Source organism: Pogonomyrmex barbatus, unplaced genomic scaffold, assembly GCF_055798465.1.
Source record: "Pogonomyrmex barbatus isolate J1 unplaced genomic scaffold, ASM5579846v1 scaffold3, whole genome shotgun sequence".
NCBI classification, from domain to species: Eukaryota; Metazoa; Arthropoda; class Insecta; order Hymenoptera; family Formicidae; genus Pogonomyrmex; species Pogonomyrmex barbatus.
Window position 1 is genome coordinate 4307765 of NW_028297127.1, and position 250605 is coordinate 4558369.

At 32.5% G+C, this 250605-nt stretch overlaps 7 protein-coding genes across 12 annotated transcripts; 3 read left to right on the top strand and 4 right to left on the bottom strand.

Annotated features, from left to right (window-relative positions):
• Positions 1-32931: 32931 nt before the first annotated feature.
• Positions 32932-51321, bottom strand: LOC105423307 (uncharacterized). Of its 5 annotated transcripts, none has more exons than XM_011633012.3 (11): positions 50831-51321; positions 48434-48712; positions 46214-46341; positions 45942-46067; positions 44557-44911; positions 43881-44052; positions 43669-43768; positions 43346-43520; positions 42745-42900; positions 41288-41530; positions 32932-40432 (listed from the first exon to the last, which is right to left on the bottom strand). In XM_011633012.3, the coding sequence occupies exons 2-11, from the start codon at positions 48510-48512 to the stop codon at positions 36042-36044; spliced, it is 5925 nt and encodes a 1974-aa protein (XP_011631314.2). In that variant the 5' UTR covers positions 48513-48712; positions 50831-51321; the 3' UTR covers positions 32932-36041. The 5 variants fall into 5 exon arrangements, with proteins under 5 accessions (XP_011631314.2, XP_011631313.2, XP_011631312.2 ...); XM_011633011.3 differs by having other exon boundaries at positions 50754-51321; XM_011633010.3 differs by having other exon boundaries at positions 50639-51321.
• A 4833-nt stretch (positions 51322-56154) lies between these two features.
• LOC148935930 (uncharacterized) lies at positions 56155-59430 on the bottom strand. Its single transcript, XM_089080182.1, has 3 exons — positions 58390-59430; positions 57746-57941; positions 56155-56353 (listed from the first exon to the last, which is right to left on the bottom strand). The coding sequence occupies exons 1-3, from the start codon at positions 58750-58752 to the stop codon at positions 56181-56183; spliced, it is 732 nt and encodes a 243-aa protein (XP_088936308.1). The 5' UTR covers positions 58753-59430; the 3' UTR covers positions 56155-56180.
• A 3919-nt stretch (positions 59431-63349) lies between these two features.
• LOC105423306 (uncharacterized) lies at positions 63350-64933 on the top strand. The gene is made up of 2 exons (XM_011633009.3): positions 63350-64458; positions 64793-64933. Exon 1 carries the CDS (start codon positions 63410-63412, stop codon positions 64451-64453), a length of 1044 nt encoding a protein of 347 aa, XP_011631311.2. The 5' UTR covers positions 63350-63409; the 3' UTR covers positions 64454-64458; positions 64793-64933.
• A 385-nt stretch (positions 64934-65318) lies between these two features.
• Positions 65319-115888, bottom strand: Syn (synapsin). Its single transcript, XM_011633021.3, has 12 exons — positions 115880-115888; positions 115679-115760; positions 115376-115568; positions 110399-110578; positions 107852-108179; positions 107275-107528; positions 106823-106958; positions 106398-106502; positions 76169-76374; positions 75566-75830; positions 75243-75489; positions 65319-74728 (listed from the first exon to the last, which is right to left on the bottom strand). The coding sequence occupies exons 1-12, from the start codon at positions 115886-115888 to the stop codon at positions 74550-74552; spliced, it is 2184 nt and encodes a 727-aa protein (XP_011631323.3). The 3' UTR covers positions 65319-74549.
• On the top strand, positions 82548-106235 carry Timp (Tissue inhibitor of metalloproteases). The gene is made up of 5 exons (XM_089080183.1): positions 82548-82700; positions 103104-103230; positions 103609-103691; positions 103792-104022; positions 104565-106235. The coding sequence occupies exons 2-5, from the start codon at positions 103104-103106 to the stop codon at positions 104784-104786; spliced, it is 663 nt and encodes a 220-aa protein (XP_088936309.1). The 5' UTR covers positions 82548-82700; the 3' UTR covers positions 104787-106235.
• A 2546-nt stretch (positions 115889-118434) lies between the features above and the next one.
• On the top strand, positions 118435-146358 carry LOC105423304 (uncharacterized). Of its 2 annotated transcripts, none has more exons than XM_011633005.3 (9): positions 118435-118900; positions 139531-139767; positions 140417-140529; positions 141948-142057; positions 142204-142282; positions 142826-142962; positions 143345-143491; positions 144673-144889; positions 145356-146358. In XM_011633005.3, the coding sequence occupies exons 1-9, from the start codon at positions 118820-118822 to the stop codon at positions 145552-145554; spliced, it is 1320 nt and encodes a 439-aa protein (XP_011631307.2). In that variant the 5' UTR covers positions 118435-118819; the 3' UTR covers positions 145555-146358. The 2 variants fall into 2 exon arrangements, with proteins under 2 accessions (XP_011631307.2, XP_011631306.2); XM_011633004.3 differs by having other exon boundaries at positions 118440-118900; positions 144673-144895.
• A 145-nt stretch (positions 146359-146503) lies between these two features.
• LOC105423303 (multicopper oxidase 3) lies at positions 146504-196206 on the bottom strand. Its single transcript, XM_011633003.3, has 10 exons — positions 195579-196206; positions 156097-156463; positions 155411-155695; positions 154525-154798; positions 154090-154294; positions 153528-153712; positions 152585-152780; positions 151829-152041; positions 151359-151589; positions 146504-150808 (listed from the first exon to the last, which is right to left on the bottom strand). The coding sequence occupies exons 1-10, from the start codon at positions 195694-195696 to the stop codon at positions 150639-150641; spliced, it is 2244 nt and encodes a 747-aa protein (XP_011631305.1). The 5' UTR covers positions 195697-196206; the 3' UTR covers positions 146504-150638.
• Positions 196207-250605: the final 54399 nt, after the last annotated feature.

Consider the following 250605-nt stretch of genomic DNA (forward strand, 5'->3'; position numbering starts at 1 on the left):
AAATTAATTTGGAAACTTTTAATAAGAAATAATCACATATATCTATTACAAAATATATAATAAAATATTATCTTTACATATATTAATTGATTTAGACATATGTTAACTATAGCGCTATACTATCAAAAGATTTTGTGTTGCATTTTCCTTACGAAAAAAAACGAAATCTTTTTTTAATAATTGTAAGTTATACGAAATGATGCCAGAGACTAAGAGTTTACGATCATCAGACTCGAAGGGGTTAAAGAATTTAGATCGCACAGCAATGCGTTTTCTCGATTCTCTTGGCGTGCAACGAGCGCAGGGATTCCACCCTACTTTATGCGCATAATAAACAGAATACGGGCCCGCGCATACAGAGAGAAGTCCGCGCTTTTATACCGGGGGTGTATAGACCGGTCAAATATAGATTCTATTTTTGTATGACCCGACATAATAGTGGATCAAGACGAGTCGCGTGGATAGGAGATTCCTTCCATTGTGGAGGAACAGAGAGTGGTGGGTACGGAAGAGGAGGAGGACAGAGAACGACAGGGCAGAACTCCAATATTCGGAATTTATAACCCCTCGTAACTCAGTCGGTTTCTGCACCTAATACCAACCATCTTTGCCGTACCCACTGCTCGCGCTAAGTTCCCTCAGCGAGCTCTTCAAAATAATTTCCCCGTCACTTTATTATCGTCATCCCTTCTCATTTTCGTACACAACGAACACAAGCGATTCAAGTCAATTCCTATTTGTTTTACACGTCTTACGTCCATGATTCTATCTACGCGACTTTTCAAATACTTAAACTTACTTTTGTTTATCGTCAATAACCAATGAATTTAATTTTTTATTAATAAAATGTCGTTAAATAAATCATATTTTGGTCTCAGTCTTTAAAACGTTTAATAATTTTTAAATTAGATTTTCTTTTGCTCTTCGATATTTTTAATAACTATACGCAATTTTTGTCGTTAATAATTTTTTATTGATCTATTTTGTATATCTATCTCTAATGTAACATTCATCTTATATAACGTCACGTACATAGGTAAAGAGTTTATATCAAAATATTGTATCGTATACTTCGGTGAAAACTTGACGGAGTAGTCAAAGACTTTCCGCAGATCAGCTTTGTTCCGTGAAAGATCGCTAGGAAAACACGGCGGCAAAGGTACTACGTATCGATTTCGAATTTGTGTATAAGCGGCGCATTGATCCCTCCTCTTTCCCAGCCCGCGAGGTATTATACACCAATAAATTCGCGTAATCGCATATCTCAGGGCAATCGCGTAGTCGGAGAGGCGCTCTCGGAGAAAAATATAACTCCGTCGGGGATTCCCCGAGGCTCTATACATTCGCCTTCTTCTGCGCTTCCGCCTTTGAGGCCGCGGCTTCCGCACTTCCCTTCCCTTTTCCACCCCGCTCTTCTGCTGTATTTTAATGGCCAGTCGTAAAGTACAGGAAAATTAAAAATTCATATTGAAGAGAATTTAAGAGTCGTCCGCGCGTTTACGCTTTTTGCTCCGCTGCATGCGTATTTGCAACATAAATATAAAAATATGGGCAGAACTGTAAATGATAAATACGCTGTAGAATAGACTGTAATAGGATCTTAATTGTTTAATATTATTTAACCAGATATTTGTATATTCGAATATTATTTGACATTGAAAAATTTATTTATATATTATATATTATTGAAAAATATTATTATTTCTAATTATAATTGTCATAATATTAACTGACAACATTTGAGCACGAATGTACATTTTAAGTCATAGAGTAATAAATTTTTGTTTAATAAATCGAGAATAGATATTTGATAATTATTATTTGTATGACAACAGAATAATTAAGAAATAATGTTTAAAAATTATTTTTAGTATCTATTAATATTTTCCATATTGAAATTTGATTTGCAATATTCTATTTTCTATTATAACACAATTTCAAAATTACTCTTTTAAATTTAATATTTTATCTCTCTTTCAGAAATTTTTTAATCTTTTAATCTTACAGAATTAATTTAACAGAATAGAAATAATAATAAAAGAACTTTTTGCCACATGATTAAAGGAAATATATCTTTTTTGCATTTTTTTCTTTACGATATCCGCGTTTCATCCATTTTTTCCATGCTATGGCCGACATTGCGCAAACCGGAAATATTATACCGGCTGATCCGGTGCAAGAAGAAATGTACGCCAAGTCTCGGTGTGGCCACGGAGATGTTTCTCGCGTGGCTTTCATGCTTTTCATGCTTCTGTCCCAATCATCCTACGCTATCCACCTCGCTTTTCCTTCCGTGCTTTTAAACCTTCAGCTTCGGTGCCGGATGACGTTCTTCACGCGGCGCATGCCATTTTGTTAAGGGAATTAAAACGGCAAACACCCGCGGCGAAATGAATCTGCAAACGTAAGCGAAAGTAATTTAAGAACAATTGTAGAAAACCACGTTGGTCACTTTTGAGAAAAAGTAGTGAGAAGTAATTAGAAGCTTATGAAAAATCCTTGAAAGCACGTTCGCTGAAAGATGACAATGTGCAATTTGTCAGTTTAATTGTAATAGGATTAGGACTTGTAGAAAATCTACTTTTTTTTACATTTCTTAATGTAACATGCATCTGTTATGTATTATTTTTGAGATTCGTAGACTGCATATAAAAATATTTATAAATATTTGAGTATATTTAAATTTAAGAATTAAATATTTTTTTTATATGTCAAAAATTATGAACGAAGAAGAATATACATTTTCATAATTTATAATATGAAAATAAATGCTGAATGATACTGGAAAAGTTTGCAAATTTTTGCGAAGTATATATTGCGAATTCAACAGTTCCAAACTTCGGTCAGAGAGTTTGTTATCATTGGTGCTTAATTATCGCCGAGGACTAAACCGACTTTGGCTCGCGATTCCCCACGTTCCCACCGCGAAATCTGGGATTTTGTGCGTCCGCGCGGCAGCAATAACAATAATATCCCTTTGGCTGTTACGCGAAATCCCTTGTTGCAACTATGACGTATCTGGCAAACGTCAGCCTGCGTGCTGTTATTGTTGGTACTTAAGACTTATCGCAAAACGGGTGTCTGGAGGAGGATCATCCTTCATACTACATCATCAAGCGGATGCACAATCAATACATCGCCGAATATATGATTTAAATTGAAAGAAATACATGAGAATTTCGTACTTATTCATTATATATTAATATACAGTATATAAGTTATATTATGTATATATAATATACATAATATCTTAGTTATGGAAAAATGAAAATTTTTTATTGCATTTATTATTATTATTATTATTATTATTGTTATTATTATTATTATTATTATTGTTATTATTATTATTATTATTATCTCAAAAACATTTTAATTTATTTAATTTATTATGTACACACACACACACATATATATATATATATATATATATATATAAAATTATTTATATATATAAAATTATTTAATTATTAAATTATTTATATATATAAAATATCTAATTGCGTCTTTATTACATTATGTTCATTATATTAGTGTTCTAAATAGAGAGTGCAATTTAATGATCTTTGCTATAAGATTTTTCTATCTATATAGATCTAAAGAGAAGAGGATTAAATCCTATATAGAAGCAAGTGACGTATTTAATACATAATGATATATAAGCGCATAAATCTCACGGTTCTTCATTTGTTTATTAATATAAATCCCACTATTATCAATACGATACAGTATTCAAGACAAATAATACAATTAGAAGCCTCAAGTTATTATTGATTGCCTGCTTCTGTTTTAATTGACAGCTGAAAAGTGCGAGTTTTAAAGGATCACAGAACAGATATGAAATTAATGCGACTAATGGCATAAAATTTTCGTATTATCTGAATGCACAAGCTATTTCGCAGAAAATTGAAAATGAATAAAATAAATGAAAGAATTTTATGTAATGTAAACAATACGTTAGATGAGAAAATTCTCGCTCTAATTTAGTATTTTATATTGAGAATCAATAGTTCGAGTGTAATATATTTTTTGCTAAAAAAAAAAATATAGAATAATTTTTAATTATTACATTAAAATTAGATGCGAAATTTGAATATACATACTATATTTAAATAGATTACAATATTTAAGTAGATAAGATAATTTTACAAGATATTTTGTCATATCTTATTTTTACAATCATTGTACAATACCTTAATAATATATATGAGAGATTAGTACTTGCGAGAATTGTATGTTTTATTATTGATTTTTACTTATCTGATTTATAGTTTATGATTTTTTTATTGTGTGTATTAAAATATATATTATAATAATTCAATAAATATGACTGGAAAAAATTAGTTTACAATGTAATAGCCACGTTATTTAGATGTAAAACCATGATAGAACTAAATATTAATCACACAATTGATGTGTAAATTATAAATCCGATTATAACCACGTACGTGCATGTGTGGAATTAGCATCAGCTTTTATATGTGAAAATCGATCCCGCACACTTTTTCATAGACAGCAGTCAGTTGGTTATGACGCAAATATGCATATACAACAGCAACCAGCAATTTTTAAGCTATCAGAGCACTATACGTTTTCGTGGTTATTTTATAGTCCATATTCCTCGACGCACGTGTGCATCTAACTAACAAAAATACATAACGTGTCAGTGGTTTTAGTGTGTGTAGCATTTTTGGGCGTACAGCTTGGTTCTATCATCAAATCATCCCTAATTTAGTCCCCATTCATTCACAGAACAGAGTAAATTTCTATGTTCATTCGGTGACTCTTTCGTTACCCTCGTAACCAGTGTTTCTCAATACAAAAAAGAAATTACGAAACTTTTTGGAATTTTTTGAAAACAGATATTATTGCAGTTTTTATTTGCAATAAAAATTTTTAAGAAAACTTCTACATATTTTTTTGGCTAATCAATAGTAAAAAATAGTATTTATAATACTAATTAAAATTTGTACTTAAATTTTGACACTTTTCTTCTCATATATGCTTTATTTGGGAAACACTGCCCTAAATGAAAGGTCTCTCAAGAAACGTTTAGGAAATTGTATTTATTTTAAGAAGACGCGTTTGAAGAATTGCTTCAGAGTTAATTTTATCTAGTAAGATGTTTGGACAGAGAGAAAGAGAGAGGAAGGATCAGGTTTTGAGAGAAAAAATGAAGTTTGGACGTTAAGTACTTATCATAAAACCAGTCGTGAAAATCGGCAATAAGAATTTTTATTTTTCTAAGAAAAGAGAGCATTTCTTTTTTGTTTTCTTTGAGTAAAATCATTTCGGTCTATAACTGATAGTAGTGTTACCGGTAGAAACTCAATAATGGACAATTAACTTAATTCTTTTATTTTTTATTTATTTAAAACAAATTTAAGTTTTTTGTAAGAATATTCTTACTAACATAATCTTAATTTATAAAATTCAAACACAAATACACACACGTGCGCGCACGCGCGTGCGTACACGCACATGCACATACACAAACTAATTTTTCGGAAATATATTACATTAAATTAATATTTTATTTTTAATCTTGAAAACATTTGCAAAATATAAGAATAATTTTTATAGCCATTTGTAATGTTATACTATAATATTAATATTGTGTTACTTTAATATATATGTAATTATATTATATTAATATAATATATGTTTGTATCACATTTGGTCTCTATATTATCTATGGAAAATATAAAAATGTGTTAATATAAATGTTAAACATATCTTGATTGTTTTTAAATTTATAAGAATAGATGAAAATATGATAAAACAAAGTTATATTATTTTTGAAGAGAAAGTATAATAATAAAAAGAAAACTATATATTTAATGAATTCAAATTTTTCATATTAAAATTAGCGTTTATTTTTATATTAAAGAACCATATGCAAAATCACATACAATATTTTGCAATATTACAAAATTCGATATTTTAGCGTTTACTGTTACAACAACATTCGCTGAGATGAAGCTGTCATTCATAATTATAAGTCATATAGTTATTTTTTTTGTCGGTGTTCGGTATTCAGTTTAACGAGCGACACAATATTCTTCGGCTATTTATGCCGACAATAAATGACTTTGCGATAAAGAATGGTCCTCATTCGACAAGGAAACGCTTCCTAAATAATATTTCCATTCCGTTGGTCGATGCACCAGCAGAGATATAAGTGCATGTTTTATATTGAAGCGCGTAGAGAGAAGGAGAGAGAATCTTCCACGCGATTTGCATGCGAGCTACGTGCCGGCGATACGTCCAATAGATAGCTCACGTACTTCTCCAAGAGACGATCGATTAACTTGGAAATTACGAAAAAATGCAAAAAGTATAAAAAAAGATGGACGTCTGTGTCGCGTCGTTGTCGTTTCGTCCGAAATCACCTGGAGAACCCAAGTACGGGGAGGTGTGGAGAGACAGAAAAGCAGTATAAGCGCGGTGCGTAAGCTGTCATTATAAAGCCATTTAGCGTACACCGGCCGGTGTAAAAATGCCCACGTCAAATGGTATCCTCGGTATTCATGAGACCTCAGTTAATGTATTCGGATTATTTGAATAAGACGACGGAGCACAACGTTCCACGTTGCAGTTCTAGAAATCGCCTTTTAACTTTAATCAATGATCGACTCTTGAAAAGAAAGCTATGATTTACTTTAACATGTACGTGAAAGCTGATATACAATTTCTTCTATAGTAAATTTTTATTTTCAGTTTTATTTTTAGTTTATTAGAAACGTTTTGGCAAAAAATTAATTGCTCGAGAAATAACTTTTTACTAAATAAAAAAATGAGTCTCGTTGTTTGCAAAGTAATATGAGGGATTTCTACTTTAATTTACTCGAAAATTTTGTCGTTAATCCTCTTATATAGCTTTTTACAATTGAATATTACCTTTACATATAAATGTTGTCAATTATTTTGATTTATATCGTTCTTATTTGTTAATATTGTTAATATGATTGCAAATTTCTGTTATTAATTTAAAACATATGAAAAAAGTTTACAAATTATTATTACTATGAACAATTATTTACTATCTTGATTATTTAAGAGAGATATGTACGCGTGTATCTGTCATAAACCACCATGTCGAATTTCGCTTGTAGCGTACAGGGGTTAAAGACCCCCTTTACTCTTCTCTCTTCGAAGTGACTATTAGAAGAACGCTTATCCCACGGCGTCGCAAGCGTCGAGCCGCATGCTTCTCTTCGCTCTATATTTAACCGCGTGCTTCAATTTCGCATTCGAGACCGCCGGCTAACTGTAATTATAAACTTTACGCCGCTGTCGAGTCCTCGACCGCAGCCTTCCGTCGTGAACTAGATCCTACCTTTACACTCTAAGCATTTTACTTTAATATTAGGTCAAGGCACATTGCGAAAAAGTAAGTTTTGCAGCAATAAGATCAATGGATAATTTTATGTTAATTGAACATATTTAATTTCATTGTACTTATATTATTTAGGCTTTTTTTAATATCTTTATTTTAATTATATTTAAAAGCATTAAAAATTAAAAATTATTAAAAATTAAAAAAATATTGAGTTTGATATATTGTTTGATTTGGTACTCAATTTTGGATTATATATATATATATATATATATATATATATATATTTGATGAAACTGTTTGCAATGTTAAATTTACATCATAGATTTTTCCAGACTAATGTTATCAGCTACGTTGAAAATTTAAAATATTAAAACAATATTAATCCAATTTCTCAATTACTTTTATTTTATTCAATTTATTAATCTCTGTGAAGTGCTGTTATTTCACAAATGTATAAACTGTATAAAAATATAAAAATTAAGATATTTTTTGAAGAAATAAAGCAGAGCTTTGTGAAAAAATAAATTACTTTAATATTATTTTATTTTAATATTATTTGTTAATAAATGGAGATATTTGGTACATAAAAAAGTTGTTTTTATTTTTTTTTAAATTAGATGTATTAACTTAATATTTCTCGAGAGAGCAGCAAAGTCAAGTTGCAATACTATCATCAGTGATATGCATCTTACATTTCTACAGAATTGTGCCATAGATTATACTTAGACTATCATATATTTACGTGACTTGTCTACATATTACGTTGATGTTTACACAGAGATTTCTTCGCTCGCATAGCTCACAAAGACTACATAAATTATAAGAAAAAATATAATATAAGGTTTCCCTTATTTTGTTAACTTATTGAACATCTCACTGAACGATTTATATAGATTTTATCAATTTTTTATATCTCTTTTGATCTAATTACTGTCATATATATATATATATTTATAGCTACAGCTTACCTTCTTTATATTGCTATCGTGGTTTCGTATCTTTGTTCTTTAGTTGAATAACAGAAAACGGTTATTTACGTTTGACATTTTATCGGCGGAACGTCAAACGTCAAAGATTTAAGATGCGATCGATCGTAAATTTCCCAGTGGACCGGAGACGGGAGGATAACTAAAGTGGACAGAGCACTCCACGAGTATCGATAGCCCGTACCTCGAATATCGATGCACTCTCGGAGGCTGGCCGGATACCTCGCGATACCAGTCAGCGGAAATAATGATTTATGGAACGGTGTGTTTATTTTAAACTGGCCGTCGTGCCTATCGGTATGCAGTAGTCGAACAATATTCAATGTCGATCGAACAAGACACGAAGCGTCCGCGCAGAGTGAAACGGATGAATCGCTCTCGGCAAGAGCGATTTGTCAACGTCTCGGCTAAACTGCTACATAATACGAGCTACACGAAGGCTTTATCTCGCATTTCCTCTCGCGCCCATCGACTTCGCGTTTTTTTGCACCTTGTGATCCTACAACATCTCAAGAACTAAGTGTCTCTGTCTGCTTAGGATGTAATTAATGGACGACAGCTCGCAGTTTTGCGCGGTAGGAGAGTTCGGTAGTAGCGTTTTCCATCGTTTTCTATTACATCAGCTTATATTTATTACATGCTTCTGTGCAACTGTAATCGCTAATGCTGACTTGGCAACATTAATCTTGATGTGACATAAGGATTAATTTTCTTACGCTTTTTTTTAAGGACGATTAGTTATCAATTATTTAAAGTTTTTATAAAAAATTATTATATAATATAATAGTAATTTTTTATTGTATAAACATATTTATTAAAATATAAGAATTAAATATATATGAAGCATAAAATTACTTGTCAAACAAATGAATGGAAATTTTATTATCTAGTTGTTCAATTACATTAATATTGCTCTACACATAAAGTAATCATTGGATAGCGAAAAAGATTTCCGTAAAAATGTATCACTTAAATGTATCACGTACTTTAACACGTAAACGTATCGTCCTTTTGCAACAAACTTCTTGTTTAACCGCACATATTAATAATTAACGCAGCACTTGGCATAAACATCCCAGTCTGTGGTGCGCAAGTTACAGGCGAGGATGCAGAAGCTATACAATTATTATCAAAGTTAGTAACGAGTTTGCGGTGACAAAACGCATTGTCAGAAACATCGTCGCGACCCGCGCACGTTTTTCGCCAAAACGAACTTTATTTAATTACGAGTAAAGTAGTTTTTGTTGTGCGAAATAAGAGAAAAAGAGATAAAGATGTAGAGGGAGAGAAAGAGGGAGAAAGATGGAGGGAGAGTTTCGCTCTTTGGTGCCTGCCTCTCCACGCGAGAAAACCGAGAATTCTGCCGTTTAATTATCCTGGGTCCTGGCGTATTCAAAGGATATATTCTCCCCTGCTGTAGCACGTCCTGAATTGCGGCGTGCATTTAGTCGCTCTTAGACGACAGCGACACTGAATTTATCGCTTGATTTGAAATGCACCCACCGCACTCGCACGCTCCAATGTCCATTCATGGAACCAGTACACGCGTGTAACAGTGAATATTACACGCGTGTGAACGCGAGCGTGATACGTTAGGCCGAATGAATTCCTAACGTTGCTGCGGGCTTGAATTTGTTCAATGTGAACACACAGCCGCGTGCACTTTAGTTAGCTGGGCATGGAAATGGTCACTTACAGGGCAGAGAGAAATACGTTGGACCATGATAAAGGAATACGCTCATTTTACGCTCGAACCATTCGCAGCTCTCGATTGAACGCGAATTGAGAATTTCAGAAAGAAAAATTCAAGTTTTTTTATCAAATTTTTAAGAATTCTATTTCTAAATATTTTGGGAATATCTTTAGACGCAGAAATTGAAATTTTCTAACTGTAATTGTAAGTTGTGATATACAACAAAAATATTATTAATATTGACAAAAATAAACTCGATTTTAATATAGAAAAAATTTTTTTAAACATAGACGCTTGTCACTATACAAGTTTTTAGAAAAGTAATAAAATTTTAAGTTTAGAAATATTTTCAATTATACAGATCCATGATTGTGCGCGAGTCCCAATCTTTCATGTAACTATAGTCATTATCGTCCTTTGTGCTCAAAGTTTCTCGGCCATTTGCGTGTAATACTAAATGTTGTTTACGTAACGATTATTTCAGTGCGCAAAACTTGCAACAGTCCGGCTCGAAACTTTGCTACATTGAATTAGACGGCAGCGTTCAGATTCGCGATTAGTGCAGATGGCAGCGGCAAGCGTGAAACTTCACGTAGTTGGGATCCTCATGTTGTAGCCATGTTCCGTTACGATGCGGCTTTTCGGGTTTCGACAGCTTATAAATTGGGATAATGGCATACTCTACGCGGCTGTCTGTGATAATATACATTGAAGGCTTCTGTTTATTCTATATAACCTATTGTATGAAAACTTAATTGTAATACATACTGTAAACTGACAATATTAATTGTTTTACAACATTCTATGATGTATCTTTCTCTATTACAAAGAAAAGATCCACAGATATCCAAACAATACAAAAAATACTTAAAAAATTAATTTTTTAGTCACGTCTTTTAAATTATTACATCAGATCGTGATCCAAAAGTTTAATAACTTTGAATAAGTTATAAACTATTATAAAAAGTTAATAATTGCAGAAAAAATATTTATAAATATCAGTAATAGTAGGCAAAAAATAATCATAAATATTTTATTAAAAAAGTTTAAATGCTTGTGACTTATAAATCTTTTAAGGATAATTGCTGTAGACAACAGTCACGTGTTTCAGACATACGATAGTTTACATTATGATCTATAATTTCTTTTGTCAAAGTTTTATTATTTTTCATCCATGAAAGGATCATTCCTACGCGTCTGAAGAAGAAAGTCATTTATTATTTCCGCGACGGTATGGGTGGGGATACCCATTCATATCTTATTGAATCGAAGGCAGTAAGTCTAGCCCCGAGTGGGGAGAAACTTTTCGGTGCATTGTGAAAAGCTTTTAACGCAGATAGACGTTAAATGAAAATCCATGTATCAAAAAAGATGTGCTCAATTCTGAAAAGTCTATCATTTAAAATTGTATACTGAGAATACAAAAACAAATGCAATATTTAGAAAAATAAATAATTGAGGAATATATAGAATATATAGGAATATATAGAAGTTTTTTATATATTAATTTTTTATCTATTGTGCATGTGTGTGTGTGTGTGTGTGTGTGTGTGTGTGTGTGTGTGTGTGTGTGTGTGTGTGTGTGTGTGTCTACATAATAGATAAAAAATTAATATATAAAAAAATTATATATAAATATATATATATATATATATGTGCATATATATTTACTTTGTTATAATTTGCATTTGTTAGTAAAAAATTAATATCTTGATGGATTTTCTTTTCCTCAAGTTTTGTAGATAAGCGTGGGAGATAGTGACGTTAAATAAATGAATCCATTTTGTAAAAATACAGCTATTTACATTAAATAGCCTTGCGAACAGGCTTACCTCCTTTGCCGGCTTGAATACGTCTATCATTATTAAATCATCTATGCGCTACTAGATGTCTAGTCAGCTTTTCCTTAAAATTAATACTTTTCTCGAGAATACTTTTATACCTGTCTTATACTATATATATATACTATATATATATATATATATATATATATATATATATAAATAAGTATTAAAAGATTCATAGGTGTATGACTAGCAAGAAGTACATATGTGCGCGATCCAAAGTATCAAAGTAAAACACGATTCCACTGATATATACATTGGAACGACGCTGAGAGGAATAGCATAACTGCTTAACATCTTCGATGTAGCAAAAATCGTTCCACCATTTTTTTTTGTCAGAAGATTAAAATTATTTTCGTAAAATTTGTTATACTACACTATTTATGATTTGTTACAGATACATATTGTGACGTACTTTAATGTAATTTGGATGTAATCGTATGATATGTATGTAATCTTGCCTTATTAGAAAAGTACTTGTTTACAATATATTTTCTGTAATTATATTATGTTCGCATTTATACTTGACTTTGTTATCATGAGATACTTCAGAGTACTTCCTACAATTATGTGAAATAAGATATTGCACATGATGTTTGTTATTAAAAGAATGAATTATTAAAAAATTTTGATAATATTAGTATGATAACAATGAATTTTATTTAATTATTTAAATAAGAACCTTTCAAACTTTCTGTTCGGAAATATATTCAACTCTTTAGAAAATTTATCTAAATTATTATTTTGTATACATTTTATGATATATATTTACTTTGTTATAATTTGCATCTTTTAGTAAAAAATTAATATTTCTCATAGATTTTCTTTTTCTCAAGTTTTGTAAATAAACAAGGGAAATAGTGATGTTTAATTATATATTTAAATAAAAATCTTTCAAAACTTCCTGTTCGGAAATATATTCAATTTTTTAGAAAATTAAAAAAAAGTATATTAATTTTGATTTTTTAAAACTTATCACATATTGCTCATTGTCAGTACTTAATAAAAAGCATGTGATATTGAATACGCAATATTACATGATCTATCATGACCGTATAATCATCTGGTAATCTTAATTGGATTGGAGTTACACCCCGGAGAAACGCATTATAACCATTCTGAATCTCTCTCTCTCTCTTTCTCTCTCTCTCTCTCTCTCTCTCTCTCTCTCTCTCTCTCTCCGCTTCCCCTTTGCTTTTCTCTCTCTCTCGCAGAAGATCGACACCTCGGTATATGCCGGTTGTTATCTGGGTAGAAACAACAAGCCACACATTTCGGTCTCCGAGTAATCAGACTAACATGAGATGCGGACCCAGCCGCTAACTAAACTCCGAACTCTAAAGTCTGCCGCAAGTTAGCCCGGTGTGGTGTCAGCGAGAGCGTAGAAGGAGAGCCCCCGTGTTGCCGCGAGCGCACACCTAAGGCCCTGGTTGTATACCTGCCAATTGTGAGCGTGTGGGTTGAGCCGAAATGCCGTTGGATCCCGTGAGGTTAACCGCGACGCTAAGATAGCATTCAGCGTACAAACTCTCAGGCTCTTATTTTAATTACCCCGCCTTTCTGTATTACGCGAAGGGTACGTCACCGAGGAGACAAAGCGTAGTAATATGGTTTCCCGTGCGGATCAAGAGTAGTACCTTTGCGCGCAATCGCGTACACCTCGTTGAAAACGGGAACTCGAATTACGGATAAGATTAAAGCACTTTCTCCTCAATTTTTCTCGTGATTTTGGAATGATAGTTCTTTGTATTCTGATTTAGATTTACAGAGAATTCCAATACATATTTTGTAAAAAGTAAATAATAAAATTTATGGACAACATTAATTTTTTATATAAATGTAATTACAGATAAATTAAATTACTGGCAATTTTCTTTTATGTTCATTTTTATCAACATAGATTAATTTTAATTTCAATTTAAACTTATTTTTTCTTTTTCTAGTTTTAAAAATTAGGAAAAGAAAAAGAATAAATTTTCAAATTAATAAACATTCTTGAAGTTAAGAGTTTTTGTTTTTAATAATAGGTATTTATATCTTATATATCTTTTGTCATTAATTCTAAAATTCGAAAATCTTTCTTTTAATGCCTTAAATTTTATTTGAAGTTAAATACGATTTGTATATATGTGATTTATATACGAAGCATCTAATTAGTGTTTAAAGCATCGAGGATGCAGCGACAGAATCGCCCATGGCTATTAATTAACTGTGCGGACGAAAACTTTGCTGGAGATTAATTTATCGGGTAACTCGTCGCGTTAAGAAATCCCTGGTCACCAATGAATCGCAGATAATCACTGCGGGATTTAGAGCCATCGCGCTTCACCTCGGAAACTGCTGGACGATCTTTATTGACACATTCGTGGTAATCCCTCTAATGACCTGTGCGCAATCCTCTTTCATCCCTGAACTTGGGATATCGACTTTGAAAGTCTAAAATTATTTATCTTGCGATTAATTTTTATATCCAAAAGTACTTTAAAGTTAATTTAACTTTTCTTTTCTTGAGATATACTGATTACGCTATCGTAACCAGTACCTATAATAATATATTATAATATATAATTCTTTCTAAAACAATATATTCTTTATTATGAAAATAGTAATCTTAAAATAATTGTTATGTATTAATATTAATAATTATTTATTTTGTCTTCTATTAATATTAAGTTCTATTAATATTATTTATTTTCAAACATTTGTTTAATAATTGTTATTTTATTCATCAATCATCGATACAGTTTATAATAATTAAGATAGTTTATTACACAGTTTACAAGATAAAATCAACAAGAAATGATAACTCTCGTTTTGTGGCTACTATAAATCGTCATACTATCATTATCACAATCAATTCATCTACTGTAGAATTCGGTAGAATGATAGGTCGAGGCTGACTACGTACAATGTAACAGATACTGCAAACCGCAGATGCACGTCGCGCTAATATGACTGTCATTTGAGGGATACGCGCGAACGTTGCTCTCGACAATCCCGCAAAGCGTCCCGTTGACATGACGCGTTCGTCGTCGTTCATTATTTATGCATACCGTAACGGCCGGTATAAATATTTCCATTTTGGCAAGAATTGCCGAACGTCGGCATTTTTTCACAATATAACCGACGTGTGAAGGATATATCGTCATGCCAGAAAAACCAGGCAATCAGCTCTGAAAATTACTGACGTCCATAAATAAAAATTTGGAAAACTGACGTGTGATCTTCCTATTTCTGTATTATAATTTGCAATAATTTTTATTATTCTTTTATAAAAAAGAAATAGAAATATTAAAAAGCTTTGTTTTACAATATTACATCTTTCACGATATTCGTTAGACTATTCTCTGAAATTATTGATTGATAAATAAGACACGCCGGGTAATTACAGTGAACTTATTTTGTATATTTGTTATCTTTATATCGGAACGAATCAATGATCAATAATTTATTTAGATTAATAGACTGCATTTAAAATTTTTTTATTTATCAATGCCGCAAAGAGCAAATCTCAAGCGTCCATGTATACGTATGCATGTCAATTTGCATTTTAAAAATCCATACTCAATTATCTATTCATTCAAATATTTCCGCTAATTCATTCTCCTCATGCTTGTTTCCTTAACAACGCCTCTTATTATTGCGGTGAAAAGATCCGCGCGCCAGGTGAGAATCGATTGCTCGATCGTGACGCGTGCCGTCAATATAAAGGGCATCACGACTCGGCGATTAATTATCCCGTCGCTTTCGTCCGTAAATTCTTTTCTACCGGCGTATTATCGTCATTTGAACGAAACCGGCCGTACATATCCCTGTAATTGCGCTTCTCCGAGAGCGTTCTTTTTCATCGGTAATTCCTCCATTTCCACGTTCCATTCGATGGTCTCTAAAATGAGACGAAGTACGTCAGATAATGTCCGTTTTCTTCTGCGAGATGGAGAGAGAAAAAAAAAGTCGAAAGAGGGGCAAGATTGAGATGACTAACGGTCCACGGTTTGCCAGCGCATGAAAGGTACGCTCGTCGACTAATTCGACATTTTAATTTGGACAGTACCGGAGAAGTTTGTTCTGCACTACGCCGTGCTAATCGTCGACGCGACTCACAGAGAAAATTAAAGAATATCCGTGCGAGAGTGGTCAATTCAGGGGAAATGAACGAGCTTAAAATTGCACGAGAGAAAAATCGAGGTCTTTTTTTGATCTTAAATTGTTTCTGCGTGAAGTAATACTTTCGGCCAACCAGTGGATCGCGAAGAAGTAGAATGATCACAATATTACAAAGAAATTTAAGTTCCGATAGACGCAAAATATTACACTGCGATTAACCTACAAACTAATTTTATTTCAAGCGAGCAACGAAGTGACGTTTCAAATTCTTTTTTATATTTTTCTTTTTTTTTTTCTTCTTATAAAATTCAAGACTTAGATTTTTCTCTCTGCCTTTTATTTTTATTTTCCGGCGCGCGAATGCATTATGCATAGCGCAAAGCTCTGTTGGCATATACGACATTTAGAATCGCGCAAACAATGCTTACTCTCGGGAGGGCACGTTTCGATCAGAGATCGAGAAAAGCCCCGATATACTATCGGCGCATAGAGCGCGCGGAGTAGGATTTGCACAATGGACAGAGAGCGGTATCTTTGTTGGACCATTCTGATTGGACTGCTAGAGTCCCGTGCTTATGTTAGTTATGCCGGCGCATTCAGCCGGCGGACAGAACCGCTTTGTTGGCACTGGCGTATCACGCTGTAACGAGACCTCGTATCGACGGTTCTATTCTCCAGATCTCTCTGTCTGCCTTTCTCTCTCTCGTTTCTATGATCCGCTGTAGTCGTCGCGAACGACAGCTACCTACCTACCTACCTACCTACCGATGATTACTGTCTATCTTTGTGTCTGTGAATCTGGCGGCGTTGTACGTCGGGAAGTTTTCCCGATCCCTCAAGGAAGTTTATGGATAATAGAGTTAAACTTGCGATATATATATATATATATATATATATATATATATATATGCGCATCGGTAGAAAGAGTCGACTTAACATTATCTTCCTCTCCGTCGAGATATATAATAACGGTCACTGAGTTTTATTCGTGATAAAACCGGAATGTCGCAAACTTTGACTGTGTTATCGCGAGAATATTTTGAAAAAAAAAAAAATATATATATATATATATATATATATATATGTGTGTATGTATGCAAATTATACTGCTCAGCGACACATAATAATTGCATTATTTTACGACACGTAGAGTTGAGCGTCGTCATTTGCAAAGCAGCATTTCAATATCATTAACATCGAAAACTTATTTTATTATTAGTAATTTATTAATATTAATAACAAATGAAACATTAATATATTAATATTTTAATTATTTTATTATTAATAATGTTGTTAATGAATATTTAATGCTTAATAATTTTTGTTTTTAGTTGGATCTTAATTTTATTTTGCATACTAAAATTTCAAAGAGGATAATAATTCTCATACATGCCAGATTCTCTTCGACATATGGCATGTCAAATTGCAAATTCGGAATCCCTAATTTCCTGCATGTGTGTCTCAGACAGAATCCATCCGTCCCTTGCAGCACGAAGCTGCGTTTGAATCATTATCGTGCGATTCCAAAGTCGGCAACAGAGAGCCCGCTGAGTAAATGCATTCATCTTACGTGGACCATGACAAGGGACGCGACAAGAGTTTTATTGTATCGTATTTGCTCACTCGCGTCGCGTATGAATGCAAATTTACTTCATTAAGGTATCGGGGATGCAACGTGAATCGAATAAGTTCACGTCCGTGGCACGACGGAATGCGCCAATTAAGACAGAGCCCACCGCGTGCAAAAAACATAAAAGAACAACGCCGAAAGAACCGCCGTCTTCGTTTTATACCCAGTCAGATTGATAACGTTGAAACACGAACACGAACACTTCGGTCTGGACATGCGTTTTGGTTCTTACAATGAAACAGAAAGAGATTCGTGACATGGTATTTTTAGAGAAAAAATAAGAAACGGATATAACGCAGAAAAGTAATTTCTTTTATTTGAATCGTACTAAATATCTCGATCGACAGAGAATTTTTATTTAAATATTTATTACTAAGAACTATTAAATTTATGTAAAACTTAATATTTAGGATACTGTGCATATTTCATGGATGTTAATAAATAACAACATTTAATATTTTACATTAATCTAAAGAAATTTTGTTGAAACTAACGAGAATTTTCTTTAAATTATTTCTTCATTTAATTATGGTTAAACAAAAATTTATTGTTGAAAATAGATTTTTGTTATATTCTTGCATAATTTATCCATATATTCCGCACATATATGCATAAAACATGTTTTCTTCTATATAGTTTATATAAAATTTTTTTATTATACGAAACAAAATTCTATCAACTAAAAACAGAGAAACAACAGAGAAAACTAGACAGACAACTCGTGATGACAGCAAAGAATACAATTGCGGACAACAATGTCGGGACTTCTCGCGAGAAACGGCTGTTGTCGAGGAAACGCGGCTTGCACGCGAACCTTTCGCGTGTTTCATGCGCTAAAATAGTGAATGAAAGTCGGTGGGAACTAACTTTGTGAGTCGGCGTGTAAATAGTTCCGCGCGCTTTCTCGCGTATGCAACAAATACGCAAAACTCATTTACGGTGCATGCAAAGCGAACGTCTGGCTTCCGGCTAATGTAGAGCCCGGGTACCGCGCCTGTTTCATCTGTGAAAGGGAAAAACGTACCTACCTGTTAGGATAGCAATGCGATGTTGGAAAAAACGGCACTAGTCTAAATACCCTAGAAACTAACATACCCGATACATTGAAAGTATTAGTTCTACGTTGTGGAAAGCAAAATGTGAGATTGGATTAAATTTTATTAAAACTACGATTAAGTATACAATTAGATACAAATTAGATAAATATCGACGTTATGATAATATATATTAGATTATTAATTGTTATTAATTTTTTTCAAGTGACGTTTTATATTGATCTTTTTCATTTTTAATTTGTTAATGCATCGTGATGCTTTTACTGATAAACTTACTGATATCACGGAAAAATAATTTCAAAATTTGATCAAAGATAGTGCTTTACTATCGCAATGAAAACTTTTTATAACTTTTTATAACTTTTATATTAATTATTGATTCTTATGCGTGTCGCTGTTACGAGAAAAACTTTCTATCAGTATAACAATATTTTTTTATTAAAATTGTATATTATATTGTAATTGAACATTGATTCGGTCTAGCAATCGTCTTAACTTACCAAGCAACTTGCATCGACGAATGGCATTAACTTCATTGAAGTGTAACAAGAGAGTTATACTATATCAAACTGCAATAGCAACTAGACATGCACTTTGGCAAACATGTATCTACAATCTAGATAATTGTGCATAATTTAGTGCCATGTTAAGATAGTAATTATAGAATCTCCATTAAACTTACCATCAACTATCTGGAAATGCGTACGGGCGTCTTAGTTCAGATAGCGCGCCTTCGGTAAACAAACTTCTAAGTTTGATAGGGACTTCGTGAACTTTGCAAAATGGAAATTCTTAAAAAAAGAAAAAAACGCGAGATGTGATGTGCTGAACTTTTGAGCTTCTTGTATAACATTATAATAAAATGACGTCCATATTGCAAACCTATACATACACTGTCCAACTTTTAAGCCAAGACATCTGTTGCCTCTAACTTCAACGAACATTTATTGTAAAAATTCTATTGTGTCAATTCAATTATTGACTATCGATTAATCGAATATTATCAATTAGACATTATTATTTTAATATTAAATTGTTCAGGTTAAGATCCTTTCCTTATTATAGATTTTCTTGTCAGAAACTCAAACAATGAATAATACACATTTTGTAAATTGTATTATTATCCATTTTCGCGATTATGTTAATCTCTTTATTTCACGATGCAGAAAGATAGAAAATACAAACCGTCGCACAATGTGATGTTCGGTGGATTGAGCTGTCTCGCAGAAATCGGGTAGCGCTGGTTACGAATAAACCGACATAAACCTGCGAGCAAATACAAACAGGTTGATTGCCCTCGAAGCTCCCCATCCATCCCTAACCAGTAATTAAACAGGGCAATCTGCACTTCCTATCCAGTGCCATGAGCGGTGAGAATGAGCTGAGTCCTTCGAGTGAGAATGCCTATAGGTTGAAATAGGAAGAGAATGAGAGAGAGAGAGAGAGAGAGAGAGAGAGAGAGAGAGAGAGATGTGTACGTGAGAATAAGAGAGGGTGATAGTGAGAGGGCTAAAACCATCTGTGTATACTAAGATTATATTTGGCTTGGTCCATGCAAATTCATGAGTTACCCGACGTCCTGACATTCGACTAGTTCGGTACAGATAGACATGAAGCCGTGTTGGCAACAGTTTCGATGACTTAGAATCTCGCTAATCAAAATTACATAATAAACAGCAAATGTGAACAAAAAGAAAGATGTATATCTTTGTAGGAAGACAAGTATGATTTAGCATAAATACATATAGCTTGAGAATTGTTTGTGCATTTTCTTTTCTTTCGGTTTTGCCAGATTGAAAGTTTAAATAAAGATTATGATAGATATATTTACTTTAACTTTTTATATATATAAATTGCAATATTAATATTAAATAAAATATTAAATAAAAGTATTGTATAATAAAAGAAATTTTTCGCTTATAAAGGTAATATTGAAATCAATTTTATTTTATTCTCAAAGCGCAATATTTATTCAACTTTTCACATTAATTTTTCTCAAATTTAATATATTTTACAAAAAAATTTGATATTTATTGATTATTTTTTTTCAACATTCTAACTGTAATCTTCCATAAATTTCATTTTTGTTTAATATTTTAAGTTAAAGAATTGCAGAGTACGATCTGTCATACTTTTTCTGCAATGTTACGATCAATAATTAATTCATGATGCATTTAACAAATTTAGCTATTGCAATCTATGCTGAGAATATTGCCGGGAATTTATTGTTCGCCATAGTTCTTTAAAAAAATTTATTTATTGAATTGCATCTTTTTATTATAGTTTGCTTGATGTAAACGTGTACCAAAATAAATAATATATCGCCGAAGTACTTATGGTGTGTCGCAGAGACTTTCTTCTTATCCTAATCCACTTCGGAAACACGAAGGAAACTCTAAAACAAGGAGCATCGGTAAATAGAAGGAATATCAAATTCGTCGCGCGCGAACGCAGAGATGCGTCGTTTAAATTATTGCACCCGTAAGACGATGATTATAGCACGAAGTAAGTTGAAGCGGTATGATAATACTATAACGCAGTAACTGCATACCGAATTTGCGTCTTTGCTTCTCGTTGCAAGGAGAAACAGAGAGAGAGAGAGAGAGAGAGAGAGAGAGAGAGAGAGAGAGAGAGAGAGAGAGAGAGAAAGATATATAGAGGGTGGAGGAGAGTGCATTATGCGCGTTCGCAATACCGAGTTAACGCGTGAGTCTTGGAAGGCAAGATATTATGTGGTAATAAGGTTGTTGAATCATTCCCGTTGAAGTCTCATTTCGTATTTAGCGTCGCTGGCTTGCAGAGCGTGAGACGCGGAAATTATTTTGCCGGGAAGTAATTTTGCTCAGTTTGTAGATAGCAACTCTAAATCGAGATCTGTTTTAAAATGCGAAGAAATCTGAAAGAACTTGGAAATTAATCATGGCGTGGCATTTATTACATTATTTCTGTGATGAATTAACAGTGCGGTATAAACACCCATGGACATCCAATGTCTTTTATTAAATCGATTTATTTTCTATTATTATTTATATACACTGATGATATAAACAAATTTTTCTTACAATAAATAAACCTTTTTATGTATACGGAAAGAAGAGTTTTGCTGAAGGATATATTATGAAAATATGATCTGAAAATAATTTTGTTAGGTCATCAAAATAATTATATAGGACGTTTAAATTGATTCCTGAAATATCGAATTTTGTAAGTACTATCATCATGCTTAAGCTTAACGAAGTTATTATTGAACCAAATTTTTAGATTCTACAACAAAATTAATCTTTTCGTGTAACAAATATATAAATTCGATGATAATCATTATGAAGTATAATTCAGATGTAATCTAGAATAATGCTTCATTGACGTTATCGGATGCCCCATCGTAGATATTGATTTCCTGCTTGATATCGATATTGTTTACTCCAGAAGGAAGCCTTCCATTAGTAACGCATAACATCATGACGTTTAAAATCAACATGATAATTAGAATCAAAGCTGGCACTTTTTTCTGCTCTACAGAAACTTAACTAAGGAATCTCGAGTATATTCATTTTGAAGTACATAAAAGGAAAAAGTGTATTTCCATTTCGCCATAATTCCAGCTCGGCACAAGACATTTATTCGCGCAACAATTGACACGGAACAAGGCACGAAGGCCAAGTTGCATCGAATATTTACATTATAATGGTAACTGTGATTCATTGACTTCGTACCGTTTGTTATTAATGGTCGTCGGATTCGCAGTACTATCGTCGGCATTGTGTGTCAGTCCTCGTTGTACACGATGTGCCCCTCGCATTAACATAAGCGTCGTATCTCGCATGGTGTCAGGCGGAGACAGGAGACACCATAGCGACTTCTCCTGTCGCAATCGTCCTGTTTCCAATATATTGAATCTTATAAAGCTGCCCTCACATAGAGTTCTCTTGAGGATCTGCATTCTATATTTGTTTTCTCAAAATGCCAAAAATATTGATTTTTTTACTCACAATAGTCTATAGGTTATTTGAATTATTATCTTGTGCAAATAATTAAGACCAATAAGTAATAAAAAAGTTAGTATTTTTTATAATCATGTGCTAGAAATAAAAATGTAATAATCAGGAAAGAAAGCAAAAAAAAATTTGGAATATGTGGCAACTAAGGGATGAATAATTTGAAATAACATATTGACAAATAATGTTTAAATAATATTTCTTATACTAATTTAATTTGTCATACGCTTATTGGTTTTTGTTTATCTCTTTAAATGTCTTTTAGATATATGTAAAAACATGATATAACTTAAATATTTTGCGTGATCAAGAGCTGATGTGGAATCAGCTTAATGAAGATTGAAAGAAACAGCCGTTCGTTTTCTTCGCTCTGATGATGACGTCGCCGTTCGATGCATCTAAAATACTGACATGCCTCTAAATTAGTGTCTTCGCTTTGGAGTACCGCGCGAAGTTGCTTGACACGTAAAAAGTGCCGCGGCTCGACTTGCTTCAACTAAATATAGGCGTTCGGTGGAAACTCTATCGTCGCGTGGTACATGTCTTCGAGAGCTGTCCGCGTCATCTGCGCTAGCTTTCTCGAAGAGGAGAAACATGAAGCTGTAAAGGCGAGGAGAAGATAGTCGCGTTCATTGAGAAACGAGAAGACGGCTGCCTGTGTGCTTAATGTCGTACGCTTTCGTTCCTTTTGACGCAATTAGTCGAGCAGACGCGGCACTCACGTTAAGAGCGACAGTGCATTTGCGTCGCTTACGAAATTAGAGTGTCCGCAGTATATTTGAACAGCTTTTCTGTATTGCGCACAAGATTTAATTATTTTGAGTTGAGTACATTTTGATACTTCGAGAAAGTATTTAAAATAGAAGAATTACAATCAATCTGTGAAATATACAAATCAAATGTTGCAAATCAAATGTTATTTTAAGCATATCTATTTTTAGAATTAATATAATAGAATAGAATTGAAAAATGATAAATGTTATTAATTAATGTGCAATCGAGAAAATCATATTAATTAAATTAGAAGCATATAATATTGTATAAAAAAATATATATATAATATGTAATAAATCCTATATATATTCTACATATAATATACATAATACAGCTAATATTTCTTTAAAAATTTATCTAGAGATGTAATGTTCTATTAAACGTAACTTTTATTTCTTTGTGAGACATCGAAGTATCTTAAGCTGATCTTGGAATCTTGCATCTTCCGCGTGCTAATTTCCAAATACGTAAATCACACCCTTCCGCTGCGATCTCGTTTGAATGGGCATGCATGACGAAAGCAAGCCGTACAGACGACAGTGCGAAATGAGTTAAAATCGTCCATACGTGCGTTCCAAGAGCAGAGGATACGCTCCTTTTCGCGACACATCCGGTCTTTGCGACGCCATTCGAGGCCGCAACGTCCACCGAGGTGCCTTTGTGCGTTCCTTGAAGACGCAAATAAACGCCGTGTAATTTATTCGCTGAAGAGCGAGCAGCCGAATCGCGCGCATACGGTATTTGCGGTTTGTCCGTCTAAGGAAACGCACGTGATTTTCTTTCATTACGATGCACTTTTACGATGCGACATTGATTTTTTTCAGAAAAGAAAAGAATTATTATTCAAATCTTCGAGATCTCAGTCTTGTGAAAAAATAGAGAAGACCCATTATAGAAAATTAAAAAGTATACAATTTCGATCCATTAGTGGAAATAAAATCTTGGGCAATTCATTGAAAGAAATTCATATTGCATAATAAAGTAAATCTATCTTTGGTTGGTACTTTCAGAGATTGAATTTCGAACCGATACCGATAATACGAAGTCTTTAGAATAGACGTCCTATTAATTTCTCTCTCTCTCTCTCTCTCTCTCTCTCTCTCTCTCTCTCTCTCTCTCTCTCTCTCCTCTTCTTTATTTGAGATCACGAATTCTACAATTGACATTCCGCTTTGTAATGATGCCGCGTTCTTTTTGTTACAGGTCGTTAGGTTCATGGCGATTCTCCTCGGGAGGTAAGTAAGTAGGAAGTAAGACGATCGTCCACCCTCTCTTTGATCCGCAGTAATAAAAGGAGGGTAATCCTGCACGGAAGTCGGCAATATAAAAAGACATAGCTTCTTAGATATATATATATACTTTCCGCGGGCGTACCCCGAGCAAATAGTTTCGGATGAGTTTTCACCCGCGGAGAACTTCGCAATCCCGACGAAGGAGCTGACGCGTGATGCACGCGTGACTTCTTATACTTTCCTCTTCTCGGTGAGTCCGTTCGCTCTTTCTCTCTTTCTCTCTCTCTCTCTCGTATCGCACAAAACGACGCCGCGATCCTGCCGTGTCGTGTTCTTTTATCTTCCGGTCGGTGGCACTTTGAGTTCGTGCGGTTTCGCGCCCTCTTTCTCCCCTCCTTTACCCACCGCCGCGGGAATTGTTGAGGAAGTTTGCTTTGACCGGATAAAATGTAATTTTCGGGTACCGTCGACCGCTTTTAGTTTGGAGCGCTTGTCAGCGAAACCAATTTCGTGTTACAAACTCTGAATGGAATTGATGCGGAGCGCAGGAAGAAGAGAAGATTTTTACATTCTGAAGCGACACTACGAGCTTCATTCAGTCATGCTTCCGCGCATCTTGCATCCAAGAGTTATTCGATGAAAGCTACTGTATCAATTTGAATTGTTATATTATCGTATATTCTTTCAGTCTTTATTACAGAAAAAAGGCATAACTATACAAAAAAATTTTTTTTTGAGAATATTAAATATTTTATTGAAATAGTTTTTTCTTAATCAGTTTTCTACAATGATGTATTGAACTTCTGTATGAACTTATATCTATCTTTATTCATTAAGAATGGCAATCAATGGCCTTTTCTTTTTAAAAAATATAGACACACACACTTTAGTGTTTGTCTTCAAAATACAATTACACATTTGCTAATTCTAGCAACTTTTATCATCAAAAGTAAATTTTTTGAGATTATACTATATTTTGTAATACGCTTATGTAGTAAGTATATAAATCCCAAGATTTGATGAAGCTCAACCGTTATTATATTATCATTACACGTGTACCATAGAGTGCGCATAGTTTTTGTTATTTGCTAGCTCAAAGCTGGTGCAGTGTAAAAACTCATTTCAGCAACCACCAACAAGCGGACACTACGTCGCGAAAAATGAATTTTCCCTGCCACGTTTCGCTAATAAACACAAGGGTACACCGCATGATCATGTTATACATAACAGGCATTATCAAGCACGTAGCAAGCGCTCTAGTGCGTATTTTACTGATATACCTATACGGGAAGTTCATTATAACATAGACAAACCAGATAAATACCATAAGCCCCCAGGCACCAAAGACAGTAAGCTCATTAACGGGAGGAACTAACTTTTAACTAAATGTAATTTTACTCGTTACAACGTTGGATTATGTGAGATGCGCGAGTGAAATTATAAAACACACTACTCATTCGGTTGTGTATCTATAGGTAAACTCGAATCTGGCTTGATGCCTCAATTTCAAGTAAGTATACAGTAAGTATACATTTATCATGCCTTGCTATGTCTATATCTTAAAAAAAAGGAAATATCATATTAAATAAGATAAAAAATGTATTACAATGTATGTATGATTGATTTGATCAAATTTTATTTTAAGAAATTTCATTATTCTATTCAAATTTTATTAAAATAATATTGCCATGTTAAGATACTAGAACCATATTAAGAATCATATAATATTTAATTACATATTTCTCTGTAAACTATTGTCATATATAATTTTAGGATATGGTTAATATAAAATTTTGTTGTATTATTTGTTGCATGTTATATATAGAGTTGTAAAAATCTACGTTTACTGAGTAGTTTTATTAGCTGCAGTTGTTTATGTAATTTACTGATATTTTATGAAGGTAATGTGCATACGACGAAAATTTACATTATTATGAAATTACATCGTGCAGCAAGCGAGAAAAGATAATAATCCGGGATGGCAAATGTGCGACTGCATTTTAAAGACAAGCCGGAGTGTCCAAATTTCTTAAAAAAAATTATTTTAATTAGTGAACAAAGATATAAGAATTATATATAAGTTTATATAGGCTTACGGGTTTTATGCATTGTTATAAAAAATTCTTTAAATATAATAAGAAAGATCCGATCAAGTTTGATGATACAGTTAAATTAAATTCTGAAAATAAATTCATATTGCGAAATCAATGTCTATATTATTACAATGACAACCAAAAGATTAAAAGATCAAAAGATAGATTGGAGAATCATAATGAATTTAATCTAGTAATTATTTATTATTAATGTTAAAATATAAGTATGGTATATATTTTTTTAAGTTCATTTAACATATTTCATATTGTCAATTTTATTTTAAATAAAATTCTTCTTTTTTCTATATATGTATAAAATACATATATTTCTTATAGATATAAAAATATAAGAAGAAGTAGATAAAAAATGTAATATAAATTCTGAGAAATAGTTTTAAGTTTCTGACAAAAACAATGTGAAACGATTTTTGCCACATTAAAGACATTAAATAGTTGTGCTACTCTTCTCGGCATCATTCTATATTCTAATATGTTTGCCGTTAAAAAATTTGCCGATTAGTAAGTATTTATTTAAACATAAAATAATATATCTGTAATTATCAATTTTTTTATGGCGGTATTATCGTAGTTGTAAAAGGCTATCATAGTGAATCGTTAATCTATATCCGCATATGATATCTATATATAGATATCTATAGATATATGAATTCAAATGACTCATCAGTTAATTAACGAATGGAAAGTGACAGCATTTTGGAAATGTTTGAAAGTTCCGTTTCATATATCAATTGATATGTGATTTATAGCATTAGCTTGATATTAAGCTAGTTTCATACTAGTATCATAAGGATTAGTCTCGAATCGAATATTTTATTAAACCGCAATATTAACCGGTATTATTAATATTTGTTATCAACAATCACATCTTGAATGTTAAAGTCATGTACATCAATTCTTAAGATAATTATTTTATAATTTCTTTTTTTTACTTTATTGTACTAATTGGGAATTAACAAAACATTACGCACATCGAAGTCAAATAATGCTTTTAAGAGTTAATATGATAACACCGAGTGATTTCGGGTGGTTTCGTTCGCGCTACAATTAGTATCGCAACAGAATACCAGGGAGCACTTGTCACTTGTGACTGTTGTCACGTTGGGACACGAACGGGAACAGAAACGGTCTCTGGCATTGTCACTCTGCCATTGTGCAGAAGTTAGTCGCTCCGCTGTTACATAATAGTTGGAGGACTATGTTATTCGATTGCATAATTCCAGTTGGCGGGCCATGTAACACGCACATAACTTGCATATGTATCCTGTTGATATCAATTGATTGCTAGAGGGCATCAGATCGTTTCTACATCGTTTGCGGCATGTATTAACACCCGGTGCAATTTTCGATAAGATTTGTTCTATTATGCTATTTACAATTTGTTACGGATATATATTTTGATGTACTTTAATGTACTTTGATGGATGTATAAGATCGATCTTGCCTTATTAGAAAAGTACTCCTTTAAAATATATCTTTCTTTAATATGGTAACAATGAATTTTATTTAATTATTTAAATAAAGAATCTTTCAAAATTTCCCGCTCGGAAATATTCAACTTTTTAGAAAATTTATCTAAATTATTTTTTTGTGTGCATCTTATTTATTTAATATATATTTACTTTGTTATAATTTGCATTTTTTAGTAAAAAATTAATTTTTTATAAGATAATTATTTATAAGGTAATTTATAAGATAATTTTTATAGATTTATAGATTTTTATAGATTATTTATAGATTTTCTTTTTTTCAAGTTTCGTAGAGGGATGATAGTAACGTTTAATAAATGATTCCAACTTGTAGAAACTATTCACATTAATAGCCTTGCGAACGGACATACCTGCTTTGTCGGTTTGTGTGAATGTGTTCATCTATTAAATCTTTTATGCGCTACTAAATGGCTAGATTTTTAAGATTTTTTTTAAATCTATCAGTTTTCTCGAGAGTATACCTTTGTACCTGTGTTATACTATACGAGTATTAATAAGTTTGTAACCGTACGACTAGCTAGGAGTATACATGCACGCGATCTGAAGAACGTGATAAAATGCCATGCAAAATGCCATGTTAAGTAATATATGTTGGAACGATGCTGAAAAGAGTAGCAAAAAACTGCTTAACGTCTTCGGTGTAGCAAAAATTGTTCCACATTTTTTTTTTATCAGAAGATTAAAATTATTTTTCATATTTCTGTTAAATTTTTTTATTTAATTTTTTTCCTTATATTTGTATAAATTATATATACATTATGCGTATTAAAAAAAGAAATTAAAAGGAAAAATCTAATTAAAATAATTTTAAAATTTATTTATGTATTGATGTTATAACAAATGGAAGTCACGGCATTGCGGTGAAATGTTATTTTTCTAAATCTTTAAATATGAAAAAAATCTTGTTTAAGTAAATATTATTTCGTTAATTATAAATTAAGAAACAGCATTATTTTATAATTGTGTTTTAATATAAAATTTATAAATGCCCATTTAAAAAATGGAATTAGTTTATTAAAAAATTGTGCTTGAATAAGTTTTTTTTCTATAGAAATTTGTAGCTAATTGATATTCTTTTATTATACTTTTATACAAGAACTTTTAATATATTAAATATTAATATTTTAAATATCCAAAGTATTCTTGTACATTTTTCGTATGTAAAAGCAGCAGGTTTTTATATATGATTTATATTTTATATCGTAAAGTAATGAAATCGATATATTAGAATGTTTCTACTTTTTGTAAAATTTTTGAAAACTGGCTCAATAAATTCAATTCGAATGTCTGATTCATATAGATATAAGCCTGCACTTTTTCATTATTTTTGAATCAATATTTTTTCCATTGCATATTATTGCATTAAAATGTAGATTACCGTGCTTCTCTGAACATAAAAAATACTCAATTAAAATACTTAAATTCTCCGAAAAATATTCATTTTTGTATATTTTAATTGAGTTTGTGATATAAAAAGAAAATAAAACTTGAATTGTTAAGGAAATATTAAAAAAGGTAAATAAAGTTAAAGAAAAATTATATTACTAAGAAGAAGGATATTTTTCCTAATTATTTTTATAAAAAAATGAAAAGGGATATGTTTCTTTCTTAATCTTATCTCTAATGTAAAATTAATAGCTTAAACGATAATAATGATACAGTTATAGTAATTATGTAATTATCTCCTAAGAAATAATAGTGGTAACATAGTGAAATAACATTACCGAGTGTGGTGTCATAATTTATAGCATAAAGAACGGAGATTAATGTATCTGCATTCCAATGTATATTAATACCTCCAATACAATGAATATACATTTTCATGCAATGTCGGAATTCAACGAAATGAAGAATCGCAAGTGGGAAGTTTGCCAGTTTCTTATACATCAGTGGAAAAATAACGAACGGATGAGAAACCCAAAAACGACATAATAACAGGATTTTATTTGTAGATAAGTTTTGCGACCTAGTTTCTTGTAAAAAATATGACTATTTAAGATTTATTCTTAATTTATTTTTATTTCATATTTTAACCGTAATATTTTGTATCAAATTAAAGAGTCAGAAAGCAGAGGAAAAAAAAAGTTGAATCAAATGCAATTGTGTTTAATATTTCCAATCACAAAATTTTCCTTTTGAAAGAATTACATAAAAATTCGAGTTGCCCGATACTCGCGGATCTCCGTGAAAAAAAGAAGGAGATTAATGTTCGAAAGAGTTCGAAATCCTGTAGAACTTTTACGTTACATCGCGTACGCTACGAGGAGGAAAACACCAGTAGCCCGACTCTTAAATCAGAGCAACGATGCGACCTGAAATCCTCGTTATCCTCGCTCATGGAAACTGCACGACAAGAAATGTCCGATTCCACGATAGGATTCTTGGGTCCGGATTTAGCGGCACCGAAGATGCACTGTTCGGTCACCATAATACGGTGACAAGAAGCGCGTCGGAAGCCAGGGAACCACAGGGGGTTTACGGGGTGCATATTACCGATGCAGAGGATGTCGCCGGGACGCGCGCGCGTCCCGAGCTCATTTCCATAACGGGTTAGGTACATATTACCGTACGTATGTACGTATCTATATGCGCGCTCGAGTTACGAATGGATGCATCTCTCGGCGAATGCATCTTGCGAGAGTTACCTACCATTCGACGCGGTTTGGTCTCGCCCGACTCAACGGAAGCCTCACGAAATCTAATGATACGTTGCGCATTAATCGCTGGTCATTGTGAGATAGCTCGATGAAATATCGACGATGCCAAGCTGCGTGAAGATGTTCGAAAAGTCGACAAACGCTATAAATCACAATAAATTTTCCGTGGTATATTAATTTGTTGCAAACAAACGGAGATTTTTATTGCGATTTCTCTCATTACACGTCCGTTTCTCTATAAAAACGTTTTTTCAAATACACCAAATCTAATTTTTTATACAAGAGTGAGGAGTAAAGGGGAGTTTAATATTGCGACATTATATCCATTGTTGAAAAAAATGTAAACTTTTGTAACGGATTCTGATAGGAAATCGATATTTATTGTGTAATTGCTTTTACGTAATATAAATGCCGAAAAACATTATGAGATATTTTTGCCCAGATATTGTGAATTATTGCAGTACGTACAAAACGTGGCATGATGTTAAAAATATTCTGATAAAAGTTCCGATAGGATCTCGTCAAATGAACATGTCTGACTATGGCTACATTGCCGAATTGTCAGTTTGTCAAGTGGATAAATCACGCAGTTAGATAATATCGTCGAATGGACAAATTGGCTAACATGTTGCACTGGCAATAACAGGTTTGCTGAAATGTCGAAAAAAAATTGTCGAGGAAACTGAGAAATATCAACCAAATTCGAAATGAAATACAGGAAAGAGGCAGGAAAAATATCGAGGGCCCGTATGAGTAGCGTGTGTAAAACATGATAGAACATGGGCATCGAACTTCGCCTGTATTAATAAAATGTAAAACGTCCCGGCGGAACGCCCGGGGCGTTCCGCGGTCGCGGGACCGACGACAAAGTACGCTTATCAACCTTTAATAAAACGACCGTGTTGCATAATTCACGCACTAATTTATGCGGCAACTACTCCCGCCGTACCGCTAGTGGAAGCCCCGTGTTCCGCACCGGCGAGCATCGTCCGGTTCAATCGCCCGACGGGATCGCGGGCCGACGGGGCCGGAGTACTTTCCAATTCGGCGATTATTTGGACGGGTCTGGGTCAAAGGTTTCGTTGTTTGCTTGCCCGTTTAGCCCGCCGGAGCCTTCGTAATCGCGTGTTTGCCGAGGGAGCCGGCGGGACATGTAACCCCGGACACCTCCTGATTGGTAAACATGCATATTTTATCCGCGGCGGCTCTCGCGTTCAGATAACGCGCGTTGCCCGTATCAATTATTCGTCCCCCTTCGTCCACCTCTTCTCCTTCCCCTCCGCTCGGCCCCCTCCCCTCCCCTCCCCTCCCCTCTCCCCCTTCCCTCCTCTGAAATTCGACGCGGCTTTCTCTCTCTAATGGGGACGAGGTTTTAATTGAAATGTAATCCCAATTAAAATGAATCCGCAATCCTCGACGCACGAGTGCGTGTAATCATGTTAGTGAAATGAAATGTCCACTCGGGCACGAGTGCGCAACCGTCGCGGAGAGAACGGAGCAGTTTTGCGAATGGTAATCATCCCTCTAGCATGAGTCTGCGAGTAAATATTTTTTTTCCTATAAATGTGAAATATATCACGTTATATTATCGCGTTTATCGAGGCGTGATCGTTTCGGGTTGTGCAAGCAATTGATTTTTTTGATAGCGCGTCCATTTGACGTTGCACGCCGAGATAAAAACGCATAAAATTAATATAATAAGCTAAAAAAAAAAAAAAAAAGATATGAAAAATTATTACTGTAGAATTATCAGCAAGATGAAAATGTTAATGTTGAAATATTTTGTTTTTGTGCGCATGAAATAATAATTTAATAAAAATAACTAAATGTAAATAAAATATTAAAATAACGGAGACAATAAAATACTAAAAATATTATTGATATAAATACAGATATTTAGTTATTATTGAAAAAGTATTAATTAGTCAAATTTGTAGATTTTCCGTTGCTCTTTATAAAAATCAATTGTTTTTAATCGGAAATCAGAGATTTGTATTGAGTGGATTAATAGACAGTGATTACTCGTTTTCTCAATATATTTATTCAGTTTCTTTATCCATAACGACTTATCATTCTATGCATTTCAAATATACAGTCTTATATCTGGCATGACTCGCATTGTCACGTATATACAATAATTTTCTCAAAATATTACGTAACAATTTCACACGCTCCTTAAATCTTAAATATATTCCTTCCTTTTCTTCTAAACAAGACGTTACATAGGATTTACGTTTTATTATTAATGTAGTACGCGGTACCTTCATCAAGGCTATGCGTATTCATCTACCACAAGTTCCAATCAATCTCCATATCTTGATCCATACACAGTAGAAAAAGACTATTCATTTATATATGTATATTGCAACGTATGTTCCAGTAAGTATCGAAAAGTATCGATTTTATATCAAGAAGCTTAAATAACATTATGAACTGAATTAAATGTATATATTGTCGAGCAGTTTTATCCTCAGGTAAATGTTTAACAAAGTGAACCTAATTTTTATGCAAGATGAAAAGTGCGAAATGTGATACTGTAACAACTCATAATGTGTTAGCAACTGTATATTAATGATGAGGATTTACTAATTAAATCCACTAATTTAATCGTTATCATTTATCCCCTTATTTAAAATATCTTTGTATTTAAACGCGCCATTGCCCTTTTCAGCACTTTTGCAAATACTTTCTATATTTCACAGGCATCTGAAACTACTTTCGGATTTCCTGATCCAATCGTACAACATGATAATTGAAATGAAATTAATACTATATCTTCCATACATTCACATAAATTCAAGTATATAATATACTCTTTGAGAGAGAAATATAACGAATACTAGAACGATATTCTGCCAAAGTATTTTATATAATTCTTAGTAAATTAAATAAAATATTAATGTATGAAAAATGGAATAACGTTGCATAAAAAATTTTTTTCACAATTTTATAATAAGCTATTTTATCAATAACTTTTTACATTTTTTTTCTTAATTAATAGTTTTCTATTTCGCAATTGACAAGTTTTGTTGAATAAAATGGATGAATAAAAGAAAATAGCAATTAAAAAATATATAGGAGATTACTATCTCTAAGAAATTGATAATAAGTAAATTATAAATTTAACGATTAGATATATATGATTTCTTAGATAATATATTAATATAAGAATAAATAATGCATATATAGTACGCGCGCATGTGTGTACATTATATGTGCATTATATGTATGTAAATATGCAATAAATGATTGTCATTAATGATGAGTTTAATTAATTTGAAGCATTAAATTATGTTAACGTAATATATAGAAAAGACCGTATATTAAACAAATTTTCTATTGAATTATATCTTAAAATTATATCTCGAAATTAGACTTATTAAATATTATAAAATTACAGCTAATAAAAAATTATAATAATTGAGTTATAATATAATCTTTCATGCTAAGATCATGTTATCGTTTTCTATACTATCACAGATGATTGGGGAAATATTTTAATAGGCTAATTTTATAAGATGCGCGCATTGGATTTCTAGTGCGTTAATGCAAAAATTGTGCGAAGGATGAATTACAATGATATTTCTGTATATTATAAGTTACAGAAATATTTTTCTTATCAGCAAGTAGGCTATAAATCGAGCTATTAAATATCTTGATACATTCAAATCGTTGTGATAAAACAGAAAATTGTGAATCTCTTCGACGCGATATACTTCGTTTATGTATCGAATTGAAGCCATTTGTGAGCAAGGATTTAAATTTGTAACAATATGTTCTTATCTACTCGCGCTTAGGTTGCAGTCGTTCGAGCAAACGATTTTTAATACTGCAATAGTATGAATATTTCTTATTAGAAATATCTAAAAATACTACTTTTATTTTATATAAAAAGATTCTGCAGGATTTTGAAGTTATTTATAACATACAGTCAATAGTTGAAATTATATACAATCTTCATCTCATTTATGTCTAATTTGTAGTGCATAATTCGCGTTTACAACTATACAGATTTATACGATTAAATTTCCCAAATATACGAGCGAATCAAATTTTATTTTGACAATTTATAAATTAACATCGTGTTTCATATCGATATCGCTTTTTTGTTCAAAAGGACCTTATTGATATCTCTTTCTTGTTCAAAAGGACATTGTTGTACCGCGGGCACGTGTTTGTCTCAAACATTTCGCAATAAAAGTGGCATAATAAAAAAGATGCGAGAAGAACATTTTGTAAAATTCTCTTATTAATCTAAATTGAATACAGTGACCAGTTTGGAAACCGTTTTGTAGGAAATTTTGGCATAGTTCAAAATTGGAGGGAATCGAAGGCATTTCATTATAATTTTAGCAATTGCAGTATATGAACGTTTCAAGTGCTATAATATTTCTCCAACGTTGTTTTTAAACGACAATGAATAAATGCGAATATTCGAATAACTGTGAAGTGCGCATTATCTTTTAATGATGGAATAAAGGACAGGAAGCGAGAAACGTGCGGCTGAATATGGGGGGATTTAACATTAATCTGCTTTGCCCGGATTTGCTATTTCGTAATCGCGTCAATAACGCACGACGTATTATTTCAGCAATATTCCCAAATTTAATTGCGTTCATGGAGATATTATTTCGCGCTTATCATGATTACGATATAACGCGGCCTGTATATTCATTTTTATACATGCTATTTCGTTCGATCTCCATCGAAACAAATTTATATACAATTTGAAGAAAGGAGTGTACTCATAGTTTACAATCACCTGGCCGAGCATTGAAAAACTTACACGACTTTATTTCATTTAATTATCATCTTAAAGCTACGTCCACGTTTATTACTATTGATTAAACTTACATTGTATAATTTATCTATAATGTCAAGAATAACAATTTAAGAATGTTTAGGCGACAATTTAGGCCCACTTTGTTAAATTCGGAAAATCGATAATATGGAATTCTTTGAAACGCTTTGTTGTCTGTAACGCGTGTAAAGTCTGTAAGTCGTGTAAAGTGTAAGAATCTGTCGAAACGATTGATTAGCGAACATAGATATCCCTTTCGGTAATAGAGCTCACGTGCAAACTTTTATATAGGTCCAAGGCTCTATCGCTTTTATAATTTGCTGAGCACTATGATTTCTTCATTTGACTGAAATCGGAACTTTTCGGCGAATACAAACCTAACTTCAACGTCAGTTCTTTGGGTTTTCTAGTATTATTTCTAACAGGGAAAGGACTAAAGTATGTCTTCGGACTCGGAGTGTCAATGCCTTCGTCATTTTTATTTGCGTCATCCATATTACCGAGCCTCAGTGTTGATTTCTTGTAACAATTTGATCCTTTATTCGTCAAATCTTCATACTTGCTGACGCTTATTTTACTTGGAGATTCTGGGTGTGACACAGACCTTCTCGTTTCTTCTGTCAGATTTGGAGAGAGTTTCGGAGTGTAATGATTTGGGCTAGAAGAGAGAGAATATTCATCTCTATATTGACGATTAGGTGACAGCATGTTATAGTCGCGATGTCTTGTCGATAGGTACGAGCCGACATCCGACTCGGATTCCACCATCACGTGCGATAACGTGCTCAAGGGCTTGTCGTAATCTATACTTCTGACGTGAGAATATTCCTTTGGTGACAAAGCACTATACTTATGACGTAGAAGATCCGCATCGCTACAATAGTCTCCGATGTCTAAGCATTTTTCTTCCTTGCTGAAATACTTTGTCGGTGAAATTGCTTCGTTGTCGTTATCCTTGCCGTAGTAAGAACCTACGTTTAAGGAAACTGCCAATTTACTTTCCTGAACGGCGCATTCGCCGACAGTCGGTCTTGGCGACTCCTCATCGTATCTCACACGAAACTCCAAGGATTCTTTCGACAATATCGGGCTTTTTTTCAAATGCAGGTCATAGGAATCGATAGAGATTCTTGATTTGGGATCCGTGTACTCGAACGTGAGGTCACCTGATTTATCATACGCTGTGTAAGGATTGTTCCGAGGCGATAATCTATCCGGAAAGTCATAACTCTTATAAGATTCATAAGTATTCTTCAACGGCGTAGTGTCGAACGGGCTGGTTTTCGTTGCATACCTTGTTGTGGATGGTATTTCCGGATAAGTGGAAGTGTCGGAAATGTAAGTAATGGGGGACAATCGTTTCGGCGGTATTTCTAGACGCGTATCTGATAACACTTGCACAGACGAGATTTTGTCGAGCTTCTCTAGTTCTCTGTAGATATCTATGTCGCTCTTGGGTGACAAGCTCTGCTCGTATTTTAACGTAGCAAATGGAAACTTTTCAGGTTGATTTGATGCGGCATCGTGAGTGGGTTCCAAGTCATTTCTGATCTCGATGGAATCATTAGAGGATTTATAGGAAAATACATTCGTCGAAATGCTGGTAAGATCAAGACCCTCCGTTTCGCTTACATTCTGGCTTGACGATCCTTTCTCTAAATTAATTATATTCGGTGGCGATTCTTCCTCGTAATTTGCCAACAGTTTAGAGAGTTCCTCGTTTATCTTATGGTCTATGAGCGCTTCTCGAGTATTCAGATAGTCGTGCGATATGATTTCGTCTACATCTAAATGATCTATTTGTTCCGTTTCGTCGATGAGAGACAGTTTCGATAATTCTTCGTTAATTTTTGCATCAAATTCCGATACGCTAGTAGCACTCATATTATCGAAGTCCTTAAAATTTATTCGAGCCAATTCCTCGTTTATCTCGTGCTCATTTAAACCCATTTTTTCGAGAATCGGACTGAATATTTTAGAAATTTCCTCGTTTATCGGACTGATGGTTATTTCCTTCGATATCTCCTCTAGATCAGGTAGACGTTTCTTTGCTTGGCAAGCTAAAATCTTGTGCAATATGGCTGAATTTTCTTGAATAATTTTTAAGGCTCTATCACTACTTCTGCGTCCGTTATCACCTTTCTTCCGCGGTTTTACCTTCGTCCATACACCTACCTTCGATTCTCTGCCGTCATCTATATCATTATTATTTTTATTACAAGCTATGCTCTTTAATATACTATCGCTGTTTTCATCGATGTTGATTTTAGGATATACTACGTAAGATTTCCTACCTTCGCTCGTTACGTTTATATCTGGAATTTCTAATCGCCGCTTTGAGAAGCCGCTCGCCGAATTGCTAAAAGTATCCTGTCGTCTTGCTTCTAAATTTTTCATGTCTTCCCAAATATCGCTCGATTTCTTCGTCAACAAATTAGCATCGGGCAAGCCATCGTTAAGAGCCTTTGCTTCTAAATGTTTCATATCCTCTAAAATATCGCTGGATCTCTTCTTCGCCATAGTCGTATTGAATTCATCTATCGAAGCCGAGGACTTTAAATCGGTGCATCTTCTCTCCAGACTGCTGGAGCTTCTCTCGGTCAATCTCGATCGGTCCCTACGTCTGTAATTGTAATTCAGATAGTGCTTGTCAAGCTTCTCGTGCGGTAATTGAGGCACCACGTCCTTTTCAGAGAGCGGATCGTCTGCATTGTCATCAATGAAATCCCCGCACTTCCCATAGGATTCGCCACCGATCGATTCGTAAGAGCTCAAATCAGCTTTGCTCTTCTGCATGTAACTCGCATTCAGTTCTGCATTCAATGCGAATTGCGGCTTCACAAACAGATCGCTACTGTCGGGAATTCTCTCGCTTTCCTTACTTTCGATTGGCTTAGTTGAGGGGTCTAGTTTAGCTTGATACCCCGAAAATTTAGTTGAATCCTTCGAGCTGATCGATTTCGGGTCGGGCGAAGTTTCAGAGCTGTCTATACTGCACCTTCGTTTGCCTGCGCCGTATGGCGAAGGTGTTTTTTGATTGGGATTCGCAATAGGATAGAACGGCGAAGTCGCGGTACTCAGGTCGATTGGCGAATCCGACACGTTGTCTTGGCCTCGTTTTCCATAATTCGAAGTATATCTTATGGAGTTGGCACTTACGGGCGACTGCAGGTCGGAACTGAATGACCTCTCGGAAGACTTAGCTTTGCACGGGCTGCACGAATCGCTGGAACTGCTTATCATCAATTTTGGGCTCATTTCGGATTTGTTTTTTAGAGAATCCGTGCTGATTGGGGTTGACGAACTCGATTTCTCGTATGACGTTTTCTTCGTCGTCGTAGTCAGCCTCGAATCGTCGAGTGGGATATCCGAGCCAACAGAATGCAGAACGAGAGTTTTAGAATCCGAGCTAATGGACGAGCAAGCCGATTTGTCAATTGTGAAGTCACGAGAGTCCGATCTAACTGGGGTTCTCGGACTCACCGTCAAACTAGAAGGCTTTGAATCGGGACCCATTGTTTCTCCGGAGCTGAACGATTTTGTGCTTTCTGGAGATTTCGGGCTTCTCTTTAAGTCAGAATATAATTTCATTTGTACCATTGGCTGCTTTTCACTAAAAGCTTCTCTCTTTGAAGACCTTTCAGGACTCGTCAGATTTTCCTGGTTTACCGAGACGTTATATACTTCATGCGATAATTTCGTCAGTTTGTCATCCATTGTTACCGGAGAAATTGGAAGGTGGCCTATAACGTATCTCTTAGAATAAAAAGATCGTGATTCTGTCGCGACATCCAAAGCTCTGTTATTCTCAAGATCCGTATTGTTTGAGTCGTAATCATTTTTCGAATCCAAATAAATTTTACTGGAAAATCTTAAAGAGGATTCGAAAGGCTTGTCATTCGTGTCTAAAGGCGTGATAAATTTATCATAATTTCGATCTAACGACGTACTCGTTTGTTCCCTAGAATTATCTCGTAGAATATTCATAGTTTCTATTATATCCGTCTTAATGCCTATACTATCTTTACTGCTAGTCCAAGTGTCTTCTTGTTTTTCTTCTACATCTTTCAATCGATCCGTTCTCCCTACCAGAATGTCATCTGTCTTCTCCTCATCAATATTAGATTTCATGTTCAAATAGTCGTAGTTCACGTTAATTTTCGACGACGATCTTGCTGTGTCTTCACTTAATGTGTAATCGATGGGATTCAACAACTTTGATTCTGTTTCTTTTATCTGTGATCTCTCTATGTGCATGGAATAATCTCCCATTGATAGTTCGTCGTTGTTACGCACACTCAATATTTGTGGAACTGTCGTATTATTGTCATCTTCTGCCGAGAGTCTTCGTATTTGATCGGTAATTTTGGCGATCGAAATTTCGGACAAGGACGGTGACTTATCGTCTCGTTCAATTCCGAAAATTGTGTCCATTTGCTTCCCCTCGACCGTCATCGTCGATTCAGTTTTCATATACGAGCGCGCAGGTGTACTCGCCGAGGTCGATGAACCCTCGACGCAAGTATGCTTTTCATCGTCCGTTGCCATGACGTAAGAATCCGATGCTGACGTAAGTTCTTCGCTATCGACGTCACTCAGACGATCCGGTTCGTCGCACAGCTCCGTCGACGTGCTGTCACTGTCACTGTCAGCGGCACCTCGACTGGGTGACGTTTCTGGAGGTGACTGTAAGAATGCTGCACCAACGGCTTCGGCGTCTGTAACATAAAATAGAAAATATCAATAAATTAACTACACAGTACTGAAACCGTAATTAATCTGAGAGACTGAGATAATATGATTGATATCACGGGTGAAAATTGTTGGTCAATAATTTAATATAACGCTTTAAAAATATTGTATCTGTTATAACTTATGTATTAATCTTGAAATTATTTACGCGCGCGATAGAGAACGACTTGACTAGAAGCGGTACAGAACCGGATGTTGACCCTATCTGCCACACCTGCGTCAATACTCATACTTGCTGATATCGAGCGTAAAGCAGGTGGTTCGTCCTACTTGATCTGGAGTGATAGAGGTTCGACAATTGATAAGTGTTATCATACATCGTGAATCTTACCATCAGCAGATGGAAGTTCTATCTTATTCTCTGCTGGTATACTTGCCATGAGTAAGTCAATATGATACCGTACATTCAATGCAATCAATCATTTTTAGTTAACGTTTGTAACATATTCGATTTCATTTTTATTTCTACAAATGTCAATAAAATTTTTTAAATAAAAATAGTATATGTAAAAAAACTATTCAAATTTAATTAAAATTTGCCTCCCCCTTTGCTATTAACAAATTTATCGCACTTGTAATATTAATCATTCATAAATGTATAAATATATTTTTCAAAATTATATTTTTAATGATTACTTAAATATTTATCATTATTTATACATGTTTGTATCATGTACATTTCTTCTATACATTTGCAAGAAATAATTTACACGTTTTTTATATCATTTTTATTACAAATGTATTTTTAAATATTTTCACAATATTTTTGAATGTGAAAAATATTTTTATTGAATCATTTTTTGACAATTAATTGCACTTACCACCAGCATCGCCGGCTCTTTGTTTCGGCCTCTTTGCATCTTTCCAATGAAGCGTAACACCTTGTCTATCTCTTCGACTTTTTGGACTATGAAGGGCTGTCGGGCGTAATTTTGATGTGGCAGTGGCAGACGGCAAACTCAATGGTCGATTCTTTCCACTTACAAGGGCATTTTTGCCCACTAACAGATGATTCATGGCTGTGGAAGTGGGCGGAGGTACCATGGTCTGTCTTGCGCACGCGGCTATAAGTAGAATAAAAATAACACTTACTTTAGTAAACAAAACACACATATAATTTTTAATAATTAATAAGTATTCACGAAAGTTCTTTTTGCCTTTGTTATATAAAATAAAATCTTTGTTATCGCTATTGCGCTATTATATTTTGCTATTGTATTTTTCATTAAAAATAAGAAATTGTATATTATAAATTTCTTCTTCTGCATATATATATATATATATTTGTATTATTATAAAATAATATAAATTTATATAGTTGCATCTATCATAACACTAAAATTATATAATGTTAAATATAATTATACATAACTCTTCTTTTTATTATTAGACAGTGTTTATTCTCATGATTCATAATTTTTTACAGTAATTTCAAAATTTAGTTTTAGGGAATTTCATTTTATTTTGTACGAAAATTTGAGCTTTAAGGAATTTATCAACATATACCAGTTAAACGTTATTGATAATATAAATAAACCAGATAAACCAGTTGAACGTTATGATCATATAAATTTCATTTATTTATCAAGTAGATGAACGAGGTGGCTATTTCAAACTGAAATAAATCTTGTGGAGTTACAACTCATGATTTTTACGTGATAGGTCATAATATTTCAAAAGGTCACGACCATGATGGTTATTACCATCATTCTCGCCTGGATCGAAATATGACGATAGTATCCAACTATAAATATCAACTCGAATTTAGTATCATTCATGAATATGAAATGACCAACTTATATACGTAGAAAACGATAAGATGCTAACATATCGTAAAGTTTCTGTGTATATCCAAATCATCAAACTTACGCACGTTTTTTGATTATAAAAATATAATGTGTCATTCAATTTTCCAACATTATATTTCCAATAATTTAAAACTATATCGGCAATTAGTGTGAGCTTTTTGCAATTTAGTACACATACTACATGTATATACATATTGATATATAATTTATACATTATAAACTTAATTATAATGTTATAATTGTTTAATTTGTATTTAATAAAACCAATTTATGCTTTAATAGCGATTCATTTCTTTCGTTTTTGATCAAATTTATACAATGTATTTATATTATAAATTAAAAAGAATATTTCACAAAACACTTCGAAATTTTGAATTGAATACTGTTTCTAAAGCATAAACTTTAAAAAAATTTTAAATATCTATTTTTTTACTAATAATGAAATACTTTTAATAATCATTTGTTATTACCAGAGAGTATTATATGAGCTTGTCGCTGCCGTTCACGTAGTTTTGCATATTGCTGCTTCAAAGTACTAATGTCTAAAGCAAGGCGCTCTCGATCACTACTAGGTGCCATCGCTTGTAATGCTCCTATTGTCGAAGGTATACGGTCTGAAATCAATTCTTTTTTAACAAACAGTTGATATTGGATATGATAATTTAATTTTTTGTATTTTTTTCATGAAATAGTTCACGCCGCAATTTAAAATAATGATTGTATCTTCAGTTTCATTGTATATTTAGAATGATGTCTGCAAAGTATTAGAAGATTGATCCATGTGCGACTTTTTAAAACAAAAATATATCAAATGTTTGTTAATTTAGTTAACAAATTCACATTATTTTATACATATTATTTTATACATTTTACACGATATTTTATTATATGTATTAAATGTATTAAAATATAGTAATATTTTAATGAAATTTGATTTGTAAACCGACATTGCGATTCATATCAAATGCATGTAAAATTAATGTAAAATTAATTCACATAATCATGTGCTGTCGTGTTTTTTTTTTTATTTAACATATTGAAATACTCATGGCATTTGTTAACGATAATCACCTTTCTTTATACGTTGAGCCATGCTGAACATGGCAGCTGCTACTGCTAATCTCTCATCCTCTTCTGTCTCACTGTCATCATCATCACTCAATTTGCGCGCCCACGGAGTGATATTATATCGGTGCTTTTCCCTTAAACTTGTGACACCATGCAAGGGTCCCATGCTAACAATGTTCTGTCAAACACAATTTGCGAGTAAATTATGTTATCAGATGTACACAGCGATAATGGGTAACATAATCAAAAAATAGAAGAAGTTTAAAACATGCAGCCTTCTGATTAGGTTACATCATTATTCCCAAATATTGTTTAAGAATTTTAACCTTTATGAGATTGTTTGTATCGGTGAATTCTAGCATTTCTCTCGTCAGAACTCCCATTATGCTGTAAAACTCGTCTGCCGATGTTACGGTCATTATGCGACTGTAAAAACAATTATTTTATTTGTTACATAAAATTATCAGAGGAGTAACAAAAATTATGTAATTTTGTTATGTAATTTCAATAATGAGTTTAATTTAAATTTAAAACTTACTCCGAGAGACCTTCCCAGATAGCGAGTGCCGTTCTAAGTAGTACTTCATCACCTTCGAGAAATATCAGATCCCAGACACGAAGTACTGCTTCCTGCGGTAAGCAGTGACAGAAAAGTGTAAGAAACCATTGCATGGTGAATACGTTCGTGAGCGGGGGTTCATAACTACTTCCTGAAAAAAAGAAACACAAAATTGTCTCCTATCCACAACAATCAAGACAAATGAAGATGATAAAATTAAATTAAATTAAATTATATAGAGATTAGAGATTGTCGTTGTTATAGTAAATTATGTTTTCAATTTAACAAAATACTTTTTAAGTACAAATATTTAATAAGCATGATGTATAAAACAAAATTAAATAATGATTTTCGCGCGCGAATTATTTCAATTTAAAAATGTTCTTAAAACTTCACTTAAAATATCTTTAAAACAAATAAATGAAAAAAATTTTAATAAAATTGTGAAAAATTGTGAAAGCTTTTTATTACATCATACATAAGCGCATAAACTTTTTATCCAAGGGAGAGTGAGCGATAAAATCATTTTTGACATTGATATCATCAGACACTTGATAGCTACATACATCTCAATCTTCAAGCGATATAATATCTTTTCGCCATGCCTGTTTGTGTTTCTCATCCTTCAAGTTTTTGTTTCATCAATCCAACTCACCCGTAGCTTTATCCTTCGCGTCGCTTTGGAGCGCCTCAAGGTGCTTGGACAATTTCGGCAGTCTCGAACGCAAAAGATCCCGGAATACCGCCATGTCCACGGAGAGACCTCGCAGATTATCGGCGAAATAACCCTCCGGTAAAACACCCTCTATCAGATATATCATCACTTTCACAGCCGAGGACTCCGCGCGATCCATCACTTGCAGGACGAGGGCGGCCAGAACATTCAAACCCTGGCAGTAGCCTACGGACTTATTCCAACGAGCGAAACCGAGCAAAACTCGACGAAGAACCGCCTGATTGTCCCGGCCAGCAGCACCGCAGAACAGGCTGCAGCCTGTCCTGTGCAGGTCCTGTAAATTGTAATGTCGGTGAATTAGTTGAAAATTACTCCGGTAACTTTCGAGCCTTGCCGAATTAGCAACGTAATTACGCAGACCGAAATAATTTTAGCACAAATTTAATTTTCTATAATTTATTCAAAGCTTTTTTTAATTTTTTATATTTACAAATGTATGGATAATTAATCTGTCGGGGTTATTCATTTGATGAAAGTAAATGATTAAACAAGAATTGAATGTCAAACTGAGAAAAATCTTTGATAAAAGGTAATCTATGTAGACGAACATTAATTATACAAATAACCGGTTGATTATTAGTTACTCGTCATTATAATGATGAACGATCCGGGCTTAATTGAGCGTAATTAATAATAATCTAGACCGTTTTATAAATCTATGTGAAATTGATATAACCTGACGCGATCAGATAGGTATTAGATTACGATATTTTTAGAACTTTTTCTAATTATGCACCGTGAATACATTGATTCAAATCATATTACGCAACTAGACGTTCAGCTTCCTACTTTTAGCTTTCTTAACTTATTCCTTTTAATCAATTGAAATATTTATGTACTACGGAGTTATGTGTTTTCGTGCGAGGAATTTTAAGGTACATTGAAATAAATGTGCCGCCATCTCTCTAAACGTTCTCCTCGTAGCTGTGTGCTGTATATCCAAAAATGTTCTCGCAGAATTAACCGGGTCGCCCTTCATTTCGGAGATAGTTTGATAAACTGAGTATGTTGTAAAGATGATATTGTGTTATGATGATATATCGTGTTTGTGATGATATCATTAGATACATATTTGAACTAATTTTCTTTTTGACAAATTCTTTCGTCAAAAGGTATTAAGAGCAAAACATGATATAAAGGAAAAATGCATTATTAAATGTTGCAATAATGAAATTAGTGTTCGTTAAAACACTCTAAAACAACAGACTTTTTTTCATGCAACCTAGCAGATGTGAATACTTACTGTCGAAGATTATTCGCGAATGTTGTAACACGGATGGCTGGAGAATATTGTAAACACTTACTTTTACGATTTGTATGCCGAGTTCTTCGTCATCAGGATTACTCCACTCATTGAAACAGACCTTCTCAGCTTGCTTCCAATCTACACCGCGTTGTTCCAAATGACGTTCCGCCAATGTTAGCCACAACTAGAAAAATATCAGTTTCCTTATCTATATTCAGCAACAATTCCTTGAATTGTTTTATATTTTACTTTACTTGTTTTATATTTATATTGTTTTATATTTTTTATATTTTCTATGTTTGTTCATTATCTAAATTGTAGGCCACTCACTCTTTTCCGAAATTCTGGTGGTATTCCTTCTTGTAATTTGGCAACCATTTTCATCGCATCTAACCATTGTATGAAACCACTTTCTCCCGGTTGCGGAGTCAAACTGAACCTCATTTTTGTATCTTCGACTAAAATTTAGAGAAAAATTTATAAAACATTTTATCACATAATAATATATAATAATTAAATATGAAGAGTAGCTCATATAATATAATATAAATAAATGAGAATAAAAAGGTAAATAAATGAATAAAATAAAATGTCTAATTATTAAAATATGTGTGTATTTAAAGATATGTATTAAAAAATATGTGTGTATGTATGTATGTGTAATTATGTATGTATTTAAAAATATGTGTGTATTTAAAAAAACACTCTGATGGTACGGTTCATTTATATATATATTTTAATAATTAGACATTTTATTTTATGTTGATGCACCTTTTTATTTTTATTTCCTAGTAAATAGTAAGAAAATATTAGAAAAACATGTTACATTTTAATTAATAAAGTAACATATAAATTGCAGTTTTTTTGCATTATATTATCAATACGTACATTTCACAAAGAAAACTTTACGTCATCTTATATCACAAACAAAAATAATTTTTTATTTAAATGGAACTGATAGCCAAGAAAGCTTGATTGACATAAATGCGTGAATAAACTCTAGCATTGGATGCGAATCGATAATTTGAATATTTCACTGGAAGTTGCAACGGCGACTATCATCCTGTTCGATTTGATACGAATGGCTGACAAAGTCATCGAGTGAAGCAAGCTCGATTGCTTTTAACATTTAATAGAAGGGTTGATCGTTTCTATGACAACCTTGGTTGAAGAATTATTAGTTTGAGTAGAAGTAATTTTGTAGAAATTCTTGAAGTAGTAAATAATGTGTAAATCCACACGTTTATGTCGATGAAGTCGCACGTGCTAATGAAACATACATTGAAAATATTAAATTTCCGTGCAACAGCGATATTGCTTATTGTCATCTCACAGCATCTACGAATGTACGAGCATGGTTTGATCAGGCTGGAATTCTATTAATGACTGAATAAACTACGGCAGCAACGCGCGCTGATGTGTAAAATCGATATTATTTCTGCTTTCATAACAATTTGTATTTTGTCTTGCATTGTTATTACAAGTGTATTTTGTTAGAATTGCTACACGTGTGTTACATTCTGTATTGCTTTATTCTTTTGTTTTGCTGTATTCGCTGTATTTTTCTGGAATTTGGACAAAATAAAACATATTTGCTATACGTTATTGGAGTAAAAATAAATAACTACTTTATTACATTATTACCTTATTACTTTATTATCTTATTACATTAAAATATTAAAGATTCGTTTTTATGCAACAAAATTGATTTAATATTCATTGCTTGCAATCCACGTTTGAAGGCAGTTTTACAAATCATACATAAAGGCAGAGTCACACCGCTATAAATTTTATTATTACAACGAAATAGCATAGGAATACAATGCACATCGAGTTAGCCACAAATTAAATGTGCTATGTATTAAATTTTATGGATATTCCAGTGTTGGCAAACATAGAATATTCTATCTTTAGATACGAATTGTATCTGGTGTAGAAATTGTGGTAAATGCTTGTTTCTACAGTTTGATTTGATAATCAAACAAATCGATTTGTTCTGTTTTATATCTACGATATTTCAATCTTCAATTTAGAAATAATTCGTGTATTTAATTAATTTTTAATGAGAAGACATGATTTTACTGACATTAAGTAAGTGTTTTAATTACAAGAATCCTTATTCGTATGAAACTAATTATCTTTCCACATTTTATCAAGCCTATATAAGATTACCTACGAGACTTTCATAACAGCAATAAAGTATGTACTTTTAATTATTCTACTTTTGTTTTATACTTGAAAATAAAAAGACCTAATGTCGTCTTTTTTGGCTTAAGACAAAGTCTAAACTTAAGCTATGTGAGACTCTTAACTTGCATTAATGTTATATAACACATAGATAGGGCTATACCCCTACAGGAGTATTTAACAGAATTTAATTTACATGCATTTAGCACGTAGTCTGCATGTATGTGTGCGCGTGTATATATATATATATATATATATATATATATATATATATGCAGCTTTTACAGGGATGATTGCGCCACGCGCGTGCAGCATAAGAAGACATTAGCATGCGAGATAGATTTACAGAAACTGTTGTGTCACCTTCCAGCTCTTCGTATCTCGAGGCAGAGCCGGTAGCACCGGACGCGAGGTTTTTGAGAGAATTGAAAAATCCGTTCATCCTCCAATTAGAAGCGCCACTCTCTCTTCTTCATCGTTTCGCTTTCATCTCTCACGTCTCTTATTATGTCGCGCGTACGCTGCTCTCAACCGTTCTCGTGATTCATGATCGGCCGTTCCTCGGTTTATTCTCGCGATATTCTTTTTATTCGCAACGGATCGCGAAGTTCCTCTCGGATGCGCGATGTTTTTACTGTAACTCTGAAAAGCCGATCGATCTGTTGACTTAGTGTGCCAAGTTTTGCACTTAACCGTGCGAAACTACTGTGATGATTCTCACTACTGTGTACTCTCAGGAAACAAATTTTATTGACATTAACGTGACTTGGTATATATCATTTGATATAAAATATTACTCAGTGTATGTATATTAATATAATATATTTTAATATATATACATTTTGCAAATAAATTTATTAATAGAGAGCATTGCAATCTGATATAAATGGTTAAATTATTATCTGATAACATGCAAAAATGCAAAAATACTTTAAAGTACATTTTATTAAGTATATTAATATTAATCAAGTATAAAGTATTTTCAAGCTTTTATCAAGTAACATTCAACCTACTAAAAATCTAATAAAACATAGAAACATTCCTCTCCGTTCTTTCATGCTATATGTATAGCTGTACCACCTGTTACAAGCATCACAATGTAGATGCTCATGCATAATAATACACGTGTAACATACATATATGTATATGTCTCTATGGATCGTGGGAGATAGCCTTAGAGTTTCTCATTATTTGGCATATCGGATACGTGAGGTAATTTAATACAGGGCAATTAATATATAACGCTTTTGTTGGTGCACGTAACACAAAAAACCGCGTTCTAGTTTTTTATTCGCGATAAAATGCAGATAACAAGTGATAAGAGTGACCAAGCTGATAACGAAATCGATTTTTACTTCACCAGTGATTGATGAAACCGATAAAATGCTCGAGCAGTTAATCCGATCGCGACTGGTCGATTACAATGCAATTAAGAAAATACATGCAGCACTTAATCCATCGTTCTTTCATTTAAATTTGCATTCAGCCATTTATGCAATCATTCCTCTTTAAATCAAATACGTCGTCAGATTATTAGATGCGTTTTAAATGTCGTCAGATATACAGCACAAAATGCCGCAATCATTTCAAACATAGCGATAATCTGTCAATAATGAAATTAAAAAACATAAAATATTAGGTTTCTTATTAAATTGCAACAAATGCAATTTTGTTCCCGACGAGAACTATTCGTTTGTACGTGCAACATAAGTGGGAGAATAAGAAATTTACACGCTTTGAGTCAGATTGTCGTGACCGCGATTTTCCATGTTGCGGTTTCTGTCAATATGACTTAAAAATAGATATTAAATAGATATTAAATTGATAAATCCAATATTTAAAATTAAATCTTGCATGATATACCAAAATAGAATATAAATGCGGCAATTCTACCAAGATATTATTTTTTAAAGTTGCAAAACGCGAGTTTGTTATCAATCAAGAACAACGCGAATCATAAATTTTTAGGAATTTTTTGTTGAATCTGCATAATTTGCCTTTCCGAAAATCCGTAAAAACTCGTTGATTAATTGCGACTCTTAACAATTTTAAAAGTTGTCTCTCATATATTTTTTCAACGAGATGCTAAGAACGCGTTCGTATTCCACGAGTGTTTTATATCAATCAAAATGTAAGCTAGTATCTTTATAAAAAATATATGGAGCAAATTGAAAATTAAGGGAAAATCGATATTTTATCTATATGTCTTAGATGAAATACATTGAGATGAAATACACGTGCTGTAATTTCAATTGGCTAACACACACTTTTATTACAGAAAAAAGCTAATTTATAGATTTTAAAAAGCAAAAAAATTGTTTTAATATTTTATGTTTTCTAGATTTTATAGTGCAACATAAAAGAATTTTCCTATTGAATGTTACTTAATTTTAATCGTTAAATATATTAGCGATCTATTTGATTTTTAGTCACGCTCTCTATTTTTTTTTAATCATATTTTTCTTTCTTTCTTTGTCTTTTTAAAATATGAATATAGGTTATTCTAGAAATCATGCAAACAGTCTGTCGTTTTTCAACGAACGGAAATTGATTTAATATGCGACGCACATTTTTTCCTATTAGACGCACGCGTTCGTGTAGCGACCGAGATTTAAACGTGCATTTCACCATCGTTCACGGTACGGTCTCTGGTCCATCGACGATGGCCAAGGCTCATACTTACTCGCGAGGGAAGATATTAAACAAATGCAGTACTTTGACACTTTGGGGAAACGAGATTAGCGTGTCATCGGATCGTACCATCTTTACCACGAGATTTGACAGCGCGCTATCGAACAATCCTCGCCGTCGTTGTTGATTATGCAGCGCGACACATCAATGCACATCAATGCGCGCAAATACTATGAAGCACGAATACACCACAAGCAAACGACGTGCATGTTCGTTGCGCGACACAACTTCGTGAAACCAAGCCGGAAACGCGAACGCGTGCGAGCTTCTTGCGGCCGATGAAGATCACTCTCTCGACACTGTTCTTCTCGAGTATCGGGAAATTTCGCGGCGTTGGCGTCGCGACGATGCTCCGAAACAGCTGTCCGAAGCACCTGGAGGAGCGTCTTCGTACGACGAGTGCGCCGAGTCAGCTGAACGATAATGGATAGGGTGGCTTGCGCGCGCGCAAAACTCCGCAACAACGGCGAGGGGTTGCCACGAGGGGTGGCTGCCTCCTCGTGGAACTCTGCAGTAGGCACTACTACCGTTCTTCCACGAGTCGTCGTTTCCAACCCCGTGGCGGTCGTAGTGATTCTACATGGTGCCACTCCCGTCACAACGCATGCGCCCGGCATACGCAGCTTCCCACTGTGCATTGTTTCACCCCCGTGCATCTGATTCTTTCAAAAAGAATATGCTCGAAATTCTTTCTCTGCGATTTAAATGAATTCTCAATGTGTCTCGAAAAAAACATCGAGGAAATCTGACTTCTCTTTTCAAATACATGTGCATCATTGTGAGACAAATATGAGACGATTTATTTTATAAATAAAATGTTATTGTTTAAAATCTTTTTTTTTAAATACTACCACGTGTATGGGATTATTTTGCATGCTATCCCACACGTACTTATACATGGAAGTTACACAAGATTTATTAATGTGTAACGTTTGAAAGTCAAAACATTAAATCCGATTAAATCAAATCGATGTTGGAGCGTGCGTAGGTGTTCGTAAAATATTCACGCGTAATATCTATAGCAATATTTATATTAGAGAGATATGTTTCTTGAAAATAATTTATAATATTATTTTTTCTGCTTCTGGTATAATCGATAACTGATAACATGAAATGATAAATATCCATATATTACAATTTTTATATGTTAATAATCTGAATAGTTTAAATGCCATGACATACATAAAATTCTTTTTGTTTAGCTTTTATTTTAAGCAGAAAAATTAATCTTTGATACTTTAACGTAATAAATATAGACATACGATATGGGTATGGCTATTAAATTTTTACTACGTTGAATAGTTCATCCGTAAGAAGATTAATAGCCACAGGTCTCGATTAAGTGGAGTACCGTGACGCGACTTTATCTAATGTGTAACCCCGTACGAGGAGAGATTATTATATCAAGCGAACGTGCAGAAATTAAACCATCAAGGTTTCATGTTATTATAGAAACTTCGTTATGTGTCTTCGCTTATATATATGCAGATCCACGCATATTTACGAGAAATTATTTCTCAGAATGTAATGTAACGCCGCGTGTAGCAATTGAAAGTATAGTATATAACAAATTGGAAGGAAGGGAGGAATGCAATTCTCACTCTTAATATGACTCAGTATTACCATAAAATCAATAAAAAAATATCTGGCATACGATTAAAAAGAATTGCTATGTGGAATTTGAATAGCGTGTATTAATTTAGATGCTTAGATATATATATATATATATATATATATATATATATATATATATATAATTATATTAGATATGTATATTAATTTTTGCTGATATATTTAGAATCTTTGGAAGAGAAAATATCTTTTTGTTCAAAAGTTTATCATTGAGAATATTTGCAAATTTAGGATCAATATGATCAGTCATCATATCAGAGTCATTGATTTTATCATTTTAGGTCACTCGAAATAGTTAACACCATTACGAGAAATCGAAGCTCAAATATATTGTACATATGTATATCTGCTGAATTGTTTAATTATAACTGGAAACACATTTGTCTAACGTACCCGTCCAGATAATAAAATAATAAATGACTAAGAATACTTAATTTATTGTTGCGTCCTTGCCATTTTGGAACTTGGTCGCCGGACATAATAAGTATATTTTAATATAAATATTAATATTTTTTATTAATAAATAATTCTTTTTTTTATATAATGTCCCCGAATTTAACTTAATGTAAATAATATTTTATATTTATTAACATATATTATCCATGATATTTCTATTCCATGACTGATAATATATTAAAGCTTATGATATATGAATCTTGAATATACATTGTGTCATTATCGATGAAATGATATACTCACTGATTCAATGTAATTTGATCAATTTCCATTTGTTATGGAATGCTAAACTTCTGTTTATTAGTAACATGTGATTGCTTCTCAGCTATTTAGTAAATATGACTTTAAATAGATTTTGATAAAAAATGAAACAATAATTATGTACTTGAGACTATAATTTTCCCTATAATAATAGAATAATATTCGTAAATATATACATATATATTTTGTATACGCAATATATAAGTATATATATATATATATATATATATATATATATATATACATATATATATATATACATATATATATATATATATATATATATATACACACATTTAAAGAAGTTAGAGAATACTATGTATTATGTAAAACTATTATGTAAATGTATTAAATGAGAGAATAATATGCTTTATATTATATGCTTTATTAATTTTGTATCAATTTTTGTATCAATTTTATTACTAATTCTTTTGAAAAATATCAATTCTGAAATAAAAGATAAAAAGAATTACTGTTAAATGTTTTTAATCATTATTTTATTTCGAATAAAATCTTTTTTTGGAAAATAATATATGTTAATATTAATATAAGATTAATATAAGATACTATGTTCTTTTTAAATTTTTATTACAATATGAAGTTAATATTTCTAACTTTTGTTATTTTAAATTTATTTTAATATTTACAGTTCTTTACTAATATATGCTGCATATACAGTTAAAACATTTAATCTGAATATCCATGATCGATTGCCTACGGTTATGAGTAATCTACTGTTATAAATATTGCATTATGAAAAGGCGATTCAGGCAATTCATAATAAACGTTTCGATCATCATGGAGTTTCTGCATCGCGTAATTTGTTACATGTTCATTCTGTATGAGGATGGTCGTTGAGCTTTTAGCGTTGCCGGGTTAATGGCTTGGAAAGTTCATAGGTAATACTTGCGCGTTGGCCCGAAATATCGAATCTATCTTATCCGGCGTAGAAATGGTAGGTCGTTCAAAAATACGTAAGATCAATAAATCAAATGCGACATAGCGTCGAAACGATCTGAGAAAACTGTAATAAAGATGTTCGTTAAAATGATTTATCAAGTACGTATGAATTTATAAAATATATACAAAGTAACAAATTGCATATCTTTATTTCTTCTTTTTTTTAACATCACAAGAATGAAAGAAGCATGCAAGATGCGAAATAAACGTAAAATTAAGAAAAAAATATATCTCTCTACAAATCCGATTTTAGAAAATTCATCACCGATGATATGCAATTAATTGATACAATAAAACTCCATGATGGAATTTAGAAAGATTAGTATATTCCTGTATGGAACAATTTGCGTCAAACTGAGTTACCTTACATCGTCAAGCGCATGCATTTGTACGAAGCGGTGCATGCAAATTTTCCCGCGACGGAACAAGTCTACGATAAAATTGCTCCTTCGCGATCAAAGTATGCCATCTCTTATCGCGCACATTCTTCATCGCGCAGTTATCCGTCCTTCGGGTTCATCGCGCCAGCTAAATGCCGGTAATTTGCGAGGACGGATGAGGAAAGTTGCACGTACATTCGGGCGACGGGCGCGCAACAGCATCCAAACTTTATCAATGATGCCACGTCGAAACTTGGTCCGTGATACCGTACGCGGAGCATGCGTGGCTTGCTCCGACAGTCGCGGCAAAGTCTAATTATTGATCACTGCCGCATACGAAAGCTCGTTTCTTCACGACCGAGGCAACTTGACGACGCCACGATTTCTTCATGACGCTCAGATGGTTCCCTCGAGAACTATCTTGACAACTTGACCGGTATATTACATTGAGTTTCTAGCTCACGTTTGTTTCACGATATTTGTCGCTGACATTGATATAAATGTAACGATGGAATATGAAACTGCAAAATGCTCAGAAATTTCTGTCACGATTTCTGTTAAGAATACAATGCAAGAATGAGATGGAACGATTGGATGTAACAATTGGATAAAATTCTCGTATTCAATAAATATTTAATTTAGCTCTCGAACTAAGTTTGCGCAATACAAACTGAATAATGCTCCTTAATCTCTTAAATTAAATCTCTTAACTTAAATTAAAGTTTAGGATAAGAACTATACACTCAAAAAAAAATTATTTTAATATTAATGGAAAGGAAATTCGCATTTATCTTAAAGAAAAAGCTACAGAAGCAGAGAAGCAGAACTGGAAGCAGAGTATATTTGAATTTTTTTTATTGAGATTTGTAGTTATGCTTTAATGAAATCCATATAATGAAGTTATTAGAACATGTAATTTGAAACTAAAAGAGCAATTCGCAGTAATTAACTTTTTTCTTATAGGAATTAAATAAAAATGCATCTTTATTTATAATTACTTAACGCATGATTATTTGCAACCAAAGAAGCAACAACAAATTCGAACAATGTAAGGTAACGCAAACATTGGAAACGCATTGTATTATTAATACTGTTCTAATTTATAATGTTTTGTTGAATATTAATAAAGCATCTCAGCATATTTTCCAGAATGTATTCTAAAAATTGCAGTTTTAGAATGCAACGGTTCAAGAAGTACACAAAACTCTACAGCAATATTTTTACATTTTTTAACCATTTTCCTAGGATATTTCTAGCACGAATGATAAGCTCCTTTTCCATTTGCGCTATTTCGTAAATTTTTAAACACAGGTAATATTTTTAAGTGTTTTGGATATCTTTTTAATCTCAGAAAATGCTGTTTGAAAATCTTAGAAGAATATAAGAAAATAAGCAGCTTTGATCTAATATAATAAGAAAATTTTTTTCTTGACATGATTATAAAATACTTTATACAAAAATTGAGATTAATTATATAGCATTATAAAGTATATGCATTGTTTTATTCAAGTATCAATAATTATATGCATTGTTTTATTCAAGTATCAATAATTATTAAAAAATATTATAGACTAATGATAAATTAGATATATTAAATTAGTATTAATAATGAATTATTTCTTAGTCTTTTATGTAATAAGATTCAAATGCTTACAGTAAGCTTTATGTTTTAAAAGCATTGATGTTTTAAAAGATGAAGTATTAATGCGAAAGTATTTAAAGCAGAACATTTACTTACTTCGCTTTGCACTGTGTGCTTGTAGATAGGCCGTGATGATATCGCATTGTTTATCACATTTAGCAGTGAGATAATCCTTTCGACGCAGCTGACGGATAAGCAGCCCGCCTGTGTGAATGATGTGCTCGCGTAGAGTCATAAGCAGGATCTCCAGTTCATCTTTTCCTGTGTAAAAAAAATCAATCATCAAAAATTTTCTCCTTATTGAATATTAAGTTCTCTTTTGTATATTTTTCTACAATAAATATCTATAAAATATTTGTAAAGTAAGCATTAGTTTAAAATATAATTACAAGAAATCTAATTATGTTTTTGTTGCATTCGTTTTTGTTTCATATAATTGCAATAAACATACGAGAGCTTATGTTTCCTACATCACTGTCTCATCTCGTTAAAATACAGTTAATTCGAAAATTCTGAAAGCGCGAAAAAGCACAAAGGCGCGCATATTGCGAACGCATCAAACGATGCATGTTATATCGCGGCAACCAGCTGCGAGCCATTGCATTATTCATAAAGTCAAAGGTTGTGTATCGAGAAATCTTTGAAAGAAATTTGCAGGAACGATGATGATCTGGAGAATAATAATGACGTTATTAGAGAATAGTAAGTCGGTTATAGATGGCTAGTCAGAGTTTTATGAAATCTACTTTAACGGTTTATTTAGTGCTTTTTCATTTGCTTTGTCTATACATACATACATACATACATACATACATACATACATACATACATACATACATACATACATACATACATACATACATACATACATACATACATATAAAAGTATATAACTGTTTTTTTTATTAACAGTGGAACGATGTTAAGAAGAATGGCTTAAAATGCTTAAATGGTTAAAAGTGCTTAACATCTTCAATAACAAAAGTTCTTTATATCTTTTCGTCGCAAACTTATAATTTTCATGAAATTCTAAAACTGCTACCAATAAGTATGCATGGTGAATTTATGCAGGAGTAATCAGAGTGTTATTTTACAAAACGCGCTTTTAAAATATATTTAATATTTTTTTAAAAATATTATTTTCATTTAAATTTTGCTTAGAAATACGAAGTAATTTTATTTTTACAGAGTATTATTCTGAAATATACATAAGAAATATTTTGAAAGATCTGCAGTTTTCTGAGAAAATACATCGGTTTCTTTAACATTGTCAAAGCAATGAATGATTACATAAGAAAAACTTATTAGATCTTTGTTGTTATTTATAGAAGTTATTATTTATAAAAATATCATGTAAAAAAGAGCGAAATTCTCGACCATTTAAAAATTTTATTACTATACACCTTTGTAGTCTTTATATCAAATTAAAATAATTTAAACAATAATTCAAATTGCAACAATTTCATCTATATATTTTAGCACATCTTAATTTTACAGTAAAAAAATCGTTTATTACGATATGTTTATATGATTGCAAACAATAATAGGTCATCACTTATTCGAAGCTTTCATTAAATCATTAAGATGGATGTGAGCTTTTATAATTATTTTTCTGTGATGCCTATATATCCGGCTCGTATCGAATTGTCTTACTTTTCAAAAGCAAACGAGTTTTCTGCAGATATTGATGTTGCGGTCGTGTTTTCAAGGACGATGCCGTAGAATCGCTTTCCGAACGTCCCTTGTCGCCCATTGGTACGCCGTAAATGTCTAGCAGTAGCTGATCCACTAACGAGGTAATCACGATTTCTTTCTGCAGCGGCGAATATTGTAGAGGTGGCGGATATATCTAAACAATACATTTGTGTGTTAAATAACACGTTTAAAACTTTCGTTTTTTTTATTTAGAAAAGCTTTGTGAGAAGACCGATATAAAAAAATGTCTCTGATAATCACACAATTAAATCAAGAAAATATTTCTTATCTGATGAAATATAATTTTCAAATATGAAGAAAAATAATCGATTTTAAATTGATACATATTTTGGATGCTTTCCATTTAGTGACACAAGTATTTTGTCCTTGTTAATCATTGAAAACCAAGAAAGATACTTGTGTCGACTTGTGTCGACTAAATGGAAAGTACTCTTTAATATTATAACTTTACGTGCCAATATCTTCAATTTTTTAAAACTAGAACAAATAAACTTTGTCTAGACTAAGTTATTTTATATTATTATTCGATTATTAAATTCTGATAACTGATTAATTTCGATTCGCATTATGTTTATATTTACCTTGGGCCTTTTAATAGTATCATGATTTCTAGCACTTTTATAATTAAAAGCGATCATGCTCGGCTCGTCTCCCATCGATTTGGAGCGCTTTTGCCAGCGTGAATTCGCAATATTAGCTTTTCCGTTCAATTGTTTGCTATTCAGCTCCATGAAATCCGGTTCCTTCAGAGTCTGTTGTATCAGGTTGCGTCGACGCCTTTTACATTCCGGTGGAAAAGGATAGCTCTTCGGTCGGTAAACGAGATCTTGCGTCTGCTGCGCAATGTAGACATCGCCAAACACTCGTTCATTTTCAACCGCCACGCATTTCACGCTGTAAGTGATTTGCGCGTGCTTCTTCAGGGGCGTCACGTTGTAGCTCATGATCGTCGTTGAAAACGCACGTTCTCTGGATATGTCGGCTTTATGCGATCGTCGCCGCTGGATCCGATCTTAAATTTCCCGCAACGCACCGCATATCGACGAATTATGCCGTATTACGAATGATACATCACATGCATCAAAAAGCATATTTAATCAATTATTGTGTCGTCTTTGCATTGTTCGTAAGATCAATTCACGTAACGTAGAAATTAATGGCTTGCATTTCACATAGCTATGCTTCCGTATTTATTCATATTTACAACAGTAGCTCAGGTTATCTAGATGCTATGTTTTATTTACCGAGAATTTTATAATTTTATTTTCATTTTGAATATAAATTCAAAACTTTTATGTTCTTAAAATTATTTATTTAACATTCTTAATTAATATTTCCGTATAAATGATATTACAGAATGCTTTCGCACATCGTAAACTTGATATAAAATATGAAGCTTTATATATTCGATATAAATTTATGAATATAGCAACAAAAATATTTATTGAAAGTTAGATAATCTAATTTCTAACTTAGACCTGGAAGTGTTGCAACTGAGTATACCGATAGTAACCTTGAAACTGACTGCAGGATATGAAAGCATTGATAAATGATAGCCTTCTCCATGTCTGTACATTACTAGTTATATCTAATTATATAATGTTCATCTCTATTTTTCTTATTATTTCGCGAAATTTAAACTTTAATGCGTCTAAATAAATATAATATAAAGTGAAAATAATTCACGAAGGTATACCCACCTTCAAAATTTATTTTTAAATATATTTGAAAAATTATATTTAAAAAATTAGTGAGTTATTACGAAGAAAATATTATTAATATTAATTAATATTTAATTTTTTTATATTGAACTTTGTTTATATTTATACTTTTGCTACACGACATTTAAGATATTTATGAATACGCACTAATTTTCACTTCACTGCACATTTTATCTTTATCAAACTTAGATATAATTCACAATTAAAAATATTTAACATACATATTTTATTTTAAAATGATCAATATTATTATTATTGTACTATTGAATATTATTATTCTAATTTTTACAAACCGTATATACGTGATTATTTTTAAATTTTTTTGTATACAACGTGCTTGTTATTATCGCAAGCTAGTAATTTCCTTCTGGTAGCCAGACCACAACTGGAAGTGTCGGTGATAATAATCGTTTCATTAAGTCTATACCTACATACGTGTTGTCACTCGACTTTAGTTAATGGAGGTGGAACTGAAAAAAATGGGACATATGTTTTAGTTCGTGCATTTATTTACATTTTGTAAACAACACGTAATAATATCTTATAAATTAAGCATTTTCATTGAAAATTTTCTTGTTTTTTTTAATAAATTTTCTTTTACAAGAAAAACATTAATTTGTTACACAGAACTTATAAAATACTTATTTTGCAAATACAATATTAGTTTATTTTTTATTCTCTATGTAATGTCATTAGAAGAAGCAGAAATTATAATATGATTGCAATGCAATTTGTCTTCTTTTTTTAAGAAAATGATAGAATATTTTGTCATATTAAATACTTATTTTATAATAAAAAATACTATCTTAAGTTAAACAAATAATTAACATTGGTAAACAAACATTAATTTAATACTAAAAAAGTTTCCTAATTGTAAATTACAATGGAAATAAGTTTATCTCAGTTAACTGAAATAACTATAAACTTTTTAATGAGGCAACTCAACAACCTATTTTGAACAAAGTTAGCACGTAGAATATAGATTATTTGTTAACTTCACAAAGAAAGAATTATTTATATATTATCACATTTAATGGTCTTACTAACGGTAGTATATTGTATTCTACTATTGCTATTTTCCATGAAGTGGTCAGAAAGATCGTTTCTGTTATCGGCATACGCGATAATATAACTAATGCATTATAAGTGTAAACTCTGTTTCAATGCAAAATACAGTCAACTTGTAGTCATTCACCTGGTTAGTCTGTTGACCCTAATCTAAAAATTGTTAGAGGGGTCCCGTATCTTTGCGCTTGTACATGTACATAAATTTCCATTTCCGTACTTGAAACTTTGAACAAGTGAGAATATGTTTGTCACAAAATATAAGAAACTTTATAATTATTTTAGAATATAAAATTATCGAATTATTAAGAGAATGCCTAAAAAATTTATATGAATGTTATAAAAGTTTATTTTATTATTTATGGAATCAGTATTTATGGAATCAGTATTGTTGAACAGCCAAGTGTTAATCATGTTTTATAAATATTTTATAATATTTACTTGATGCAAGATGTTATGTTTATTGTAGGTAGCAATATTTATTATTAACAGAGATATTTACAACAGATTTAATATCTTTTAATAAATAATTAATTGTCTAGATGATGAATTCTAATTTATTACGATTAATGCATTGGACGTGAATGAATATATCATTTCTCTATACATCCATATTTGTATAGGAAGGAAAATAGGAAATTATTAATTACACCACAACGTTAGTATACATATATTGTTTATCTTTAATTTATTAGATACAACATGAATAGCTAATAATGATTATTGTTAATAATATAATACCTTAATGATTTATCATGACAATAATATGCAATTTATATTGCATATTATTGTCATGCTAAACTGGCTAAACTGTAGGATTGATACAATTAAAAAATCAAATGTTCTAAAATTCAAGTAACAGATAATTATTTTGGTACAACATTATATTTGTATATTTGAGTTTAATCGATTACGTATATGCTGGAATCGTTTCTATAGTAACCGAGAAATTATGGCTGGCTTCTAGGAGTGAATTCAAATGAGTAGTGTTTTACCGATTATTGAAGATTATTTGACAAAATTTAAATGTTAAGTTAATGTAATAGAGAATATGGTGAATACACCGTGCTCTTGTACTGACGAAAAACTTTTGGATTACCAAGAAAAATCATCCCCGCTTGGTCCACGTACAGACGAGGTTTATCGAACCTACAATCTTCCATCAAGATTCATATATCCAAGTGAGTTTTTCAGAAATTAATTTATTAAATAATACTTCTTCTCAAGTTAAATTCTTTAGTGCGAAATAATCGGAAAACGTTTCAGCATGCGATATGTAGAAACAAGTGAATTTCATTTTTTTCGGACGTAATTGGATGCGATCTACATGTTACCACTCTCAAACTCTATATTGCAAATTCAACTGCGTAATACGATGCCGCTGGTTCCTTTTTTTCAATTAAATTGCTATGTAAATCTGATATCTTTCCTACACTCTTTGGACGTGTTTCATTCGTGCGTTTTTCAAAGTTTCCTGAGCTATCCGTATAAACATGAAGAAATAATGGTATTTCCAGATACCGTGAATAAATTACACTAAATTCGTAACAAAATAATAAAAATTCGTAAATAATTTAATTAAAAAGTTTTAAATAAATATATAATAAACAACATAGAATTATTGGTAGCGAGACTACTGTTAAATTAAATCAGTGAATAAAACTAATTAATGATATATAAGAGCTTTTCTCGTAATATACTGTTTGATTGTATATTCTGGTTCACAGAAGTCGTCTGTAGCTAGCATGATAATATTCAGCTATTAATAAGCTGGCGCAGCCGATCACTGCACTCGTCAAATCTTATCTGCCCAAGAGCATTTTTATGTATTTTCCAATATATCCCTTGCAAGTAACTCATCGCAAACCGTACACAAAGTTAATATATGTGAGTTGAGCGGCGCCTGAATTTTTTATCGACGCACATTGTATAAAGTATGAAATTCTAGTACGAACTTGTTATTCATCATTGATAATTCCTCATCATTTTCTGATATGCAGATATATCGATTGCTGTAAAATATAGAGTTGTTGTAAAGTATATAAAATCAAAGATTTCTGTATGTTAATTCATATTCAGTGAAACTGTTTTTTTTTTTTTTTTTAAGAAAACAGTTTTGTTGTAATTGTTATTTAACATATTTTTTAACTTATTGTAAAATTTATTATTATTACGCAGCAAATTTCTTACGTCTTTTAATAAAAAAAATCATTATTTTAATATTATTATTATTCTTAATAGTAAAAATAATTTTAAGAAGTACATGTGACTTTACACACACACACACACACACACACACACACACACACACACACACACACACACACACACGCACGCACACACACACACACACACACACACACACACACACACACACACACACGTACATGCATAGGTATATGCATAGGCAATTACAATTTTGCAATTGCAATTACAAATAATATGAGAAATAATTATTTAAACTCGTTAATAAGTATTAATTATTGTTAATCACATTTAATTTATATAACTTTTTAGCTATTTACTCTTTGATTACTTATCTTGGTTAACGGGTGAGCAATTAAATTTTTTTATATAAATAATATTAAAGTAGAATTATTATAAGGTAACATTACTCGCCGTTTTGCGTTTCCGATAATTCATAAATTAATTATGAGGTCTAAGATAATGCGAAATGTTATGTTGTGATAGATTTGTGTACGTATATAATAATAATAACTTATCGCTGATACGTATACATTCGCGTAATAATACCTCGCGAAGAAATCCTCGATGCATATGAGGTCAGTGCACAACCAGTCTCTGCGAGCACACCATGTGCTTCCTCTTTCTCATTTATCTTCTCTTATCGACCTACGTCGCGGATGTTTTTACGGAGGACGCCGACTGTCAGATTTACAACCACCTGTATGTCTGTTTGGAGAACGGTGATTTTCTTCACAGCGTCGCTTTCGAGGACGTCAACGCTGTTCAGACGATCGAGGATATTGAGTTGCATCTGGAGAACCTCGGGATCGTTAACATCACTGAAAACGCCTTCGCCGAGGTCAGCAATTCGTCTGCTCTCTATGTCCGCGACAATCGATTATCGAATATTGGCCGGTATTATTTCGGCATTCTCGACCAACTTACTTACTTGGACCTGAGAAACAATACGATCATTAACGTGGAAGAGGGTGCTTTTGCGAGTTTAAGCAATCTGGAGACTCTACTATTGGACCATAACAACATCTCGGATTTGCGACCCGGTATGTGGAAGGGTCTTTCAGAGTTGCATGAGCTCTATATCACCAACAATCAACTCACATTGAAGAGGAACATGTTCAGGGGACTCAGACAACTGGAAACTCTCGTCTTGGACTCGAACGATATACCAGAGATACCGATCGGCACATTCAACGGACTGTCGCATATAGACCTTCTCTATCTGTCGCACAACAAGATCTCAATCTTGCACCCCGACGTGTTCCGCGGTCTCAGCGAGATAAACGAACTCGACTTGGGCAGAAATCGGCTGAGAACGATTCCCGCCAATGTATTTCGGCACATGAAGTCGCTGAACTCGCTCTGGCTGAACGGCAATCAGTTAACAGTGCTGAAGTCTGACACCTTCCAAGGCTTGGATAATTTACTGTTCCTGTTTTTGAACAACAACGACCTCCGTTACGTGGACATGGCGGCATTTGCGAAAATGAAAAATATAACTGTAGATCCCGGCTTTAGAATACACGGCTCGTTAGTGGATGATTTTGGAAAAGTACACGGCCAATATCAGTGCAGTAGCGTGGCGTATCAGCTACCATATAATTGTACAGAGATTGATTCATATACTAGAGGAATCGATTCGTATATCAGCTAGAATTCGTAAGCGAGATGTTTTTATATTCACAAACATGCGTCCGAAAAAATAAAAAATTTTAAATTACATTTCACCCCGCCGTATATATAAAAAATATTTATATATATTTTGTGATTTTAAAATTTACTTTAATATCCAATGATTTAATAAATTTCAAAGATTTATAAATATGGTTATGATTTTTTTATATAATTTACAAAAAAAATAATTAAATAAATAAAAAAAGTATAATGTTTGGAAAAATATTTTTTTTAATATACATTCACAAAAGTATATATATTATTTTTTACATTTATTATTTACTTAAATTTGTCATTAACGATTTTTGGAATTTTTCAGAAGTTTTTAGAAGTTACGGTCAAGACAATCCTCCTCATCCTTGCTATTGGAAGACTTCTATGGATTATGGATGGTATGCACCGACGATTCATACAGTGCCGACGTCTTATTATCCCCGAAACAATTCTTTCAGTGCCGAGCTTAATCGTGCAGGAATGTACAGGAATTGTTCTCTCAATACAGAACTCGATAAGCAGCTGTTCTAAATTTTGTTATTTTGTAATTTGATATACTTTTAATATAATCATTATTATTATGTAGCACGTGATTTGAATATTGATCAATACTCTCATTTTTTTATGTATACTATGCTATTCTCTCTTCTATTTTGCTTTTATAGAAATTATTAATATATGTAGTTATTTTTTTAGAGACAGATTGAAAATAAAAATTAAAGATACTGATAATATTTAAAATTTATCTTTATTTGTAAATTCTTTAAACTTCAAGATTTTAGGTGTTTTATACGTTGATGAGGATGTCGAAATATATTGGGATATAAAAAAAAAATAACAACGTATGCATGTGACGTTTATATATGTTTTTATTATTACAGTTCAGCTTACGTATTGCATTAAACATAATAATGTAACAGGTTCTACATCGGGGCATCTTTGAAGTATACAACGCCCCGTCTATCTAATGCATATTATGTATATCTCGCTTGTTATCATTGCTGCAGAGTAATTATTAATGATTAATATATCATTTCATTTCCTTTTTATTTTATTATCGATGCGATTTATCTATACGTATCGCCTAATAATCATTAATTGGAAAAGAAACATTGCGCGTACACAGTGTTATGACGATTACACATTAATATTTATAACTTCGCAGTTAAAACACCTCAATACTCGTATTAATTACTATATTTCACATTAATGTGGTAATATATTAGTAATGGTAACTCCAATGGCAACGTAACGTATATAATATATATTATGTATATTTAACATAATGGACATTTATAGTCGCAATCTATTGTTTTAACACATTTAAGAGTAAGATTTATCATAACAACCATAATGACTAGGAAACATTGGAAATGTTTTATAATCTATTATGGCAATAGGAATGATGAGAGATGAGTAATGACTGATACATTCATCTTTTTTTTTCCTTTTTTGTTATTCAGAAAACTGCGACACGTTAGTTGATATTATTCTATTGATATTTCTGTCTGGTTAATTACGAGTCACATCAAAATGTTGAACATTCCAAAAACCTATTATTATTACATCTATGAACGATACGGATAAAATGTTAAAAACATCAGAAATCTCATCAAAGTTTTTGTCCATACTTGTATCATTAAATCGTTGTTCTTGAAAAAATGTTACATATGAGAGTTAAATAAAAATTATCGCGATGGATTACCATTTTACGATTAAGATTAATAATCGAAAAATCTTAATCGATATTACGTTTCACTTTGACGACATGAATTTCTTGTACACGTTTACTGCATATAAAATACCGATACAAAAATTTTACAAATAGGCGCATATACGAATAGAGAGTCAAATGCATTTCAAAATTCAAAATTAATTTGATAATTATACCCGATTGAACTTCGATATTTATCGGATATTTTGCATCAAATGCCATTTTTATAATAGCATACATTAGGCAAAAAACAGCATACTTCGATTGAGGTATCGTCTCGCCCCGAAAATGATCTACTCTCTACTTCTACATCTCATTTCGTGAACTATTGCGAAGAAGATCTCGACGATCATTGAACATTGATCACGTGATGCTCGCTGCTTATCATGCTCGATGCTCTCGCTAAGAGCGGCTTAAATTGATCAATTTTTCAAACGAATAGAATTTTCAAATTTTTATCGACGCAACTATATTCAGGTTTTGCTCTCACACTATCAAGATATTGCAAGATCTCAAGATATATTCGTAAGTGACATTTTCATGATCAAACTTTCATTAAGCACGATCACAACGAGCATCTGGACGTGTGTCTAATGATTAACATTGCATACCACAGGAATAATTACATATTTGTATTTATGTATGCGTTTGCATTTATATATTATATATTATATATATTTATCTTCATATTTATATATATTTATATATATATATATATATATATATATATTATTTATATACTCTTTATATATTTTTATACACGTTCTCGTTAATATTGTACTACATTTCTTCGCATACTTCGCTAGAGGCTATAAATTTATAACATTACATTTGACTCGTTTTAGCCTTGGAGCTTTACCAAACTCTGATAATCCTTAATAATTAACGATGACAGATAGAACTCGCATTTTATGTGTGTGATCTAATTTCTCCCTCATCGCATTTATTCCGTTACTTACTTATACAGATTTTCATCGTATGATTAGTGATAACTTTAGCACACGCTTATCTACGCGTGCATGGCATACTATAGGATATTGTTTTATATAGTCATCCTTCGATTTCTTTCTTTCCATTCGCTTTCACCCGTTTCCACCGTTCAGGACACGTATCCGCTCTGTTGCTTCGTTGTCCTCTCAGTGAACTACTAAAAATACGTTAATGTCAATGTTCATTGATAAAAAGAAGCGAACCGTGTCGTTCGCGATTCTATCGACTGCGCTCTTACCGATCTGCTTCCTTTTCGATCTTACTCTTGATAAGGGAGCCGATCTCGTCATCTTTTTTATTTCAAATTATGAAAATAATGTTTAATCTATTTTATACCAAAAAAATTACGTAATCTCTACTTTGGATATATTATATAAGCGGAATAATCATATAACCTAGCAATTTAACAAAATAAAAATTATATAAATATTATTTTTACTTTGTTAAATTACTAGATCGATTTTCCAGATAATTAAACTTAATCTGTTACGTTTTATAAAAAATAATTGCAAATTGCAATAAATTATACGATACTAAACAATAATGACATTATTGAGTCTATTCTGAAACATTTCGAGTAACCAATATAACCACATTTCGTATATAGATATAAAAAAGATCATTATTTATTCAAATCATTCTCGAAATGCTACATTTAGCATCATTTTAATCATTTCGAAATTATCACAAAGCGTAACGAATTATATGCTCATCATTCATTATAACTTCACCATTTCTTTTTTTCGTGACAGTTGAATCACACTTCGCACGCGGTAATGTCAGAAGTCATCACCGCCGGTATTCAGCTTCGATTCAAGGTTCATCGAAACGTCGACCGCTGCGTGAATGTCAGCAATTCGAAAGTCACGGCGGTTTTCGAGCACGTGGCGGCCAACGAGACGATCCATGGACCTCGATTTAATCCTTTCTCCCACATGGGTGGTCTGTTCGTGAGCATCGAAGCGTCACGTTTCGATTCTCCTTTTCGCTCTTTGGGAGCATGATCAACGCGCTCAATAAGGATCATTCCGTTCGAGAAAGCGCGACGAGCACGGCCGCCCTTTCATCAACACTCGTCTGCTAATCTACGAATTTGTTCTGATTTATATATGTGTATTATATATATATATATATATATATATATATATATATACACATATATATATATATATATATTTTGCATAATACGACGCTTCGATCGATTATGTAAATTTTCCAAGATCCCTAATCTACAATAAATCTATCAATATCTATCCCGAATCTACAATAAGTTAGTTAGACGTGTGTCTTTCTGAAATCTTAGCGCAATACATATCCTCAGTATCTTGCTTTCCTGGCTGATAGGCCGCTTAGTTGACTTTAATGATGACGGATTAAATAACATCGTCATTATACGATACAGTAATATTATTTATATAGCTTTATGATACGATTTAATTACGATTTAATTTTTTTTTTTTTCGTGTATGTGTGTGTGTGTTTGTATGTGTATGATTGGATGTCATACATGTTGGGCTAGCACGCATTGAAATCAAGGAGGTAATGCACAGTATTGGGCTGCGACGTACATATTCGTCCGCCCACACGCCTACTTAGTTATTATCGTTACTTTTCTCGCCTCGAGTTACCATCCGACTTTAACATTAAGTTTGTTACACACACAGAGATACGCATTGAGTATTATTGAGAGACGAGCCGTCGTGTAATCGGGGGTAAATCGATGATGCGTACTCTATCTTGTTGGCCTACCGCAACTCAGATACGAAATAAAGATATACAACCGCTTATAATGCTCTTCTTGCCGCTTTCGTTGTAAATCTTACATCTTATAAAGTTAAAAACTTTGGTGTTTCACGCGGCTGCAATTAACGTTCGTGCACATTCGTGATAGTAGCTTCAAATAAAATGAAAAAGGACAATGCAACTCTCTATTCTCTATATCGAGATTTTTTTAAGTGTAACAATCCGATCGCTTATTATTAACTGCGCAGTAGTTAGCATAGAGTCTTGTGTGACATTATGAGAACTATTCTCATAGACGTCAGTTAAAGTTAGTTAAATTGTTACAACTAACTTTCTAACTACCGTTAGGGAATGATCTTAGCAATTAGCGGACAATTAGCAAAAACTTTTTTTTTGTTAATCTTAAGACACCGTGCACATATGGCAATTCGTATAATAACACGTATATTTAGTACATCTAATTATTCTATCACCTTCGTTGGATAGAAAAGGGTAAGGGGGAAAAATGCTAGCATCGTAACGACCCCATGCCACTACTGCTGGTCTAAAGCAAACAGAAGAGAAGGAAAGGAGGCATCGAAGCTCAGCGATCGTACCGCCAATATGATATGTACGTAAGAGATTTCTCCTCGATGTACAGTGACGGAATGCTCAGAAAGCACAGTAAAAGAGATATTATATATACGTATATGTATATATATATATACATATATATATATATATATATATATATATATATATATGTATATATATATACATATATAAGCCTTATATAATATAAAGGCGTGAAACATGCGAATCCATAACTTTTTTTATTGCACGATTCTCTCGCTATAATCGAAAGATCGTCGAGAGTATGGGGAGGCTTATGATTCTTCAGTAAGCTCGTGTTCTCTCTTGGACGAAGGAGAGGACGAACACGAGTTTACAGTGGCGGACGATTTCCGATGCTGAATCGTCCACAACCGCGTGCCGTTGTGTCTACAACGATCGATTATGGAAATCACTAATTTATTACTGTATTGATGACATCTTCGCTTAGCGTTACACGGCCTATCATCGTCTTACGATACGAATTACTTCGTAACTGCATTTTTGTAAATCTCTGTTGAGGTTGAGGGATCTCGCGTTATCTAACTGGTTCTGACATAATCACAATATTTTTAAGATTTGTGATTCAGGAGAAATAATATCGAAAACACGAAGATATATCTCGGCTGAAAGGTGGCAGAGATGATTAGAAATAAAATTACGATGAATTCTCTTCAAGGCGATTTTATATGGAATATTATATGCGTGCTGTGTATATACGCACCTATGATGTTGTGATTAATGAGTCGATAAAATCAATTTCGCGTGTTTTGCGGCAAGAGAATCCACTTTTTATTACTCGACTTTTATTTGTGGCGTAGTCATGTACATAATAACACGAAGTATTCTAGAGAATTGAAGGTGCGATATTGTTATCGTGCTAATCTACGGATATTGCTGGTGCATTATTAGTCGAACTACGGTGCAATCGGTGCATTCGAAAGAAAAATGAAAAATAGTGGCTGCTGCTCACGACATCACACGGTCACCATAACTAAATAAATCACTATATAACACTTTGATAAGTTATGATCTAAGCAACGAAATGCCCAATTCTGTGTCGCTGCTTAAGTCAAGATCAACGTGCAATTGTTCGAGCGATCGTTTTGCAACAGTTGCAAACTGAGCTTTCAGCTTTGTGTTTATATTTTAAGCAAAATATTAAATGATATGTTACAAGTAAGAAAATGTTCATTAAATTAATTCAATATGATTACATTGTTAAAATACTTTTAATAATTGAGCTATCAGTATTAGCAAATGCTACTGATCAAATAATATATTTTCACTTTCATGAAAATTTATCACACTTGTACAAATTTACACAATTGTAAACTTTGTCTAAACTTTACACAAAACTTAATAGCAGATATTTAAATACTGTTGCATAATATTTAAGATTCTAAAATTTCTCCAAAAAATTGCAATGTTGCGAAATTAGACTTTAAAAAATTAAAAAAGTATCAAAATATTTAAAATATTGAAAAAAGAGAAACTTATGCATTACATATACAAAAATTTATTAAGAAAAGCGATCAGTCGAACAAGATACTTGCGCAAAATTTTCCTTCCTACAGACAATCTCGAGGATCACAGTGTTACAAGGATTTCTCTGAACATCCTAACTTTATCCGTTCTGTCGATTACAATCGACGTCAGTGATTTGACTAGGCTGCATTGCGTGATCACGCAATTGCCGCTTCTAGTTCCCTACTTTGTCTAGTGTCTACAGACTCGCACCCCTGAGATATTCTTCAATCTGTAACCGCGTCTACACATTTAGCGCTGATCAATTGATCTCCACGCAGTGACGTAATTATGATTGTTTGATTGCTCTTCTCCGTACCGTAGCGTCAGCTCTGAAAATGGAATCGGAGATCTGTTTCAAACTGTTAAATCTTTCATGCAGTCTTTGCATTCTTATTTGATCCTTAATTGCACAAACCTCCTTCTTAATCACGAAACTCGCTAGATTTAAAATAACTTTTCAAAAAAATGATAAGGAGAAAAAGGAGATCTCTAATGTACGAATTGCATTTAAATGTTTTCACGAATGCAATTACGTTTACAAAAATTTAACTATGTCATATTTAAAAGAAGATTGTATGATTGAGGGGCTAAGACAGCTCTTTTACTTGCACGAGATCCGCTGCTGAAAGTATTCAGTTCGCAACGCACGGAAGACAATCTATCATCACGTATTGCGGAATTGAAAATTGTTAGGATCGCGATTATCCCGGAAATCATGATATATACAAGAACTTACTTTTATATAACGTATTCTTTTATCTCGATACTGCACACATGTTGTAACAAATGTAAATTTGGACGGTGCACGCTTCACCGTCACGGTGAATATCAGTGAAGAAACAGCAAATGTTTCAGCAAATGTACAAATGTAATGAGGTTTATAAAAAGTACAAACGACCAAAAGTACATAGATCATGCGATAAAGTGCAATATCTGCTCAAAATGCCATATATGTCTACTTCATCCAACTCGTTGCAAAAATTTACCAGCGTCGTCGTAACTTACGTTTTCCGAAAATTATTTTTATCCGCTACATTTTTCAACCATCTCTTGATATCGCGAAAAACGTGATACGAAGGACACTTCAGTGTCAAGGCACATGAAAATCAAACCGTCAGTTACTTATTTTTAATGCAGTTGGAAAACCGCGAAAGAGATATGACAGAATCGTACAATATCAGATTTTTGTTAATTAGAGTTTTTATATGAAGTTATATGAAGCGTTGAAGATACAAATAGATAAAATTCAATTTTGTAAAATTCTAATTCTTAGTCAAGGAAATGCACAAAAGTTGTTTAAAAATCTTAGAAATCTTATTTTATTTTTTAATTTCAAATAGATCATGTACATTAAGAAAACAAATTTTCTATAGTCATCATTATTTTATATTAGTTGCACATAATTATCCTTTTATATTGTGATATTATGTATTACAATTTAAATATTATTTAACTATTATAATTAAATATTATAATTTTAAATTTACTTTATTTGGAGCAAATATGTGATTTGATCAATTTATATTATCAGCGCTTCAAATAAGGTATTTTCAAATAAATTGATACTTTTCGATCTTCTTATCTATCGTTTAAGTTTACGTCCTCATTTTTATTTCTATCTCTCTCATCTGATTATATATTAATTAATATTTCTTGAATGTTTTATCACATTTGGCAACTGCTTTCATCAGCAGAGTTTATATTCGCAATAACTATCGCAATAATATCGATCCTTCCTTTCTTCAGAGCTGAAACCACGGTCGATTATCTCCTGTGATCCCTTCTTTAGTCTTATTTTATTAAATTAAATCTGATCGATCATCTGATGAAACTTGCCTTTTCTTCGCACTGTGCTCCGCGTAGTTTTAGCTACGTTTAACTGATATACTTTGTCGGTACTACATTCCGCCTGTTTGCACATATATATGCGTATATGTATATATTTGCAGATCTATGTATTGGGACTATATTGTTCCGCGTTATACGATTGCATGCCAGATTTTCGTTTAACTCGACAAACTTGACAGTTTGTTGTTTCATCGCGCCAATATCCATCGTGTATATGATTCCTTAATGCTAAAATTCTAGCGACTAAATTTTCATGAATTTTCTATCGTCGATGTGATCGCTTTTTAACGATCACATGACATGCGAAAATTTAAGAGAAAAAAATGTCGCCATTTTCGGGATGCGCGATAAATTTTCATCATCAATTGGAGGATCTACATGAGATATTCTCATTATGAATTTATTAGCGTGCCGCGAATTGATTTTTCGATTTGTTCATTATTGTCGGACAGAGAACTCGCGGATTTGGATTTAGATTTGAAAAATTCAATTTCGCGATATCGAAAAACTTCGCCCATCCCTGGTTATCTTAATAACTACTTGTGCGCTTAATAATAGGGATAATTACACATATTTTCGACTTGTAGTCCTCGATGAAACCAAACGACCGCTTGCAGTCTCGGTTAGCCAAATGTTCAGAATAATGCCCGAATCTCCTCTTTTTTTATCGTCTTCGATTATCTCGAATGACATAGGCGTACGAATATTTTTACAAACACTGCGAGATCGCCCAAAAGACGCCCATTGCCTGCCTTAATTTCTATCTCGCAATGCCTTTTCCTTAATGACAATATGACACACGACGATCCGAACGTTAAGCCTAAAAGTGGGTGCTCGAAGTAAAACCGGTTGAGGAGATGCCAGGGGCCTACGGAGCGATTCCTGTTTTCATAGTGAGAGAGCGCGTTATGTGCGATTGACGCAAATGTTTCACTGGATATCGCAGTAGCAATTCAACTGACATCAAGCTGATAGTAAATGAGTTATCATTTTCTTTGACTGAACTTGCCTAGCTCTTATTTAATTCGTCAGTGTATACGGATTACATAGAACCTACTTTTTATTCTCCAATGTATACATTCGCACAATCATGATGATAATCATGATTTCCTCGATATATATAACCTACTCCTACAGCATGTTAATTTATTATTTAAAAGGGAAAATCTTTATTTTTCACCTTTTTTACTAAAGCCTGCAATCGCTTGATTTATGTTCGTGATTAAAACACTGAAGATGCAAGACTAAGTCCAGATCCAAGTTCTGAAGAAACTCGAACCAAGTATTTAAGTATTTTGTTTTAGCGCCTTAGACCGTGCGACTTAGTGTTTGTATTTTCAGTGCTTTAATTGGAAGGCGAACGGTAAAAAGTTTTCATTCTCTAATAACTTTCAATTAAATTTAAATGATGAGTGCATTTCGCGCGGCATGCAGTTTCGCGAGTTTCGAGTTACGACAATCTGCAAATATATAGATATCTGCATGCTTCGCATCAACTTCCGCACGAATCGGCGCGTCGGGATGCGCTTCAATCGTGGAACATGCTTAGGGATCGCCGGAGAATTTCGTGAGTTCGTGTTATTGTTGCCGACTTATTATCATTAGCTACCTCTCCGCGAGAGCTCCCGACGTCTACGCTCTCGCTACGTCGGCCATATCTTGTGGTCTACATGTCGCCAAAAATCCCTGCAAAGGTCTTTCGCAGATTCTTCATGGTGTCCTCGGTATCTTCACCCTGGGCCTGCGACTGACTACCTTGTCGATGGAACGGCACTCTGGATATTGGTGGTTCTTCGGTGCGTCGGCCGACGGACGGCGCACTGCTCACTGTGCTTGATTGAGAAGCTGCGAAAATTGAAAGCGAAAAATGTTATGTTGAACAAAAGTGCTTTGAAATATAAAAGGACCGGGAATAAAATTAATATTTATGTGAGAGATATAAAAACAAATCAAAATTCTCTAATTTACTCATATAATCAGAATTTTATTGCGTATTTTAATCCGCAATATTTTCGCTTTCAAAGAGCAGCTAGATAATAATAATATTCTTTGTTCTATTCTAATATGATTTTGAAATAAAGAATATGCAAACTATGTATTGAAATATATATATTTTTTGTAATTTTTCTTTAGAATTTATCTTTATCTTTTAAAAAAGAAGGAAAAAATATAAGTGTATAAATTTATAAACAATGCTGTGTTTTAAATTAGTTTAATTTTATTGTAATATGAATTAATTATAATTATAATCATCAATTAACTATTTCTATATTTACTATGTATTTGTATCAAATTTTATTATTCATATATTATTTTCATATTACGTCCGAGGGATTAAAAAAATATATATAGTAGATACCTTGAGAGTCACGCCGTTGCAACTGATGATGACTATCCGATACGGTGACATCACCTGTTATTGGTGCGGTGGAACCTAAGGAACCTAAGCTCCCTATACTGGCCATGGAACCCATACTTCCATGAGATCCCAAGGGTGCAGTTGGAGGTGCAGTTCGATCTTCTACAGGACTACTCACCTGACTAGAACCCGACATCGAGCCTCGCGAGGCCGTCTTTGTCAGTACGCTCGGAGGTCGACAGTAAACCTGTAGATCATATTTTTTAATTGACGAATTGATTGCAACCACGCAATAATTCATCGATCTACAATAATTCATGTACCTGCATCTTTGCCGTGACTAAATCTGCTATGTGACGGCGATCTTCTTCCTGAGAATCACCCATTAACGATAGAGCACTATCATTGACCTCAATAATGTGCTCCCGACCATCTTTGCCCACCAGCAATTCAATCGCACAGATATCCAATCCTCCGAATAATTGTGCCACATGGTCAATCCATGTACGATGTCGCTCGCTCACAGAAAGCTGCTCCAGCATAGCAGATCCGGTGTTCGATTTCCAGTTTCCGCTTATACTTTTCCGCCTATAAAAATATATATATATATATATATATATATATATATATATATATATATATACACATATATGTCTAGAAGTTTTATATTTGTATATATAATTATTTTAATAATTTTCATTATTTAATGTATGTACAAAATAATGTGACGAAGTTTTTTGTCCTTATTAATTTTTATAGAAACTTTGACTCCAAAGTTTGGACAAACGTACTGGTCTCTTTTAAACTTTTTCAAGTATACAATTTGGAGAATTTTCTTCAGTTATTCAACTTTTTCCAAATTTGTTTTGTTTAATTTGTTTACTTTTTGATATTAAAGTCTTTTACCGTGTACGTCAAAGACTTACATGAAAGCTTTGTAATTGTTCCCTATTTTCTGTACGTGCACGTCGTATTTAGTGTCGACATAGGGTTCCGCCGTGCAGTAAGTATTCGCCATAGCTGCCAATGAAGCGAGATCTAGAAATTCCTGATTTGTTTCCGCACGGGCCTTGCCGGTTCCGCCGTGGGCGTGGCCCAGTTTCACCACGACGGGATATCGAGATGCGCTTACCTGCAATTAGAATAGATAATTGCTCCATGAATCATTAGGAAATAATTAACGTACAAGCATCCTGTTAATAAGCATCTCTCTCATAATTATCATCGTTCGATTAGAAATGCAAGTTCTGATCAATATGACATGTATTATTATAATTAACCGTATATATAATTAAGAATATAAACAAATTTTCATTATTATTTTAATATTCTGTTTGTTATGTATATTTTTATTTATAATTAAAAGTGCAATATTGTATTGTCAGAAATTTTATATATATATATATATATATGTGTGTGTGTGTGTGTGTGTGTGTGTGTGTGTGTGTGTGTGTGTGTGTGTGTGTGTGTGTGTGTGTGTGTGTGTGTGTGTGTGTGTGTATACATGTGTATATGTCTTATTCAATGTCATTTGACATTTAATAAATAAAAATTGACTAAAAATAAATGGGAGATTAATGACATAGATTACAATGTGGAAGCGATAAAATTTTATTGGCATATTTTTCAAATATAATCTTTGGTAGTATATTGAAAATGTAATATTTCACTATTTAGAACAATGACAAAATAATTTATATTTATATTTAGCCTTGATTATAAAAATATTGAAAGTTACAATGTTATTATATTTTATAATATTATTTGATATGAATTTAATATATTATTATAAAAGAATGAGATAATTTAATTCTTATTTTTTTTTTATTTTTTATAATTCATTGATTTGTAGTTTTTGTTTTACTTTACATTAATTGAATTAAAAAATATAAAAATAACAGAAGACGTGCTTCTCACGATCAGAATATCCCGTTAGCATAGATAACCATGGAATTTCTTGATGTGATAAAAGAAAGACATAAACGTGAGTTTCTTAAGTGCATACGTCGCGTGAATTCAATTCGTATGATATTTATTAGAGTTGTCGTTTGTATTCTTCGTATTCTCCATTTCAATCTATCTTAGACCTACCTGTTACTATCTAATTAATTATCGTTTTCCATTTTGCCCGTTGATTTATTATCTTAAATAAAATAACATAAAGAGAGATATTTAAATTTTAATAAACTTAGTAAACATACAAGAGAAAATTTTGTATTATTTTTTTTCAAACATTATATAACGAATAATATATACTTGTATAATTAATGAAATTAATAATATATTTATAACACTACATAAAAAATAAGATTATATTAAATTTGAGATATACATTAAATATTACTGCCTAAAATATAAATCATATTTTTAAAAATATGATAATATAATTGTACAAATATAATTATATTTAGATATATCGTCTAGTTGCATATATCGCTTCTTACATGATGTAATGAACGTTGTATCATAAACTGTGTATTCCAAACGGGATAATTTATGATGGCTCATCTTATTGATATTCAGTCACTGCTGTCTTGCGAATAATAATTTTTTACTTTTGCGAGAACGAAATCACTGCTAAAATAGCGCGTACCTCGTCGTTAACGATCTGTTTACAAGCGGTACGGACATGAAAGAGGAAGTGGCTGCTTAGTATCTTGCTCCCATGCTAGTTGAGCGGTCGTATCCGGACCCAATCTCCGGCGATATATGTAATATTGCATGGCATGAGAGAAAGAGAGAGGGAATGAGAGAGAGAGAGAAATATTGAAGAGTGCTCAATCTGCTCGTGTGAGAGCACGTATGTTCGTGTCAGCATGTGGGTGTTAAAGAAGTGCTTTCTGAACACCAGTTGAAACGCATATCGCTGCTCACGTTGGATAAGAAATAGTGTACGGCTGAAAGTCGTGATTGCAAGAGACAAATAGAAAAAGATTTACTGTAATAAGATTAGTAGTAAAAAGATGTAACTATTACTGTTAACATAAATATCACGATATCAACGTCACCAAATGAAATTACTAGGCTATTGGTAAAAAGGTGCGTGCATGAACACTTAGGAAGAAAGTTTAATTGTGACTAGAGGCGTGGGATGAACGAACGTGACGGCGAAGTATATATGCGAACATCTTGATCTCGAACTAATAAAAGACGAAGGAAAGAAAAAGCAAACGAGATGATAGCAGAACAAAATGGGTGGATGTTTGATCGAAGGTGGCGACTGTTGTAGCGGAAAGATAGCGAAGTGATCACGAAATGGCGAACATGACTCTAGGCAACGGATGCGGTAAGTAAAAACTCTTGCGAGGAATGAGAGAGACAGAGCAGCAGATATTGTGAGAGTACTTGCACTTAGGACTTAGAGTAAGCTTAGATGTAATGTAGTCTTGAGACAGGCTGAGATAATCGCGTAGTGGGATTTCAAGGTGGTCTTCAAGGTATCGCATTAAACTGTCTTTTTCTTACCTCTTCTTAAAATACGATAGGTATGTACAACTCCGTAATGGCATCTCTTGAGAATAGCTTAAGAAGAAGACAAATAGGATCCTAAATGTCAAAAGCTTGATCAAGCAAATACTCGGGATTATGAAATTGGAAATGATTTGAGGTCATCTTCAGAAGGGAAGTGACCTTCATAAATCATATTCTCTTGATTACGACCATACGAAAGAGACAAGGAAGTCTTTATCAAGACAGAGCTATATAGATTTCACACATAGATTTCAACGAACCGAGTATTAATAAATTGATCGTGCATTCAAATAGTCTGTAGAGAGAAAGAGATATCTCATAGCCCTTCAGGAAAATCATTTAAAGTTCTCACATTTCAAATTTAATATATATATATATATTATATAATTTGACATATTTTCTTTTCAATTAAAATAAAACATTGATCTCCAATAAAACGTTATCCGAATAAACCAATTTCCTATAGAAAACTATGTATAGTGTATTCTTCGCTCATATTTTGCCTCAATTGCGGAAGAGCAGATTAGATTAAACTGGAGCAATCAGAACGGCTTCAAGCGAAAGACAAGGACGAATCATGAAAGATGGAGAACATTTCAGAAAGGAGAGAAGCGGAAAGATCAAAAGATTTGTAATCAATAGGAAGAGACGAATGCGGACGACGAGATCAGAAATCATCAGAGGAGAATGATCGTGCCTCATTGATAGAGAAAGAACAACGAGGATAGAGAACGTCGGTATCAAACATCAAAAGAGAGAAGGAAGCGACGGGAAAGAGAACGAGCGATGGTGAACGAGTGTGCACGTTCGGTGGAGAGGGAAGGAGCGAAAGAGAGACCACGAGGTAGACGGACAGGGAAAGCCCAGGGAGAGAGGGACGGGCAGAGAGCACGAGCCAGGGAGTCCGATGTAAGAACGTAGGAAGGAACGAGAGCCCAGCGTGTCGCTCGCGCTTGCATTGCTTTTCGAAGCTCGCGCGCGATCGGTCGCTCGCTCGCGAGATACGTACGTAGTGCGAGGTTCGTGTAAAGGCACACACGTGGAGAGAGAGAGAGAGAGAGAGAGAGAGAGAGAGAGAGAGAGAGAGAGAGAGAGAGAGAGAAAGAGAGAGGAAGAAAATCCCTCCGATCCCGTTCTACGCTTCCTCTCTCTCTTTCTCTTCTCGCGATCGATGTTATCTCGTGACGAGGATCCTTCTTCGTGCGCGCGAGAAAGTGGCCGGTTCCTCAAGATCGGATCGCCGCGGAAAAGCGCGAGTGCAGTTTTCTTGGCGCTATCGATTGGTCCCGCGGCTTCAATTTGTAATTATTATGCTTGTTGATTTGTGAGATCACGAGCGTGGAAAAAAGACAGCGGGAACAGGAAGAAAGTGCGCGGAAAGTTTACGATCGGAGAAGTCACAAGAAAGGTTCACCGGAGAAAGGTAATTTGTACATCGAATTGTTGGATTTCCATCGCGATGCAAGTACGTTTCACAATACGATCGTTTCTATGCAACTTCCGGACGAATGCATCACGAATAGCAAAGGAATAGAGAGCTGTTTGGGTCGAAATTCGATTTGTATGATTGAACAAGTCGAAATTCGTAATCAGATTATAGAAGGGATTGAGATATATGAACTAGAATTTCACGTCTCTCCCTGCGAACAAATGTTTGCGAAAATTCGAATATCCGACTAAACGTAAAATAAAAGTTTCAAAGAAGAATATAACATTGTTTAAAAAATACGCGGAAATGCATTCAGTTATTCTATATTTTATAAGATGTGCACAGAAATATTAAAGACACGAGATCGAAATAAGATGTAATCTTTATTTAATTAAACATTTTAATTAATTTAATTATTTAACGATTATGTTTATACACATTTAAAATATAAAATATTATTAGCAATTATAGGATTATATTGTTTGTGTAATATCTAATATCTTTCTTTCCGTTTTTATTTCTATAAACATTTATAATATATTGACAGAAATCTATTTTTATTAAATTCAAAAATCAATCAATTCTCATAAAGATTTGTCAAATTTTGGAAAATATAATAGAAATAAAATAGATATACGGATCAAATGATTGGAGGAAATACAACTCGGTACCCAGGTTGAATAAATAGAACGTCTGAATGTGTGTGGTCAAACGAGTCGATCTTATGAATGTCGATCCATAAAGGGTTGAACCGGGACTTCTGTACGATTAATAATACCCTGTAGAGAATCCACATAGTAGACATAGGAGACTACATAAGACAAATATTATAGTGATTTCTCAATAGATTATATAAATAAAACATTTAAAAAATTTAATTTATGGTAATAAAATTATTAAAAACAATGACTTTTAACAATGATATCGACAAATGCAATATTTTTAAGATGTTAATTACGGTTATGCAAATAATTGGAAAAATATTTGATGCAACTATATAATTCCAATTTATAAAATAGATTGTCTGATAGGATATTTAAGGAAGAAATGTGCAAAAAAGGTGATATATTTCGGGTGTGACGATGTTCTTTAATAAAATTTTCGTCGTTTAATTTAAGATTAGCTTTGATATCTGCGCCGTATCTTTCCGTGCGATCCATAAATAATGACGTCATCTGCAATTACAATTTGCGACGATACGTATATTCGTCGTGCGAATGACGATTGATACAACATCTTGGCGCGTGTGTTTATAGCTCTCTCGCTGTTGAATGCTACAAGAATCATTTTCTAGTAATTGATACTAATAAAAAACAATTAAAAGTTATCAGTCAATACGCAAAATAACAGGAAAACACGAAGGAAATAATAGGATACGTCATTGCAAATTTTCTATTTGCGAGAAACAATTTCTGACACCGACGAATCATTAATGATTATCGCAGGCGCTGTAAGTATTAAATCTTTTCCTCGACGGATTAAAATCGTCGTACGTGTAATAACCAGCCTCGCGTTTCGGAATGCTCTTTGCGAAAATTACGATCTCCACACTCTCCGCAATTACTTCGCCGGAGCCTGTGATAAGCTGAAATTGAATTGTGCCGTTGATGACGCTGTCGATTGGCGCCTAAGTTTAGCCCGCTTCTGGGAAAGCAATTTCAATAAACGGGACGTAGGAAAATATAAGAGCGCACGTTCGAGACTGCCTCTACAAGCTAGTCCTACTCCTAAGTACATATGTACCTCTCTGCTCACAACGAGTTAACGATCGATTCTCCCACGTGAGTCGTGGGTGACTATTTTCCTGGCAACGGTTCTAGCAGACCCAGCATCCGAAATAACGTGTTGTCGTTGAATATTTCGTGTCGCACGAGACACAGTACGAGAAAATTGTTTAGCTGCCAACGGATGAAGCACAAGCGCAAACATGTGACATATTCCTAGAAATAATCTTGAAATAAACGTTTTTTTTTTTTTTAATTATTTAATATTTCTTCAATTTAATCTTTGACTAAAACTCTAGATTTTATTACAAATAACACAATTCTTTTACACCGATTTTCACTGTTAAACTTTAGTAAAAAAAAAGTAAGCTTGTTTTTCATAATTAAGTTTCAAGATAACTTTCTCGCGTGGCGATATGTTGAGATAAATTCTCAAATGCCCGCCGTGACACACTGACATATCGACCTTCGCGTATTCCATGCAACAAGGCAACGAGTGCACCGTGCGTTAATTCGCCGGAGGTTGTTGGATCGATCGTGGAGCGCACTTCGATGCGGGTTAAATAATTGCCATTTCCATTCTGGCGGTGCTATCGCGATCGCGTCGAATCTCGTTGATTTTTCGCGACGCGGCCGGCTCTCATTGTGTGATTACGCACGCAGAGTGGAATATAATTCATCGTTGTGGCGCGCCGTAAATGCGCCCGGCGTATCGCCGTGTATAATATTACGTTTATTACGCGTTACTTCTCGATATGCCTCGGCCGGTGTGGCGCCAACCAGCCGGCCACTACGTATGTACCATGCCACACGCATTTGGTTCACATTCGCCAGGTAAGCGCTATCGGTTTACGCATTTTGTTCTCTTTCATGGAATACGCGGATCTGGCCAATTTCCGTCGTCGATTCGACCAGATTAGAATCGCAGATCGAGTATTTATAGTCGCACGGTGCTTCGCGATCGAGACGCGCGAAGAATGCACTTTGGGAATCATCTGCAATCACATCAACCGAACGAATGCCTGTGAAATATCGCGCGGCAAGGCTCCAGTCTGCCTTCGCGACATGGTAGAATCTCCATCCTACTTTTTTTTTAACGACTATCAACTATCGATTTTCAATAGGTCTCGATATTTATAAGTATTCGCTTTTCTCGATATTTCGTTATCTTTTATTATTCTGTTCTCAGTACGTTTCACGCTATATAATTGTTACTTCTTCATTCTATTTAAAGACATTTGCGATTCTCCAGTGAGATCATTAGGCACAAGATTCTGCACAGTCTACTGTATTTATCGATTATTTTTGCTTCCAACTTGCCGTACGAACGATACAAATTTTCTTCCTATCGTACGGCACAGAGTTATGTATGAGTTGCCTGATAAATTACGGAAGTTGGCTTTGATCCAGTACCGAGCGATACGTCATGTCTAAAATTGAGATGCAACATCTTGTTGAAATGCAACAGAGAGTCTTAATTTAATCATTTAACTTTAGCGACGTAGTCAATCATGCTAATCACTAAGTCACATGCAGTTACTCTACGAGCGAACGTCTACGACGTTCATGCACTGGCGGTGCCAACCGGTGTATCGCGTGATTCTTATCGCGCGAGATAATTTCAATCGTTCCACTCTCGCAGCGGCTTGCATTCTGAGATCGTAGACTGCATTTCGCCGGCGAGCGATATCCTGCCGCGATAAACGCGCGATCATTTGCCAGAGATACCGATCTCCACGGAGGAGGAAACGATCCCACGCCGCGTAATAAAACGATCATAATGATCCGTGCCTATGACGGCTAGCCGGCGTGCCGAGGCACAGGATTAATATCTCCTTCAGCAAGAAAGTGCAAATGAATGGTGTCGCGTGAAACAGCGCGACCTCCGCGTCTCTTTCCACCCGGAAACATTGCGGAGTACCGTAGTTCCCACAACAATTAGCCACGGTTCAAGAACCTTCCTACGTCGCGATGTACGCCTGCTAATGAGCAAAAAGAGCAGCCGGTAGAACGAAGACCTTCTTCGAAATTAAAGATCACGGGCAAATTCATCGGGAGGCTGATTTAAAAAGAAGAATTAGAAATAAGCAGGATCAGACAGGCGCTGAAAGGCCACTTCACCGTTTATTAATAACGATAATGACAAGACGTGATAAAGATGTAATTAATAGCTAGACACAAAACCTATCTATTTAATAACATATCACTAATGTTACAGTCTATAAACTGAACGTATAATTGAACATATAATACGTGATAATTAGTCTATCTCAGCTGTTGAATTAACTAAACAGGTTTCTACTTGCTACGACCTATCACGACTTCCTATTCAAATACCAGTTATACAAGTAAATGTGCGAAAGTAATAAAAAAGCGAATTCCATTGACATACATTGTAAAACGATAAGAAATATCGTCGAAATCGCGTGGATAGCTCTCGTCAACGTTAAATGATCGTGTCGTAACATGAGGAAATCTTGAAAATATTTACTATGTGTTAAGTGGCTCTTAACACGAGCATCATGAAACGTTGAAATCACGTCGAATTAAATCACACCGGTTATTATACCTCGGTAGAAAAACGTAGAAACGTAGGTGTCATTATCAAATAATAAATTTATATAATATTCGCATTTTCGCGCGAACAATTTGATAATAAATTATCCTCGCGTATTATTATTTTCGACCTCGGAGGCGCATGATTATGCGTGTAATTCTTTTATAACCATGAATTATGAAGCCACGTTGTCTGTAGTACCGTTATAATATTCTCGGAGGTGCGGACAGGATTTTCATGTGTACGCAAGATGAATCTCCATCGATGCACACACGCGGTCGCGCAAAATGTTAATAAATATCCAGCGAGCGAGTCGAGTGCTATCGAAGGCCAGCTATGGGAGTAATGGGATATCTTCTCTTGTAACCGAGTTCCTCATTAAACAGTTAACGGACCTGATGCAACTAAATCCTCAATCTAATTCTATCTTTGTGTAAGTACGGCACTATCTCGTTACAACTTTGTGCAACTACAAATTGAGTTTGTGTCCAAATACAGTAAATTGGTGCGGGCATTGGTCTGGAATTAACTCAATCCTTGTAGAGTTTAGCGGCGACAATGTGTTGCAATGTGGTTATGTATAACCCGTCCGTTAGGAATTATAAAGCTGCCCGTATATTTCTGGATATAGATATCCAGGTTACTACGGACATCGCATAAAAACTAAGACTTAGAGAGCCCCGAAAGCTTCATAATATTTTTAACCCGATCTCCAGCTTTCGCGCCGCGTTATCTCATCCTTGCGTACCAAAATTTTAAGAAATACGATATTTTTAACCTAATTCAATTAAAAATATATACACGTTCTATACGTAATTGTTAAATATTATCTTGCAAGGGTTAAATTGCATCACAGAGGAATTTTCCACCTTCATACTCGGAGGAATTTCTCCATAATATCACAATGTGTATTCCGCGTCGTATTGCAACGTGTGATACATGTCCCGAAAACTCGAACGTAAAGGACACATCGTAGCCCACTTTGTGGCGGCCTTGCCTAAAAATCTGTAGCTTACGAAATACCACGTGGCTGTGCGGCGTCGCCGGGGTGTGGTCTCCACAGTTTCTCTCTCTCGTTACATCACCGCGAATACACAGCCGGTCTAGTCATGCACTTTCCGCGACGGTTGGCATTCTCATTTCGCGCTTCCCCAGTGCATCATTGCGTCGCGCGATTTCTTACGCGCGAGGAATCATTCTTCTCCTTCGAATTACGCGGAACATGTTAACACTCGTCGAAATTTAATTAACATTTTCTCTTACTATCTATTACTTGATAGATTCGCCGGAAGGCAACGCGATTGCATTACGTGGCACGATGTCTCTTGAATGCATTCTCTTACTTACTTACTTGTCGATACTTATACATATACACATCGCGTATAGTGAAATGAAAGCTTGTGTCATTTATTACCGTTAAATTACCGTTTTAGAAAAATGGAATAGATTTTAATAATTATGTTAATAATAATTATTAGAAACAAAAATTCTTAACAAGCAAAAAATATTTATCGTTGAATTAAAAAAAGATAGTGATTAGATAAATAAATACATGCTATGTAATTTATATTTATTTGTCTTGAATGAGTTAAACGTCATCATTCTAATGGCACAAATTTGCATTTACCGTGTGTCGAATACGTCGTCAAAAATTGCGTGGCCCGCTTTTATAATTAGTTGGGCATGTGTTCAAGGTTCGGCATTACGAGTAAAGAATATGCTATAACTTGTTACAGCCACAGAATATCGTGTAATGTAAAGCCACAAAATAATGTGTTATGTAAAGTGAATAATTACTAGTATTATTGTATTAAGATTCGCATCTTAATTCGAATGAATTGCACGATTTAGATGATTTTCGAACATGCATTTAATTTATAAATGTGTTACAAAGAAATATTTGATGTAAGTTAAAATAAATAATAAAAGATTAATATTCTTAAATACATAATTTTTATAATAATAATAATTATTAATTATTATAGTTATATTAAATAATATTTTTCCAAAACTATTATCTTATTACAGATGGATTTAAATTATATCACATAATTATTTTATTGTAAATTAAAAATTTGGATAGCTAAAATGTTATTTATAAAATTATATTAAATTCATATAACGATGTTTAAGGAAAGAAAATAAAATTTTTGATAAGCGTACGTACTCAAGGATTTAAGTGAGTTCTCGACTTTGCAAATGTGCACAAGATGAGCCATCATTCCGTATACTAATTTCGAATACGCGGAAGACCTTCGCGTGTTTCTCGTGATTTTAGGGCATCTTTTTGCGACGTGTGTCAAGTGATATCGCGCCGGCGGTTCTTTAAAGCCGACGACAACGTCTGCCACGTTCTTTCATGACCTAACTAATGCGTAGCTCTACTACGCATGAGTCAGCGACCAACAATCTCATTCACTGAGAAACGAGAATCGCGACAAACTCACATAAAATGCTTTCGCAACGTCGCTTCGGAGAAGAAGAAAATTTCTAGGATGGGAAAGCGTTTTGCTAATTGAAACCATTCGCTAATCGTGCGTTATCTCGTTTTTTTTTTCTTCTTTCTCTTTTACTGTGCGTTCGCTATGAAGACTTTTATTGTGCATAATAGGAAGCACATGATACGACTAGTGTCCACTGAGGAACAGAAAATTAAAAGTGGGGAATCGAAAGTTGAGACTTAACACTGACAGCAAATAGTTAAGTGTCCAAAGTTGAAAACTCAAAATTAAAAGCCAAGAACTTAAGATCAAATATTCTAGATTGAAGTTTTAAAATTTGAGGTACAAATATAAAAATATAAAAAATGAATAAAATTTGAAATTAACGATCCATATAGAATTGAAAATGAAGGAATAGTAGGTGTAGTGCTAAGAGTTGAGATTTAAGAGCTGTGCGGACGAGCTTGCTTTCGAAATTATTGTGTTTAGGTTTCCTTGGTGAAATCAGTCACGCAAATAGTACATGTGCGTCAATGGTGTTTCGGATTGCTTTCCATCGCCCACTCGTACTCGTACTTAGAAGTAGTCGCAGCGTAGAATGCACGGCACGTCACGTGAGAATGATTTCATCCGCTATTTCCATGGATTCGTGAACTTTTAGTGGATGGCTGTACTTTTGTTTCGAAAAAGCTTGATGGAAATTTATCTCAATATCGGATTCGAGAACGGCGTATCAATATCAATTACATGCATTGCCACCCATTGAATCGCGTCGCGTTGTTGTCGATTAAATGCGATTTCCGGGAAGCGAAGCTATAAAATTATATTAAAAGTGATACATGATGCTGATTCGCGCGATTTATGGATTGCCAGTGGGTGGAATCTGCGCCCGTTTTAGAAGTGGCCATTGATCAACTCGCGGTGACGTCGTGATTTATGTCCCATCACGGCTTCAACATCATTCGAATGAAGTAGAAACCATCTGGGAGTTCTTCTCGTGGTTACTTTACACTGCAAACCACTCTTTAGCCTTATACTAAAAGCTACTTTAGCCGATATATTAAAAGCGGAAATTTATTTTCAGAAAATGTCGATTTATATTTTTAATAAAATCTATTTTACATAGATTCTAATTTCAATATTTGTATTTAGTATTTGTATCTTGCATGTTGTTAAAAAAATAAAAATAAAATTTTGAGCAGCGTGCTTACATTCAATAATACTATCGACTCGATCATTTGATTTGTCAATTTTTCTTAAAATATAGAATAATAATGGATTTTAGATATCTTACTATTACATTCCATGAGAGACACCAATAGGACAGATTGTCGCTCTATTTTCCCTTCTTGCTGATATAAATAGACTCTTCGATACTTCGTGACTCGAGACTTGGCTGTTGTTTCGAGTAGTTTTTTATTTTTACTTTTTTCGATGCCGGTGAAAAAATATCTGACCGACTATTTCAGTGCTTCAACAGTTCTATATTTTCTCATATGTATTGTATCCAAATATTGGTTGGAGTTTCTCGTGTGTCACAATATGCATCGAGCAAGCTAGACATTAGACATATTAGTCTGTCTAGTAGCAGAATTTACTTATTAGCAGAATTTAAATATTGATAAATAGTTAATTGCTACTTCTCATATTTGAATTTAAACATTTCTAATTATTTCTTAAACTAATTTTGAAATTGATGTACTTTGAAACTATCGATAACTATGCTTCAATAGTCTTGCAGTATTGTTAGCATCTCTAGAGCGCACCAACTCGACTCTGTATTGTCTTATCAAATCACGACACGCTCCAGATTCACTTCGCAAGAATACCGACATTCTCGGAACCAGCAAAGACTGTGCATTCCATCGAACACCCGGTGCAGCCACAGCGGCTAATTCTTTCTTGGTGGCTGACCACAATTTAAATACAAGAAATAACAAGCTCGTACAGCTGCGGTTATGCGACCTCGCATGATGTGTTGGAAATTACAATTTCAGAGATTCATACGAGACGCGTATGTGTTTAATTTTTCTTTCATTAGTGAACGTGCACAGATGCATGGTAATAATTAATATCCTGGAACCGCGATGTTTCATATATTTTCTTTGTACCGCAAGCTTCAAAGGCATTCAAATTCGATACCGAAGTAACAATTTGGATAGATATTAAAGCAGCATTTGGTTGACCACAATCATAATCCGATTAGCTTGCTATTTCTCTGTAATAATCTACATATAGTTCATGTGGAATGATTCACATCGGATGAAATAATCCGAAACGAGATATGTATCAATTCGTGCGTTTGTAATCTTTTGGTTTTAATATCTGTACATATATCGCTGTGGATCATTTTTTTCTGTTTCATAATTAGATAGATATCTAATAATAATTAGATGATATCTCAAAAATTAAAACGATACAGAAACATAATAGCGCTATTTTCTCCGTAATAGATAAGCAATTGATATCCGAAGGCGAAGATAATTGCGAAGGCAACGGATAGCCGGGCCTTAGATACTTGCTACTACGAGCGAAAACGATATGGAGTCGTCGATAAAAATAAATTTTGTTGACATTAAGCGTAAATCGGCCGGTGAAAACGATGCGACCGCCCACGTCTGACATAGATTAGTCTGCAACTACTGTTTTAAGGATGCAACTGAATCTTGATTGTACGTATGATTTAAAAAAATCGAATTTTTTTTAACACATTTTTAAATAACAATATACGAGGATAAGTTGCAAATAGAAAGGCAAAGATTTGTAGAATACATTAACAAGTTTAAGCTTAAGCGGTTCTGAGTTTTTGCGTTATATATGTTAAGTTCAAGTCGATTCATGTGTATATTGCACTTTCACTTTATATGTATTATAATAATATATAAATGATATCGTAAGAACATTAAGTATCAAACTGGCGCGAATGATTTGCATTACATTTATCGTTATTTGCGTAAGAACGCGGTGATTCATATCGTACTGTAAATATTGAAGTATTTCCATGGATTAGCGGACCATCAGCTTCTTTAATCTCGCTTCATCGGTTTCCTTGTTTGAATATAGATTTCATTACTTGTTTCAACATGGATTTTAACATGCCTAACTTTGAACGAATAACGAAAATTATAATTTCTCTCTCTCTCTCTCTCTCTCTCTCTCTCTCTCTCATTACATTTTAATGCCTCTTCCAATATTAATTCAATATATATATATTATTGATTATTTTTAAATTTTTTGAATGAAATTGCTTTTTCATATTCGGCAAATTGAAACTGTGTTTTATGTTTTACATATTTTTACAAAGATATTAAAATTGTATGATATTTTTATTCAAATTCAAATGTTTTTTAATTTTTTTTTTCTTTGAAATTTAGAATATTCTCGCATATATGTAAATGTCAGCGATGATGTCATTCTTTGTTTGTTTAATTTGTATACCGATTTGATGTCATGTACGCATATATAAATATACATACAACGCATGTAACGTAATGCAACCGCGGTTTTATCTGATGCGCTTCCGAGCATGACGATGAAACTGCATGACGCAATGTCCAAATTTATGATTAATCGAGCCATCCATGGCTTTTGCATTCACCACTTGTTCTCTATAGATTTATCTCGAGAAAAGACTAATATCATCTCTGGAATGAACAGTAATCGTTATTAACATTTCATTAATAAATGATTCACTGTATTAAATAGTTAGATTTAGCACAAATGTTCTCGTAATTTAATTTTATTACCTAATAACGCGAACTATTTGTACTTCCTCTGTATTTCTTCTAGTTTGCGATTAAAGCTCAACATTCATTATCTTTTTATTTTTTAATTTTTCTGATATTGAGTTACAAAGTAGTATTTATATTAAATTTAAATTTTAAAATAAAGAATAATTTAATATAGAATTAATAATATATTTAATTAATTAATTATATATATGAGTTTTTATCTACATAATGAATCTGTTGACATATTCCAGATTGTTATTGAAACGTTATTTGATGTCTTGCTACTTGGGATTTTACGCGATTAAGAAAAGAAAAAGTCTAAAATGATAAATATAAATAATGTGAGAATTTTATAAGCTAGAATTTGTAAATATATTTATTTCTATTGAATTTCTTCTCAAAATTTAATTTATTCTTTATAGAAATCACACCTTTTTTTAATTATAATAGATAAGATACTTCCTGTCGTCATAATAATAAATCCCTTTTTTGTTTCCATTTTGATAGTTATCTTTGTAATGTGCAACACACACACACACACACACACACACACACACACACACACACACACACACACACACACACACACACACACACACACACACACACACACACACACACACACACACACACACACGATCTTCTTTATAACGTGATTGTTGACTGATCGTCCAGGCATTAACTGACCCGCTTTGACCCGTGAAATATAAGATAATCACTCGCTTATCTGATGCATTTCAATGTATCCTGATTCAGTGCACTACGCAGAAATCGAATTCGTCATTGTGCAGGCAATCAATTTCGTTATGTTTATATTTTATTATTGATTTTTGACTGCGCATACATATCGACTTATTAATATTTTCAAGATCCGAATGTTTTATCACATCGATTACAATATAATTGAATTGCGTGATATTTTAAAATGACTGTCACGAAGGAATCATCGATCACCTCTCATCAAAAATACGTGCTAAATCGTTTATTTAAGTTCTTGTAATAATCATATATCCGTCACTTCTAAGATCGATTATATTGATGATTCTTTTTAAAAAAAGAAATCTTTTAAAGAAAAGAAAAAGATGATTACATATTTGTTGCTCCTTCGATTTAGTCCTAGGTGCAACGACATGGACGTAACGTCCGAAAGTTATGATTAATCGAAGACCGATGTGTTTTTCGGTTCACGGTCTCGGCTGCGGTCCCGGTCTTCCTATTCCTTTTTCGGAGCACACGCGCCGAGCCGGGAATCGCGCGTGAGCCCCGCGACGCATCACGCTGCACGCAAATGGCATATGAGCTCAGAGGCTCCGTTCGCGTGCACGCATGTACGGATGCTGACCGGCCGCGAATATAATAGCGGTAATACGATGGAACTGGGGCAGTCTTGCTTTGACGCGCGTCTTAGGAGCTTCCACCTGCTGTGTCGCGCGAGAAACTCCCGCAAAGGCACGTCACACCGCGCGAGTTTCAGTCACGTTTTGTTCCGACCGTTCCCGAGGTTAGTGTCTCTCGTTAAGTGACAAGCGAAAGTATGCACTTCCCTATCTGTAAGTAGGCCTCGGAGGAGACTTCTCCATCTCTTGTGTGCCCGCAGCGTTACCGAAGTACCTGAGTGGTGCTTTCGAAACGGTTTGTTTCGCGAAACAAAGCGGCGGTTCGTTAGATGCTCACGTAATTTTCATCTTATTCTCTTGTTCTGGATGTGCTCTTGAGTTAATTATGTTTCATAATAGTTGACATTTTTTTTATAGTTGAAAGAAATAATTTTTCACTGTGATCAATTCGTTAAATTTCTCGAGTTACATTAAATATATACGTATGTTTTTCTCTTTTTCTTTCTCATTAAAAATGATATTTGAGGAATAATATCAAGGAATAATTATCTTTACGTGAGGACGTTCGTTTTAATTACGGATTGTTGTTATCGAGAAGGATGTTAATCTTCGCGAGAGTGATGCTAATTAGCGCCGCTGCGTAACCATCCTAATGGATTAATCTTCAGCTGTAATGGACTGTAAACTAGTGAATGTATCGGATTGCAACTCAACACGTGACATTACTCTGGTTAGCCGAGTTGATGGACTATTAAAAAGTAAAATATACTTTTCCGTTCTGTACGCCATCTACATTTATTCAATAAAGAAGAGTCTCTAGAGTAGATTTTTTTAAATACTTGACAAGTTTTAAATTTCCTGTTTAATCAATTAATTATTATATTTTAATATGTATTTATAATAATTCTGCATAAAAATTTTCAAGATCGACACATACATCACTCTTATTAAATTCACTTTTCATATGTATTTTTCGCGATGCCATCTGCTTGAGGGAAAGCGGATACTCGTATCCTCGTTTTGCACAGTATATTTTAGTACTTTAATTAATTTTCTCGATGCAACTAACCATCATTTATAGTGTCATGTTGTGATTACATCGATCGTGCAGGTACTCGATGCATCTGATTGATCGAACATATAATTAATACGCGTCTGCATATTACATTGGCGTCGATATCTCATGTTACACATTTTTGCCAAATATATTAAACATGAGCACATTCCTAAAATACCGATTCGTTTGCAATTTAAATTTTTGCCTAAATTTACAATGTGTCATACTTGTCGATTTTCACCGAGACAAGTGCATACTATAATAAAATTATTTTTAAAATAGTTTAACAATTTACTATAAATTGATATAAATATTATTTGCATTTTTTGTCGAGTAATTCAGTGACTATTCACTATTTATTGTAAATAATCATTGCTTGTAGTTTCATTTAATAATATATCATATTATTTTTTATATAATTTATATCATATTAAAAATAAACTTGACAAAGATTAAAAATCAATCAAACTAGATGCAAATTAAAAATCAATAGAAAAATAAAAGCATTTACAAACTAAGTGTAAGCATTAGAATATATTTGCTTAAGCAAATAAAAAAAAGATATAAGAATAAACATTTCGAACAAAATCAGATCATTTTCAATATTGATAAAAATTATTTTACACTCTTGAAAATTTCTTATTAAATTAGGATGAAATTTTCCTTGATGAAATTTTCGTAATTAAAGAATGTATTATATAAAAAAATGTATTATTAATTGATATTGTCGATATTGAAGAATCGACTATTCTTACATTTATCTTCATATCGCTAACATAGTAACGGCAAAGAGAGATAGTGACAAAACCTTGGAATCGGTATCTCTCCATCCATTGGCATATTCGTGTGTACTTTCATTACATAACACGGTGCGACTCTTATAGTTCGCGGCTTGCACGTCTTATCGTCTGATATCATAGTTACAATTTCACAATGACCGTTCAAGTCTGATGCGACGCGTTGCGTGTGGTTTCGTGTCTTCTGCGGTTTCATTCAAGAAACGTGATATCACTGATACTGATACGGATCATTTTATCAATCAAATTATCGCTTCTTCGCCAAATTATCGCTCTTCTTGTATTGCTTTACGTGATTTTTGATAATCAAAATATTTACTGACACATATACTGATCTTTTCGAAAATATTTTCATTAAAACAGTTTCAATTTATTTAATTTTTTAAATTTTATTAGATATTAAAAACGGATAAAATATTGAAAAACTTCTTTAACTCTTGACTTTTGATAAAGGAGTAACTTTGATAAATAAATCCTAAAGTTGCCACTACGAGGAATTCCATCTCTATGCTCGTTTTTAAGTAATTGCTAAATATACATTATCACTATATTCGAAGAAATCGTTCTTCAAGAACCCGTTCGGGCCATGTGCTTCGCTATACGGCGATAATACCAATCGTGATACAGCGACATAGACAAAGATTGCACTTGAGAGCCTCTGTCCGATATTTAGTCTGCGAGATGATAATTACCGACAGCGTAATTGCCATGATTCGCGTGCTCTCGTTAGGTGCACGATGGAATTACTGTGCTTCATGAATCTCTGCCGAACGGCAATAGACACAACTTACATTCCGGCGTTAGCCTCACGCATGAATAATTCATTTTTGTGATCGAAAATGATCAATATAACAATATTGCGATAGCAGATTTTTATTATTAGTGGCAATAAGAAAGGCGAACTTCTTCATTACACTTGTTATGACAGCCATAAATAAAAAGTTTTTTTTCTTATTACAATCACACATTAGAATAATTTCATTATTGCTGTCATTATATTAAAACAATTTTTAATAATATTATTATAGTTTATTTAATTTTTTGTATATATAATCTTTCATATTTTTAGTTTAATACACAATATAAAAAACTATTAATTTGTTCTGCATATCGACGAGAAATTCCTTCCATTTTGATTATAATCTCGCGATAACATGTGTTTCTCCAATCCAAGAAAATCGTATTATCTTTAATTGATTATTGGACACGGTCAATCAAAACGTTATTACACACCTCATCTATAATCTATTCCGCGAGTTTGATGTGAGATATATGCTTGGCCATTCGAACAACCGGTTTATTTTGATTTTGATCCGGCGAGTTGATTGCGATACGCCCCTGAAAATTCGAAAGTTGGTCAGGCCGATTTTCATGCATATAAATAAATACGTGTGCTCTCTCGCCAATAATCAAACCAGCATCGGTGATGATGCGCCGAAAGGAATAATCGATGTCGGGCCGATTGACGCGGTCGACCGCTAATTCATTGAGAAAGATTTAACCGCGGTGCGTATGTATAAAGAGGTACGTTAATGCGATACAAGAGCACGGGGATTAATGAGTATGTAAATGCGTCCGGGACGAAAAAGGTTCGTTGAATAAAGTATACAGTACTTGGTCGCCTATATCATCGCGGAATAACGTTAAGCAAAACATGAGATTGCTCGAAATGTGGTTCTTAAAAGAGCATCAAGAAAAAATATACTACATATTTATATTTTATAGAAAAAATATACTACATATTTATATTTTTCTGATAGCATCTTCATTTTTCATTAGTTTTTGAGTGCCTTAATTTCATTATGATAATCTGATTAGTTTTCTGATTGGATGTATAATAATTTGATTGGATATTAAATTAACAAAAAGTCTCTAAATGTTAATGTATTGGATAATTTATATATTGTTCATAAATAATCATAGTTTTGCGATATTGTAATATCTTTATTTTTCGCTTTACAAGTAATTAAGCTTTGAAATAAATTTTCCAAAGAGCAAAGAACACTTGAACATATGAATAAATTCATTAAGATTTTAATTGCATTCTAGAATCTAAATAACTTCTTATCGATAAATGAATCAGAAAGGGATTGCCGATACATCAATATTACAATTCAAGTATTTATAATTAGAATGTAAATGTATGCTTTCGGAATATCATATTCGAAAGATTCAACAAACTTTGTAGTTATCTACGAGTGCACAGTATAAATCTTCTGAAAGTGATGTTTACAATTACAAAATTACCGAACGTTCGTGGCGAGTCAGATTCAATTTAAAAAGATTGCACGAGAAAGGAAAATCCTTTGACGCAAAGTATACCATGTAAATGCAAACCGCGTAACAAATACGACGTTTCGAAGGGGAGAGTAATTTGGGTTTACGGAGCAAGCGAATTTAATCGGAGTGCCCGCCCACGCGTCGACAATGAAGCTCGTAATTCTCGGTGGGTGAAGGGCGCCATTCTTTCCGATTTGATGGGATTACCGGTCGACAGGGCAGAACCCGTGTCCGCTTTACGGAGCACGTCACATGGCGAGCCGCGTGTACGCCATGGCCATGGACGGCGCTTCGAAACACGAGGAACCGGATTAAGAGGAACGATTATTGTTCGCGTACGATATCGAAGTCACAGACGCACGATTACCGCAGTAAAAGAGCGACATTTTCAACCGTATAAATCTAATCCCGCAAACGTGCCCCGCTGAATTCTCTCGGCGATCCATTCAGCGGCGGAATTCCACGCTAGACGTTTGGACTCGACGACGAACCCGGTTCAAGAAATGTCCATAAATCTCGACGAAACGTGCGGGAATTTATACGCGCGAACGAGAGAATGATGCCGAAAGACGTTCGAATGGCGTTTACCATTCGGAGGATGGGCGTTCTCACGATTCGGATAAGTAATAAAAATCGAGTGTGCGTTGGCCGATTTTATTGCCTGATCAAACATTAGGGCCCCATTCGTGATTTCTTAATAATGAAGAATCGCTTTGGGGATCATCAGATCGTAAATATTTCGGTATTAATGCGACGGCGTTATTCTTGCGTTTACGATTTCTGCCAAAAAATGCCATAAATGCGTAAATCATCATTGCTAAGACGGAGCAGACGAAGGTTGTAATTTTATTTTATAATAACTTGTGATCTCTGTAATGTTTAATGTATAAGAAGAACTGTGAAAGACTGCTGTATACATATTGTTGTCGACGAAAGGAGTAACATATGTGTTTTACTTGATCATGAGTTTAGTGAATGTAATTTTATATCACGTGATAATAAATAATATTGTTGTGCTTTGCACACGTAAGAAAATTTATCTTGTCATTATTTGCTGCACTTTTTTAAGAAAAAAAATGTTATTTCAACAAATTTTGTTACATAACAGATTTCTTCCTCAATTATATTAGCGATTTTACTGTTAGAAATTTGTTTTTCTACATATTCCTTCTCTCTACTTTTTATATTAATTATTGTATAATGAATAATCATTAACTATAAATAATTTTTTATCTTGTCTGCATTTTATTTACTTTTACACATTTTTCAATGCAATAAATTGTTTTATTTGTGCAGTTAATTTATATATTACCTGGAAAACGCAAGAATGATGAAAGAAACAACTTGGAAACTAATTTATAATTGTCGCGAGATATTTACGTCGCTGGTCTATGTTACATTGTTCAGAGCGGATGTGCGCATCGGATTACAAATTTCTGCTGAGAGAATGTCCAAAGTGCAAAATGCTTTTCGTTCCGCAATGTGCTGAGTCTAAGCATACTTAACGTATTTATTACAATAATGATGCTGTTGTGAAATGTTAGTCTGGAATAAAGCTAACTTGGCAAAAAACAATTCTGAAGTAATCATTTTTTACTGAAATGTTTGAAAGGTCACATTTGTATAGGAATGAACATTGAAAAAATATATTTATATATATTAACATCAATAAAATCAATAAAATAAATAAAAAAATTAATATTAGACATGAGTAGTTTAAGTGAAATAAACAGGAATGTAGATTATTATAATTATATTTACTCGTAACGTTTTATGGCTCTTTCGAGATTCTAAAAGTCTATATCAATTTGTAATTTCTCACATATATTCACTCACTTAGATTATCATAAATATGAATAGCGCGTATAAAAGTAAAGCTGGGCATTCGTTTAAGTTCTTCAGAGTTTAAGGTTAATTGGTGCGGCTCGTTCACACATATTTAAAATTTAAAGATTGAAAGCTTTGCGATGAACAGGAAGAAAAAGAGAAAGAGAATTATGAATCGTAAATTATATTGTACAATTTATCGGGCTTAACATTATACATGATTTAATGCACTGTATATTTGTGAAGCAATAAGTATATTATAACGAAATGATGTGGAACCTGTTTAATTGCGAAAGTTGATTTAATCAGTCATATGAGAGGAGTATCGATAATGTAATAATTTGCACTTTGAATGAACATATTGAAATTACATTACATTTTATAGTCATCAAATTCCATACTAAATGTGCAAAGCTATTTGGACATTTTCTTGACTAAATTATTATTTAATTATTTCTAAATGAATAATTTAAATTCTTTCTTTAAATTTCTAGATTACTTTAATTGATTAAAAATTAATTGTTTGAAATCTATTTTATCATATTAGCCAATCCAATTTCTCGTATTTGTAATCGTGAAGGGATATCGCGTGAGAAAACACGTCTGGCTCAGCATCCATTCGTCACGCGATTTCGCGCGCGACTTTACTCGCGGATAAACGCAAGTGCGCATTACGCATACGCGTATAACCATGCGTACAATTACGATGTTCACCGCCACCATCGTCGACGGTGGTTTGGCTTACGGGATCGCGAAGTGAATTCCGAGACGCGTGACGAATCGCACGACACCGTGTCATCGTCATCGCGATGCATCACGAGGCGTGGAACACTGGCAAACATATGCACATACACACATACACACACGCACACACACAAATCGTGGTATTTATTGTCGCAAACGGAAATAAAAATAATGCGAATGTTATATACGGCATCTGCCGACTGTGACATCAGACCCTCAATCAATCCGTTTTGCATGATGATGCATGAAGCGCATTCGGCGAACGTCGCACGAGGACACTTATCTGGGTGTGGACGTGAACGTTGCCCATATAAATCCTTTTGCCACTGTAGAACCTCGATTATCCGAGCGATTCAATATGATACGTTCGATCACTCATTTTACGCTTTACGCTCGCTCAAACATTTAATTCTGTCATCAACGTCGTCTCGAGAGAGAGAAGATAAACACATTATATTATAAAACGAAAAAAGTTTTTCATTTTTATGACTTGTTTTATTTTATAATAATAACATATAATAATTTTTCCTCTTTAAAATACAATTTGAAGAGTTGATCATTTCGACATTGTCGAACACTTTTCACTAGATTATTAATTGTATTTTGATTTTACGTAAGAATTTGCTTGTATAAGGATGCTATTGATTTATCAATCTTTTTGTTCGAGTAAATACAAAACTTATCGGTTGTCTCTTTCCGCGTGAGCGTGTTTTCCTTAATGGGAAATCTCAGATTTGATGTCTTCGACTGGGCAGATCAAAGGATCTGGGACGCGAGAGGAGCATTACATTTACGTGTCACAGCTTGGCGAATTTCTCGAGAAGTATTGCGAGCGACGAGCTTACCAGAGTTCTGGAGATCTCAATTTTGATCTGTGACCCTCCGTGAATTTGTTCGTGCAACCGCGTAGTGAATTTTGTGTTCTGGGTTGGAATTCAACGGACTTTATAAGGGAAATCGCCGTAGGGATTCTCACGCGAAATAGTATAATACCTTCAAATTTATATGAAAATAATTAATTGAGCACGGGCTGCCGGAAATGTTGCAGCTTGCAAGTTAGTCCATCAGAACTTCAATCGAGCGCACAACGAGACAACTACAGATATCATTATTCATTATTAATTCAACTGATTAAAGCAAAGATACAGCAAACTGGCAACATTGTTGTTATCGTATATATTTCTTAGAAATCCTGATATGAATGCGCATCTTTCAAACGAGACTGTTCCAGACTCATCAATCGATTCATAACAAGGTTATCGATGATCCTATGCAAATGTTGCAATGCGAAGGTCATATTGACAATATTTGCATTTTATTTTCCATCTAGCAACTAATTTGGATTCACGATTAAATAATATATTTCTGTGAATTTAAAAACTAGATCTCAATCAATTAACTGAAATAATTGTTATTTCAATTAATTAACTTAGAATTAAGTTAATTTCATGAAAATGAATAAGTAAAAGATTTGTTACGTTACAATATGCTTATCAGCATATTGTAACGTAACAAATCTTTTACTTATTCATTTTCATGAAATTAACTATAATATTAATATTAAATAATTAATAATAAATTAGTAATATTAATATTAAATAATTTATTATATGCATTATAAGATCAATTATATATTCATATTATTTAATTTATTCAAAATTCTCACAATACCAATTGAGATATAAATTTATTTAATAATTTATATAAAAATAATCGTATCATATGAAATTTTATAAGAAATCATAATTGTTGTAAAATGAAATAAAACAATATGTTTGATAATAAATTTAATCCTGTTGATTATATTTATATATTTATATAATTTTATATTTATATAATTTATATATTTATATTTAATAAAAAATGATATAATCAATTATATTATTAAAAAGTACTTTCTTTTATTATAATATAATTATTTTTGATTTTACTTCTTGTTTTATAACTTTTTTTTCTGCGCAATTTAAGCGCAATTAGTACACACACACACACACACACACACACACACACACACACACACACACACACACACACACACACACACACACACACACACACACACATTTACACACACATACATTTTATTGTATTATTACCGCTATTTAAATGTGATCGGTAAATTTTCCTGCAGGCAAACACCATTTTGAAACCTTACTGTAATCGAGAACAAATTGAGACAATAAATTCGCATAAACGCAAATGATGATTACCGGTTCTACCTACGACATTGTGCGTTATTCAGATCCGCATATATATCACACACAGAGCGTATCAAGAAACGTTTGTTTCGATTGTTTTCTTTCGAATGTTCTTTCGATAAATAAACATAAACTGAGACAAATTTATTTTAATAATAATTTATTTTAATTTTTATTATCATTGTCAATTTTTTTATAAGAATGCATTTGTATAAGAAAAATATTTTTCTTTCTATAGTTTATTACAGTTAGTAATCTTGATACTACGACAAACGAATCTATGAAAATAATAGGGGGGATTCGCAATGATGATATATCGTAGTAGCGAATACACTGGATTTCCCTATTGTCACTGGTACTCGTATATGTCTACAATAGCAATAACTGCGCCCTTGTCTCTCTATGATATATCGCAACGGATCTCACAGAGATTTACTCGGGGAAAGATGAACAGACACAAAGGTTCCATGCAAATTGGATCGGCGATGAAAAACCATAAATGTAACTTGCAAAACTCGGAATACAATATGTCGATGATCAAGTAGAATCCAATAATTTACATGTTTCTATGTTTATAGCAAATTTGTAGCAGAATATTGTTATGCCAAACAAAAGAAAATATAATTTCCATTTCGTATAAATCTTTAGTCTATTTGTGGGCTTATCAGATTTTTTCAAGTCGTAAATTGATCATTATGCATTACTACACTATGCCTAATAAGAATAATTTTATTAGAAATTTTTTTTAACAAAAAGAATGAAAAGTAAACAATTTTTTAAATTTATATTTATAAGAATAATAAAAAATTATTATAATTATAATAAAAAATAAGAATTCTTCTCTAATAATTGTAAATAATATAATAATTTCTATCATTAAAGCAATTTTTGTTATATATTAAGAATATTAACAAACAAATCATGCTTGATAATTCATTTTAAAGAATGTAATAATTTGTTAATCAAGAAAATTCTTTTCAGAAAATATTTTAATACAGATAAATAAACATTAATATTATTATAATGAATAAACATTAATATTACTATATTATTATATATTAATATTATTATTAATATATTATTATATATTAATATAACTATATTTATATTATTATATATTAATATAATTATAATATTAATAATAAATGTTACTGCAATTGATGCAAGTTATTTATCATTTAGATTTTCAGAATATTTACTTTCTTTAAAACGATAGAGTGTGTCTTAATGAGACATTTTGGACCGCAAAGTGTTTTTAGATCGCGTTTGACTTTGGTTACCATTTTGCAGCTATGTTTAGATCACGTTCAGCTGGCGACAATAAACTAGGTCGGAAGCGGTTAACGCACTTCCTTGTGTGAATTTTCTATCTTTTACCGAAAAAAAAAACTGTATATGGTTTTTTCATATACACTTCAAAATTATTGAAAAGATTATTGGATTTTATTAGCTAACGAAATGTTACCTGTGATCAATGTTTCAAAACTTTCATGTAATAATATTTAATATTTGTTAATGTTTGTATATTGTTATATTAAAACAAGCAGAATATATTTATTAATTATTAAACTAAAATCCTTTCAGTTTAATCATACAATGTATTATAATTTACGATTACTCATAACTTGAATAAAAACAAATACTGTGTTTAATTAATCATCTTTACATATTTATAGACAATATTTATTTACGCGTATTGAAACTTATACATTTTTATGTACAGTGATCTGAATATAAAACTGTAAAGTGTGTATTTGCACAATAATTTATTGCAGCACAATAATTAGTTGCTAAGTTTTTTATAATTAGCATATTATTAAGTGAAGTAATATTAATTATTATCAAGTGATAATAATATTACTCTTATAATGAAAATTACCGAAAACTAGGTTACTTCATTTTTTATTTTTAAATTATATCTCAAAAGAAATTTCACAGTTTAGATGTCAAGAATATCAAGCATCTTTCACTATATACACAAATAAAGAATTCCTTGAATAACTTAAAAGTCTGCAACCGGATTTCGCGGATAAACGGATTTTCCGCATACGTAGCAGTTCATTGCATCGTATTACGCGCGATTTATTTCACGGTGATTAAATTATATTTACATCTTATCTTGACATCTGTTAAATATATGCTGCTGTTAAATAAATGTGCTTTCAAAAATTGTACGCGTTGATGCGGTTGAATGATCAAAGTGCAAATCATTGGACATATAAGCATTATTTTATTTGTCATACTAACGCATATTTTTTTTTTCTTTAGATGGGACAATTACTTATATGGACATATCTCTTGCTGCTAACTGTGTTGTTAGCACCGATGCAGAAAGTCGCAGCATGCAGCTGTGCGCAGGCTCATCCGCAAACCAAATTTTGTGAATCAGATTTTGGTACGACAATAATTACATATTCATTAACATTCTTCAATTCTTGATTATTGTTAATGTGATATAGCACAAAAAATATAAATTTGAATTTTGTTATTTATTACTTATTGTAATTAATAGATTATATTCTATTCTTTTATATTCTTTGAAATAACATCTTATTCTTGTTAATATGACAATATTTCAGTGAAAGGATTTTGCATGTCGATATATCGAATCTTGTGTAATAACCATAAATTATTTTCAAAACATTAAATTAACGAATTATAATTTTTTTTGTAAAATTATGCGAGTATTGCGCACTAAATAACATCACAAATCACCTTCCAGCCTTCGTAAAAGTCAACAGCCATACAGATTAATGACGTTCTTTTGTTGCAGTCGTCGTGGTGAGGGTGAAAAAGGTTCTCCCCGTGAACGATTACGAGATCGCTTACAAGGTCAAGATAAACAGAGTGTTCAAAGTACGTATTATGTACCGTGAGACGTCATGAACGCAGAGAGGCGTTCATCGCGAAATGCAATCTAGGTTTAACCGTACGCCCCTACTTCTTCCTCTTGCAGTCCAACCCAAAGGCCGACATGGCTCTGATGCAGAACCTTTTACGGACACCGTCCACGGACTCGATGTGTGGAGTGACACTGAACGTTGGCGATACATATGTTGTAAACGGAAGGATAATCTCAGGGAAAGCGCTAATATCAGTCTGCGGGCTTTCGATAAGATGGGCTGATACAACCACTAGACAACGCAAGGGATTGAGACAACTTTATCAACAAGGCTGTGTATGCGACGTAAGTATTGGATTATTTTATCCAAGATAGATGACAATATTTTAAAATCTTGATGCTAAAAATCATAATTATCATAATATTTTTATATTTTTCCCAATAATGTAATAAGGAATGTTGATTTTATAAATATATTTTTATGCCATATTTGGAAGTTTTTGGAAATTAAAGAAAACAAAGTTTGTAACAAATAAATTGGCTCGAATCTGAATCTGAATTCTATCTGGCGATAAACTGAAGAAAGATGTATAAATTAAACGAAAATCAAATATTTGGTTTAACTGATTCTGCGAAGCCAAGCTCACTCACTGCGTGAAAGAATTAAGGCAATGAATCATATACGCTATAAATCTCGGTAGTTATTACAGTCAAGAATGTTCCTCAAAAATGGAGTGTCCTAAAAATACATATCCGTGAGCAAAGAGCTGCACACACGCGAATATCCGCGCATTTATCCGACTTTTGCATGACACGAGTTTACAAGTCTAAGAATATAAAATTGTGAGAAAGGGCGTGAAAAAAATCGCCTGGTTTTTGTATCGCAGATTTTGTATACACACTGGAGACGCAAGGGTGCCGTGCTAGAGTCCAGCGGCGGGAAGAATTGTCTGTGGGAAAGCACACCAGGCCCCCAGGATTGCCAAGAAAAATACGGCGTGTGCATGGCGTCACACAGTGGCTGCTCTTGGGTTCCCTCTGTTCCGTACAAAAATTGTATCAAGGAATACCAGCGTAAACGCGAGCAGCAAAGGTCACGAGAGCCTTAATTAGTACTTTAGTATCGCATTCTGCTCGAGTCCTCGCGACGGAAAGCAATGAAATTTTTATCGGTGGTAAAACAAGCGGCGTGTCTGCCAGTTAATTTCATAATGATGGACACACCGCGTGATTGAGTCACTGAGAGACGAAGTGGGATAGCGATAGTTTAATGGAAAAGCATATTTGCAGTACGTGAAAATGGAAGATCTAAACCATTTTTCTATATTGCGCAAAATAAGTTGAGTAACATGATAGTTTAATAGTCGGTTACCGTACATATACAAATGCATGAGGCAAAAAATTCTTTGTTTTTTTATTCGTTCGTTAATTACTAAAAATAATAACAGTTAGCGGTTTATTACTTCTAGATTTTCAGTAGTGTCTTCGAATATCATCGGATTTATTTTAAAAATAACAATGCTTTAAATTTTTATTATTGAAAAGTAGACTGATAGCACTTTATCTTTGAAAAATGCAATTATACATGTCGATTATAATGATGATTTTAATTTTTATATTAATTTTTATTTAGATTTTGATGATTGTGCCGGGTAGAAATGATTATATTAAAAAATCGATATAAGTGATATTATAATAATTCAATTAAGATGGACTCGTTTATTATGTTTATTTTTTGTTAAATTATTTGTGACTTAAGTTTGATAGCAACAACATTAACTAATTTTATCCCATAGTTTATGGCTGTTTCACTGGTTTAGCTATAACGCAGACAAAAAGTATTAGTTAATTATTGATAGACCTAACCAGTGCGTGTTGGTGCAACCAACCCTTAATTATTCGATTATTATTAATAAGTTTGTATCGCTTAGGTATTTTGAAACGCGTGGATACCCGGTATGCATTTCATCGGTGAAATATATATGAATGATCTACTTCCACTATTCTCTCTCTCTCTTAACAAGTTGTATATACATTGTTAATTGTATATTATGTATCATTATATATAAATTATTCCAATTATCGTTTTGTTGTATGTAGACACTTAGACGTTACAATTTTATTCATACTTTATATTTTGTAATATTTTATTTAGGTCTAAATTATATTAGGTCTAAATTATAATCCTGCGTATATATTTGTTGTTTGCATAGATCATTATTCATAATTCGCAAATTATTTAATTAAATGAGAACACCGATTATATAAAACTGTAGTTTTATAAATGCATGTAGATTTTGGTGTTGCATTATATAAGCGCAATCATCGCTTTCACTTCTGTCATTGTTGCATGCAATAGCATAATTTTTCGTTAAGAAGCACTTTATATGGGTCAAAATTTAGTACAAAATATAAAGATTGCTAATAAAAGATTTATATGCATGTTTAGTTTCAAATGGAAAGAGGCAAATTTTTTACTTATAACTTAATTTAGCTTATAAATATAGTACTTTTGTAAATGTTATATAACATTTAGAATAAAAAAATAATAATAAGAAGAGTTGTTCTTATAAGAATGTTCTAATTATAATAGTTTACATACATTATTTTGATAATCTAATGATGTGCCAGGTAATTTTTTCTGACAATAATTACTTGTTTTTGAAGAATACAGGGAAATGATAATTTTAATTAAATATTTACTTATGAATTCTACTTACCATTTCGCGATGATTTGGATAATAACTCTGTTCAATCAGAGGAAAGGTATCTTTACCTAAGCGACGTTGTAGTCCCAGCAGGTGAGCAAATACCCAAGGTTTATCCTATTTTATAGAATATGATAGCAATTATTGAAAGGTTCAATTATGCTGTATATATTTTTTTTGTTTATAAAATATATATATATATATATATATATATATATATATATATTACACACACACACACACACACACACACACACACACACACACACACACACACACACACACACAATATATATAAAAATATATATTAAACGTTTTTACTTGCTATATGAGAATACCAATAAAATATTTAATATATTTTCTATACAACGTTTATTTTGCACATAATTATTAAAAAAAAAAATTATAAAACAAATCATTTTATTATAATATATTACCTGAAAGTTGTAAATTGCTGTGATATTGTTAACGCTAGGTACACCGCCATACATCAGACCAAGAAGAAGATTTTTATGATCTTCTCCAGCATCTCGCAGGTTTTGACGTATCAATACGAAATCAGGTTTGAAGGATCTAACAACAATTATAGTAGACAATTATAGTAGATAGTGCAACATTTATATTTGTTGCACGATATTTCTTTAATATTTTAAAATTCTTTTTATCTTTCCTGTCTTATTATATCATTATATTTAAAATGTTTTTATGCATTATATGCGATATTAATTTTATACATTTTTATACATTTTTATACCATTTTAACTTATTTTTTTTATATTTACTTAATTTTATAGCAAAATTTGTGATAAATGTAAAATAATATTTTAATGCAATATGAAGAATTGTCAAAATTAAAATTAAAAAATGCAATTTTATTTTCGAATCTTACCGAATAACTTTGGTCCCGTTACGATAGACAGCCATGGATACAACAGTGCCCGCCTCGCTTGCTGTCAGGGACAGTTCTCGAAATTCTGCCTGTTCCACACGGATCTCATAATCGCCATGCAGTCTGCGCCCTCGAAAGTATTTGCTCCAATCGGTGTTCTGGTCGTCGATCACCAGCAGAGTGAAACATCGGTCTTTGCTGTATGATGAACCTCGCGTCGCGCCAGATACTGCCGCTCCCAGAATAGAAGCACCCTACGCATCATTTTAATCATCAAACATCATTTTTATTTTGTAATATAATAACTAATCGAATAGAAGATTGATTACAATTAAGCACACTATAACTGACAAAGCTTTCGAGAAAATCAAATTTAAAGATTGAGTTAGAAAAATGTAATTAATTGAAAGAATATTTTGAGATCTTATTTAATGAGTAAGGATTAATAATATTTATTTTTCCACAATTCTAATCGTAATAATAATTAATCGCTTTCTATATATATATATTAAAATTAATTTCAAATAGACCGAAAAATATAAGGAAAATAAGGAAAATGGAAATGAAATTAACTCGCCTGATCGCGAGCGGCGCCGGTTAAGCTCTGCACTCGCTGAAGCAAACTTTCCCGTGTCTTTGCTGGCGAAGATGGTGCGCTGGTGGTCCGCGAGCCGGGTCTCAGGTTGAGGCTAAGATCACCTCCGATGGGCTGTGGCGGTCCCTGGGGTGGCGCGCCCGGGATCGGCGGCTGCGACGGCGGTGGTATTGGGCCCGGTTGGGACTGCAGGGGTCGGTCCGACACCGCCTGATACGGCTGGGACGAGTCCTGCCGGCCCACGGTGGCCAGCCCAGGATCTGCGTTGGGCTCATCGTCGAGTTCCGAGCTTAGGTCCCCTGATGAGAACCTGGAAGACAAGCTATGGTGGTCGTCGTGACAGTGACAATCGGTCGGCAGGCCGCGCACTGACGCTGTCGTGTTTGACGCTGCGTTAAATGCACATCAATCACAGCCATTCGATGCTGATGGGATGAGGAGCATGAAGATGACATCGGCTGGGCGGTCGCTAATCGGCCGGCGTTGCATGCGTGACGCGGGTCTTACGTCTATTTCGGTTACGAAGTAGACAGTCATGGCGCTTCACTTCGGAGTAATGTATTTATTTCTTTCTTTTTCCGTCTATAAGATGGAATCTCTTTTCCATTCAAAGGGTTTTATATGGAATAAAAATGAGCATCGAGATAATCGCTTAATATAATGCTAGAATATCCGCATGAAATCACATGTGCATCTACATTATCATCAATTCACACAATCGTTCACATCGATCGTGTAGTTACTCAGTAATAGCAAGATTTACGTTACAATAAAAAATAAATAAAAGTAAAAGAGATGAAAGACGCGATATCGTTGATGGAGAGGAGAGGCGTTATACTAACGTTGCCGTGTATAAGGCTACATTAGCACGATGATTTGATATCGTGGCGTGCGTCCAGGCTGCTGCATTTGGGGCAATGCTGGAAGCGGTATTTTTAACGAGCCGCATGCATACATTCATATTTGTCGAACACGAAAGACTTGGAATTATTAATAAAAACATTAAACTCGTGTTTGGATTCCCTGTCAATATCTTAGCGCGACATTACTTCCAAATAAGCAGAGGTTCTCAAATATCTCGACATAATTTCTTTCATATATTCAAGAAAATTTCCTCTCTTTTTAATCAATTAACACCATTTTTTAAGAATTATTTTTAAAGAATTCAAGTTTCTCCTGTAAATATAAAAACAAATGTCTTTTTCAAATATAGAGAGTAATTTTACATCTATAACATCTTAGTTTAACAAAAATTTAAAGCCTCACATGTGACTTTATTAGCATGGGAACCTTCGCGCGTCGAGTTTCAGTGATCCCAATTTTCAACATCGTAACTTTGACACGTCGTTGCCGATGTTTGCTTAATGGCAGACTCAGGTAAGCGCTTGTGTCCCAGCTAATTGGACAGAGGACTCTATTTTCTCTTCATGGACGCATTATATAGGAGCCGTCGTCGAGAGCGTACGAAATATTGAGATACCGCGCGTTTTAACGGCCGATCATTATCATGCGTACGCCAGTGTGCGTAAATTGACTCGATATAAGAGCCACTCATAAAAGAATAGAATTCAGCTCGGCATGATGAATACATGAGCTTTCATGAGGTATACCTTTCAACAACGTATTCACTCTCGAATAGGATGGAACGACGTTTCGATCGAAATGTTTCCATGCCAGATTTTAATTACAGAAATCTCTGATAACAGAATATGTCCGGTAATTACGTTAAAAGCGCATTAAGCGCGCGGATAATATATTGAGAATATAGAACGCTACATTCTCGCGTTAGAGTATAAAGTGTACGCTATATATTCGCAATTATAAATTATTGCTTATATATGTGGAGATTTGCTTGCGACGGACAGAAATAAATTTCACTTTAAAGAGATAAATGTTATTTTGCGTCTGTCTTCTGGGAGTTAGCTTTTCTCGAAGCTTCATCCACTTTATCATGTAGACAAAGGACATAGTCGCTATAGTAATATTATTTTAATCTTTTGTCTACATGTCGCTTTTTAATATTTAGTCATGCATGCAAATAAGTCGCATCTAAATTCATTTTGAATTTCTAGTATAATAAAAATTTTCTTTAAAATTTGTTATTGTAAAATCTCTATTACAGCGGATCTCTATACATTTATACGCATAACATTAGATGTAAGAAAGAAGTAAAACTAATCACATATAAAATACTTTTCATTCGTAAATTCTCTTATAGATTTGTATAGTGTTTTAAATCTATTACCGATCCCACGAATTTAAGAAATTTTCCACAGATTTGTAATCCGAAGGATCAACAAAAGTTTATGAAATACATTTAAATCTGTTCCATGCAGATTTGAGATTCGGGCTGACATTTTTCAATATATGCACGTCAATACAATTATGGAAGATAAAAGATGACGATAAAAGATGAATTCTTTCTTTTTTATAGACGAACACCGTAGATAATAAATCTTCGGAATTAATTGATGCGAGATCAAATGTCAGCCCCAGCGGTCCGGATCCGCCGTTATGTCGTGGACTCACCTCCGTTTCAGGTAGTTGACATTGGAGGTGAAGGACTGGCGAAAACTGGAGAATGAAATGTTGCCGGGTGATGGAGCTGTACCACAGTACTTGGCGCAACCGCCGCGGCCGGTAATCTTGATGGTTACACCGGGCTCGCTGCTGCGATGAAATGGCTCCCGGTTTCGTCGCTCGGACCGTTAGCGATCCGGAAGATAATCCGCTTCAGTTCTCTGCCGTCGCGATGGTCTTTGTATTGCTGATGACGCGATGTCGTCGCGACGCGCGAAATAGGTCGTTCGTTGTGAGTCGATGGATCGTGTCAATAGATCCTAGATCGATGAGCGGGTCTTCTCTGCTTGATGCGGCACGAGATGAAACTTCAACGTAAGGTAATCCGAAAGGAAAGGATGAAATAAGAGGAGGTGAGGAAGGAGAAAATAAACAATCCAAGTTGAAATCTGTAACAAGTAGAAAAGAGAGAATGTGATTTAAATACCGAGCAATCATACAAATCGTAAATACGAGACTTTTGTTAGCGCAAATAAATCTAGATCTAAATAATCAGATGTATTATTTGCTGATGCATCGAATATATTAGAATACGATATTTTTATGTTAAGTTATTTAAATATAAAAATTATATATTATATTATTAAGATTAATTTTTTATTATATAAATACAATATATATAGAATACAATTTAATACTAAAGATGAAATTTGTTAAATATTATTTTTATTCAATGTTTTTCAATTTAATTAATAAAAATAACCAAAATCATTATATTTTAAATCTAAAGATTCAATTTTAAATCTTCATATTTTAAAATTGAATTTTTTTTTCGAATGCACAAGTATAGGTCTGATACTTATATTTGAGATTTTATACAGTTCTAATTCAAAGAGGTTTTTTTTCGATTCAAGTTGTTTAAATAAAATGTCTAAATAAAATGTGTTAAATAAAATAAAATATCTTGTTGATAAACGGTACATTTTTATTGTGCAAGACATCTTTCTGTAATTGGGTTATCTCTGATATATATCGGAAACAGTAAGCTATAAAATTGATTCTTATTATTTTCATTATGTCATGTGCTTTGTGAACGCTTGTTTGCACATTATTAACAAAGGTAACAAAGGTTGTGTCAAAAATATAATAAGATTAATTTTTTATACATAATTTAAAATAGAATATAAAAAAGTCTTGCAGAAAAATAAAAAAAGATTCCAATAGAAATTCGCATAAAATCCACGAAATAGATAAGAAGTTTTTGTAATAGTATAATCTATGATAAGTATAAATTAGAAAAACTCGTTTATGATAAATATTCTAGAATGATAAAAAATTTCCGCTTTTAAATTTAAAAGCTGGAAATAAAGAGCGCTTCGAACTCACGTATTATGCATTAGAGAGGGAAAAAAATTATGAATGTAACCGGTGTAACCAATGACTCGTAATATAACGGTCGCGAAAATCGATAGTCGGAGCGCGATTTTGCTTGGAATTTCTAAAATACTTCACGGCATCGTGCGAGTTTACCGGCATTTACGTATTCTTGGAACATACACGGAGCACGCTACTTCTATAACTTGCTCGTTGATCATATCATCGCGTAGAACGCATCTTGAAGAGCTCGCGGAATAATTCCATGCTCACACCACGGAGAAAGAAACGTCGAAGAAGCAATGATACGTTCCGACTGCTCACTATTTGTTTCTTCCGTATTTCTTCGATAATAGCGATGCCCACATTTCGCGGAACTGGCGGACTACGCGTGTAATCTCCAATGTTCTTCAACTTTCTCGAAGTATTGCTCGAAAAGAAAACTTCGCAATTCAATATAGCGATTCGAGAAAATGGCAACAGCTTGCGGAATGTCTTCACAATGAATATTACATGTCAAACCGAGATGAAAATGTTTCATATGTTGAAATATTCTGTAAGAATTATTATATAACGTCGCAATTGAAAAAAATTTTGTCTTTCACTTAAACGCCATATGAAGATACGAAATTTTGAACTAAATTTAACTAGAATTTAAAGAAATGAAATATTTAGGGATGTACACAAAATGATGAATTTGCATTAAGATCTTGTGAAGAGAAAATTCTAAATTTATCATAGAGCTTGTAGCTGAGTGGATATCTGGGTCGTTCTATATTTCATTCCGAGGTTATACTTTCAAGTCTTAATTCAAGTTTTAAGCTGTTTTATGATATTAACGATCTCAGCATTTGTTGCTTCAAAAGATTTAAATCGTGTGAACGTATAATTTATGTAAAATTATAGGGAGAAAAACTGGATGAACCAATGAGATATAAGTTAATCTGTTATAACGACTTCCATGCGATAGCATTTTGCAAGTTTCACAAGGTTAGTGTAATACATTCCGTAGAATTATCCAAGCCGCGAGTAGCACCTACTTATTAGACCGCGAAGTGGTAAACGAGTTATAGAGCTATTACGTGTTGATGAGTTACGCCCATAGATGCAGCTCATCAAGCATTTTATACGCACAATACCGTTGCATGCATCGAATTCCTATAATAGCTATGTTACATACGATCACAATAGCCTAGTGTGTTAGTGGATGATAAGTTACCAGATACAAAGTTATGTAGAATAAAACGCCTAAATTGAGAATTGAATCACAACAACATTCTAATTGTACATTCAAAATAATTCTAAACTGTTAATTAATTTATTCTGGCACATATGGAAAAATAATTATATCGATAAATGTTAAAAGAAATATAGGCTACGTAGAAATATAATAATGATATAAATGAAGAAATAATCATTTATTTATGTTTTGTAATAAAATCACTAGATGAATATTATGAATGGTAATTCTTATTGTAATTTTATTATTTCAAAGAAAATTGAATATTAGAATTACTTAACATTGATAAATAAATCAATGAATTTTGTAATTTTACAATTATTAATACAGCATGGAGAGTACAGCCATAGCGTAACACCGACTGTACAGATAATTATAGACCATTCCCATTCTGGCATATTTAACTACCATTAAATTACAGATGATGTAAAAATCGATATACCTATACCTTACCGAAGTTCAATTGAACAAACATCAGAATTTAACGAGGAATATATCAAACGAAAATCAAGTATTCATATAACAAATTCTTGATGTAATTATAAAATATCGAAATTTTAATTTAATTAATTTTTGAATTTTAAATTTAATTAGGAGACCACATTAATTTAAAGTTTGCTACAGCATAATAATAAAAATTAATATGGATATGTATTACAGATGTAAATTATGAATATATTAAATATTTCGGAATATTCACATCAAATTGGATTCAGCATAGATGTGGATCACCATTATAAATTGCATATTACATATCCTCATAAGTTTAAATGCAATGGAATATGGATATTATATTACCGGTGATGTCTGAATTCACGTAATTACAAAGATTAGATCTCATCTAAAAGCTTGCTGCGGTCTGCCTGTTTTATCCCTATATCTGATTCACATTGGAATTTTAATGAAATTTCTGTATCTTTCTATATATCTATTACATATTTTGTCCAAATTAATATAATAAATGAATGTTACAATATGGAAAATAAATGTTACAAGAAATTGCGTAACCATGTAGAGAAATCTATTAATCCGTGTATAATGTCTTAAAATAAAAAAATGTTATTTTTATAGCTATTATAAATATCGAATTTTCATTTTACACGACTGATCAATAAATTCTTGTTCAAAAACGAATAAATCGGGTTTTTCTGTATTATCGTTTTTAAATCGCATTTATTATGTATCACAACTGATATTTCATAGATGAAGACTGTCATGCAAACAAGACTAATGACTGAATTCATCAATGTTAATCAATTTTGATCTAATCGATTCTTCATCTCTTTTTAAAATTAGAAAATGCATTAGTAAGTTTAACTTCTATCATGTCGCAATTTATAACTGCATGATATTACAAAGTTATTTCAATTACTTTCATTACAAAGATAAATTTGTGTATGTTAAGACCAAAATCAATAAAGAGAAGATAATTCTAAAAGAATATTAAGCATATAAAGAAAGAAGAGTGCTGGCGCAAAAGAATGTTCTCGTTTATGCTGATCATTAAGATCCATCTCGGCGGCCATGACTAAAACTTTTTAAGAAAAAGTGGCTTTTATTAATGTCGTGACGAAAGAAAGAGAGAGATTTACTATCTTAAATGTAAAATAAAATTTGTCCTAAAAAAAATCAATGAAGGTGCCGCTTCGTAAAACGCACGCATTCGCCATTACTTTTTCGTTTCCCAAAATTCAGTGTGTCACTCCTGCTAAAAATATCGTACTCGTTTCTCGGTTTTCCCGATTGTTCCGACTATTTATGACTGAACATCGATTGTACTCCAACACTGGAATCTTGCGCAATAGACGTAAATCCGAAAACTGCACTTGCGTACCAAAATATACATGCTCATTCAAGCAGATAACGATCCCCTTCATCAAAGACCGCCCACATTCCGTTTGCTCTTGCCGTCAATACGAACGACAGCATCTTACCTTGACAATTCTGCTATTCTGCGAAGACGTTAATGCGAGCTTTCACTCGATAAAACGATCACCGAACAGTCAATCGTGCCGATTCGTTATCGTTACAAACTCGCCGCGTTATTGATGGTGTTATTCCGATGGCGTTATCTGCACGTCTTATCGATAGCAGTATCGAGCGATTATCGAGAGCGATGTTGAAACTACCCCGAGAGAGGTATCGAAACTACCCCGCTTGACGAAGACAACCGTCACGTGAAGGTGGTGCGCGCCACCAGCCTGTCATCTTGCGTACTCTACGGGGCCGAAACCGGCAAAATGATTTTACGAAAAGGCAAAGGAACCATGACCTCAGCGGAATCGTCGTATTTTAGCGAGATTGACTTTTTTTACGAGGCACGAAACTGAAAATTTCGCATGTCATGCGATTCTCAAACTATGGCCACTTACCTGTGTCGCGTGCGTGTACTACCCACTAGTTTGCCGATGAAGCAGTGAAGCTCGGTGGAGAATTGCGAGGGTGTCGCCCGGAGAGCTATCCTGGTCGATACGCCGGCGCCTGCGCAACCCCTTATCACGTACCGACCCCTCGCGTCTCTCGTGGGGGTTTCTTCGCACACCGTGAACGTGAACGTATATGATTCTGTGCGAGAAGAATGACGAAGGTAGGGGGAGGCAAAAAAAAGCAACCCTAGCCTGCCTGTTGGTATTTGTGCAAGATTGTTCGGTGCATGTCAAACACGGTCCGCCTACTTGCCGACTGGAGATGAAACTTGCTTTCACGTACTTTCGCACCCTCGAGTGCGGTATTCGCGCCATTAAAAGCGTCGCCACCCTAAAGAATGAGAGGGCGATTTTCGCAATGGAAATTATTTTTTGGGAGCACGCGAAACGATCAAATGATCGATGACAAAGGAATAACATCTTTTTTCAGAAGGAGAGGATCACATTTACGGAAGACATAGAAGTGTGATGGGATAGATTGTACAATCCTGAATGTTATTAAGAACACTGAGTTTGACGTCCCTTGTGAGATTCTATCGACGACGTTATACGAAGTTGTGCTTGAGGAAAAATCCATCAGCAACAATAAACTTCTTGCGAGATTGATGTACCCGTCAGAGTTTCTTATTGAGAAGCTTCGCCTTTAAAAGTCGACACAAGTGGACAACTATACTATTATCAAAAAATGTCTTCTAAATAAAAAAAATATGACTTAGCAACTCGAGAAAATTAAAAATAATATTCTAAAAAAGTAATAAATAATAACCGAGCAAATTAAATTAAAAGATTCTCACGGATATTTTTTCGGTGTGCTATGTACAGTATAATAATATTTTATAATTTATTATTTATTAGACCAAGCATTTATTATCAAGAGATATTTTATAATGCATATTCGTGCTCCTATCTTTATAAACTTAAAGGAACTATATTTGGAAGTGAAAGATGTCAAGGCGATTCTCCATCAAAAACGTAAAATTTTTATAAATGTTTTATCAGATCTCTATGAATAAGACGTGGAGGTTTTATATAACGTGTTCACATTATTTGCATTTAAAGAAGCGAGACTCTCGTTCGTTTCAAGGAAACTTCAATCGATACGCGGCAAAGTTCCTTCTCGAATACCTCTCGACAAATTCACTGGATGTAGATTGAGGAGCAGTAAAAAGGTTTTGAGCTGTCAGACTTCTTGTTTCGTTGCCAATAATTCGCTAAAATATATCTCGGATATAAAATAATATTGCAGAAAATCTACTTTATTTCTTTAAACCAATACTCTCTATGTTTTTTCTCTGATATGCATACATTCGGACATTAACGATATTAACAAGACCTTAAGAATAATTAAAAATTAATATTACAAATAAAGAATCGAAAATAAAAGTAAAATGTACATAAAATTATTATTAAAATCTAAAATATTTCTATATTACATTTTATTATAAATACGTAAAAGATATTTTAAAATATATAATTAATAATTATTATGAATTATTATTGTGACATAAAAGTTTAAATTAAAATTATGCAGTCTTTTCTTATTAAATTATGCAGTCTTTATTAAATTAAAACAATCAGTATTATATAAAGCTTAAAATTAAAATATTGTGATCTCTGTGTGCTAAGATAATCAATATTATATACGTTTGTATTTGAAGTCAGAAAAGAACATTAATTATTTACAGCAACATTTCTCATTTGCAGCTGTTCTATCTACATATACAATTGATGTCTCGCTCCAATTTCAAGTCTCAGATACAATATCTCTCATCGAAGATCAGATGTATTGTACATTACTTACAAATGATTATACGCCACTTCTATTGTCTGTTATACGAAGTCTTTGTCTGCATTGTGATGTCTTAAGTATCGCTTTGACGATGACCTCCCGAAGAACCCCGGTGAAGGCAATATGTATGAAACCGCGAATAATAGATCGAACGCATCTCGAAGCCTGTCCCAGAATGCCGTAACGCGAATTCTTTAAAGGAAACCGAGTGTTATCTTCGAAACTGATAGGCGCACTTCAAAGATCCGTACGCCTCCTTTAATCACGATAGGTCGAACCAGTCTAGGTCGGGTTGCATGAGTCGTTTATTATAATTTTTAAGTCTCTCTGAACCGGTTTCAGTAGTTATTACCAGTAGTACGCCAACGTTGTTATCCGTTGTTTCATTTTTTTATCATATCTACTATACTTTTGAAACACAGATATCCGGATTCCATTATCCAAATATGACTTTTATTTAACAAATTTATATTCACGTTTGAAAATAAAAAAATAGATTATTAGGCAGAGTAAGATTTTGTCTGTAGAAATTGCGCATTATTACTATCGATTATTCATACATGCATATAAAAGAAAGAAAGTGTAGGCGATACAAATAAATAAATATTTGGAGGTCTTTGATACAAGAAGCTCTATATACATATAAAACAGCTTAAACTATTCTAATAAATTAATATTTAATTATTATTTTATAAATATTTTGTACAATTTTTCAAAGATTTGTGTGTGAAGCCCATATTTAATTTTCAATACTAATCAATACTTAGATCAATACATCGATTAAAGAGGATTTATTAAGATAATTTTTTATCTTTGAATATTTAAAACACTACAGAAAAGAGAAAGAGAGAAAGAGAGAGAGAATTTTTTGAATAATTTGACTTGAATAAAAATTGTTATTAACACCATTTTTTATTTCTTCCACAATGTTATTCAAGTATTTTGATAATTATGAAATTATTATAATCTAACAGTATTAATTTCACTTCTTAGTATTGCCACCAATATTAACATAACAACTGAACGTAATTTGTTCCAGGCAAAATGCCTTGCTGATACATCAGAAACCGCGGTTGCCAACCACTTGCTTGCTCCGTACCGTCCTCTCACGACGGTATCAGCAACCATCTAGTTATATCGAATCCGGAGACATGAATGCCCGCATCGCGTATATAGCGAGTTGGATGAAGAGGGAATGGCCACTACGGCCACCTCCATCCCCACCAGAAAGCCGAACATCTGAGCGTCTCTCGGAACAGCTCGGCGGGCGCAGTCATTATTGCGCCAGTCTAACACCCGCCAGCGATCTTCCTCGTCGCGGTCGTGCCGACTTTCCCGAACGATTTCCGAGACCACTTCGCGGTACCAACGCAGCCAGCAAGGACGTGCGTACGAGAGGAGAACGGCCTCGTGGCACGCCTCGTGGTCACCTCGCGGAGCGCGCTGACTATCGCGTCACGGTACCTCGGCGGATACGATGAGACTCTTCTCGGGGAACGAAGAAAATGTGACGTGAGAGATTGGCCTTCGGCGGGTCCTTTGGCGAGTGCGACACGCTCTGCGACGCAGTCAGTACGCGCGGGCGCGGGTCATCCTGCAAAATGACCGTCGCGATAAGGAGGAGGTTGTTGTCGACGGCGGCGGTGTGCTGCTGGCTCCTGGTGGCGCTCGGTGTCGGCCAGGTGAGTACGAGGAACTGTTATCCTAAGAGATGAGAATTCCGTTTCAAACGCGCCACCGAGCGCGCCGGAAACCGCGCGTTTGTATGCGGATACGCTGTCAAACAATTCCGCGGGAAATCTAGCGGCACTAAGTGGTTTGGAGTAAACGCGAGTTTACCATAGATTTTGGAGCACCGAAAACAAAATCTTTTTTACGAAAATATGTATACATATCTTATATTTCATTAAAAAATGATTTTTATATTATGTCATGCCTACAAAAGTAAGCAATAATATCACAAAATAAGAACTTCTTTTTTCTAATTTTATATATTTGTTTGATATATATAATTTGAATACATATTTTTGTTTTTGTTTTATTTTAATTTCTTAATTAAAATTATAAAAAGAAAATTAAAACGTAAATAGTATAATTAATATTAAAATGTAGATAGTATCTTTTTCGATAGCATCTTCTCGATCGCGTAAAGAGATTTCAGTGCTCAAGATATGTATTACGACATGACCGTGAAGTTTGATCTGCTAGAATGATGACACCAAACATCCGGATTCCTAAAATTAAAGTATGTTGAAGAGCGTTTCCAAGCTTTTTTAATTCTCTTTCCTTCTTCTTTTCTTAGTCTTTTAGCAATTTAATATTGACTTTTCTCGACATTTTATTCGTTTATATATATATATATATATATATATATATATATATATATATATATATATCATTATACATTTTGTTGTTTTATATTTAAAATGAAACCTTTTTTCTCATCATAAACAACTTTGATTAAACGTAAATTAAAAATACACGAAATTCTAAAATTTATTTCAGTTTGATTATTGATAGTTTAAATTTATTTTAATTTATTATTTATACTTTTTAATTAATATTAAAGGAAATTGATTGTAGCGGAACGTTGTGAAAAGAAAATTGAATAAATTCATAAGATATCCTTTTTATATTAATTTCTTAACAGAAATTTATCACTTCACACTTTCTTGAGTTATTCTATTTTTTATTCAACAGCGTATATAATATTAATATAAAATCTAAATGTGATGTGAATATAAATAACAAATACAAGTTTAATATAAATGGATACATAATGATTAATTCATAGAAGATAGAGACCGCTTAACTGTACTACATAAACGAAGGGGACCGATATAGTAATGCATCAAGTGATTAAATATCTGCAGAGAAATTTTAAAAATTGTTTTATGATTTGATAAACTTATGCCATCTTGTTATTCATCTTCTTCTTATTTGCTCGCTTTGCTAATATGCATAATGTTTAACGTTATATAGAACGAGAAAGAAAATCATAAATACATAAATCATCGAACAAAAAACGGCATTCTACAACGCTACACCATGCTGACTCAAATTACATGCAACCGCGATATATCAGCAATGAATATGCAAAATCAATTTATATTTTTCGTGTAGATGCATGTATTATTCACACATAAACCTCAGACACACCTTACAATCACAAGAAACGAAAATTAGCAAGCTTATGGTAAGTAATATACATATATAATTGAAGTAATCTCTTATAAATTAAATACTTTTTATTAAAACTTATAAATTTTCAAATATTCGTTGCATTTGTGCTTTATTTTTATTATGGAGCCGATATAATTAGGCTGATAAAAAAAATATCAAAATTGAAATAAGAATATTCTGTTGTTTCACATACTTCTATTGATTGTACTTAGCAGCTGAAGAAAGGAAACATGAATTAAATACTCGTAACTATTTACGGACACGTCACGTTCCTCGGTGATTTCTATCGTGTGCGATGGATATCGCAAACGAATCTCTGTGTGCTTAATGTATATATTTACTGCTATACCATCTCTAATTTATTACATACAGCATTAGCAAGATTATTAATTGCTTCCCGTAATCTTTTCACGAATGCGTTATATATGACTTGATTATCGGAAGGAATCGAACAATACGTATTATACGTTATAATTACTTTAAGATATATTTATTTTTCATTATTTATCATTTGTATATCTTTTCTTTGTGTTTTTCATATCTTGCATCTCACAGACATCTTCTGACGAAACGTTTCATTTATCGAGACTCGTACGAGTAATAATTTGCATTAGAATAGATGAGTTTTTCTTGTCTTTTTGAACGACGGAGTTACATGTCTCTCTTGAGACAGCTGAACAGGCTATAGTAATGGATGCAAACTAGTTTCTCGATTTCATTGTCGTGCAACAAAAATATCGTGGCAAGAAAAATTGCGATAACGTGAAAGTTGCTATTGCTCGAAAGCGGCGAAGTCCTTCAGTCGCTATTTTACGAACATGTGAAAATTGGTCTGACACGCAAAGTCTCAAAAGCATATATTTTTATATTTTAAAACATATAATCTTGTGTCTTTTTTGATATTATTCGGATTTAATTAATTGCAGAATTAAAATGTCATTCATTAAAGAATAAAAAAAGAATTACAAAAATATTGATTTTATATTCTATATTACGCAATATTAATACCACATGTATATTAGTACCACATGTATTTTTATTATCTTTTTTCTAATTATGTAAATTTTAAGGTCACTTTCTCCTCGTTAAATTGAGAGTGAATTTTGCTATCAATTAGCAAGGCGACGCATTGAAAAGTTAACGCTCCGCGTCGTTCAGTTTTTTCGCTTCTTCCGAAATGTAGCGCGGGACGAAAAGTTCCAGGCCTCGGGGTCCGCCTATTACGAGGAGGAATGCACCGGATCCGCGTGCACGTGTGTAAACGCGTGTGCGTGCGCACAAGCGTGCAACACGTGCTGGAGCAACCGCTTGCTTCAGCGCACCGCGCCGCGTCTCATCGCGCGGTCCCAGCTTTATATAGTTAATCAAAAAATCTAATTAAGGAGAAGCCGCTTCATGCTGGGCGATATCCGCATTGTTTATCGCGCATCCCATTGATTATTATTTGTTATCACCAACGTTGCGACCTTTAGTAGATTTTAATCCTCTAGACCTAACGCGCGACCATCCCGAGATTCCACTTCGCTCAAACGGAAATGAAACAAATGTACGTTGTATTGCTGCAAATGTACGTTTATTTTGCCTGCGCGATTCGCAGCATGTTTTGAGCGAAGCTACAAATTCAATATTTCCACCGGGCAATGTGCAAATTAGGCTAACAAGCTGGAGTCGTCTCGAAACGAATAAATCTGAAACTGTTAATTGGATGATTTTACTTTGAAAAATGTATATTTCAAAGTCTTTTTAATAATAATATTAATAATACTAGTTTTTATTCCTTTTTGTCCTCCTTTTACATGTTATTTTGTGTAGAGAGGATAAATTTTTAAAACATTTTTGAATTTAATTAGTTATTAACGTTTTGGTGTATAATTTATAAGTAATTAGATGATTTTATGTTTTCTTCTTGTGAATTCTACGGCAAATAAAAAGATAAGATATCAGTTAAACTTTTATAATTATTAATCATCAATTGATATTCTTTATTTACTTTATACTGACAAATGGAGGAGAGTTGTCTGTAGATTCGACGAGAATTTTAATTGCAAAGAGCGCATTCTGAGAAACGATCTCGTGAATTAATCGAGAATACGTGTAATCGAGAATACGTGCGAGTTTTCTGCGCAAACTTTTCCCTTTCCGACGTGTCCCTGTGAACAGCCGGAGGACAGTACGTCGGGCCCCGATAGTAGGCGGCCTTATTGAGCGCGCGGCCTTACTTCGCATAACTATGCTCTTATATACGCTACTGTATTAATATTTATGAGATCCCCTATGGTACACTATACGGCAAGATAGTGCGTCCTATATAAAGCGACGCGAGAAAGTGATAAATTCGGACCATTGCGTAACTGGCCACACACATATACGTACACACACGTATACACGTATACACCTTTGTCTTACGTAAGTCGACGGCTGCGTCATATCGGAGAAAACGAAAGAAATATTCTTCGCCGGCAAACGAACGTTCAATGGTGCGTTATGTCAATTCATTATTCTCCATCGATTATAATTCGAGAGCTGTGGGTAGAAAGAATTTATGACAATCTATACATAAATCTTAATTGTGCACAATTAAAAAAAAATTAAAAGAAAAAGATGTTAGTAAGATGTTGTAATAACTCTGCAAACTCTCTGCAAACGGAAAAATGCTGCATTTGAACATGAACAAAGAAAATGTCATGTGAATCCCAGGCTCGTTGTATTTGTTCAGTTTCGTTCCTGCATCAATATGCAGTAGATTTGAAATTAAAAAATTTGAATTGCAGAGGCATAAAAATCATTTATGTACTATCGGTATTAATGTTTTATCGTCAATATATTTTTCTTTCGTTTGTTATTTATACGCAAGCAAGAATCGTTGTATAAGTACATCGTTTGATCGCATCTACATTGCCGTCGTCAGGGCTGCGCTGGTACCGGAGCCTCTGATCTTTGACATTGTAGAATTGCTACGTTGCAGCGGTTATTTTAGCTTCATTCTCGTATCATGTGAGCGAGATGTAACGTTGCTTTTGACGTGCGTGAGCAACGTCGGATGATCTAGTCATAAAACGTGGCTCCTCAATGACGACGCGTCGGAACGTGCAAGGTAAAATCAACCTAGATTAATTTAATTCATGCTCGCCTTGCCACATGCCTGCGATTTCGCCATGCAACTCGCTGTGTCCCCAAGTGCATCGATCACGCGTAGAAAATCTTTCCCTACATCCTGAGGCCTTGGTACTGCACGCGATTGCGAGAATCTTGAATGTGCACCGTGCGTCCGTCTCCAATATTTTACGAGATGATACTAAATCATCGGATAAAACGCGATTATTTCGAGAAGTATCCTCCCTTACTCGCCGCTCATTCGTAAATTACTGCTACTCAGTAGCCGATAAATTACAGCTATAAATAGCGACATTTTCTATTTTTCTACTTTTTGCATGCATCGCAAGATCATTCCTTTCTCGGATGATTTTTATTAGAGACATTTTTGTATTATGATACCATTGGCTAATATTTCTCTGTTATTTTCTATGCCTTTTATATCGATGATATTTTACTAAAGACAAATCTCTTTTGTGACAATGGAAGGATTAATACAGTGCGTACGTTAACGATCGCGATGTTACTTTGGGCGGTCTTGGAAGTTCTTTTGCAAATGCCAATTGACATGTTCGAACATACGTTGCGTGGCACGGTACTAAAACTACGTTTAGCCAACATTAACGTATCTCGTCTCGGTTTATTTTATCGCGTCGCGGAATTTACTGTCGGTAGTCCACTCATTAAATCCGCCACGGCGATGTGTAAATATGTCCGGCGATGGGAAAGGTACCTTAAGTTACAATCTATTCAACTTGGAACATAATGTCGTAAATCGGCACGAGCCGTAGCCGCAAAACATAAAATAAAGTGTCTTTATCACAACGGCCCTGCCGTGCTAAACATATGGTAAAATACCGCAAAGCTGCGATCACAAATAGCGACTTTCCGTATGCTGGATACTCTCGTTTCCATTCGTTTCGAGTCGAATCGCTTCGCGTATATTACCGTGAACTGCAGTTTCACTCTTACGTTTGCTTAATGGAAATCTTTACAGCGTCTTTACCGAACCCATTTCTCTAGCGTGTAAAATATTAACAAGAAGCCGCAATACGAATTATTCTCTATTCAGTTAGACAAATGTAAAGGTAAATTATTAATCCGTTTAATCGTAATATCCGGTGCGGTAGCCAGACACAAATCATTATTAAAAATATCAATTCTTCATTAATTCTTTTGTTGTTGTAAATGAGATCCACAATAAATTATATATTCGCGTGTATATTCATGATACAAATAATAAAGCTATATTTTTTTCTAGTTTCTTACAAAAACTACATATCAATATTCAGTATATTAGTAATGTACAATAAAAAAAACTTTACTCTTTACTTAAGATGCGTGGAAGGATATATTTTGGATAATGAAATTGAATTTTCGCTCGATCGAAGACTTTAAAATATCGTAATATCGGGATGATATCAGAAATTACCCACGCGTGCGAGATCGTACTTGGTTGGAAGAGCATGGCATCGGCGTTCGCCAACTTCCGACGATCCAAGAAACACTATTCGCGCCTCTCTTCCGATCTCCATCGTGTCCATTTTCGGAAAACGACCACGGACCAGATAGTTCTGCCTACGCTGCGCGGCCGCAGCCTACGTTCGCCGCGTACAATAATAAGTATTTTCTTTAAGGTTGCGAAAGTGCAAGAGAGTATGTAATATCCCGGCGATCGAGACCATCGCAGGCACGCTTGGTACTCGGCGCGTCACCCGTCGTGTTTGCGATATATCGGGAATCGATAGCGAGAGCGCCGTGTCGCGAGAAAGAACCATGAAATATCATCCCGTCTGATTTCAGTACTCCCCTGTTGATTTCCCTGGATGAGACGAGTAAACCTCACAGTTTATTCCCGTAAATATGACGATGCCGATTGAACCGCACTCGCATCGACGTCACGTGAAGTCCGCGAGCTTTAATAATCGAGAAAGCCGTAGAGTTGCTTATTGATCGAAAACCCACGAGATTTCTAAGGAAATATATTTTCCATTTAATAGCATATTTCAGCTTTGATAATAAATTCACGATTGTGGAATGTCAAATATTTTACTGATGAGTTTATGATGCGTTCTGCATTTGGTACAGAATTGAGATTTCTTTTGTATTAAAAATTTTCCTAAAAAAAAAAAAATAAAATCGATAATGGAGTACTATACATTATATTGCAATGTTTATATGTTGTTTAGTGATTTGAAGCATCCTGGAAAAAAACGCGTGATTAAAATGGCAATGTACGTATTTGTGAGGTACCAAACCATGCATGAGGCAAAAATTACGCGATCAGGAAATGGTTGCCTATTCTTGCGGCTCATCAAGCACTATGTTATGTGATTTATGTATGTAGTCATCCAGCAGTGACGCGAGTCTACCTGAAACTTGTAGATTGTCTCAGCGTTAGGCGGTTCTTATATGCAGAAATCAACCACGACTAGCTGACTAATCGTTTAATTATATTTCAAGATTGACTGACTACACATTCCATGCTTGACAGTCATTTCAATTCCGCTATTTCAATGTAACATGTTTTCGGAGAAATTCATATTTACAATATCTACATATGTATGATATGTCTTTCATGCAATATAAAGATGAAAATTTGTACCGGTTGAAACGAAGTGAAAGTATGGTTCATTTTTATATGCTTTATGATAATGAAAGTAAAGCAATTTCTCTCAGAAAACATATGTAACTATGAGAAAACTCTAATTTAATGCTTAAATCTTAAAGAAGTCATTACTTTGTACGGACACCAGATAACGATCAAGAATAAATATTAACTATATAATTGAACCATTTATTTCCAGAGACTCTCATAAATGAAATTCTAAATCTGAAATATCTTTTTTTTAATTATTAGAGTACAATATGTCGGAAAAAAGTTTTTTTAAGATTGTGTATATAGATATTGTGTAAAATTGTCTAGAACGATGTCCGATGAAAGTTAATTTAATATCCTGATATGGAAGAAATGAAGTAACTAGAAATTCCATAAACCGAAGATTGATATGGTCTCTTCTCTTCTCTCGCGAGATTTCGGAGTCAGCGAGGCGAGAGGCTCCTGGCGAGAGGAGGAAAAAAAAAGAGGAATGCAGCCGTTGGCTGTTGGTCTCGCTCGACGAACAACGTTACTCGATTCGCGTTGGAAAACTCCAGAGTGCTACTGGGAATTACGCATCGCTTCAGCGATGTTACGAGTTCTGGCGTATCAGAGCAAACGGAAACGGCGCTAATGATGACGCCGCCAACCGACGCTCGTACTACGTGCCGATCATGGTATGCGCACACAATGCGACATGATTTCACCGTTTTCGTTGCTTTTTTTATCATATTATCAAGATATTATTTAAAATCCATCAACGAAAGCGAGAACGTGCGTATCGGCGAAATGCAACGTGCCGCCCGTATAGCGAGATTAGAAAAAAAAAAGCGTGTCGTTCGTTTTTCTTCTTCCCGGTATGTAGACCATGATAAATGTTGTCGGTTGGTGCAAACGCGCGTGCAATAAATAATAATGCAACTTTGTCATCGCATGACTCGTGAAAACGGGGAATAGGCCTCGGTTATGGTACAAACGCGACGTGAAAACTCGGGACACGAGAAATGCAAATTGAGTCAACAGTTCCAACCTTTCGAAAATCCGCTCGATGTTGGCAAAACTCTTGTCAAGTAGTCTGACGTAACTAATGCAGGCACCTGTATACTTTCGCGTTATACCCATACCATATTACAATATAAGAAGAAAACGATTTATTTAATGAATACTAATGCCCATGATTTACACATGAATACATATTTATTATAGGTTTAAAATGCATTAAAGTAAATGGTCAGCGGTGATTGTTATTAACGTGCACTTTGCAACTTTAGATCGACAGAGTTACAAGAATTACGCTTTATTACGGTATTCATATAGGCGAACAGGATCGCGGCGTTAAAAGTTGCACGAATAAAAGATCGATCGCGATTAACTCTCCCATGGGGGAAGTGTGTAATTTCGAGAAGAATAGCACTGAATACCGTGATTATGAATGCATGTAGGGCGCGTGAGGTCTATCACACGTGCCGCACAATTTACGCATTTACGCATGACGGTATCATCCGAGCAAAAACGGGTCTACTACCGCGTGAACATGCTATTGAAGTATGGTACCACACTCAATGCGTCACCTCTCCGCTTCTACGAGCGCGGAATAAAACAGAATTACCCAGAAAAAGGAATCCGTGAGAATTCATATGAAATAATAACACCGAGATTTTTATTCCTATATATATATATATATATATGTTTAATCCTTCCGTACATTCAATCCTTTCTTCTCTGTGAATTTTTTTCGGAAATTATTTTTGTACAAATTATAAAAACTCAAAATTTTGAAACGGATTCGATTTATAACTTCTGATAATTAATGAAATGATTGGAAGAACTAATTTTTTCTTGTAGAGATTTTATACGCGGGAATTATTTTATTAGCTTCTCTTTTTTTGCATAGTGAGACTAACTTTTATCTCCCTTTTTACATAAGCACGATATTTCGTAATCTGAATTTTTTCTTGTTTCTTTCAATATAATATTGTTATTTTTTATCTCATCTAACATTGTATGAGGTATCGTTGAATCTTAAGATATTATCATTAATAGTACAAGTATTTATATATACTATGCAAAATGATGTTAGGCATATACATTCCCATGGTGTTTAATTGAGTAACATAGTATTAACTGTAAAATATCCGAGATGGTAACCGAAGCAGGGAATTAGTGGCGGGTCCGGCTGGAGGAGATCTTCGTCCTTGGTCCGCTGACAATTCATGGCTCGCTACGGGAGGGTTAAACACTTGACATCGCATGATCTATACAGAGCTTATACTCGGTGTATATATGCCTATGGCAGTCGGCAAATCAGGTATGTCAGTGGAGATCGTGATTTATGTCCGCGGTTCGGCCGCGGGCGAGATGTCGAGACGAAATTGTCGAAGCGTTATTCACGCTCTGTGCTGTGCTGTACGACCACGCTAGAGATAGCGTCGTCGTAAACGCGCGAGCGTGCGCGAAAGTTAAGGCCGACTGGCGAGACCACAAAAGGAGAGCGTCAACCCTTAACGGCGCGCATCGTCCGATTATTTAACGGAAGAGAAAAATATTCTGCGAATACACGAAATGTCAGCGTGATGCGCGTATACATGCGGATGGAAATACATATAATATAATGTTTTCTTTTTAGATGCGTACCGTATTGCAAAAGTGCGAACTGTGGTATTATTGGTACGCGGATTTGCACACTGAGCAGCTGTGGCAGCTGTTGAAGCTACCGTACATTTGCACATTTAAAGAAGTATTTCAAAAAAGATATATAAGTTTAAAAAACATTTTTGCTATCAATCCTTTCATTAACTCAACACAATGTAAAATTTATTTTTATTTTATTTGTAAATCTTTTATATGTAATATATATTATATACTGTAAATATATTATATCATATATATAATTTAAACAAGATGTTTCTATGTATTTTAGTTAATAATAATCTGTATTTTTTGTTATTATATACATAATAATTTATATTATGTTTAATATTTACAAGATAATAATAATATATATATATAAAATAAATAAAATTCTTTTTTCATGAATAGATATATAGTTGTTCCTTTTGATATATATCTTTCATATTAAACAAATATCGTTAATCAAAATTTCAAAAATTCTTAAAATTAAAAATCTGAAGATTCAAAATTTAAAACTCTTATAAATCACAAGAACGTTTAAGTTATAATTCCGAAATCGGCAAAGCCGATATATTTATATCTTGAAAAAATTTGCAATTAAAAGAACAGCAGGTTAGTACAGAATACCAAATTACTCCAACAATAAATCCCAAGATTTCAATACATTATTTTAAGAACATCCCGCATGTTAGTTTCCATGGAGGATATTGTCTGTCGTCTGACGACAATGTTGCTCGTATCCGCGTGGCAGGCTCACGTAGGCTCACGTATCTTCGTAGTGACGGTGAGCGAAATTATTGAAACGTTCTTCACGCTGTGCGCGAACGCACACGCACAGGAGACACGTATCTACGCACACGTGGATGCTTGCCGCACGAAATGGCATTGTCGTAAAATCGCGGGCGTGTATGAATCCTATCTGGAAGCCGAGGCGTTGTAGCGAGACCACAAAGGAAGAGAGGCTCGCGCATCAGGAGGACCAGACGGGTTAAGAGTCTGCCTGGAAGAACCATTGTCGCTCCTGAATACGAGAAGAATAAGAGCTGCTTTTCGAACAACGGAAGAGCTGACCTTCCCTCGTGATTTATGGCATTAATATTGAAAATAAGAAAAAATCCAGCTTTCGCTCTTACTTGAAAGGGGGATTATTCTTGTCGCAACAATAATATTGCAACTTCGACCGATTGTCAAAGTACATTGAATGAGTTCAATAGATATCTCACAATACTTTCTCATTTTATTAAAACCATTATCGCATTGTAATTGTCGTACTGCAATTTGAGAAGGGAAAGGCAAGCCTCGGAGTTTACATAAAAAGATGGCGAAACAAGCACATTGATGGGAGTAAAATCATCCCGATGAGACCGTCGGCTTCTCTCGTTTTTTTCTTAACATCATACTTTCACTTTTCTCCGTGAGGTTTACGTAGCTGCGGTTGTAACACGCCATGAATGGAAAGGCTCGCATGCGTACGAGCCATCTTTTTCGACGCGCAAGAAACATCCTGTTAAAGAAACGATTACACAAGAGCGAAATTCCGAAAGTTTCTTTATTTACGCGCTGCAATTTACGTCCCGTTGACGATACTGTGATCGTGACAGCAAAGTAGTTTTCATTTTTGGCAATAAGATAATTTTCATTCTCGTTTATCTGAAATCTGTATTGAATCTTTCCGAAAATAAATTTTTACCGATTGAAATAATAATCGAATTGCATCTGTTCTAAAGCATTATGAATATGATTTTTCGAAAATTATTTTATGACGAATCTTATTTCCAGGAAAAAGAATTTTAACTTTTTGAGTGCTATATTTTCAAATAATTCATCAAATCAATATTTAACCAATCGTATTTCTCCTTACCACTTAAGATTGTGCATATAGAAATTTTTAATTTTACGATGATATAATATGTATAAAAAGATTGATGAAAATATATTAACAATATTAAAAGAGTTAAATTAAAATAATATACTTTTCCATTAGATTCCAACGCGAGAAATTTAAAAGAATAACTGTAAAACCATATCTATTCTTATGCCATTATGCAAACGCGTTGCTACCGGAGCAGTGCGCTCTTTATCATTCCTTACGGGACTGTAAAATCAGCTCGAGAGGGAAACGATTTGTTCTTAAATTATGTTGTTCCCAGAAGTACACGCGATCTATGTAGCGTCGACCATTCGAGCGTATCTGAATCCATCATTGCGCGGTCTTGGTGCACGGGCGGCTCGTTTCAATGTTGTTACAATGAAAATTCCAGTCGCGGGAATAATAAATACTTTAAGTAGATAAGTATACTGTGGGGAACGTTTGCGCGCGCCCGCAGGATCGTAATATCCACCTGCTCGAACGCCGGGCATTATTCTATCTCTCTATCGATTTCGACGCAGGTGGTGAAGGTAATAAGTATCGCCATTCTCGTCCTGTATATAATCGCAATAATTTAATGCGATTCACTTTCGCCATTCGATGACATATGTGCGTGTACATACGCAAGTACACAATGGTCACAAAACATATGCGCATTTTACGTTATTGTTTCTCGAATAATCAGATAATTTTTATTATTTTATATATTGCGCTTGATGATATTCCAAGAAATCGTGTATGCCAATTGTTCCCAAGAGTTCAAATATATATATATATATCTTTTTATATAAAATATTAGCTTTGTCTATCTCTTCTTACCTACATTATTTAAATAAAATTTTAAAGTCTTCTCTCGTATGATAATAAATCATATAACTATAAACTATCGCGTGTTTATTTCTCTTTATTTTTCCTTGCTTCTATTTAATATTTTATTCTTATGGCGCATTGTCTCATCGTCTCTTCTATAGCATGTTTCGCGTGTAGGCAGCCACGACCCTTGGCCCAACGCATAATTTACATTACACTCGAAAAACAAATATCGCGTGGAAGAGTGAGATTTATGCGCGCCTACGAAATTGCAGCGCACGTAGAGCTGAGAAATTATTTTCTTTCTCGGTCGTTACGTTTCGGTTAATACGTTCCCTCTTAGATTATCAAGTCGGGCAAACATATGGCCGTAAATGACGCGCGTCGAGAATGCGAGGACAAAGGAGCCGAGGCAGCATCGCGAAGTAGGATTTCCTGTTCTCCGAATGCGCGCATTTCGTGCCGTCATCCTACGAGCGCGCGCGAGATCTTCGATAAGCGAAGATAACGCGCAAAACGATATCGTTCGACCATCTCGCTTTTCGAGCCAGCCGCGCGATCAACCTGCGGCGGTTTAATCTCTCCCAAGTTGGTTTATTATTAATTGAACGGCCTTTATATAAAAGGTCCAGACGCCTTTTATATCATAACTGAGAAACAGGCTTCTAAAGTTTTCTCCGGAGAGAAGAATGTTACAGTATTTTTGCCTCAAGGTTCATAATATTTTAATATGTGCAGGTTAACCTATTTAAACGTGATAAAATTTAATTAATTTAATTGTTAACAGGATAATGATATACCGTTATACATAACATATTGTGAATTTAATTAAGGTTTGATAAAGATTTACACGATACATGCTATATATGAATAATTTTCTAACATAATTTATATAGTTTCTATTTTAAAACATATAATTATATAAATTACGAACTGCAAATAACGCGTTCAAAAGCGCGGAAAATAGAAACTTCTCTCGACCTTTTTCGCTAGAGGAAACTTCAACTTCAAGTATACAACTCTCTTTTTAAAATGTAATACGGTAAAAGGAAGGAACTGTCTGTACATATTTCCAATGTATGAGAATTCTCAAAATACCTACAACTCAGGAGCAGTTAGAAGGAGAACTTTTTTCATGCAGTAACCATCCATTTCTCTTGCGATGCCCTACTGATGCCGCAACTATCTCTTCATGACGTAAAGTGGAAAATTATTTTCTCCGCTACGGACGCAAGCTTTTCAATGTTTTCTCGTCCACTTTTTCCCTGGTTAGATAAATTTAAAGATGAATTTAATGCGACCTGGTAAATATCCTGCTTTCACTTGCACGCTTTCGGGTTTCGAGAGATTGCCCTCGCAAAAGTGGGAGGAGATGAAACACGAGCCTATCAGATACTGCAGAAATTTAATAATTAATTACACACGGTCCATGATCTGATAATGCGGTGCAGACTTATTCATTACTCCCGCAAACTATATTTCGTATGATTAATTTCTAACACCATGCGTATCGAGCTTCATAATTAATAAACTTTTTTTAATTATTCTATTCAAAAGCATAATGCCCCCAGTCTATATTAATTTACCGCACTCTTTCATTTCCAAATGATTTTGGCGCTAAACTGCATATAATTTTTCTTGTAAGATACATATCACTAATTATTTCATATCTTGTAATAATTTACGATATTTCATAAATTATATCCAATATAATTTTATTTTTATATACTTGTATATCCTATAAAATATGGTAACGTAGTAGTTACTATAATTTAAAAAGAAATTATAATTTTTACTATACAGAGAATCACTAATATATCTCAACATAAAAACAAACAACAAGCTTCTCTCTTCGGATAACATCGGTCTTCGCGATCGGAAGAAAGTGGACACTCCGCCGGGACACTTCGTATATTTGTACAAACGTAATTATCTCATTATTGCATAAAGGGATATTTTTCGAAGGACGCGGTGAACCGTAAAAATCTCGGAACGCGAAGTTGGCGATGCGATGCGATACGATGCGATGCGATGCGATGGCGATGGCGAGATGGCGATGGTCGTAAATTGCATACACTGTGAACGATGCACTTCTGACAAAAATGCCGCAGGGTTCGGTTACAGCGGCTGCGCGATAAAAAAGGACGAGACGAGCGGTTAGACGAAGGAACCCGAACGAGCCAGGGTCAATAACATACGTTTTGACTTCGACTTCCTTTTTCTTCGCGAGATAATTCGAGGGCGGGCACGCAGCCTCCGGGCGAAGAATGCTCTTTCGTGCCGACGACGCGTTGCATATATCGTGCCCCTCGCATCCGACGAGATACAATGACATTCAACTGCGTATACACGAGTAATTGCCCTCTCAATTATTGAAGAGCGTACCTGTGTGTGCAGTACGCGCAAAATGAATAACACGATCGTTACTATAACGCAATTATTTACGATCGGAGCTTCGAATCACGGCGAGAAAAGATATGAATGACATTAAAGCACTATGTACCTACGTACCAGCAGATAAATCATCACGTTTTATCTCTCATACTGGTAGCGGTTATTTGAAATAATGCCCCGCGTAGCTTTCCGCAAATCATGAAATTATATTTATGTAAGTAATTTAGATATGGATACGCTACTAAAGAGCGTAATTACAACTTTCATAAAATAATAAATCAATGTTGTCGAAAGAAAAAGGAATTTGACAACGTGATCTTGTTTCCGGAATAGGCATTTAAAGCATTTAAAAGCATTTTTATTCAACATCAAATATTTAAATGTTGTCATTAATACCTAGTTTTATTAAAAATACTTACACTGTGTGTAATTTGAAATTTATATTATTATCTGCGTTATAAATCTTCTGCACATAAAGCTCTTATTATATCTACATTATAGATCGTCTTTCCTCTTTCCCCTTTACTCTGAAAGTGTAAATAAATCCTATAAATCTTTTTCTCTCGGAGTTCTTAAAAATCTTCATAGACTCTTGCAAAAATCCCATAGACACCAATCATCTTGTCTATGAAAAAAAGAAACGAGCCTCGATTGTAATTGCACCCTGTTGCTTGTCTTCTAACAAATGAGCAAATCAAGCTTTCAACATCGGAGCAACGGGCGATTCGCGTAAACAATTATTAATAGTTGCCGTAGCAAGGAATTCTTGCTGAATCAGGGAAGACAATTGTGTAACGTGGATACCCATACTATTTCTCGCGTTTTGCGGGAGTGACGCGGCTGCATTGTTCTTCGAGGACGTGACTTCCTCGTGCCTTTGTAGCTTCGCTCGCACCGCGCCTCACACGTGCTGCGCCTCACACGCGCCATTCGATGCGGCTTTCGTTTGCGATTCTCGTTACGTCGCTGGTAAAACAATCGCAGGTTTTCCGATAAGCTCGATCGGCTCAATGCGAAACGTGACTATGATAACTATCTGCATTTTACGCTGTCCTACATCTCATCCTTGTCCTTGTCGTTGAGATAGTCGCGAGGTGAATTCTTGAATCTATTATCCGGTCCGAACTAGTAGTGGAGAGGCGAACGACCTTTCGAACGGAAGTATATAATCCATGCTGAAAGGGAAAAGTAGCTTCTCGGAAAAAATATTAACGTGCGAGATTTATCTAATTTGCAATTAAATATTATTTAAATTATCAGTGAGTTAGTCACTACACGATGCTCATTAGTTGGAGATTAAGAAAATATAAACGAATCTCTCAATTGCGCCATTGGATGATTCCTGAAAGGCCGTATGTTCATGTTACAGAATGATTTATCGTATTCGATTATCCAACATTTCTAATGGTAATTAACTACGCTCATTAAGAGATAACGTACTTTATTGAAGTTATCTTTATTAGCAGCAATACTCATCGCGAGGAAATCGGAAATGCGAAGAAAAATGTATGAACAAACATCTACAAAGACTACAAAGACACCTGATTGTTATATATTATATATCGATTGTATATATTATATATAATACTTTATTACATTGTTGTTAAAAATTTATAACCGTGACTATGAAATTAAGACATTGGGACAAGATATTCGTTTAACTTCACAGTTTATTGCACTTTGTAATTTATTTCAAGTCAATTGTATTATCGGGAATGTACTCTATGCTCTCTGATATACAGCATCCATTTGTTTCATCCTTTGCACCTGCTTTCTGGTTGGTTGCTTCTTGTAGTTGTTATCTTATTATTGTTACCACTAAATAGGGTCAAGTATGATAATTGAGACCCCGAGGTTAATGGAATAATGAAATAATTCTTCAGTGATAACATCAATTTAATCAGTTTTTACTTCAACATTTTTAAATTCACTTTTCTAGATAAAATTTATTGTTTCCATAACTTCTTATCAAACAACAGCGAAATATATATAAAATGTTGAAAAATTCACAAGTAAATACGTTTCCAGTGGAAGTACAAGCGTTTACTTCATTATATCTTTCTCCTTGTCCCTTACATCCTGTTGCGTCTCGGCCCTTATTTATCGGAAGACACGTCGCCAACAGCCGAAAGTCTCCGATCGCCAATCCGACGGAGTGAAGAGGGCGGAGAGGAGGAGAGGGGAGAAGAAGGGAGAAACGATCCTGCTGTTCCTGTTTCTGCGGTTCGAGCACCCGGGACTGGGTGTGTGCGCTCGGAATGCGTTGAAACATTGCGGGTACGAGAGCGGCGGGATTAAATCTTGATGCATTGCCGTTATCCACGCGTGAATTTTTGCGCGCGGGCATTAGAGCCCTGGCGAAAAAGTTATCAATTTATTGCACGCGCGGCGTCGATACGCGATAGGGCTCGCGCGCAACCCCCCCGGCGAATTATTAATTGCCGGCCCGATCGCAATTGTTGTTCCAAACGAGTTCCCGCGTCCTCGCAGTTGTTTGCGTTGTATAACTTCGCTTATCGCGATCGGCTGCCACGGTGTCGTTAGGTGTATCTTAAAAGCGTTGTTGCCTCCACTCTCTCTTTCTCTCTCCTGCGCGCGTGCGCGCGCGCGCGCACGACGCTTATATAATTCATTAATAATTTATTAATAAAACTTCCATTTTTATATCAGCGTCCTTGTGTCTTTCCCGCGAATCTCCTCCTCTCCCGTCTCTTGTTAAATCTGATATTTCTTCTTGTCGTGCAATTTATTTTAAGATAATCCTACAATTTTAATCAGTTATCAGTTACGACGAAAGATTGGAGGCCACTGACGTTCGCATTCCTTGCCGATATTTCCACGTGCCGTCGATTTTTTGAACCAGTTTCAAGCGGAATCCGACGTGTACGTTTATCCGATCGACTCGCCGTAACGTAAGCAACTAACGTATATCCTATTGTTCGCATTGCGATTACGTGATGTCACTCCGCATGTTATTTTAAGCTTATCCATTCATGCCGCGTATTTTTATGAAAGACCTCTGGCGTGGATGATGGTTGAACGACGGAAGGTTACCGCGTGTCTAGGCTAAGTTGTAGCCGCTGGACAATAATTGGCGCACGCACGATATTTATAATACTTCAGACGGAGAGGATAAGAGTCTAGTTTAACAGGCGGAACTGATGTTTCCGTGCCGAACGCGGCACGCTGTTGCATCGACTATAACTTTATGTAACCGTGCATAATGCACATTATTGCGCTAAATTATTTATTCGCCATCGTGCGAATGTTTATCGTGCATGATATGGATACTGCAGGAAGTACAAGCATGCAAATACATTCCTGTATTTTGCCAATTAAATGTCATGCAATAGCAAGTCGCAACCCAATGCGATGTACCCTGTACATTGTACGTATTATCATCATGTTGCAAGCTACCGTTATTTTCGAGGCGTTAGCGTGTGGATATCAAAAAACGTGAATATCAAATTCAGATTTTATTTTGAATGTTTTGCAATGCCTTCAGCTAAACAATGATAATATCCAAGAATCTATAATTTACAAAATATTCATTCTACACGAAACGTTTCTGCAGATTTTGTTTTTAAAATATGTAATTTATTTTTATTAATTTAAGTTTTACATATCATTTAATGCAACTTTTCTAATTATTGTTTGAAATAAAAATGAAAATGAATGAAATAAAATTGAAAAATGAAATTGAATTACTTTAAATAAAAATTAACTTTTTGACATTCACATTTTTAAATGATTTGCACAAAAGAGATCTAATGTTTAATAATTCTTATTAACTATCTATTGATAAATAAAATTTGTAAATAACGTGCATTGTACAGAAAGATAAATTTTTTGCAATAACTGAGCATTGATATGTCGATCGCTGCAAATACTTCTATGTTTACCTGAGCCGTACATATTAATACGCGAAGTGATGAGTTGAAAGATACTTCTTTACGTAAACGCATAACAGTCGCACAATTTCCGTTCGGACGAACAAGCATTCGAGCAACAATAAACGCTATTAAATTATACGCGCATAATGTCATATGTTGCGGACCGCCACAGGATATGGCTCGCAAAGTCTTGCCCAACGGCGACCACGATTCTCTTCGTTCGCTATCGTATACCTGTCATCGCACACGTAGACAAAGCATCCGCCACTAATCGAGGACCGCTAAGCCGCCTTTCTTCTTCGACGAGCAGTTCGCCTCGCGAACGAAAGACTAACGACTGTTGCGAGATCCTCTTCCTCGAATAACGTCGGAGCATTTAGGACTCGTCGTGTCCTTGCCGAACACTTACATGCGGATCTTTGTCTCGGCTCTTTGGAGCCCTGGGCGATGCTGCTCGAAACGGTAGAATTGTTTCAGCCTCAGTAGATTTAATACAAGAAGTTTCTTGATATTAATTTCGACAAAAAAATTATCATTTTTTTAAGAATTTTGAGATGTTTTTTTTTAATGTTGATTTTTATTATTTATTTTTTTAATTGATTTTTAATTGATTTTTAGTATTTGAAATTTTTAATAACTCGTACCACGAGAATCTTTAATAATTTAATAATAATGCAGCTGAGTTACACGTTTGCATTTTGTAATCTTGGTTTATTAAAAAAATTGGAAATTTAATTCAGTAGATAACGTAAATTAGACATCTTATTGCAAATGGCGTTATATTTTTAGTACAGCACTTGTAATTCTCAGGTGTTCCATATGCAGTATACGATCAACAGTAAAAATTTACATTTTTAATTATATATTTAATAAGTTAACCATGAAATTAATGCAATGTCGTCACTTTCATTACGCCATAATAGTCCTATCTATATGCACTCGGCGATTTATATCAATGCGAGATTAATATCAAGATTGTGTCGTGCATATATGTCTGATCGCGTGTTCCTGACAGTACAGCGCGTTATCCGCGTTACAAAGCGGTCCAACCGCATGAAATTGAAAGTTAGCGTGGGCCGATAGCTACCGCCCAGACCGGTCCAAGTTTACTCGTACATTAAGTCGGTGATCCGGCCCGAGGAAATATCATTGGCCTGCGTTCGTCGAGTGCTCCTTAGCGGGATAGTGACGGGGGTGGAAATTGCTCCGAGTCTCGTACGAGTCTGATATTATGCGAAAACAGCCTGGCGAACAGCGTTACAAAGAATGCAGATACTCGCCTCGTTTCGCGATCGATATAGTGATTCGAAGTAAAATGAAATTCGCGTATTTTTGTGGTTTTTGCAAAGAAAGCTGGCGAGTTAAGGACACTTGGCCGAACGCCTCGTTGGCAAATGGAATTCCACGACAGTAAAAATGACAGGCGAATTCCGACAGGTTTTACCTTCGCAACGGAGAATATATGACCGTTGAAATTCGTTGGTACTGTATATTCTTACGTCCAAGTTGACACATTAAGACCCGGTTAGCTGTCGAACTGAGACCGTCTTTCTCAATCGGCATTATAGTTATGGCCATGATCTGGAATGGAATCGGCGATCGCCAGCCGGAGTTAGTTAACCAACGATGCTATTGGGGCGCAGTACTGACCCTGATTTAAATATTTACGAAGGCGGAGTGGACTTGGCGATGATGTTCCTCGGGCACGAATCGTTAACGCGGAGAACGTGTCGAGGAAATTTCACGGTCGTACTGAAGAGCGCACTTGCTCTAGAATGCAATAATTGGCTCCGCTCGTTCGGAGCTCCAGGTCTAATTCCCGTTCTTGTCTGATTGCAGGTCGCCGGACAATTATTGGACACGGAGTTCCAGCCGACGGTGACGGCGACGTGCAAGGGCGGTTACATGACGATTCGTGTCAATCTCAATCAGAGTTTCGTAGGCGCGATCCATGCTCGGGACCATCGAACCCCGCAGTGCATGGTATCGGGCAATGGCACGACACACGCCACTCTGGGCATCAATCTGTTCGCGTCGCAGGACAGTCCCGAGTATTGCGGAGTTCTCGTGAACAACGTAAGTTGTTCACTTATATGATTATGGAAATCGTATGCAAAAAGGCGACGGAATCGTGGTACGGAAACTAATGTCGGTTACATTTAAGATCTACAAAAAATTAATTTGTTTGACATTTTATCTTATAACATGTGTAGGACAAGCTTTTTAAGTAATTTTAAAAAGTTAACTTATTACACGAGAACACATACAAAATAATGGACTTTCGAAATACATTATGTTTTATATAATTCGCGGAAACGCGGAGAAATTAGTACTCACATCTATTTACATGAGAGGTTCCAGAAAATTAATTGTTTTGAGAAGGCTGCGGATACGCTGATTTATGCGTACCCAGTCACTGAAAATGCCTTAAGAATAACGTGAGACTCCATCATATATGCAGATTACAATTTGCATTTGAATTCTTATCCTTCCGTCTAGATATTTGTTCTGTAAATGTAACGCTTCGTAACCAAACACTTGAAGTTTTCTCACAGATACAATTTTCGTACAATTGAATTTACAAAAGTTCTCGTAAATTTATTAATGGTATGCAAAAGTCAAAATAAATTTTAAACGGAAAATGATGAATTATTTTGGGTGTAATATGCAAGATTTTATATTCTATTATTCTTAATGATAATTCTCTATTATGATAATATTACAGCACACGGAAGAACGTTCCATTCCTATCGCAGTTAGAATACACAAAACGCTAGAGCTAGCAGATGACAAGTTTTATGTTATTACATGTGGAAAAGCGGGCTTCAAAAATGCCAAGTAAGTTTAAAATTAATTATAAAATGTTGATATAATGCACAAACTACAATTAATACTACAGTGTTAATTATTACAAATTTTTGACAGCGGAATATAGAATAATAATTTAAGGAATGAGGAATGAGAATTTTTGTAATTTAAATATTTTACAATTATTTTCTAATTTGTATGTATGTAATATATTATTATGTTTCAACATATAGCATTTGTAGTTTCCGTATAAGTAAATCAGTAAATTGTCAGAATAGCGGAACAAACTGTGCTGATGTTGTACTTCGATTTATTTTATTTATGGACTCTTCATAGTGCTATCGTAAATAATCGACATACGGTAAATTCTACCAAATGTACGAGAAATAGAAATATCTCGCACCAGTGGTTGCTTGACACGCGTGAATAGCGTTATCTAAACGGGAAATACCATTCGCAAGCCTTTAATCGATCATTAGTGGTTTCGCGTTTCCTAATTGATCATTGATATTTACCATTTGGAATCATTCAGTCATATATTTCCACTTTTGCGTCATGTTGATTTTACATAGAGAGAGATATTTCAATTTAGAATAATCAATTCAAAATATCGCAAATGTGCTTTGCACGATACCAATGCCACAAGTTTCAATATGTGTGTGTTCAATATTTTCTTAAAGAAATATCAAATAATAGAATATTATTATTAAGTAATATATTATATAAAATATCACAATAATATTATTATCTAATAATGTAAATAGTATTAAGGACAAGATCTTTTAAATTTGTTGTACAATTTAACATGAAGATAATATTACAAAACTCTGGCTAAAAATACCAAATGCGGCAGATTAGTATTCAATAGCCATATATTATATTTTAAGAGTTAAAAGATAACTTAAAAACTAAAAGATAATTCGTGCATTGAAATATATACTATTATTGTCTAAATACACGTTGGTTAGACCAAACAAAAAATAGGCTTCCTGGATAATGACAAAGTTTATTGGGCATTCAGGAATTAGATAAGCGGAGCGAATCAGTAATTAACATTCTCGCGACGTTACGATTTACCGCAAATCTTTTTCTTATTCTGTAATGAAAAATGCGACTGGCAATTGGTATGCGATTGTTGTCAAATGAGATATCCCGCAAATGATAAGTACCTGCTTCGTCGGAATAACGTTATATATCTTCTGAATAAATTTTCTTGGTTCTTCTTTAGAAATCAATACACATGACTTTGCACAATTCGTTGATTTTATTATTGCATACGCATCATTATATGAATTGACTCGTTGACATACTTTTTTATTTTTTATTTTTATACACTTTTCCAATCGTAATTTTGATTATCGCTTGCAACTACGATTCTAATGATAATATATGCTACAAGACGTATAAGAAATGAAATTCATTCTCACAAAATAATCTTTTTTGCGCAGAAATGAAACTTCGCTGGTTTCCCTGCGCCTTTTGGACGAAGACGTCAGAGTACAAGAAGCTATATACGGTCACAATTATACGCTGCGTGCCGAGATTTCACGCCCAGACGGTTCGTATCTTATATCCCATTCCATCATTTGTTTTTACGTCCAAATGATATGGACAAATCCGTTAGCTGCGGTTTCTTCGTGAGATCTTATCTGAAGAACTGTTTCAGCATTTAAACATTCAACTGTTTAAACATTCAATTTGCAGGAATGTACGGGATCCGTGTCAAGAACTGCTTTGCGTTCAACAAGCTCAATTCCAGTGTGCAACTTTTAGATGACAAAGGGTAAGTACATGATTAACATTTTGATTGGTGCATTTTGGATTAAGGATATTTTAACAAATTTAATATTATTTTATTTGATTTCGTATATATTTATATATGCTATGAATAAATATTAGATATTTGAATAGCAATATAAATATAAAAATATTCATATATTTAACGCAATATGATAGCATGTTGAATACTGCAACTTTTAGTTTCTCTTAATAATAATTTTAACATTAATATATGAATAAAAAATGAAATAGTTTTCTTTAAAAGTCCATCCTATTGAGTAATATTTTTATTAAGATTTTGATCCAATTATCAAGATTTTTATTATGTAAAACGAGAATTCACGCTTTTGCTTTTTAGTTTCCTTTGTCAAAACGGATTTTTCTCGCAAATACCAAAATGCTAAGAGAAAGTTTAAATTAATTCTATTTAATCAATGTAATTAAAAAAGATTAAAAGAACGATGAGCAATTTGCTATTAATATAGTTTATAACGTTACTTTAGCAATTGAAATAATTTACTAATTATAATTTATTTTGATTGCAAAGCTGTCCTGTGAAAGTGCGAATGACGAAATTCATATACGATCGAAGTACCGGTATAGCGGATGCTACATTGTTTTCAATGTTCCGGTTTGCTGATAGTTCAGAGGTGCATTTCCAATGTGACATCGCCGTGTGCAGAGGTAAACTCATCCGGTGAATGATTTCCCATTAGCATCTCGTTACGAATGTGGGTTATAAAATGGCATTCAACTTTTACGATTCGTTGTTTTGTTGCGACATTACAGCAGATAGCGATTCTCGTACATTTTATGAGGAATTGCTTTTTTACGTCCCGAATCATAAAAGTTACGATCCTTTTACAATAAAAGATTTGACAATCAGCATCACGCTGATTACGTTTTAGTGTCATTCTGAATATAAAATTGCATACAATAAATGCTTCAAAAGTATAATTCTGCTTTTTGCCTTTGTTTTTTTTATAAATTATTAATTTTTTGCGAATTTAAACTTGATCAGAATTTTTTGTTGTAATATAATGTAAATTAAATTTTCCATTCTTAGGAAGCTGTGGTACTCCCATATGCGAAGGAGATAAAGAAGAATTAATAAAGGATGTCTCCTCGACTAACGGACAAAGCGTTAGTAGTGAAGAAGGAGTGCTACTTGCTGGAACAAGTGTTTTTGTTCTCCAACCAGGGGAAAAACGAGGTAAGCCAACTATTATATCAATATTATCAACAAATATTATCAACAAGTATTATCAACAAATTAACTATTATATTATCTCTATTACATTTATTGCTTTTGTTATCATTAACTTGTTATCATTAACGAATAAAGAAAATGGAAAATTAATTTTCAATTAATAAAATTCATCTCTCATTTTGATCTGGATTTGATTTTTTGTAATCTCTCTTTTTTTTTCTTTTTAAATTTTTTTATCCAGTAACAAATTTTTTAAATACGGAATACATTATACATTACATGATACATTACAAATGACAAATAGTTTCACAGTTAACGAAGAAATATTTAATGTTAGAAAGTACTAAGTGAAAGTGTATATTCTTTTAATTTTTTTAAGGAAAACTTGCGCTTTTTTAACCGGAACCTGTTTTATAAGCAAAGATTGCAATTTGATAAAGGAAATGACTGAACATTAGATTAACATTCGACTTCAAGTGTCTTGCAGTCTGTAGTTAATTTTGATATGCTGTCGTGACATGAAAAGTATGCGACCATGCTGAGAATGCGTGCGGTCTTCTTCTTTCTTTGTCTTTTTATTGCTTCTCTTGTATATGTCCCATTTATGTCTTCTTCCCCTGCGTCACAAAATGGTTACCTCCCGTCTTTCTTCATCATCCTGACCTGCATTTGAATCGCTTCGACACGCAACTTACCCAAAGGCTGTCATCAAATTATAATGTGTACTTAACTTGGCATAAGTGATCTTATTCCGCTTATCACACTTTGTGTCTTTTGGAATTTTTCCATCCAACATCCAGAGTTACAATTTTCACAACCAGTCATCAACGATGTTCTCGTGAACTAATATCGTTAAATTTATTATGTTTGATAAAATAGAACTGAGTATTTTTTTATCTCGCGGTTTTAAAATCATTTGAATCGATTAACTTTAAAAACATTATCATAAGAGGAATTTATTATCGAAACATTGTTATATTAAACATTTTCACTTGTCTCTTAATTATCTTCTTTGACTTACTTAAATAGAATATTCGTTTTATTAGATAATACTATTTGAATAAATGCTATTTCTACACGATATTGTAATCAAAGGCGTTTCTATTATAACACATGTACAAATTTACAAATACACGAACATCTATCGATACGAAAATTACATATTACTTTCCTCACGTTTACAGTTGTACAAACATTGTACGATGACGGCACCGTGCATCCGCTGTGGCTCCTGTGGCTGGCGGTGGCACTCGGGATATTATTCCTCATCATGCTCATTATCAATATATTCCTGTGTTCGGCGATGACCTGTAGCTGCACCCGGACCGACATTATCGAGAAGGAGCCGTCAATCATTGAGGATTACGATCCGTACCGCAGCTGGCACGGTTCTCAATACGGGTCGAGGTTTGACTTAATTACCTCTCTAAAGCGAATCGCGTGACTCGCCGACAAAGTATCTCTATTAATTGCATCAATAATATATGATATGATGCATCATATAACCATCGTATGCCATCCATCGCGTACCATAACGCTCACTTAAGTGGCTCGAATCGATTATTGATAAGCTAATGAAATCACTGTCAGATTAAATGTGGTAACTGGCGATGTGGTAACTGATTCATATATTTATATACTTTTTTTTATAAATTAATTGCATTCGACATAATCTGAGGTCGTACAATCGAGAAATCTTAAGCCTAAATTGCTCTCGGGCGAAAGTAAGAGATACATTGATCGAGAGTCTTTTAAGTAAAATCGTAATTTAAGCGTAGCAAAGTCACGATGATGGTAATTAATATCTCGGATTGTACATCATGACACATGCGATGGCGTGCCTGAACAAGACCCTTCTTATGTTCAGGTATTCGTTAAATGGAAAGCAAGGATACGCCTCCGGGGGATCAACCATGAATTCCACGAGATCGATATCGACGAACAGCGATCATTATGCGATAGTGCATTCCCGACCAGGAAGTAGATACTCCGGTCCTGGACAAAAACATCATCATCATCACAGAGGACCGCCGTCCAATATCGGTTCACATTATTCCGGGAAGTGATGTTCTCATTAGCTTCATTTATCAAAAACTAGAACTCCATCGTTTTTACATTAACGTTACTCTAAACTTAAACACAAATTTTATATATATATGCATCGCTATGGCATTACTTCAATCGCACGAATGACAGGCATTCGGTTCAACCGTAAAACTGCTAGTGCAATCTTAGGAGAATTTCAAGTATTATATAAGAATTAGAAAATATTGAATATAATGTCGAACGATGTGTTAACACTTTCTTGATCACTAATCAGGAAATCAATTATATTTACCGTACTTGAGCTAACATACTTTGAAAAAACTACCTAATATCAAAATAGCAGAAATTAATAAAGTGAGACGGGATTAAAAAAGTGTCAACAGATCAAGTTTGATATTATATAATGATTGTTAATTTATCTTTTATGACGAAAATTTTGCAGCGAATGACGGAATTTGTATAATGTCGATTGAATATTATATATGTTTTATTATGTTCTTCTTACGGAGATCTTTTTATACTCTTGCACTTGTTAATAATATCAACATAATGATATATCTTAATAAATTCTAAAAACGCGGAATTAAATACGTTAACAAATTTTTTTATGAATAAGCACGATTCACACGTCGATATTTTTATATTTAGCTTTATCATTAAAGTAAAATGATTCTCCGTGCTAGACTGCGTATGTATCATAATATAATAGTCATAAGCATAGACATTAGAATTTACAAAATTGCGCATTGATCTTAAATAAGATATATCTTAAATAAGATATATTAGATAAATGCTTTTTGTACATAAATTCATCAATCTAAAAATACATGTGCTTCTTATTTCTATCAAACATTACCTTCATTATATATCTGAACGATGCGAAATGTAATGTGACAGTTGGAAATTTCTCATATAATTATTCGCAATCCTTATATTTTTATGCATACTATTATTCCTAATCAATTTTGTTTCATGATTTATTCAAACTAATTTTTTGTTAGTAATCATGATTTATTACATAGACTGTATTTCAAAATTTACTATTAATGCTGCTAATGTATACTATACGTTACGTGAGCTATAGATTTGCAGTACTGGCAGTGAATTTTGGAACACAATTCTAGTCACTAGTATAAATTTATTAATTTTTTTCACGATACAGATGACGAGTATAATGCTTGTTCGTGCATAAAATTATAATTTCTACGGTGATATGACAGTAATAATGTTGCTCGAAATGAAAGTATCATTATTAATACTAATAATTATAATTCTTGTTACGAATTGCATCTCATTTTTATGTCCTCATTTTGTCAGAAATATTTCTTTCTACTTTCATATCCGACTATCCTATTATGACTTATTAATTTACCTTCTTATTTTAGTAGGATGGACTACAACTACGACATAAGAGTTGTTACATCTTCTTTGCAAAATATGCTTATTATACTCACTCAGCGAAGTACAGTAGTTAGTAAAGTACAGTAAAGTACAGTAGTTAGTTGAACTCCTTAGAGTCTTTATGTGAAAATTGAGAGATAAGCGAATTTTCTTTAAAAGAAATTGAATGCCTTGTGTGATATATCTGCAATAGAAGTAATAAATTAATAAATAATATTTTGAAAAACGATTTATTATTAAAAATACATTTTTATAGTAAAATACGATTAAATAATCCGCATTAGTAGGTTTGCATGTGCCCCTACATGTATACGAATATATAACTCTCGCTTAAATTTTATATTATAAAACACGAAAACTCATATGCTTATGCGGATGGTAACTGACAATATTTATACGGATTTAATTACATGGAAATGGAGAAAAAACTGATATTACTAGCTACGGGAATACTGGACAATTTTCAGTATTACAATATTTACAACAATCAATATATCTGCTCGAAGAGTTGATAAATGATAATAATCAATTTTAATTAATTAATAATGCTTAACAATGATTAATTTTTGTTATTGCAACGCTTTTAAAATTACAGATTTTCGAATTAGATAACAATTTACTTAGAAGGAATATAAAATTTACTTAGAAAACAATTTGCATGAATATTTAAGATAAAATGTTTAATTCGGATTTTTATTTTTAGAAACTATTATTAAAAATTACTCTAAATGCATGAAAAATTTCTATAGTAAAAATGAGAACAACTTAAGGATTACACATCAAGGAATAAACATTTAATTTATAAAATAATCAATATTATTTTACATATAGCTATTCAGCTATCTTTAAAAATTTAATTAATATTTAATTATCACCATCCTATGTATGACATTTTCAAATAATAAAATTGACCATTATTGCTTTTCCATAACCTTATAATATCTAATAATTAATTATTGTTTTAATCATAATTAATTATTCATCATTGAAAGCGTCATGTATCGATGTTGAAATTAACCTGATTAGCCTTAATGTACATAACAATACGTATATTATGATTATCCCTGTATTGAAGATGAATTAGCTCAATTTAATTATCCTGCATTCCTCATTGCCTGTAAATGATGAATCATGATTGATCGTCGACGATGAAATCTCGCTGTTCACCGTTGCACCATAAGTGAATTTCCAACAAATTCGCTCACGAGAAAACGCAGAATCAACGCTCGTAGCACATTTAATTTAATTTAACGGCAGGTACGTTTCTCCTTGATATCTCTTTCAAATTATTTCCTACTAAAAGTAAAAAGATTATAGTTTAAAAACAGCGTATATTTGCTATCCCACAAAGCCGTTTTAACCGAATCTAGTCAAATAGATCGACGTACTGCCACAGTCTCTGAAGTCGACTGCTTCGACTCAAGATACATCTTTCGCTCTCACATCGTGGATTCGCGTCGGCTTTTGTACGATCTCTAAATCATGCTTCTTAATTCCAAGAATGTTCTCCTTTGCTGAGATGAGAAAGCGAACGGCCGACTTGAGAAAGTAACAACAGACATTCTGCATAATTCGATAGTTTAATGTAAAAGGATTACATTTTATAAAAAAAATATAATTTTTTAGTTGATATTTTTGCACTAACAAATAGAAGATTTGATGTATACGCGATGTAAGATTATATATTTCTTGACATTCCAACTACTACGTTTTATGAAAAAATATCGTTATGTTAAATGGCTACATTATTTTTTTCTATATTCCTTTATTTTTATAATAAATGAAAAATAGATTTTTCTTCTCTTAGCAATACCAACTAAAAAATTAAATAATCCACACTTACATCTCTTTCGCATCAAGCCATCGAGTTACATGATATTAACAAATTATTCCACGTTTACGCTATTGAGTGTTTCGTGTCTCGGTGATCCTGACGTATTTAACGAAATATGTATGAGGAATTTTATCTACAGATATAAGGCACGACACACGCACGTGTGCGATTATCTCGTGTATCTAAGTGTAATGTCTCTACATCTGTATACTGTATATATGTATATGACCGAACAATGTAAGCGTTAATTGTGAGTTGCGCATAAACGTATTTTCCATAGAAAATGGAGGCACCATGAATAAACGTACAGTACTATTGTTGCGCCGTATGCATAGCGCGATATACTAACGTGATAACGTGTCAGCCTATCTGCGCGTGTCTTTAAGACAGATCAATTCGGGATGTTGCCGGATTTCGAAAGTTAACAACGTAAACAAAGAGTGAAAAAAATAAATAGCGTGTTAATATATCGATATATGCTGAGAAGAACGCTAATCATTAGTGATACGGTTAGTGATACGGTTTTAGACAATATGTTTGAAATGTATAATTTCGTTAATCACGCCGACGTTATTTCGATACTTTGAATAATTCGATGTAATTTTAGGCCAACAGAAGAAAAACAAAACGCGCAATTTCCGGCTGTTCGCGGCACAAGCGCGAATTCACTTTCTAACTAAGAGGCTGTTTTAGAAGTCTGAATCTGTCGAGGGAAACTCATCATCAAACTCGCAATTACGATCAATCGCATCGTTAAGTTCTTCCTCTCAAAGTTATTATATTTTCTCTAGTTTCAAATAATGAACAAGGTAAAGCATTTGATGATGTAATCAAAAATGCAAAAATGGTTAAAATAATAAGTCAATCAATGAAAATAGAATCGAATAATCTGTAGTTAATAAAGAGTCAAATATTATTAGTTTAAATAAATGTTGATCTAAAGGAAAAATTAATTTTTATTTTTATAAGTAATCTTTTTAAAGGATGTAGCAATATTAAATAAGTTTGAAAATGGATTCCGTGATCGTACAGATCCAGCCTGCTGGAAGGGCGTTTATCCTAGTGATAATCCACCGCTCGAATCACCATCACGATTTTTCAGCGATGCCCTTCTTACGCTATTTACCCCGTTACTCCCACATTAATATCTCGTTAAGTATAGTGACTATTTCTACATTATTTACAGAGCGTTACAAATGTTAGTCGATAACATTTGTACGTTTCCAGCTGAGATGCTTCACTCGCCACATCAGGATTTGCGGGCTCGCAGTATTACGAGTACGGCCTAAAAATCCAGATATTTTTGAACCGTTGTCTAAAGAATATTTTTCGCGATATGTTTTATAGAGCGAAATAGATGGTTATAAACTGAATTTTACGTGAAATGCGAACGACTGCGAGTTTTCCGACAAGAAAGGATAACAAGGAGGACGCGTAGCATAAATGACAGTGATGGGTGAAGCATCTGGAACACAATAAATTATCAACTACCGCTAACGTTACCTTTCAACGTTAGAGTCATCTCTGAGAACATTCATCGTTTCGCGACGCCCAGCGGGACGTCAGTCGCCTTTTGTTAACCCGTTGCCTCGCGAGCCATTTCGACATCTGACTTTGTCTTCTTTACACTCAGCCATTCTCGTGAGGCAACAGATTGACATCCGTTGGATTCTCTATTCGATTGAACGCCGTTTCGAGCCGAGAGTACAGTTCTCGAGAACAGCCGACGAGGTTGGCGTAGTTGGGAAAAAAAAAAATCAATATTACAGACTCGCTACTTTACAGAAATATGCTACAAGTATTGTATGGACTTTGGAGCGTCACTCCCTCTCAGTTTTTGAGCTCGTCGCTCATGCATCAGATTGCGTATCAGTGGAATCCGCTTAAAGATAGCGGTGGTGTGATGGGTGGCAAATGGTCACCGCAGGTCGGGAAGTTCGGCGGTATCGGCGGCAGATCCCCGTGCGTTCCCACGTGCAGAATCAGGTTCATGCCAATCAGTATGTGGAACAAAAAGTGGCAATGGAATAGCCAGTATCCTATAAAAAAAGCTCGATATTAATTTCCGCCGACGTAAACGTTAATAAATGTTAACCACGATAGTTATTTTACACTGTACCAGCTTATGATGATAAAATTTATAGTAATAACTACTTTCAATGAATTTCTGTAAAAATTTTAGTTGTTAGAAATTTGCAGTATTATAATAATTGATCTTATCGTATTAATAATACGATATTAATCTCGCGTTAACATCGCGAGCATACAGCATTTTAAATTAAAATAAATCTTGATATTTTTTTTTTTTTATATAATATATGATTTTAAAGATATTACTTGTTTTATTAAAATGCGTAACCGGTTTTTGTTCGACAAAAATGATTTGCTTGCAGAAATATAGAATAATTTCTAAAATCGCCATGTAGTATACAATTGGCATTAAATAGAGTATAATTAACGAAATATACAATAGAAGTAGGTTAGTATAAATGTATTGTGAAAACTTTTGCAATTATGCAGCAACTACAAATGGAGGCCGTTTGCATCTCATTGAGCTATCGCGCGAGAAGTTGTTGTTGTTAAACTTACCTGGATTGTCCGCGCGGAAACGGAAGATGACATAACCATTGTTGGGAACAGCGATAGTGTCCTTAGCGGGGGGTAAGTTAAACTGTCTGTGCAGAAGACCTCGCTTATCGAGATCGAGGGCGTGTTTCAAATTGATTTTCTTTACGTTCCTGTCGGGAGAACGCCCAATACCAACCACATTAAACGCGTATCCGTGCAAGTGGAAGGGATGAGACAGATTGGGTTGTTGTACTGTAAAAAAAAAAGAAAATTAAGTAACAAGTAAGATTAAAACAAGTTGTTTTAGTATTAAAAAAATTACATTGTAATATGTAAAAAAATATAGAAAAATATAGAATAAAAGTTATAAGATTAAAAACTTTAATAGTTTCTTTAAATGCAGTTTCTTTGAAGTATTTTTCTCGTGATGCAGGAATAGTTTGCGTGAAGAGAGCGGACGTAGCAATCATAGCAAATAACGGCGTACACACCTTCGTCTACGAGAACCACCTCGACGATTGCGTTATGTGGTATGTCGACCTGATGCGTGCACATGCAATTGGCGCCGCAATCAGCCGGTCTGTTATCACCGTTACAGAATTGTTCAGGTGGGATGTCATCGATCTGCGAGAGCGGAGGCGCCGGCGGGAACGTAAACGAGATCTCATCCACGAGAGAAATCACGTGATCGCCGGTCGGCGCAACTATAGATATACCAAGATTGCATAATGAATCGCTATTATTTCTTACGTGTTAAATAAATATTTAATAAAGTAATCCTGAAGTGAAGGAAAAAGTTGAAAGTTGTAAAAGACTTTACAATTGTTTTTATTTGTTATTAACAGAAAAATTTAAATTAATAAAAAAAATATATGCAATAAAAACACCAGTGCAGTAGTTGAAACACCTTATTTCAATACTACAAACACTTGTGGCAGTTTGCACTTGAAGTGGTTTGCACTTTATCAATCTTACATCATCGAATCTAAGTGTCTCGAAGAAAGAATCGCTGTACTTATAGCAAATTTCGCGAAGTACCTAGCTGAGTATCCTGCATAATACTTGTAGTTTCAGGAATCATCGAAGATGAACATGCAACGTGTAGAGATTGCATCCCTTTTGAAGTATATCTTTCTAAGAACACCCGAGAAGTGCCGTGTCTATGCCAAGCGAAAATCAAACGCAATCATCGCATGACGCGTTTGTTTCCTTTTTGCGAATTAAAACAGCTATTAGCGTTTCCTTACCGAGGAAGCGATTGTAGGTCTGCGGCTGGAAGACCTCTTCTGGTCTGTAGAACAGGAAGCGGAACGGTAGGAAGATCTTCACGTCAGGGCGTTGCTGCAGGATACCCTGATCGATGTGGCGGGCGTTTTTCAATTGGCTCACGCAAATCGCATCCTCGCGCGGTCGGTTGCAAATAGCATCCAGAGGATTCAGGACCTGAAGAAAAAAGATTTGAAAATTTCCCCCTTGTCACTTGAGTTTTATTGATTTAAAAAAAGTTTTGATGTTTAACAATTTTATTAATTTAAAAGAAGTTTTGAAGTTTAACAGCCAAGAACTCTGTTAATCTAACCAGTTAACTATTTTCTAATTTTACATTATATGCAATTTACTTTTAATATCGATGTATTTAATTTAAAACACATAATATAAAAATTTATTATTTCTTCATTTATGATTAATTCTTTTAAAGATGTGTTTCAACTTATAATTTGTAACATTTTAATTATAAACACCATTTTTTAATTTTTGAAAAGATTATTTTTAATTTAAAGTTACTTTTAATTAAAAAGTTTTTCTCCATTGTAATATTTCTAAACGTTTCACACATTTTTCCTTTCATAGCTAATGTGGATTGGGTAGCTTTCTATTATATCGTTTGAAGATAAGATTCCTTTATCTATTGTTATATTTCATTCATATATAAATCACATTAAAATCAATATTTTAATTGCAACATACTTTAAATAAATTTAAATAAAAAAATTATTTTAAGAACTAAGTTTCTTCTACTTGTCGCATTCGTACAGATGGCAGTGTATGTTAAAATAAAATTTCATAAAATCTAAAAAAATTGGATGCATTTTAATAAAATGTTTAATAAAATGCAAAAATTTAATCTTACTTTTAATTTAATTCGATGTTTTTTTATAATTTTTTATAGAAAAGTAAATATATACTTACAATTCCCTGTGGTAGACCGAAGTCATACGTAGGTGGTGCGGTAGATGGTTGATAAGGACCGCGAGCATATCGCAAGATAGCTAACTGTTGGGCTCGTGGGATTCCGCATTCTCCAAGCGAACGAAGTTGGATCCAATAAGCACCAGCAGGTTGATCGGCATTTATGACGAAATCATAACGTTCACCTGTTGAGGAAATATAAACATATAAATGACACTTGTCATAGAAATTAGTAGAATCATTTGACATTTTAATCAGCATTGTTAAAAATACTATTAAGATTGATTATGTCTAATAGAATTATTATACAAATAATTTTGTTTTTGATATAAATTTTTAAATTAACCAAATTGATTATTTGCTAAAGGATATTTTATTATGTAGTTTGTATATTTTATATATATTTTATCTTTTTTTATACATTTTTTGTAAAATTAGTTTTAATATCAAAAAGTTAATACTTTTAATAGAAAATTTTTTCTTGTTTTGTTTCATAAATAATTTATTTAATAATTGTTTAATATTAAAATTTGTAATAAATTTGAATTATATATTGTTTTACCTGAGAATGAAATTATAGTGTTCACTTGTACTGGATGCACTGCTTCACCATCGGTGGCGATAACTGTGAGAGTATGACCCTCGATCGTGATTTGGGAGGGGCATACTGATCCATACGAATTGATCAATCGGAATCGGTATCGACGGCCTGGAGTTATTGTGAATACTTCCAAAGGCGTATTTGTCATAAAACCGGTATTAGGATCCTATAATAAAAAATACAAGTTAATAAAAAAAGCATTGAAAATTAAAAAATATCAATTTATGATATCTAATAATTTTGTGTAATTATATAAATATTAATTTTTATTAACAATTTCATTTATCTTTAAAAATATAAATATACTTTATAAAGATTTTTATTATAAATTGGAATGTTTAATAACATTAGATATTTTTTGTTATTTAAAATTAATTAATGTCATAAGTGACGTACCCTGAATTGACCTTTTCCATTAATCAGCACGCTTTCAGGTGCTTGACCGGTATTGACTGCAAGGCGGCCGGGATAACGCTCAACAGCGCTCTCATGGAACCAATCACTGATGAGTATCACATGTGTGGTTAAATCATAGTCGTACAGATTGCTATTAGGGTCCTTGCTCGGTGGCTGTCGGATTACTATGCTTCCATAAAGACCATCTATCTTTTGCATGCCAGTGTGAGCATGCCAAAAATGTGTACCTTCATTTCCGGCTATCCATTGATATCTTTATACATATATAATATAAACATTTTATTTTATAAATCACATATAAAATGATTATATAAATTTTATAATATACATCTATAATTAGGATATATTATAAAATGTTTAAAACTGAAAAGTTTAGTTATTTTGAAAGACAATCACAAAAATATATTATTGTTCGATAATATAATCTAATTATAAATCCTGGGCATGTTTCTTCCTAAGAATCTAGATAAAAAGAGGGTGAGTCTTATAAGCTTAGAATATAATACTAAACTGAGACTGACAACTTAATTTCGAAACTAGCGGGAAATCATAGGAAAATTCTTAGATTTAGTTGATGTTAGGAACTACTCATTAGTCCTGCTCGTTTTCGCATATTATTATTATAACCAATTATTATATCTATATCATTTTAAACAGAGGCATCTGTTATATGTCCTTACCTTATCTTCGAATATCAAATAAAGTTTTCAATTTATTAAATTATGATAAATTTAATAAAACATAGTTAATTAGGTAACTCTAAAGAAAAAAAGCTTTACATAAGAAAATAACTAAAGATTAGTTTTTTTTTCTATAAGAAATATAAGTTTTATTTTTATTACGTTAAAAGAATAAGATTGCGTACCTGAACGTGTTACCCTCTTGAATAGGACACTGTGTCACGTAAGGTACACCATCGTAATACGGAGTTCCTCTTTGCCACACGCCGTGCCAGTGAATCGTGGCTTCCATTCCTTCCATATGATTTTCTACGTCCACAACGACTTTGTCACCCTGGCACACTTGAATGCTCGGTCCAGGGATCATCCTGTTTGCGGTCAAGATACCTCGCTCTACTCCATCTGCCAAGACACACTGACAGTCGCTCCATATGGTATTGGTTGCATTTGGTGTGCATACCTGACACGCTCTGAAAATTTATTGCAAGTTTACACAATACTTATTAAGAAAGTTAGGCAATCACTTTGTACAAAATTAGAACTATATATATAATCACATGAGAGCTCGATTTCAATTATTTTCCGCTAACAAAAATTATTACTGTTCTGCAAGAGTTGATTTCTTCTCAGGCGAAAAAAGTATTTCTATAAGAATTATTTCGTTATTTTGAAGATCACAATGACGAGTGATGTTACTAAATAAAGTAATGTTGTAATAAATTTTTATAAATTATAAATAATTATAAAGTATAAATAATTAAAATATAAATATTTTAATAAATTTTGATTTACTAAAGCGAGGCAACGTTAATCTGGCTTTGTAGTTTTTATTCTTACAGTCGTTTTGAGCATATATTCTGCATATACTCACGCGCCAAGTACGGTGTAATATTCAAGTGTGAAGTGATAATAGCATATTCTAGGGGGCTCATTTTCACGGCAGGCTCGAGCGCACTCATCGGGTGATGAGAGTGATGGATTTCGGCGCAATTCGGCGGTAGCGCGCTCATTATAATCGAGAGGTCGTGTCCTCGGTGGCCTCATCGTTACTCCCCGACTACCAAGATTGTCAATTCCGCCGAAACCACTGCGGAACACACCACTGGTTGGATGAGTTTGCACCAAGCCATGGGCTGTTGGGAAAAAAGTTGCGCTGTTGTCCTGAGAGAAGACATCAGTTTTGAGAGTTGGACTCCAGAAGGAAGACGACACTGACTGATCCGCGGCTGTTGATTGATCTGCAACAAATATATATAAATTGTAGATAAAAACGAAAGCTTGTAAAAAAATTGTTTAGTAGTCAATTAAAATAGAAGAAATTAAATATCTGTTTAGGGATTAACAAGCAGGCCAGCCCAAAATTCGTGAATTGTAAAAATGTATCTTATATACATGTGAAAGTTATGTATTTGTATAGATCACTTTTTACAAGATTATTTAATCTTGATCTTTGATTCATTTAAAGATTGCGAGATAAAAATAATACAGATGTTTTAGCAAACATCACAAAGAAATAAATGTCAAAGTCTTTTAAATATTTTCTTAATTATCTGTAATTGCAGAACATTACATTTAAAAAATTTCATTTATTTTTTAAATTTAATAATAACTTGCAATAAGCATTTGATTATTTACTTGTTTTATAGACATTAATTTCACTTAATTTCAAGAAACAAGTTTTCCAGGAAAATAAGAAGCAAGACATAAAGAAAATAGAATTCATATTTCGCCATTTATTTTTTTTTAGTGACAAACTGGATTTCCAACTTACGAAATAGTAAGTTGTTACTCATGAATTTTGTAGGATCGAGTGTGATGTATCATTATTTTGTCGTAAATTACGAATGGTGTCGTAACTCTATCATTACGAGTTCTCTTTCTGCTTCTATTCCGGCATCAATCAATCGTGCAAGTGTAATGCAGAAGAAACAGGAAAAGTTTGACTATTGTAATTTTAGCTTGTTACGTTTATAGTAAACAGGTTTACAGTTTCATTTTCTAGCAATTCATAAGGAACCACATCAAAATTGAAATAACCAAGTTGAATCTTCTTAGAAAATTTTCAAATCTAAATCTGGGAAGTTGTAGCCTTGTAAATACGATTTGGATTCATGTATTTATGCATTTGTGGTTGATCGATCATAGCTCAGAAAATCGGAACATTATCGTCCGCAGAGCGGAAATAATTTTCGAGTAGAGTAGAAAGCTAAGTTTTTCACAAGATTGTCAGAATCAGATTAGGTTTAATAAGTGCATTTGAATACGTGAAAGTTCGATGAAGTTCAGACATTCTTGTGCAGATATAAATGGCATTCTTGTTTAGAGAGGTACACTAATCCCGAGCGTAATTTAAGAGATCTTATAAGGAAATCTTATGCATCTTCTTAATCTCAAATGAATGATTCGTACCCGCTCACAATGTTTTAAAGTTTTTGTAGGCTTTAAATATTCTTATATTTGTTAGTTGTAAATAAGTATATAAAATTGTACTTTTAAATCTTATACCAAGTAATTTTTATTGTTTAAAAATATAAAAGCGTATTTCTCCACAATTAATAAATTAAAAATTTATTTGTCCTACCGAACTAAAAAATTATCTATCATCTCCCACAAATACAGTTTTTATAATTATGTTTGGAATTTAATTTTCATGTAAGATAACTAGATAATATAATGTTACTTTCAGAATATCTATATTAATTCATTATTGCATAACGATCAGATTAGCTTCTTCGATACGGAATTCCATGATATATATCGAAACAAAAAAGAGAAAACTACTCGCATTGTAGTCACGTTTAAAGGCAAAGGCATGCTGCGATAGAATGCGCTATTAGTAAAGATCAGCCGGCGCTGTTTGAGATTTATCTTGCGGAATTTTTCAAGTATGACGTCTAATATTTCATGCTTTATTCCGGTTGATTCTAAGGTTTATTCGGATAAATGAACGCAATTCGATAATATTCTATTTTATACGATGTAAAAGATATAGAATTGTATGCTTTTTGCAGTATTAATTATTACAATGTATTAATTTTTAATTACAAATACGTTGATTTTACATTTACTTTTTAAACTTTATTTTTTCCAATTTATCCATAATAGAGATTACATCTTTTTTGAAAAATATCTTTTTTGAAATATCAAACATATTTTAATTGTAATGTAACGCACTTTGTATTACATTACAATGTAAAAATTATGTACTTGTGAATTGATGTTGCAAATACATGACCTTCGTCAGCGGAAAAGAAAAGAGTGTTTTCCAATCATTGCAACAAGAAACTCAACGCGATTACTACCGGAACAACTTTGTGCTAACTTCTGTTCTTTTGCACATTGTAGTGGCACCGACATCTCCTTTCGTTCTTATACCCAAGCGAAACTATTCTCTTAGACATTTTTTTCGAATTACTTTCTTTTGTCATAACGATTTCGCAGTTTTCTTTTTGAGATCGTCAGTGAAACGCGAAAAGTTTTTATGATATCAAGAACGCATCACTGACATATTTATATGTGTACAATGAATGCTTGTTTAAAAACAAAATTTACGAACCCAAAGAAAAGGATAAACTATTTAAATAACGTTTTTGATATAATAATAATTGAATAATAAAAATATTTAAATAGTAATTTCTTTAAACAATTTAGGATTACTTAGAATTAAGTTTTGACTTACATATATAATAACATAAAGTAATAAAATCTTATGTTTTAATTCTTATTATTTAAAGATGTTTGAAGTTCTTAATTTCAGGAAATAATACTTTAAATCTAGTTAAAATTACTCATATTACATAAATTACTATAATTACAGATAATTTACAGATTTTTTTTATATATTTTGCATCATTTGTCTGTTCTTGATGATTGACAAACTACTTTAAGCTACTGTGATTTTACTGTGATTCATTTTGCAATTACGATGATTTAATGCAAGCGATTGATTCTCCACTCGTGTTTCGAATCCCGTGAAATTGCACCGGAGCACAAATGTGCGCCGTATGCTCGTTAATCCTTTTTTCCATCGAAATCGTTACGTGTTATACGACGAGTGACGTAACGGGCACGTATTGAGCTACAAATTCCCGCGATCGAATTGGCTCGACGTCAATCTGGTAGACGTCGAAGTTGGAGCGGTATTTTCTGGTCGTATCGCCGGTTATAACGTACTAGGAGAAATACTATTCCGACTGCCGAATGATTTATACCCCGATGAAAGTCGTGGTGCGCACCACCGTGCTGTAGCCGCGTTTCGCCATTGCAGTGCGTAATACCGATTCTACGAAATATATCCGTAAATTGACGAAATAACAATATATTATAGTCCAGTAGTAAGTTACGCCCGTTTGTCAATGTAAAAATTTTTCGTACAATAATTATAGGCTAGCTCTGTAATTGCGTCGCATGTTATCAAGATATATTATTTATCAAATCATACACGTCGATTATGTTTAATCTACATTCACAAATGGAATGCGAAATACGGGGTTTGTAAAGTAACTTGAAATAACAGTGGACATAAAAATTATTATTCTACAATCACTATACAGAAATAATTTTTTTAGTACGTAAAAATTATATACAATTTTTTATATATACAACACATAATATTTTAATTTTATAAATAGGCGGCATATATAGTTAAAAATTTGATATTAAGAAAAATATGTTCATTTTGACATAAATTCGGCGCTGAATTTTTTGAATGTAAAGCAACATTTTTTTAAGTTTTTCATAATATTCAAAGGGAATTTAAATAGGGGAATTAAGGGAATTAAAATAAAAGATTCACAGATCTCTATCGTGGAAAGTCTACTTGCGCGTCCGATAGGAACCGTCACGTGGCTGCCCGACGTGACGATGACAATGAGGCGATGAGGCAATGTCGCGTTAGGTCGGTCGCGTCATTTAGAGCGAATGCATAATGCGAGCGTGTAATGACTCGCCCTCACGACTCGCTGTTCGTTATACCGGGCGAGATGGGTGACGGGGCTGTCGTAAGACGACTCGCCGTAAGCGCGAAGTCGCGGTTGTGCAAGGAAAAAAAAAACAATGAATTAAGTAAGACAAAATCGCGCTTTCACGCTGCCCCGCCGTTCCTTTCGCGCGGCAATTAATTCGCCACACCGCTATTTTTACCGCCTGCCACAATTGTTCGACCAGTTTCCGAGTAACAGTACATCTTGAGGCACGACCGATGCTTTCGCGATTGTCCCTACTCGTTGCTGATCTAACGAACGACTTCTGCACACCGCGATCTAATATTCTATGTTTTAATATATTTACTCTTACATAATATCGTAAGACTGATCGAATAAGCGAAATAATCGACGATTAAGTTGCAAATTTTTTAAATCAAAATATCCGTTTTGTGAAGCACAAATATCGCCTTATTGAAATTAACTATCAGGCTTTAACAAAAAATGCACTTTCGAAAAGTTAATTATATCTATTTTACTGTAACAGGAGGTTCTTGTGAAAGAATATTGGTCGTCTAACTCAACGTTGAACTCGTGAAATGCAATTGCACAAAACAAACATATGGCATTGCAAGATATACACGCGTAACATATAATTTACATAATTTTCTTTTCCGCGTGCTTTGGTAATTAGCATGATTTTTCTTTATATTTGTGTCAGAAAAATAGTTCAAAAAATTGATGAAAGCTTTCGAAGAAAATCTATTAAATTCGTAACAATTAACGTATAAGTATCTGAATTCACATCTATCAATATTATATCTTCTATCTATCATCATATCTATCTGTTTTTATGTTAGAAACAATTCGCACATTGTTACAGAAATTATTTTATAAATATCTTGTTTTTATAATCTGAGCTATAAAGATAATTTAATTAAAGATAATAATTTTCTTAAATATAATTCAAAGATTTAAAAATCCATTCATTTTTTTTTAATTTAAATGTTACATCTTCAATATCAAATTTCTTTGAATTTTATATGCAATAATACATCTCATCCCAAATTGTTACTTTCTCTTTCAATTTCTTGCAATATTTCTTGCATATTCAATTTTCAACAGTATAAAGGAACCATCATTTGAGTTTACGGAATTAAAGAATGGCCTCTTTAGCAGAAGCTGCGGCTCGTTTACGATTGGTTGATTGGCACGCGATCGCGCGTGTCTGGGCAGCCGCACTTTCTTCAGTCACTTCACGTCTCCTTCCCTTTCTTTCATGCAACTCGACACTCCGCGTAATATTGCACATTTTTACAAACGTGTGATTAAGCTTGCGCCTGCGGCAAGACCCTTCAGAGACGTTCCCGCCCCATTAATTATCTTTGATACTTTGATATCTTACTTTAACTGAATGGAAAGGCCTTTCAACTCAATTTAAACTTCTTACGACTCAGAAGACAGAAAGTTCCCTTTCTTATATATATTTTTTTTATTTGGCTTCGAGCCAAAACCGCATCATTCTTCCAATGTCGGAAGAAATGTGTCGAGATGACACGTATGTAGCGTTTAAAAACATTTATGCAAAAAATTGCAAGCAATACAAAGAAAATAGAAAACAAAACAAAAAGTTACAAAGTTACGTAAAATCACAATAAGGAGTGATTGATTCCGTTGATTGATATTTTTTTTCAAGATAATGGAGCATTACCGTTTACAAATGCGAGTGGAACGTTGTCCACTATGAAATCAGAAGCGACGATCGAGATGAGCATAACTAATAATCTCCCGATAGTTAATGCAACTAAATGTCAAACAAGACACGTAAGATGTACACGATATCGTAGGGCTGGAAGCGCATGTATCGGGTGTTTCTAGAAAAGTAAATGTGAATGAAATAGACTTCGTATCATTTTAAGTAATAATATGCGAATCCACAACAGTTCCGTTACTTCTACACAATTATTACTTTAACAAATTAATTTCAGCAATTATTTCTTCCATGTAAGATTCTAGAGATAAAAAAATTCAAAAGCAAAGCAAGCAGACAATGAAACGCGAGGAAGTGGGAGCGGAATCTCAGAAGTTGAATGATTAAAAAGTGTAATTTCGTTTCGAGCAATTAAACATTCGCGTGCCAAGTCATAAAGGATAAGGATTTACACGAGCCTCTCATATTTACAGAACTATTGATTTGTTCTGTCAGCGAGTGCGAAAGTGTGAAATGATAAAAAGAAGTATGTTTTCCGCAGTTGCGCTGATGAGTTACAAAGAGTCACAAATGAGAAAAATTTCAGCGTTATTCATGTATGCGCACTCAGAAAGATCGGATTTTCTTCTCACTATGTATACACGTTATTGATATTTACCGTGGGAGTCACTAGACCGAGATTGCGACTCGTCTTGTGAAAGTTCAAATAAAATGCCAGCAGTCGGCTTATGACGTGACGATATCGAGTACGTTTAATGTCGCATCTCGATCGCAGTTCTTCGTCCTCATTTTGTGAGCAGGAACATTCGAAAAACATTCTAATGAATTCGTGCTATTTTATTTAAAAAATTCAATTGCAAAAAATTATTAATTAATATGCAATATATTTGTAAATTTAATTGCTCTCTATATTTAATTCATTAAAAGAAATTTTTTATTGCAATATTTTTATAAAACTTTTTGATTATTGAAACAATTTGTATACATTTTAGACAATTTTTTCGTAAGATTAAAAAAAATAAAAGATCATCAATTGCAACGGAGTTTACGCGAAGCAATCACAGTTACTTGAAAAGATTCAACTGAGAAATACATAAGCCGGAGGGAGTGCAGATGGAAAGTACGATGATCCGCTCGCAAACTTGGCCTTGTCCTTGCCCTCATCTCATCTTACAGAACGGCTCGAAGAGTTGCTGTCCTCGTGGAGGTACTGATATTCTTGTGCAAACGAGTAACGGAGAGTGAAAGAAAAAGATGGAGAAACGGGAAAAGAGATTATGTCGACGCGACAAAAGGAGCGGCCGCGTTAAGATCGGCACGTAATGACAGCACGTAAACACCGCCTCGACTGCGCTAATGGACGTAATAACTGCGATTTGCGGAGCAAATCGAGGGAGGGTCCCGGAGTTGTATTTCAAATTGCAACGCACGAAAGTTAGTCGCGGCCACATGTAGGTAGATAGGAGAAATTATTTCGAGAAACGTATTCATCATTAGCGTACGCCAATTTCCAGCTCAATCGACGCATTATTGAAAGTGCTTCGCTGTGGAGAAGCGTGTATTTCTCTTATTAAACCAAAGATCGGGCGCGACGAGAGATATCTCCTTGCCATGATTGCCGCTGCGATTTGTAAAAGATATCTCTGGAAGGAGGAAGAGGAAGGCTTGAGAAAGTGTCCAAAAAAGTGTTTCTTACCGCGTTGCTGATGAGATATCGCAACCGGCTACATCCACCGACGCTGATACATGATTAACGATTTAGACAGATTAGAAGCCTCAACGCGTCCAAAATAATAGAAGACTCAACCGCACGCTCCGAATGAGTTCCTTCGTTTATCGCCCATTTATCTAAATGTTCATCTAAATTGGGATGGAAAAAGTACTTTGCACCTTCGCTCCTTTTAATTGCTCATCCGTCTTCGAAAGTCAACGTTTCCATTTCACGCGATTTATCTCCGAAACAAGAATAAAGTCGTTACCAACTGCGAGAACGCTAAAATCACTAAGCACGAACAATTACCTACTCTCGGGGCCTCGGAGATAACGCGATTGCTTGACGCCTTAACGCGGCACTACTTGGCCAGGGCAATTAATCGATAATTAATACCGAGCATCGAGGCCGAGCACTCGAGCTTCATCGTCGTTTGTAAAGATCCTTACCACGATTGCGTTAGCCGCGGGCGAGCACCTGCTTTCTTAGCGCCTCCGTAGCGCAAATAAGACGATCGCGAGCCACTTAAATAAATGATTCGCTTGAACGAGCGTTACAAGAGAAAGGCTTATCTCCCGCTACCGCGTCGCCGTTGCCGCCGGAAGTGCCCGTTTACACACGCACACACGTAAGAATGAATTTCACGGTCGGCAATATCGTCGGGATCGTCCTACTAACTCTCAGCTCAAGTGTCTAAGCAACGAGTTTCCTCCGGTTGCCTCCCACGATGCAGCTTATGCTCGCATGAGTGATTCGCGATAGAGTACTTTCATTGATGGTCACGATACCAAGTTGCGACTCCACCCACTCCTGGAATCGGATGATGTATTGAGAAGGAATAGAGAAGTTTCTTTCTTTTGCGCCGACCGGCTGACCCGACTCGGACGCTAGTTCACGCATTGTAATTTTCGCAGTACCGTAATTATCGGTACCGCTCGTCTAACGATATATAACACGATATATAGATTGCGATCGTAAAATATTCCCATGGCTTTCCCTTCTATTGACGAGCGTCGGTGTTTCTAATATAATGTCCGGCCGCTATATTGCGCCCAATCATGTCTTCACTTCTTTCTGTTGCTTTTCGAGTAAAAACGAGAACTGATAATTATAAATTATACGATTGTCAAAATTTACTGTCAAATTAATTATTAATTATTAATATAATTATTATACAATAATATTTAGAATTAAACAGCTATTCATTTCGGTGATAAAGAATAACGATTAGTTGGTTGTCGTATAATCGAGAGATAAGATTTAAGGATATTCAGATACACAGCGCAGATGATGCTGATATAAAATTGCGTATTGCGTAATAATATTTTATATAATATTGCATAAGATCTGATGTGCACATCAGTTGTGTCATGCGATACGCAACATTATCAAGCAGTATCTTTATTGCTAAATAACTTTGAAATCTATACACAATGTTGAGATTCTAATTTCATCAATATCATGTAAAAGATAAAAAAAAATTTTACAATTTATTATTCTATTTAATTCTAATATAACTTGGTATTGTATTTTTTTAAGGTACGCCTAATCTTAATTTCAAGTTTCACTGACAATGAGAACGACCTTCGCTTGTATATGTATGTTCTGTTGCAATATAGAAAAAACGAAGTATGTCGATTGTTATATGAAGTTAGTCATGAACGTGAAATTTTTCTAACAATCTGAGTGCAATCGTACTTGAGAAGCGTGCGTGTGAAATGTAATAACGAAACAATTTGATTGCAGTAATGATAAAGAGTGGATTATTACGTTAAGGCCTTTTGTTATTAAGATCAATGGAGAAAGTGAAATTTTAGTAATAACGCGTACATAATATGTTCTATAAATTGCATAGTAGAAGGTACGGTCAATCAGGATACATAAGTTTTCATCTAATTTTTTATGTCTCATTTATTTTTACTAGTTATTTAATAGTGTAGCTTGAGATATCTGGGAGCTTTCTAAATTTTGAATTCATTGAGTAATACTTATCTTAATATTTATCATAATTTTATATCATTATATGTATATAAATTTCACGTGTATTTATTATGTATATATATATATATATATATATATACATAAATATATATATATATATATATATATATATATATACATAAATTCGAGGGTTAATGTCATCATTTCTTATAATCTAGCTTTTGAATAAATTCAACTGCAACGCGTTTCTTGAAAGAGGAGTCATATTGCATAATGTCAGATGCATAACATTATACGTTTTCATTGGGTAAACATGTTCCATTTCCACACAACGCCACGATCTTGATACTCACAACATGTGCATAAGTTACATATCTCTATTTGCGGATCGACCTAGGTTAGAGCTCTTTGGCTCTAACTAGCTTATGCTGCAACATTGTTACGCGGCCCATAGAGAGACGCTAGGTAATTGCCACGGAAAATCACGTCACGCTCGCAGACACCGGCAAACACCTAGACGCGAAGGTCTTGGTCCGAGGATACCGCTGCATCATGATACAGAGATGCTCGCGTCGCATGCTTGTTTGACTGCACGGTTAATGCACTTTTCTGGTTGGTTCTACCGATACCTGGCATCTTTATTGCAGGTACATTAGTAGATCCAGCCAATTAATGTCAGCCGTACTGTTGCGTTATTATATTGAACTTTGTGCACTGTTCATTATTCTTTCCGCCTCCGCTTATTAACGAAACAAAAAGCTGTACCAAATAAAAAAATCATGTATTATATGGCATAGCTCAAATAACTAAAATATGACAGCAAAAATTGAGGTAAATCTATTTAAAAAATTGTTAAAATGTTATCTAATTGGAATAATCCATATATAATCATAACAAATATTAAATTTTTATTGGGATAAATCATGTTTCATTCAATTTTGTATAATTTTAAGATAAAATTTACGATATTTCGTAATAAGAAGCTACATTCTTGCAAAGTCATGAGAATTTAATCTTTACTTATAATAAGATTGCCAAATAATGTTTGATCTTCCATGACGTGATTTGCAAAACGTATTTCTATTATGGTCATAAGATTACAATGAAATATCGTTTACTTATTATTATGTTAAGTTTACCATAAAATATTTTTTTCTTTTTATAACAATAATATGGTATAGATATGAAATATTTATACTCCAAGACATGCTTATGAAAAAAATTATTTTTATTGAAATTTATAGATAAAAAATATATGGAATGTTAAAATGTTCTTACGCGTTATTCATTAAAAGCTAGGTTTTAAAGAAATCTAAAATAAAATAATTTTGCAAATGAGTTCACGTAAATGAATTTATTAATATAAAATAAAAATAATATGTTTATATGTTTATATATATATATATATATATGTGTAAATGCAAATTAAACATCTAATCCTTTTAATTAAAGTTTTAAAGATTTTTATATTTTAATTCTAAGCCAAAAATAATTATATTTAAATATAAATAACAACAAAGAAAGATAGTAATATAGTAAAATTAATACGCCAATAGAAAATGTGTGTATTTTCGTGTCCTAATAGAAATTATAATTATTTATCATGGTAGTGCGGGAGTATCTAGGACAATCTATTATCGCTACATTATTGCTATTATCCGTCATTAAATTCGCACGTTAATTTGAGTCTGGAGTGCGAATGTTATCAGTTAACGTGATGAGAAAGTATCAATTACAATCTTAAAACCATAATCAAACATTAATATCACCCATTATTGCTATTTTACTTTTTCCTTTATATATGTTTTTTTTCGTTCTATTTTATATTAGAAATCTATTCTATTTCACAAATTTCAATCAATTTTTCATTTGGCTTTCATGTAATTTTTACATTATTTCGATACTAAAATATTTTTAAGAGAACTTTTTTAAACATTTTAAATATAAATTTCATTATTTTCAACATAGATAAAAGAATATTAATTTATTTCTTTCGTTTATTAATTATTATATGCTATTTCTTATCTTTTTAAATCATACGTTTCTAAAAGCATATAATTAAGTGACATTCAATGGCATTTTAATTATTCAAAGCTGCGCTGGAGCAAACAATATTATTTGGCCAATCATCGTATCCATTTGCGAGCATAATTTGTTGAAAGGTATACAGATTATGTGATCTTATCGGATATAGGATCTCCAGGCGATATATGAATTATACATTCTGTAATGGCATAGTTACGTCTGGGTCATTGCCACTTGTCAGAAAAGAGAGTTTACGTTCCTTTCTCTCCTTGATATTTTTCTCGTTTTTCCTCCATCCACCGGTGAAATGAAAGGTAATTCGATCGTTTACTTGTTTCCGCGAAATTATACTTCGTCCTTTGTCCGCGAGCGAGCGAACCTAGTAAAACCTTGATTATAGAGAATTACGTGTAGCCTTGCGTTATGCCGTATCATTTACTCGTCTGGAATAGTTCCTGAAGCGTCGTACATCACCGAGTTATTTAACACGACGCCAGTCGTTACAAAGTTATGCAAAGGCAAATGCTTTCCTCCTCCCTTCCCTATGGGGAAGTTCGTAATTTCATAATAATGGTTACATTGTCTAGGTAAGACGTTATGTAATAGGAACTGCGCGAAGCGAGAAATTACGCAGAGCCGATTGATACGATTATTATTGGCGCCGGTAGAACTTTTTTAAGATAATTACATAATTGATCGAATTTCTGGCGATCTGCAATATGCTTTTAATTATCATGAGGATACATACCAATTAATCAGTAAAAGATTTTGAATTTAAAATCTTTTATTCAGCCATTGAGTGGCCGAATAAAAAATTTTTGACAAGAAAATTGATAATTTTATTATTTGTAAACTAATAGAATATAATTTTTTATATTAATCAATTATTGTAAAATATAACAAATATATGGATTATTTTATTCGAAAAACAAAATTGAATCTTTGCTTTTTATCAAAAAAACGATATATTTTTATCTGAGAGAAATATTACGATGCCATAGTGACATAGAGTATCAATACTTTCAAAATCACTTTTTGTCAGCGAATAAAAGAGAGCGTGAATAAAAGTAATCTTTCGAGAATCCAAATTAATGGTTATCGATTTTGAGTGAATGAAATTATAATGCGTTGCCGAAATGTTTCGCAATTAATTTATGTGTATCAATAGCGTTTAATATAATGTTCCTTTGCTCTATTCTTCTCATTATAATCTGATACTGTTGTTTTATGCATCTAAATGTCATATTCGAGCAACATGTGTCTTGTGTAATACACATCGCATTGATTAAACAGAAAGTTTCGATCGCTTTGTTACAACATAGAAGTGCATCGCATGCAAATGGAATTTAGCTCATAAAATTTATTGTCATCAACGTTATAACAAGAATATGCCAGAAGCATCACACATAATTTAGACTTGTCGACTAATTTGAATTTGTCTGTCTTTTAGAAAAAAATTTTACTTTGTCTTTTTCCTAAAATTTTACTTTATTTTATTTGTACATTTATTTTATTTATTTTTGATTATATTTATATTTTAATTTTATTTATAAATTATAGCATAGTTTAACAATATATATAGATTTTTACAATATATAAAATAATTTTACTTAAAACATAATACATTTAATTCAAATAAATATTAACATTAATTCTTAATTTTCTAATTTTTTTTTGAAATTTATCTCAATATTTCCTTAAGAAAAAATTTAATCAAAAAGATTGGATATAAATAATCAAAAAATAGTTTCTTGAGAAATATCATTATTAAGAATTTTATAAAAGCGTTGAACACATATGCCAAATTTTTATATATACAGTATGGTATATAAACATGAGAAAGAAAAAGGATGTACATACGCGTAATTAATTGATTCTTCAAACACTCTGTCACACTTTTTAATGAAAACATTAATTAAACGAACACAGAAATACACTTTGTAAGCGAGCCTACTCTTTCGTAACTGATATACTGTCATGCAAACTCATTCATCATTAGTCCAACTCATACGCGCAGAGAATCTCATCATCTTTACAGTAGCCATCGATGGATTGTTCGAGTCTGACTGGTGCACGCGGAAGCGTGCATAATTTTTTTTATTACGATCAGATTGCACTTAACGAACGGCCTACTCGAAATATTTAGACTCGCACAGGAAGATATCAATCCGCAGTTCGCATTTTACGTTGTAGTAAACGCAAAATCTCATTTCAATAAAGTAATATATTTATATTTATTTCCCTAATTAAAAAAAATTTAATTCGCACGCGCGTAGTTATTTAATTAATTCCATGCGAAAAAGCCACAACTAAACTAATAATTTCGCAAACTGTTTTAAAGCGAGTCAGTATTGCGCTTTAACAAAATACAAAAAAATCAATTCTGAAAGATTCCGTCCTAAAAAACGAGTTCCGTTTATAGCAATCGCTCGAGGCGACGATCGGTCAGCGCCCGAGCAAAATCGATTTTGTTTGGATTTGACCGATTGTCTACGTGCCGGCGAAGTGATGCAGAAAGCGTGACACAGTTTTCGACGGCTGATGCCTGAGACAGCTGCCTCGGAAATAGAGAGTGGTCGGTCTGTTTTGCACACGGAGATCCAGATAGGCTTCCTCCTTACATTTGCATCTGTGATGTTTTCACCGGCGAAATTACCTTTCGCCTTCGCCTTTGTAAATCAAAATACACTGTTGCGATCTTTCAGTAATCAATTAATATTCAGTTGAAATTTTTGCTCACAAAATCTTAAACTTACTCGGAATTGTATTTTTCTAATAGTATGATAATAATCTAATAGTAATAACAAAAACACATACATGACCCTACATAAAATGGGATAATAAGTTGAAGATATATACACATAATCATATTTCTTTTATTTTCAGACTCTTTTATTTATTAAAAAAGACCTTTTTTAACAATGTTAAAAAAAACTGTTCAAGATGTTTTATATACATAAATATATTATGTAAAATACGTTTTAAAAAATTTAATATATGATTTGTATATTAAAAATATAACAATTTGGTGATCAAACTTTTGATAACGGACATCTGAAATTAATTAGATAAGTTAGAATTTTGGACATCTTTCGCCGAATTTTAATAATTAAATAAATAAATCGTAATTCCATTTAAATAATTGTAATCGTAATTCCATTTAAATGAGTATCGTATCGTTAATAAGCGAATATTTTAGTTTCGATCTTAGTAATCGATCTTTAATCACCGTGTTTGTGGTAGATGTAATAAAAAAGCGGCGGTATCTTTCGACCTTGCTGTACGGTACTACCACTCTTTGGACGATAAAGAGAGGATAGCATTAAGCAGTCAACGACCGGCAAGAAAGCCACCGGGTTAGTTTCGTAAGGCCGTACATCGGGCGCGTCGTTCGTCTCGCCCCAATGTCAAGTGCACGCGTTCAAGTACGAGTACTCCGTTCATCTCGTTTAATACTAACTTAATGGCCCGCCCGGATCGTGCGATCATGAATTACATAAAGAAGAATTCGACAGAATCGTTTAACCTTAAACTCCGTAAAAATAAATAAAAAAATATTTATGCACAAACATATACGAGTAATTTAATAATTAAATTAATAATTAATTAAGTATATGGTACATAATATAACATACATAACGTAATAAATTTGTTTTTCTATGAATAAGGAATAAAGCAGAAAACAATTAGGAAAAGAAAAAAGAAATCGAGAAAATGGTTATTTATTAGCTATCTATTAAAGTTTTGTATTCTGAAGTTTCATTTTTTTATTGATGTGTCAATCTAATTGTTTAAATTAGATGTTGGACGCAATCGATAATGTAATATTAGCTCAAAAAGGAATGCGCTCAAAAGAAGTAACTCTTATCTTAAAGCAATTAAACTAATTAACAGAATTATACGGTAATGGTTCCTCTTGTTATAACCTACTAATTAAAAATCTTTGTCTGCACGAATTTATCCTGTAAATCACCGGCTATGCACCGAGGATGCATCGCACTTTGTATATTTGCAAGCATAATTGTTCATTATGGATCTGGTAATAATCATTAATTGTTAATTTGTACGTTGTGTTTTATAAACATCGAATGGCAAAATTGATCGAATATACAAACAATATTAAAAATACATTATAAGAAGCATTATAATATCTGTACAGCATATATTTTTACATTTGTGTTAAAATAAAACTTTAAAATAATTCAAAATATATTAAGCAAAGATAATTGACAGAAAAAGCATTAATTCTATAAAAAAAATTAATTATATAAAAAAATATTTAGTCTATATAAATTATAAATTTACTCATTAATTTAAAAGCTATATAGTTATATTGTTATACATCCAAGTGAATACTCGCAAACTAAAATTTCCGGTATGATACAGTTTTATATAATAAATTATATAATACAGTTCTTTAATAACAAAAGTTTTTTTCATTATACTATAATTTATGTTTAATGTTATATTCTAAATGGTTTAAAGTGAATCAACAGACAGTTAATGGCGATATATCACGATTGTAAAAGTTATTCATAAAAATTCATGAAAAACGTGAATGTCAAGAATTTCACACAAAAACGTGATTCGAATATATAATACTTTATAAATCTTTTTTAAATACATGCAGAATATTTAAGAAGCACTTTCTTTTAAAGAAAAGTAAAATCGGAAATGCATGGAAAACATATAAACGAAAAAAGATTACAATGATTTAATGTTTTAGGAATTTTACATATAATTGTTACAAATACAAATACAAATATACAAACTTGATTGTTTATGATATCAAGTAGTCTAAGAAAAAGTCATATTGCAAATTAAAAAAAAATATGTAAATTTTAAACTCAGCAGGTAGTCAATTAATAAAAAGGAATATTAAATCGATTTAATTAATTATTGCGAATATCCATCCACTATATTGCTAAATATTGTTTTTACAGCATTCATCGAGTTTCCCCCGGAAACGGAAAAATTCCGATTAAGGAAACCTATATCTATCTTACTTTGCACATTGTAACTCTAGTCACGATTTAAACGAAGGTAATTGGATTTAATTAATGATTCAATTCAATTGCAACGTTGATTCCTTATTTCCATTCATAATGTGCTACTAAACGGATAATAAGAGAAAAGTTTCCGTAACTAATCATAGTTTATGGAAATCGAACAAATCATATATCAGCAATGTGTAAAAAAACAATAACATATTACAGTATGTGTTAATATTATTATTATTATTATTATATTTAAACTAAGAATATGTATATATTTTATATCTTAAAATATAGCTTAAAAAACCATTTAAAAGTTATAAGAAATATGTAATTTTTAAATAAAAAACTTTAAATATTCTTTTCTTAAATAAAAATTGTTATTAATAAATACATATACAATTATAAAATATAAATACATATTGATATTTTACTAAATACTGTTATGTAAAAACTTTTGTACAGTAATTTTTGCAACTGTTTTAATTTTAACTTAAACAATTTTATAACTTGGTTATTAGCTATTACCACGTTTTAGAAACTTCAAGATAAACACGCTCGACCTACATAAAGCATAATTTGTCACTGTCAAAAAGTAGCAGCACTACACATGCGCCATTTATCATGAAACTTTTTTAGTTATTTTGAGAATTTGTGTGAATAGCGTTCGTGATAACGTAAATAGAAACAATTTTTTTTATATTTCATCAACCAATTTATGCAAATAATTATGGAATAAATAGATCGGTGCTCAACAAGTTTCTATCCATCATCTTTCCCATTTCGTTGATGTGTAAATTTATCTTTGCTAATAGCATTATTACATACCCGACGACTTTATTAAACTGACATATCGTGTCATTGTAGAATTGGATGATTAATCCATAAATTTACTCCTGACATTTTACGACAGTGACATACTTATAAAAATTCATTCCTTCTTTTTGGCCCGTTGTATTAATAACGTGACACATTTCTTAAATTGCTTTCTCCTTTTATGGTCTTCTATTTTGTGATCTTCGATGCATTTATAGCAGAAAATTATTATGTTAAAGCAATTTTCATTTTATTCAACATAGTCTCTTTTATTATCATAGACGTGATCTTTCCTTCTGATCTTATTACGGAATTCTTTATTTTCTATTACGCGACCTTTAACGCGTACCGGTTGCATTTGTTATTGGTCAACTACAGAGTAACTATACAGATTGCAGACTATACGATTGCAAATATATTGACATAACAACAAGACCTCTTAAGATGATTACCAAACGGCCAATAGACGCCATAGATTAAGTAATACCAATTTAATCATATTTGCTATTTTATGTTCCGAGATTGTTCTAAAGTTAATATTCAATATTAATTTATTCACGCGTATATATATAATACATATTTTGTAATAATTAATAAAATTAAATTAAGTTATTTAAATTGAAGTAACTAAAAAATTAATTTTTAATTGAATCTTTGGAATTATTTTAAACAAGCAGACATTTTGGTTTATTAATTTTCATTTATTATTCTTTATTTTTAATTTTTATTCATTATTTTTAAAAACTAGATGTTTTAATCAGATTTTACAATTAAACTTACATAAAAGAAAGGCTTCTTAGACAAGAGATTTATGTGCATGTCGTAATGTAGAACACGTACTACCAAAATTTCTGTTGACCGTACACGACTCATACTACTCGCATGAGATGCATACTAATTCTTGATTTATTTCCTTTTCTATAGTTCAAAGACATATTGCTGAAACGTATCCTGTTATTAATCATTAATTTATTACCGTTTATTAATTTTTTTTTCTAACTTATTTCATGAACTTATTTTAGTAGATCTTTCCTCATAATTGTCATAAACAATATCATCTTAGCAAAAGAATAACGAATATAAAAAGAATAATATCAATATTTCTTATCTAATATTTCTTGATTTCAACTAATCTAACTTGAATACTAAGAAATAAGACGATATCAATTTGATTACAATCAGAGATCGCAGGTTAAACGTTAATCCGGTCTCCAATGAGCGTCGCGTGACTTCATGAAATTGGTTCCACGACTATGCTCGCACGATAGCCGCAAAGGAATCGCGCATATAATAGTGAATAGTTTGAGAATAAAATTCAACGGTAATGTATGACGTGTATTAAAATTTGCCGAGAAGGATCCTGTAACACGAATTGAATTGTATGCCTGTCGGACAAATAGAAAGTGTAAGGAAGAAGCGAAGTAGTGTAGCGCAAACTAGCAAGAGAGACGTGCACTTTTTACAAAAAAAAATACAAGCACGATCTTTTTCTGGTATAAATAGCTACGCGGAACATATTTAAAGCTCCTGTTATGCTCCAGTAATATCTATTTCGTACGCATTTATTATATTGCAATATAGCAATTTACCTTCGCATCATTATCAGCGGAAAAATATGCGTAATATTATAATGATAAATTGCTCTGTTTGTTACGCTTAATTGTAATTATGTAAGTTATATTTGGATTTTAATTAATAAATTAATATAAATGTGTTTAAATTTGGATTTAAATGCAAATTATATTTTCAACAAATAAATTAGTGCTAAAATCACACGCTTAGCATCGTTCAACTTGCATTAGCGATAGGAATAGATATAGTTGTTAACAATTTATTAAATAATCCAGTTTCTTATCCAGTTCCTATCGTAAATTTTTTACTGAATTACCTTTCCAATCGGGATTCACTAACTTTATTGGCGTCCGCGTTGTACCATCACGAGCACACTGGTCAATTTCGTGAATACCAACCACGCTAAGTACCGGGCACTATTGTACTGGCGATTAGCATAAAACCTGGGGATAAAACCTGGGAAAAGCAGACTTTTGCCATTCTCAGCTAATTCCTAATCATTAAGACGCAACTGGTTCATTGTGCGGTATGAATCACTGCAAATGCAACGATCGTCGCAAAAATGGTACTGATCACTACTGCACTGTCTACTCGCGCATGAAGTACAATCTCACGACAGGTGAACGCAGATTTTACATAAAAAGAAACTTTCTACTTCAATATTACACGCAATTAGAAGCCATATAGAATATTTATTTTTACATGTGTCTCATAAAATATTTAATTAATTAGAAAATTCAATTACTTTATGTCTTCACTGCAATAATGTTACTAAAAAGATCTTATAATTTAAAATTTAATATCCAGAAATTTTCAATAAATGTGACGGTGCAAATTATTTTCTAGTGTTCCTTTATTTATTGTAAAATCAGATAAAAAAATATACAAGTATTTGCTTATCATAAGAATTTCTATTAAACAGATATAATGTATTAAATTTTTAAATTTTAAATTTTCTCAGAATAATTTGAGAACCGTTAAAGTCGCTTTAATTGATTTAATATCATTACCACTATCTACATGGAAATTATATGCATCATATAAAGTAGGAGGAAAAAGCATCGTAATTTCTCTTCCCTTCAATAATCCCATTTCGTTGCTTGCAATAAATCAGCGAAATGCACAATCGTAAAAATATATGCACGAGCACATGCTGCAAAAGTTAACACATTTTCTCTCTTTCGTACATTTATCAATGAAAAATTAAATAATCATAATAATCATAATAATTACATTGATATAATTAGCGGTACACATTAGCTTTTTGCCGTTTTGCCGGTTTTTCTTCTTAAAGAACATGCAAAATCAATCGTCGAATTACATTACTGCTCCTTCACTCTAATTAATCTTCTCACTGCATGGTTGCTTCATAAAGTGAAAAATTGTCATTTCGAAGAGAACGAGTATTTTGGCTCAAATATTATATGAAAGACTAATATAATTAATATTAATTAATTTTATTACTTATCTTCAAAGACTAAATTGGAACCCGTTTGTCATATATTTTTTTCAAAGTGTTTAACTGTAAGCAGTTGTTGTCGTGTGTTTTAGCAAGTCAAATATTAATCTCTGTAAAAAATTTTTTAAACAATATTTTGTTATATAAATAATATCAATTCAATGAAAAATTTGACAAAATAAGATGGATTTTGCGCGTGCCATAAATTATCAAAAACAGTCAATTTAACCAAAAGAAATTTTCCTTCAAAATATTATACACAGTTACCATAAGAAAGCATCACGGGAAGATAAAGCTATTTTATGAATAATGTTAAATATGTTTTATACTTCATACTATCTTTCTATTGCTTATTAAAATTAATTTATACAAATAATAATCTAAATCATTTATATTAGAATTTATATACAAGTCAATACATTCGATAATCAAAGGATAATCGTCAATTAAAAGTCGATTACTAAATTTCAAAAAATTAATAATAATAGCCATTAAACCGGTCAAAGCGAGAGATCTCTTCAGACAGCTGTTTTCTATAACGGTATCAATGTGCATGATATGAATTATGCAGCATAAAAATGACATCAATAGTAAACAAGAAAGATATAATGGTGCGATGTCTCCTTTAAAACGGATTATCCTAGTCATTAAACTTCATAAGAAATATACCATACGGCATTTGATATAAAAACATGAGGGACATTTCTTACATATTAATTATACTATACGAATATTTGTAAGTTAAAATATAATAATCTAATTTTAAAGTTTTACAATTTGATCTAAGTCTAACTTGATTTAAATTGATCTAAATAAATTTAACAATCTACACATCACATCAAAACTGAATTAATTTATAAAACTGATGTAAAAGAAAAATCTCCATATTCCGAAATGTGATAAAGATAAATGATAAAGATAATTAGATAGATAGACCCTATAATTTTCTTTACATTTTTATAGTTTTGTGTATACTCCGAGATAATAAATTAATATTTTATAGTAATTTAATTTGTATCACTTTCATGTTGTTTATGAGGGAAGAAAGGATAATATCCTCGTCCGCAATCCTCGCGAGCAGAAGAAAGAGGAAAGCGTCAGTTTAATGGGCTACATGAGCGATAAAAAAGACACGCTCGCACTCGCGTCGTCAATGCACGCGTAGTCGCGTGCGATAAGAGAGATTTCACCTGGACGCCTATGTCCGGTACACATCTCCGAAGAGGCATAATCACCTCCGGTGAAATGCAATTCACGACATGTGCTTGCCGGTATAGTGCGGAGCGAACAATTGGATAAAGTGAGCAACGACGTCACTGATTTGTTGGGAATTTAATGCCCGAAGCAATTAGTCGTAGGAACGTCTTTAAAGTGTTTGGCCACTCAAGGACCAGTAATACAACGTATCCTCTTACGGACTGTGTAAAGGAGAGAAACTCTAACTGTTATCGCATCTTTTATTTTCTTTCGGAATCTTCTTTTTCAATTCAATCTTCTTAAACAGAAATAAATTGTTAAAGTTATGAAGAATAAATTATTATAATGCAATTAAAAAACTGTCAGCAGATTAACTCTTTAGAGTTAGACATTAAATAGGCATTAGCACTTTCCATTGCCGATTAAGAGTTTAATTATACTTACATATTATATTTTAACATATCTTCCTAGAGAGTAGTAGAGAGTGAATAAGTATCATTACTCAGGACGACTACAAGCATACTGATATCTAGAATGCTTGTACTAAAGCATTAGTCTACTTTCTTGGATTTTCTGTGAAAGATCGATGATATCGAGAAACATTTTCGGTAATGAAAGTATCAGGAAGATACGCTATCTGCAAACTAAAAGAAATGCTAAGAAATTCGTGATTAAAATAACATTTCTTTTTAAATTTTACATAGCCTCAGCTATCCTAAGGCGTTGCCGGAATAAAAATACCAAATTTCAATGAGAAATGTCGCATTTAAATTTATTATGTCTGACAAGTCCCAGTTTCGCCGCTTTCCTGCGTGATTCTCAGGCGGATGTACGAAGGTTCCACTCGAGAAAGCTCCCCAAGTCGCTTATGCTATGCGAAGCATTGTGCCAGGTAGAAGCACATCGCGTTCCGCTGTGTCACACTGTGTCACTGCTGGCGACATAGACGTAATAATCAGTATTACGGATATCTAGATCGCGTCCGGACTCAGACGACTCAGGATTTACGACGCGTCAAAATACGTCGCGCATCTGGAGCATCCGAGCACGAGTCGGAACTAACGATGCCTCTTGTAACGCATGCGTCTAATTAAAGGAAACGCGACTCTTTTACGATGTACAAGGATTTAAAGACACAATGGACGACCTGATAGTATTGCAAATGTAACTGCCATCCTAGGCAGTTAGGCTAATGAATACGTATAATGGAACGTCTTTCACAGTTTGCCATATGCAGGAGCCATATTGTAATTTTTGAAAAAGGAACTTTCAATCTTTTTTTGAGTTAGTAGTTTATATTTTTATAAATTATAAATATTTATTTTTAAATATTATATATTTTTCACTAAAGATTGCATTATATTTTCTGACAAATATTGCATAATGAGATGTTACGAAATTCGGACGTGGGTGCGGCTTGCGTGGTCATAACATTGTTATATGCTCAATAAGAACGAAATTATGCAGCATAATTATTCTACAAAAATTCTCACAAGTCTTACATGCTCTTAAAAGCAAAGTTTCTCATCTAAATATATGAGCAACCACAACGGGATTCATTGCGTGTGCCCGATTCATAACACATTCTTAAAGCAGAATAGAGCAAACGACCGTGAGTTGCATGGCGTGTGACACGTTTTCCCTTACCACCCACTCTTTATTCATGTTATTCGCGAGTCTATCTTCTCTTGAAAAATTTTACTAGACAGTAACACGATATTTTCACTACCCGCTTTGCAATTATTTATCGTGAATTTGTTTGTTTGTATTATATGACAGATTTTTTTATGTATTTATAGCAAATAATACAAATCATGTTCTACGAGGCGATAAACATATTAAATTTTATATTATAATATATGAAAATACAATGTAAAATTTTATTAATTTTCAAAAATGTATCTTTTAAAAATATAAAAAATTTTATTAATTTTTCAATGTGTTCAACTAAAATTTGAGTAATTCTTTCCTTAATTTAGATAAACTTAATAAACTTTATCTAAAATATATATAGAATATTAATATATTGATTTCAATTTGTAAAAAGAAGAGAAAAGATCCGAAACATTAAAAGAATTAGCTCACGTGCTTGCGCAGCAATTTGGGCGATATATTTTCAACGGTCTTCAGTGAAGGACGTTATCTTCGAATATATTTACGATCATTAAAGACCGGATTCCACCGTTAAAATGCAATAAACTTCGTTAAGCATGCCAGATTTTCAATCTTTATCGAATTTAATAGCTTCATTTGACGAGCGCTCCATTCAAAGAGGAAATTATTAAAATTTACGTGCGTTATTAAGAAGAGAATTCAATAAAATAAAAAATTCTTGAAACTTGTTGAAATGTGCTTATTTAGGAATAGTTACGTTACAGTCAAATTTATTAATTAAATTATCAAGTAAATTGGAATGACTGCAATGTTCATACTTTGATATACATATATAGAGATCAAAAGTGATCGCGTTGTTGTATAATATTCGCAAGTTACTCGTTTTTATCATCAAATTTATTAATTAAACTGTCTAGTAAACTGAAATAAACTTATGTTTCAATATATATAAACGTATCGGATGAAAATTAAAAGTCAGATTGAAATATCAACAAATTATACTCGTCTTTACCGCAAAATTTATTAATTATAATATATATATATATATATATATATATATATATATCGAAGCAGGAGCTCATTCCCGAGTTTACATGATTACTTATACACATTCAATACAGATATATATTATATATTAAAAGTAATTCAGGGGATTAAAAGTAATTCAATCAGGTTGTAATATCATTTGCAAGTTATTCTCGATTATCTTCTCATGGGAATAGTTGCGAGGTGACTATAAAAATAGCATTGTATTGCGAAGTGCATTGGAACAATGAGCAATTAAAATCTAAACATTTACATGTCATAAAGTTAGCATATATAAGCACGGATATTTCAGTCCTCAGATATCAACTTACTTCACTTCATTTCAAAAGACTGATTTATCTTATTTTATTTCAGATAAAGAAGATAAATTGGTAGAATGACGGTAAAAATATCAATGATTTTTTGAGTCGCCATGCCAAGAAGCCATTCACGATTTGATCGATATCATATCATTTGCATTCCAGCTTCGATTCAGTTGTAAAGCACGCATAAAGGGTCGCTGATTGCGCCAGTCTAGCGCGGCTACAGAACCTGATTGCTCTTTGACATATCAGCGCGAATCGTGAAAGACGACGTGTAGAGTGCAGTCGCGCAGAGGGTGTGATGAAGCATGGAATTATCCTTACCATTAAATTATGGTAAAGATCGAGTACGGTAGGTCAGTACTTTCTCGAGCTCGTAACGCTGTCGCCATGCTTTACACGCTTGCTATTCCTAGGAGGATGTAAACTGACAGAAAGCGAGTTCCCGCTCCCAAACGGTGTGGGTGTCGCCACAGACAATAAACTTCGCTCGGATAAGTGGTTTTCGCTTTCTGCCTCGTCACGACTGATCGGTATATTAGGGACGAATTTCACCGTCATTTCATGCCACGAAACGTTCGCTTTCCGCGGCCCGATTCTTGAACTGATCTCGGGAAAATATGTAAACTTTTAAAAAGCTCATCGACAGGCTTTCGACGTTGTTCCATTGCAATTTCAATAAGTGAATCAGCAATTATTACAACAATGTTACATTCTTCGGTAATTTATAATTTTAGTAATGCGAGGAAGAGTTTAATCGTATACAATGGTTTAGCTAAATCACATCGAGTAAATTATATTTAGTTAAAGGAATTTACTTTTTAAATCAATGATGTTCGAGTATTTTTTGGACTCACCTTCTTAGAACTTTCTTTAATATGAATGAATTATATATATCTATGTATTAAATGAATGAATTATATGAATAGGACAGAATTATATTATGCAATAGATAACAATCGCATCGTGCACTTTAAGTAATTTCTTGATGGAACGATAAATATGAATATCATGAATAAGCGTGGGCAATAATATGTGCATTGTTCCAGAAAAGCAAGTTAAGAAAACACGATCATCAGTTATGTTGAAAAAAAATAAAATTCCGGATTTGCATTTTGCTACGAAGCGGTCGCATTGAATACCAGGATTATATGATTACCTTTTTATATATAATAAATTAAAGACAATTGCATTTTGTAATAAATAAATTATATATCTCTGAAAAAATGGTTATTACTACTTTAAGTATTTATATTTCTTTTGTTACATAAATAAACGGTGATTATTTCATCATTTCTTAGTCTATTACGCATGCGAGATGAAAATAATTTTATGAAACAACAAATTTCTTGATTTTTGCATTAGAAATGAAAAGTATTTGAAGAAGATGTACAGAAATTGCAGTCGTATCGCGTGCAGCATTTCCTGACAGAGGCCGTTTCGAGTATCTAACGATACTGCAATCATCGTTATACAATAGCAAAGCATAAAATAAAAATAACGAAATAAACAAGATTCTTTTTTAATAACATATCTCTTGCATATCTGTGTTAATTATACACAAGAAAAGCAACTTTATATCGGGTCATTATTCTCTAAAGAAATTGTAGCTAGACAAGTAATTGGAACTACTTGAGCACTTATCGACTTCAGAAATCAGCATTATAACTCTAAGAAAACAGGCTGACATGACGATGATGTAAATCTAGCAGAGAGCGAACGCAATATGTTTTACAATGGATGATGCTGCAACAATAAAATGTCATCAATGAAACATGTTGATTATTAATGAAACTGAGATCCGTTTCAATCTCCTGCTACTAAGATGGGAAAGTCACGAGTGCTCCCCCATTTTTATTTACTTCGTTAAACAAAGATTACACACTGCAAAAAAAAATATCGTTTTTTTTTCTCATGCTTTTTCTTACGTAAATGAAGAGCATCCGTTCATCTCTCCGAAGTTAAGTAAGCCCATTGGTGGGCGCACCAGCTACACGTAACAAACAAGCTCATTGTCGGAGAAACATTAGCCAATGTCCGTGCAAAAAGTGACATGATTTCGCAAGTCTAGGAAGATTGTGGCGCGCGAAAAGTAATGAAATGTCGCAGCAACGTGCGAGCTGTTGCGCCGAAGAGCGGACGCATGTATCACGGATTGCTCGCGTAATACAATATTATATTGCCGACGGGGCGGCGTATGGTGAAATTTACGAACGGTATTCCATTAAGTGCAGGAAGTGAGGTAAGTAAGTGCACACGAGAGGTTACGGCTCGTAGACTCATAGTATTCCCAGCATCACGGCGCGGTTTGGCTGACTGTTAATTAGCGGACGGAATTCAGATGTTTTGAGGTCTCGCGAACGGATAAATGACGAAGATGGCATGATATTTCATTGGCTTGTAAGTCATCTTTATTCTTTTGATTTTTTTTGTGTCATAAAAAGTGCGAAAATTCTAACTGTGAAAATCTACTAATGCACGCTGCCAACATTATTCGCGTGAAACATGATGTCTGTTACAAGTTCACCTTGTAACCTCTACAATTTCTATGGGGCATTCCATGATGGAAGTAGATAGAGTTCTAATGGAAATCCATATTATCCTCTTGATGTACTTCCATTAGACCTTCATTAGACCTCACACTATATCCATTTCTTTTAATATCAGTCAAAATTTTATAAAAGTATAGGTTTTCTAGTTAGTGGAAAAAATATTGTATTTTAGCAATGAAAACAATTGCTGTTACAATGGTATAGAAATTTTTATATCACGCTATTAATATTAGAGGAAACGTGCTTTAAAATGCTGAGGAGTAAGCATAGTTCAAATACTCTGTAAAAGATTTTGTAATGTACACAATGATAATTGCCGGTTTTATGCCGATTTAAATGTCAAGATAATGTTATTGCCAGTACACTTGAAGTGTTAATAAATTTACAGCCGACTTCTGACTAAGAACACCGTTAACTGTGAATTAGAATTACTAACTACCGACAGTTATTCCAACTGATCGAATCCGATACCACGTAAAGGGGTCTTTTGACAGGTTAGCAGGTAAAGTGGAGCTCCCATAATAATTTCGCGTCATTCCAAAGACGGCGCCGCAGCCACCGCGGATTCTTGTAACCATTGTTCGAGCGCTGCCACCTGTTCTCACGGTGGAGTTAATGGCATTGCCTCTTTGTCAGCTTACTCGTCGGCATTTGTTTTTATCGCGGGTCGAACGGTGCATGGCGTGAACTGCCTTTCGCTTTTACCCCAAGTGAAGTCGAAGGCTCAAGGTGATCCTTCTTTCCAAAGCAGTTTACGCCGCTGCACTTTGCAAAAAATTTCTATGTGATAACCGGATTTTTATGCAAAGATTACTGTCAACTCTTAGCGATACACAAATTATTTAAAAAATTACGAAGAATCAAAGTAGAAAGATTAAACATAATTGCAACATAAATTCATAAATATATTTAAATATGAATAAAAATATACTTAAATTTATAAAAAATTTTTGGATTTTCTAATAAATTTTGGAAATTTTTCTGTTTTGAAAGCTTAGACTTTCAATCTTCTAATTTCAGGATATGATAATTTTCTGTTGCATATTTAATAAATTTCTTCTTAACAAGAATACATAATAATAATAATATTACATTTTATTTTTAGAAACGACATTTAGATATGGATAATGCCATACGTTCAAGTCGCGCTTGAATGAGTCGCAAAAAATATTACGTGGCAAGAAGGCCGATCAAGGCTCCAGAACGCAAAGATTAAACTATAGCTTATCCAAGAGACCTTTCGTTTAGACCTCAGAGATCATTGCTAGGTGCACGTAATCACGTTTCGTGCTGTCCCTCTCTCTTTGGACCACGTTCCGTTCGGCTTCGACGCCTTCAACTTCGAAGTTCCGTTTAAGACACGCCTTTCGCGTGCAGCTCGTGGCAACCGACTCCTTTCAGCATTCTTCGATTTAGATACGTTGGCATAGCAAGTACATACGCATTATCCCTTTGTGCATTACGTCTAATTGCAATCTAACGATTCTTAAAACGTATGTTACAATAAATTTGCATATATCTCGCAATTATCCTAACAGATATATGATACTATATCTCATTAACGACTATCTATCATTCTGACATATGCAAATTAGATTGACCGAGAGCAAGTCGGCGAAATGATACTTTATTGAACAGAATCGTAAAGAAAATTGTATTAATGAATAATTGATTGAGAATGAATTTGTACGAGGAAAAAAAAATTTGTAGAAATAATTAACACAGTACAATAAAAATAGTAAGAACAGAAAAAGCATAATTAATAATACTGCTATTAAGTTCATTGTAAGATATTGTGCAAATACTATAATTTATAACTTTTGGTAAATTAATTTGATCTTCTCTTTCATCAAATTATTTTCAACATATTTTTTGCGATATTTTTATGTAAATTTTTTACTAAATTAAGTACTTTTAACTAATTTTCTTTTAATTTATACCAAATTATATTTGTTTAGTTAATTATAATGATGATAACTATATAGGGGCATAATGCATATAAAGTATCATATGATCATTTATGTAATAGATTAAAGAAGTATAAGTGCTTATTGAAATGCTCATACGCAATAAAAAATGAAACGTGTATTATGAAACCAAAAATTACAAAATAAGCATTCTGCAAAATAAGCAATCTGACATAATAGTAAATAACATGAAAAATGCACGATGTTAGTGTGTCGTTAACACAAAACATGAAAAGCGGAAGCAAACGTAGAAGGAAATTATTCCATTCCGGCGTTTTGATTTAATCACTTAAACGATCACGATATATTTACATTATACTATGACAAAACATTTATTAGATCGGATATCTAGCGTAACGAAATCTATACGGTTATGACAGAAAGTATTTTCACTATTTATCTATATAAGTACTTGCACGGAAGCTTTGGTAATTTCATGAATACTATACGTCAAACCATGAGAGATATCAAGATATTGATATACAAAAATGTATATATATATATATATATATATATATATATATAAATTAATAATTAAGTTAATAAATTTTAATGAGAATTTATCTCTTATTAATCTGTAATATTTCATAGGAAAGAGAAATAATTGAATATTATATATAATATAAATTAACATACGTTAAGATTAGAAAAGACATTAATAGTCAAAGAAAAATTATATATTCCATTAAAAGAAATTCTTTCAAGCTTTTATTATTGAAAATTTTTATTTTTTGATAATAATAAAATAATTAATTGAAAATTGAAGTTAATTAGAGTATAGTAAAAAAGTATTTTAAGTAATGTGTTAAAATCTGTAAATAAGATCAACAGATAAATTCTGTATATAAAATCAACATATAATCTTCTAAAAATTATTTTTGAGCATCAACGTGTATTTGTTGTTTATTATACCTTATTATTTATTATATCTTATTATTTATCTACCGGATGTTACACGTTTGGATGATTGCTTCACATAAGCTCTAACGTGCATTTCGCCGAAGTGATATCCCGTGATGGCAAAAAATTTGTGAAACAGGATGCAGGAAGACAGTGCCACATTTTTTACCTGCAGCAAGGTGTTGCGTACACCGGAAATGCCTTTTAGCGCACGCGAATTCGAGCGCAAAGTCATCGCGCAAGCCGGGGAATTCCTCGAAAGTTTCAGACATGCGTTTACGACTCAACCGAAGAGGAAAAGGAAAGCGAGGAGATAAAATGTTAAGATATTCTCGATTCTTTCACGTACTACGTCTCACTATCCATTGACGAGACAAAGATAAATTCATGTAATGTGGGTGGTTTTGGCGAAAATCGCGTTAGTTTTTCCGGTTTCTAAGCAACAAATTACGCACTGTTAATTTTTATGCACTGCTAATTCAACAGTGCTTGCGCGCAATGCAACTAATCAAAAAATTAAACGTTAAGAGTAATCTTTACATTGAGATGCTTCACATTAAACTATAATCTTAAATTTATATATATTAAAATTTTAAATAAATAAATAATATTAATTGTATTAATTTTTAAATTCATCTGGTTTAAAATGATTAAAATAATGATTAAAATAAATTATCATAATATGAGAATAAAAGATAATGCAATAAATTTTTCATAAAAATGAATAGCTGCTATTTAATAATCTTATAATAAATTTCAATAACAAAGTTGTTACATTGACTCTCTTCTTTTTTGCAATGATTCCAATTATTATATATGAAAAATACAAGAAAATTATGAAAATTTATAAATTTACGTTTTGAATTCTTTATGTTTTGTTAGCAATTGAACAATTTTTTTAATAAGAAATAAATTTCTTTTAGTGCGAAATTGTTCTTTTCAAGAATAAAAAAAAGTTATTCATCAAACACGTTGTTGCGAGAGAGTTACTTAACGTTTTAAATGCATGTAAAAAGGAAAGACAAGTTAATTGTGTATTGAAATGATAATTCATCATTGTGGTTTACCACAAGAGCTCTTGAAAAATGCAGATAAGCATGAAAATCGCAGAATATAGAAACCTGCGAATGGGGTGAAATCAGCCACCGATGCGGAACAGGAATCCTGCACGTGGTATCGCGAGATCAGAGCGGACGAGACATTGGCTTCCCGATATTGCAGACTTTCTCCCAAAAACCGTTACTCACTCGCCATTGGAATCTTACTGACAAAATAAAGGGCCTTTTTTACATTGCTAATGCCATCCGCTTAAGCGTGTTTTAGTCCATAAATGTATCGATAGAAATAAACTTTTATTGATGATATAATATATAGCACTAGCAAAATTTCTCGATAAAGTCAGTAAGTATTAGCATTTATTAAAGACAAATTAAATTTTTGGTCTCTGTTTTTCTGTTGGATCATAAAATGATTGCATTTTTAATATAAAAGAGAAGTAAACACTTGATCGACAGATATCTAATTTACATGTAAAACGCGTTTCGATCTCATCAATGTCAACACGCATTAAAGTATAATCATCGTAATTACACCGGTAGCCAAAGGCAGATCTGCATATAAATAAATGATCTTTTTACTCGTATTAAGCAAATAATATGAAAATTGTCTTGATTAATCATATCCGATGTATTGTCATTATTTAAAATTAAGTATCAAAGATCGATCAAATTACTAATAATGATGTGCCAACAAATAATTGCAACAACGCAGCTAAAAAATTTGCAATTGCTATAAATTTAAGCAATTAAAAAGTAACAGGTTTCAGCGACACGGTGTTCTCGACACAATTTTGGCAACTTTCTAATGGAAAATGTAAAATGCAAGAATCGTTAAAATGATTATTGATGATCAGAATAACACGGAGAATATACTTCGCTAATATTAAACCTTACTGTTTTATAAAAAAACTTTTATTTTACATACTTATAATATTAATAACTGTTATATTGAAATATTATTCAAGATAAAGATCTAATAGATAGAGCTATTGTAATATAAAATATTGCAAATATATTTCAGATCTTAAATTCTAGTGAAGAAAAATCGTGTTAAAATGATTAATTTGAGCACGCATCAGCCGTCGAAATTGATCGCCGTAGCTTCGAAATCTGCCACTTGATGAAACGTCCATGCAGCTTGTTGCGTGAAAAACATCGCTGAACTACTACCAACTCGAGTTGCAACAAAATACCGCTTCTACAAAGTTAATTGATCCGATCGATGAAGGTAAATTGATTGATTGACCGACCGGCCGCGCCAGGAACAACCGCCGCGACTTGGTATTCATCAGCATTGATTGTCCGATTGTTACGTCCAAGAAATTCGCAAATATTGATTATGACCGCGTAGTATTGAAATTCACATTTCAATTTCAAATTTCGAAAACGGATGTCATTAAACTCAATTAATGCGTGTAAAGCAAAGCGTGTCTGAGAAATCTTTTGTCTAGGCGGCAAACAGTGAAATTTCTCCCATACTCATTCATGACTTACCATGAATCATATGTATGTATGAGACACATTATATGTCACATTATATGTCCGATCGTTCTGATTATTCATTTCTATAAAATAAATAGTTCACAAAACGTTTTCACATAAACTTCATGCTTATATATGCTCATACATTAATAAGTATAATAATTCTGAAAATATTTTTTTTACACATTCCTGTTTATTTGCTATGAAGATATTAATTTTGTATATTGCTGGGATATTGCGAATTAGTTATCTGTATTTTTGTTTTCAGCAATGGCATTATTGCTGAAAAAAATATTGCTAAGTCAATACAAAAGATTTCTCAATGTAAAAGCTTAAAAGCTTAAAAGTCGCAATCTTTCTGGCATCATATCGATTCCATAGAAGTTACACAGAAGTCATAAAAATCACGCTCGACTGATCGTATCTCGTTAACGCGAGTTGCATAAATTCATAATTATGACACCGTTTAGACAGTGACTTAAAATGCGCGTGTAAATTATTTTGACACATTAGTGCTGTGCTTTTACGAATTGCTGATACGATCGTATCAGTATTAACTGGTTATTAATCGTTGGACCGTAAAGAAAGGCAAATGAAAGCTCCATCAAAGCGAGCAACGATCTGATTTAGAATATGCGTCACACGAGATCACTGCAATTTTCCAGCTGTTAGAGACAATTTTCCTCATTTATCAAGCGAATATTCACGGCACAGTGCGCATTCCGAAATGAGTGATTGGGTCTGCCTTGCAACTCAGCTGATTGTTTATTGCTACCCCGGAATAGCTAATTATTTTCTGCTATTTTCCAATTATGCGTTGCTATTTCAAGAGTTGATCGGTTCAGATAAATTACTAGAAAATTTACTGAACGTCAAAAACAACGAATTGTTAAGTCATTAAAAGTAATTAAACGCTACTAATCGCAGAAGAAAATCTATCTTTGATTGTGTGTCAGAATTTAAAAAATTTCATATAAGTATTTATTTAATAAAATTATAATTAATATTAATTCTAAACAATTTTATGCAGTAATAATTTTATAATTAAAATTATGATCTAAGATCTTCTTGTAGAAATTAATTGAAGATTGAATAAAATTGTCTATTTGTCTTAGTTGATGTTGTTTCTCTCAATAGTGATGATTACTAATGTAACAATTGACGCATCATTCATTGCTATGTTCAACAAACATGCAATCGCATTATTAAATAAACCACAAATACACGTTGGTAAAGCGTCACTTTCAATCGCTCGGAGAGCTCGTCCGCATGTTATCTGCAGAATCAACCGATCCCCTCGATCGATCCGCGTCGCTCTGGCCGGGAGGTACGCTCGCAATTTGAAATCCATTAGAATCGATTTTCCCGGACGGAGGCCGGACTCGAGCACAAGATACGCGTGACGTACCCGTGGCACGCTCGCTCTTGGCAGTTTCACCGTGATTGCAATCGCCACGACGAAACGTGCCACGACGAGGGAGAAAAAGAAGAAGAAGAAGAAGAAGAAGAAGAAGAAGAAGACAAGTTCAATCGTTGATCGAAGCGCTTAGAATTACGGCTCGAGAATACGAAATTTAACCCAGATTCCACGACGGACATATGGATCGCGGAGGAATCTCGACGATGACGACAAAAATCGGTCGCGACTCGTGATTTTAACCGTGATTTCTATCTTATTCCCGAGCTGTGCGTCCATAAGGTCGTTATCTTCGTTCGCTTGTAACGATACTGCTTGTCCGATGCGTAACGAGAAAGAGGAGAAAAAGAGGAACCAGTTCTCAAGTTCAATGACGTGCGCATTTTGCGGGGCTCGTTTGTCCGTGAAAAGGAACGACCGCCCATCATTGTCGCACGCGCGCAGAGGATAAAATACTGGTTTTTAACTCGGCTCGAATTGTCGTCGTTTCACGGTTCGTTTCCTCATTCGAGTTGCGAGCTGCGAGAGGCCGGTATTGAGTGTCCACTGGATGGATTTCGTGTCTAAGATTATTTTATGGTTGTAATGATAGAACAATGATTTTAGAATTGATTTCAACAATTTAGTGGCAAATGAAAAAAAAAAAATGTACGTGCATGTAGAAATCTAAAAGGTCATTTAATATTACAACATTTTATTTTATTAATATAAATTGATTCGCAAAATCTATTTGTGGGCGATTATATGATTCTCATGATGAGTGAAATAACCAAATGACTAGGGATTCAATTATAAATTATTTGAGTAATGTGTAATGTGTTCATTTTTTTCAAGAACATCGTATCATAAACGCATCAAATTATTTTGTAAATCATTTTTAATAAGAGCTGTATTTAAGCTGTTTTAAGAGCTGTATAATGTACTCTTTAATTATCAAAATGTTATATTGTCATATCATAAAATATTTTTATCATGTCCAATTTATAGCGTTAAAATGTTTACATAAAATATCATATTCTAATTAAATAATAATTTTTAATATTTACTGCAAAAAGTTGCTTTCCTTCTTGACAAAATACGTTTAAGCTAAAATTTGTTTCATTTTTTCAAAAAAATGTGTGACCAGTTTAATCGGACAATTAGTCATCTGAATAAATGTGCTTACTTTAAATATACTTGCTAAACGACTAGTTTCAATACTAGTCGCTTGTCTACTAATCGCTTATCACTAATCATTTGTCTTCTAATTCAGACATTTATAGTAGCGGAGAAGAGAACACTCATACAAATAAGATTAGAATTAATTAAAATTATTACTACTGGTTTACAAATTTTATTTAGATGGATTTTATTTAGATGGAGCAGGAAAAACCGGTCGAGTGGATGAATTAATGAACAGGATTTTATATCCTTTTCCTCCTCTCTCAGAATTTAATTACTGATAAATATATTAATAACTAATAAATATGTTCATAACTCAGTGTCAAATCCTGCTAAAATGAAATTAAGTAAAAAAAGATTTTGTCTATTTAAATTTTTTATTTTCAAAACAATTTTTTAATCGATTTATGTATGAATTTCAGTTACAATGATTTTAAGATCTTTTTGATCTAATGCAATGTATTATTGCAGTTATCAATACAATTATATTTTTTGATAAATTTTAGATAAAATTCAGTTTCATAAAATTTAGAAAACTTCACTCATGTTTCTCACGAAATATTTATCGTCTTTTGCGTGATCGAGTAATCTGGAGACAGTGACCGATTTCGAACATATGTGCCGTACCGGCGGCCAATTATTTGGCGGTGGAAATGTAAAGCGATAACGAATGTGCGAGCGGAAGGAACCCGCGGCGTGTGAACGGCTGCTGCATGTAGGTGAGCAAGTTGCTTAGCCAGTCTACGATGAACTGTTATATAGCATGCACATGGCATGCCGCCAGTCGCTCGTTGAAAAGCCATTTCTGGTGGCAATGCCAACGACGAAGGCGCTACGCTAGAAAACGCAACTCCGCAAAACGCAAGCGCCGAACTCGAGTTTCGAAGAACCCGATAGCGATCGAACATTTGAGAGGTTCATGGTACATATTTTCAACTCTGAAAAAAATGTAGTAAAGACACTAAAAGTGCCAAATCTGTTTTTGGTTTAAATCAGAATAACGCAGTAAAAATTTGCACTTGATTTATTCACAATAATATAAAAATATGTTATTATTATGTATTTATTTATTTCTGTGTTGATATACTTATATTTTTCTCTTCAACATCGTAATATTTTTTGAATGATAGTATTCTCATTTAGGAAATATCAAGACGCGAACATACACACCCAATTGTAATTTTTATAAGCATAAGAAATTTGGCTTAATTCCGAAAATCAATATTGTTTAAAAGTTATAAAAAATTTCAAAAACTTGCATCAGTAGAATACTGAGGTTCTCATTCCAAAATTAGGTACTTAATAAAAGAGAAAATTTTTAATTTATAGGTAAAAATTACATGTAGCATAATTGAGAAATTTCGATCCATCGAGATACCGAATAATTCGCAAGACGGAAACAACCGGAAAGTCCGAATTGGGAACGATTTCTCGTCGTCATTCGCGTTCCGCTGTAATCGAGATCGGCCAATTTAGGATGTTTGGACCGCAATCGAATCAATGTGCGCTGTTCTATTTAGCCAAATGTGCGAGATACTCTTAATTGTGGAAAGGAGTGGATCGATAACGAAGTAACGAGTTATGGCGATAGATCGATAGGGAAAACTGGTTTTGATCACAACTTTGTGCCTAGACAATTCAGCGGATAATGCTTGAATATATTTTTTCAATTGAATTATAATATATGTCAAAATGTTGCAGAAATTTCGCAAAGATCTAATTCGAATTAAGAAGTGATGATAATTCTTTCCCTTTCCTTAAAGTTAATTTTTTATTTCATATTAAAAGATCGCAATCAACAATTAATTTTCTTTAATGTCTAAATAATAAATTTAAATAAAATGACATTTTAAAATATTTTTCTAGAAATTAAGAGATAAAAAACTTAATTGTTTTTTCCAAAAGCTTAATAGCTTATTTTGTTATCTTCTTATAATTCATCTTTTTCTTTTTTTTCTTCTTTCTTTCTGTTTGAGAAATAAAGGAAAAAGATGAACAATGCAAAAACTTCAACTAAAAAGAACAAATATAAATTAAAAAATAAAAGGATTATTAGGTCACAGATATATAGTAAATGATAAAGCCAATTACTTTCTTTTATGTACTATTAAATGTAAGCATTACAATTACGACAAATAGCTATTTATTTTTAAAAATAATTTAATATACAAAATTATTTTCTCGACGCTGTTAACACAATGGTTGACCATTTCACTCTACATTAAACGCGTTGGAATTCATGTCTTACTAAAGATGCGCTCAAGAACTTGCTACTTTCTCTCTGCCATTCTCCATCATCATCAATCTCTATCAGTTAATTACAATTGGCATGCAAGGATGTATTATCAATGCCTTGTCTAATTTTGTATTATAGGACATGTCAAATTCTTTATCGATCACATTAGAAAATGAAAACAGTACTTTACATAGATGAAGCACCTATCGAAGAAGAGGAACGATTTGCAGATTAATCCGTCTGAAATATGAAGAACCATCAGTGGCTGTAGGTTACAAAAATAATTGCCACTCACGTACAGAAATTAGTCACGCTTATTATAATCACAGCAATTATTTTCATAGGCGGTGATCGTGGGCCGTCTGTTACATTTTACAGTTATGATTCAACTAATTGGTCTTTACGAAGGATGAGGCGTTGCTTGTAAATCGACCCGAATCTTAACGGAAGCGCCATTTTCAACGAATCTATGTCGAGTGCTGTTTAACTTAAAAATCAAGTCGTCATAATTCCTCGACTTAAGCCATGGAGAAGCTAGTAGACGTAACGGTGTAACATTACGTGTCTCATGTGCCATTTTGTTACTTCAGTAGTGCGCTAACAGAATACTTTTGAGATAAAAAAAAGATAAAAATCCTCAAAATGATAAAAAGTCATAAATTATTACTACATATATTATTATTACATGTGAAGCATCAAATATTTGATTTTTTTTATCGTTATTTATATTTTTAAATTTATTTTTAGTACATGCTAATGAATACTTTTAATATGTTCAAAATTTTTTTATTTTTTATTTTTTAAATATATAATTTTTAAATATATTTTACATATTTTACATATTTTTAAATATATTTTAAATTAAAATATAAAAGAGTACAAGCATTTTTAATCATAAATATACTTAGAGAGTTATAACAGTAAATATAAGCTTTTTACATGTAAATGCATATAAATATTTTCAAGTTATATTTTCAAGTATCTAAAATGTAATTTATAATTTATTTTGTAGTCTGTAAACTTATTTTGTTATCACTAAGAATCTTATACACACAAAACGAAGGTTATAAATTCTGAGTTTACGGCCGGTGTAGTATTAAGAATTAACATGCGAAGATTTCTACGTAAAAAATTATAAAAACATTATAAAAAGAAGACATTAATTATACTGTAATTATTATACAAAAAAATGTGTTCATAAATGCAATTTTTATATTAATTTTCGTACTAATGCATTTTAATTATTTGCTTTTGCACGTGGAATATCTTTGAGATTATACTAGATAGAAATTGATCTAATTTTGTCATTTTCTTCAGGAATATAAATCATAAATGTCAAAATATTTTATATATATTTCATATATTTTTTTATACAAAAGCAAGCCGAAGGTATATCGAAGAACAAACATCAAGATATTATAAATTTTTATCTTATCTTTTAAGCAACATGTTGCAAATCACATGCACACTATATAACACGTCAAATTAAATTAGTTTCATTATATTTGATATATTCTGTTTCGGGAACATTTAACTCGTCACCTAAATCGCGTCAATGTCCGATAGACACAACATCGTGATTCACTTGCGTTTTTATCATTATCTTCGCACGCATTTTGCACACCTCAACACTTCACTTTATTTATCAATATGCGACCGAGAGTTATTTGATCATAGCATAAGCAAAAAGCAGAAAGAAGGAAAAGAAGAAGAAACAAAAGCGGAAAGAAGATATCTTGACTAAGTTTACTCGATAGGAAAAGAGGACAAGAAACAAGATATAAGGAAATACAGAAAGTAATAAGAGAAAGAAAGAGGATATAAATTAAAGAAAATTAAACATTTCTAATTTCAAGAAAGAAACAAAATAAAACAATAGATTATAAGAAGGAATATTAAAATATGGAACGTGAATTTAATAATGTAAAGAAAAGAAATGAAAAGAAAGGAAAAGGGGGAGTAAAAGAGAAGACAATGGATAAGATAGGATATAGATCGTATATTGTGTCGGCTGTGTCTGAGATCCTGGGAAAAAGAAGAAAAAAGGAATCAAGATACGCGATGGACTCGGCAGCGTGTTAGTTGCGCGAAAAAGAAGAAGTAGATAGCAAGACGAAGGAGGCGCAACGAACGGCGCGGGAATGAAATGAAGGTAGAAGGGGTCGTTCATGGTGGAAGAAGAAAATACGGAGATGCGGCGAAAGCAGAAGTCAGGAAAAGAGAAAGAGAGAGAGAAAGAAAAAGAATCAGAGCAAAGAAGATGACTCACCGCTCCTTCTGGTGTTCCTAGTTGCTTGCTTGGTTGTGTCGCGTACGGAGAACGTGCCGGTCATGTGGACGAGCACTATCGCGAGCACGACGAGTGCCCGATGACCGTAGGACCTCATGCCGTCCTCTTACCAAGAATACCGAATGGTAAAAAAAAAAGGGGGAAACGGTAAACGAGATCGTAGACTCTCTCAGAACTCTCTACCGTCTTGAACAGACCTGCCGAGGCACTGCTGGCTCAGCGTCGACTGAGACGTACTTTGTGCTCGCCGCTCTATCAGCAGGACCGTCACTCCTCTCGGTACGTTTCACACCGCTCGTGTGTATCCCCCAGGTAGGAAACTACCACCACAACGAACGGACGGAGTAAGTGTCGGGCAGGTTGTTGCTATTACCCGCCGCACAATGGGCCCCCACACTCTTATCACCCAAATTTTAATTCCAGCGATGCCACCGCGGTATCGGTCACCGCCAACTTTTCCTCTCGTATCCACGCACGGATCCTGCACACTTATTTAAAACCTATCGCTCCACCTCGCGCTCCTTACCATTGGCTCCTGCCCCAATTCTTTACCCAATAGTACTCTCTCGCGCGCGTTCACCTCCTTTTCAGATCGACGATGGTGGCGGTGATCGCGGGCTTGAGTGGAGAGAGAGAGAGAAAGAGAGAGAGAGAGAGAGAGACAGAGAGAAAGGTGGCGGCTGGAGATCGGGTGGAGAAGACAAGATAGTAGGTGGTAAAGTCCCCCGATTTTAGCCAAGACGGTGAAATAGTATTGTCAGGCGTTGTACGTGACGATAACGAACTTCTCGAGTTCGCGGTTGAAATTTTCCCCTCTTTCGCGTATTCGCGCGCGCCGATCGCGGTCGACGAAGGTGAAGGGGGTTTTAAGTGGGGTTCGCGTGCGAGCCATCTAAAACCAAAATCGGGCTGACACCGCTCGATTCTCTTTCCGCGTCTCCATATAACTGATTTAGAATATCGCAAAACTGTCGGACTGTTTGTCGTGTTTTCGTGTTTTCGTTACGATCGAAACAGAAAATATGACCGTTGTGCGTCTATTCTTAGAAAAGACCACGAGGGAAACACGACTTCTGCAACACAATTTTACTCATATGGGGAAAACCAATGAGGGACTCTGATGTATGGACAAGGTCGAGGTGAAAATTGGCAAACGCCAATGTAACCCACTACACGCGTTACCATTTTATTATTCTATTCGTATCGATGAACGATAGCAGAATAAACTATTACTAAAATACATAAATGAATAAATATAAGCTGGTACAGTACTTACAAAATATAAGAAAAAATAGTGTGTAGTTTTCTTGTATAATATGTATAATATGTATGCATTGCGTTTTTAAAAATAAAAAAAGATAGAAAAGAAAGAAAAAGATAATATAACAAAAGATAATATAACAATTATTTTTGTTAATTTATTAATATTTTATTTAAAAAATATCGGATTAAAAATGCCAAAGTGTTCTTCTCAGTACTCTATAATGAGTGTAATCTAGAAGAGTGAATTAATTTTAATTTTGAATTGTATGTATAAATCCGCATTTGTGGTATTAATATATATGTGTCCAAAAAAATGAGGGATACATAAAAATAATAGATGAAAGATAAAGTTGCTGAAGAAAGAAATTTATGGATTGCGTATTAAAAAATGAGCACAAAATAAATTGTTTAGAGTAAGCATACTAGTGAACGTCGCGATGGAATTTATTCCAAGGCTTTCTTGACTTACCACGTCGCACCGATCGTTTGGCGAACGCGTGCTCCAACGCTCATGGACTGTGATATGGCGCAGCCACCGGCACATGCTGTGCAATATCAAGACAGCGCACTTTCCTATTTTACCTTTCGATTTCGCCCATGTATTCAAGACTATTTCGATTATAATCATCTCGACACACCCAAGTCTTGATACCTTGACGTACCTTGGCAATGAGCAACGATTCACTGGTTAGATTGCCTTACCTTGGCACTTTTTTTCTACAATCGGTATTTTATGCTTACGAAAATTTATTACTGACTTTTGATCTGCGTTACTAATCAATAATTATTCAATTTTATGGTGAAGTTTTTGTGTCCAGATATGCAGAAGATTGCGTTTTCGATATACTTGATTAACTGTTGCATCATATCATCCTTAAAATCGATCATAATGCTATTAAAAATGACACCAGTTATCCATTCTATAAATTTTAAAATTTATTGCTTTTATCAAAAATATTAATTTTATGCGATTAATGAAATATATAAATTTTAATTCTCCAAGAAAAATATGTTTTAAATTAATAAGTATATCAAAATGTTAAATAGAAATATTTCAATCGTTTAAGTTCAAACTGATATATGTATCTATATATATATATATATATATATATATACACAATTATTTATTTAATCATACAGTTATTTTTTTAATATGTAAAATAATTACTAATACTCAAGTAACATGATAATTTACACGATTTGTTAACATAATTTGTATGTAAGAGTATGTTATTTATTTATTTATATTTACTTGTACAATATTTATTATTATTGTTTTCTGAATCTATTTTGAAAAATCACAATAACGAATTACTTTTGCACAATTTTAAAAAATTTAAAGTTTTAATAATATGTTTTTTTAAAAAGTATTTATACTTAAATTATAATTCTCTTAAAAAATATATTAATGAAGCTATAAGACATTAATGTATCTTTTATTAAATATTATCTTATCTTTAATGCAAATGACTTTCGCACGTGTATTCGTACACGTGTCATTTCATGATAAAATTGTTTATCAGTTATTGTAATTTAAGCTAGGTAATTAGACATTATAATTAATGATTATCGTGAATTATTTTTTCGAATCGTGAATTATTTTTACGACAATAAAAGTGCATGATAAAAAAAAGAACAGTAATGATAAAATTGCTATGTAATTAATTCTTTTAAACTTAGTTATTTCTTTTAAAATTATTGATATTCTTTAGTGCTATTTTTGATTATTGTTTATATTTTTTAAAAAATTTTTATTTACAAGTTTTTATTATTATTTTAATTGTTTATTTTAATCTTACTGAAATAATATTTCAGGAATGTTTGTGAAATGATTTCGGATATTCTTTCAAATCCTATTTCTTTGAGTCATTTATATCGTACCATCGCTATCGATAATTAATAATATGACACTGCTTAATTGATTGATCGATTAATGACAATTACGTGAGGTTATGGGAATCACGTCCGTTCATGCAAAACTAATTAGTAATGCGCCTTCGTAATTGAGTAATGTTTCCAATCGGTCGGTCATGCTTCCCGGACCAAATAAGACTGACATTTACGGTATCAATTTCAATTGTTCGTCGTCCTTCAGATCTTATTAAGCACCGACGATGAGTTGCTCGCGCAACGCGGAAACTTACTACACTTGTCAGTGGACCCAAGCGTGTTAAAAGGATTTGTCACGGTGGGACAGGTGTGACGATGTTGTGTATTCATTGGCGTGATCCCAAGTAGCAACCGCCACACATAGTGGAACACTTTCCCCGGTGGATGGCCCATCTATCGCATCGTCGTCGTTGACAAGGGGAAAGATGAGTGCGCGAGAAAGCTGATAGATTAAAAAATTCACTATTGATAATCACTAATTGTCACGATTTATTAACTTTACTTATATTTATATTTTTATTATGCATTTGATTGTTCGCAAGACAATACATTAAAAAAATACAAATGTTCGCCACGACGATAGCCATAAAAGAAAGAGGATCCTCACAAAAAGAGAATAATACACTTTTTTTCTATCTAGACAAATAAAATATCTAAATCAAAGACATGAAAAAAGTTTTTGCTATATATCAAAAAAATGTTTGAATCGATTAAAAACCTATTTTACTTGAAATGTTCGTTCGTTTGATGTACAGCAATTTTGGCAAGCGTTATTCGCGAAACAGGAAATAACAGCGAAAAAAGTACAATGCTCAATGACAAGCCTGTGCTTTTACCGAGACGAAAGCGATCGATTTGATTGCACATCTCTCGCCGAGTGAAACGTGTTTTGCACCGGCACGCGACGCATCCTAATGCATTTGCACTAGTGTCTTTCTTTTCGTGAGGATTCTCGTGCGGTTTCCGCTTGTCTATTATCATCGTCGCCTCATTGCACCGTGACTGATTCACGATTCACTGCCATCGTGATTCTTGGTAGAAATTGAAAGGGAATTCATATATTAACGCGTCGGGAAACTATGTAATGCCTTGTTGCTTTACTCTGTCGTCGCACTTTTCAACAGAGCGGTCGTTCGGTTGCACTGAAAAGTGCCGGGTTTCGTTTGCCCGTCGCATGAAGGTGTCGTGCGAACGGGTGAACGGAATCGAGCGGCGCTGCTCGATAAGCCTCGATTGCTTTTCCGATTTTTGTCACGCATAACTTGCTGCGCAAGGACGTCGTCTGGAGCAGTGCATTTCAAAGCGTCTGTAACGAATTGTTAGAGAAAAGAAAATTAGAAATCATAGCAGTTAAGAAGGCTGTTGAAGTGCGGTCAGTTTATAAATATATTATAAGTATTCAAAAAAGTAAAGATGTGAGAAGAACGAACTCAAAATATAAAACGGAGTATTTAAAAAATTTTAATTTTTAACAAAAGAAAGATCTAAAAAGGTTCAATACATAATAATCTACATAATTTATAATGTTACAAAAACGCAAAGAAATTTTAGTTTATGAGTAATAATTGATAACATTATAACATATTAGATGATTTGAGAAACACTGTTTGAATGACAGATTTGTTTATCAAGAGAGTGGATAAGTTTTGCTAAGAATTTGAATGTGTTTTTTATTCATATTAATGAAGTTTTTTTACATACCCTCGCACGTAAAAGGTGCGTATATTATTAAACCAAATCAAAAGGAATGGTATTATAATTTTCATTTATGTAAAAATGGGAACATTTATTGAATAAATATAAAATTATAATTTTTATCAAGCAGTAAATGTATGTGAAAAAACTCATAAAGATACTTAAGGATTCCAATAAATGTGACTTTTCTGAAAGTTTTATTATTATTATTTGCAAGTATTATATGTAGATTATATCATACATATATCTTATAATTAAAAAAGTGTATGCTCATGTCTTAAATATTTACAAACAAAATCATATTTCATATAAATTTTTTGTTACATATTTGATATTCTTCATTCATGTAAATTATGAATTACATAGGTTTAATGTGTAAAAATCAACATGAAGTAAATTGCACTCATTTTCTGCGATTATTACATCTGTTTAATTTAATTTTTTGCAATTAGTTAATAATATTAGTAGAATATTAATAAAATATTTACATTTGTTTGCTCATGGCTCACGCTTACATTATATAAAACTACAGTTCGAAACTACTTATAAATATCTCTTATCATTTTATTTCTTTATCAAAATAATAATTATAAAATAACAATGACATTTTATTTTTGCATTATATAAGAATTGTTCTTAAAAAATAACAATTCGTTGCAAATGAAGGAATTGAGAAACAGTCGAGGAAATCATGAAAGCGTATTCGGGAAAATCGCAATGCAGATTACGTTCTTACGAACTACGAGAATATAAAAGTGAACAGTTAAATCAAATTTACACAGATACGTAGCGGCGCTACGAATCAATTAGTACTTTCACTGATCCGAATTTCGTGAAAAAGTATTTCGCCGCCTTGCCTCGGTTTATAGGCACGCTGAGTTTTTGTTCGTGTGAAAGTTTACTTTGCAATGAAGCAACGTCTTTTCTTTTTTTATTGTAGTTTAATCGTTTGATTGTTTGTCTTGGAATGCATATTCGTGTGGTGAGGAGAAATGCCTCGTTTGGAGGAAAAACAATATATGCATAATAATTATAGATTATTGACCGAAAAATATTTTTACAAATATGTAAAAGGATTAAATTGCAAAAGTTTATTAATAAATCTTATTAAATGAGAAGTACTTTCTTTCTAAACAGAAAAAACATACTTATATAGAAGAAACTAACATAAATAAATAGTTTAAATGACTTAAAAAAGCAATAATTTGTGACAATAAATTTTGAATATCTAATTTTTTTTTAATTTTTTATATTCAAAGAAACTTCTTTTAAATTATTTTTAATTAATTTTAAATAATTTGATAAGATTAAATGTATTTTAAATATATAAATAATATAAATTATCATCATAGGTTAATTAATATTATTGAAGTATAATATTTATTGAAGTACGCAGAATGGAATATAGAATGCTTCAAATTTTTTATACTTTTTTTCATCCACAAATTCTTTGTCAAACTTAGTATTAATGTTTCTTTAATTGTGGAGGAAGTACAGAAAATGTGGGAAATATAATTAATGTGAAAACTCAGACATATATAAATCTCTTTTACACTAATTAGAATTGTAATTAATGTACAGCTATAGACTACGTGAGTTATAACTAACATAACCAAGAGATGGTTATCAACCATGACAGTTATAATAATTAGAGATGCTGGATACAATGATATAGCTACAAATGTAAACTTGACGAACTATATGGACTAGACTCTATAGATTAAACTTAATATACCACTGATATCTGACCATTTATTAAATAATTTAGCAAGAGTATTTATTGTTTTGCAATAAATAAATAAATCATTGAAATACCAAAGGATGTCATTAAGATAATTATTACCTTCATCCATAAGAACGGGCTTTATTATACGGTAAAAAGCCGCTTTATTTAGAGGACAATGGAAATCTGTTAAATAACAGGCACGTCGCTTAACGAAGCATGCCAATTAATCTCTGTAATTATATGAGCTAGCTGATACAAAGTTAGTTTCAAAAATCGACAGTTATAAATTATACGCAGTCAGAGCTTAGCGGAACTGAACACAATTTTCAAACATTGATATCGTTACATAGTCGAAGAATACTGCGATATATTTGATGTTAATTCGCTTAATTCATGTATTACTCTCTTTTGATAATAATTATCTCTTTTTAATTTTTTTAATTTTTACTAATTATGTAAAAAAATTCAAAAATTGAAAAATTGCATTAATAAAGAATTAATTGAATAAATAATTAGTGAATTATTACAATAAGTGAGAAATTTTGCATGAGTTTTAATAATTTAATCGTGCGTATAATCTCAGAAACTTTTTAAGAATGTTTTCGAATTAAATAAAATTCTAATTCTTTAAAATAAATTAATAAATAAGATGATATTTAATATATTCATCATAGTATAACAATCTCATTGTTCGAGATAGGCAGCTTCCTGGAAAGTAACAAGAATTGCATACCAATAATTTTAGTGTGCCACGACCTTCATTCATACGAGAGAAATACCTTCGATATGTGTTTTTCTGATATTTGTTTGCGTGATAAAAGTTCTGTCCATCTTCCGGAAACATTTTTTGTATGCAGAAACGACAAACCATATTAAATTGATCTTCGTTCAGGCGTGTAGATTGAGGTAAGAACAAAGAAAGATATGACTGCCGTAATATCTATCTATATCTAATCTCGGTTAACTACAGGCTCAGTAAACAGACAGACAGCTATACAAACATGGAATTTGTTTTTTTATACAAACCAAATAAATCTTTCGCTCTTATTTTTCTGTATTTAACACAAAATAAAGACACACTAATTGCTCTTCCCTGAACATGAACACATACAAACATACATACATACAAAATGTTTTGTATATATATATATATATATATATATATATATATATATATATTACGTAACACATACAGTGAACCTTTGATTATGCAAATTGACTGGAAGGCAGAATAATTAATTATTTGAAATAAACCAACAAGTTTAGAAGGAAGTTATTAATTATCTATATTTTGTACAATATATATATATATATATATATATATATATATATATATATGTTTAAAGAAATTCATTTCCTCCGACAAAAGTATGATTCGAAAGAAAAAAAAACAAATAATAGGAATGTGGATCATGAGTGTAAAACGTCTTTGCAAAAATTCCGCTCACTTGAGTGACAACTAAATGAGAACGCGAGAGGTACTTCAAGAATGTAATGATAAGTTTCCCCTTACTTAGATGCAGAATAAAATACATCGCAGCTGCGAGAACCGACATCTTCTTCCATTCTTTTCCAACCGTTCGCATAGTTCTTTTCACGCATGATCGGCAATATGTGGGAAGACATGCACGCAATTTACGTCCTTTACATTGTTACCCCCTTCGATGCTCCGTTTCTCGACTGCAAAGTAAAAGCGTCCGTAATGCGCGCTCATGGCCTACCTATTCCCTATAGATATCTTTGTGAGTGTGAGTCGTGATTGTTCAGCATGAACCTATGATCGTGTCGAGATATACGAAGTGCACGAATCAATGACGTAACGCGATTGCACAAAACAACGGAACTATATACTCGATTAGATGTAGAGCACCCGGATGGGGTGCTCTATGATATATCAGTATATAATTTTATACATTTCACTTTCAATAATCGCGATGTATGATTGGAGTGAATAAGTTATTTGGAGGGTATTAAAGGTATTTTAAAACTTGTTTTTACATTAAGAATTTGTCTACAACTAAATTTATTTGCTTTTATGTGTGTATGACGGATGCGCGCGTGCGCGTGTAGACCTCTTTATAATTTACATAAATTTTCTTTCATTACTCTTTTACTTTATACAGCAAAATTACTTGCAAAATAATATCTAACATAAAATAATGTTTACAAACCTATGTAATAATTTTACTCAATTTAAAATCATTCTTATAAAAGTAGGCTCTATGCATAACATTTTTTAAATCTATTATATTATAATTAAAAACAATATCTTAAAACTTTAATAAATTGATAAAAGAGAAAAATATGTGTCAAAAATAATTTTATAGGATATTGTATAATTACAAGATTTTTCATTTCTGTTTAGATATATGCAAGTTATTATGCAAAATATTGATTGATATATAATTTTTTTTATTTCAAAAAGTACACAAAAAATTAAAAATAAACAGATTTATTAAATGTGATTTAATTGTTTTAATAGTACAATAATTCTTTATTATTAAGTAAATAGAAAAATATAAAATTTGTTCTATTATTCGCAAACTTTTATCTAAAATTTGTTTTAACAGTTTATGCAATGAAGTGATTATTAATTATCAGAAAATTTTTTATATTTTTTCTTTATTATCTTCATTTTTAATCCTCTTCCTCCCTGCGGCAAAAAGAAAAGAAAAAAAAACTGAAAGCTATAAATGCCTATGGCTATAACACAATACAACGAAACGTGAGGTTTTTATTCACTGAGCATCGAGTTGTTGACATTTAACGTGTGAGTTTTATACGGAACTCTGTAAATGTTCAATGGACACGCCTTGCGTGAAAAAAAATTTCATTCGTCATGATCCGTGATACTTGACAAGGGATGGGCCGCAATCAAACGGTTGTCGGACACCGGCAAGCATTATAGTAAGCTAGCGCATGAAAGCGAGAGTAATGCGTTTATTTGATTGGCACATTTATTGCTGCGATTTTATTCTACGGCTTCGTATCTTTCAGATGATTAATATATTCTTCTAGCGTCTTTCATCGCACGTACGAGAGAGAGTGCTTTTCTCATGATAATTACGTGATAATATCATCAGAATCTTTTTTTTTTTTTTGTGAAAAGTAAGACTGTTGACAGTAGCATTCAATACTGGAGCAAGACGAGTTATCCAAAAGAGTTAATTAGCGCGTTTGGCTGTGCGATAAGTCGCGCTTATGTAAATGGGCGGAAGATGAAGAATCAACTTGATACTGGTTTCTCGAGCACGAGTGTTTCCGGCAGCATTGATAATCTCGGGTAAACAGGGCGCGCGCCAATTGTGCAACAGTTACTCCTGGCAAACTAATGACACCAATTACACGGGACTTAATACTATCGCCTGGCAAATCTCGCCTCGGTCCGGCCCGATCGACTAAAAACATATCCTGGCAAAAAAATCCGTCCTGGGCTCGCGTTAACGGAGCTCTCGACGATCATTCGATCGTTCTATCCATTCCAGATTTCACATCTCGCGCTCACGTAAACCGCAGAAACGCACCCACGGGGAAACCGCGTGCGTGAGCGTGCGAGCGCGTGTGTGGAAAACACTTTCTTCTCGCGCGGAAAACCGTGTTACCGCGCGGTTTCTCCTCACGGAATATATAGGCGGGCGCCTGTAAAATTCGCGGGCACGACATAATTAAAGATGAAGCTGTCCGCCCGCGAGCATTTCTCTCAATATTTCATTAACGCATCGAGCAATTTTATTATCGAATGCTTATAATTTTGTAATTAAATCGTGCGATCAGAGGTTCCGAGATTCATGGAGATATTCCTTCTAATTAACGACGAGTTAATAAAAAAATGTATACTTTCTATATTCAAGATGTAGCGTTATCACCTAACAAAAAATATATCATTGCTTATTAAAATTGCAATAAATATTTGTTGTATTAAACAGTTCTAAATATATATTTTATAAAATTCTTCTAAAAAAAATATTGGTATTATGTGTTGATAATATAAAATTTATACTAATAATTTGTGTGTAATTAAGATGAAAATATTTTTATTAATAATAAAACTTTTTATAAAGTTTATTTAACATGATTTGTCATGAAAAATAAATTCGTGGAAAATACTTCGCCTCTACGCAGATGAAAGTGTTGAAATTCTTTGTGATCTTTGAAAATGTCATAAAACGATTAAACTTTTCAAAATAGTATACAATGATGTTCACGGTAATTAAATGAATTCAGTTATGTCGATAGATTCGCATTTATACGTTCATTTTATATATGTACGCGACTTTGAGACGTTTACAATCTTCAGATGGGACTTTTCCGAGAAAATCATAAACGATGTTTCTTCTTTAGGAAAATTGTGTCGTTCTGAGGAATCTTTCGTACTCACGATATATGTAGGTCAATGCATAAAAAATGCAAGACGTTTCGATAGACGACAGCTTTTCTATCTGGCTACAAAACAGATGACATTAAATGCTATATACATTATGTGACATAAATGAAATAAAAGACAAGTAAAAAGAATTTAACATTAATTCAGAAACGTTGGTAATATAATTTTGATTAATTAAAAATGAAAAATTAAAAAGTTGAAGATATAAAATTAAATGTCGATCTCACGATTCTTGGAAAATTTAATTTTGAGAAATGTAAATTAACTAGAAAGAAACATTTAAAACAAGGAGAAAGTAAAAATAAAAACAATAACTTGGAACTGTTCTTTTTTATTTTAGATAAAGGTACTTCTTTTTCATACATATTAAATGCAAATGCATGAAGCATAGAATAAAATAATAAATAAATAGATTTGATCTGTTAGCGTATGCATAGAGACATTAAGTCATGTTCTTCCTTTATACTTTCATATCACACTTTTATGTGGCTAACTATAGTATAGAAAGAAAAGATCCAGACATCGCTGTCTTTCTTTCTCTTATCTTTCACATGCTTCAACGATCAACAATGCTGAAGCGGGCTCTGCACCGTTTATCCGCACCGTATCTGCGGCATTAAAAAAAATTTCGATGAAAGTGATAACGTCGGCATTTCCGCGCTGCGAAAATGCAACCGTTAAGACTTCTCTAGCATCGCTTAGAGAGACACGCGTCATTAGAATACACTTTTCTCAAGACATTGATATTAATATCCCACTGCGAAAACAACATTAATGTTGCGTATGTCAGCCGTGTGCACGGCATCGAAATGATCACCGGTCGACAAGCCAATTTTCTTGAATAACGCGAAACAAAATCTTCATTTCCGAATCTCAGCGTGGAATTCTCTCGCGCAGAGAAATGCGACATAAATCGACGCGTGACGGAGAAATGCGGAATATACTGCAAAATTTACTACTCTAATCTGTTCAGATATCAAAATTTTTATCCTCTTTAACAGACGTGTTTGATAGAAAAATTTGAGAGAGAAAACGTGTTAGTTTTGCTTCTTCGACATATGACATATGCATGTGACATATGCAGAGCAAGTAATCGACAAAAAAGATTATTACATTGTTTTTGAGTATCTGAGTTAGTTTATTAAATTGCAAAATAATATTGAGAAATAATAAGGAAAGTTGTAATGAACAACTTTTTGTACGAGGATTATGACAATTAGTTTCACAAAAGCGAAATAAAATATTTAATCTATTCTGAATCTATTCCGATTGATAGTTTGATTAATCTTCCAAAAGAAAACTTGAGGTGCAAAGATATTTTAATAGAATAATAATATTGAAATTCAAATAGATAATGTTAAAAATCTTTGATAAATTTTTGGAATGTAAGAATATGAAAGTAAAAAATTGTGCTTTTTTATATGCTGAAATATTACAGCTGTACTTATAGTATTACAACAAATCCTTCTATTACTTTATAAAATTGATCTAATAAAATTAATTCAACTTTATTGTATTAATTTAATTATTTAATAAAAGGTACAATTTGATAGAAGATACAATTCAATTGTTTCAATTCAATTGTTACAATTCAATTTTTAATATTTTTCCTTCTTATATATCACGATTTTAAATATGTTTGAGACATTAAAGTTAAAAGTGATGAAATTAATTATTATATGATAACAAGAGAGATAGTTTTTATTGTACTCAATAATGATTTGTTTTCTATTTTTTTTTTCATATCTTACTAATTACAAGGTTATAAAAAAAATAATTATTGCGTTTTTATAAATATTTCTATATAAAAAGATACAAAATAATTTATAAATTTTACGTTATCATAAATTTTACATTTTATCATTCGCAAATTAGAGCTTTGAAGTTCTTATTCGAGATTATATTAATTACAAAAGATTTGATAAATGAATACAATGATATCAGTGCATTTGTATCATGTGCATAGATTAATATACTGCTACAAGCAACGTTAGACTAATCAAAATCAATATTACACGTTCTTTCTCTCTAACAACGACAGTCGTGCTCAATTAAAATGATTAAAGTATCCGAGCACGATAAAACGGTTTCAATTAAGCGTTCGCGACTTAGCGAGAGAATCATGAGAATAGATGCACAGCATGAAAATAAAACACGTCGGAAACATTAATTTCAGCAAGTCGAGCATGCTTGTAAGTACGCTCGGCGCGCTTGTTAAATAATCAATCAAAGTCTAATTCGCGCTGATTGTTAACTCGGATGTTGAAACAATATAGTTTTTCAACATGAATTTTGAGAAAAAGGAATAAATGTTAATAGAATTTCACATATATTGATGTTCCTATCGCTTAGCGATTAAGATTATCACATTCGCGATGTTATGAGAGCAAATATGAAGATTTCCGTTGTGACAGCGATAAGTTTACAAGTAATTAAATCTTTCACCAAATGAAATCTTGTATTAAGTATGTCGATGCATTTCTAGGAAATTACACGCCCGCAACGAGAGAAGTGCTATTTACATGGTCGCCACTTGTACGTGAAGATGAAAGTTGCGAAGCGATAAGTGACCGGCATCGCTATTTCTTGCACACTCGTTGAAATATTGCAGTTAGGACAGTGTGCTTATGCAAGTGCTTACATCGACACAAGTGGCATAATTAACGAGTACAAAATCGGCTCTAGATGTCTATGACTATATCGATATCGGCGTCGCATCATTAAGGTCGCGTCGATATTACTCTTGCGTGACTTCCGTGTTACGAGGCAGTTCGTTACGTGTAAGACCACCTTTAAAATTTAATCACTTATCGGTTGATGACGCGTTCTAATACTATTAATTAGAACGTAGCGTGCTCTCTCTCTCTCTCTCTCTCTCTCTCTCTCTCTCTCTCTCTCTCTTCTAGACTGGCACTTTTTCTTTTTATCTTTTTAAGAAGCCGACTAATGATGCATGCAGGGGTAAAGCGATCGATTATGTTATATGGGAGGCGTACGACTTACAGGTGCCACGTAAACATGAAGAGGTATAAATTAATGATTACATGCGCATAATTATAAGTCATTTTCAATGATATTAAATTATCGCAACAATATTTATGAGCAAATCGTTGCGCGACTGCAATAATTATATCACAATAAAGAAATCCCACATACATAATACTTATAAATTATTTCAAAATTTTGTTTGTCATATGATTTAAAAGAAATGTGATTGTATGTAAAAAATGTAATCTTTAATAGTATTGGCGTAATCTGTTATATTTTGTGAATTTTATGTAATTTCTTTTGTGCATTTCTGCAATTCGAATTGAGAAATTTTATTATTTCATAATTCCTCGAGTCTATAGCTAAGTTAATTGCATGGCAAAGAACAGAAATTACTTGTCATCTAAAAGTTAAAATGTACTAATATTACTATGATAGAAAAGACTTTCTATTAGATTACAGAGAGTAATAAGATTCATAACTAAAAGTGATCTGCATGAAAATGCTAACTACATTGTAACATAAAAATATTGAAGTCTCCACGAAAATTAGCACGTTTAACCAATGATGTAAATCTAAGATTCATTGCTATTAATGATGTTAGTGAGTATTAATTATAGAACATCTGTATGAACCTATTTGATATAATGTTGTATAATACCATGACATGTTGCTTCTTAAATAAATTCTATTTGAATGTAAACGTAAATATGAAATGTGTAATTAATAAATTTTTTGCCTTATATTTATGTAATATATAATAATTGTTGTACATCCATTGATCGCATTTATTTAATATCATTCTATCGGAATAAATAATACCAAATAAGAATTACAAACAAAGCAACTAATTTTTTTATATTATTTTTTTCTTATTTACCTGCCATCACAATGCACAATGCAATGTTAATTGCACGTTTAACAACTTTATCTGGAATAGGAGATACCTAATGTGCGGTCTTGTTTCCTATTCCGGTAAGAAGCAAACCATTCTTTCTTGTCGAATGGAATTCCCGTGGGAAATTAAAGAGAGAGGCGATCACATTTGATAGACTTAATTTCAAAGTTAACGAGATTTACAAGTTATCTGCACATTCGGAGAAAAAGAGTGATGGAGCTTATACAAGCTGACAAAGCTATTTATATTTTATACATATTTTGAAACCTAGAAAAATATTTTATTTGATCGATTTTGATAGAAATATTTTTTGTATTCCATTGGACAATATATATTTTAGTACTAACATCTAGCTTGCTTATAAGCCTTTTTATCTTTTTATTAATTTTATATCTAAATGTTACTTTCGTAATGCTAATAGTTATGGCTTAAGGATGTTACGAATTTGATAATTAAATATTGATAATTAGATATAAAAGATTATGTAAAATGCATAGAGAAGGGGATGCTTAAGTCTTATATTTAATGAGTCATTGTACAGACATTAAATGCTGTGCTGTGCGTTTAATTCGTTACTAACGAAACTGGTTTAACAAATAAATACGTTCACGTTTCACGCGGATACACCGTCATTGCATGAACAGGGTCTCAAAATGCCTTTGCGTTCTAGTTGATCGTGATATAAGAGATATTACTACTGTAGAATGTCCAGGTGGCATTTCATGCTACATTTCGTAATTAGATTGAAAGAGTGGAATGACTTTTAAAGATAATATATAAAAAAATAAGTCCATAAAAATCAATATTAGAGAATAATGAGTCTTTTTTTGAGCAAATATTTAATTATTTAGAAAAAGAAATACTTATCACTCTCAAAGACTTGTAAAATGAAACAAGTATTTCTTAATATAATGCATTACAATCCTTCTTGATATTAACGAAAACAATTTGTTCTTCTAAAAATCATATTTTAAACAAAATGTTAATATATAATATAATTATAATATATAATATATATAATATATAATATAATTCTTAATAATTATATATTGATAAGATTATATATTGAGAAAAATTTATATATAAGTATAATTTCACTCACGACAATATATAAAATTGTACATTATTATGAGTAAAACTAAATAAATATCGTTTTAGGAAATGACATAATTTTTTAACACAAATTTGTATTCGTATTAAATATTATGTTAATTTTTCAAAATTACTTATATTTCTTCTTATGCCTTTTTATTAAGCAATATTATATAGATTAATTAGTTTCATTGTTTCAATGTTGCATTAGAGCATTATGAATACTTACATTCATGATTATTCAATACATGATAACATAATTATATTATTCTTCTTTCTCTTTAGTACATAGTATTTATCTTTTATATCAGAATCTTGTTATGAATTAAGTTATTGAATTAAGTTACGCTTGACAAAAATGAAAAATTAAATAAACACCCGATTTTTATAATATCCAAATGCATTACGTACGTACATTTATGCGACATTAATATAAATAATAATAAATATTGGCGGACGCGGAAGATATTAATATCCTGGTATCTCTTATTTCCGGTATTTCGAATATAAAAGAAAAAAAGACGAGTTATTCGCAGCTCTGTAATGAATTTAACAAGCGGGTTCCGTTCCGCCTTTAGCGATAAGAATCGTGGCTCATCAAGGGCGTAACCCGATGCTTGCTTTTTGCAAATTAAATCGACAACGGAATTGCATGGAAATAAATAGGCATTGATTACTTTGAAATCCACGTTTGACGTCTATCTTTTTGTTTGTTCTTTTGATAATGATTTCGAATTCTATGAAATCTTACAAGATAAATCTTCTTTTTAATATTTGAACATTATTCGAAAAATTAACTAAATAACTAAAAAAGTTTAATACAAGTAAAACAACTTTTTTAACAAATCTAAAATTAAATTGTATTTTTATTATTAAAAATTTATAAACAAAAAGTTATCATTATTTTGAATTGCTGAGTTTCTCAATCAATTAATATTGCAGAAAAATGAGACGGACATCATATTCCTTTGAAATTGATTTCACTCAGTTTCCGTTAATGTGAATATGATTGATCGACTATGTCGCATAATAGACGGTATTGTCGAATTGTCATTGGAGCAACACGCGGCATGCAGAAATCACAGAGGATCAGGATGAAGTGCGCAGAGAGATTTCCAAAGCGGCGATTAAGTGATTGCCCAGCGTAGAGAACTGTCAATCAACGATTGTTCGCGTTCCCATACGTGTTCGAGGGAGATTAATTACGATTTTCACCCGAGGCGTCTGTGCGTAGCGTCAGTCTCGAACATCGCTTATAGCATTCACGCAATGCATTTTACCGATGCATTTCGGTGATACATTTAGTATCATTGCATTCGTTAAATAGATACGGAATCTACTGGAATGAGATTTTCAGTGGCCTGATTTATGACGAAACGTAACACTATCACACATACATAGTTTTGGATACCAATAAACTTTCATTACGAAATAAACTTCTCGTTCGAATGCAGTTAACTTTGCTGGTAAATTAACATTTAAATGAATAATGATAAAAGATGTTAAAATTAATTAAATTGATAATGTACACACAAATTATTAGTTTTATAAAAAAATCATTGTTTTCTAATGTATTATGTAATGATTAAAGCTACTATTTTTCTTATTTTGGCAGTAATAAAATTACATTGCTTCATATATATATATATATAGATATAAATTTAGAAGTAGTTATTCCCAATAGATATAAATTTAGAAGTAGTTATTCTCAGGATTGTCTTTATTTTATACTTTTACTTTGATGAGTTATTGTGTCTCTGAAAAGTAAAATTCGATAGTGGTGTTGAAACAATCGCGTCTGTATTTCGATCTCTGTGAAATCGCCAAGAAGATGTAGACATGCATTCGCACAGATATGCAAACGCCGCCAATATAATTGACTTTTGGATCTTTACGGTGTGCGCGAGCGACATAATATTGGTCTTCAAGCAGAGACATACGGAATGCAAGATAAAATCTCGAACACGAGGTTTGCCGTCGAGAACGCTCATGTCGTCGTCCTCGTCTGCCCCTCTGCCTGCCATTGCATTCCGTAAGACGTAACGCACCGCGAAAGCCGCGTCACCCGCATTATACATTTGCCGATCTTGTGCTCTCCCGCTTGGCGTTATCGTGGGAAGGTCATGCTGCTTTCCACGTGGAATTCAGATAGACGCAATAATACGAAATTACCTAGTGTAGAGGAAAATAATACAGACAAAACCAGGAAAATCATGAAATAACATTATCAAAGTTTTAAATTGCAAATCATATGTGTTTGAAATTATTTGATATTTTAATATTCTGTCGAAATCGTGTAATATACTCATTATTGCCTTAAAGGGAAAATTACTAACTATGGTTTGAAAATATTTTACATTATTTTGTATTCAGAGAAATAAAAAAGTGTTATCTGATAACACAAATATATATAATTTCTGATTAGAAAAGATAAAATAAAAGCACATAAGTAAGTTTTTATTTAAAAACAACTGTGTGCATAGTTTATTTATTTATATTCATATTTATATCTACTACTCAATAAGAGTTCAACGTTTTTCTCCTTCTTTATTAAATTTATTTAATATTTAATATTTAATAATTATTATAATATAATATAATATAATATTTTATATTTACTTAATATAAAAAAAATTGTAATTGAGAAAATTGTTAATACTAAGATTAATCAATTTAATTTTTTAATCAAAATTAATGCTTGACTTAAATTTCTTTTCTTTATAATTAATTTATCGATATGATTTATTTTTATAAAACTGTACAATCGAATATTATTTATTTGATTCAGCCATTTGTCCACATTTAACGTGAAATTACGTCTTCCACAAGACGTCCTGCTGTACTGCTTGGTCAGGCGGAGATAAGCTTACGGTAAGCAGGGACACACAGTAGGACAGCACGTGCTCGTGGACACGAACGCTCTGCATATATATTGCGGATAAGAGCAGCATCTCTTCGTTTTCTCTGCCCGCCGTGATGTAAGCACGTACACACGGCAATCCCTCTACGCGTAACACGCAAGTCCTTACAAGGCAGCGTGCATTCCGCGATGGTAGACACCGGTGGTAACGAAGTACCGTCGCGATTCGAAACCGTTTCCCTCCCTGACGCATTCTTAGTTACAAAAAAGAAAACGAGAGGAATAAAGGAAGAACAAACGGGCCAGTTTGTGAATGCACAGGTTACTGACAATGAGGTTGTAAAATTTGTGAACGAAGATATATCGCTTTATTTAAGTTCCGGATTAAGTTCGATTGGTTAAAAATGAAAGAGTTACATCATAAAAGTCGTGTAATACATTTTGACATTACACATTAGAGAATATTATTTAAATTTTAGTATAAAAGCTTCTTGATTATGTAAATAACATATATTTATTTGATAGAAGATGGTATAATTATTATTTCTATTGTATTTGATAAATTTTTCTTTTTCTTTAGATAGAATTATATATATAGTCACCGTAACAAGATTTCTTCAGGAAGATGGACAAAGATATAATGCAATAGCATGAATAATAGCATAGTAGGAAAGCAGAATGTATGTTTAGTACGTATTTTATCTGTAAAATTGTAATTAGCAAGTATACAACAATTACATGCACATTGCGTTTATTGCCACTGGAAGCGCCTCTAAAACTGCAGTCACGAGAAAGTGTATATCTTCAAGATGATGAAGATATCGCTCGGTTTAATGACTTCTTCAGTGCATAAAATACTCGGAATTGCAAAGTTACCCTCCTCATGTACGGATCATTTTAGTTGTTTCGTGCGAGAAAACATTCTTTCTTAATTTATAAGCTATGCTTATGTCTTCATTGAGCGAAATTAATTCGTTTATAAATATTGCATCAAATTTTTAAAAGTACGTACTTTAAAGAGATTGCGTGCGCGCGGCGCATTCCTCCGCGTGTGTATTTGCAAGTATCTGGGAAGTAGAAATAGACGGCGTCATAAAAACGTTACGACTTCCTTCTCGTTCTCAGACTAATACTGTATATTTGAATATAGATCAGCCTGTGAAGTCTGCAGTTGCACGACGTGGCGTGCGATTTCCTGATCAGATCGCGTTACTTCCGGCGAAAATCACTTTTCATTGCTCTCATCTGTATAGATAAAATTTTTGCATACGCCATTGCATAATTAAATCTGCGGCATACTGCTCACTACAGAGATCATGTTTTTATTTTGCGACATACATTTGCGACGAACGATATTTACTATTTCTTATGCAATATGGTGTTTCACAATTATGACTTTCGTCGACTATACAAACCCGGTTTACAGACCCGTGCCACACTCAGTAGAAGAAAAATTGCATATTTCATACGTGATTAGTTTGGTTGACATTTTAATTCTTGCGTTAGTTAACTACTATCTTAGCATGATCGGCTTCGCAGATTTTAATGAAAAGGTTTCTCGCCGGAGATTAAAATGTAAGGCAACTGTAGCTCAAGCATTGCATTCTGAATAGCGGCTAGAATTAGCCAATATTGATTTGAATTTCAAAAACATTTGCAAATTAATTACGCTGTACATATTGGTAAAATGTTAAATCTTTACCGAATACCGAATACTAAGAGACCGCATGTAAAAAGATATCTCTCTGGCACTCTTTCAATTTTATGTCAAGCTAAGTCGATTGGTAAGTACGTCACGTATACACGCGATGAGTAATTGCGAATTACTGCGGAAATCGTAAAACTATCAACAAAGTTGTTACATTTACAGGAAGTGGCCAATGGCCTGCATTTCTAACGTCCATCGAACATTAAGATAACAAACTGCAATTGTTTTCTTTTCTACGAAACCAAACATTTACATTTTATGTATCTCTTTATGCAACAAACTTTTTATTTTAAAATTATCGTATTTTCTCTCGCAAATTTTTAATGAAAAGGTTTCTCGCCGGTTAAACTAAATTTTTTGAGTAATACACTAATAATTTTCAATCAAGTGCGTCTCTGTTATTAAAGATAAAATTGAAGTTTTATTAATTAAAGATTATTTGAAATTAAATGCAACATTAAGTTACTCACTATTTGTGATATTGAGTTATGTTTTCCAAATTTAATTTGTGAAGCAATGTATATGTAATTGTTGTATGTTTGCTAATTACACTTTTACGAATAAAATACGTAACTAAACATTCTGATTTCCTATTATGTTATTATTTATATTATTATATTTTGTTTTTAATATTTTGTAAAAAGATCTATTTATATAATTTTATATTTGCATTAGAAAGAAAATTCTTAATGATCGTGTATAATCATATAATCAGTTTTCGTCACGATTAAGGAAACATAAAGAAATCTGCAAATAAAAATAGAAGAAAATTCTTAATGTACGTCGTATATAATCATATAAGCCACTCTTCGTCGCTATTAAGGAAATATAAAGAAATAATGACTTTTTTAAATGCATAATGTCATTTCTGGTTCCGGATCATTTCAGTTTCAGATTTATTCAACCTGTTACCCTGTAATTATTTTACTTTGCGATATAAAAGATTATTTCTCTAGATAACTTTTTAGCGATAACGTCAGTTCGGTTTGTCAATCATTCAGCTCATAATTATGCCTTTACTTTCTCCCTCCCTTTTCGCTCTGAATTTTTCATGTATTTTACAGACCATGGTTCCGCTCTATATACATATAAGCAGGTGCACTGTACAATAAAAAACCACGCACGATTGCATTTACACAAGTTTTCATCATGATACGGATCTGTGAGAAAAGAGTAATATAAAATAGAGACAATTTGGCGATTCTTTTGTTCAAGCTTTATCATGCGAAGAATATGATTCTCTCATAATAATTATCGTTTATTATACTAAATATGTAAAACATCTCTATAATATAAAGTTAATAAGTTTAAATCGTGCGAAAACGTGTAATATTCTATGAACTTATTAAATCGGTTTCTATTTCATACGTAATCGATTGAGACTATGAGAAATCATGCGATATGTAATAGTGATATCAGTTTACATGGACTAATTCTATTATGGTTTCTCTTAAATAATTCGTAGCACAAGTTTTATTTGAATGAATTCTAATTACTCAAATATTTTAATTAAAAAAAAATAATAATTTTTATTTTTGTAAGATTTGTTTCAACTCTAGTAAAAAAAAGTTAGATTGGAAACGCACAATGGCGGAACCATATAATCTGTACGTTTACATCATACGCATACCTGTACGTATAAACGCGGGTTTAACGAATCGACAGACAAATGTGATAAGCATGACATACTCTTACATTTTTTGTACACACATATGGGAGTCAGATAACCGGTACGTTCTCCCACAGGTTCGAGAGTTGCAATTTGTTTCGCACGATCGGTCGCGCGATTTTCGAATCCTTTGAATCGTGCGTCCAACTGATCAAGTCATATCCTTTTTTTCCACGAGGCGAGGTACGCGCGACTTAGGATATTAAATAATGTGTCTCTTAGGTCGATCGCTTTCACTCACCGTATACGACACGCTTTGCAACTCGTAATAATCCGCGAGCATTCGAATGTCCGCGATACATAGATCGTGAACGGTTGTCATTGCACGCAAGATGTAAAAGTAGATTTAACGGTCGACGCGTGTAATCCTTCCCCCCCCCCCCCCCCTCCTCGATGTTTGCAATTTTGATACCGTATTATCGTCCATACGCCTTTAACGAATGCGATTGTTAAAACTTCGTTAACAAGCTATCTTAAAAAACCGGAAATGCAACTTTCGTTCGTTGCGCGCGATCCAATCTCCTCGTGCGCGGGGTCGTGTGCCGTTTTTCCCATCAAGCCCGAGCTCGAATGTAACCTTCGAGGCAAGTATTAATACCTGATCGATATTACGAATCCCGTTTTCCCGTTTGCTGTTATCACAATTGCAATCGTTAACGGCCGGTCGCGGTAATTTTGACCGCGCTTCCTTCGGCGATTCGGTACATGCGCATGATTCGTGAGATCTCTCGAGAGAAAGTCTCAATGAAAACAATGCGTGGTTCTTTCTCTCCCTTTTTCTCTCCGACCGATTTAATGCGTGTAACACGGGACAATAATTATTAAGGCGCTCGCCGCGGAATACGACGCACAAAACGCAGGATCGATTCCAGTAAGCGCGCTCGTGGAGGTTTGCCTCTTTTTTAAAGACAAACGTATGCAGTTCATTCTTGGCAAACTTAATCACAAATAATCTGAAGCAAACTTTACTTTAATATTCAAAAAAATTAACCAGTTATATAGATAACATTGTATTCACAAGAAATTTAATTCATATTTAAACATTCAAATCAAGTATTGTTCCCAAAATTTCTTTTACCTTTTTTCTATATCTTCTATGTCTTCTTTCTTTCTTGTATAATATAAATTTTTTATTAAAAGGCTGCAAAATTGAGGATTTTTTTATTTTCTCAAACACAATATGTAGCTTATTTAAATAACTAAAGAGTAATATTTATTTTTTATTGTGCAACAATGTTAATAATAAATACTTTGGTGCAATTATTTACAAGATGTAATTTTCTCTCATTCGCGATTAGCATTGAATAACAAAATGTGAACCGTGTAAATTCTCTTTAACCCTTCCATAGTAAAGCAACCCACGCGTCGTACTCGTCCCTCTTTGTCCCGATCTCTAATTTATCTCCCGCGGCTCTCGTAATAACTGCTATGTAGCATGTCCTTGTCGCGAAGGATACGATTTATTGCACACCTTGCACACATCGACTGTGACGAAATGCTACTTGGTCAGTTTGCGTGAGTGCCCTTACTGGACGCGTATGCGACGTGCACGAGAAATCCATATGAACCTCTAAGCGCCTCCCAATATGCTGTCATTCTCTATTAAATCGATATCCTATATGATTACGCAGTTAACTCATGCTTGTATCATGTTATGCTTATACCTGGTTGCTTTCGCAGGATTTTTTAGCCGTATACGTCAGCAGTGCTTCTTGGAAAGATATGAAGGGAGATATGAACTAAAGATACCGTTCTACTCTTCTATAATTTTGCAAAGAAAATAAAGTTACTCTGATGTATCGTAAATTTGATTTTTAGAAACGACGAAATACAGAAAAAAGAAATATTTTTATATAAAATATATAAATACAAAGGATGTGTATTATTGTATATAGTAAAAAATACATATTTTTATAAAATTAGAAAAATACTTGATTTGATAAATGCCTTCTGCGACAAAAATTTATAATTTTCTTATAATAAAAAATTTATTATAAGTTTCATTGCACATTAATTAGTGTATCAAATTAAATTAATGGTTTTCATTAAAAGAACGTAATCGATTCACGTGTCGGCTTTTACAAATTATATTTAACGCATTTTGTAGCACGCGCGCGCTGCTAAATGGTACGTTTATACCGTAAGGGAACAAGATTTTATGATTGTACGAAGGCATTCAAATACATATACAAACATGCACATCGTGAGATATATGACTGAGATAGAAAGATAACAAGGAACGTACGTTTCTCATGAAAGCGCAAACGGAAAGTGGCAGATCCGGAACAGGTGTAGTCTGAATCAACGAGGCCCAAGAGAATACTATGCTCATATCTTTCTACCATAATGCTAAGTCCATTCTCACTAAATGTCATATCATGATATACTTGGTTAGGTATAGTTATTATTATATTTTAAAACTTGTAACAATTTTACAATGTAAAAAGAAACATTTAAAGTTCATTAAACATTCAGAAATCATTAAATTAAATAAATAGAATTTAAATTAAGAATAATGTTAGTTTATATATAAATTAACATATTAATGAATTTAATTATTTTACGTAACATAAATGTACACGTATGGAATTGTGAAAAAATTGAAAGTTACAAAGTCTGATATCAAACTTTGATATTAAGAGGTAAGTATTTATGATGATTAAAGACAATAAGTCAGTACAAGTCCCTGATCTTTTTATCTATATAACCATTGTCCATTGCTGTTGTAAAAAAAAATGAAAGGCAAACACGGAATGTCACCATACATCCTGTCTGGCAATCTAGCGAAGTAGACCGCGATATTTCATTTCGCATGCTTTCACCGAAAAATCTCACTCTCATTGTCCTGACACCGATTTTTTGCCGCAGTAAAGTGTCATTTAATAAATGACCATGTACGTTATATTTTAATGGCTTCGTCATTTTTACTTAAGGGCATTTTGTAAAGGATTCACTTGAAGAATTATTTTAAATAAATACATTTTTAAAACATATTATTTTTATTTAAGAACATGAGGGTGGTTTTAAGATCTTTTGATACTATTTGTTATTTTCATATTAAACTTTAATCATTTCTAACAAAATTATTTTAATTTAATACAAAAATTTAAAATGGAGAAAAAGTTTTCTTGTGCTATAACAATTACATTAATTATCTAGTATAAAATGTTGCCATATCATTTGTCAATCCTTAAACAAGTTTACTTGCATTTCGACTGAGACAGATTACTTGGCGTAAATCAATATATACGATTCAAGTTACATCAGATGCACCGATACGAATTAATGATCCAGATCATGCCACGTGAACCGTATATGGTGTAAGTTTGCCGATTGACAAGTTTTTTCTTATACTTTTAGCATGCTTAAGAGCTCGCGTGCGTAATTGGCAACAATTATATCGCTTATACGTAAACCGCATGACACGTTACGTTTTCTTCCTATGTACGACATTTGTTACAAAAACATAATCACACGATTAGATTACCGATTAAGTATGTATGTGTGTATGTATATGTAAATTTAGATTGATACATACATGTTTTCATTTGCATTCTCGGAGAGTAACTTCCGTTGATTTTCTCTTTTCTTTATCTTCTCTTAGTATATTCTCGCAGAAAATATTGTTTATATGAATATATAATAAGAAATCATTTAAATAGAACGACGATTACATTACATCTGTTGGTGCATAATGAAATGATGTAACTAGCATTTCATAATTTTACAAAGAAGATTTTTATAATTAGGTATATCGTGTAACATAATCAGAAACAGTTATCATAATTTCCACACAGTTTGATATATACGAGTTAATCATATCACGATGGAAATATAATTTATCTCCGCCGAGCTACGCTTCGAATACACGTCCGAATAATCTTCTTTTCCGTATTTATTATCGCTCGTATCTTCGACCACAATATAAGGTCGAAAAATTCTTTCAATCCCCAGCGCTCGTAACAAGAAGATTGTTGGCCTTCGGTGAAAGGAGCTTCCTGGGAAATATGTGAAGGGAAAGGGATGGATATAACCACAAAATTATCGAATGACTGTTTGAACGTGCCGAGTCTGCAGATATACAAGAAGAAACTCGGCTTAACGAATACTGTGCAGAAGAAGGATGTTTGGAATAAGATAGATAGCTGGAAATTTATAAAATTTTTGTAATTAATGTAGAAAAATGTGGAAAAAAAAGATATAACTTATTTGTAAGGAAATATCTCGCAATTTTTTGTGTATATTAATGATAACTAACTTCTTTCGATTTCATTTCAAAACATATTATTGTAATTGAAGTAAGTTTTCTATGTTATATTTGCAAACAATATGTAAAAATTTATCTCCTTTCTGCCTCTTCCGGTTTTTTATTCCTCTACATCATAAACATAAGAAAGTTGTTATTACGTGATGTCGAAAATAGAACGTGCGGTGTCGAAGTTTATGCAGCGCGCAAAACAACGTATGCAAAATTCCGATATCCTTCGCGTGCATCGACTTTTCTACACGAAGAAGCAATTTCCTTCTCCGCGAATCATTTTAATCTTGCAACAACAATAACGGTAATCGCGAACCATAACGAGTACACGCCTGCCAATTCGAGTGTCGCTTGTAATCAGTTGGGAGAAATGTTGTCGGAATACAATGCTTGTTAAATATTGCAGTAACATTTTCGTCAATAACATTTTTTATAAAAAAAGAGACTAGTAAAGCAACCGCTAAATAAGTCACATGGCAGTATGATAAATTATATAATTAGATTATATTATATTTGTTCCCCTTTCTAAGGACTACTCTGTGTTTTTCTAAAGCAAATATTTATAGTATATTTTGTATGATTATTTTAAATTAATCGCTTCAAAAAAACTTTGACTATATTCCTAAATGTAAAAATTTATACAACTTGTAATAAATTGTTAATATTAAGTTTGTTAGGAAAAAGAACACATTCTGTATTCGTTTGAACGATTGCATTTCTAAAACATTAGATTAATCTCTAGTTAATTTAAATGCATTCACTTTTTTCTGTGTAAATATTCATCGTATAATTTTATGTCACAATTGTGAGCTTGCTCAATCCACCGCGTCAACAAAGTTGACTTAATTCTCTGGATTAAAAAAAAAACAATTTTTTTTGCTCGTGATGTCGTAATTATGTTACACCGCAATTATGCAATTACATTCAAAGCCAATAATTACGATTGACAGTTTGATATTAGATTGCAAAGTTCAATTTTCACAATTCTATATTCGTCTACATGCCAATTGATGATCAAACATTGTGACATGTTTCAATCATTAGATTTAAGCGCTGCATTTATAGGACGCTTCCTGGCGGGTGCCAGGTTCAGTTTCAACCTAATGAAAAGGGAAAAATAGAATATAGTCAGTGAATAAAAGTGGACGCGAGGCAAAACAGGTTCAAGCAATGATCCGGTGTGTCGGCCTTGCAACCATATTAACGCCGGAATGCGTGAATTATGCGCGAGAATCATTCAGTAATGGCACGTTCATCAACACGCGAAATTACGATTCGGCACGCGGCATGCATATCGTATAACTATTACCAAAATTATAGCACGTAATTAGTAGACTTTGTTCGCGGAATATTACAGTGAATATGATCCGTTACGTATCCGCTAAGTTCTGACATAAGAACTCTTATTTTTTCTCAACTATCTCGGGTTTTTGGTACAAGTTCTTTTGCGCAATAGCGAGCTATACAATTTGCGAATGTCTTAAAAAATGTATATTTTTAAATATTATTACCCTCAAATTTTTTCAGCAAATAATAATGATAATTCATAGATCCTCTTTTAGATAAAAATAATAATAATACAACAAATTATTATTGTGCTTCAAAGTAACTTAGCAATTGTAAACGCTATATTGAAATAATTTAAATTTTAGATTGCTTTTGTCAATTGTGATTCCTGTGACAATTTAAACGTTTGATTTAAGAGAAACGTAATGAGTATGACATTATTTAACTTTTGTCTCTAAAAAATTTAACTTAATCTATTTTATAATTCAAAGCAATATGATTACGTATGATTATTTCTTTTTCACAAATAGAAATAATTATATATCGTAATCCATTAGTATTATTAAATAAAATAGTAATTTAATTTCTGTTACAGTAGGATACATTTTGAAAATAAGTTAAATGTTTGAAAATAAATTATATATAATAATAAATATCAGTATAGTATAGTATAATGCAACATGTTTACATGCTTTATCACATATTACAATATCAATGCAATAATACATATTGTAGGAAAATGTATTTTATTTCAAATTGTATAAGTATAATAATCCCTTTATCAAACTGTAATATTGTTGTATTGTAATATTGTTTACTCATGAAATGATTCAATTTCAACATAAATTTAACGTAATTTTAGTAACGTAAATAGCGACTGGAAATTCTAGTTGATAAAATCTTATCAAATTAAAAATGTAAAAGTGCAATATTTGATTTGATTTTGACTAACAATCATAATAATATTTAATATAAACTATTACTATATTACATTATATAATTTTATTTATGCTATGTTTATTACAAATGCAAATTGTAACATAATATATAAATTTAATTAATACTTCCTTATTGATAAATCATCAAACAATTAAAAATAATAATGTAATTATCTGTTACAATATCAAATTTTACTAATTTTATCTTTTTATTATTAACAATTTATTATTATTAGTTGTCCTGTAAAATATATACGCAGAATACATTTAAAAGATTAACGTTTAAATAATAATATATTCTTTAATTATTAAAAAAATGTTCAATGTAGGACAATGTTTAATGTATGGAAAAGGACTTAGCTTAAACAAAAATATAATTTTATTGTAATAAAAATTAAAATTATAAAGTTTTATATATATCAAAAATTTCTCCTTCGTACAATGCCGTATCGCTTTAGTGTGGAAGTTTGTTAAACCTAAGACTTCCATTAAATTTTAATGACTCCTTGACATGAAAGTGCAAGAGTACAGTTTTCCATAGATCCTCATTATCCGTCAAATGTTTAAATGACGATTAGAAAACCGGACGTAGTTTCGTCAAAGCGGCAATATAAGATCTGTTTATCATAGTTATGTCGACAGTTTCGACATATGTTTTCACACTCGATTTGCCGATGAGAAATTCATTCGAAGTATAAAAGTATTATTTATACTTCCATATTTGCTTTTTACTTAAAAAATTATAACAACACAGACACTAAATTATGGAATATAAAATAAAGAAAAACTTTGAATCATTGAAATTATTTACTATTATCTTATATATATTTTCACTTTCTTTTATTTAAAGCATATTTTGTTATCAATATTTTATGCAATTTTAATTATTATTTTATAATTTTATAATTTTATATTAAGAGAAAGATGCAGTTAAACTCAACACTATAATCATATTCGATGTAGATTTCAGAGCATTTTAAATTATATTAAAAAGGATATGTACCAACATACAGAAACATACAGAAACATTTATAATTATATGAGAAAATATCGCAAGTTTAATATAGATAGTGTAATGCATATTAAATAGCAAGTCTAATTGTTCTTTTCTGTATTAATGACAAGAACCTACGTGGTGCAAATAATTTGCCTGACATTGATCGTGTATATTAAATACACACTAGATGTCGTAAAATCATAATTTATTTTCACGTTTCTCACTTAAATAGTGTCTCTTTCCGCGTAATTAAATTTAGAACGTCGGCAACACGATGAGGTAAAAAAAATATTACTAATCGTTCATTTTCCGACGCATTTAAATACGAAAAAATCTGTTTGTATTAACAGTTGAGCAATATTGCAATTTAATATATCATTTCTAAAGTAATATTTCTTAACTTATAAATTAATATAATTGCATCTACGTGTTTGGAAAATTATTATTTTACGAAATTATATAATGAGAATTGATAAAACATTTCATGTAGCTTCTTGTCTGAAGCGCATTTTTTTGTTAAAAATATAAAATATTTTAAATAATGTGGTCAAATTGCGTAGAGTATATTAAAAAAATATAACATTACATGAAGTATACTTGCAAGAAGAGTTTTATTAAAAAAAGAAAATCTGGTCTGATTTACTACTTTACTGTAATTAACTTGCAGATTTTCTCGAGATGCAGGTAGTGAAATTATAATGACATTAGATCTTGTAAATTGAATGCAGAAATACAATAATTTTTGCGACGCACGCGAAAATGCGTTTCCTAGCAACGTATAATCATGTGAAAGTGTTTTCCCACTGAAGGAACATATAACGAAAGACTATAATTTCAAAACTTTTGATCGTGTACTTTCGTTTTTCTTTTCTTCTTTCTTTCTTGCGGATTACCATACATTCATTTTCGATACATGTGAAGGTGAAGCAAAATACTATCGGTATATAAAATATGTTGTGACGTGAATAAGGCTCCGCTTATTATACTTGGTGTAGGCGGCATGGTCGTTATTTAACATATAATTTTCCGTTTGAGTGACATATTTAACTTGTAATTTTATATTTATGGCAACATCTTCGTTGCATAAAATTCAAGAATTATTTTCTTGATTGTTTAACATTAAAATAAAATATATTTGCAAAAATATAAATAAAAAATTATTATCTATTTTTACAATGAAAATCTAAACTCTCTTTCGCTAATCTATAATTTATATACGAATTTATTTATATACGAAAATAAAATTTTATTAGAACAGTACAAAACGCGCACCTCGCGCGCACCATTTATTTTTTAATATTATATACTTTTATATAAAACATTTGCATAAACATTTACATTTACATTTATTATATAATCTTGCTATTAAAATCTCACATAATTACTAATATTAATACTAACATTACTCGGAATTTTCATTTTCAAAATTTAATATTTATTTCTGTTCCTGTTATTTCCTCTGTGTGTAAAGTCCAACGGAAAGATATATATACCTTATATATAATTTTATTATAAACGTTGAAATCTATGTTTGAGATAGCGATACAATAGCGCGCGGCCTTGGTACTTTGTTTACAATTAACGAGTATTGTATACGCGCGCGCCACGCGTTATCATTCAACCACCGACCACGCTCGTGCGAGCAGGTGGTTTACGTATCGTTCCGCATTTTCATATTTTCTTTTTGAATCGAAATCGCGACGAATCTAGATAATGTTCAGAACATCTTACGATGTTATAATAAACGTTGATAGCTCGCGCAGTTATAAATTTGTTAAATTTATACGTACATATCAAAAGACGACGACTTGTTTTACTTGAATATCCCGGGTGGCGGGAACTGACTCGATTCACTGATTAACGCTTATCTTTTGAAGCATAGTAATAATTTATTTTTGTAAACGATATTGTAACGACGGGTATTGCCTTAACATGACGAAAGAGCTGTGTATTCTAAAGGGCTTTCTTTAATGATCTAATTCGAGTATCTTCAATAAGCATCATTTTACTTTTATTATTCATATTTACGTCAAAGGAAACTAAAACAATGTTTCCAGCGCACAAGCGTCCAAACAAATGCACTCTAAATGAAAAAGCAAATGTATGACAATAGAAATTTAGAAAGTAAAATATAACGATTATATTATTTAATATTTCATTATTCGAAAGATGTTATAACGCTTCGTGAAAATTAAATTTGATTTGTAATATGTTTTGAATTTTGTTTAGCCGAACTGTTGTTGTTTTTTTTAGTTAAGAATTTACGTGCCGCGGCTACATCACGTATTTACGAACGCTCCGCGCGCTACCAATGTCTCACCGGCGTTCGTAGGGGTAGGTCGCAGTATGCATCGTATTTCTTCGCATTCCTTTAATGCTAAATGATACCAAATTGTGTTGTATCTTATGAATGTAATAGTAAATGCTTCTTAACGCGCATGATTAACGACTCGCATATCAAAATGACGAATCTCTAACAAAGTATATATATATATATTTATATATATATATATATATATATATATATATATATATATATATATATATATATATTTAACGTAATTTATTCCTTTGATATTTATACATTTTTATAATGATTTTATAACGATAACCCCTCCAATGGGTACGGCCTTGACGTGGCAGAGGGGCTCAGTATTCCGAGGGATTCCTTTGGGTTCCCTAACGGAATCCCAAAGACGAAGAAGCTAACAGTATCCGTTGCACCGTTATTAATAACATTAATATTAGATAATATTATTGTTATTAATAATGTACTAACACAGCATAGCCACGAGTCATTCAATGGCTCTTATGTGGCAAGTTAATCGGTCGGTTTTTTTAATCGACTGTCATTTTGCCGCCGCCGATTTTCAAGTGAACTGCAATCAGTTCGTCGCGCCGCACGTCTGCTTCGGGAGTGCCGTACAAGTGACCGGACTACAAAACTTTTATTTAAAATTAGTCCGCGCGCGATTATAATAATTCGCGAATGTTTTTCGCGAGTGTCCTGTGCTACGAGGACATCCGACGACCCGACATCTTGAGAGGAGGAGGAGGCCTAGGAGAGGCATCGAACACCGGCGGAGCAACCTTGCGGTAAATATACATTTTCTTCCTCAACATAAAATTAATCAGTTTCACATTTATTTGGATTAATAAATTTCGATAATTTAAAATTTATAATTTTTTTCGGGAAAGAAAAACAGTTTAAAATATTAAAATAAGATAATTATACTTTATTTCTATAAAGATTTTTATTGAAAATTATTTTATTATTTTAATGAATATTTAATTGAAAAAAAAATGTAGATTCAATATACGTAAAAGCTATTTTGTAAAATATCTATCATTTAGAGCTGTTATAATTTGAATGTTTGTTTCTGTGTTACAGAATCATCGTAGCTACGTAGCAGATTCACTCCGCTGTTGCGCATCGGATCGGTAAGTGACACCATTTTTTTTAATGGGGTTACAAATCTATGAAACTTGTCTTAGATTATTTTTATATATTTATATTTATAAAAAATTTATTGCAATTGAATCTTCACAGATTTGTTGCCCTAAAATGGATAGGCATAAACAGTTTGGAATATATATTTAATCCTGGTTTAATCTCAAGATATTTATTTGACATTTATTGATTTATTATGTCAAAATGTACATGTATAGAGCTCATGAAAATAAAATTCATTCCATGTCCATGTTTCATCATTTTATATTATCTTTCACATTTTAATTGAAATGCCTATTGTTTAAAAGTTATGAAATATTCTCGCAAAGAAATAAAAATAAAATAAATTTAAACGTTTAAAAAATTAGATATATATGTATATAATACATAAAATAATATAAATAATTTAAAAATAATAATGAATTCATTAAATTTTCTTTGGAAACACATTAATATATGGAGTTGATTAAATTCATTTAATTTTCGATTTTTTAAAATAAATATTTAACAATAATAGAAATGGCATAAACCACGTAAAAAAATTTATTAGTAGTTTTTAAAAACTAAGTTTTTATTCAAATCTTTTTGATATATTTTTCTCAATAAAAATAAAAACAAAGATTACAAAAAATGCTTATATTTTATATTTATGTAATAAGAATATACGTTTCTTATGTGTATTTTTTATTTATCTATCTCTCCTCTTCCTAAATTTTAGGATTAAATATCTAAATCAATACATGAAAGTCATATATATAATATATATATATATATATATATATATACATATATTCAGAAACTTTTAATAATATATCATAAATATAACATATTAAACATAATTAAACATAATGAAAACGATCTCCGCTCAATAATAGTCGCTCATGAAGTGAGTGCAGTGAGAGAACTAATCGGCATAACGGAAAACCAACAACAATAATTTCGACATATTTGAGTATCGATTTAACATGCCTTTTTTAGAAATGGATAATTTTATATACACTACAATATAAAAAATTATAATATGAAAAATATACAAATATACAAATATGAAAAATTACAAATATACAAATATAATACTATGTTAAAATACGCTTATTAAAACACAATGTATAATACTATATAAACAGATTTCTATTGTAAAAATTTAATACAAATTATAAATTATTTAGACTTTAATTTAAAATGGACTTCAATTCACAAAAGCAAAATTAATCTTTATATATTATATATCTTTATATATCTTTATATTTAATTTATTCACTGATATTCTTAACATGTTAAAATGTTTCCAAAACGTATAATTATTTTTCGATTGTGAATATAACATACTTTTATATTTATCTTTTCATATAAAATTTTTAAGATATTTTGAAATATTTTATTTTAACAAGGAAAATGAATAACATCATAAGCATCCATTGTTGAAACTACCCACGATTACCATTTGAAAGCTATGTCTCTTACCGTCAATGACCATGTACATACACCAAGCGAGCTATTCCATGCACTGTAAAGCAATGCGCGGCATAGAATATTGTAATAGAAATGTACACGTTTAGGCATTCCAGACGGATGAGTTTCAATGGTTCTTGACGTGGTTTGATATGCATTGCAATTCAATCTTTGCAAGTGTGACATAACTTGTTATACACATGATAATTACAAAATAATATTAAATTACTTCTCTATGCTCGTAAACACATTTCATGAATAATTGTTTGCTTATAAATACAGAAATTTTGATAATAATATATATAATAAATATATTATTAAATTAATTATTTCTGCAACATTTTATTATATTAATATTTATATTTGCGATATAAAAAGATCTCTTGAATCGAGTAGATTTTTTAGCCATTGAGAAGAAGAGAAACTTCATTACGAGTCAGACAATTAACTTTCGTTCACAAAAGTAATACGATAAATATGATTTATCATAAGTAAAACAGCAACAAAAAAATTGTACGTCAGAATAAATCATGTATTATTCTATAATCTTTTTTTATTACATACGTAATAAAATTATATATTTTAATTTGAACTCATGATGAAGCTAATTTCCTGCAAATAATGTAGTTAATGCATTGAATTCTAAGTTTGCTTACAATAAATTATGGCATTCGTAATTATAGAATAAAATTCTCAACATGAAATTTCAATGGCAATAGAATAATATAATATCTGTAACGAAGTTCACATACCATTACATAATGAATGTACAATAATATTCAAGTTTGTGATGATTTAGATTTCTACGCATATAGCGAATACGTAACAGATTAATTTATTATACTATTGATAAACTGAATAAACTAATTAAATGGATTAATAGATTTTCTAATTACGTATATGCCTGTCGTGAAAACTGACCGTGGCAACGATTATTGTGCAAATTATAGATAATAAATCTGTGCTTAAGTGCAATTGGTAATCTTCTTGTGGGTATATATATCGACATAGGTCGAATATTTAACTATATATCGACATAGGTCGAACATTTATGTACTCTCTATAGAGTAGTCTAAGCATTGTATAGAGTATTCTGCCAGTGATTTATGTTCCGAGGGGAAATCTTTCTCTCGTCCACCATGGAACGTTGTTTGTGGTCTGGCATAGTGAAAAGCATACAGAGTTTCCCTGCGCTTAAGAGTAACTTCCAGCAAATGCAAGAGCACATTGTCTCGCGTGATGCAGCTTGCATCCGTAAATGCTGCATGCTTAAGCAGAATCATTTGTATCAAAACGTGACTTTTGTATTTACACACGAAATCAGAGATAACTTTCAGTAAGCGTATTATCTAATTAATTAATTTATAGTTTCACATTAGCTAGATACATTATACTTTACTTAGTGATTTTTCACTTTTATGCTAGTAAAACAACATTCAAATTTTAATGCAACCTACAGATTTGTAAATTTGTATGCAAGAATAAACAGCTGTTGGCTTTTATGATATAAAATAGCTACAAAAGAAAAAGGGAAAAAATATATTATATATTTTAAGAAAAAATTTTTAGAATTTTTTGATTAATAAATTTAATTTTAAAAAACAGAAAATGCGAAAAATTTATTAAAAAGTTATTACAAAACAATGCTGTCCAAAAAAAATAATAGTTTATTATATTGATTAATAAAGAATAATAATATAAGATAAACAAAAATTTAACGGTTCGTCGGCATCAACAAGGCATTTTTATCACAACAATTTATCTGCAATTTTAAACATAGAACGATGTGTACAGTTGACTTTCCTGTTGGCATTTCCTGTGCAGCTGCACGAACTGGAATTATCGTGACATTTAGAAACTGGTTGAACCACGCATATAATTCACTAAATAATTTTATAAGAGCCTTTAATATCAATGTATATTTACAGTAATAGTCAAAGGAATAAGTATTGACGATTCGAAGTGTTTCGAAGAGAATCGCGCTGTGAAGGCGTGGAATATCGACACAATGCCATTGTTTTTAGTTTATGTCCTGTTCCGAGAGAAAAATGTTTGTGTAACTGTACATCACGTGATATATTTTGCGCGTGTCACGCGATATATTTCGTATGTTTTGCGCAACAGTGAAATTCTTATAAAACGTTACCACGCGTTAAATCCGTAAAAGACACGTTATACTTGTAATGCTCGCTTTATGTAACGTTTTGCGCGCGTAGAAGAATTTCTTTCCTTAAATTAAAAGTAAACTTTCGTTAGCGCTTATAAGGCGAAATATTTAATGCATGTGTTTTATTCCATTTTCTCGCATAATGGACGCTTTACGTATCACCTCGCGTTCTCGCGTGCTCACGATTCAACTAACAATTTATAACGACAATTTACATCTAATCGTCGACGTGGTTAGACGTCTTAGAATCGCCATTTGTGTAATAAACGGCGGACCATAAAAAGTATATCTAGGAAAAAAGTTACTAAGTATCTATATTTCTTATCTCATTAAATTGATTTTTTATACGCACACAAATATTTTTTTCCATTCATGGATAGGTGTACGTATATAAACCGAGAAAGATTCTTCGAATATTGAAGGATTTTTTTTTTTAATAAAATCAATGCACTTCTCGTTGATTGCGTTCATTACAACTAACACGGCCATTACCATATCTTTTCTCTTAAATTCCTCGCGAATAATCGCATTAGCGCAGCTTGTTTATTCGTTACGTAATGCATACGGTCTTGTTGCGAGTCAGAACCAATGATATGTAAATAGATCAGCACACTTTTTATTCTATTTGACATTCTACTTTCACCGATATTCATTCTTAGACCGTACAGCACGTTACTCGAGGATCATGGCAAGTCCACGATACTAAAACGCTTTTCCTGCACCGTTCAAAAGCGATTCTGCTTTTTTTTATATTATCGTGCATATATGCGTCGATTTCGCGATATACTTTGAATAACAGAGCTTAATAGTAAAAAACAATAATTAAATAATTTTAAAAATAATATAAATTTATTATTTTTAAAAATATAAAATAAAAAATAAATAAAAAATAAATAACAATTTAAATATATTTTAAGAATATAAATAAATATTATATGAATAGAATGATATATTAGAATTTTTAATTTTTAAGTAAATATTATGTACATATTTTATATTAAACAAATTTTTTATTTATATTTTATTTATAATTTTATTTATAATTTTATTTATAATTTAAATTTCTCCGTATTTATACAGCTGCTTTTATAATAACAAGTTTTAATTATTATTTTTAACTAATTAACAATATTAACATAATTTATATAAAGCGTGATCGCACATAATTAAGAATCTATTTTAATTTTTAATAAAATAATTATAATTTATAATTAAATAATAAAAATATAATTATTACAAATTATTTAGCAATTTTAAAATGATGAATTTAGAAATAAAAATTAATGCTGTTATAATTCTTGTACATTTTCTGCCATTTTAAATACAATAAAATTTCTTGTTAATTTCGTAAGTATCCAATTTTTATCTTTTTATATTTATTACTTGCTTATAAAATTCATTTATTTATATAATAAATTGCATTAAACACATAGATAAAGCAAATCGGTTCATCAGGAGAATCGTGCTATTATTCTTAATCGTGCACACGATTAATTATTCTTCTGTCATAATTATGTTCATGTTTTACCTACAAAGATTTGACTGTAATGAAAACATTTAATCCAAAACCGATGTATTTATTATTAATTATATTTGATTTATGATGGACTGCGAAATTTGATCGTGAATGAATTGAAATCGGAATAACAATGTAATTTATCACCGATAATATTTTAATACAGACGCGTTCTATATATACTAATTTTAGCACTATTTGTAAATCACAATGAGATAAAAGTAGAAGAATATTTTGAAATACAGATTAAAATAAGATTTATGCCTTGCTAAAAAAGAAATACAGGTAAAATGTATACATCAAAAAACAAAATATTATAATTTAATAAAATTATTGTAACTTTAACTAAAACCGACCTGAAAATTTAAATTAATTATTTCTAATTAGATTTTTTTAAAGACAAACAATTATATTTGTAATATCTTTGAAGGTCACTCATTGTTTCTGCTACCAATTATGACACTTCGATTAATCTTTTTTTTGCACATGTCACACATTCTGTAGTCAATCATTGTTCAGGAGCGTGTTAAAAATACATTCTTCTGCGATTTCTGCGAGCTTACGATCCATCCATTACGACCGAGAGTACCACTTAACTGTATACGCATCATTTTAATGTCGATTGAATTTTCAATCAGCATGCTGACCCTCGCAATTGGAACAAAGTCGTAAAAGAGAAATTAAGCCCCAGAGTGGGTATTTTATGCCATTACTTTTCAAGGTTCAAATTCGCAATAAATCATTCCAAGTTCCGTTATCGACGGGATCAGGACCGTTTTATTCATTAATCATCATAGATATGTATAGAATCTATTTTACAAGGACTTACCAAATTTTTGATGAAGTATTAAAAGAAAAAATTATCCCAAAAATCAAAGAAAAATAATGTAAAATAATGTAAAATTTAATTATATTGATTTAAATGTTTAAAGAATATGATGTTATACCAACTATATATATTAAAATTAAAATTAATAATTTTAATATTTTATATTTAAATAAATACTTTAAGGTTTCTAAACATTTTTTACATTGTTTATATATACAATAAAATAGATATATAAATATTAGCATTTAATATAAAATATAATACAAATATTTGAAGTCTTAACATCTTTATCAAAATTTATAAAATTCTACATAACTGTGACTGTGTGATATAAAACATAATTACATTTGACAGTACATTATATTCAATCACATAATAATCACACATGAATATAATGATTGATCTATACGATAGCACCCAATTAACATATCATGACATCTCTGCAAATTCACTAGATGTATGACGAATCACACTTGACATATGCAACTTGATGTGACGGGAAGAATTTCATATCTGATTATGATTAACATTCCGACAATCGCTCCCAGATTTTAATTCAAAGAAAAAGGAAAGTGCGCTGTTCAAATTAAGACGTATCGCTGAAGATTAAATAAATTGTAAATTATCTGATTTATTTTATCTGACATCAAAGTATGCATTTCAATATGTCACATCGCATATGTTACGCTTGCAGAAAATGTGATGCTAAATTGAATCAACTCTTCAAATATATATCTTCATAATGCATATTTTAAGACATATAAAACAGATTATTAACTATGACCATTTTGATAAATTGATTAGCAAAAAGACATCGATATCATAAAAAATTAATGTAAAGAGCTTTACATTGTAACTTGTTTCAAATTATTATATTCTTAATCAAACACGAAGAAGAAGATATTAATCGACCATTTTTATTCTCTTCCTTCTGTTACTTTCCATTCTGATTTTAAAAGATAATGCAAATCTTTTTTTACGATAATGCAAATCTTTTTTTACGATAATGCAAATCTTTTTTAAAAGAAGACAAGATCTTTACATCAAACAACACTGGTCGCACCGAGCATTTCGCCATAAATAACCAATACAATTGTGCATCTCTTGAGGCGACCACTTTATCTTTAGGATTTCGCTGAACTACAGGACGCATCGGTCGTTCGGTGGAAACCGCGAGATTTATATCGTAAGCAAATCCCACGAGCAAACAGAATCGATTCTCATAAATAAACGCGGTGGACGAATGCTTACTTTCCTTTCTAGAGCAGAGCGCGAAGGCGTACAGAAACGGTTTCAATCCCTCGTCGGCGAGTGGCCACTGCCGTAAGAAACGATACTTGCTTTATAACCCACCTTCCTCTCGGTCGGTTCCTCGAAATTCGCGACTGTTACTTTCCCTCACGAAACGACTACAGTTAATTGATGACTTCGAGCTACGGAAGTCGCCCGGATCACGAGGGAGGAAATACAAAGAGAAGAAGGTAAAAAAATTTAGAATAATAGACAAAGAGCGTCAACATTTGACGTCAAAAAGAATAAATAATATCTATCATATATTACATAATATCTAATAAAGAATAAATAATTTTCTATCATATATTACATATTTTTCTTAAAAAGAAAAAGGAAAATAACCTAACATTTTACAATTGAAAACTGATTTCACAAAATGAATAAGTGTCACTTTAACTTTTTTTTGTTAGCAAGAAATACATTTCATACATTAAAATGGAATCGTAATATATGCTTAAAAATTGTAGCAGACAGTTTATTATCATCAATCGTTATTCTAGGATAGAAAATATAAATTTATAACAAGATAGGAAAGTGATAATAAACAAAATAGTCATAATTCTAAACTGCTTAACTAGAAAATCTGGTCATTGACAGCTGTTTTTACAAAAGGAGAAATATCAATATGAAAACTACTCATTGACACTTTCAACTTTTAATGATTATAATATACGTCCAATCATGCAGATTATTCGTAATAATCGTTAATCAAATGACACGATTCTTGCGGAATATTCACGTATAGATCTTATTATCCTTATTAGTCTCCATGAAATGCGGAAGAGCGATAGTGTGGACAAGAGGGAGAACAATACGTAGATGCGAATAATAGAAAGCCGGAATCGCTAAACAATGCTTCGTTGTGTCGTATATCAGAAGCAATGGGTGACAAAGCACTTTTTTCCATGCTTTCTCATATGCCTAATCCGTATGTACGTTTGGTTGCTTCATGTATTCACGTTACATGAACCTATATAAATACGTATAGCAGCCTACGCGTATCTTATTTTATCCACATAATGTGCTTGAGTAATATAAAATACGTAATCGATTTGATCGAGTAATTTTGACTCGGTTAAAATCGATGTTCGTATTCGTGCGAATATCAACATTTATTATATATTATATGAAAATCACGAATGCAAACGTTAATATTAATTCTGGAAATTATTAATAATTACTTCACTTTCTTTACATTGTTAACTTGATAATAAAAATATCAAGGTCTTAAAAGATATTAATTGCTATATATAGATATTAGTTACTAATTATTTTAAAAATAATTTGAAGATATCAATGATTCGATCAAAAGCATTCTTCCTTGTTTACAGCGATGTCAAGGTTAATGAGAGCTTGCAATTAAATTTAAGAAAGAAACGATAAAGGAGAGAAAGACGTGAGAGTGGCTTAAGAAAGATGTGAGAATAAGGTCGTCCACGTGTCGATCGTGAAATCGAGGGATTCAGTCGGTTAGTTATTTCAGAAACTAAAGCCATCACCGGAAGCACGTTTTCCTATCGCGAAGAAAGGAAGAGTGCGACGCAAGGGAAAAGAATATCATAGTTCGGAGTGTGTGTACATTGAGATACGATGAGATGCATTGTGCACCGCGAAAATGAAAATAGATTCTCGGCTTATACATTTCGCGCGAGACTTCGCGAAAGTGTCCCGTGTACAGTGAAACTTCATTAGCAATCCGGTAACATTGAGATTAGGTTGTACCTATAATCAGATAAGTCCGCATTATAAATCTTTTGTTGTATTCCGGATCCGCTTTACTTTCCCAAATTTTAATATTTCTGGAACTTGAGGATTGTTTATTTTTTTATTTAAACAAATAATCTTAAACTTTACCTAATGGAGATTTGTAAAATAAACAAATTATGTAATATTTTAAATATGTAAATATTAAATATAAAAAATGTAAATTTTAAATAAAAAATTCTTTTTTTGATAAGAAAAGAAAAAATAGATCGTAAATTATAAAAAATCTATGCTGAGGAACGGAAGTCTAGCAATAGAATATATAAAATTGTATAAATACATATATGCTTATGTCATTGTTTCAAGCATACAAAATTGGAATATATCGCAACTGCTAATTTCCGTATCAATCAGGAAGTCACGTCAAATTCGCGTATAGTTGAAGAACTTGCCAATTTATGAAGAGAATGAGAGTAGCTCGTGCAAGAAACTATGTGCAAAGAATCAAGAAAAAGCATGTTTATGGAACGGGTACGATTGCGTCCGCCGGAAATGCATTGAAATGAGATCATAGATCCCATATGTATGTATTACTGATTTGAAACGTTGAGTGCAAAGGAATCCCGAGGCGATGGTGACTGTCTGCTCTCTGTCAGCCGCTCCTAGATTTTTTTATCCTTGTCCAGGATGATGACGGAAGATCTGTGCCATTCTCTCGCGAAACGGCCGCGAAGAAATGACGACAAGTGATATCCAAAGAGAAAAAGAGACTAGTGTTTCGTTCTCCTGTGACCTCAAAAAATCTAGATTCGCCAACAATGCGCGTTTGACGTCGAAATTAAACGATTACGAGATCATCTGTGATTTATCGACTTTTGATCTGTACTCGCTTCTTGTCCTATTTTATCAGCGATATCCAACGTAAGAATATTTTAGGTCATCTGAAATAAAATCAAATCACATGTCGGTTATTAATCATTCGACATATGGACGTTTCTCTTTTGAGACTGTATAATTAATTTGTAAAATTTACCTGTTTCAATTGAAAACAAGAATATACATCGTACGTTGCTTTTTCAATTTTTAATGGCAATTTTATTAGCAATATATTGCGCAAACAATTTAGATTTTACAGTATTTTTGTAAGAGGCAGAACAATTCTTTTGCTCTCAAATTTGAATAATTTTTATCATGTAATTAATTCAAGAAATAATTGCATCAACTAATTTTATAATTATAACAAATCAAATTCTTTGAAAAAAATTCGAATATATTGAGTCTGAATTCACAGTTTCGTTAAACTTAACTGTATAAATCAATTTTGTTCGCAAAAACAGCCAAATGGATATTAGCTGCTTTGGATATTATTTGATGGATATTATTTGCTATTTACACTTTTAAAAGGATAAAAGGATCAACTTCAATGATTGCGTGCTAGATTCATGATATCTGTCAATCGCTGCACGAAGTGCATGTTACACGTACGTTATTCGTTGAGAAGAGTACAGTGAACTAATATGTGTCACCTCGTTTCATAAGATCACATTGTCAAAAACTTTGCACGCATGCACAGATCTTGTCACGTGTGATTTATTTCACAAAGTTATCCAATAAATTTTATAATGCAGATAAATTCTTTCAAAACTTTTATACAAAATTAGGAAACATAAGTTTAGCGTTTTTTTTTAAATTATTTTTTAAATTATTTGCATTATTTTCGTTTTTTGATTTGTTATCTATTCTATTCTCTGTTTTCTTATATTTATTATATAATGTAACTTAAAATAAATAATTATTACATATTGATCAAGAGAAAGAATAAAAATTATTTTAAATTTAATATCTTTAATAAAGCTTGATAACTTTTTTTTATATAAATAAAAATAAATAAAATCGTTAATATTGACGGAATAGAATGCGAGCTTATAATTTTTCAGGTATATAATAGTTTCAAAATCTATTATTACCATTATATACACAAGAAATTGATATATTTCAGTTTATCATATAAGAGAAACTTCGCACACGGAACTTCATAACGTATTAAATTTTCTAACGTAGAAAGTGAAAAATCTTGGTGAAATGTAATACGTATAACGACGACTTAATCTATTAATATCAGAAAGGTTATCGATACAAAATGATTTAGTCGTGATATCCGACTCGTGCCGGCAAGGGGTCATTACGTACGAGGAAAAGTCGATGCAGCTGGTTGTACTAAACGAAGGAATATTAGTCGAGCGTATCATTTAGTGTGATTTCGAACACGAAGCAATAACGGAGGTGTGTAAATCTTCGCATTCATTGCTGTTTTCGCGGTTTTGCCGTTACACATGATCTTCACTTTTTTGCGCGTTGCGATAATTATTTTGCAGCGTGCTTCGCCGGATTATGATTTTCCAAGTGCGCCGTCTATTTACCGCATTCGGATATCTTTCGCAGCTAATGCTTCCAGCTAATTACGTACGTGCTGCCGGGCACTAGTCCCTTTAACGAACCGGGCAATAAGACAATTCGTGAGTTCTGTGCAAGTTTAACTATTTTTACCATACCTGGATTCGCCATTAACTCTTTCGACACTTAAGAACAATGACACGTATTTTCACCGTACGTTTCGTCTTAGAAAATCTAATCTAATCTTGATCTAAAGTTAGCATTAATAAATAATACAAATAACGCTAAATAAAGAAGAGAAAAAAAATTTTTAATTTATCAATTATATCAACTTACTTTTTAAATTTTTTTAAATCTTGCTGCAGAGATCATAAAAATTTGTGCATCAACTTAACATTTTTATTAACTGTTAATGATGTAAATATAATAATTATTTGTTAGAGTTAGTTCGAAATTTAATCAATGACGAGGTAATTATTACAATGGTAAAAATGCAATATTGCAATATTTCCGAAACGTGTTATTCGTTATCGCTTTTTCTCTGCGATTATTGATTGTATTAGAAATCTAGATCTCGAAATTTACGGACAGTATGATATATTATGAAGTATAATGCGTCTCTGGTTTCATGACGTTTATTAAAAAAATTATATTAATTATATTACCACATAACTTTGTTGCAAGTAGAATTAGTTATGAAGTACATATTGTGATGAACTTGATAAGCTGTAGAAACTTTACTACACGTTGATAAATGCCGATAATATAGATAAAACAGTCTTAAAAAAGTTTGACATGCGCAAAATACATAATGACTTGTTATAACTATTACATCAATATAATTTAAATATAAGAGAATGTTGTTCAGACAATTTTCTAATATTAAAAGTCTATATTTTTATATGGCTTTTTTTCTTAAATGTCAACTTATCGCATAATATTGAAACTACTGAAACTTGTTACGGTTACTTGTTACTTGTTGAATATTACGGAGACTTGTTACTTATTGAATATGTATAATAACTAATAATGTCGTTATCGTTTTCCCTCTCACTAAGATGTTAAATCACATACTCTGAGACCTTGTCTTAGACAACGCCCAGTTCGGTGCTCTTTCGTATAAACTGGATCGTTCTCCGTTAAATAAATTACAGAATATGCAATCAATAAGCTCCATTCGCAATTCAAGACCAACTAAAAGAGAAATTTGCGAGAATAATTTCTAAATAAATGTTATGCATAAACATACAAGAAAGATATGCTGACAAAGAATTGCTGCACAATAGGTCTTTCTTATGAATGAATGATGAGAGATTTAATCATTAAAGAAGTAATGAACGAATAACCAATTATTACTGAATGAATGATTAGAAAACTTGTTAATAAGGAATTAATTACTAGAAAATTTCATATCAACAAGATTCACTAGCGAATTATTATTAAAGGACTAACTATATAATCCATATAATTGTCAAAATTATTAAAGTACAGATACTGCGCCATTATTTTTGATTTAATTAATTATCACAGAACCAATTATTAAAAAATTAATTAGTAAAGAATTAACTTTTGTAACTAATTAATGTTTATAAATTCCGTGAACTTTATTTGGATGTAAGATGTTGCGAATCCATGCAACCTTCATTCCATTGCAATCAGTAGGAATGTGCTCGGACTATTGCGTCAATTTGAATTGAAACTAGGTCGCACTGTGACGTTAGAACGGTCGGGAAACTTAAAATCCCTTCTCGTTGATTCGCCATCGTTATCGTTTATCGTGATTCGCGATTCGCAGCCTTGAATGAACAAATTTCCGCATTGTGTAATTTGCCAATTGTCGGCGCAAAATTGGTTAATTGCTTATCGTGCGCCGAGTCTGATTAATCGAGATTCAAATGTTCTATGAACGATGTATTGTACGGATAAATCTAGTCCATGATTTTGCAATTACCAATTCTTTATGTCGCCCGAAATAATTTACAACGCATTGAGTTATAGCATATTGTACACATCGTATACGCAACGAGTAATTAGCGTAATTGATACACTGTGTTTTCAATTGCAATACGTAAATATATAAATGTCTATCAGTCAATTTTTTAATAATAAATAATAATATGTTACATTTAACATTTTGCTCTCAGCGTTTCCAATCGTGTAGACAGATTTCTTATTTATAATATGTAAACCTATAATTTTGTAAATTCTTTCACTCTTGTTGCATTTTGTCATAAACATGTGTTCATCGTCATCAATAAATTATTATATCAATAAAACGGAGATTGTAAAATAGAATTATTAAAATATTTCTGAAGTTTTTATAAATCATTCTGTCAATAAATAAAATGTCTACTATGCTGAAAGAATTAATAAGTATGTATCTATAGGATAATCTACAAGATTCTACGGTAATTTACACTCATCACATTTTTTTGTATTATAAAGTGTTATTACATATTAAGAATGATTTATTCATATATAATATAGCTGTGTCATAACCGACATCAAAGCAAACAAGCAATTTACACGTATCTTTTTAAAAATGCAATAAAATGCATTTATTACGCATAAAAATATGCACGACACGAACAAAATATGTATTTACGGATTTGTTGTCATAAAAACATAATAATTATATAACAACGGCGTTTATTTTTCCGAACGTCACCGATCGTTTTCCATGTATTTCAGAATCTAATCACGTTTTACGTGATATTTTCTTGTGAATAACGGACATCTATTACAGTAGATTGCAAAGGGAAAGAAGTTTGATCAAACTGCACAGCTATTACAAGAATTAACGAGCCTCACGAGTGCCCGTAGGTCCATCGAAACTAACTAGTTATCGACCGAATGCTATGTACACGATATTTTACGAACTATTTTCCAGCAGATTATCCTTCTCGTATCGTGTCGTGCTTATAATAATAATTTTTACAAAAATTTATGGGAAAAATTGACAAAACAATTTAAGTAAAAGTAGATAAACAATAAATTATTTTACTTTAACAAAAACTGTAAAACTTCCATATTTCATGTGTTGTGTGCACAGAAGCATATTCCTTATTACAAATGTAATAAGGAAGACGTTACATCTATTATAAGCTGTGAAAGCGCAGCATATGCGTAACATTTTTTGCGTTGCTTAGTAACATTATTTATCTTATTTTTATATTGTTGTTCCATTGAAATTATGTGAACGTTTGAACTAGAATCTTCGCTTTTTTTGACAAATTCTTACGATATTCAGTCTCTTCGTTATAGTATATCCTTCGACATTGCGCACACATAATCAAGCATGTCACAAGAAGTTATTCACTCTAATGCGGCCAGGATATTGTTTCGATGTATTTAGAACGATCTCGAATTTAAATAAGCAGTTACGCTTGTACAATCATGCGATAAAAAATGAAAATGACTGGAAGATGATATGAAGCGTAAATTTATGGTTTGTATATCGAAAGTAAAAAAAATATTCATCCATTACAACATGCGTTGGAAGAGAAAGGGTGTGTCTTAGAAAGACTTATTATGATATATGTATCACGAGTGATGAAAGAAATCAGGAAAAAGCCACACAGGTGTTAATTAAAAAGATTTATGAGCGTCAAAAGCATTAATAAAATTATAATTGGTGTGCATTTGACGTTAATATGTTCTATTTAAAAAAAGATCGCAATGATACCGCAGTACATGCGACATGTGTCTCACGCATTACATAATGAATTATCTGCCCCGTGAAGTATAGAGAGAATTCACAAATTCATTCTTTTCCCAGTTCAATCATCGCTGCAAAAAGTCGGCGCCCGCTTATCGAACTTTTACGATCGATTCACGTCTGCTTAGTCAAATTGCATGTTTTGCATTTTCACGCGATACGCACATAATGTGAAGTTGTACAAATATAATGGAACTTTAGTTGAGGAAATAGAAATCAGTTTCCTGAGCTTAAATATCCACAATTTACCTTAATTGAAATTATTGTTCTATTTTTCACATTCTAATTGAACTTTCTTGATGAGCGATGATTATATTATTGATATTGTGTACTAGTAAACAACACAATATTACTTAATTAGATTTTTAAATATGTGAGGAAAACACTTAAAATAAAAATAAAAATTAAATTGAATGTACGCAAACAAATATTTTGTTAAAAGTTTGCTTTTAAATATATAAATTGCGGAAATGGAATTACATGACTGAAATAAAAAAAATTATACTAGAATGTTATCATAGAAAATATATTCGAATATCTTTTCGAAAAATTTAAAGATACAAATTAAAAAATGTGGACAATCTTGAACTTTGTGTACAAGAAGTCAATGAAAATGTTATGAGAAAGTAAATAGAATGTAAAATGAAATGCTCAATAATACATTCATCATGATTATATGTTCAATCATAATACTTATCCCTTGTTTCTTTTATAAATTATCACAATTTGATAGGGATGAATAAATTACTTACACAATACCTATATTATCTATCAAAATCTATCTCTCTTGTGCAATCAATCCCTATTTATCTAAATAATCATTCTCTATATGTTCTATAAATAAAAAATTTTTTAAAATAAAGAACTCAACTTTCACGGCAAATCGTGCAAGAAAATCTATTGTAACAATAAGAATGCACGCAAGTCAGAATGTATTTAGAATTGAGAGTTCTCCTCGCAGGATTGTTGCGCTCTCACGATTAATGGGCATAGTATCGACAGGTGTTTTATATTTCCGCATGTAAATGTTGAGATGTAATGTTAAGATACAATAGATACCAATTCGTATCATAACGATACATTAATTCAAAGAGTATCATTATATAACAAGTAATAGCAATTGATCTTTGCAAGCAATTATGATTTTTTATATATATATATATATATATATATATATATATATTATATATATTTTATATATATTATTGTTATAATATTAAAAATTATATGTAAAATTAACTTAAATTTTTAAACTAAATGTTATTATAAACTCGTTATAGATACATATTTTGCAAAATTTTAATTTTGTAAATTTGAAATTTTAAAAATCGACAAAATCAATAAAATCAATGAAAATGTCATGAGAAATCTGTTAATATATAAAATGTAATGAATAACAATTTGTTCACTAATACAGGCTTATTTATATAATAATTTTATATAAATGAAAAACTAAAATAAATTATATAATAAAATATTTTTATCTTTGTATCCTAGAGAAATTATTGAATTTATGTATGATAATAAGCAATAAGCAATTTATTTAAAATATTTATTAACTAAATAAGATAAAGAATCTCATTATTAATTTAAAAAATTATGAATAATTTATTATATGTACATTTAAACATCTAGATTTAATAATTAAATTGTTATTATTGTTTGAATTTTACAAAATTCTTAAATTTGATAATTATCATCTCAGAGAATTGTTATCACTGCAATATCGCACATTTATCTTAATTTCAATTCTAATTAGTGCTTTACAAACAAATAGTCCTGTGAACTTCTTAGTTGGTAAGTTAATCTGTAATGTCTCTCTTTCTCTCACATAAAATCAGTGCAAAATGTGCGATGTAGTATGCGATACTTTGCAAGTTAACAATGAAAGCAGACACATGTTGCCAAATCACTTGTGTACCGTTATTTCAAGCGATTAAAAGAATACGCTAAGAGATAGTAACAATAGACTTACTTGTTAATTAAAAAGATTAACGATCGCCCAAGCACATATCGAGCACATGAGTTTGCGATCCAGAAGCGATCTAATAAATGATTAGCAGGGAATGCGAGAGTACTGTTGCAAAAATACATTTTCGTAGGCATTGTCCTCTTAGCTCGTTAAAAAACGTTTTCTCTTAAAATGCGTACATACTCATTATAAATGCATACATACTTCCTATATCAAAAAATATATGTATTAATCATAAAATGCTTTTGCGAAATTTAACATTTTCTTCTATTTCGTAAAACTTAATTTCAAAAGTATAAACTAGGAAATTAATTCTAATAATAGCATGTAAATTGAATTCAATATTTTGATACCTTTCATTAAATTAATAGAAGAATAAAATATATTGAAAGACATAAGGGAAAAATTACTTTATAAATCAAGAATAATTATTAAAGAAATGCAATTTCTTAACACTTATTTCTCTCTTATTTTTTCAAATATATAAACTGTTTGTTAATTATAATCTATGATACTACTATACTTTTTAAATAAAACATAAAATTAAAAAATAAAATAAAAGTATTATCTAAATTTTTCTCAATTAACTAAGGTGAATGTATATAGGTCGACCACTTTACATAGCTGCATATAAAAGTCGAGTGAAATGTCGCAAAGTGATTGTATATTGCTAATAAATAGCTTTCTAAATATAACTGCGTGCCAGTTTGTAAATTAACTTCTAAAACTTCTAAAAAAAATATTGAACAACAAGCAAAATTGAACATATTGAAAAGATGTCAAAGATAAGATTCACTTAAAAATTATCACGGAATTGATTTTAAAACTTTCAAGGAGAGAGAAATCAAAAAAAGTTAAGACGTAAAATACGAATGAAAATATTTTACTTATAGTAAATATATCTAATGCGTATCCGGTTATCTCTTTATTTTTTATTAACTTTCTAGGATAATGTAGATGATGAATATTTATTCATTTCGTAAAAGAAAGAAGACCGGAAAAACGGCTTTCATTCCTCTCTGCATGACTCAACTTAACAAGGCTAAAGAGCAAGTCGAGTCATTAATATTGGCTATATCACAATCGAAATAGAGCAATGTTTAGTATATAAGGCAGATATGTAATTACAGCATTAATCTTGAATTGACAGACACATCTCTTTTAATAAAACGTTATAATGTAAATACGTTTGATTAATGTAGGCGTCACATTTTTTAATAAAAAATAAAAGTCTTATAATTCTTAGTTATACTAAGAAAATCTATGTAACAACAGTCAAAAAACATTTACAAAATTATTTGCAAAAGAATTCAAATTTTAAATTATGACTATTAGAAGTCGTTATACAAATACTTAGGATTTTGCTGCACAAGCATTTAATAGAAATAAAAATTGATAGATGAAATTAATAATTAATATATTATACAGAATAACACTTTGAGAGTTGCGTTGAGATTGAAACAAAACGGAACCGCTATTACGCTACATTCTTGGCATTGAAGTCATTCGTATCATGCCTGATCAGGGTGGGTGTGGCACTCGTGACGTATTTAATGAACCATACCGTAAGTTTGTTACTGTATATATGGCAAACACATGAATTTATGGCAAACCGTAAAAAAATTACACGCATCGATAAGCGAAAGTACATGCGTTTTTATTCGTCATCGACAAGTCGATTTTTAAGAAAGTGTATCTAACGTATAATTATCGAAACTTTATTAAAGCTAATTAAGACAGAGAGATCGTGGAAAAATCAAAATTTAGTACTTCATTTTTTCTTAGAGATATAACTTGAAGTAATGATAGTTAATAAAAATAAGCAATCTTAGTTTTTTATATAGACTGTCACATTTTTATTATTTTAATTAATATTATTGTGATTGAAATTAATTGGATTAAACCAATAAAAATTTTTTAATAAAATTAAATTACTGTTTTAATTTTAAATTTAAAATAAAATTTTTTGTCTGATAAAAGCCAACTTAGTCAATTTACATATAAAAATTCTCTATTAATCTAATTAATTTATTTAAATATGTACTCTTTTATAATTTTTTTGTTATTCATTATTTTTATAATTTTACGTATTAAAATGCAATAAAACATCAATATGTTTTACAATCGTGTAATTTTATAAAATTGTCGCGCATGATAATAAAAAGTTTTTATTAGATATAATTATATTAACATAACAAAAGAATTAAACTATTATAAATATTACTGACTGAAGTTTTATAATGCAAGCAAAAAATTTAACAAATTTCTACGTTTGCAATCATAGAAATACTTTAATTATTTTTGTTATTTAACTTGTTAAATTAGATATAAGACGTATCTAAAAAGATAGGTTTTAAAATATTAATCAAACTTTTAATCAGAATTATGTTGTAATTTATATATGACAGTGAAATTATTTGTTGATATTATAAAATGTTGACATAAATGTAATGATCAAATTGCAGTAGCATTTAATAATTTATATTTCAAAAAATAATTATTATGTGCAAGCACATTTTTTTATGTTTTATGTAAATACTTAATGTATACTACTTTTTATATAAATACTTAACAAAAGAATAGTATTATTTTTTAAAAAATATCTTTTTTATAAAAATAAACATTTGTAAAATTTTAATTTATCATACTCTTATCGAAATAAAATAAATTGAATACAAAAGCAAATAATTTTATGCAGTAAAAAGGGAGTACAATTAATAGGCTAAAAAGAAATGTTACAAGATTGCTTCGCTAATGTTGCCTCTCCTAAGTTTTTCCTTTTCTCAGAAAGTCATGGTTATTGCACTTTCACAACATTCGCGAAAAAAAATATATGATTAATTAATTATTCAATGACGTTGCTGTTTATAAAATTCCTATCATCATGCCTCGTATCTTTAGCCAAAATCATTATTCTAAAGGTGATCAACGATCATTCAGAATGTAATTGACTTGAATCGTCGACAAAGACTGGTTGAATCCTTGTAAGGACGACGTCAATTAAACCGCATTGCGCACATGACTTCGTATCACGCGCGTCCGAGAGACAACATAGAAGATTCCCTTGAGCTTCAAGTTCAGGGTGCGCGTCTTTCAACGTTATAGCCTGTGTTGGTGAGAGACGTTTGCATCATCAAGTCTTCACCACGAAGAAATTACGGATACAAGATACAAGCAAGCCGGTTGCATCACTGAGGATCGTTGCACCTCGCGAGCAAGATCATGGATCGTCCTCGAGACACGAACGTACAACCTCCTCGATTCTTCCGCACTTCATTCAATGTTTTCTCTGAGTCATTCGCGGTTCGTGATTCCACGTGCTTGCATGGATCTCAGAGCATAGAATACTGTCGTTTTGCAAATGCAGGGATAAAGTTACAAATATATTTACAATATTAATAAAAATTAATTTTAACTTTGATATTTTATAAAAATAATTTGTATATGCGCATAATACTAAACATGGCAGTCTACTTTTAATTAATTATTAACAATTATTTAAAATAAAAAAATTTTTTTTAAAACTGTAAAATTTTAATTATATTTTTTATTTGTAGTTTGATATTAGCAAAGCAATCATATTTCATTCAAATAATCAGAAACTTATCTTAATGTCTTAGTATCTAGTATCTTAATATTAATGAGATTAAGATAAATCTTACATTAATTTCAGGAAAGAAAGTTAGTGAATATATTAAGTTTAATGAATATATTAAATTTTTTATTTTATGAAACTTATAAACATTTTACTTATATTTTCTTTGTCTTTTTTAGTTTTCCTCACAAGTATATTATTTGCAGTGTCAATTTTGCGAGTAATTTAACGACATATTTATTATATTAATACGCACTCACCAACGCTTGTTAAGAGCATTATGATTCTGGGTTTCATTAAACGCACGACTGTAACATAATATGCTTCGTCCAAATTATTATTGACTGAATTATTTTTGATCCACATCGAGGCTCCCTGCTGTCGGGGAAAATTAGTGGCAATCCATTAATGCTAGCTAATACATATTATATATCCAGTAAAGTGTCAACATTTCGCTAAAGGCGTCCTGCAAAGGCGAGCTTGTTCTCATTCGTCTCACGTCGATTAATGGCTGTATGTCGACGAGATTTAAACTGAGCCGCTGGCAGTGATCGCTAGATATTTCATAATCTGTGCGCGCGAGTCTGTTATTTTCTTACTCCCGTAATAATTAGATTCCGCGACTGCAACCCTTCGTCCGAACTCGCTCGTTCCGGTAGGATGATGATCAGTCAAAAGGGGAACCGTTAATAAGTGCCTGTTCCCGTACGTTTCTCGTATCTGTTTTTCGCGTAATAATTTATCTTTTTTTTTTTTCTCTTTAAATGATCATTTTGAGATTTAAAGAACGTGGATGCATGATAAAAAAATCAATAATTATACGCCGATGTTGAATATAATAGCGATAATTTATAGACAGATTGCGTGTTCTGCAAATCTAAATGTAGTGATCTTTTAAAATTACAATACATTGGGGAGGAAACGGAATTAAATACAACAAACTCGATTTTGATTCACAAGAAATAAATCCGCTAATAAATGTTAAAAATATTATTTTTTTACAAAAATAAATAAAAAATAAATACAAAGATATCATACTAAAATAAAAAAAACACTACTGTCATCTTGTATAATAATAATAATAATAATAATAATAATAATAATAATAATAATAATAATAATAATAATAATAACAACAATAATAATAATAATACAACAATGAATTTACTTCCCGTAGTTAACGGAGGTAGTTATCCTTTCTCGACGATTACTATCGATATCGTTTCCCGCAGTACAATGCACAATGAAACGAGATAGGTGCA

Bases quoted from the DNA above. Each gene is read 5' to 3' on its own strand.
- LOC105423307 (XM_011633012.3), bottom strand. From the start codon at position 48,512: ATGAACGGATTTTTCAATTCTCTCAAAAACCTCGCGTCCGGTGCTACC. The intron at 43,769-43,880 runs GTAAGTTTTAAA...TTGTTTTTACAG, and splicing joins ATCTGGGAAGGTCTCTCGGA to TCGCATAATGACCGTAACAT. The intron at 40,433-41,287 runs GTAAGTGCAATT...TTTATGTTACAG, and splicing joins AAGAGCCGGCGATGCTGGTG to ACGCCGAAGCCGTTGGTGCA.
- LOC148935930 (XM_089080182.1), bottom strand. From the start codon at position 58,752: ATGAGCTACAACGTGACGCCCCTGAAGAAGCACGCGCAAATCACTTAC. The intron at 57,942-58,389 runs GTAAATATAAAC...TGTATTGTTTAG, and splicing joins ATACTATTAAAAGGCCCAAG to ATATATCCGCCACCTCTACA. The intron at 56,354-57,745 runs GTAAGACAATTC...TTTTTTACACAG, and splicing joins AACTCGTTTGCTTTTGAAAA to GAAAAGATGAACTGGAGATC.
- LOC105423306 (XM_011633009.3), top strand. From the start codon at position 63,410: ATGTGCTTCCTCTTTCTCATTTATCTTCTCTTATCGACCTACGTCGCG.
- Timp (XM_089080183.1), top strand. From the start codon at position 103,104: ATGGGACAATTACTTATATGGACATATCTCTTGCTGCTAACTGTGTTG. The intron at 103,231-103,608 runs GTACGACAATAA...CTTTTGTTGCAG, and splicing joins ATTTTGTGAATCAGATTTTG to TCGTCGTGGTGAGGGTGAAA. The intron at 103,692-103,791 runs GTACGTATTATG...TTCCTCTTGCAG, and splicing joins AGATAAACAGAGTGTTCAAA to TCCAACCCAAAGGCCGACAT.
- Syn (XM_011633021.3), bottom strand. The intron at 108,180-110,398 runs GTGAGTCCACGA...CTTGTCTTCCAG, and splicing joins GTCAACTACCTGAAACGGAG to GTTCTCATCAGGGGACCTAA. The intron at 107,529-107,851 runs GCGAGTTAATTT...AATGATGCGTAG, and splicing joins CCGGCGCCGCTCGCGATCAG to GGTGCTTCTATTCTGGGAGC.
- LOC105423304 (XM_011633004.3), top strand. From the start codon at position 118,820: ATGACCGTCGCGATAAGGAGGAGGTTGTTGTCGACGGCGGCGGTGTGC. The intron at 118,901-139,530 runs GTGAGTACGAGG...GTCTGATTGCAG, and splicing joins TGGCGCTCGGTGTCGGCCAG to GTCGCCGGACAATTATTGGA. The intron at 144,896-145,355 runs GTTTGACTTAAT...TCTTATGTTCAG, and splicing joins GGTTCTCAATACGGGTCGAG to GTATTCGTTAAATGGAAAGC.
- LOC105423303 (XM_011633003.3), bottom strand. From the start codon at position 195,696: ATGAGGTCCTACGGTCATCGGGCACTCGTCGTGCTCGCGATAGTGCTC. The intron at 155,696-156,096 runs GTGAGTATATGC...ATAAATTTTCAG, and splicing joins TATTACACCGTACTTGGCGC to AGCGTGTCAGGTATGCACAC. The intron at 152,781-153,527 runs GTAAGTATATAT...TTTTTTCTTCAG, and splicing joins TCGGTCTACCACAGGGAATT to GTCCTGAATCCTCTGGATGC.